The sequence below is a fragment of the Cynocephalus volans genome, chromosome 14 (genome assembly GCF_027409185.1).
Source record: "Cynocephalus volans isolate mCynVol1 chromosome 14, mCynVol1.pri, whole genome shotgun sequence".
In the NCBI taxonomy this organism is placed as follows: domain Eukaryota; kingdom Metazoa; phylum Chordata; class Mammalia; order Dermoptera; family Cynocephalidae; genus Cynocephalus; species Cynocephalus volans.
In genome coordinates, this window is record NC_084473.1 from 70,936,088 (window position 1) to 71,143,455 (window position 207,368).

General features: G+C 43.9%; 4 protein-coding genes and 2 pseudogenes across 9 annotated transcripts; 3 read left to right on the forward strand and 3 right to left on the reverse strand.

Moving 5' to 3' along the window:
- Positions 1 to 7,230: 7,230 nt before the first annotated feature.
- MOB1A (MOB kinase activator 1A) lies at positions 7,231 to 26,121 on the reverse strand. The gene is made up of 6 exons (XM_063078680.1): positions 25,932 to 26,121; positions 23,733 to 23,899; positions 18,118 to 18,211; positions 16,653 to 16,786; positions 12,731 to 12,894; positions 7,231 to 11,032 (listed from the first exon to the last, which is right to left on the reverse strand). Exons 1-6 carry the CDS (start codon positions 25,943 to 25,945, stop codon positions 10,955 to 10,957), a joined length of 651 nt encoding a protein of 216 aa, XP_062934750.1. The 5' UTR covers positions 25,946 to 26,121; the 3' UTR covers positions 7,231 to 10,954.
- A 10,295-nt stretch (positions 26,122 to 36,416) lies between these two features.
- MTHFD2 (methylenetetrahydrofolate dehydrogenase (NADP+ dependent) 2, methenyltetrahydrofolate cyclohydrolase) lies at positions 36,417 to 49,860 on the forward strand. Its single transcript, XM_063078166.1, has 8 exons — positions 36,417 to 36,529; positions 41,614 to 41,798; positions 42,941 to 43,063; positions 43,449 to 43,601; positions 44,152 to 44,259; positions 45,049 to 45,141; positions 45,548 to 45,673; positions 46,998 to 49,860. The coding sequence occupies exons 1-8, from the start codon at positions 36,429 to 36,431 to the stop codon at positions 47,159 to 47,161; spliced, it is 1,053 nt and encodes a 350-aa protein (XP_062934236.1). The 5' UTR covers positions 36,417 to 36,428; the 3' UTR covers positions 47,162 to 49,860.
- Positions 49,861 to 52,962: 3,102 nt separating this feature from the next.
- SLC4A5 (solute carrier family 4 member 5) lies at positions 52,963 to 155,667 on the reverse strand. The gene is made up of 26 exons (XM_063078607.1): positions 155,618 to 155,667; positions 137,047 to 137,127; positions 129,285 to 129,476; positions 117,220 to 117,349; positions 98,437 to 98,597; positions 97,451 to 97,606; positions 96,120 to 96,218; positions 93,503 to 93,558; positions 89,973 to 90,130; positions 89,299 to 89,386; positions 88,198 to 88,352; positions 87,702 to 87,887; positions 85,850 to 86,024; positions 81,425 to 81,558; positions 80,444 to 80,715; positions 75,958 to 76,016; positions 73,478 to 73,678; positions 69,263 to 69,376; positions 67,809 to 67,970; positions 66,868 to 67,046; positions 65,455 to 65,527; positions 61,585 to 61,653; positions 60,768 to 60,941; positions 55,884 to 56,039; positions 54,100 to 54,184; positions 52,963 to 52,997 (listed from the first exon to the last, which is right to left on the reverse strand). The coding sequence occupies exons 2-26, from the start codon at positions 137,123 to 137,125 to the stop codon at positions 52,963 to 52,965; spliced, it is 3,348 nt and encodes a 1,115-aa protein (XP_062934677.1). The 5' UTR covers positions 137,126 to 137,127; positions 155,618 to 155,667.
- Positions 155,668 to 163,362: 7,695 nt separating this feature from the next.
- LOC134363451 (adaptin ear-binding coat-associated protein 1-like) lies at positions 163,363 to 164,147 on the forward strand (annotated as a pseudogene).
- A 79-nt stretch (positions 164,148 to 164,226) lies between these two features.
- LOC134362563 (transcription initiation factor TFIID subunit 13-like) lies at positions 164,227 to 164,571 on the forward strand (annotated as a pseudogene).
- An 8,281-nt stretch (positions 164,572 to 172,852) lies between these two features.
- Positions 172,853 to 202,718, reverse strand: DCTN1 (dynactin subunit 1). 6 transcript variants are annotated; one of them, XM_063079002.1, is made up of 30 exons: positions 202,635 to 202,718; positions 189,381 to 189,626; positions 189,039 to 189,117; positions 188,804 to 188,838; positions 187,893 to 187,940; positions 184,271 to 184,291; positions 182,820 to 183,011; positions 182,280 to 182,477; positions 181,927 to 182,131; positions 181,772 to 181,850; positions 181,502 to 181,661; positions 181,314 to 181,418; positions 180,939 to 181,130; positions 180,739 to 180,855; positions 180,355 to 180,507; positions 179,587 to 179,747; positions 179,313 to 179,481; positions 178,985 to 179,053; positions 178,678 to 178,740; positions 178,417 to 178,566; positions 178,095 to 178,256; positions 177,880 to 178,011; positions 177,534 to 177,659; positions 177,158 to 177,300; positions 176,710 to 176,876; positions 175,008 to 175,141; positions 174,697 to 174,889; positions 174,356 to 174,435; positions 173,743 to 173,832; positions 172,853 to 173,332 (listed from the first exon to the last, which is right to left on the reverse strand). In XM_063079002.1, the coding sequence occupies exons 2-30, from the start codon at positions 189,606 to 189,608 to the stop codon at positions 173,195 to 173,197; spliced, it is 3,789 nt and encodes a 1,262-aa protein (XP_062935072.1). In that variant the 5' UTR covers positions 189,609 to 189,626; positions 202,635 to 202,718; the 3' UTR covers positions 172,853 to 173,194. The 6 variants fall into 6 exon arrangements, with proteins under 6 accessions (XP_062935072.1, XP_062935070.1, XP_062935069.1 ...); XM_063079000.1 differs by lacking the exons at positions 187,893 to 187,940; positions 202,635 to 202,718 and adding exons at positions 185,705 to 185,722; positions 191,382 to 191,676; XM_063078999.1 differs by lacking the exon at positions 202,635 to 202,718 and adding an exon at positions 191,382 to 191,676.
- Positions 202,719 to 207,368: the final 4,650 nt, after the last annotated feature.

Sequence of the window (207,368 nt, forward strand, 5' to 3'; positions counted from 1 at the left end):
AATCATTTTCAGTTTTGCGTTTTAGCAAGATCACTCTGGCTCCTGTGAGGAAGAGGTACTACTGTAGGGACCTGAAAACGGAGACAAGGACAGAAGTTCTGAGACTTCTGCAACGGTCCAGGTGAGAACTGAGGGGCCTGAACTAAACCGGTGGCAGGAGTGGATGGAGACACTTGGAAGGTGAATGGAATAGAGTGACTGGATATGGGGGATGAGGGTAGGGAAAGCAACTGAGATGACTCCCAAGTTTTGGGCTTGGATAATGAAATCGATGGAGGAGGTTTAGGTGGGGAATGAGGAAGGCTGACAAACTCGGTTTTGGATTTGCCTTAGTTTAAGGTGCTGCAGGACATGGCCCAGCAGAGGCATAGGTGGGAGTCACGGACCGTGGAGTCATGAGGATATAGGGGAAGCTGAGGCCATGAATGATGGGGAAGACTGTCAGCAAACCTGCCCCGCCCCTGGAGTAATTGTCCAAGTCAAGGCAGAAATTCACCCAAGCCCTTTCTTCCTCTAGCTGTATTTGTTTGCAGCATGAGGTCTTGGTGGTACACTGCAGGATTTACCAGCTTTTTGCCATTGTATTGCCTATGCCACCAATACCTTTAGCATTGCACTTGGACGGATTGGACCTACCATTGTTCTTTAAAGTGGACTAAAAATATGCTCATTCCTTTCGATATTCATTGAGTGACTCCTATGTTCTGACCTCATAATTTCTCTTTTGGATTACTGTTAATAGCCTCTCTCACATTTTCTGATTGCTTCCTTAAAAGTTATGGTTGGTGTGATTAGGGAAAATTCGTTAGTTTTTAAATTTTCTTCACTTACGTCAATGATAATTAAAACTATCAAGAACATTTTTTCCAGCAGTGTAGTCCTTTCAAAGCACATAGTTCAGATGAGGCAGACCCATCCACAGCTCTAGGAAAGGACACATGACCCAGATCTGGCAAATCAGATAGGGACTGGTTTAGGGTTTGTCACACGATCTAAGCCAGACCAATGAGTTGGTCCAGGGACTTTTCTGGAACTAAAGAAAAAAACATGATCTTTTTCAACTGTTTCTAAGCTGGTACAAAGCCTGGAGCTGCTGACAGCCATCTTTGCAACCAGGTAGGCAGAGCTACTTTGGAAATGAAGCAGACACAACAGACTAAGAGGAGACAGATGTTTGACGTTGCTTGTGCAACTGGCAACCAGCAGGGCTGGAAATGAGCTCTAAAGCCTTATTAGTTGGTTTGGTCACTTGGAACTAAGTGACCAATGTTTAGCTCATAGATTTGTATCTGCAGAATTCCTTTCTCTTTCCTTTACTGAAAATGGTACTTTTGCTTATCTGCAACCGAAAACATTTACAAGCATACCTTGTTTTATTGTGCTTTGCTTTGTTGTGCTTCACAGATATTGCACTTTTTACAGGTTGCATGTGTGTGGCAACCCTGCCTTGAGCAAGTCTATCAACACCATTTTTCCAATAGCATGTGCTCATTTCATGTCTCTGCGTCACATTTCGGTAATTCTCGTAATATTTCAAACTTTTTCATTATTATTGTATCTATTATGGTGATCTGTGACCAATGATCTCTGATGTTACTATTGTAATTGTTTTAATAAACCTACGATGGCCTCTACGTGGTCAAGTGAAAGAAGAGTTGCACTTCTCTCACTTTTATAAAAAGCTAGAAATGATTAAGCTTAGTGAGGAAGCCATGTCAAAAGCTGAGATAGGCCAAAGCTAGACCTATCCAAACTGTGCCAAACAGTTAGCCAAGTCAGGAATACCAAGGAAAAGTTACTGAAGGAAAGTAAAAGTGCTACTCCGGTGGACACACAAATGATAAGAAAGCGAATCAGCCTTCTTGTTTTTTTTTTAAAGATGACCGGTAAGGGGATCTTAACCCTTGACTTGGTGTTGTCAGCACCACGCGCAGCCAGCGAGCTAACCGGCCATCCCTATATGGGATCCGAACCCAGGGCCTTGGTGTTATCAGCACCGCACTCTCCCGAGTGAGCCACGGGCCGGCCCAGCCTTCTTGTTAATATGGAGAAAGTTTTAGTGATCAAAGTGTTAGATCATACCAGCCACAACATTCCCTTAAGCCAAAGCCTAATCTAGAACAAGGCCTTAACTCTCTTCAACTTTATGAAGGCTGAGAGAGGTGAGGAATCTGCAAAAGAAAAATTGGAAGCTAGCAGAGGCTGGTTCATGACGTTTAATGAAAGAAGCCGTCTCCATAACATAAAAGTGCAAGGTGAAGCAGCAAGTGCTCATGTAGAAGCCGCAGCAAGAGATCCAGAAGATCTAGCTAAGATCAGTGATGAAGATGGCTACACTGAATAACAGATTTTCAACATAGACAAAAGAGCCATATATTGGAAGAAGATGCCATCTAGGACTTTCATAGCTAAAGAGAAGAAGTCAATGCCTGGCTTCAAGTCTTCAAAGCTTCAAAGGACAGGCTGACTCTTGTTCGGGGCTAATGTAGCTGGGGACTTTAAATTGAAGCCAATGCTCATTTACCATTCCAAAAGCCCTACAGCCCTTAAGAATTATGCTAAATCTGCTCTGCCTGTGCTTTGTAAATGCCAGGATGACATCTCTTTACACCATGGTTTACTGAATATTTTAAGCCAGCTATTGAAACCTACTGCTCAGGAAAAAAAGATTCCTTTCAAAATATTACTGCTCATTAACAATGCACCTGGTCACCTAAAAGCTCTGGTGGAGATGTACAAGGAAATTAATGTTGTTTTCATGCCTGCTAACACAACATCTATTCTGTAGCCCATGGATCAAGGAGTAATTTTGACTTTCAAGTCTTATTACTTAAGAAATATATTTCTTAAGGTTGTAGTTGCCACCTGTATTAGTCTGTTTCTGTTGGCTTATAACAAAATACTGAAACTAGGTAATTTATAAAGAACAGAGGTTTATCTGGCTTATGATTCTGGGACAGCTGCATCTGGCGTGGGCCTCAGGCTGCGTCTACTCATGGCAGAAAATGGCAGGCCAACCCACAGGTACAAGCAGATCAAATGGCAAGCGGAAGCAAGAGAGAGAGGGGAAGAGCCAAGGTCCTTTAAACAACCAACTCTCATTAATATATAAATTCACACACACACACACACACCAAAAAAACCGGGGGGGGGGAGAAGATATAACAACCACAATTACTTGAAGTTGATACGACAAGCAAACAGAAAGGACATTGTTGGGGGGGAGGGGGGGAGGGAGGAGGGAGGGAGGTTTTGGTGATGGGGAGCAATAATCAGCCACAATGTATATCGACAAAATAAAATAAAATAAAATAAAAATAAACAACCAACTCTCTTGGAAACTAATAGCGATCTCACTCACTACCACCCCCACCCCCACTCCCCCTCCCCCCAGCGCGTTAATCTATTCATGAGGAATCTGCTACCATAACCCAAACCACTCCCAGCATTGCCAAGTTGGGGATCAGATTTTGCCATGAGCTTTGGGAACAACACATCTAAATTCTATCACCACCGATAATGATTTCTCTGAGGGATCTGAGCAAACTAAATTGCCAGAAAGAATTCACCATTCTAGATGCCATTAAGAACATTCATGATTCACGATAAGGTCAAAATATCAACATAAACAGGAGTGTGGAAAAAGTTAATTCCAACCCTCATGGATGACTTTGACGGGTTCAAGATTCCAGTGGAGAAAGTAACTGCAGATGTGGTGGAAATAGCAAGAGAACTAGAATTAGAAGTGGAGCCTGAAGATGTGACTGAATTGCTGCAATCTCATAAAAGTTTAACAAGTGAGGAATTGCTCTATATGGATAAGCAAAGAAAAGTGATTTCTTGAGATGGAATCTACTCCTGGTGAAGATGCTGTGAAGATTATTGAAATGACAACAAAGGATTTAAAATATTACATAAATGTAGTGGATTGAGAGTGGCAGGGTTTGAAAGGATTTACTCTAATTTTGAAAGAAGTTCTACTGTGGGTAAAATACTGTCAAACAGCATCGCATGCTACAGAGAAATCTTTCATGATAGGGAGTCCATTAAAGCAGCAAAGTTCATTGTTGTCCTACTTTAAGAAATTGCCACAGCCACCCCAGCCTTCAGCAACCACCACCCTGATCAGTCAGAGCCATCAACATCAAGGCAAGACCCTCCACCAGCAACAAGATCACAACTCACTGAAGGCTCAGATGATCATTAGCATTTTCCAATAATATTTTTTAAATTAAGGTATGTACGTTGGTTTTTTTTTTTTTTAGATGTAATGCTCTTGCAAACTTAATAGACTATAGTATAGTGCAAGCGTAACTTTTATATGCACTGGGAGACCAAAAAATCTATGTGACTAGCTTTACTACAATATTCACTTTATTGCAGTTGTCTGGAACAAAACCCACAATATCTCCAAGGTATGTCTGTACTAAAAATCCTTCAAACTCCCCACCATCTAGAGACAAAAACCCAAGTTCTTTCATATGGTTTAACTCCTACCTACCTGTCCAACTGAAATCTACCTTTCAGTAATAATGAACTACTTGTACCTCTCTGCACAAGCAATGCTACAAGTTTGATTATGCAATTACCCATCTTTTAATCCGGTTCAAGCTTTGTCTTCTCTGGGGAGCCACCTCTGACTACCCCACAGTAAGCCTAGGACCCCACAACATGTGCATAACTTTTATTGCACTTATGGCCCTTTCAAACAATCAATTTATTTATGTGTCTGTTCCCACTGGTTCATAAGCTCCATGAGGATAGGACCTTGCTTTAGTCATCTATGTCAACAGCTCAGCAAGGCATGGGACAAAAAAATGCATGCACTGTGATTACTGAACAGAACTGACAGAGGTTTAGCAATTGAGCTCCACAATGAACCTTTTTAGAAAAGAACTTGGGGGACAATCTCACCAATAATGGGCTTCCAAATTGGTTCCAATGTGATAGTGCAGGTATAATTTTTTTATGACAGGAGCAAATAAAAGGCAAGTTTTACTTTGTTATGATTAAAATGCAAGTGAAATGCCATTAGTCCCAGGAAAATGGGTCAATCCTTTCTGCATTTTACCTTTTTTGCTGTGAACTTCAGATTTTTCTTATCTTCACTTATATGGCCCATGTTCACACTCAACTTTCATACATTTGTTATTTACATCTGAGCTAACTGCTGAAAACTCCTTGGGTAGGATCTGTTTGGATGCATCTCTTTTTTAAAATCTCACTGGGATCTTTTTTTTTTTAAAGATGACCAGTAAGGGGATCTTAACCTTTGACTTGGTGTTGTCAGCACCATGCTTTCTCAAGTGAGCTAACTGGCCATCCCTATATAGGGATCCGAACCCATGGCCTTGGTGTTATCAGCACCACACTCTCTCCCAAGTGAGCCACGGGCCGGCCCTCTCATTGGGATTTTTAATGGCATACTTATTTTTATAGAGCCTCCTAGTACTCTTGAGCACACAGAATTTTTGCAAACGCAACTGAGAAAGAGGCCTGACTTGCCATGTACTTACTATTTGAACTCGTCTGAGTTTTTGTGACATGGTCTGAAAAACACTGAAAAATTCCTAGCGTAACTCTCAATTGCCACCACTTCCCCAGGCTGCTGTAAGGATTAAATGAGATAATCTACCAAAGGATTCCCTTAAAACAGGCAGGTTCACTTAGGGAAATAATATTCAAAGTGCTGGTTAAGCACAAGATAAGGAGCCTGGCCAGAATCAAAATCAATCTATTTCCTTCACTTAGCAAGTCTACTACAAAAAAAAAAAGTCAGCTAACAGTGCATTTTCTTACATTCTGATGAAAACTCATTATCTTTTCACAGAACAGGAATAAAAAGCTCACACAGCAGCAGCCAGTCCAAGTTTTTGGACCACCTAGCATCCTTTAAACTACTTTGATATGAGCCCCACACCTCCAAATAAAACCCAGAAACTTCTTCCCAGTCCCTCTTGCAGCTAGGACAGAGGTATATGACCTAGGATCTGCCAATAAGAGGCACCCATGTAAGTTTTTGATTAGGAAGACACACAAAAGGAAGTACTGGGTAAAAAAAAAAACAACAAAAACCTTTTGGACAGGGTAGAGGCATCTAGCTTTTGGAAGGCACCATGGTAGAGACTGACATCTAGTGGCCAGTGATAATGGTGCAGGCTGTAGCGTCCATACCTATTAGGGACATCAATGGGGTGTTTCCTTTCCAGAACGCCTAAGGCATGGTTTGGACATTGCTTTATCTGTGCAGGTTCAAAGCTTGATTCTGGCCCTCCCAAAGATTATTTGGGTTATTCTACTACTCTTTTAAAAAGTTTGAAATGGCTTTCAAAAGTTTAGCCATTGTATGCCCTTACAAACTTCTCATTTTTGCAATTGATTTTAAGCCTACTGAAACTGTCAAAAAAATCCAAAACTGACTGCTAGCTTACCCATCTTATTCAAATGAGTGTTAACCCATATTTTTTAGTCATATTCATTAAGTTTTTAATTTTAAGTCTACTCAAAAAAGGTCAAAACAATTCTAGATATTTTAAATAAACCTAAAATGTACCTGTAATTTGAAGCTCTAAAAATAACTCTGCTAATTTCTTCTGCAATAATGAAAGATAGTTGTTTGAGATGAGGGGTGTTTTAAGGATATATCCTGAGAACTCTATTTCAAGGTCAGAAAATTACAGTCCAGTCCCTCTTCCCTTTTCTCAGTCCCATAACCAGGAATGTATGAAAGAGGTCCAGAGCCTGGTTAGCATGGTAGGAAGGAAACTACTCATTTTTGTCTGAGATAGGTTTTAGCTCCTATTGTCAGAGGCACAGTTCTAGTGGGTAGGGTCCTGGTTTTACAAGATAGTTACTACACTTATGAACTTCCCTTTCTTCTTTTTTTTTTTTAAAGCCATTTAAGTGAAGCAGTGGAACTGGAGAAGGAACAAAGAAATCTGTAACTAGTTGTGATCAATTAGTTGTAAACATCACTGTACTCGGACCAACAGGAACTTCCCTTTAAGGTCTAAGAAAACATTTTTATCTACTAAATGATATGTAAAGATAACCTTACAAATTTAAGCTGTACTCAAAATCCATAAAACCTGCAAAAATCTCAAGTTTCTATATTTAAATAGAAATAAGTGTGTTGAGACACATACTTTAATCAGTCATTTCTTGCTTTCAATGTATTTTATTCTGATGAAGTTACAAAAGTAGATACAAAATACTTTTTTAAAAAGTACAGTTAACTGACTTAGAAAAATAGATAAAGCCCCATAAACGTTTAAAAATACAACATAAATTTTTATGTAGAGCATTTAAAAATATTTTAGATGGTAACCAAGACTAACTTATGCAAACTATTTTCAACATAGACCTAACAGAGAATGTCTATTCTATAAGTCTATAGCACACTGGTAATCCATTTGGATTTACAGAATACCTGTTTGGAATAGAATTTGATGAGAGAAAACCCAAGTGAATGTCAATGCAGTTACTTCACTAAATTACTACTACTACATGTAATATCATCCCCAAAAGCCTTTTATAGCCTGAAATATCAAATCAAATGCAAAAATAGGAATATCAAAGGACTACTATTTTCCCTCTTTGCCAGAATTCTACAATAGTAGAAACCAAACCACTTACTGAACTGATCTCAGGAGGAAATAATGTTCCTGTTGAAGATGCTCAGTGTTTGGTACCTACGTGGCATCTTTCAGGCCAGGCTTCCATACTGGCAGGAGACAGCCTCCTCTAACAAGGCAGGGGTGGCACCAGCACCATGACTGGGGCTGCTTTAAAACAAATTTCTAGGACTCATACTCTTTGGGCCTGATTTGTTTCAGCTAACGAGGCAATGACGTTACATTTGAGAAGCTCTCTTTCTAGTATAACTCACTGCTCAAAAAAAAAGGCCAGTGGTATAATCAGGAAACCCCAACAATGTTTGCAAAAGTTACTATCGTCTCTTACCTCTGCGCTACTAGAAAAACTTTACCTTTGTTATCAAAGTCATGGTGAATACAGATTTGCACATCTCAAGTAAGTACATGAGCTAGGACTCTACAAGTCTAAGATGAAAGGAAATACTTTGTTAGCTGGCACCCCTCTAAAATCACTTTATTCACAATCTGAAGAAGAATAAAAGATACATTTGGCTGTCAATACAAAAACTGTAGTACAAGGAAGTTTGAATATTTAAACAAAAATCTGCACATCATCCATTCTCCACGTTTTTAAAAAGGCCTGAAAATTAAAGCACCATGGGATTAACCGCATAATTTAGCAAGCACTCTCCCCCTGTGATTGTAATCATGTATGAGGAGCAGAGATCAGACACTGAGAGATGATGACTTCTGATTAGGAGGGGGAGAGGAGAGTCAATGTTGTCAACAACTGGCAGACCCTGGGCATTGGCAGAGAAATCAAAAGTGCCAGGAGTCAATGAGACTGATTTCTTCAACCTCTTATCAAAGGTTGGCCCTCCAGCCAAATCAGGAAAGCAACATGTTCTTTCCCCTCTCTCCCTTTCCTCCAATTCTCTTCTTGCCTTCGACTCTCTGGCCTTGGAAGTAAACAAATAATGTTAACACAATGTTTAGGTGCATTGTTGGTTAAGCCAGATTGCCTTGGGAACCTGGTAATGTTTTTATTTTTTTTTTAAAAAAAGGACACTGAATTTCAAATTAACAAATTTTTGATTAATGTCCCATTAATAAGCTGCCTTTACTATGTCCTAGCATGTGACCATCTTTGGCTTATTTTGGGGCTTAGTCATGAAGAAAGAGAGGATTTCTGTCACTGAGAATAAATGGAGAAAAGTGAGAATTTCGTTTGAGAATATTTGAAATATTAGAAATAATGATGAAAGTACAATCCTAATTGAGAAACAATTTCATTCCTTGCAGACTTAAAAAAAATTAAATCCAGCAGTTTAAAGTTGAGAGGCAGTAATGTTCTAGGTGACATCTAGAAACCTGCTTTCTTGTCACAAATGATCAACATAAACATACAGAATGGCTGACATCTGGACTTTTGTATAAGCTTAAAATGTGGATTGTGCTATGTTTGAAAGGGGATTTTTCTTTTTTTTTTTTCATAAGTGATTATCCCATTCTTTAATTCTTCAAACAATGATGTATGGTTTCAACTAAATTACATTAAAAGTTTTATTTCCTTTAAAATTCTGTACATATTTAAGAATTTACTTAAATTGAGTTATTAAAAATGGAGTTTCAAGCAATTACTTTATAGCCTAGTGGAATAAAAAAAAAAAAAAAAGAACTTTATCAAATCTAACCTTTTAAAAAGCCGTCAAGGAGGTTGGTGAGTACTTTGCAAAAATCACAGCTCTGAAACAGAGAGCGATGAATTTAAACCTCTGCCAGTCTGGCAAGTCTTCTAGTATACTTGTTACCTCAATACATTTTAAATACTCAACTAGCATTTACTAAATCCTAGGAACCAAATGAAAAATAAATGTTTTCTTTACTAAAGGGGAAGATTCTTTTATCCCAATAGAAATGGAAGAATTTCAAGTTTTGATACAAAAGCAATTAGAACAGGATAAAACCCCTATAGGGGCTCAATCCATCCTTTGAATATTAAAAGAATGAAGTAAGATATTTTTTACTTATTCCTCTCATTCTGTCTTCTTTAAACACACACACACACACACACTCTCACTCACTCTAAAGAATAGGTAGCACACCAAACCTTTAGCTGTGCTAAAAAATGTGTACACCTTCAAGGGTTTTTATTGTGGTTTTCCTTAAGTTTTATCCTTACTGGGATAAAGTTTGTGCATTTCTACATTACTCTTAAATCTCAAGTCACAATAGAAACCTAGAAGTTATATTTTTAAAAAAGGAAACAAAATAATAAAGTACTCTGAGTACTTTCTCCCATTCTCTTACCAAGTATTTCAAGGCCTCTGAAAAACAATGTGCATGAAAATAGTGGCTGTGAGACCTAAGTTTGTCATAATTTCTTGGAAGTTTTCTTTTTCTCAGCCAAGAGCTATATTTTAAATTAACTCGAATTATGCACTTCAAAATAAAAACCTAAAAGACCATCCTTAGAAGCTGTAAAAAAAATTCGGATACACACACAATCCTAATAATTTAGACAGATGTGAACGAAATCCCAAGTAAAAGTTTAAAAAATAAAGTAACTTTGGTTACTCCCATTCCACAGAAGCCATATGATGATTTAAACTGCAATCATGGATTTTTAAAAAATACACATATATATTCTTATCTATAAAAACACCAGCATACAATCTTTAAACTAACAGGTTATCCAAAGTGATAAAAATGTTCTAAATCTTAAAGAAACTTAAAAATACTTATTCTATTCATAAAATAAAAGCAGAATAAAACTGATATATTATTAGAAAATTTGTTCTTAGGGCTGGCCCGTGGCTCACTTGGGACAGTGTGGTGCTAACACCAAGGCCATGGGTTCAGATCCCACATAGGGATGGCCGGTTAGCTCACTTCGGAGAGTGTGGTGCTGACAACACCAAGTCAAGGGTTAAGATCCCCTTACCAGTCATCTTTTAGAAAAAAAAAAAGAAAAGAAAATTTGTTCTTGAAACTTATTGGTGGAGATTCTTAATATCCATTATGCAGTCACCTGAAACAGACTCAATTGTTTCCTTGAGTAAAAGAATAATAAGTAAACTAATAAACTACAGATTAGTTATCACATAATTACAACCAAGTATGACTTTGTGACAATAACACAGTTGGTCACACAGTACCTCAGATTAGGCTGTGCCCTTAAAGTCTCACTCTGAAGCTATTACACCAACCTACCTTTGGGACAATTTTATCAGTATATTCAGACAATGGGTATCTTTTTATCCTGCTTTCTTAAAGTTTGTATCACTAGTCTCTAAAAGATAGCAATGAGATAGCTCTAGCAGTAGATGAAGCAAAAGGGTGTGTTCTAGAAGAAACATTTATCTGTCTTTTGATCCAAGCTTCTCAATTAATTCCTGAAGAGGTGCCAGCTCACGCCTATCAATCAGATTAAACTCCTAAAAAAGAAGAAAAACAAACATATAAATGGATCAAAAATAAAACTCCCCAACCCTAGTTTTCTGAAATCCAAAAGAATGATGAAACTATCTCTGTGAACATTTAAAAATAGGATTGTTTTTACTCTTTTTTAAAAAAATAAAGGTGTGATAGTGTGAGATATATATTTGGTCCCTGTGCTCCTAAAATCCTTGGAATCTCAAGAGTGATAAAACTATCTTTTGAATGCTAATGAGATGACTGGTGGCTAGGGACCCCTAGATGTCTTCAGAATGGGGGCTGGTAAATGGAAAGACCTGTCATGATTACAAGGCTGGGACTTTCAAATCCTACTCTCCAACTCTGGGGAGTGGGGAGGGACTGAAAGTTGAGTTGATCACCAATAGCTAATGATATAATCAATCACAGCCAAGTAATGAAACCTCCATAAAAACCCAAAGGACAGGTTTGGAGAGCTTCTAGATAGCTGAACACACAGAGAGTTCCTGGAGGGTAGTGCACCTGGGGAGGGCATGGAAGCACCACGCTTCTTCCCCCATACCTCACCCTATGCACCTCTTCATCCGTATCCTTTGTAATATCCTTTATAATAAATGTATAAATGTTAAGTGTTTCCCCGAGTTCTATGAGCCACTCTAACAAATTAACAGAACCCAAGGAGGAGGTTGTGAGAACCCCAGTTTATAGCCGACTGGCCAGAAGTGAAGGTGACAACCTATTACTTTTGATTGGTGTCTAAAGTGGGGCACAGTCTTGTGGGACTGAGCTCTCAATCTGGGGGATCTGACACTACCTTCAGGTAGACAGTGTCAGAACTGAACTGAATCAGAGGACACCCAGCTGGTATCTGCTGTAGAACTGATTGCTTGCTTGGTGTGTGGGGAAGAGATCCCACACATTTGGTCACAGAGGTGCTATATGTTGTGAGAGTATAATAGGAGAAACTGAGTTTGTTTTCTCCTATATCCTTACAATAAGGGACTTATTAAATAGCAACTGTAGGTATTATAAGATTCTGACTGTGTTAAACATTAAAATCAAAATTATATATAAAGTATGTTTTAATTTACATAGAAATTACCTGAGAACTACAAACTGAAACTTTGACAGTGGCCACCTCTGGGACAGTGGACCTTTTACTTTTATACACACACACATACATGCCATACAATAACCTCAGAAGGAAAATCGGGAGGAGCATGGTACATTCTCCTTTGTGTGGTATACAGAACCATAATACACAATGTCTACTATAAAGCTATCAGGTTTTTCCACCATAAAACAATATCTAGACAGACATATTTACATTTTGCATAGAGAGTTATATATGTCTAAAGTTAGGCTAAAGGAGTCCCAATTCTGTGATATCTTTTTCAAACAATGTGAATGATTTTGATTTTAAATAGTTCCAATTCTAACTGACAGCCCATAAGTCAACAGGCCACGTCCCTGAATGGTATAACCTAACCAGAGACTTGAGGAAGCCAGAAGCCGGTGGCCCAAAATGGGGGTGATGCCTTTTTATGCTGCTGCACACATCAATGAAATGAGTAATATGGAAAAGAGAACAACACAGAAAAGAACCCTGCTTACCCTTAGCTCTACATCTATAAATAAGACACACTGCTCTTTATTAAAGTTACGAATCCAAGTAAGTCCAAATTAAAGGACAAAGAAATCAACATGGTTCAACTTACCTGAACAAAGAAAATAAAGTGCTTAAAGGAGGTGTTGAGGTGGGCCTCCTCTTGCAACTGCATCACAGAATCAAAGTGCTGGTGATAAATATGGGCATAAACCCTGAACAGACGCTTTAGAATGGTCTTTGCAACAGACATAAAGTTTTTGGGAAATGGGACACCTGTAATCAAATATACAATTAGTCTTTTATCTAATTTGAACAGCAGAAAGTTTAGACACAGCTATGAACAACTGCAACATATAAACACACACATTCACAAATACACACAGCCTATTTCTGTGTATTTTGTAAAAGACAAGGAAAAAGGGCTGGCCGGTTAGCTCAGTTGGAGTGTGGTGCTGGTAACACCAAGGTCAAGAGTTTGGATTTCTGTACTGGCTAGTTGCCAAAACGAAAGAAAAAAAAGGAAAAAACCCTCAAACCTAAGTATATCCTCACATAACACACTTTTTCTGATTGCTTTCAAACAGTAGGCATAGGCATCAAATTATATAAGATGATGCTGAATCAAAGTTCATATAAACATAATTTTATATTATAGTTTCTCCTAAGAGTAAACACAGTAAGCATTTTGATTAGAAAAGGAAAATTATTTTGTAATTTGTAACTATTCTTAAAAATTACACACACACAGCCACACACACACACTCTCAATTAGGACTGGAAACTCTCCTAAAGCAAAAGACAAAGACAGGTATACTTTGACTCATTATAATCTATCTACACACAAAAAGTATTTGATCTTCTTAATTACTCTTGAAAGCCAGAATTTTCTTTTGGAAACTAGGAGTCCCATCTTTTTATTTTTTTATAGTGCTATTTTCATATCCCTGTAGCCTAAAAAGGGAGTATACTTCCTAAAAAAGAGATGGAGGGAACCTCCCTATTTTTCAAAGAAATAAACACCTTTTTAGAAAAAAAACTGGGGGAGGGTTTGGTAACCCTCTCCAAGCAGTGGAGATGGGGATGCAACTGGTTACTCTTATGAGAATTTTGGTTGACGATATCAAAGTTGCTTAGAAAACAGACAGGAAAAGACAATACAATTGGCACTGACTACAGTAAATAAACACACAAGAAGGCATCTGCTTCCAAAATAACCTAGATTAGTTGGCCTTAAAGGTCTGTTCCACAATTACTCTTGAAACACTTTCTTTTTTCAATCTTTCAGAAAACAATGGCTTAAAACACTTTCTCCTTACATTTTTCTTTTTTTTCCCCAGCCAGTCCTTAATAGCTTGAAATTTAGTATATTTTGCTGATTTTTGTGGTTAACCACTCCCCCGACCTCTCCCGTGGCCAACTCTTGGCTAACTTGACTTTTCAAACATTATTCTGGCATTTATGGCCATGTTTTCCTAAGCAGGACCTTGTATTCATGTATTGAAAAGGTAGATTTTATTTTATTTTTTAAATTTTGTAAAGTTTATTGGGAGCCAAATGTGAGGATCGACCTGGAAACACCATATGACAGAGTCAGAGAAGTGCTCCCTGGAAAGGCAGATTTTAAAATCAAACCCCTTTTATCTCAAAACATACAAATGGACATTTTATTAATAAAAGGAATATATTAATAACTTGGATGTGTTAGTAAAAAATTAATAACAAACAGTTCTATCTAATAAAAATAAATAACTGGCAAAAGTAAGATGTAGATAATAACCTAATAAGGGGGGAAGAGGATTCCAGATCATCAGAATGAATTACTGAAGAATGGGAAGCTGTAAAAAGAGGATAAAGTCAAAAAGAATTCTTTTATCTTCTGTAAGAGAGATACTTTAATCAATAAAGAAATAAGTAATTTGTTTTAATCTAAGTATTTTCCAAACTAAATTTAACAGTTATATTCAAGCACAGTCAATGTACAATAAAGGATCCGTGAGAAAGGAAATAAAAGGTTTAAATAACAGAATAGAAAAACTAACCAACAGCAAACAGAACAAGTATTAACAACTTGATATAAAATTTTCTCCTGAAAGAACCTATAATTAGACTGCAAAAGGGAATCCAATAATATGTTGCTCATAAGATAGCCCTGAATTGAAAATAAGGACTAATCTCATCTATGAATATAGATGCCAAAATCGTAATAAAAATATTGGCAAAAAAGAAACTCTTCCAGCAGAACATTCTTAAAAAGAAATGAAAAAACCTAATGGTCATCAACAACAGATACTAGAAAAGTTATCTGAAACTACTCCTGATTTTTAAAAAAATTTTATAATAGAAGTAGATGGATATTTCATTAACATGATTTTTAAAAAATCCACACAACTCTAACTAAAAGCAGGATTCCTGCTTAATGCTGAAATACTACAAGTACTTGCATAAAAGTAGGGAAAACAAGAAAAGGATGTCTGTCATCATCACCATTACTCAGCATTGCTCTGGAAGTACTAGTCAGTACAATTAGATAAGCATAACATAAGAATACATATCAGAAAGGAAGAGACAAAATTAACATTACCTTAATATGAGACTGTATACTTAAAAACTCTAGAGAACCAACCAAAAACTAAGAGAAACAGAGTCTGATGGTTAATTACAGAAACAGAACCTGATGGTTAATTATAAAATTTACATAAAAATCAACAGCTTTCCTATATACCAAGTAATGACCAGTTAGAAACCAGATATCAATAAAAAACATAAAATGCCTAGGAATAAACTTAAGAAACTTGATGGATTAACATAAAGTAAACTATAGAATTTTCCAAGAGGAAATAAGATAATAAAGACATGAATAAATTAAGAACGATATCTTGTTCTTGGCTAGGAAGACTGAGTATTGCAGAGAGAACATGGATCCCTATATTAATCTACAAAAATTGAATGCAATCATAATTAAAATCTAAGATTGTTTTTACCTTGACAAAATGATTTTAAGTTCTTTGGAAGAACAAATATCCCAGAACAGCTATGAATATTTTGAAAAAGAACAGCAAGAAAGGGAGACTAACCCTATGAGATGTTAAAAGATACATGGCCACAGTAATTAAAACTGGAATTTCTACAGGAACAGAGCCCAAAATATATGGTAATTTGTTATGCACATAAGATAATCAGGGGAAAAAAAGACAAATGTATTCAATAAATGGTATTGAGACAAACTGATTAACATTTGTATTTGGAAAAAAATTAATGTAGTGATCAGAAAAAAAATTCCTGACAGACCAAAGATTTAAATGTAAAAACAAAACCGCAAAAGTACTAAATGAAAATATGGATAAATATTTTTATAATCTTGAAGTAGGGAAAAGCTTTCTAGTCACCATATTAAAACCAGGTCAGAAATGAAATGATTAATAAGACAAAATAAGCAAGTTATATACAAAGGTACCTCAAAAAGTTCATGGGAAGATTCATATCATCTTTTAATTCTACTTATCCATGAAATCTTTGAAGTACCCTCACAGAACAAAAATACCCCATGAACAAAATAGGGCGACCTGGGAAAAAAATAAATACAACATGCCTGACGAAGAGCTAATATCTTTTACATAGAAAGGACAAAGAAGTTAGCTCAGTTGGTTAGAGTGCAGTGTTGTAACATTAAGGTCAAGGGTTCAGATCCCCATACTGGCCAGTTGCCAAAAACAATAACAAGAAATGGACAAAGAATATAAACAGAGAACACACGATGATCAATAAACCAAAAAATGCTCAGTCTCATCAACACTTTTTAAATGTACATTAAAATAGAAATTTATTTAACCAAATTAGAAAAAAGGAGTAATAACCAGTGTTGGTGAAGAAATACAGGCAGACACAAACATGGCTGGAGGGAGTACACACTGGCACAAACTTTTTGGAGAAGAATTTGGCCGTCTCTATTAAATTTTCTTTAAAGTAATAGAGTATTAAAAAGAGCACATTTATCATTCAAAAAGAAAAATAGTTCTACAACATTAACTCACCAATCTTAGAAGGAAAGAGAGTTTCATCATCAAGCTGATCCTGAACCCAAGTCATCAAATAGTCAATGTATTTTGGTGCAGAACATTTGATTGGCTTTTTAATATTAGTACCATCTGCCCAGTGATATTCATATCTAGAGAGAAAAATGTTTTACTGATAAAAAAGTTTTCAAAAACATTAACAAATGTGCAGTTTGTGATCAAAGCAGGTTCACATTTTGTCAACAGAAGTTATATATAACTTAAATTACCTAATATTATTCTGAAGATTAATGTGAGTTTCCTATAGAATTATTCTGAAATGTGATGTCTGTAATTGGAAGACAAAAGGGAGATAATGTAGCAGATGGCAGTGCCAGCATGGATGTTTTATACCACTGCCGTGGGAAAGATAAAGGAACTGTATTCCTGTCTACAAGGCAGAGAGGTACTGAGGACTGGATGAGGAGCTCAAGGATCCACTACATTCTGAGATCCTTGGCCATCAGGTGATTATCACCTGAGGAGCCAAGATATAAAACCCTGTTTCTTGGACAGGGTGTTAGAGAAATACCACTAAGCATGTATATTTTCCCCTTCACCTTTGCTGAGCTAGAAAAGTTAACAAGATTTATGCAAAACTTCACTGTATTTTAAGCCACAGATAAGTTTAATTTTCCTAATTATTTTAATTTCTTTTAAAGTTTGAGGAATAAAACAATACAACATAAAATAAAAAAATCCCTCCTAAAATATTATAATAAAAATAGGACTACAAACTCATTGGGGATCCCTTCTCCTTTGTACCTGCAGAAAAGTTGTACAGGACAATCTTTTCCAAGAGGCAAACCTCTTGATATCATCTATCACCACATAAAATCAGCAAGTATTACAGGGAAAAAAGACTGAAAGGAAAACACACCAAAAGATTGATCCCATCACATACTGACTTAACATTATGGCTGATAAAGAGTTCCGCCTCTTTTTCAATATTTCTTGAAATTTATTACAGTCAAAATATATTAATCTAGCATTTTTAAGCCATTCAATTCTAAATTGAGCTGCTTTAGTTAACGCTAAATAAGCACAAGAAAAGAATAATCAAATATTAAAAGGCTAAAATCTCTTTCAAGAAATTCATTTAAAAACTAGAAACAGGAACCATAAATGTTAATAAAAATGAAAAGAATAGAACTTTTGCAATCCAAGATAAACATAACTCAAATGTCTATACTTTTATTCCTACAATAGAACATTCAGAATTACTATGATACAATAGGAAAATCCAAACACTGAGTACCCACATACTAAACTATTTAATAATAACCAAAAGCTTATTTATAGGTGAGTATTCTAGAACTAATAAAATTGAATTGCTTTTACACAAGCAAACAAATAATAAAAACAAAAAGTTAATATTTAATTTATACCAACTATGCTAAAGCAACAGTAATCCAAATGCCTATATGATAGGCAGAATATGTACCTTGGGCCTGCCGACATGACTGGGCAGCTTGCTTCAGTGCAGAATTCTGTAATAGTTCCATACAGCATGTTGATCTGGTTAAAGAAATCCACAGCTGCAGAGACAGAAGCAAAACTGTGTTAAAATGTCTGTGTAAATACAACAAAATGTCAGACTTCTCAGTTACAGGAAAAATGGACAATGCATTTAAATTCTTGGCTGAACTCTTGGGAGAGTCAATAACCAAACAATAACTATAAATTCTCTTAAGTTGTCACACCTAAAAAAAGTTAACTTTTTTGGAAAATGGCTGTCTTTGGGAAAAAGTCAACTTTTAATGTACTAAGCTTTTGTCGCTGGCCAGTTAGCTCACTTGGTTAGAGCATGGTGCTGATAACACTAAGGTCAAGAGTTCGGATCCCCTTACCGGCCAGCCACCAAAACAAAAAAACAACAAAATAATAATAATATACTAAGCTTTTAACCAGCATATAACAGCAGGAAAATAAATTACTAAAGATAATTCTAACTTAATGGCAACTATTATATCATTAGAATATGCAATATGATTACATCCAAGGGAATGAAAAAACCATAGCTTCTTATCAATCTGGACCAGAGAATACCATTTGTGATAGGAAAGAGAAAAAAGTGTTGTGGAATATACTGTGAGGGAGAACATGTATCAGTCGTATCAACAGGCATTTTAAAAATATGTAATTCATCACGAACATTTGAGGCCTACAGTACACTGAGAATATAAAAAAGACTTGGGATAAAGTCTCTTACCCTGGAGTCTCCAGCTAACAGAAGGGACAAAATTTAAAGACATGAATAATACAAGAAGACAGGACTGGCCGGTTAGCTCAGCTGGTTAGAACATGGTGTTATAACACCAAGGCCAAGGGTCTGGATTCCCATACCAGCCAGCTGCCAAAAAAAAAAAAAAAAAAGAAGAAGATAGGATTCAAAGGCCAACAATAAGTGCTAGAGAGTTCAGTCATGAAGAGTTGATGTAGTCAAGGAATACTTGCTAAAGGAGCTTAATTCAGCTAGATCTGGAAGAAAACGGGAGACGAAAAGGGTGAATAACAAACTTAACTGAGTGAAGTGTAATTACTTGGTGCAAAGAGAACCACATCAGCCTTGGAAAGTTTTTAAAATGTTTTAGTCCCCTGTCTAAAAGGGTACCTAAAAATCAGCTAGGGCTTTTCCAAGTTTCTTAAAAAATAAACATTTTAAAAATTCCATCTTGTCAAAAGGAAGTTTATAGAAAACTCCCTCACTTATAAACCTTACTCCTAATTAGTCATGTTTCTAAGAAAGTAATACTTAGGTACTTAACATTCACTCAAAACAAAGAATATGCCCAGATGGCAGCCGGTTTGATCTAAAATAGCTGTTCTCATATGTACTCCAGAGATCCCCTGTTTCAGGGGGAATCTGTGAAGTCAAAACTATTTTAATTGCTCTTTTCACTCTCATTCTCACAAGGGTACCGGGGAGTTTTCTGGAGGCTCCATGATGTGTGATATTACAACAGATTGAATGTAGAAGCAGATATGAGAAACCAGCTGTCTATAAAGACAGATAGAAAATAAGATTTGCAAAAATATAAAACAATGCCACACTTCTCACTAAAATTTATTTTGGAAGATAATCATTTTTTCATAAAAATATATTTATGTTAATGTGTAATGGGTTTATATTTATATTTATATTGTTATTTTTAAATGAATTTAAAAATAAGTATTTAAAATTTTCTCAGCTTTAATTCCTAACACAGTATCACTAGATATACCCTATATAATTAAAAGTTCTCTGGCATTCTTAATAAATTTTCCCCCCTATATAAAGATGACCAGTAAGGGGATCTTAACCCTTGACTTGGTGTTGTCAGCACCGCGCTCTGCCAAGTGAGCTAACCGGCCATCCCTGTATAGGGATTCGAACCTGTGGCCTGGGTGTTATCAGCACCACACTCTCCCAAATGAGCCACGGGCTGGCCCAATAATTTTTAAGAGAATAAAGGGATGCTGAGACCAAAAGGTTTAAGAACTGCTCATCTCAAAGAACAAATCTAAGGCTGAAGGCCAACAAATGCCTTCAAAATAACAGATGATAACTTGAAAAAGGTTAAAAGTTTTTTCCTGAATAAATAATACTTCACATGATTCAAATATCAAAACAATATGTATAAACATAGAATGAAAATCTAGATTCCAACTACTGTAACTCCCCCCTTTTACACACAGGTAAACAATTTTATTAATTTTTTGTCTCCTGCCCCCTACGTTTCTTTACTCTTTCTTACACAAAAGATACTACATAGTTCTGTACCTTGTTTTTATTCTCTTAGCAATATGAATATGGCTTTTTGAGTTAAGAAAAAAAAACATTTTTTTTGATAGCTGGTGGGTACGGGGATCAGAACCCGTGACCTTGGCATTATTATCATCATGCTGTAACCAAGTGATATACCTGGCCAGCAAAAAAACCAAAAATTTAAAAAATCTGGCTACCAGAAAACTTATAATTACATATGCAGCACACACTATATTTCTATTGAACAGCACCAATCAAGGCAATGATTATCAATAGCTGGTTAATACCACATAAAAACAACTAGACCCAGTCAAAATCCCAGCAAATTGTTTTGTGGTTACCAACAAACTGGTTCTAAAGTTTATATGGAGAAGCAAAAGACTCACAGTAGCCAACACAATATAGAAGGAAAAGAACAGAGTTGCAAGACTGACATTACCTGGCTTCAAGACTTACTTTGTAAAGATACAGTAATCAAGACAGAGTAGTATTGATGAAAGAATGAACAGATCAATGGAACATAAGAGATAACCCAGAAACAGACCCACATAAATACAGTCAACTGATCTTTGACAAAGGAGCAAAGGCAATACAATAGAGAAGAGACAGTCTTTTCAACAAATGGTGCTGGCACAACTGGACATCCACATATAAAAAAATGAATCTAGACAGACCTTACACACTTCACAAAAATTAACTCAGTGTGGATCACAGACTTAAATGTAAAACACAGAAGTATAAAACTCCTAGAAGACATAAGAGAAACATAGGAGAAAATGTAGATGACCCTCGGTTTAGTGATGATGTTTTAGACGTAATGCCAAAGGCACAATTCATGACAGAAATAATTGATAAGCTGACCTTCATTAAAATTAAAAATTTCTGCTCTGCAAAAGGCACTGTCAAGAGAATAAAAAGACAAGCCACATGCTGGGAGAGATTTGCAAAAGACACATCTGATAAAGGATTATTACCCTAAATACACAAAGAACTCTTAAATCTCAACAATAACAAACAACTTAACTAAAAAATGGGCCAAAGACCCTAATAGATACCTCACCAAAGATATACAGATGGCAAATAAGCATACAAAAAGATGCTCCACATCATATGCCATCAGAGAATTGCAAATTAAAACAATGAGATACGACTACGCCTATTAGAATGGACAAAATCCAGAACACTGACAACACCAAACACCGAAAAGGATATGAAGCAACAAGAACTCTTCCATTGCTGGTAGGAATGCAAAATGGTACAGCCACTTTGGAAGACAGTCTGGTGGTTTCTTACAAGACTAAACATGGACTCACCATACAATTGGCAATCATGCTCCTTGGTATTACCCAAAGGAGTTGAAAACTTATAACCACACAAAAACCTGCATGCATATGTTTATAGCGGCTTTATTGGTAATTGCCAAAACTTGGAAGCAACCAAGATGGCAGTTGGTGAGTGGGTAAATAAACCGTGATACATCCAGAAAATGGAATATTCACTATTAAAAAGAAATGAGCTATCAAGCCATGAAAAGACATGGAGGAAACTTACATACACATTACTAAGTGAAAGAAGCCAGTCTGAAAAAGCTACATACTATATGATTCCAACTGTATGTTCTGGAAAAGGCAAAACTATGGAGACAGTAAAAACGATCAGTGGTTGCCAGAGGTTAAGGGGGAGGAGAGGATGAACATGCAGAGCACAGAGGATTCTGAGGGTAGTGAAATACGCTGCATAATACTACAATGGTGGATAAATGTCATTACAAATTTGTTCCAGACACATAGAATGTACAATACCAAGAGTAAACCCTAATGTAAACTATGGTCTTCGGGTGATTAGGAAAAAAAAAAAAAAGTTGACTAGACACTGTGGAAATATATACCACCACCTATGAAACAGTCTTAAAAAAAACACAAACCAAAAAATCTAAACTTGATCAAGGCTCCAAATTTGTGCTAACATGATAGCCACTAGCCACACATGGTTATTTACATTTAAAACTTATTTAAATTAAATTAAATTTAAAATTCAGTTCCTCAATCACACTAGCCACAGTTCAAGTGCAAAATGGCCACAGTTAAGAGGCAGAAAGAACATTTCTACCTTTGCAGAAAGTTCTATTAGACAGTGCTGCTCTAGATCTATCGTTTACAAGAAATAAAAGGAGGAACAGAACATGATAATGGATACCATGGGGATATAATCAGCAAAATTCATACTATGGAAAACAAATGACCTGGTTTCTTCAACAACAAAAAAACAGAAAGGAAAAAGGACAGCAATGAGGGGAAACCTGTGGATTAAGAGATTCAAGAAACATACATATAAACTATCCTGATTTAAACCAAGCACAGATTTAAAAAAAAGATAGGAAGAAATATTTATAGGACAATCAGGGAAAATCTGAACACTGACTGGATATTTGAATGTTAAAGAATGACAATATTGTCACTATCTTTAAAAAGAGTTCTTGTCTTTTAGAGATACTTAACGAAACATTTATAAATAAAATTACATGTCTGGGATTTGCTTCAAAATAATCAAAGTGAGATACAGAATAAGCACAATTGGCCGTAAACAGATATTTGCTGTAGCTGGATAATGGATACCTCGAAATTCACTATACTAGTTTCTCTACTTTTATATGTTTGAAAATTTCCACTGAAAAGTTTTTTAAATTCCTAGAACATTTGAAATTCCTAATAGATTTAAACTTTATCACCCAGAACTGATCTCAAATCAGAAACCACTTTCACACCAAATCTCTAGCCTCGGCATATTGTTTCATGTTACGCCCTCATTCTCTTGAAGTCAAAGTGACTTTTAGCTCATTGGTCCCTCCACTTTCTCTCAATCTCTCAACTTCCTTCTGACTATTCCTAAGTCAAAACAATCAACTAACCAGATGAACTGTAATTGACTTTTCTGTACATGTAGGCTTATGAGTGTTACTCGGAATGAGGGCAAAAAACTGTGCAGATCGATTCCCTACAAAGTCATGGTCCACCACAGGTAGGATCTTTGCATTTATCAATCTTTTATTTGACTTTACTCAACTCTATATTATTCTCCTCAGAAATTATCCCAAAGCACTCACCATTTCTCCTTAGGTCTCTCTATTCAACCACACAAGCTACCATCAAGTACGCTGAAGAGAACACAATTTTGGATGTATTTGTACTTACATGTTTCTTTACAGATAATCTGTTATATTAAAAGTTATACCTGTAAAAGAAAATTCATTAACAAAAGATTTTAGCAAAATCTTTCTGTAAACCAGTAAAGTTGAGTGTTACTAAACTTACTATTAACAGCAATCCATTCATTGAGGTCCTCTCCCTCTGGCAACATAACAGCTTGCCTCAGATTCCCACTTCCTAAAGTTGCCTCTGCGTGTTTTAAGAGTTCATACTGATGAGACCCTTCAGGGATATTCTTCTTTGGTTTGAATGTTTTAGAAGAGCGGCTGCTGCTGTTAGGTTAAAAGTAAAAGCATATGAATTTTTAGGGTTGGCAGGAGAATGGCATAATTTTAGGCATATAAATCACCCTGTAAAATAAAATAAAAAATACTCCCGGAAAAATGCCAAGATGGGAGGGGGGAGGATGATTACAATAAAAGAATGTTTCATATTTTTTTCCACACACGAAAGCAGGATTAACAGCACAATTTCACAAATAAGTAAATTTTACTATGCACCACGAAGAAGCCTGCTGTAAAGGCCACTTTAACCAAAGAAATAACCTGGATTAGTCTTTGATATTTCACTAACTCTGTGACTGCCTGAGAAACCTAAGAAGCTTCTAAGATAACTAAGATGCTACCTCGATATCCACCTACAGAAAATGGTGCAAGTAGGGAGGCAGACCTAAGGTTCCCACAGCTCAAAAATCCAATTTTCTATGTCAAAATATTTGGGAAGCCAGGAGAAAGGGAAAAAAAAGGCCACCCAATTTAAAAATGGGCAAAGGATCTGAATAGACTTTCCTCCAAAGAATATACAGAAGTGGCTAATAAGTATATTTAAAGATGCTCAACATCATTAGTCATTGGGGAAATGCAAATCGAAATCAGGAGATACCACTTCACACCCACTGAGGATGGCTATAACAAAAAAAGACAGACATTTAACAAGTGCTAGTAAGGGTGTGGGGAAATTGGAATCCACATACAGTGCTGGTGGGAATGTAAAATGGTGCAGGTACTTTGAAAAAGATTGGCATTTCCTCAAAAGGTTAAACATAGAGTTACCATATAAATCAGCAATTCCACTGGTAGGTATATACCCAAGAGACACGAACACATGCATCCACAGAAAAACCTGTACACAAACGTTCATAGCAGCATTATTCCTAATAGCCAAAAAGTGTAAACAATTCAAGCGTCCATCAACGAAACAAAGTTTAAAAGAAATAAAGTCTCACATTTAGGTATACAAAGCAACTGTGCATTCACAAACCACTAACTAAACATCAACTCATAGGAAAACGACTGGGGAGGGGGTGTGTAACACTTCTAGTGACATGGAAATTTGCAATTAAATCTGAATCATACAGACTTTTTGACATGGTAATCAAATTTTGGAGGCTATACTCTCAAGAAAGTAATCCAAAGGAGGGAAAATGAGAGTTAGACAAAGATATTTTTGGTAGTGCTATTTTATAATAGCAAATACTAGAAAGAACCCAAATTTCTTACAATAAAGAAGTGGGTAAATAAACTCCGGTTATGAAACTGCGTAATTTAATAAAATTTAATAAAAATGTCAAGCGTGTGGATTAAGCCCATAACGAAAAATGGATATTTATTCAACCATATAACACATATTTACGCAATGAATAAGGTAAAAAGAGCCACCTGAGAAGTGTAAATAAGGTGCTAGAGCAACGCTTTCCAAATCCTGATGTGCGTAATAAGAATCATCAGAGAATTTACAAACTTTTCCATTTAAGCCTCATTTGGGCCCAGGAGTTAATTTACACAAAGCCACAAAACCAATAAGTGGGCAGAATCAGAACTGGACAGAAGGATCTGGCTGCAAGGCCCGCATCTTAACTTGAAGCTTCTCAACCATCGGCACCCCACATTTTCCTGGGGCGGCATTTTTCCGAGGGAATAATTTAATGCTGACAATAATAAAACTGGACATATGATGGAGTGAAAACCTAAGCCACCATGGATCGTTACTAAAGGCTCGAGACTTAAGAGAAATAGGGAAACCGCGGCAGAGCCCAGGACTCCGCCCCCAGATCGCCTCGCCGCTCCTGCGGGCGCTCGAGCGGAAAAGTTTGGAGGTGCTGCCGGCCTCGGGGCCTTTCTCCCCAGCCTTCTCGCTGCGCTTCCTTTGCCTCGGCCTTCATCGCTGTCCGCCTCTCTCCACCTCCCCCGTGAACCCGAGCAGAAGCAAAGCGACTGCCAGCCACGCCGACCACGACCCCGGGGCCCGGCCCTCGCCTCAGGCCCCCGGTGGCTCCCTCCTCGACCTCGGCCCGGCCCCACTCACAAGAGGAAGCTCATTTTCGGTCCTCAGAGGGGAGGGGAGGGGCCGCTGGCCCCCGCCCCGGTTAGGATTCGTAGCCGGCGAGAGGGAGCGGACGGTCTTCAGCTCGCGGACAGCGGAAGCCGTGCCGCTGCTGCTCCGAGCCGGGGTTCAAGCCGCTGCAAGCCGCTGCGCCCGCCTAACCCGCTTCCCCCACCTCGAGGACCCGAAATGCGGAACCAGCAAAATCTCGCGAGCGAAGGCTTCGCCCCGGCCCGCCCCGCCCCGCCGAGATCGACTTGACGCGCCCCTCTTCGCTCCGCCCTCTTCTACAGCTCAGCAAATCCGCGTTCTCCAGGCTCCGTCTTTCCTCTCCCGGAGGCGTGGTGAAGACCGCGGTTTTCCGGAAGGGAGAGTGAGTGGCCCTGCGCTTGGTCTGGCTGGGCGCTCCTGCGTTCTGTACCTGCTTCTTAGACGACGAAGGGACCTCTATAAGCTCCGTCCACCCCTGCAATTTTTAAAAATTTAATTTAATTTTTATTAAAATATATTCACCGTAAAACTCACCCTTTTGAAATGTACGCTCCAGTGGTTTTTTGGTATATTCACACAGTTGTCCAATCATCACCATTGTCTATTTCTAGAACATTTTCATCACCCCCAAAAGAAACCACATACCCATTACCAGTCACTCCCTATTCCCTATTTCCCTACCCCATCTCCCAATCCGTGGCAACCGCTGGTCTACTTTTTATGGATTTGCCTAATCTGGACGTTTCATATATATGGAATCATACAATACGTGGCCTTTTGTAACTGGCTTCTTTCATTCAACACAAAGTTTTAAGGTTCATCCAAGCTGTAGAATGTATCATTCCTTTTTATAGGTGAATAATATTCCATTGTGTGAACGTACAACATTTTCTTTATCCATTCTTCTGTTGATGGACATTTGGGTTGTTTCCACTTTTTGGCTATTACATATTAATAATGCTGCTGTGAGCATTCATATACAGGTTTCTGTGTAGACAAATGACGCATTAATGTCAAGTGACAGCCAAATGACACCATGGTGGAATGAAGAAAACAAAGAAAAGGAAAATAGTGGGAGACTTGAATCACAGCTCAGCAAACGGTGGTGCAGGCCGACCAGTGTAAAAGAGCTTACCATGTATGCATCACTATGATATTCATGTTGCTGGTGATTATATTTCATTCAAATATCACCTGTCTCATTAAGTTAATAATATTAAATTTTATTTTATTAACTTTTGTAATTTTGTTGGTGTCTAATTTATAAATATGTGTGATTTGATATACAGAAGCTATAAACATAAGGACACTTATAGATTTATACTTTTATTACAATTTATATTATTTAAATGATAAAATTATCATTAAAATATTTCCAAACAACATGAGAAGAAAGGAATTTATGAAAGTTTTCTCCTGTTTTAATGGGAGTGTTCTACAAATTGGAGCATCACTGAGGATATGAAAGCCCAGCTATATATTAGAAAAATCTTTCAGGATGGCTGGGTTTAGGGAAGGGGAGAGAAAGTCTTAGGGATTAATGAAAAATCCTAGGTCAATATTTGATTGGGATATCAATATAGTCCACTTAGGGATCAAAGATAAGATTTCACAGAGAGAGAGAGAGAGAGAAATTGCTAACAGCTAACTGCTGAAGGGCAATTTGTTCCCCGCCAGACAGGGTTTATACAAAGACTGGGGAAGTTTTATTTCCTTCTTGGTTCAGCCAGCCAGAGAGATCACTGCACACCATCTGGTCACAGCAGATACTGAAAGCAGAAGCTAAGCGGCAAATGATAAAGCCGCAAGTATTGACTCTCCTGGACCTCTCTCTCCCCACCCCCATTCATCACACACAGTTCTCCTTTCGAGCTCGGGCAGGATCTGCAACCTTGCATTTTCATTCTGACTAAGTGCCCTGTCCAGTCCCATCATTTGCAAAACTCCAATTTTACACTAACAACCTCAGGGCCTCTTTCCACTTTGGTCATAGTAAGGTCCTTACCCCTCCCAGCCAGTTGGTGCTCTTGGGGGCCCACGTTTTAGCCTATGTCACAAGTGGGTGGAAAATAGACAGTAAAGTTGCTAAGCTGTCTTATCTCAGAACTCAGGTTGCAGACTGTGAAAGCGAAATCCCAGTTTATCAGACAACAAAAACTCACTCTTCAAAGAAACGAAAAGTTTTCACTTTGAAAATGGCTTAAGTCCAAGGTTAGACTTCTGTGTCAGCTATAAACATTGGTGAATAAAATATATGGCTCCAGCCCTCCTGGAGCTCCCATTCAGTTGGAGAAGACAGATATTAATCAAATAATTACACCAATAGATGATGTATAATTACAAATTGTAATAACTGCTACAGGGAAAAGCACAGAATGCTTTAGAGCATTAAGAGTGTGACATAAGAGACTTAAGAGAGACTGCAGCATCTTAGGCATTATCATTTAAGCTGAGTCCCCAGAAGATGGGTTAGCTGAATGAAGGGAGAGAGAAAAGTTCTTCTCAGAGGCAACAGCATGTGCAAAGTCTTTGAAGCAAGTAAGAGTTTGCATTGATCAAGGAACTGGAGGAGCCAGTGTGGTGAGAATGTGACAGGCAAGGGGGAAAGTGCAAGACGAGGAAACCAACCACCAAGAATCTTGGCCTATTAGAAGCAAGGTGGCTAGCCATTGAAAGGTTTTCAGGAGAAGCATGACACCATCTTCTCTTCAAAAAGACAAAGTAGCTAAAACATTATTGTCTGGGCAGGTGGGCTAGAGGCCAGACTTTCAAGCCAGGCCCATCCTGGGGTGGAGCCTGCCTCATCTCACTGGCTGAGTGACTTTAGGCAAGTGACAAAATCTCTCTGAGTCTGTTCCTCAAATGGTGAATGTAATACCTAACTCACAGTGTCGTTGGGATTAAAGAAGATAGTGCTGACCCGAGTGTCCCGTTCAGAGTAAGTGCTCGATAAATGGTAGCTAATATTAGCATATGGGCTCTGGAGCCAGACTGTCTGCAATCCCTGACACTCCGCTTACTAACTCTGAAAGCTTGGACAAGTTCCTTAAACCTCCTGTGTCTTGTTTTCCCCACCTGTAAGACAGGAGATGATAATAGTTCTTACTTCATGGGGTTGTTGTGAGAATTAAATAGGATAGTATACATAAAGTGCTTATAATAGAAAAAAACAAACTTTTTCTCTCTCTACATACACACTCAGCACAGAACACTTCTGAGACCAGCTGCATACGGGTTTCTCCCTGCTCCAAACCATTCTCCAGTGGACACTAGTTGGGTGTACTATAATCCAACTCACATCTGATACTATCTACCCAGAGATAGCGTTGGATCAGGCTCAGTCCCACAAAACTGCTCCCTACTTCAGACACTAATTGCAAGGTTGTCACCTATACTTCTGACTGACTGGGTATAAATTGGGGCTCCTATTACCCCCTCTTTGGGTTCAATTAATTTGCTGGGATAGCTCACAGAACTCAAGGAAACACCTACTTATGTTTGTCAGTTTATTATGAAGGATACAGATGAACAGCCAGAAGAAGAGATGGATAGAGCCAGGTATGGGGCCCGGAGTGTGGAGCTTCCATGCATGCTCTCTCTGGGCACACCAACCTCCCACCACCTCCATGTGATCAGCAACCTGGAAGCTCATCAAATCTTCTTGCTCAAGAGTTTTTACAGAGCTTGATCTCCAGCACCCCCACTCTTTCCTAGAGGTTGGTGGGTGAACCTAAAAGTTCCAACCCTCTCTTCCCATAATCATTAGGTCTTTCTGGTGACTGACACCATCCTGAGGCTATCTAGGGACCCCACTCTAAGTCACTTCATTAGCCAGAACTCAAGTGTGACCTGAAAGGAGCCAAAATAACAAAACAAAAACCTCAATACCAGACACATTGTAAGTGCTCCATAAAGATAAGCTATTATTAGGGCTTCTGGTCAAGATGGCAGGATAGATGGTTGCCAGAATCACTCTCTCCCACAAATCAACCAATTTACAACTATTAATAAACAACAACAGCCAGGCTGGGGTTGCTAGAGCTCAGGGGAAGAGGGGGAGAGACCTACGGAGTACATAAAGGCAGGAGAAGCCACAATGAGAGAAAGAGAGGATTGCTCCTACCATTTTGAGCCCTGGCTCCTTCAAGGCTGGACCTGCTGAGTGCATGGATCAAGAGCTGGCAAAAGCCACAGCTGTGCTCTTTGTTTGGGGTTGCTTGGAGGTGGCAGGGGAGAAGAGGGCCTTGTTTGCCCTCAGACCACCAAGACTGCTAACAGAGTTCCCGTGGACACACATAGGAATGTAGGAGCCACAACAACTGAAAAAAAGGAGCCACTCAGAGGCCAGTGAGTCATTGCAAGGGACCTGTGCACATCCCATCCCATGGGAAGTGTTTGGAGTGCGGGCGGTGGGGGAGACGGGCACACCAGGAGAACATGGGGCACAGCAAGGACAGCTGGTTTGCCCTGTAATCAGCGTAGACCCACTCTGTGTAGACTGGTGAGGAATATCGAACTGCAGGGGGAGCAGTTTACTGAAAAGACTCAGGTCCAGAGAGAGTTTCTACACAACCCAGGTATACCAGATCTCAGGAGACCCGGAAGTACCTACGAAGTCAACCATTAGGGCTGACCCCGTGGCTCACTCGGGTGAGTGTGGCACTGGGAGCGCAGCGGCGCTCCCGCCGTGGGTTCGGATCCTATATAGGGATGGCCGGTGTGCTCACTGGCTGAGCGTGGTGCGGGCGACACCAAGCCAAGGGTTACGATCCCCTTACTGGTCACAAAAAAGAAAAAAAGAAAACAAACAAACAAACAAACAAAAAACCTGAGCTGCGTGAAAAGCCCTCCCCAGGGAATCAGCAGCAAAGCAACAGATTAGCTCAACCACAGAGCTCATGTGCTGGTCCCCACAGGAAGTTCCTCTTTTAGAAGTAAGCAAAGGACAACAAATTAGTTCTAGTGAACAGTTTAAGTGGCGGGAACAGCAAATAATCCAACACAGAACTGGAAGAAAAAACAAAATACCCACAGACCAGAGACAAAGTTTGGTATTAACTAGTAAAGGTCTTACTTCGCCAAAGAACACCTACAACACCTAGAAGGACCGGAAGCCCCCTGGGCCCCCAAGCCAGGGAAGCAGGAGGTCTGGGTGCCTCAGCCATGCCTCCTAGCACCCACAAACAGCCCAACAATGACCACCACACCACTGCAGGAAGTGTCCCAGGCTTCTGATCTGGGGCGGTGGGGGGAGGTGGCGAAGGCCTTGGCCATGTCCCCACGACACCCGCATCCGGCCTAGCAGTGGCCACCGAGCCACTGCAGGAAATATCCTGGGCTCCTGAGCCAGGGTGGTGGGGAGCCAAGGGCTTCAGCCACACCCCCCTTGATGTCTGCATTCGGCCCAGCAGTGACCAAGCCACCACTGGAAGCCCACCCCCCCGGTATTCCCTGCAGGAATGTGAGGGATGCCACAGGCCTCAACCATGCCCACCCTCCTTCCTCCTCCCACCCCATTTCCTTACCTCTTCACCTCGCCCCCTCCCACCCAACTGCTCCACAACATCTTAAAATGTCAAAACACATGAAGCCGGGGACCAACCCCTCCTCCCGCAACCAGACAAGGAGCATGCCCCAAACACCATTTCCATGTGGGTGGCCCACCCCAGCCACCACAATAGCCATGGCTGCCGCAAAAGTGGCTAGATGCCACAACCACTGTGCAGATGGCCTGCCAGCCACTGGAGTGCATTGACACAAGGAGAGTCCCCAGCAGAGACCAAAGAAAAGAAGAGGATGTCTCTCTCCACAAAGCCCATTCGAGAGTGATAGAAGAAGCATCTGCTCTACAATAATAGTGGGGACCTGAACACACCTCTCTCAGCACTGGACAGATCATCTCGGCAACAAATCAACAGAGTAACCTTTACTCTTTCAGAAGGAGAGAAGGAATCTAGGGTTATCAGAGTTGGGAGGGGGAGGGAGAGGGAGATGGGGAGAGATTGGACAAGGGGCATAAAGAAGATACGATTTGTAATAATATATATGTTAATAATATTGAATTGATCAACATACATTAATGTTGAACCCCCAAAATATGTGTAATCAACTATGATTCAATAAAAAAACCCACAGAAACCTTTTGTATATTTGAACAAAGTTACAGCCCTAAATTATCCCTCAGCTTTCTCCTTTCCAGGCTTAATGACTCCTTTAACCTTTACTTCTGAACCCCACTCTCTGTTCTTCAGCACTTTCATTTTTCTTCTCTGTAGTTACTTCAGATTTCTCTGTCATTCCCCATCTCCTTGCTTTTTTATTTTTTATTTTTATTTATTTATTTATTTATTTTTGCCCTTCCAACAAAATAGGACGGGGGAGACAAATATGAACAGGATTAATTCTCCCTTCATCCCCCTCATGTCTGCCTTAAATAAAATGATGCCATTTGGTGTTCTGGATAAGAGATATGTATGTCAATGGAATACTTCTCAGCAATAAAAAGAAATGAACTGTTGATATACCCAACAGCATGGATGAATCTCAAAACAATTTTGCTGGATGAAAAAGGCACAAAAAGAGTACCTACTCTTTGCTTCCATTTATATAAAGTTCTAGAAAATTCAAACTAATCTACAGTGACAGAAAGCAGTTTAGTGGTTGCCTGGGGCCTGGGGCATGGGGTAGAGACAGGAAGGGGTGGGAGGAAGAGATTACAAAGAGCATGAGAAAACTTCTGTGGGTGTCGGACCTGTTTATTATCTTGATTGTGGAGATGGTCTCACAGGTATGTTGAACTTATCAAATTATACTTTTCATATGTGCAGTCTATTGTGTATCAGTTATACCTTAATAAAGCTGTTTCATTAGCTATTAGAATGATTGGTCATTAATGTGCTTTGTGCTTGCATGCTGAAGAGGAATAATTCCATGAGATACGAATTGTCTTGGTTAAATAGGCCCACATACTGTTGGGGAAATAGATGCACAAATAACATGAAGATGTTCTGAGGGCCGAAATAGTATTCCCACGTGCTGTAATAGCCCAGAGGAGAGGTCAGTTCATTCTGCTTACCCAGGTTGTGTTGGAGCAAAAATGCTATTTTGCCTGCGTGTGGTCCCTATTCCTCCTATGTGTCTAGGAAACATTCAGGTCCACTTACAGTAGAGGCCTAGAGGCCAGGCTTTGAAGTCAGAGAGTCTGAAGGTATAGCCTTGAGGGATGAGCAGCAGTGGTTATGGGGAGCAGAGAGTGGTTGCAACCAAACACCACGTAGAAGAACAGATGAGCTCAGTGGAGGGCAGAGCAGATAGAGCGGAAAGACTAGTTGGGATTGGGGTTTCAAAGGGTTTTGAGCACTTTTACCATACAGAATTTGCACTAAAAGTTGGGGCATAAAATATTTTTGTTAAGCAAATTACATTTCAATATATTGCTATGGGAGCATAGAAGCAAGTCCTCTTCACAAGCATATTAAAAATGTATATAATAATGTTCACACATGGTTTCACTCTTGAGAGTTCACATTTTGGGAAAAGATTATTTCCAAAATTTTGCAGGGGGTTGAGAAGGTTAGGTTCCTTTGGAGAGCGCATGTTTCCTTTCTTTCTTTACAGTCCCTGTTGCCAGGTCCATGTACAATAACTGCAAGGCACCTCCTCACCACCACTTACTGGGGACAGGTTCTGCAAATCATCATGCCTGGTCATGCTTGGATCTATGCAAACTTTCACATCCATTGTTGGAGGGTTCTTAGCACCATATTCCTTTTTTTGTCAAGCCCTGCACCTTGGTGCTATCTGCACCTCACTCTAATCAACTGAACTAACAAGCTAGCCCTCATTCTTTTTCTTAGTCTCTTCTCTTGTTCCTTGTAAAAGGGTACTTCAAAAAGTTTGTGAAAAAATGGAATTGAAAGATAATACGAATCTTTCCATGAACCTTTTGAAGTACCCTAATATGTCTGCTTTCCCAGCTAAGAAAAGTCTTATTTTTTGGAAATAAACTCAGATATATAGAAAGTTTGCAGGAAAATTCCAAAGAATACTTGTATACTCTTCACCTGGGTTTCCCAGTTGTTGGTATTTTTTGCCATTTGTTTATTGGTTTCTCATGTATGTACATTGTGTGAACTGAATTGTGTTCCCCCGCAAATTCAGTGTCAAAGCCCTAACTTAGAATGAGACTGCATTTGGAGACAGGGCCTTTAAAATGATAATTATGTTAAAATGAGGTCATGGGCCGACCCTGTGGCTCACTCAGGAGAGGGTGGCGCTGGGAGCAGAGCGCTGAGGCTGCGGGTTCGGATCCTATATAGGGATGGCCGGTGCGCTCACTGGCTGAGCGCGGTGCAGGCGACACCACGCCAAGGGTTGCGATCCCCTTACCGGTCACAAAAAAAAAAAAAAAATGAGGTCATTAGGGTAGGCCCTAACCCAATCCAACTGATGTCCTTATAGAAAGAGGAGGTTAAGATGAACAGAGATACTAGGGATGCAGGTGCACAGAGAAAAGGCCATGACACAAAGAGCACGTAGCTATCTGCAAGCCGAGTACAGAGGCTGCAGGAAAAACCACTCCTGCCAACACCCTGATCTTGTACTTCCAGCCTGCTGAACTGTGAGGTGATAAATTTCTGTTTTTTAAGCCACCCAGTCTATGGTATTTTGTTATGGCAGACCTAGCAAATTAATACATACATATCATCATTTTTTTTCTGTACCACTCAAAAGTTGCAGGCATGATTTCCCTTTATCTCTAAAAGTACATTCTTTTACATTACCACAGTATGATTAGCTAAACCAGGAAATTAACATCGATACAATGCTATTAGCTAATTACAGACTATACTCATATTTTGCCAATTGTCTTATAATGTCATTTATAGCAAAAGAGATTTTAAAAAAAAGAAGAAGAAGAAAGAAAGAGAAGGAAGAAAAGAAAGAAAAAAAAAAACTTTTGATCCGGAATGACACATTGCATTTATTTTTATTTACTCATTTTTTCTATTTTGCAGCTGGTGCATAAGGGGATCCGAACCCTTCACCTTGGTGTTATCTGCACCATGCTCCAATCAAGTGAGCAACCCACCCGCCAGCACATTGCATTTAGTTGTCATGTCTAGACTCCTTTAATCTAGAACAATTCCTCATTCTTTGTCTTGTGGCCTTCTCATTTTCGGAGTACAAGCGACTTGTGAAATGTCTCTCAATTCGGGTTTGTCTGATATTTCCTCAGCATTAGATTAAGATCTACTAGTACATTCCAAAATTTCGGGAATATGTTGTTGTTTTTTCCTGGACAGTTTTAACATTCCAGGTCTGTGATCTGTTATGTCAATGTGAAAGTGAGAAATCTGTAGCAATTTCTGGGAGACTCATTGGTTTAGGAAAATCTCTTCGTTAATTTTTCAGACTTGTTACAGGCTATGAAGAGCTGCGTCCTCCTCATTGCATCGTATCAGGAAGCACATAATGTGTGTGTGTTTCATTACTGGGTGGTGGTAACTTTGATCACGTGGTCGAGGTGATGACTGTAAATTTACTATTTTCCTTTGTCGTTATTAACAAGTGTTTTGCGGGACAGATACTTTGAGACTTTGAGGTAGGGTTGCCAGGTAAAATACAGGAAACCCAGTTTAATTTTTTTTTTTTTTAAAGGATGACCGATAAGGGGATCTTAACCCTTGACTTGCTGTTGTCAGCACCACGCTCAGCCAGTGAGCCAACCGGCCATCCCTATGTAGGGATCCGAACCCGTGGCCTTGGTGTTATCAGCACCACACTCTCCCAAGCGAGCCACGGGCTGGCCCAAACCCAGTTTAATTTGAATTCCAGATAAACAACAAATACTTTTTTTAGTGCAAATATGACCGTCCAAAATTATTTATCTAAAATTCTAATTTAATTGGGCGTCTCGTGTTTTTATTTGCTACATCCAGCAACCCTATTTGTAGAGATGTTGTGCCTCATTCAACTCTCACTCCGATGATTTGATAGCCATTGACGATTTTGAATCAATTTTTACTATGATGCTGCCAAATGGCAGGTAATTTTCTAACTCCATCATTCCTTCTACACTTACTTGTTGATATTCCATCTGGCGCACGGTAGGCGCTCGGATATTTGCTCAGTCAATGAATGAATGAACTCCCGCTCTGCTTGGCCAGGCTTCGGTGACACCAGCGGAGCCAGGCAAGGGGCTTGCCTTCCTCAGCCAATCGCGGCATGCGCCCGAGGCTTCCGATCCTTCCAGGGCCTCGCTGCCGGCTCTACCTGCTCCAATCATAAGCGGGGCTCTACCGGCCTTCGTTCACGTTTAATGGAAACAGGCGATTGGCTCTTCCGGCCCAGCAGGTCTAACAGACAGCCGGTGCAGTGGGCAAGGACCAATGGGTGCCGGCGGGAGGCGGGGCCTGCTGCGCGGCCTCGGTATAACTGCGCAGCCCGCGCGCCGGCTCTTCTCCCGGCGCGGACACCGGCGGGGCCATGGCTGTCACTTCCCTGTTGTCCGTGTTGGCCGCCCGGCTGTCCCGGCCCACGCAGGGCTGCCGCCTCCACCATCGCCCCTTCCACCTCGCGGCAGTTCGGTAAGTGGGTTGGAGGGCTTGGTCAGCGCGGAAAATCGAGGGGAACGGAGGGCTGGGGGCGCCCGGGCCCCCGAGGGGCGCCGAGGGACGTGTTTCCTGAGCATCTCCGCCCCGGCGGTGGTGCCGCCGAGAGGGGTGTGATGGGGCGACGTGGCACCGAGCACGGCCGCAGCCCGCCACCGCTCGCCTGCTCGGCGGGGCACCACTAGCAGGATGCTCGCTCGGGGCGGGTACCGGAGCCCGTCTTTCGGAGGGAGCCGTCTCCCGCGGGCTCTTTGAGCCGCCGGGTCTCAGGCCAGCAGCGAGCGGGACGGGGCCGACGATGCGGAGCGAAGGCGCAGGCGGGCTGTGGGCGCCGCGATTTATGGGGGAGCACGTGGAGGTTACCGGCTGGAACCTGCCGGGCGCCCCTGGCTGCGAAGCCGAGGGGAGACCCTTTGGCAAGCGCCCGGAAGGGTTCAGAAAGAGCAGCCTTCAGCGAGCCGTCCCTTGCCGGGACCCTAGCGGCGGAGAGGGTTGGTGCAGTCTGATGAAATCCCCGAGCCGGTTTGCTGGCGGGGTACCGTGCGGGCCCCGCCTCCGGGAGGTGGGCGTGGCCCTCGCTGCTCTTCCAGCGGCCCCCTCCACGCCGAGGGCATGAATGTGCTGTGGTCACCAGGGCCACGGCTGCAGCCCACCCGGAGCTGGGCGGTGACTGCTGGTCAGTGGCAGGCTGAAGACAGTGAGGTGATAAATCCCAGGAGGTTGCCAGGGCCTGGGGGAAGGGGTGATTGAGGGAGTTACTGTTTCATGGGTACAGAGTTTTAGTTTTACAAGATGAAGAGTTCTGGAAAGGGATGGTGGTGATGATTGCACTGCATTATGAATGTATTTAATACGTACTGAACTTTACACTTAAAAATGGTTAAGATGGTAAATTTTATGTTATGCATGTTTTACCACAATAAAAAAATAGGAACAAAAATACCCGGGAGGAGGAAAGGGAAAGCTCTGTTTGCATTGCCTTAGGGAGGTAATTGGCTTTTCCCGATTTTTCTGGACCTCCAACTCCCATTCTTAAACCTAGGCGAAGAGTCTTGGGCGTGGGGGGAACGGGTTGTTATTTTTCTCTCCAAAACGTGCACCCTCTGTCTTGTCAATATCTAGAGCGTTTGCATTGCTAGGATCCTAGCCTTGTAACTGCAGCCCTTTTTTCCCAGCAAATGTTCACTGTGTACCAGACACAGCATTTGAGATAATAAAAACTCTTCTTTCCTTAGTGGAACTCATGTACCTGTCAAGGAGCAGAACACAGTGTGTAATTTCCACCCAGTGTAAAAATGCCGTTCGAGTCATTTCCAAGGCGCTGCTTCTTGGAGGCTTTCATTAGTCTGACCCCGAGCTGCCCTTCCAGCCCCACCTTCATTACTGTCTGTTCTCTCCTGTTTCCCCCTCCTTGGTCAGTGCGGGCCACCTGTGCCTGTGAACGGGACCTTTCACAGGCTTTCATGATTGACAAGAGATTTATAAAGATCCTCTAATTCGTTACTTGAAGAACTAGACCAGTTTGCTTACACTCTCCGAAAACAAATGCTCTCCTTCACCTGCCTTTCTGAATGTACAAGTAGGCGCCGCATCCGTGAAGGCAATCCGTATTATCTGTACTGCACATTTGGTGTTTTTGTTTGTTTGCTTTCGGTGGCTGGCTGGTACTGGGCACGTCTGATATTTACAGTGCCTTGTATTGCTTTGCATACTGGTGGCTGGGTAAATGTTAAACAACTATATCTTTTTAAAAATATAAGTCTGGGCCGGCCCGTGGCTCACTCGGGAGAGTGTGGTGCTGATAAAAATATAAGTCTGCATGTATTCCTATTTTGTTGTTGGTATGAGGGTTTTATAAATCTCCTGCTTAGAGAAATAGTTCTGTAGCCTAGGAGACAGTTGGGTATAAGGGTTAATGGCCTTTGGAGGAAAAATTTTGCTTTGAAGTCTTGTTTCTTCTATCCTCAGTCTCCTCTTCTCTATAACAGGGTTATCATAACCAAGGGCACTGTGAGTAATGTATATAAAAGTCTTAACAAAATGCCTAGCATTTAATAGATGTTAGTTCCAGTCCCTTTTGTGTCTTTCTTCACTTGTTACTGGTCCTATTAATTAGTAGGTAACAACTCTTTCCAAAATAACTTGATTGTGAACTGTAAAATGCCACTAATATTAGTTTTTCATGGAAAAGTATAGTGCTGTGTAAGCTATTGGATTAAGAGGAAAGTGAAGAAGATGCTACTGACTTGGATTTTGGTTTCGAATATTATTTGAACGGTCCTGACTTTCTAGTCTGTTGATTCATTATTTTAATGGAAATTTTTCTAAACACATTTGTGAAGGCATTTAATTCCTAAATAAATGTTAGCTATGTACTTATAGTGTTTGGATTCCCTGTGGGACTGAGCCAAGTCTCCACTTTCCTGTTTATTTTGGGGTTACTGTTACTTTATCTGCCCCTTGGCAAAAGAGATGACGAGTTAGTTAATGACTCACTCCCAAGGCTGTGTTTCACATTTTGCAGAGGGAAGCAAAGGAGGGTTAAAACGCAGTTACATTGTGAAAAATATTCATTGCATTGTGGCTTTGTTTTTGGTTCATGATACTCTGACAGTGTTTTTTTTTTTTTTTTTTTTTAAGCTAATTGGCGTAACACCCAGAACCTGCCTTTGGAAGCAAAGATTAGAACACTGGCTTCTCTCAGAACCCTGTGTCCTTAAGTTTTGTATATCATGTTTAGTCTGAATGTGCTACTACCATTTTCTCTTAAGTTTTTTGCTTTCAAAAGAAACTTTTTATGAAGTACAAGCTAAATCCTTCTCACTGAGTATTTATATATAGGAGGGGTCTTCAAAAAGTTCATGGAAAGATTCATATCATCTTTTAATTCAATTTTTCCATGAACTTTTTGAAGTACCCTCCTCTGTGTGTGTAGATACACATAAAGAGAAGAGAGTAAGAAATTAATTTTACTAAACATATATGCCTGATACTTTATGTATGTTATTTCATTCAAAATAAATGACTGTCCTATGCGCTTTTTAATAAGTCTTTCACTCTATAGTGTTCCATGGTTAGGAATGTATTTCTTTTTTAAATTTTTTTATTTATTTATTATTTTTTTTGTCATTTTTTCGTGACCGGCACTCAGCCAGTGAGTGCACCGGTCATTCCTATATAGGATCCGAACCCGCGGCGGGAGCGCGGAATGTATTTCTGGCCTGGGTTGGGTATTCTGGGTACTAATATAAATCAGGAATGTTGTCAGGGGCATTTGTATCAGCAAAGCCCTTTTAATGAAGTCCTCTTCAACTCTAGTTCTGAAATGGATTTGTAAATATTAACATGTTTTCATTTCCTTAATATTCCGTGGGTGTAAATTAAATGCTATTATATATTTTGTGCCATGCTAGTATCATTACATAAAATCTGGGTAAAAGTATTTGGTTTGCTATAAAATTATGTGATCTTAATACCTTACAAGATGCAATACACATTAGTATAAGTTTTAGATAAAATTAAGTATTGCATTATATTTAAGACATTGAGATTTGGTTTAAAGTAGCTGTTTAATTAATCATGATGCAGATAAAAACCAGGTTGAAGGCTTAAAGATTGTTAAAGGTTTAAAATTTGATTTTAACTAGCAGTGGCCTTGAGAATTAATTCTATCTGACCATATAAGATATCCAGTACCTTGATGTTATCCCTGAGAATCAAATATGCACTGTAGGGGGAAATTGATGTTTCATTGGTCTTGAGGTTGGAGCAGTCCTCATTTGACACTGAGGACAGATATCTAAAGGGAAAGACTTGTTTTCATGGCATTTTTTTAATTAAGGAAGAGATGCTTTACTTTAAAGGAATGGGTACTTTATTGTAAAGACTTGTGGAAATAAGAAAAGTAGGAATCTTCCACATCTGAGCTTCATGGAACCTAGGAAGAGCTGCATAGTGGGTTCTTGTTGGAAGGAGACAGCCTTTCAGAAACATGAACAGGTTTTGGGAACTGGAGGTTCTTCTAGATCCTGAGTTTTCTCCTTGTCCCGTGCCCAGTGGCCGTTTTCTGATCCCTTGCCTTGATTGTCTCCCACTGATAATGACTACTATTCTCTTTGACTCTGCTTTCTGTGACTTCTGCTGCTGCTTTCATCCACAGGTCCTCTGTGGTTCCCTTTGAACTCCCTCGGGGAGAAGCTCTCACTGGTCCTCTTAACTCCCACTGCTCCTGTTGGGTTAAGCTTTTGCACAACTGGACCTCTGGCCATCCTAGAAATTGTTGCCCTTGGCGTCAGATACTCATTCCCGGTCTGTCAGCTGTTGATGGGGCAGTGGGGTCCTAGGGTGGAGCAACTGCCACCTGTGAGAACGAACCCCCTTGGTCCCCTTCGCTCCCCCTATTCTTACCAGAAAAGTCTTCCCCAGAGGGAGATGTGGGGAGTTGTAGACACTTTGAGGTTTGACCTGTCCAGTATATTGTTTATTGGTTTAACTACGTCACATAATTTATATATTTAAAAGCACCATAAAAATTAAAAGCCAATTGACTGGGAAATTATTTGAAACATATAATTGGATGCTAACACCATGGGCAAAACACAAACTATATTTGGCATATAAGCACATAGCAAAAATTTTAACCTCATAGTGGTGAAGGTCGAGGAAATTCAAGTCAAAACAATTAAAACTTTTTTTTTTTTTTTTGGCCTATCAATTTAACAATGATCAGGAAGCGGGATCGTGTAGCAATTAAGAGCTCAGACTCTGATATGGGACCCAGCTTGGCCAAGTACTAGTTGTTAGTTACTTAAACTCTCTGAGCTTCAGATTAATGGTAGTAACGATTCCAGTCAAATTTATCCCCCTAAACATATAGCTGGACACAAATTTACCACTTTGAATCTGTCCTTCTGAGATCAGCTCCCCCTCAGATTAGTCACTATATATTTTAATCTAAGCTTTAACTTTTTGGTATTTAATAACAACTTTTTGTAGTCTGAGCTTTACTTTTTATAAAAATTCAAGCTATGTTGGTTTTGTGACTCTGTTGCCTTCTGCAGAAATGAAGCGGTTGTCATTTCTGGAAGGAAACTGGCCCAGCAGATCAAGCAGGAAGTGCGGCAGGAGGTGGAAGAGTGGGTGGCCTCGGGCAACAAGCAGCCACACCTGAGCGTGGTTCTGGTTGGGGAGAATCCTGCAAGTCACTCCTATGTCCTCAACAAAACCAGGGCAGCTGCAGATGTGGGTATGTGTCACTCTCAGGCCCTGACTGCTGTTAGATTGAGGTTTATTCAAGGCACACTCCATTTTGATTTGTGATTCCTTTCTCCGATTAGAAAATCCAAGCAGAGGAGGTTAATGTGGGACTCAGGCTATATCTGTTGGGGAGGCTTATAGACTAGGACAGGACATGATTGGTATTCGATGTGATTGTATTCTTAGTGTCCTCTGGACTATAAGATCAATTCTGTTCTTAGTCTTGACATTTGGCAGGTGACCTCGAACACGTTTTACGTTTGCTTCCCTTGAGCGATAATGAGAGTCTCTAACCGAGGCGTTTGGGTGTTTGCAGTTTCAAGCTGTATGGTGTTAGTGGGAAAGATTGAGCAATCAGTGATATAGCCAAAAGACCACAGTCATAGATATGAAGGAAATGACTCTGACTTCTGGGAAATAACTTTCAAATTTCTTCACCAATTGGTTTCAAAGCCAATCATTTAGTCTAAAAGCAGTTTGGGTCTGGGTGATGAAGGTTTGTGTTCTAGATCTCTCGGTACCGCAGAGTCCTGTGTGATTGTAGGCAAGAGGTGGGTGGGCCCAGGTATACCTTTACGCGCACATCTGTGGACCAGTGGTCTGAGTGCAGGAGCCCTTCCCTTCTGAAGGGCTGCGAAACCTCTGTGGTGGCTGGGCTGAGTTACTGGCCCTTGAGCCCTTGGTACACTCCAATCTGTATCACTGAGGACAGGGGCCTCCTGCCTGTTTAATTGAAAGCCTTTAGTAAAAATCTCTAGAAAATAGCAAGCCGTGACTTTTAAAGACATTGTGAGGTAGCATGGTGCAGTGCACAGAACATAAATTTTGGAACCAGAAAGACTGGCTGTGTTGCTAGCAGTCTTGGTTTCTAATCTCTGTGAGCCTCCGTGTCCTTGTCTGTCAGTGCTGATGAGGATCACAGAATAATGTGTAGGAAGTACTGAGCTAGTATTCTCTAGTGTGTATATTTGTGAAGTCACTTTTTTAGGGTCCTTGTGAGCCATTTCAGCTTTTTAGCTACCAGGGTGGATGTGACGATCAAAAACCTGTACGGTAGCAGAGCACGGCAACATAGCAGTGCTCGTTAAACGCGTCAATATTTTTTTTAACTTTGAAATTGTCTTATAATAGGAATCAACAGTGAGACAGTTGTGAAACCAGCTTCAATTTCAGAGGAAGAATTGTTGAACTTAATCAGTAAACTCAATAATGACGATAATGTAGACGGCCTCCTTGTTCAGCTGCCTCTTCCAGGTGAGTTTTGGACTCCACAGTTGAAATGACTTCTGAGGAGTGGAGAGGCTTGGTTGCTTTATGCACTGGCCCTCCATCTGGATTTGACTTAAAGGCGAGGTAGACCCAAAAGAGTGAATATTTTATTAGAAATGGGACAGACCTACCCAGAATACCTTTGGGATTGAGAACAGCGGAGGGAAGTGGATGTAAAAGAGGATGTTGGCTGTGATATTGGCATTTGGCTTTGCTTGATGTGAGTTCCTTCCATGCACATGAAGAAGTAACTGATGGAGGCAAGTTGCAGAAGGGGAATGGATTTGCATGATAAACCAGATAAGCTGGAGTCAAGCAGTGCTACCTTCACAACAGCGATTTAAGGCCACTGCTCTGATTTCTTTTTCAGAGCACATTGATGAGAGAAAGATCTGCAATGCTGTTTTTCCAGACAAGGATGTTGATGGCTTTCATGTAATTAACGTAGGGCGAATGTGTTTGGACCAGTATTCCATGTTACCAGCTACCCCATGGGGTGTGTGGGAAATAATTAAGCGAACTGGTAGGTATATCTGTGTTAGTATTATAAAAGTGGTACTTGCAAATGGTAAAAATTGCTATAGTACCATAGAGTGGAAACCCCAACTCCACATCCTCCAGTCCTACTTCCCAGAGTTTACTATGCTTGCCCATGACTGTTTTTGCTATTTATTTCTGTGGCGGCTGGCCAGTACCAGGGATCCGAACCCTTGACCTTGATGTTATATAACACAGCATTCTAACCAGCTGAGCCAAGTGGCCAGCTCTGTTTTTGCTCTCTAATACAGAAACCTCAGTGAAGGGAATTTAAGATTTCATAGCGGTGATAGTGCACATTCAAATAACATTCTGTAGCTTACAGGATGCTTTCTCCTGTCTCCTGTTTTCTTTTAGCCCTCACTGTGTGTAGCAAGTGATAGCTCTGACTGACTGATGAGGCAATAAGTTTAGTGACTTCCTTCACTATCAAAATTGGCTTCATGTCCTAGGCCTTCTGACTTGCTTCTCCTTTGGTACTCATTCTAAGACAAAATGGCAGTACTCTTAATGCAAATATATATGTTTTTTCAAAGGCATTCCAACCCTAGGGAAGAATGTAGTTGTGGCTGGAAGGTCAAAAAATGTTGGAATGCCCATTGCGATGCTACTACATACAGATGGGGCGCACGAACGTCCTGGAGGTAAGGAAATTGCTTTCAGAGCAGCATCCTGTTCTCCAGCTTTTGTTTTACTTTGTATTTGCTGTGATTTTTTTAACAGATACTCAGGAAGTAACCTTTGTAGAGAAGCTGTACTCAGTGTCACCAGAGCGTTTATTATGAAAATAGCCTCAGAAATTAAATTTTGAGTATAAGCATAGTTGTAGGCAATTAGAAAATTTCAGTTATGGCTTTGATAGTTGGAGCTAAGAGGCAGTTCTTGTTTGAAGTTAGTATCCTGTTCTGTCCCATTTGGTGGAAAAAATCTTAGACCATTGCAAAGGATTGAATTGATATGACTGTAATGTGTCATGTCAAGTTCTGTTAATTTGTCTCAGAAAACACCTCATGAATCAGTTATCATATGTGATTATTGGAATAATGACCTTACATGATTATATTAGAAATAATGGCAAAACTATAATATTTCCAGATATCTTTCAGCATATTAAAAAAAAACAATGAGTAGTTCTAGTGGTATTTTGCTTAGAAAAGATAAAATTCTTGAAAGGCTGTTAAATAGGATAGAGAATAATTTTAATTATTTATGACTCCATAGGGTAAAATTAGGGCCAATGGATAAAGGCTACAAGAAATTGGGTATTAATTTTAAAAAGTAAATGACAATTAGCTGTCCAGAAAATATGGCATAAGCATTAAGTCAGTTATTTTTCAGAGATGTTGAATTTCTGCAATGACTTGACTAGTTGAGATCTAATCCAGATCTCAGCTTTGATTGAGAAAGCGAGACGTCTATCTTTTTCTGCACAGGTGACGCCACTGTTACAATATCTCATCGGTATACACCCAGAGAGCAGTTGAAGAAACATACAATTCTTGCAGATATTGTAATATCTGCTGCAGGTAAGAAAACACGGGGAGAGGGAAGGAAGGACTACACCTCAGAAGACTGAGGCTGTACCTCTTATCTTGGAAATTGCCTGCCTAACTGCCATTACATTCATCATCGCCTAGTAATGGTACTTTGAGCTGCCTACAAAGATGAGGATAGAGCTGTGGTTGAACTGCTGGTTTCTGGCATCCCGTTACAGGCTGGATGGGTGAATGTTATTCCTAAAGCCTCAAAATATTTCTATTTACTATATGAACTTTATGTGGTTCTTTGGTTAATATTTTTAATAGTTTTCTTTTTTTTATAAAATTTGTTAATTCCTTCTTCCAAGTCTCTTGAAATTAAAATTAGACAAGAATCTGATGGGTGGAATCTCATTTTCAGTACTAAGTTGATCATTTCAATCTCCATTTCCAGGCATTCCAAATCTAATCACAGCAGATATGGTCAAGGAAGGAGCAGCAGTCATTGATGTGGGAATAAATAGAGTTCAAGATCCTGTAACTGCTAAACCCAAGTTGGTTGGAGATGTGGATTTTGAAGGTAAATGGTATAATTTTAAAAATATATAAAATCAATAAATACTATCTGTAGTGGACATTTAGGACAGGTCATTTACTTTTTATTGGCAGGGGAGCCGGCTGGTATGGGGATCCAAACCCTTGACTTTGGTGTTATAGCACTGTGCTATAACCAACTAAGCTAACCAGCCAGCCTCATTTACTTTTTACCTAATTTATAAATTATGTCACCTGTAATACTGCTTAAAATGCTTTTCACGGGCCGGCCCATGGCTCACTCGGGAGAGTGCGGTGCTGATAACACCAAGGCCCCGGGTTCGGATCCCATATACGGATGGCCGGTTCGCTCACTGGCTGAGCGTGGTGCTCACAACACCAAGTCAAGGGTTAAGATCCCCTTACCGGTCATCTTTAAAAAAAAAATAAATAAAATAAATAAATAAATAAATAAATAAAATGCTTTTCACAAAAATTAAGAGAAATCTTTTAAAGATTATAGCCATTCTAGGTTTATTTTAGGTGTTTCTGTCATAGATTATGGAGAACAGGTATAAACTTTTCAGAGACTTGTTTTTTCCCTTAGACTTATTTCATAATTCAAACAACTTCATGACTTTTAACAAGTCTGAAAATTTCATGAAGTAATTTTCCAAAACCATCAAGTCTTCTAAAAAGCATTACAAATTTCTCATTTTCACATTGAGAGGAGAGATCACAGATCTGAAATGTTAAAAAGGCCCAGGAAAAAGCCATATTCCCAAAATAATGGAATATGTTAGTAGAGTTCTCCTTTTGGTTAAGATAACATGTTTGTCTGAATTTTATGCTGATAATCCTACTTAGAGCTTTCTTTATCTAGTAGAGCAGTCAAACCCAAGCCTAGTATTTTCCCTTTAAGATTGGGTTAAAAAAATTTTTTTCTCACTTTCCAGAAAATTGCTTTGCTTGGTTCTTGGGCAAAATATATCTAAAATTAAGAAAATGTTATAGGCAGGTATTAAGGTAATGCTTATTATTATTATAGTTATAAATCCCACACAGTTAACCGGCTCAGATGTTCCTTTTTAAATTTGTTTAATACGGAGGAAAAGTAGGGCTGGTAAATTATAGGTTATTCAGATTTACGAATATGTATTGAACAACTGCTTACTATGTGCATGTTATTTCATTAGTGTTCAAAACCTTCACAACTGAGCAATTTGATGTGATTGTTAAAATGAGTTTGACGTGTATGAAGGTGCTTCTAATATATTATTTTTTCTCTGCATGCTTCTTTCATAATATGTTAAAATATATACACATCCTTTGCCATAACTGAAGCAGCCTGCCTGTCTTTTTCTATGTAGGAGTCAGGAAAAAAGCCGGTTACATCACTCCAGTTCCTGGAGGTGTTGGTCCCATGACAGTGGCGATGCTTATGAAGAATACCATTATTGCTGCAAAAAAAGTGCTGAGGCCTGAGGAGCGGGAAGTGCTGAAGTCTAAAGAGCTTGGAGTGGCCACTAATTAACTCTTGTGTCTTCTACCACGAACAGAACTCCAAGCCAATTCAAGAAGCAAAGCAGGCCAATAGAAATGCAATATTTCTAATTTATTCTACTGAAATGGTTTAAGACGATGCGTCGTGTTTATCGACATCTTACATGGGTGCGTGTTTGCACACATGGCTTTGCAGTACTTCACCAGGGAGCACACCAGTGTCATACTGGGTCATGTGATCTAGCCAGGAGCAGCCATGGACCTAGTGATTAATGTGGAAGACATTGTCACATTGAGAATGGATGCTTAACCTTGTCAAGCCACTTCACTTAAAAATTTGCCTTTTCTAGAATTGCATTTCCTAAGTGCTATTCCAATAAGAGTTGATACTCATTTTAGGTTGCAAACCTCTTGAGTTCAACTAGTCAAACCAAAGGAAAAATGTTGCTAGAGAAAATTAGGGAAAAGGTGAAAAAGAAGAAATGGTGGTAATTGAGTAGAAAAGAATTATCTTAATTTACATACATATTGATTGATAACCAGATTTATCTAAATAGAACTGAATTGGCTAGGAAGAAGAGAAACTACACGTTAATAGGCTGTCTTTTTGTGGCTTAGTCACTGGGAAAATGTTTAGGGTTGTTCCTTCTCCTGTTGGCTCTCATTTCATGTGTTACACTTCAGCAAGGTCTCCTCATTTTAGTTTTTTAGGATGGAAAGGCTAATTTTATAAAGTATTCAATATATTGTCATATTTGGCTTTTGCTATATCTTTAAACTTCATTGTTAAATTTTTGTATTGTTAGGGGGTGTCTGTATGGTCTTTTTGGTATATCTTGAAACCTATTTTTGAAAAACAAAACTTGGGCTTGATAATCATTAGGGCAGCTTGTATAAATATGCAAACAACTTTTCCACCAAAGAATTGTCAGAAGCTGCCTGCTTTTCTCTGATATACTCTGTTGGCCTTCCCAAAAGATTTATAAGAGATTGAGTAATTGAATCGATTCAGACTCTCTGATTAAAGGTTTTTTTTGTTTTTTGTTTTTGTTTTTTTGTTTTTTAATAAAATGCATCTGTCTGGTGTGAAATGAGTTTCTGAAATACCATATCTTCCTACTACTGTCTTAGTTGTGACCTAATCAAAATTAACTTATCTTATTGGATGTAATCAATGTAGATATTCCTATATTTGGTAACACTCAATCCTGTATCCTTAAACAAATTGGTTTAGAGAGCTGAGGTGAAGCCAGCCTAGTCTTTTTAGTCTTATATCCAAACAGACTGTGCCAAGCCAGGAGCTTAATCTGTGAAATTCATTCAAGTGGTTAGTCTCATTCTGAATGTTTTGTAAACCATGTGTTTAATTTACACATTGCTAGAAAGGATTTCTCCTTGATGTGCTTGCCAAGTTCTCAACATATGTATGAGAGTACTTCAAAAAGCTCAGGAAAGATTCATTTTATCTTTCAATTCTGCTTTTCCATGAACTTTTCTAAGTACCCTCATGCGTGTGTGTGTGTGTGTGTGTGTTTAAAGTATTAGTTGGATTTGACAGATTGGAAGGTGTTTGCTGTGCATATTCTAAGGTGGGAATAGGTCCTTGTATACTTTAGCTTTCACGCAGGCAGAGGTAGCTCCTGCTGCAGACAGCTGAGGCAGAAAGAGAAAGGAGAATGATTGGGGAGTTGACCTATTCCCTCCTTATTCCTCTACCAGCTGGCTTTATTCTTTTGACAGTTTTCTGGAGATGAAAGAAGATGGTAGTTTGCTGGAAATGTTTTTGTAAGTGAACTCAGGTCTATAAGCCATGCCTACTGACATACCTAAATTATTAAACATGGAGCAAGATGAGCAGATGGTATTAAGTTTTATTGAATTATAGTTACAAGTGGAAAAAATTACTGACCTACTGCATGGAGAAATAACAATATGTCAACCTGTTAAAAGCTATTGAAATTAAAATGTTCACATATATACAAAATATAAATGAAGTGTAAGGTAAAAATTACAGTGATCAATTTACAACAACAAAAAAATTAACATCATACTTTTACAGCTTGTTTGATTAATCAAGCACATTTACTCCCGAAACCTTAACATTTCTACAATTTAATTTGGACAAAGTTCTATTCCAAATCAGCTAGGCTTTAAAACTGAAATGTTAAGGGTAAATTGTTAGCTCTCCCAGGATTGGTGTAGATGAAGATAAAGAATTTACACTTAAGCTCAGGTGATGGTTCTGGATTAGTGAACAGCTAAGTGATTCTGCTGCTATCAGGAGTGGTAGAGGTTTAGAGCTTTACCCCTTGGCAGTATCCCTTAGAAGGGAGCTCAGATTAAATTTAATGAACACTTAACTGAGAGCTTTTTATGGACCAGGCATTATGCAAGGTTCTGGGGATTACAGAGACAATTACCTGTCCTGGTACTCAAGGTGTTAATGATCTAGTGTTGTTTTTTTAAAAACAAACAGAAAAAAAAAGAAAAGAAAAAGCACCTGCATTTATCATCTTGAGTAAATGTAATAGCTTTAACCAGTGATTTACTCAAGATTCAAATCTATAGTTGTTTTGGAGAAAGTAAATGTCAGAAGCATTGTGGCTATCAGGCACAGAGTAGGTGTTAAATAAACATGGTTGGTGTTTGTTCAATGCGGATTGAAAATAAAAGTACTAGTATTAAATTTCATAGGGAAGGGGTTTGCCTCATTAAAATTGGTTTTAATTTACCCACACTGCTTCCAATCATTCTTTTAAAGTTCTAATTTGGTTAATATTGCAAAGTTATAATCTTCCAAAATGTGACATTAGCTCTGCCTAACAGAATGGAAGTTTGGCTTTGGGAATCAGCCACTGAAAATTTGCAGGAAGGACTCTCCCAAATGCATAAAGAAACTTGATTCCAGGTATGAAAAACTAGTGATATTAATTTAAAGGATCATTTTGTTGGTCTTACATGTGGTTTGAGATTTTACTTTAATAAGAGCCATTTTATCTGAGAAACATTTATCCACTCAAATGTGTTGGTTCTTTCATTAACAGACTTTTGGAACTGGCTTTTCAATCTGGGAAAGGAGCAAGGCCCGTAATGCAGATGGTTCAAATTTTTCATATGACCCTTGGAAAACAATGAGATGGAGAGAGAAAATAGGGCCTTTACAAGATTTCTTAATATGCAAAATTGCAAAACAAATATCCTAACCTTGGTCTATTGATGTAAGAGTATTTTAATAGTTCTTGCAGGACCATCTAGGTTTAAATCTAACCTTTAAAATATCTTAACCCACAGTTTGAAATATAAATTGACTATTGCCCCTTTATCTTTGCTATGGTTTTGGGATGTAAGCATTTTTTTATTTCAAAAGAAATGATATAATTTTTATGCTGGACTGCATTTTAAAATAAGGTGTAACATTTAGCTTTAGGTATTATTTAATAACTGCAAAGACAAGGGGAGAGTTTTGCATCTAAGTAGCACTTTTCATAGATGGATCTCTGGTTTTCTGTCAGGCAGAAGCACTCCCTCTGGTAAATAAGGAAGCAGCACAGAGAAGTTAAGGATTTGACCCAGACTCACAATTAAGACTAAACCAAATCCTCCCTCTATGCCTGGGCTAGGAGAGGCTGTGTCGTCCTAGAGTGTGGTCTCGCCGTCAGCCTCTCTTCCGTATTTGTCCAAGTCTGTGAAGTCATAGTCTGACTCCATCTCTATCTTCACCTGTGGCACCATGAAGACTGGGCTCCGAGAGTAGTTGAAAGCAGGTGAAGTGGGACAGGAAATTTTGAAGTGCAAGGTGATGCTGAACAAGAAGTAGGAAGGAAAAATGATTTATCTAGTTTTTGGTGTTTTTAACACTATCCCCCAGAGCAGGGCTCTACTGCAGATAGTTCTGTCTTGGCTTCTTCTTACCACATCACTGGCATGGGAACTAGCAGTATCCTATCTACTTGGCCGTCAGCCATAGCCATTTAACTGGTCTCGCCTGTTTCGACCTGTTCTTCACACTGCTGCCAAAGTGAACTTTGTAAATCACAAATCTTACTGTGGTTCCACTGTCTAAATTTTTCCATGGTTTTCTGCCGTTCAAAGGACAGAATCTAGCTCCTTCGCGAAGCAAGACAGGGCCTTCTATGCTTACACTCCTGCCTGCTGGCCTAGTTTGACTGCCCTGTCCATCCCAGTATGCTTTGCTCTTTGCCCTGTGTGTTTGTGTTCTCAGGCCTGTGCCCACTGCCTGAAATGCCCTTTTCTCCTTTGCTCTATGCTGCCCCACCCTAGACATCTGGCAGATTCCTATTCATGGTCCAGATAACGGTAGTCCCTCCCTTTGACAACTGTCCTTTCTCTTCCGCGTGCTCCATTACTGTTCTGCACTTGGTGCCCATGTCTTTGTTTACATGGCTTTCCTACTCTCAGGGATTAAGGATCACACCTGGTAGATCGCTGATGCTCAATATTTGCTAAACTAGATTATGTTGCTCAGCCTTTTCCTTTCCTGAAATGGAATCCTGCTATTTAGTGGTCTTTGCTTCCATCTATTTTCATAGACTCAGTAAAACACCAGTGTAGTTGGAAAATTACCAAATTTTCTGCTTTTCTCCAGTTACCAAATTTTCTGCATTTCTGATCTTGTCTAACAGCTTCGTGTAATTTAACAGGTTTGGAAACCCCTATCCTGGTCCATATTGGGGCAATTAGAGATTTGATTTACTGTAGACTTTTCTTGAATGAAAATAAAAGGATAAACAGACTGCTTTCCTCCTAACACATGTGTCTATAAAGATCAGTGGCATTAGGGGCATAGAAGCCCTGACTGGGGAGGTGGGACGACAAAAAAGGCAGAGGGTTAATTTGGACATGTGACTCTTCTGAGGTACACTGTCCTTGGGCCTGCTGCTTAGGGAGGGTTGAACTCTGGTGATAAGTCTGTCTTCTCTTCCTGGCAGTGTGATAACAGCTTTGTCTCAATTCAGAAGAACCTGTATATGTTTCCCAAAAAACTCTTGGGTGAGTGCCATCTAAGTCTGGAGATTTATCTGCCTCTAGACTTGGGATAGCCTGTGCTGTTACTAAAGTTTGTCTAGTTCAGAGTGATTCCTGTTCATTCTGGGGCATGGGGTAGGGTGGGACTGCCCCTACCATCTTCCCTACTGAAAAGTGAGGCAAAGATGTTCTTGTCTCTGAGTTCCTCTTTTCCGTTTCTGAGCCCACTTTGTGTGTAATTATCAAGTAGTCCCACTTTTCTCATGGGGGGCTTCTTAAGAACACCGAGGATCATATTGTTGGCATGGGGGCTTCTGGCAAGTGGGCCTTGAATCCTTTCTTGACTATTCCTATCTCTGCTTAATCTTGATATTTAGTTAGCTTTCCTTGATACCCTTTCTGATCTTTGCTAATTTACTCTGCTGTTATTTTATTCCATAGAGTATTAGAGTACTTGGTATTTTGATCCTTAGCATTCATTTTTCCTGGCTTTCAATGATATATACTTAAGCCATGTCTTGTGTTCCTCTGTTGTTTTCTTTTTTTCAATATTTGCTTTAGATTTTCGTTCTAATCTCTTGCAATAATTTCCTTTCCTAAAGTTGAATACCTTTGTGTGTTATAACCACATTGTTATGTCAGTGAAAGGACACATTTGTTACTTAACGCTCAATAGTCAGGTCCCTCAGCCTTTGTCTCCCTGTGGCTTCTATTGAGACATCAGCTAGCCTGGGAAATCCTAGTCCCTTAACCTTCCCAGCCTTTGCTTGGTCTCTTATCTAATCCCCGAGGAGTCTACCTAATGGCTTTTACCTTCGATCGAGTTCTGAGTCACTGAAGGAAGAATCAGAGTGAGTAACTCCAACTGGAAGATCTTTTTCCTGGCAGGAAAATTAAAAGGTCAGATGCGGAGCAGGTTTGAGAACTCACTGGAGAACATCCTGTTTGTCCAGTGCTTCCCCACCATTTCTTTTCTATTCCCCAACCCTATGGCCAACACTACACGAGTACTGGGGCCTCACAGAGATGGGTGGCCTCTGGCTCAGTTATTCCTTTACACAGATGGCTTTTAGCTGGGTTAGGAGGGTGTGAGGCACAGGGAAGGCCAGGGAAGAGACAGAAAGAATGATGGAAGTATACAAATGGGGGTGGGGAGGAAAGTGAGGAACTCAGAAAGATCTTGAGGGACCTATGATGGAGAGTGGTGATGGGAAGCCCTTGCCCTTGAGGGTACTGGTGGGATCCCCTGGCTACCCACTCTAATCTGGGTCTTTGAGGAAAGTGGCAAGCCTGACATTAGAAGCACTAGAGTCAGAACTGAGGCTAGGATCTTACAGAAGACTCCCAGAACAGGCTGTGTTGTCTAGATGACAGGACTGTCTACCAGTAGGATGCTGAGGCTGGTAGGGGTTACAGGCAGTCACAGAATCTCCCAGGATCTTCACTGCTATGCCTCATCTCTCCCAGGCAGCCTCCCTTTCAGTGGATGGGAGGTGCTTATGATTCACATAGAATCATAGCCCAACCACTGGCACCTTCATTTCTTCCTAATTTATGATACAAATGTGATGCTACCTGTTTCTCTAATGGGGAAAGCTCAGTTCTGATTGAAACTCTCAATCATTTTGACAACAACTGGAAAACATGGGCCATTTGGACTGTTGTGGTCTGAAACAGCACAGAAGAGGGCCAGTTGGTGCCACTGGCATCTGAGGACACCAGGGGAAAGGAAGGAATGAGGGGTTTTGCTTAAACTAATGTGAAGAATGGTCACTGGAGTCTGTGGGGTTTGCTTTGGGATTTCCATTTGGTTGGAGCCTCAATCCTCATGGTCCAGTTCTCTGATCTGTGCCTAATACAGGAGCCCTCTAGCATCCAAGATGATTCGATCCCCCTGAGTTACAGATGGAAGGAAGTCCCTCAGGGGAGAGATAGGGGATTAGTAGTAAGTAGGAAGGGAGAGACACCATGTGTTTTACTTACTGGCAATGCAGTGGATACCGTTTTGGGGATCTGACTGGACACTTTCCATGGGGATCTTTATAACTGAGGGAGAAGGGAACTGGGGCTGGAGAAAAACAGTGGGAGAAGCTGATGAACACCATCAACACAACAGGTTTGGCTTTCTAGCCAAGGTGGAAAATGTACGCATCCACAGCGTGCAAACCACCCTTCTCACATCCACACTAGACAGCTGGGGGTAATGCAAACACTGTGGCCCACGGAGGGGAAATTGGCAGCTGGCCTGCTGTTGTAGACACACCACTGGACAGGATGGAACTCTTCCAGGAATGTTACTCAGAACAGTTTCATCTGTCATAGTAACCAGTCACTTGGGAAAGAACCTCACACAATAGCTATATTGCTGTAAAGACATGTGTAGAATGAATTGGTATAAACTGAATCCCGTTTTTCCATTAAATATATCATACAACCCAGAGATGCTTTTTCCCAACCCTGAGTAGTTCCTGGCATGTGGGAGCCACTCAAATATTTATTGAATGAATCAATGAAAGAATAAATATTTGACTTTGAAAAGCACTTAGACTGTTTCTTTGTTTTCAAAACTACCTTTGCAAGTCATCTACAAAAATCATGTGAATGAATTATGGGACTCTTTCCTTCCTAGAAGAGGAGAGTTATTAAGAACTAGGGGAGTTTGGGCCGATGACTACCATCCGAAAATGGTTTAATCACCACCAACCAGTCAGCAAAGATTTGCCTATGAAGAGCTTTCATTTGCATTTGCAAAAGGCAAGACCTCTAGAACAGTACAAGGTGGATACAGGGATGTAAGTTCAGGCCAAAGTGGGAGAATGGGAGCCAGGCCTGGCATTAGGAGATGGCAGTGGGCAGCTTAGTATATTGGAAATCAGCAGGGCCAAAGTCAGGAATGGTTTTCTCTTAATTCCCTATTAGACATTTAGCTATATGAAGGTACTTTAAAAAGTCCATGGAAAAATAGAATTAAAAGATAATACAAATCTTTCCATGAACTTTTCGAAGTACCCTTGTATGTCCATCTTGGGTAATTTGCTTTTCTTTGGGGGGACAGTTTCATTGTTTGTAATGAACACTTGAACTAGACTGTTCTTCTGCCTAACGTTTTGTGATTTGCTATATTTTCTGGGATGGCTCCTTTTTGTTGAGTCCCTGAATGATTTGGGGGTGGGATGGGAAGGAAGCATGGGGGAAGAGAGGGGTAGGTGGGGCAACCAGGTGATCCCAGACATCTGAGAAATGTGGTCACTCAGCGAGGACACATGACTCTTCCCCCACCCTCATCCCTAATACCCTAGGGGCAGGTCCAAGCAAATCTTGTCCCCAGCCCTTCCTGTTTGTCCAGGAGGCCAGCCTACTAGTAAGCCCCCATTAGACCCCTTCCCCAGGTCCACTCCATTTTTTGGAGGTAAGTCCTCATAACCTCCTTCCATGCTGGAGCTGTCTTCCATCTCATTCCCATGGGGACTTGTACTGCTGTTGCTAATGACCCTGAGAGCCCACAGTGAAGGAAAGACTGGGCACGGCCAATCAACTTTTCCCTGCACAGGAGGCTCATTCACTTTGGCCCACCCTGAGGATATTTACATGAACAGAGCTCTTAGCACCACAGACCAGTCAAGGCAGAAGCCCCACCTCATCCTGGACTGGGCCTAAGTGTTGCTGCAGGCCCCCTGAAAAGCTACCACCTGGCCCCTGGCCCTGGCAGAAGTGGAGGAAGGGTCTCTTGATCTCTGCCCTCTGCCCAGGCCTCACATCTTCCCTACCTCCTCATCACTGTCCTCATGGGTCCCTTTCCTTCTCTTCTTCTTCTTGTCTGTCTCCTTTTTCTCCTTCTCTGGGAGGATGTTGTCAATCCAGGCCAGATCATGCTGGGAGAAGATGAAGTCCAGAAGCCTTCGAACAATGATGAGGCCCAGGATCTGTGGTGGGAAGACACACAGAGAGGCTGAAATTTGGTGGGAGTTCAGAGGAAACCATGGGCTCAATGCCCCAACCTTGAGCATAGTTTTTTCTCTCTCAGTTGGCTGAGTTCTGGGACTTTTTGTAGTCATTGTCTTTGGAGCCATCTCAAAGCTCCCACAAACCATTATTTACCTACCTTCCACCTTGGTTCCTTTCATCTGGCCTTTACTCAGGTGAGTGACCATGCCTACCAGTGACTGAGAGGGACAGGGCCTGTGCCAGCTGAAGTGGGGAACCAGGGAGGGAGACCATGGGCTGGAGAACTATAGTTATTCTTTAAATCAGTGATTCTTAAACTTGAGATGCATTAGAGTCACTGGGAGGGCTTGTTAATATACAAATTGCTGGGCCCCAGCCCCTGAGTCTCTGATTCAGCCAGGTCTGGGGTGGGGCCTAGAAATGTGCATCTCTAACAAGTTTCTCAGGTGATGATAATGCTGCTGGTCTGGGAACCACACCTTGAGACACTCTGTCTCTCTACCCCAATTTCTGAGAGCTGCCAAACTCCCTGTTAGCGAAAGCTGGATAAAGTACAGTGAGATATCTGGAATTTTAAAAGGAAAGTTTAGAAAGTTTGGTACTGTTCAGGATGAACAAATTAAGGGGAGAAACAAGCGTTCCTTGGGGAGAATTAAAAGCTGACCTTTTAATAAGCTATACAGGCCCGGAAGGGCTAGTTATACATATTGTCTTTTTACCACCAAGAACTGGCCATTAAATGAGATCATGGAGAAAACCACTCAGCTGGATTTAACACTGGTTTCTTGGTGTCATTGCTTCTTGGGAACAAGTAGAGCTCTGGAGTTGGCCAAACCTGGGTTTTAAAAATCCTAGCTCTGAAAACATCAGTGGTTGCCAGGGGCAGGGGTGGGAAGAGGAGCTGTCTCGTGGACAGCAGAGGAAACTCTGGGGTGATGGAGCTGTTCTGTATCATGACTGTGGTGGTGGAATCACCATTTGTCAAAACTCATAGAGCCACAGAGTGCATTTTACTTATATAAGTTAAAAAAAAAAAAAAATCAGTGGTGAGGATCAGGTGTGGATCTCACGCTGCCCTGTCTTGGTTGTATGACTTGGGTCACTCACTCATGCTCTCTAAGCCTCTGTTCTCATCTGTAAAATGGGGTTATAAGTAGTACTTCAGGGGCTCGTGTGGACTAAATGGAACAGAACTCTCCACGTGCTAATTGTTACTATTATTTTCCTTTCCCTTCCTCATCTCGTCTGGCTCTTTTACCTGCCTGTAATCCTGCCGACTAGGCCAACTATAGAGCTAGGGCTGGGTATGAAGCTCACAGACCCTTCAAGCCCGTTGTCCAGACTGGGTCACAAACCCTTCAAATGCCAGGCTGGATCCCCAGACCCCTCACACGCAGGTCTATGAGCTAGTAACTGGCAAACAGGTCCTTGGAAGCCATAGGTTGGAGAGCATGGCCACGCACGCAGTGTGGACGCCCAAGGCAGTTGCCAGCCAAGGTGGCGGCGCCACCCATGCGCACCAACTCCACCCCCCAACACACAATTTGCTTACAAAGAATGCACCACACCATCCCCAACCTGACATAAGGTGAGGGGATCAGATTAAATTATTCTATTTTCTCAACAATCCACCCCTTCAGGGTCCCTCGCCATACAATCTAAGCATTCAGAATCTTCCGCGATGTTCCCTTAGTGAGGATAGATGACCCTTACATTCACATATTACACATTCCATCCCAGTCCCAAAAGTCTTTAGTTTGTTGCAGCACCAACTCAAAATTCCAAAGTCTCATCTGAGACTAAAGGCAAAACAACTTTCAGCCGTGAACCTGTAAAGAGTAAAAACAAGTTTATCTACTTCCAAGATACAGTGGGACAGACATTGGGTCCACATTCCCATTCCAGAAGGGAGGAATAGAAAGGAAAAACAGGCCTCAAACAAATCCAAAACCCAAACAGGACAAACATTAAGCACACTGGGGCACCTGGACCCCTAAAGCGTTGGGCATCCTTGCTCCTACAGCTCCACCTAGTGCAGCACATTGAGCTGCCCTGGTGACTGCAGCTTTTCCAGGCTGGTGCTGCACATTACCAGCAGCCCCACAATTCTGGGCTCCTGGTGGCAGTCCCGCCATCCTGGCTCCACTAGACATTTCCTCAGTGGGGATTCTCTGTGGGTGCTCTGACCCCACTTTTCTGCTCCACATTGCTCCAGAGATGACCTCTGTAGTGGCTCCACCCCCACAGCAGGTCTCCACCTGAGTCCCCCAGCTTTTTCATACATCTTCCGAAATTTAGGTGGAGGCTGCCATGCCTCCACTGCTCTCACATACTGCTGGCCTGCAAACTTAACACAACGTGAACGCCACCAAGGTTTTCGGCTTTTGCTCTTTGGAGGTGCTGAGGCAGGATTGCTCCAGACAGAGCGGCTGGGATGCAGGGAGCAGTTTGCCGAGGGCAGCAGTGCCCCAGGTCTGTTCTCTGGAGAAACTCAGTTCTCCTAGGCCTCTGTGATGGGAGGGGTGCTCTCTCAAACTTTTGAAATGCCCTCAGGGCCTTTTCATTGCCTTGACTATTAGCATCTAGCTGCCCCATCCCCAGCTCCTGAATTACTTGAATCAGCTTGGTTTACACCAGCTATTCACTCACAGTCTCAGGCAGTTCTGCAGTGTTCACCCACAGTTTGAACAACTGTATTTACTCAGTCATTCTTTTCTCTAGTTTAAGTGGCACCCAGCGAGCCATCTGTCTTTGGACAAATGCGACATGCGCTTACTACTTCGTCTCTAGAGCATGTTACACCATCTACCCCTACGTCCAATAGCTGCAGCAGCCAGGGACTCTCCCTGTTTCTGATGCTTTACCATCTCCCCAAGCCAACCAATTCATCCTGGGTAGACGGGACATAGGTGGTGAATTGGGTCACCTGTGGATTGCCCACTGGTTGTCCGCCTGGTCGCACAGGCTTCTCACATTTCATTTTCTGATACACAACAGGTTGTGCCTGGAGATGCACAGTCTCCCTCAACTCACCACTGGGTTGGTCGTCTTCCCTGGTGTGAGAGGCAGGAGTGGCCAGTCGCTGCATATCATCCTCCAGGATAATCATCCTTGCTTCTAACAACTCTGCTTTCTGCCACAAATCTCGATCAGTTTGCAGCATAGTGAACAGCAGCCAGGCTCCGGTCAGCAGAAAAGTGGCCACCAGAAACCACATGCTCAAGGACAGCCACATTTCCTCCTTCTCCCAAGGGGTTCTGACTCCTGTACCTTCTCAGAATCCTGCTCACAGCACCAATTGTTGAGCTCTTTTACCTGCCTGTAATCCCGCTGACTACACCAATTGTCTGGCTCTTTTGCCAGCCCACAATCCTGCCAACTGGGCCAACTGTAGAGCTAGGGCTGGGTCTGAAGCTCACAGACCCTTCAAGCCTGTTGTCCAGACTGGATCACAAACCCTTCACATGCCAGGTTGGATCCTCAAACCCCTCACACACAGGTCTATGGGCTAGGTAAACAGGTCCTTGGAAGTCATAGGTTGGAGAGCATGGCCGTGCGTGTGGCGTGGATGCCCAAGGCAGTTGCCAGCCAAGGTGGCGGTGCTGTGCATGCACACTAACTCCACCAACACACACACACACAATTTGCTTACAAAGAATGCGCTGCACCACCCCCAACATGACCTAAGGCGAGGGGATCTGATTAAATTATTCTATTTTCCCAACATCTCTGAAGCCCATGAAGGCACTGTTGGGGAGGATCCATTTCCCTTTCCTTGGAGTGGTGGTTCTCACGTGGGCTGCACATGAATGCTCACCTGTGGACTTACTAAAAATACCAAAGCCTATGTTTTCTGAAGAGATTTTGACTTCATTGATCTGGGGTGATTTTAATGAGTAGCCAGGGTCAAGAACCACTGACCTGAGCGCTCCTAGGAGCTCACATTTCAAGTTCCACCCCTGTGTCCTTACTTTGGACGCTAATCCAGCACTTGCAGGCTTTCCCTGCATTAGCTCACATGCTCCAGTCCCCCAGCATGGCCTGGGGTCACTCCCCTTGGGTGGGGTTAGCAAGGGGCCAGACACACATGTTGTTGACTTTTTTTCCTTTTGAAATAATTTCAAACTTACATAAAATTAGCAAGAACAGTTAAAGAACTCCTATATACCTTTCCCCAGCTCAAACTTTATGTTGTCATTGGGATTTGAAGTTCTCGATCTCCAACCCTTGTTCTTTTATCTCCCTCTATCTATGTTTTCAAATTCAGTTATTTTGAACGGTTTAAAGATACATATTCGGATGTTCTGAGATCGATTTAGAGTTTGGCAGCAGGGAACTCGGTCTCCTGGTTGAATATGTCCGGCTTCTCCATCCCTCCCCGGAGCTGGGAGGTTGGACGGCATTTGCGTCCTCGCTGAGCAGCTGACCTCAGCGTGCGAGCTGCCGCTGCAGGGCCTGCCCACCACGCTGACATTCTTTGCTCCGCCCTCCTCTCCATCCCTCACCCCGCCCAGCCTGGACTCAGAACTCGAGTCTTGTTCTGTGCCAGCCTCTGCGACCCGAGGCAGTCAGGCTGTCGTGAGGAGAAAGTGTGGGGGCGGATGGGAGGTGAGGTGTCCGCTGTGCGCTCGACCTCCCAGGGGACGTCAGCCCAGGCTGACCCGCCAAACAGGAAGGGGAAGGAAGCCCGCACCAACCAACCTTACCATGACCGGGAAGATGATGGCAGCCACCGTGGACTTGAGGACCCACAGCACCGCCAGACAGAGGATCTGCACCAGGGTGAAGAGGTGGATCCGGCGCAGGGGCACGTGCCGCAGGAAGGCGTGGTCCGGCTGGTGCTTGGCTGGCATCAGGAAGAGCTTGCAGCGGTCCCAAAACTGGCAAGGACAATGTGGGGCTCAGCTAGGCACCTAGGTCCTGGGGCCTGGTGGAGCCTGGGACTAAAGGAAGGGGTGCCTTGGTGGGGTCTTAGACAGGGGACCCCCTGGTCAGGCCTACGGACTCATAGGAGGGGAGCTGAAGGATATAGGCAAATATATAATGGAGTCTTAGAGAAGAGATCCTGAGCTCCAGGTCAGGGGAACAGCCCTGGAACCGGCCACAAAATGAACATTGTCTACATTCAGGGAAAATTCGACTTAATTGAAACACAAACTATCCAAGACATCCTGGGATTTCATGGTAATTATAGAACAAAACAAAAAATGTTTTCTTCTGCAGTTGCCTTAGGGAAGAGGAGGTGTAATGAAATGCTTATTGGAGTCAGCTTGATCTGGGTTTTGAATTCTGAGCCTCAATTTCACCATCTATAAAATGTGGATCAGAGGACCTATTTATATAGATTAAATTATATGACCCCTATAAAGTACCTGGTATATTTTGCCTGGCGCAGAGTAAATGGTAGTATCACTATTAGTATTATTCTCTCATCAAAGTGGGAAGGCAAGCACTTGGGGTCTTGGTGACATGGAACCAGACATGAAATGCTGACTCCATGACTTGAGGAGAGGAGAGCATTACCTGAATGCCATTCAGGGAGGCCACGCCCATATAGAGGAAGACTCCATACAGCACCGGCATGGGGATGTACTGAAATGAGAGCAGAGCTGTGAATCAGGCCTCTGTCGGAGAGGGTCCTTGGCCACCTGTTCAGGATGATAGTGTCATCCACAGAGGCAGCTGGGGAGCTGGACGTTTGGAGGAACTGAGGGTCTGAGGGCAGATCTGCAGCCAGAGTGTGGGGGGAGGTGGGAGACGAGGGAATCTGGGGCTCTACTTCTCCCTTCTTGGCTGGCATAGCTAGCCCAGCACTCAGCTGCTCTCTTGGTCCAACCCCTCTTCAGGTCTTGCAGACGCCATGTGGTCTGGCTGAAGACACTCCTGGAAAGTGGGAAAGCTCCACAGATGGCACTCTGCTCATTCCTGCCAGCCTCTTTCCATCTCCAACCTCAGCTGCTCAGTTCACAGGGGGGTGGGGACCTTTAGTGAGCTGATTTACATCAGCAGGGAGTACCAAGGACATTAACAAAAGTCATGCATAATACACAATCAGGTAAAAAAGAAGCAAAACAGAAGTATATAAACTAACCACTGATAGTATGGTATGTACATTCCTTCCGAGCATGCATACAGGTAGTTTCTTTGGTTTTTCTAAAATGGGATCATATAATTACACTGTTCTACAATCATAATCCAAATCCTTAAAAGCCTTTGGAGGCATTTTCTCCACTGTTTATCTAAGTTGTGTTTCTGCTCCTTTCATCTGCTTTGTCTGCACCTGTGGCCCGCCGCTATGCACAAAGGCTTCTCTACCTAGCTCTCAGGGTGGCTGTGTTGGAACACTTTGGAGAGCACAAAATACAATGCCAACACAGGCTGCCCAACTTGTAGACAACATTTCAGGATGTCAATAAATCCAATCAAATAAATGACCTCCCTTTTACAATGAGTTAAGCTGTATTCATTTTTCAACACAAAACACGATTTAGGCCTATATGCTATAAACTTCAATCCAAGACATTTGAACTAAAAGTAAAAAAAAAAAAGAGGAAATATAGGGCCATTACATCATTCCATTAGTACATGGCTTACGAGAATTTTGCCTAATTATGAAACAAGGTAAAAATTTCAATGAACAACACTGTCCTACCACCCTCAAAGTGGGGGAGTAATTGGTGATGGAAGGATTGAAGATTATCACTTTCTCTAACAATAAACATTACTGTGTCTAAAATCAATACAACCATTCATTGACACTTGAGAGAGAGAGAGAGAGGGATTTATTTCCTTGCTACTCAAAGTATGGTCCTTGGAGAGAGAAAGGATTTAGTTTCTTGCTACTCAAAGTATGGTCCTTGGACCAGCATCACTGGCATCATGTGTGAGCTTGTTAAAAATGCAGAGTTATGGGCCCCATTCAGACCTACTGAATTTGTATCTGCATTTAACAGGATCCCCAGTTGGTTTTTATACACATTAAAATTTGAGACACACTGGAACAGCATTCTATTGGAGAGAATTGGTACAAAAACAGATGTAGTTAATAACTGATATAGAAACATTAATAAAAATAGAAACACTCAAAAATAGGATCCAATTTACACTCCCTAATATTTGTAGCTTCGGAGGACCTCTCCCCTGTTGGCTACATAAACAAGAATTAAAGATTTCAACTAAAAAGTATGGTCTTGGGTAGAAAATTCTCCAGTGTAAGTTCTCTATGGGTCTAATATTAGGCTATGCCTAATCTGATAGACATTGACAAACCTATAGTTGCAAAAAGTTAAACTTTATGGAATAATTCTCTTGATTGGAAGTGAATGATGAGATTAAGTCTAGGACTGCAGATCTTGATCATATCCAGAAAAGTTATACTTTTCTTGAGCTGGCTACACCAAATATCTTTTCTTTAATACAAGATCAATACAGTATTTAGTGCTGGTGTCAGCTAGTGATAATGTTTAATCATTTTAACAATTTTGAAAGCCTATCTTTTTTAAAAGGTATATACATGATATGATCAAATCAGAAATCCTAAATCTTAAGATTAATAAAAATCTCAATAGGTCTGCCCTGCTACAAAATGTATCAAATACAATAATGGTTGGTTAAATAAAATGTTTTCTTTTTGTAAAAGAACATGGGTGGGCATACTTTTCTATTCTCTTTGTGACCTCATGCAAAGACAGTATCAGAGCATTTGGAGGGAGCTATGTGGACTCTTTCATGATGGCCAGATCAATAATTAACATTTCTCCATATCTGGCATTTTACCCTATTTACAGAGCCCACTTATCTTTATAAGATGTGTAAATTAATACTGGAATATAGTTCAAAGCTTGGAAGAGTTACAACATTTGAGCCAAGAACTGCAGCAGAAGGGAGTTTCCATTATTGCTAAAAATGTACAACTATGACATATCACCCAAGAATGAGTGATGTGACTATATACATCACTACCAAAGGCTTTGGCAATGTCAAATCTTATGCACAGAATTATTTTCATTTAAATTATTTAAATTATACTACAGTGAGCATGTCACATATTAAGAATATAGATAATATTAGTGCAAAAACAAAAATTTACTAAAATCAGATGTCAAAAATATGAGTGCAAAATATATATGCATAACATAATAAATGTGTTCATAAAATAACTGATCACATTGTAAATGGAACAAAAGGAGGGAAGCCGTAGTGGAATTTTCTAGCTGCTTTGTGTTCTATTCAAATGTAACTGAGAGCGGCTGTGACATGACTGAATCACTGAGCACGCTCAGCAGCTGGGACAGTAAGCCTGGAACAGCCGGGGCTTGCTTCTCTATCACAGGGACATGGACGCTGCTATCTGCAAGTGTTTATAGGAATTTGGGGCCCCTAAAGAATGCTTAGATTCAAGCTTTTTTGTGCAAATACTTGTCTGTTTAACAGTTATCAGGATTGACACAATGGTTCTTTGGAACCCTCTTCACAAAAGTAAATATTCCTGGTCATTTACACTTTTAAAATAAACAAAATGCCTGCCTACTGTGTGTACTGATTCTCAAGCTAGAGATATTTTCCATTGTAAAGAAACCAATTAGCATCACAGTTCTTAATCTTTGTTTTTTATAAGGTCACCCCTGAATAAGCTGTTTTGAGATATACAAAGGGGGAATATATCTGCAAAAGCTTAGGACAATTGCAGGTGAGCTTAGTTCAAGAAAGGAGAATCTTCCATGGGTGTTGATCAAGGGAAAGGGTGATTGATAGGTGACCGGCTGGAGTGGACAGCAGTGGGAACACACCATTCCTTACCAGAAAGTGACTATTGTGGGGGACACCTGCCTCAAATGTACCCCTATTTGATTTAGTCTCTTCCAGCTCGTCTGGTGGGACATGAGCAAGAGAATCTTCAAACTGTGTAGGAAAAAGTCACTTACATGCTGAGAGGTGCCAGACAGAGGAGCACAGAAAAGGCATGGAGGATGGCTCCAGAAGCCTCACCCTGACACTCTGCAAGTTTTAAACTTTGGAAAATGGGCAAGGAGGCCTTGAGGGAGATCCAAACCACAGCAGCATGGACACACTCAGCTCAGAAAGTTCCTGATCTGAGCAGGGATAGAACTGGGCAGAACTTTCTGAGCGAAGAGTGTCCTCCAGAGAGGTGAAAGTGGAACCTGGCAGGGGTCGGGGAGAGCAGGGAGTTTTGGTGATGATAAGAGATGACTCAATATTACAGAAAGCAATGATGACATCTTTGAAACATCACTTTGGCCTAATAAGATCCTGCCTTTTAGGTCCTAGAGGCCAGTGATCCCTGGGCATGTGGGGACCCCTCCCCCCTCTGAAGCATCAGCTCTCTGCCTTCTCAGGTGACAGGGCCCTGTGTGTGAGGGTGCAGAGGCTCACCTTCAGGATGGGAGCCAGGAAGACAGAGATTCCGGTCAGGATGAAGACAATGATGCCAGTTACTCTCTGTTCCCTGACAGAGAAGAGCATATGGTCAGAGGTGTACCGGAGACGCTTGGTGATCATTCCCAGCCCTACTTCGGGCACCTGAAGCTTGTGCCCAAGGCCATGGCCTCAAAGGGCTTTTGCACTGGGCTCTGCCTTGTTGCCTGAGGCCCAGCTGACCTGCGCAAGGGGAGACACAGAGCCCCTGACCCTGGTGAGGGCATTCTATAGGGGCATTGGGAGGTTGTTTGGTGTAGTGGCTAATAGCTGGGGTGCTTGAGCCAGACGGACTTGGGTTGGATCCTGGCTCTGTCACTTACTAGTTGTGTGGCATCCAGGCAAGGCCCTAAGTGTCTTGAACCTCAGTAGAACAGAGATAATAATGGCACCTACCTCGGGAAGTTATATGAGGATGAAATGTGATCTAAAGTGCTTGTTACCCTGCCCTGTGATGATGAGCTCTCACTTCTGTGGGGCATGACTAATGAGAATCTTGGGTAAGGGGCCCTGGCTGCTGGCAGAGCAGCTGTCAGGGGCTGAAGGCCAGGTTGGTTTTTCTGAGTGCTCAGGCCCAGTCACAACCCAGGTTGGAGGCCCAGGCTCTGGGGCATGTTGCTCAGGCCCAGCCATTGGGGCTCAGAGGCCAAGGAGGGGACATTGTTCTGACCAGTCCTGAGCCCTGCAGTTGGGCAGAGCAGCCTCATATGGAGCAGGCTGGACAGCCCAGGTATCCCAAGGCAGTGGGGAGAAACTCTTAGGGACAGCCCCTTGGGAGAATGCCAGGGCCAGGTACGGACTCCCTGGAGGCCCTAGTGGTGGAAGATGTGCTTCTCTGCCTGAAACAGCTTGGGGACCTGACATGGGGCTGAGAGGAGGGGCAAGTGGAGGAACAGAAGTGACAGGCCAGGGCCACAGTCCAGGGAGTAAGGGTGGTTCTGGGAAGGCTTTCTGAGGAATGGAGATTGGGCAGGACCTGAACCCACAGGAGGGCCTTGATACAGCTGCGGCAGGAGCTAGGGGGGGCCTTGAGGAAGAGACAAAGGGCAGGATAGAGAAAGGCCCTGTGGGGCCTGGAGTGGCCTTTATAGATGAGACTCTCTGGTGCTCATGTATGCATGTGTGTGAGTGTGAGTGTGTGCATGTGTGTGTGTGTGTACTACTTGGTAGTCTACTGAGAAAACAGTACCACTTAGAACTGCATTTCCCTCTCTCTGCTTCCCTCCCTTCAGGAATATCACTCCTATCCCTGTGGTTCCTGGCTGTCACAGCAGGGGCCCTTTTTGAACAAACTCCCTGATGGTAAGCAGAGCCCTCCCACATGCTGGCCACTCCTCCTCAGGTGAGCCCCAGGCCCTAGCCCCCTCCTACCTGACCCCCAGGAACTGGGGCTGCTCCCCAGGGGCGCTGGTCTCCGTCTCCATCTTGAGGCTGTCGATGTGAGCGATGGAGATGACCGTGGCGGCCACATACCAGGGCAGCCCCGTAAAGGAGCACAGGGCCATGAGGATGCCCACCCAGAACAGGTCCAGATGGTAGCCAGCAGACTTCTGCAGGGGGCAGTGGGAGGGGAGAAGCTTCTGGGGAGGCTGTTCCTCCCCTAAGCAGCCTTTTTGTGGAACCTGGTTCCAGGGCTCCCCTTGCCTTCCAGAGAGTACTCTGAGGGGGACTGCCACCCTGAGATCTTCCCTATGAGGACGTCAGAGGTGTGTGGACCTTGCTACCCCCAGAGGTGGTTTCAATTGCCACCTTGTCTGAAAGGGTTAGCCAGGTAGGGGACACAGGTAATGGAGGAGAAGGATGTTCAGACTTAGAGGGGCCCAGGGCTTGAGTCCCTGGGAAGAAGGACTCCCACCCAGTGGCCACAGTAGCTCTGCAGGGCCCCAGTTGGGGCACACTTAGGCCAAGCCGAGAGTGATCCAGACCCAGAGGCAGGGAGGGGAGCTGCAGGGACCAGGAAAGCTAAGTAAGTTCCTCTGCCTTACAGTTCCAGGTCAGAATCTGCTCAGACCCCCAAGTTCCCTGTCAAGAGGTACAGAGCTGAAAGGTCACTTGGGGAGCAGCAAGAGGGCTGTGCCCAGTGGCCCAGCCTAGGCTCGATCCTGGTCCTCAGATCAAGTCACCCTGACCCTGTTGGCCTTCTCTGCATTTGGAGATCACCCCCACCCCTGACACACCACATGGGAACTCCAGTCTTCTGCTCTCATATTTTGCTGACCCAAAGTATTAAAAGCGGCATCATCTCCTTCCTTCGTGCCTCTGACTCTGTGGGAGGTAAGAGGCTGTGCCTCTGCTCCTAGCACCAGCCTCACCCTCAGCTTGTTCTCCTTCCGGTTGACGATGACGGCTGTGATCTGCTGGTCCATGAAGATCAGGATGGTCACCAGCAGGGCAGGCAGGATGCTTGCTGGGTACACCCACCATGGGTTCTTCCCAAAGGGGGCCACGAACCAGCCTCGGTCAGGCCTTGTGGGCTGAGCAGGAGCAAACAGAGAGGCCCTTTCTTCTCTCCCTTGTCCCAGGCACTTGCCTGCCCTGGCCCTGCTCTTCCACCTAATCACCTTTCCCCAATTGGGGTTATTTTCAAGCATGATTTTTTCCCTTAACGACATTAGACACCTGCAACTTTAAAGAGACCGTGGAGGCAGACAGACATGGGAAAGAGCATGAACATGGACGGTGTCTGCAGAACTAAGGAGATAATTTGCTGCAACCGCCCTGGGATTGGTTAGGAGACAGGAAGGTGCAGATCAGAGGGCAGGCAGCCAGGAGAGAGTATTCTATTCAGTCACTAACTGCAAAATAACAAAAAGTGGAAATAAACCCAACAGTCAAGAATAAAGAATAAGATGGGCCCAGGGCCTGACGCTTCTGCCTCTCCTGTGTCACCTGCTGGGGGGCATTGTACAATTGACTGTAAAACACTGGACATCAATTCAGACCTGCATGTTGAGAATAAGGGATTACTTGTGCAGAAGCTGTGCTGAAGTTTTATCTTTTGTTTTATTTAAGAGAAAGAAGTGCTTTAATTTCAAGGCCAACACGAGTTGTATGAGATGTGTTTAAGGTACTTAAGAGAACCTTGAAATAATATCTGGAAGGTCAAGATCTCAAAGGCAGGAAGGGTAAGTTCCGGAACCTGGACTCCTTGCCCTGATTAGATGGTTGGTGCTCTTGTGAGGGAGGAGGCTACAAGCAAGTGGCACCAACTCGGGACTAATGGGCAATTTCTCAACCAGTGGTTCTCAATCTAGAGCATGCACCAGAATCACCAGGAGGGAATGTTAAAATGCAGGTTGCTGGGCTCCACACCCAGCATTTCTGATTCCATAGGTTGGAGGTGGGGCTGAGAATCTGCATTTCTAACAAATTCCCAGATGATGATATGACACTGATCTAGGGACAACACTTTGAGAATCACTGTTCTAAGGGATCATTTTCAGCATACCCCTGTTGGCCCAGCTTGTGGACTACCGTAGGTCAGGGAATTGGCGGCCCTCAAATGGAAAGCAAGGGGCTTCCACAGGGCTGCAGAGTGGATTCCAGCACCTCCCCATTCTATGGCTACACAGCAGGATTTCATTGTGAATATGTCCACACCCACCATCTCAAAGGACCAGCCATGCACAGGAAGGGGTGGGGCACACAGAGACCCAACAAGGTCTCTTGGCTAAGAGGAGAAGAAAGTTTGATCAGCATAGAGGGGAAGGGAATTGCAGCTGGTGGGCAGGCAGAGCAAGTGCCCAGAGCAGGGCAAGAGGCAAACCTTGATGACACTGGGCACGTGCAGCTTGGGGGTTTCCAGGCCGAAACAGGCATCAATTCCACAGAACAGCAGGATGGAGAAAACAATGGAAAAGTCAGCCACCAGTGCCCGCACCTGCAGAAACGAGATGAGCAAGTGAGCGGAGCACCCGCCCAGCTCCAGGCAGACCCAGTCCTCAGGGACTGAGGAGGAGAATGGTTAGGAGTATGGGCTCTGAAGTCAGCAGACCCTGGCTCAAATCCTGGCTCTGACCCTTGCTGGCTGTGTGACCTCGGGGAGGCATGTCACCTCTCCTAGCCTCAGTCTCCTCCTCTGTAAGATAGAGATGATGAAAGCACCTACCCCAGAGGCGTAAGAGGGCTTCGCATATGGCAGTCAAAGTGGGAGTAGCTACGATCCCTATGGCCATGGTAGCATTGCTGAAGACAAGTTCTGGTGGGACAGACTGCACCAGGTCACCTAGCAGGTATGCTGAGAACAAGGGTTGTACTCAGAAGGAAACTCTAGCTCCTAAGAATGTGTGACCGACTGTTACACCCCCACCCAGGCTGAGGGAGGCCTCCCAATTCCACTGGGAACCTCTGTCTACTCTCAGATTTTCTGTCCACCAAGAGTACTAGCCTCGCACTCTTCTGTTTTCAGGAGGCTTTTCCTAGGCCAGGTTCTGGACCTGACCTCCCCGCCCTTTCTGAATCAGTGCCCTCTGAACACCCCACCGCAACTCAATCTCCACAAGTCTCAGGGCAGAGGGTCCCCTGATGTCTACCCAGTCACCTTCTTTATCTTTTCGGAGAAAGCAATTTGAAGGACAGGGGCAGGTGACAGCATATTGGATTCATTCCCTGCACCCCCTACACCCATTTAAGGTTATTATTAAAATAAAATATGCAATTGATTAAAAACTGACATAGCATAAAAAGACTTACAGTGAACAGCAAAGCCCCCCACCTCAACTTTCCTTACTCCAGTCCCACTTCCTGATATACCAATTTATGTCTGCTTGATTTTATCTGTTCTGGAGGTTTTCTCCTCATACGCTTATATTTTTATATTTTGATTTACTAATTAAAGGCATTATGTAATGATAAGGATTTAGATTTACTCCCAGTATTCCTCCTGCCCTTTCCTCGTTCCAAATCTTTGATACTTATTTTTAAGCTCTTTCTGAGAGTTTCCTTTGTACTTTCGAGTCATCTAATTAAACCTCTCTTTCCGTTCACTTTTGCCAATCTCTCTCATTCTCCTGTGTGCCGGGTGAGCATCACTGCCCCTCTCCTTCTACCACTTCTCTCCTCCTCCTTCCATCTTGTGACACCTCCACTTTGATTGTTAAGTTGTCAAAGAGAACACTCAAACCCTGTTCCATAAACACGTCTCGTGTGTTTTATCTACAAGTTGATTCTAGCTGAAAACCAATAATAGCTTTACATGGAGATGATCATATAAACTTTGGTAACAGCAGAATCAGGTAGTGAGCTAGGTTTAAACTTCCTTTTCTACAATATTCCTAGCATCCAGATCAAGAAGTTATTAACTTAAATCATATGAATTTTCCTTTTTTTGTAGGTCAAAACAAATATATGCAGTTCCATGTGGGTCAACCTAATATAAAGATGGGTGTAATAAATGGCTGTGAATTCTTTCCCACATTAAGAAATAAAAGTGTAACTATTCAATTGATGCCTCTTCTGTCACCCAGGGGCATCCCTGTCCCTACTCTCTACAGAGAACCATTGAAATCTTTATACTTTTACTAAATATATATCCCTCAACAGAATATGGCATTGCTTTTCCTGTTTTTAAATTTACATACATGGTAGCATATTATTTGTAATCTTCTGCAACTTGCTTTACTTGTTCAACATTATATTTGTGATATTTTTTGTTGTGGATAGATGTAGCTAGAGTCTGTGTATATTCATTGGTGCTTAATATTTGCACGATTATTTTCCATTTGTTTCTTCATTCTCCTGTTAATAGATACACTTAGATTATTTTCATGTTCTTCCTCTCGGAATTAATGTTTTGGTGGTCATTCTTGTAAGCGTATGAGACTTTCTCCAGGATGTATACAGGGGAATGGAAGTGCTGATATGAAATCACGTCCATCTTCCGCTTTATCAGAGTGCCAACTGCTCTCTAAATTGGATATACCTGTTGACACTCCCACACGTCACTTTTCACCTCCAACACCTGGTGTTACACGGCCTTTCTGTGATTATCAGTCTGATGGATGTACAACAGTGTGGCCTCATTCTTCTCTGCAACACTAAATTCCAGGATGCAACAGATCAATTTTTAAATTGAGGGGGAAAAAGTTGGTGGCACAAGAATTTCATACCACATGAATCATTTTTCATCCTGCAGACAATGGATAGACATTCTCAGATGAAGTCACTGCTCTAGAATTTGTATATAAGAGGAGACAGGGAGATGATCTGGTTGGAAGTGGAGAGGAAACTTGTCTTGAGGGTGCATTTGTGTTGTAGGCACACTGTTTTTTACTCAGTTTATATTTTGCAAAGCTTCCCTAAGAGCCTTTTATTTAGTCTTTACAAAATATTGGGAAAAATTCTAACTATTCATATCAAAGATTTTATCATTATTATTAGTAGTAGTAGTAGTGGTAGTAGTAATACTTAAGATGGCTTTAGGAGAGTGCTCATAAGGTTTATGGCAGGACAGAATTGCTAAAATTCTTCCAGGCACCCCTTCCCATTGCATAGCCATTACTCACATATGAAAGTACTCTTTTAATTAATAAATATTTTAGGGCTTTCCAGTTAGCTCAGTTGGTTAGAGCACAGTGTTATAACACCAAGATCAAGGGTTCAGATCCCCATAATGGCCAGCCGCACACACACAAAAAAATCGTTCCAGTCACAATTAGAAAATGGATTTAAAATAGCAGTTAGTATTTACAATAGCATAAAAACCTCAAAATACCTAGGAATAAATGTAACAAAAAATGTACATGACCTCAATACCAAAATCTATAAGACATTATGGAGAGGAAGAAGACCAAAATAAATCAAGTATACCATATTCATGAATTCAAAGACACAAAATTTGAAAGGTGTCAGTTTTCACCAAATTGACATATAGAGTCAATATAATCCTATCAAAATTCCAACACGTTTTTATTTTGGTCAAAATAAAAATAAAATAAAAATAAAAATCTTAATTCATGATCTTAATTGATTCTAAAATTCATGTGGAAATGCAAAGCAAAAAGATATTATTGAAAAAGAAGGACAAAGAGGCTTGGTCTATAAGATATAAAGATATAAACTCATTATAAGCTATAGAAGCAAAGACGGGGATACTGGTATACAAATAAACCAGAGAAACAGAATGAAGAAACCAGAAACAGATCCTGTCATACAGGAATATTTAATATGTGACAAAAGAAGCAATGCAGAATAGTGGAGGAAGAATGGTCTTTTTAAAAAGTACTGGAACAATTGTCTATTTATATAAAAAAAACAAACACTATCTCACGTTACACATCAAAATCAGTTCTGATGGACTGTAGGATTAACATGAAAGGAGAAACAATAAAGCTTTTAGAAGATAACAGGAAAATATCTTCTGTCCAATATTTTTCTTGAGGAAAATTCTGATATATTAGTTTATAGTAAAACTAAGAATTTTTATTAATCAAAAGATAGCATTAAGAAAGTAAAGAGTTCTTATAGACAATATATCATAAGAAAAAAAAAAGTAAGGAGGCCACTCATAGAGTGGGAGAAGATATTTGGAACACATATAATCACAAAAGGGTTTCTATCTAGAATATATAAAGAATCCCTGCAAATCAGAAAGAAAAAGATAGAAAACCCAATAGAAAATGTGCAAGAGGTTTACACAGACACTTCAAAGAAGAAAGACAAATGGCCACATACTGATAAACACAAGATAAGGTTTTCAACTTCATTAGTCAACATGGAAATGAAAAAGTTTTAAAACACAACGAGTCACTAGTACACAGAAAGGCTAAAGACAAAAGTCTGACAGTATCAAGTGTTGTCAAGGGGACTTGGCCACAGTTCTGACTCCAAAGTCTGCGCTCTTAACTTGAAAAGCCCCAGTAGGCCAGTGCTCACGTGGTGTCCATCCTGTAAGTGGGTCAGAACCCTTTGGGAATACTCAGTAGGGGCATTCCTTAACAACAGTCTGACTGCAGGTCCCTTCCTAACTGTAAGGTGAGCTTACCTTGGTAGGGAAATAGCGGCTGGATTTGAACTTCTTCAGGGTCAGGGTCATGGAGTATGTCCCAAAGAAAAGGATGAAGGACATGAGTGCCAGGTCGGGAACAAACTGGCAGGAATTCCCATGCAGGCGCCCACCATAGCTCAGACACTCCTTCTTGCTCAGCAGGGACCAGTCCAGTGCTGTGAGGTTAAGGGGATTGTACTTGGAGACCAAGCACAGGAGAGAAAGGGTCAGGGATTTCCTGATGGGTCAGCTGTGTCCTTCCCCCTGCAGCCCCCAGGCAGCCCACAAACCCTCCCACCCTCAGAGGGGCTCCGGCCCTCCTGTCCATGATTGTGCCCTCAGCAACAGTTATGTTCCTGGGGACAGACTGGTTCGAGGAATGTCAAGCAATCTTCCTGGGAAGATTAGGAGCTGACACATGTTTCTTCATCGTGTTCAAGTATGCACTGCTTTGCTAGCAATGAGGGAAAGTACAGAGTAGGGGATGCCCTGTCCCTCAGCAGGACTGGCTCCTTTCCCAGTCAACCAACCACAGATCCTGTCGGTGTCTCCCTCCTGGAGTGCCTCACATTTATTCTCTCTCCTCCTTCCCCTTGCAACTAGCTATAAGGAGTGTATGGATTAAGAGGAGTGTGGTAGTTTGTTATAATAATGGTCCCTAGTGAATCATGCCTCCCTGTGTCCACACTCCTCTACAATATGACACTGACCAGCCTCCCATCAAAGGTAAAGTCTATTTTCCCACTCTTTTGAATCTGGGCTGGCCCGTGACTTGAGGAGGCCAAGAGAGTGGGGAGGAAGTAACTTTGCGCAGGTTACGGAGCAAGCCTCAAGAGGCCTTGCTGCATCTGCTCTCATCCCCTTGGAAGCCTGAGACCACTGCTCTGTGAAAAAGCTCAGGATGGAAAAAACCATGTGAAGAGACAGACCCAGCCATCTCAGCTCTTCCATCTGAGCCCAGCCCACAGCAGACCTGCCAGCTAAATACAGCTACATGGCTGAGTCCAGGTTTGACGAGCAGAGCAGCCAGCCAGCCTTCAGAATCATGAGAATTAGACTGTTGCTGCGTTAATCCAGTAAGTTTGATGGTTTGTCATGCAGCAATAGGTAACTGATATAAAGGTAAGAAGGTAAGAAACCATTCTTTGTGGTGTGCAAGTGTCCCAAACAGGACTGTCCTACATTCTGGGCCCTATTTACTGAATGCCAGCTGCACCCCTCAGTCACCAAAGTAATTTAAAATGCCCCCTGCAGGGTAGCATTCCTCTATTGCCCCTGGTCTGGTCCTGTGCCTCTTTCCCAGCTTGTCTCTTATGATTTCCCTGTTCAATCCCTCACCCTCACCTTGTCTTAGCTGGTTTAGTACACCGTCTCTGCATAGGTTTTGTGCTTTTCCTCTTTTGCCCTTCTGTCTATGCTGTTCCCTCAGCCTGGAATGTGCTTCTCTCTACAGAACCAACTTTTCCCCAACCTTGAAGACCAGATCGCATTCTACTTTCTCTATGAAGTTTTCCCTGGCCTCCCCAGCTTGCCTCCTTGCCAGCCTCCAAGGTTGGAAGAACACATTTGGCCTATATTAATGCATGGCATGCTGTGCTTGTGCCACTCCACAACGTTTCAGGTTCAGCTCCACAAGCATTTTAACAAGTTTGAGGATGGGGCCACATCGGTTTCTTAGATGTGTTTTTAGCCCTCAGTGCATACAGCACCTTGCACATAAAAGGTATTCAGAAATAGGCACTGACTGATTCTGTTCTTCCTCCCTAAAAATCTAATATTTGAGAAATCTTAGGTTAAATTACCAACTGGGACGTGTGTAGGCAGAATAGTCAACAGACTGTGCAGGGGTAACTTAAGAAGCAGCCTCAGGGACGCCAAAAGCCCACAAATCTCCCCCCAGGCCTACCAGGTGCGACCCTTCACCTGGATTTGAACTTCCCACTGTTGGAACACCTTAGGCTGGGACGCCGGCTCCTGAAGCCACTGTTCATCATAACTGGGAAGGGCAGACCAGACCTGGGTGCCCTGGGGACTAAGGAGTGCAAAGGACAGATCAGGTTCACTGAGCCGGGGGAGAGCACTAACAAACTTTCTGGGGCTGGGGAGTGGTGTTGTTGGGTGGGAATGGGGGGGTCCTAGGTAGAAAGTAAAGGAAGAAAGTAGAAATACAGATGGGGAACCTTGTTTACAGCTTTATTTGTGCAGCCCTATTGACCACTCGTCACCTCTAACTCCCCGTCATTTGTGTGTGCGTGTGTGTGTGTCCTACTCATGCACAGGCATTTAACAGGATGAGGCATGTCTTAAAATGAGATGTATATGCCTTTACAAAGCTCCGCAGGTGGCTCTGACATGAGACTGGGGTTGACCTCAATGAGTCTGGATGGCCATAAGTTGGTCTCAGTTTCCCAACTCTTTTCTCACTTCCCTCACAAACAAAAACACTTGAATGTCTGGCATAAGAGGGAAGGACTTACCAGTGAGGCGTTGGTGTTTGGTGCCAGTGGGACTGAAGCATTGATCACAGTCGTATTCACTGTGGATGAGCACAGGACATGGGGAAGGGTCAGCAGCTGCTAGGGTGGGAGCTGGCAACCCCCACCCTGCTGGGCCCCCACCCATTGCCTATCTCCCTCCAGTGCCTTAGAGCCAAGGATTGGCTTCGTTGTGAGGTCAGCTCATCGCTCCTGGCCCCTCTTCACCTTCCGCACTTTGCCCCAGTGAGGGAAGGGTTTGTGGGAAGGAGTCCAGGCCACAGTTTTGACAGACCAGCTGGGCCAGGCTAGACTAGCTCCTGCCTGATGATGAACAGCTGGTTTTAAAAACTGAAATATGGAATCTGGTGCTAAGACAAAGTGCTAAGACAAGTTGGGGAATAGTGTGCCTCGTGAATCCCTACTGACCCATTACTGTGCTGTTGAACTTAAACAACATTTTCAAGGAACTTATGCTATGCCATACACTATGCCAAACCCTTCCACATTTTCATTTGTTCAGTTCCCAAATCTCCATGAAGTATCTCCATTTCACAGATGAGGTAACTGAGGCCCAGGGAGGTTAAGTAACTTGCCCGTTGCCCAAGGTCACACAGCTCACACTTGGAGCCATGATCCCATCCCAGGCAGGCTGGCTCAGAGGCTATGAACCTCCCAGCTCTACACAGCATGCTTCTCCACCTCGTTCCCCTCCACAGACACTTCCCTTCTCCCCTGCCCCTCTCCATTTGTGCTTTTAGTAAGCAGCTAGGCCTGTAAGAACTTGTTGGCTTTGATATTATCTTCTCTAATCTGCCCCTTGAATGCAAGCTGAGGAAAATTAAATCCAGGTCCAGGATCTGAAGGAGAATCAGGAACCCAAAGGTGCTGCTCTCAGCTGTTCACCCTGCACTCCCCTTCCCTGGCCTCAGTGTCCCTAACTTAAGTGGAGCATATGAGGGTCGCTGCAGGGGCCACAAGGAAAGGTGAGAAGAACCGTAATCCCCCTTTTTCATTTCCATGTGGACACTTTCACTCCCCTCTTCTCCTCTCTGTCTTGCCTCCTTTTCTCCTCCTGGTGCGGAGAGCTCATCATTCCCAGGGCTGGGCTCCCCAGGGAAGCGACCACTCATTATGAGGGCAGGCACTGGAGGACTGCTGTTGCCACCTCTCTCCCACCTGAACTGCATGGGTGGAGGTGAGGGCCAAGTGCTCTTCACCTTCCTCCTCCAAGTGAAGCAGACTAAGTAGTTCCTCTGTAGCAGGCTTGGGGAGAGAAGAAAGAGGCCCAGCAGCCAGTTTGCAGGCAGTAAGTCTGAAATGCACTGTAAGCCCTGTTTGGCTCCTGCTGGCTGTCCACGGTTGGTTAGAAACCAGAGAGAAGAAGAGGTTCATTTTGATGCTTCCCCCCAACCTCCAACAAGCTGTCCACAGGGCTGGATGTGATCACAGGGCCCCTCTACGTTGCTCGCATCTGGGGCAACTGGGGCTGGTGGCTAAGGAATTCAATTTTGACCCGGGGTGGAATATTCTTAGAAGCTCTACAAACTCACAGGTTTGTTAGGAATGTTCTGAAGAAAGCGTCACTTATTAGAAATCAGGAACATCTGCTGCCTTTCCTCACATCACTGACCAAGAGAACATGATACACAATTAACGACGGAGACAGAGAAGCTGGGCAAGGAGGCTGACTCAGGGCTGCCCCCTCAAAGGCTAGAGAACTCCTGGCTAATGCTCAAGCGTGGGGATCAAGACGTTTCTCCATTACCCAATGTTTCCAGACCACACATTCCTCTGATGTCTTCTGCATAGGCTTATCAATGCTTTTGTATCGAGAACCTTGTAGGGTTACCTGAAAACCACTTGGGAGGAAGATGGAAGAAATATAACATGGAAAATTCCAGAAAGGGTCCAAGTATCAACTATTTTAAGATTCTAGTGTTTACAAAGTGGTACTCACTTGGGATTGAAAGCAGCCAAATCAGGGCGTGCAGCATCCATAAATAGAATACAAATCAGTTACAATGAAAATAAAATTAAATATAAAAAGAGAGTGCCCCAAACAAGCTTTTATGAGGAAGAGTGACAGAGTGATAGCATGCCATGGTCAGACTGGGTTTTGCAGTAAAACTACGAATGTGGAACAATTAGTAAGCAGGTGGCCCATGGACTGGGAAAGAAAACCTCCACAGTATGTTCTCCTCCCACCATCCACTCCCGCCAGTTTCCTAACTGTCTAGAACTTTCCTTTCCATATTCACAACTAACTTGTCCTGGTTCCAGTTCCTTTACTCTCTGTGAAGAAACTGAAAATCTAATCTTGATGGGGTTAGTGGCTAATAATGGCGCAGGATTACTAATTAATAGTTCAATAGAGCAGTGGTTCTCAAACTTGAGAGTGCAATCAGAATCACCTGGAAAGATTGCTAATATATACAGTTTCTGATCCAGCAGGTCCAGGGTGGGGTCCAAGAATTTGCATTTCTAACAAGTTCCCAGGTGGTGCTGATGCTGCTGGTCTGGGGATCACACTTTGAGAACCATGACAATAGCATGACCCAAAAGAATGAGGTGACACCTGGCACCTGGACAAGGCCAGAGGGGAAGCTATTGGAGACAGGTGGTTTCATTACATCCCTCAAATCCTACCTTATATGTTCCTACAGGCCCTGTTCCTAGGGCACCCCTAGGTTTGTCTTCCGCTATGGATAGATGATTCTCAGAATAGCCAAAGCTCCTTGTATGACCTCCAAATTTGGACTGTTTCTAAAAGAGATGAAGGACATATGCTTCCAAAACCCACAATTGTGGGAAATTTGTGTTTAATGCAAAGAATCCAGACTCTGGAAGGCACAAACAACAAACATGAGTGCCCTGGTGGGGCTTGGCCCACAGAGGTGGGATTTGCTCTACGGCAGAATGCAAAGGGCTTGCAGGTAGGATCTCCTCATACTCCGGGTAAGCAATGTGCCCTGGCTCAGGTCAAAGGGTAGCTGCACCTATCACTGGATTTTAATGGAGTAACTCAAAATTAATGATGGGAAGAAACTAAAGAAAAAAATTAAGTCTAGACTTCTTTACAAAATCAGTGAGTGACAGAGGGAGAGGGGGTATAATCAAAACTATACTCCTTGAAGGCAAGACATATTTATCTTCCACAGAGCCTTGTCTAAAGTAGGGCACACAATATATGTACTGCAAATATTTTTGATTGACTTATGATCAATTTTTTATCCACAGTAATGTATTAAGGGGTAGAACAACCCAATATCTACTTATTTACTCTACTTCAGTCTGTGAATAGATTTGAAAACCTCCAAGAATCCCATGAGACTGCCAGGGCCAGCTTTGATATCCTTCTCTTACAGCTAGGGAAACTGAGGTTCGGCGTGACTTGGAGTGGTCTCTGGACCTCAGTTTGCTCTCTGTGAGTCCAGCCTGGTGGTGCTTGGAGATGTGGAGATAGATCTCCTGCTCCTGCTCCATAGCATTCTGGCTAGTCCAGGCACATCTCACAAAGGCTTTTAGGGGCATGATTACAACTGTGAAGGAGGCCAGGAATTCAGACTCCGTGGGAAGCCCTAGCTATACAGATGATGGTTTTTTGGCCAGAAAATAACTCCACAGTAATGGCACTGAGTATTATCAAGCTGACCGGTTGACTGAGCCTCTCACCCAGTGCAGGGTCCTTTTTATAACACCCATGGCAGATGGACATCTACAGAGTGTCCAAGGAGCCTGCTCTCAACCAAGGGGGTTGATACTTCCTGTGGTGGTGACTCCCCCTATGGCAAGTTCTTCCCTGAATTCAGCCAGCATCTGGCTCCCTGGGGCTTCTGATCCTCATTCCTCATTCTGTTCTCCTGTAATTACAGAGGGTGAATGTGGCCCCTCTGTGACATGACAGTCCTTCTCTCATACTTCTCATATCCCTAAGAGGCTGAATAACCCAAGTTCTCCAACTGTTCTTCAAATGGCATGGTTGGCAGGCCCTCCACCCTGGGTGTGTTCCCATTGGTAGGGGTGTTCAACCCTCTGGCGTGGTCTCTCCTCACTAGGTATGGGACCAAACTGGCAGCAGTGTGTTGGGAAGAGCTCATCATGTCATATGCTGGAGCTAGGAGAGACTTACAGCACCATCAGGTCTACCTCTGGCCTAGAGCAGGAACCCCTGGGCAGCATTCCTGACATCACATCACCCCACACTGAGGCAAAGCATGCCTTATTCCTCCCTGGGGTATCCCAGCACCCTCTTGATTGTAACTCTCAGCAGTGGTATTGTGACTTTTATTAGAACTACTGTCCCCTTGATTTCCTTCCAAAAACTGGGTTCAAGACCCAGCATTTGCTTCCTTGGAATAAAAAACCCTTAGCTGAACGGCCGCTCCTAAGCAGGCTCACTCTCCTGCATTTGAGTAGAGAGCTGTGGTGGTTGGGGAGAGTGGGTCGGTGGGTGGGGGCCCAAAGCACATATGGGGTTACCAGTTACCTGTATCAGGGGCGACACACTCGCATTTGTAGGTGGTGATGGAGTTGGGCTTGAAGTCCATGTTGATGGGGTAGTACTTGAAGGCACCGATCATCTTCTTGATGGCATCATAGATAAATATGAAGCTGATGAGGGTGGAAAAGCCCTCCTCGGTAAAGCGGGTGATATACTTGATGATGAAGCTGGCATCTGTTGCCACCAGGATAAGGCACTGGACAGCTGAGTGGAGGCCAATCCAGAGGCGGAACTCCATGTAGTCCAGGCCATTACCTCTGGAAGGCAGAGGAAAGGCAAGGGGCCTCCAGCAGAGGGCTCCTGGATGGGCTCAGCTCCCCAGACCCATCCTGAGTGACCCATCTGCCCCTCCTGTGGCACAGATGCCCTCCTGGGGACTGTAAGAGGACTGGGGACAGGGAGAATTCCTGAGTGGGATTGTCTGCTCTTTGAGAATTATGGGAAAGGGCCTTAAGGGGGTGATAGGAAGGTGTTGAGACATCTCGGTGCTCACACAATTGGTAACAGACACCCACAGTGAATGAAAAACAGTGAATTTCAGAATAACAGGGCTGGAACAGGCCTTACAAATGGTCTAGTCCAAACTCTCATGTTGTAAATGGGGCAACTGAGCCTGGGGTGGTGACGGGAGCTGCCCAGGCCTGGTGCAGCCATCTGACCTCCAGCTCAAAACTTTTTATACACTACACTGACTTTCAAGTCATAACTGCTCCTGAGTAGAATAGTGTGAATTTTGTCTTATCTTGCCTGGATTTCTCCCTATGCTGTGCCAATATGCAAGAAGACGGCTTAAAGGCAGGCAGCTGGTGGGAGTCAGGAGGGACCACTTGGCAGCCCGCCCCTTAGCTAAAGGCGGCTTTGGCACCTCCCTGTCCCTGCCTCCCCGTGGGCCTGTCCCCCTGCCCTGGCCTCGGCACACCTCCCCAAGTGTGAAAGCAGGTACTGAGGGCCACCAGGGGCACCTACTTGCTGAAGTCAAAGAGGAGCTTTTCGAAGATGAGGATGGGCCCCGTGCTGCTGAGGATGATGAGAGGCTGTCCCGAGAAGAGGCAGAATAAGGAGCCAGCCATGGCAGTGCCCAGGAAGCTCTCCATCACTCCCTGGGGGCACAAGGAGTGTCAGGATCAGTAGAGGCAGGAGGAGGGGCCTATCCACACAGCTGTAACCCAGCTGTCCCTCCAAGGGCCCAGGCCAGTGTTCATCCTTTGTTCTGGGCCTTGTCCTCCCCAAATTCTGCTCCCCATTTTCTACCCAACAACTTGCCACTGTCCTGTCCCTAATTCCATTTGTATAAAGGTCCCCCATGACTTCCTTTAGGCACCCTAGGGCTTAGAAAACAGTAGATGTGCTTGTGCCTGTGTTCATTCTATTCCCAGGGAACAGCCCATTCATCCAATTATTCATTCATTCAAAGATCTACTTAGTACTTTTAGAGGTCAGATCATTCACTCATTCAAAGCCCATTAAGTGCCTGTTATTACCAGGCACTGTACCAGGCATTGGGGACCTATCGATGAACAAGATAACACATCCTCAACCTAGTGGAAGACACAGAGAAGTAACCAGGCAATTTCCATACAGCAGAGTTTCTCATCCTTGGCACTACTGACATTTTGGGCTAGGTAATTCTTTGTGGTGGGGGGTCTGTCCTGTGTATTGTAGGATGTTTAGTAGCATCCCTGGCCTCTACCCGCTAGATGCCCATAGCAACTCCTCTTCCAGTTATAGCAAGCAAAACTGTCTCTGGATATTTCCAAATGTATTCTGGAGTCAAAATTGTCCCTGGTTGACTGCCACTGTCAAGGAGTGTGCTAAACTGGGATAGGTTCAGGGTGCCACAGGAACACACAATAGGAGTGGAGAGGTGGTCAGGAAGGCTTTCCTAGAAGCAGACATGTGAAAGCCGAGACCCAAAAATGAGCAGAGAATTGGCCAAGAGAATAGAGTTAAGTAGAATGACAAGAAAGAGTGCCTCAGGAAGAGGGAACAGTGTATACAAAGGCCACAGTTGAAAGGGAGCACTTTGAAGAACTGAAAGATGATCAGGCTTGATGGAAAACGTAATGTAGAATGGGTGGGTAGGGCAGGAATGCTGAAAAAGGGAATGCTGGGAGATGTGTCTTAAGAGGTATTATGGATTGATTGAATTGTGTCCCCCAAAGCCCATATATTAGAAGATTAATTCCCACTGTAACTGTTGAGTGTGGGAAATCCTATTACGGTAATTGAAAGATGAAGCCTTGAAGAGGTGATTAGATTGTAGGACCACGCCATGGTGAATGGATTAGTAATGGTGGTCAGGGGTGTGGTTCTGAGGGCTTTAAAAAGAGAGCACCTGAGAGTCTGTGTCTTCCTGCTCCATGCTCTCTCTTCTGCCATGTGAGACCCCTGAGTCACTCTCACCACTATCAAGGCATTCACCAACTGTGTTCCCTGGACTTCGGACTTCCCAGCCTCTGAAACTGTAAGCAGTAAGTTTTGTTTTCTTACAAATTACCTAGTTCTGTGTATTAAGGAATAGAAATGGACTAATAGAGAAAACTGGTACCAGGGAAGTGGGGTGTTGCTTATAACAAATAGTTGAACATGTGGAAATGGCTTTGGAATTCAGTGTTGAAGAGAGGCTGGAGGAGTTTGAAGGAATAGAAAAAGGAGGAGGCTAGAAAAAGCCTTGGGTGAAAATTTGGAAGACAAGAAAACCAGGGAAAGTTTGGAATGTTTTAGAGACTGGTTAAGTGGTGGCAACCAGAATGCTGACAGAAACATGGACTGTAAAGACCACTCTAAGGAGGTCTCAGATGTAAATGAGAAAGGACTTATTGGAAACTGGAGCAAAGATCACCCTTATATGAAAAGGCAAGGAATTTGGCTGCTTTCTGTCATGCCCAAAAGTATTATGAAATGTGGAACTTAAAGGTGCTAACCGGGGAATTCAGTGTAAGAAACTGCAAAGCAGCAAAACACTCAAGAAGCTGCATGGCTACTTGCAACAGCCTACACTGAATTATGGCAGAATAGGCATGACATAAAGCCAGAATGTGTAATTAAAAGGGAAGCAGAGCATAAAGATTTGGAAAACTTGCAGCCGGGCCATGTGGTAGAGAAGCAGGGAGCATTTTCAGGAGAAAAATGCAATGGTGCTAAGAAAATTAGTACAAAAGAAAGGGATTATCAAGAGAAGGAGAAAAAGGTACTGAAGGCATTGTGGAAGCCTTTGGGGTCAACCCTTCCATTTCAGGACCAGAGGCCTAGGGAGATAGAATGGTCTTGGGGAACAGGCCTGGGGCACCTTCCACAGGCTCATTGCCCAGGGACACCACAGGAAGCTAATCCAGCACCAGCACCTCCGCTGCTTTGACTGCTCCAGCTGTGGCTAAACTGGCCCCAGGTGTGGCTGGACCCACAGCTTTGGAAAATACAAGCCAGAATCCTTGGCAGCATCCACGTGGTGTTAGGTCTGCAGGCTTGTAGAATGCCAGAGCTGTGGAGGCTAGGGAGCCTCCACCCTGATTTCAAAGGATGTATGAAAAGCCAGAGGGCCCAGGAAGAGATCTGTTACAGGGGTGGAGTCACTGCAAACAGCCTTTGCTAGAGCAATGCCAAGCGGAACCATGGATTCAGAGTTGCAGCAGAAAAACCCCATCAGCACCTTACCTAGTGGAGCTATGAGAGTGGGACTGCCATGGAGACCTCAGACCTGTAGAGCTACCAGTGTGCAACACCAGCCTGGGAGGGTTAAAGCATGGCGGGAAACCAGGAAAGCCATAGAAGCAGGGCTGCCCAAGGACTTGAGCTATCAACCCCCGCACAAGCATGCAGAGGGCATTGAAAATGGAGTCAAGGTACAAGATTCTTCAGCTTTAAGATCTGATGCCTGCTGTGCTGGATTTTGGACTTGTTTGGAGCCTGTTTCTCCTTGCTTCTGGCCTTTCCTTTTCAAACTGGAATATGTAGCTTTGCTTGTCCCACCATTGTATCTTGGCAGTAGATAACTTGTTTTGATTTCACAGATGGGACTTCGAACCTTGGACTTTTGAGTTGAAATAAGTTAAGACTTTGGGATGGAATGAATGTATTTACCTATGAGAAGGACATGAACTTTGGGGGCCAGGGGCAGATTGCTGTGGATTGATTGAATTGTGTCCCCCAAAGTTCATATATTAGAAGCTTAATTCCCACTGTAACTGTTGAGTGTGGGAAATCCTATTATGGTAATTGAAAGATGGGGCCTTGAAAAGGTGATTAGATTGTAGGACAATGCCATAGTGAATGGATTAGTAATGGTGGTCAGGGGTGTGGTTCTGAGGGCTTTAAAAGGAGAGTATGTGAGAGTCTCTCTCTGCTCTGCCATCTGCCATGTGAGACACCTAGGTCACTGTCGCCACGGCCAAGGCCTTCACCAGCAGTGTTCCCTGGACTTTGGACTTCCCAGCGTCTGAAACTGTAAGCAGTAAATTTTGTTTCCTTACAAATTACCCAGTTCTATGTATTTTGTTATAAGCAATAGAAACAGACTAATACAAGAGGCAAGTAGGGACATGTAATGAGGGCCACATGGAGAAACTGGAATCTATGAGTCAAGGATTATGTCTACTTTCTGGTGTGGACAACTGGAAGAATCATAGCATCACTGGTTTTGTTGAGGAAGGCCTGGGAGCAGCAGGTCAGGAGGGACGATAATGGATGCAAAGTCAGCTGTGTGAGTCGGGGGAATTCCAAGGAGCAGCCATGTAGGCATGTCCGGGAGGCAGCTGGACATTGAACCTGAAGCTCAGGAGAGAGGTGTGGGCTGGCAATAGGTATTTATCTCAATTTATCTGTGAAAATGGGTCTTCACCTTGGTTCTCTAAGCTTTCCAATGGTTCTATCCTGAAGGCCCTCATTGGAGAAGACCCTTGCCTAGGAGACAGGCTGGGGTTTCTACTGAGCTGATATTTTCCCAGGGAGGCCTGTGTTGTTGTTACGGTAACAGCTTACCATCCTTCTAAAAATGTCTTAACTCCAAGCTAAGAATTCAAGGTTGGTTAAAAAAAAAAAAAAAAAGTATGGGGAGAAGGCCACAGTTAGCAACTCAATTAATTTTGGTGATTAAATTCATTTAAATATCAGTGGGAAAAGTACCAAATAACAAAGTACATGATTCCCCATAAAAGTTTGATCTATTTACATCTTTGAGTCTTTAGTAATGCTGTTTAGCTTTAGGTCTTTTAATACTGTCGGATTATTACTTTTTTTTTTTTTTTAAGGGTAAAGGATTACAAAAAGTGATGGATTGAACCTGGATGGTAAATAAAACCGTGGCATTGGGATTACAGGATGAAGCTCTTGATAACCACCCGGTGGCAGCAGAGCTTACTGAAGTTTGCACTCACATCCCCAGTTCACACACACCTGATAATTGTCGGTGGCATCTCCCAGAAGCCCACCAAAGGTGATTGCATTGGTGATACAGCCGAGGTAGATGAAAAGGATGGCAGAAATGGACTGAATGTGGAAGCCATCAAAGAAGTCACTCGGGAACCAGGGCAGCTTCCTCTTGACATCCAGTCGCAATCCACCGAAGAACCTGCTCGGGACAGACCCAGGGTCTGCTTTCACACCATAAACATGAGTCTGGGATGAGGAAGGGAATTTGACTAGGGGTGGGTGGGGACAAGAATCTCTCCACCAGAATGGTTAGGACCAGGGATAAATTCTTGCAATACTGAAATTTTGTGGTCAGCACCATCCCTGCTGGGAAGGGTGGACATACACAGCCTGTCTGGGAGAAGAAAAGTCGGATGGGAATATGTCCTGGGGTAGCCCTAACATGCCACGTGGAATGGAAGTCCTGGGGTCCGCAAATGGTGGTCCTCCTTATGTCCCTGATCATCTGCAGGGCTCCTGTGCTCGATAAACACAGGTGCGTCCAACTTAGGAGATAGTGACATCCCAAATTACAACACAGATTAAGGACAGATTCTAAACCTTATAAGTGATGTCTTCACTCTCTGGAACAACTAAGTGGGGAATTTTAGGTTTAGGGACAGTGTTTATTGGGGATGCTATTGCCCGTAGCTCTTATGCAGTCCTTAGCATGAAGCAGGGTTTCTCAACCTCGCTACTATGAATATTTCAGACTAGATAATCCTTTGTTGTGAGGTGGCTGTCCTGTGCAGGATGGCTGTCCTTGTAGGATGTTTAGCAGCATCCCTCTCCTCTACCCACTAGATTCCAATAGCATCTCCCCTCCAATTCTGACAAACAAAAATGTCTCTGGATATTGCAAAATCCTCTGGGCAGAGGGGGTAGGGGGTAGGGGGCCAGCGGAAGAGGGGAGGGTTGCTTCCACTTGAGAACCACTGTTATAGAGTCAAGGACATATAAACATGACTCCATTTTCAAAGCCATGATTTACACAACTTTGCAGGGCCATGTCCTTTTGTAAATCTATATCAACCCAAATTACTCCAAGAGCTGGCAAATTCTCCAGGCCAGAAGAATTTTCTCTTGTTTTCTTAAAAAAAAAAAGAAAGAAAGAAAGAAAGTTTTTAAATAGGTAAGTTTTCAAGCTAAAAAAAAAAAAGTACTCTTATGAGTTGAATTGTGTTCCCCCAAAATACATACTAAAATCCTAAACCCTAGTACTTGTGAATGTGGACTTATTTGGAAATAGGGTCTTTGCAGATGTAGTCATGTTAAGATGAAGCCACTAGGGTGGGCCCTAATTCAATAGGACTGATGTCCTTATAAGAAGAGGAAAATGCCATGTAAAGGCAGAGACACACACAGGTGATGACAGAGGGAGACACTGGAGTGATGCAAGCCGGGGGACATCAAGGATGTGGGCCACCACCAGAAGCCAGGAGGAGGCAAGGGCGGATTCCACCCAGAGTCTCAGAGTGAGCATGGCCCTTCGGGACGCCTTAAACTCCTGGCCTCCAGAACCCTGCGAGAAAGACTTTCTGTTGTTTTAAGCTTAGTCTGTAGTACTGTGTTATGGCAGCCCTAGGAAAAGAATACAAGTACCAAAGGGACTCTGGAGAAAAGTTTGGGGTCTTCCACTCCTGTGTCGGCTCTAGGCAACCCTTTTTGGGGATCCAGGAAGGGTTTCGAGGGCACAGAAGGGAAAGAGGGCAATGGTCAGACCCCAAGGTCCAGGAGTGGACGCTACAGGAGGCAGTGGGGAAGGTCCCAGAAGGGTGGGTGAGAAGGAGAGAAGTCTAAAGGACAGCAGAGTCACTGTCAGGTCCGGGGCGGGCACCTTCCTGTCCAGATGAGTTCCTCCCCGATTTCGTGCACCGCCGGCATCTCTCCGTCGTCACCACTGCTGGCTCCGCTGGCCCCGCCGCCACCCGCCCCACCTCCTCCGCCGCCTCCAGCAGCTCCGCCGCCTCCTCCCACAGAGCCGTTCATCTGGCCTAGCTCGGCCAGGGAGAACACGGATTTCCTGGAAGGAAAGAGAAGGGAGACCGGGGAGAGTGGAGCCCCCCATCCTGGGAAGGGCCCAGCCCCTCCAGGTCAGTCCCCAGAGTTCCTCTCACCTCCCCAACAAAAAGGATAGAGCATCTTAAAAGACAGAAAACATGCAGAAACTGATCTAACAACGCCCACAAGCAGGTTACTCAGATTTTACAAACGTTCACATTTAGTCATACTTGCTCCCAATTTTTTAAAAAGAGAAAGAAAATGATGCCAACAGAGTTGAAGCCCCCCTTGTCCCCCAGGCGCCCTCTCCACCCCTCTGCTCACATACACACCTCTTGTCAGCAGAGGGCACTTTCTTGGGGGGCTCAATTCGGATATTTGGGTCCCACTCTCCAGGAGGAAGGACAATGACCTCATCCAGAAACTCATCAATTCCTGCAATCAGATCTTCCCGACTGCGGGCTTTATAGGCAACATCACTGAAGAGCTGGCAGAAAAGAGGAAGGAGAAGAGAAAGATCAGCTCTCTTTCTGACGTACCCTTTTTTATCCACCTCCCAGGAGCACATCACATCTAGTTTCAGAGAAATAACTTAGAACCACTGCTCCCATTGCCAACTTGCTTCTCAGGTTTTAGAATGAAAACGTAACACAGCAGGAAACAGCAGGTGCTGAGGGAAGGCAGCTACTTGGGATCTGAAGGCCAGGTCTCCGATTCTGCTGTAGGACTTTGACTGAATTACTTAACCTGTCTGGTGTCAGTTGTCCACAGAGTAAACACATAGAAAAACTTTGCAGAGCCCAGTCTGAGAAGCTCAGATATTTTAAGTACATTTATGATTTCCTAGCCTTTCACTTGTGGCAGGTCAGGCTGGATCATTCATCCTGTCTCCAGAGCATGCTTTCTGACTTACAGATCTGACGGGGATATGCCCGTGTTTAAAGTCCTCTAGGTTCCCCACCACTGTGGGGACAAAGTGTGAACTCTCAGCTCTGCTTACAGGCTCTGTGTAGTCTCTGGCTCACCTCACTAGTGTCACCTCTTACCCTTGAAGCTCTTACACCGAGCCTACATCAAACCACTTCTCCAAGTCTTGATCCTTGTTCCCTTTGTCTGGAATGCCTGCCTTCGAGGTTCATGCTGGGTTTATATTCCTTACAATCATCCTTAGCTTTAAAGCTCTCTCGTCTGTGAAGCCCTCCTTGACTCCCTGAGCAGCTAGTGCATGGTTAATTTTATAATTACAGACTTGTCCTTCCCACTTGATAGGTGTTCCTAAGGAACAGTGACTATTCCCTGATTCTTATAATCTTAGGGCCTGGCACACAGTAGGTGCTCAAATGTGCCTGTTGGATAACTGAAAGAATGAAGGTGCAGGGCTTGAGGCAGGAGCCATAGACATGCAGCAGTACATGCTTCTTGTTTCCACTTACATCATCTACCATCAGGGTTGCAATGGCACGACCAATTTCATTGTAGGATTTTGCTCTCCCAGGAGGTCCCAGCAGAATGAACAGAAATCTGCAAAGAAGATGAAGGAGGAGGAGGAGGAAAATGAGAAGGAAAAATAGAAGCAAGTGAAGAGAAGAATTCTTTGGCCCTACACAGTATCCACTCTTAACTTTTTACCCTCCCTTCTTTGAATCCTGTATTTGCTTTAGAGCAACATTTCCTCTTCCTCTCCCGCTAAGCTCCCTTTAAGCTTCTGCACCTTTGTCTTGCTGACCAAACCCACCCAACAGCTTCTCTCCCGGCTGTTGGTTCCTTCTCTTTTATTATTATTATTATTATTATTATTTTTTTTTTTTTTTTTTTGTCTTATTCGTGACCGGCACTCAGCCAGGGAGTGCACTGGTCATTCCTATATAGGATCCGAACCCGCGGCGGGAGCGTCGCCGCGCTCTCAGCGCAGCACCCTACCGAGTGCGCCACGGGCTCGGCCCACTCTTTTATTATTTTTAATAAACTCTCTAAACTCTTCCCTAGTTAGATTCCCCTCTCCAGCAAATCTCTGCATGTAGGGGTGTCTCTAACAGCACTGCTTGCCAACTGCATGAACAGACAGCTCCCTGAAGGTGGCATGGTGGCAGGTTTCAATGGCTCTCACCTGGTGGGGACAGGCACCTCGGTCACTCCTCCCAGCATGGCAGACTGGATGAGACGTACGAAGGCGATGAATGGCTGGTCCAGGAAGTCCACTTCGCCCACGAGTACATTGGAGGCTTCCGAGTCCTTGGGGATCTTCTTCATGAATTTGTTTTTCCGCTGGTCAGGGAGTGGGAAACGAGATACCCATGGATACTGCCGCACGCTCTCACTCCCTCACCTGCTTCAGACTGCTTTGGAGGCCTAACTTTGAAAAATTTTCCCCACATTTCTCAAGAGACTCAAAGAAATAACCACACACTCTCCCCAGTTCTGCAGATGAGGAGACTCAACCTTAGTTAACCTCACGGACCAATTAAGCATTTGCAGATGAGAAGGAACCAGCATTGACTTGAACCCTAAGACATTCCTTGATGGGTGGAAACTGCTCAACTGAAGTGTGGACTGAGGGGTCGGAGAAGAGCCCCAGGAGCTTGCTGGAGGTCAGGCCTCACCTGCAGCCTCTTTCGGGCTGATCAGATGGAGTCTAAGCGCTTATATTCTGGCTGCCCAGACTTCCCTCTCTGCCTTGACCTTTGCTGGCTGTGGGAAGCAGGAGGCCTGTTCTGATGGTCAAGGTGGGTGGGCTTTGTTTTCTCTTTGCCACCAGCTTCCTGGATTCCAGGAACCCCTGGACCAGTCTCCAAGTCTGTGGGAGACTTCCGTGCCCCCAAGGCTCCCTTAGGAAACCTCCCAGGAAACTTGCAACTTCTGAGATTTTCCAGCTGACACTGTCAAGGTGGTCCCCCTCCAGTCTCTCTGACTAGAGTCTGCTCAGGGCAGGAAGGTCAAACAGGCAGAGTGAGTAGGGTCTGATATGAGAGGTATTGGAGACAAGCCCTGTGCCCAAACTTGTTCTCACTGTCTGCGTTTATGACTTCTTTCCTCCTGAGTCCTCTTTCATGATGAAAATTCCCCAGGGATGGTCACTTATAAGCTCTTCTTAGTCCTTAACATCTTAGAATGAATTAGAATTTTTCAGTGTGCTTTCCCTCTGGGCAGTAAGAGGATGAACAAGAGACAGAGACAATTTCATAGGTGGAAGGAGATGGGGTGTTTGGGAAGGGCAGGGCTGGCTACAGTCCACAGTGGCTGACCCAGGGGGAAAGGGCCTTGAAGGCAGAGGCCAGTTCTGAAGAGAGCTCCTCAGGGCATCACAATTTTCCTACCAAATCCCCTTTGGCCAGAGTTTCTCCTGCGGGCACAGAAATGTTTGTTTCTTGTAGGCTCAGTAAAGATGTAGGTTCTTTGTGTCACTTCCTGTCCCTGTGGAGGGGTCAGTTGTAGGCATGGGCATGGCCAATAAGTCCTGCCCCTTTGTGTCCACAGCTGTTTTCCTATTTGCCTCCTGGGGAGCATGATACACACTGAGCTGGGTGGTCTACCAGTGCAAGGAGAGGCACATGAGTGAGAGTTGCACCCTGATAATCTTTTAAATCCGGCTGGGAAAAAAACACCTCTCCATAACCATCCAGCAACCAGCAACAGCCCAGGGATCCTAATATAGTGAGAATGAGCAGGAAGGAGTAGAAGGGAAGGCCAGAGTCCCCGAGACTCAAAAAGTCCCTTTGTCCCAGGCACAGTCAGCTGATTAATAAGCAGCGTTCTTCAGTGTGGAGGGCTGGGTGTGCCAGCACAGCCACTGTTCTCATGCCAGCTCTGTGTCCCCAAGCATCAGGTGGGGAGCGGGTCCAGGGGAGAGGAAGAGAGGTGGTGTAGGCAGGAGCACCCTGGAGAATGAGGCTTTGAAAGCAACAACACTTTGGGGTGGCCCAACCAACCCACTTGTAATCCAGGAGAGGACAGGAATTGAAACAGGGCCTTGGTCCTCCCTTGCATGTTGTGACATGTTTGGTCAGGAGGCCGGGTTGGTAGTATTTCAGATATGGGGGCATGCTGGTCTTCTGGGCACCCTGGCTTGGCAACAGTGTGGACATGGGCTTGTACAACCAGAGCCCTGCTGACCCCACTTCCTGAACCCATGGAGACCCTAGTCTAGTCTGCACTGCAGAGTCCCTGTAGTGTGATGATGTCTGAATACAGTCTGTTCACTGGGAACCCACCAGCTGAGGGTGGGCATGCAGTGTAGCTTTGTGCAAACCAATGACGAAGAAAGTCTGCAGAGCAAACGCCTCTGGGTTTGTACCTAAAAAGTGCCCACAGCATACAAACCATTGATGCTGCAAATACTGAGAAGCAGCAGTGGGTATTGGTCAGTAGAGCTAGATGCTGACACTGGGTGCTGGGTTCCAATCCCTAAACCAAGGAAGCACTGCGGGTGCAGTGACAGCTAGTGTTATTATTACACACTTACACACTTATGAAAATAGGTATGAAAGACTTTTACCAGACAATGCTTTCTTATCATGGCTCCACTGTCTGTGTGCAAAACTATAATAAAGTGGGGTGCCTCTCCAAATAATATTCCAGAACACTTACTGGTTCCTAAATGACTCCCAAATTAAGGGCTCTAGAGTCAGACTGCCTGGGTCAAACCACAGTTCTGCCACCTTTCAGCATACGGCCTTCAGCATGTTACTTAACTGCCTTTAGCCTCAGTATTCTCTCTCAGTAAAATGGGGATGAAACACAGAAAATGCTTGGGGTGGTGTTGCACATGCAGTGTGTGGACCTTAAATGTTGACTGATGTTGTTATTTTATTATTTTGGCCACAGAGGGCCCTCAGAATACTGACATGAGGGTCTGCTTTTGTTTTGCCTTCTACCAAACCTGGGGGTCCTTGAAAGCCTGGAGGTAATCCAAACTCTTGAGGACTCCACGAAGTTTCAGGTTCCCTTTGTCACCTTTCTCCCTACTTTTGGGGGCAGAGGCAAGGGGACCATGGAAGCTCCTGCCCTTGAGGTGTGCGGGGGTTGGAATTGAGGGGGCCTCCTCTGGGCTTCTCCAGGGGGTGGAGTCACAGTGTTCCTGGGCTGTGGGCCTTAAAACTTGGACTCAACCTGTTTGTAGGATTCTGAGCTCATCAAGGTGTTTCAGCCAAGCTGGTGGGAGACGACAGATGACGTTCTCCTGCCTTAGCTAAGAAAGAAGACACACTATTGGGCAGTCCAATTAATTAACTATCACAGTTTTCCCCATAAGGAGGCCCCACCTCCTTCTCTCTGCCAGCCCCAATCCCTATTCCATCTTTAAAGGTGTTTGTGGGTCACAGGGGAGGTAAAGCTACATGTGCTAGTCTTCTCTCTCTAGCAAATCCCAGGCTCAGGGACAGCTGGCACCTCATGTGATTCTGTTCTCTGTCCCCCACTCCCTAAAGGGCCTGTCACAGAGTCAGGACGTGGGGCTCAGTCAGTACCTGACTGATGGACTGGGCAGGGTCACTAAGACAGCCCAGAGCCCCGCTGTGGTCCTTGCTGGGTGAAGACTCTTGCTTCTCTATGGAAGTGGAGTTCTGCCTGTAGAGACCCCTAAGACCAAATCTTCCTCCTGCCCTAGCCCTTCACTGCAGCCAAGTGCAGTGGCTTTTCTACCTGGTCTGTGTTTGGGGTGTGAGAAATGTCATTCATGCTTCTGCTCTGGGCGTGACCTAGGAGAGAAGGAAAAGAAGGTCCGTCAGGGGAAGCCAGGCTCTTGTAGGTCCTTTTTCCTCGGCCCCTACTCATGCCTCTCCCATGTTCACAACCAAAGAAAGACCCCCTCCCCTTAATTCTGTAACCCCCTTAAGCTAGCATCCGCTCGTTTTCCTTCCCTTCAATGACAGCTTTCTTGAAAGTTTCTAGGCTTCAGGTTCCACTTCTCCCTTCTCACTTCTCAATCTACTACACTCTGATCTGTACCCCTTGGCCCCACACCTTTGATGTCACCAAGACGTCTACTTCAATGCTGGCTCTGTGCCAGACCCATGGGAGGAGGGACAGAGATGCATTATCAGAGGAGGTGCCAGGTGTCACTAAGCCTGGCGTTTGTTGGAGAGAGAGACCAGCTTTTCCTCGGTCCTCCCTGACCCAGGAGACTCTTTAAAGATGGGCTGGAGGCTTAGGCTGGCAGAGGTAAGGGAAGTGGGCTCCCCATGGGGAGAACAGTGATGGTGAACTATTTGAACCACCACAGGGTTCTTCCTCTGTTCAGGCAGGAGAGAGTCAGCTCGCATTCCACACTAGCAGCCCAATCCAGTGGACACTCAGACCTGTAATTTCTCGGCTTTTGGCCCACACCTGCTCCTTGCTTCCAGAACACCACTCTATTCTTGTTTCCCTCCCAGGATCCTCTCCTCTGTGGCTCACCTCAGGGCCTTGTCTTTGCCCTCGTCCCCTCCAGATGCCTCACCCTCTCCCTCCTTGGTCAATCATGTCCACTCCTGTAGCCTACACTACACATTTGGCTGAGGGCACCCAGGATGGATCTCCAGTCCGATCTCCTTCCTGAGCTCCAGATGCCTTGGAGCAGCCCCATCTGGCACATCAAACTCAACTCGTTATCTTCCATCAAATCCTTCCCTCCACATACTCTATTGCACTCAGCACCCTCCCTCCCATCCCCGGCCATTCAGAGAGAATCTGGGAGCCAGGCCTGGCTGCTCCCTCTCCCTCACCTCCTACCTCCCACCACTCATTAAATCTCACTTCCGTCCTTTCCCCTCTGTTCCAAATGCAAGCCCTGTCTCCTGCTTCCAATCTTGCCCCCTTCTGGTTTATTCTATCCCAGATAAAAATCTGATCATGGCTTACTCCTGCTTCAAGCTTCTCAGGGGTCTCCATTATCTTTAGAATAAAGTCTGGCTGCTTCTGTTGGCCTGCAAGGCCCTCTCGGATTTGACTCTCTCTTCCCCTTAACCCCTACACTCCTGGTGAACTGAACCACTGTTCTTTCCCTTGGCAGCTCCTTTCCTTTACCTGCTGATTGTCTCCTTTGTTTAGCACACCCTCTTCCTCCCCCATGCTTCTGGAAAACTCCTATTTATTCTCCAAGACTCAGTCCTGTGTCTCCTACTCTCTGAGCCTTCCTAGCACAGTGTTCTGTGCCCTGAGCCACCTTGGATGGGGCACACACCTCGACTATGACCAGGTTCACACAAATTTAATCACTTATTCATGCCTCTTGTCTGGGTTTCCACCACCGAGTGGTGTTGGTTGTGGAGGCAACCTCATGCTCATGATAACTGAGGAGAAGGTCTTCCCAAAGCCACTTTCTGCCTACTGACCACGGCCGCCTGGCTTCTCTATGTGGAATAACAAGGCCAGGGGAGGCTGAGCAGACCCAGGGTCATTGGGATAGAGAGAAAGACTGGAGCAAACGCCTGCTGTGGGCAGGGGCCATGCTGCCCCAAGTCACTCCTCAAGCCTGCTCAGGAGCACAGCCCTGGGCTGCGCTTGTTCATATCTTGGCATTTTAGTAAAAGTACTTAAAGGAAAACAATCCTTCACCCTGCTTTTTATTTTTCTCTTCACTTTCCTAGTGCTCTCTTTTCTTTTCTCACAGCTCACCTTTCTGTTCACCTCTGATGAGCTGCCTGGAAAAGGCTGTGTGTGACCTTTTACTTCCCAAGTCCTCCCCATCCATTCCCACAAACAGGGGGTTATGACTCTGCATTTCTTCTTTGTGGTGTCACGAGACTGTCACCCAGGAATGGGGACGCTAACTGTTCTGGGAGGAAAGAACGTAACCTGTTTTTAATTCTGTTTCTAGGAAAGCTTTTCACTAAAAATAGGGCTATTGATCAGTTCAGGTTGGTTTTATTTTTTCTTTTGGTGGCTGGCCAGTATGGGGATCTGAACCTGTGACCTTAGTGTTGTAAGACTACACTCTAACCAACTGAGCTAACCTGCCAGACCTATTGGTTAGTTTGTGAAAACAAACATATAGACATTAATAAAAAACAGATTAAGATAAAAATGCCTAGAACATAAGATTGGGTATTGCTTATGCCAGGACTTGATTTCTCAGAGGAATTATTTGGAATACTATGTTAGTAAATTAGGCCCTGACAGCAGCCTGGGCTTAGGGTGAAGGGTAGATTTCTCCTGATGCATGTCCTGAGAATTCTAGACAGATCCTGGGCATTATCTTCTCCACTTATGGAAATATGGACATTCCACAGCTGCCACTGTCTGAACAGAGCTGTCACTGAGTGACAGTGAACACACTCACACAGACGTCCATAATTTGCACTTTGCCGCATCCTCAGGTCCTCAGTGGAGCGGTGTAGACTTGGAGCCCTCGCAGCAGGGCTCCGGGCAGGGCTGCGATCTGGAAGGAGGAACAGAAGGGACTTGGCTTTGGCAGCCTTGCTGGTGTTGCTCCGCCTCTTGTGTGTAGTCACTTCAACTAAAGCTGGGCTGCAATAGATGTCTCTTCCCCTCCCAGGAAGAATTCTTTTTCTGAAGCAAGTTAATAGTCTGAACAAGATTACAGAGAACATATTTGCACAGTTGAAAGTGAGATACATACGCAATTGATTAAATAGGCACCAAGTGTAGTAGACTGCCTGGGTTCATCCGTGATTCCAACAGTTACTGGCTGTGTGACCTTAGGCAAATTACTTAACCTCTCTGTGCCTCAGATGCCTCACCTGTAAAATGGGGATGATGAGAACAGCACCTACACTGCAGGGTTGTTGTGAGGATGAAGTGAGTTAACACAGGAAGAGCACTCAGAACGGTGACCGGAACATAGTAAGCGCTGAGTATGTATCTGCCATTATTATGATATGCTAAACACCTCCCATTCTTAAACAATTCATTTAAAGAGCTTCCTCAAGTTTCTTTATTTAGCAGATCGCTAGAACCCCAGAACTTTATCAACTTTGCTCTGGTTGCTGCATTTACCTGACAGGTTCAGCTGGGTTAGTGTCTCTGGGTATCTCGACAGATTCTGAGAGTGAAGGGTTGGAGGTTGAGATGTGAGTGTGGAACAATCCACTCTCCCTTAATGGTCCAGGCTCTGCTAACCAGAATGACACCAGCTGCCAGGTATACAAGCCCTGGCACCCTTGAGAGGAACCCAGCCCCTTCTACCTCCTCAATGTGACTCATCCTGGGGGTTTAAAGGGAAGCTTTCAGGCCTTTCCATAAACAAGCCATCTCTACTGGCATTTCCTGATGTTGTATGCACACGAAAATCTCCTGGGGAGCTTTCTAACCTCCCTCTCTGTTCCAGGCCACATCCTAGACCTGCTATTTCCAACTTTTTGGGGTGGGACCCAGGTATTAGGGTAAATTTCAAGCCCCCAGGTGATCATGATATGCAGCCCAGGCTAACCAACTCTCTCCCTAGAAGTTGTTTTGCTCTGGTGGTGGGGACAACACCAGGGTGTAGCTGTAGCCTGCCAGAGAAGGAGGCTGAGGGATCCTCAGAACCTCAGTATTTCTCCAGGATCATGAAGTCCAGACACTCCTGGCCACCAAGATGGGCTCACCTGGGAATGGGGCCTGACACTGACCCTACATGCCCACAGCCCACCAGCATGCAGCCCAACTCACTCGTGGTGGAGGAGACCGACTTTCCAATGTCGACTAGGGAGCGGTGGATGGGCTTCTTGGTTTGGTGACGGTGCTTCCTTAGTAGGACATAGCTGACCCTCTCCCGGAGCTCTGGCCGCAGGAGTCCATCCTCAATCTGCTTCTCAATGACATCATCTGAATGGGAAACAAACATGCCTTGTCCACGTGGGATGGAACGAACTCAGGGTGTGGGGGTCTCCAGTTTCACCTATTAGTAGTGGGATTAAACATGTCAGCTAAAGGTGGCAGGGGATGTGGAAATAGTCTTGGCTTTGATGCTAACTGTAGGCACATCATGAACCCATGGTCTCTTCATGTACAGGGGCATGTGCATATCTCTCTATATGCATGTGGTTGCATGTGTGTGTGTAGAATTCTCTGCTGTTCCTATGTCTTAATATTATTATGAAAAGTAAATAAAATAGTACATATGAAAGTGCCCCAGGAAGCAGAAAAGTACTGTGTTAAACAGTTTTAACTCTAAAATAAATTCTTTTTAGAAAAGCATTTTGGGCAAAATACATCTGGCAAAATCAAATATGCTAGAATAAAACTCACAAAAATTTTTAGGGATGATAAGACAAGCCACCCCCTTCCTCCACCACTCCACTGAGAGTTAATTTCCTCAAAATGAATGATGATCCATTTTACCCTGAAAAGAAACAGATTGCCATAGCAACAGGTGTCTCTGACCATGCTAACAGGCCCCTCTCCTTTTCAGCTCATTGCTGGACAGCATTTCAGAGGATGGTCTTTTCCTCTCTGTGAGAGCTCTACACGGAACTGAAACTTGGAGCAGCTGGGACGCTGCCTGGGGAGAGACAGAGCCAAAGCTGGTCTCTCAGAATCAGGCAGGCATCAGAGATGGGCCAGTCACTCAGACTCTTGGGTGGGCACGAGGCAAGGGGGCCTGCCCTGGTTTGTAGGACCCACAGGAGAAGTGCCCATGGTGGCCTCTGTCTCACCTATGATCTGTGGTAAGGAGACACTGTCCAAATCCAACAGCACTGTCCCCGTCTGCAGGCAGGTACGGAGCTCAAAGAGGCTGTGTAGGGACAGCGTGGACACGTGGGGCTTGCTCCAGCGTTCGCCTCCTTCTTCTACCTTTTCTTCAAACTTTATCCACCTGGAAGGGGTAAGGATGGGGCTCAGCATGGCCAGCGCCCTCCGGAGGAGGCCCTACCTGTGTCTCCGCAGAAGAAGGGCGTGGGTCTATGAAGTCAAGCTGTGTATGTTGTTGGGGCACTGGTCCTAGACTCATGAGCACAGGATCTCCTGGGGACCCTCTCACTCTGTCCCATACTTCTCCTGATGCTGTCATGCTAAGGACAAAGTGGCATCCAAACAATGACTATAGGTGGGCATGACGGATCTTTTTGGAGTGACAGAAATGTTCTAAAATTGGATTATGGTGACAGTTGCACAACTCTGTACATTTACTAAAAATTATTTAAATGTATACTTAAAAATGAAAGAATTTTAGGTTATTCTATAACAATAAGGCTGCTTTTTAAAAAGTCTCGACTGAAACCTGGTTACCCCAGGTTGATCACTGTGTGTTCAGTGTTCAGTGTGGTTTACTGGGAGCAGGGAAAACGTTCCCTGACAAAAAGTATTTCCCACCAAGTTCTGCTGCAGGGTCTGAAGTTTCCATGCTTCTCATTCTGGATTTTTGGCTCTGAAAGTTCAAGTTAAAATCCAAATGTCAGGGCTGGCCCATGGCTCACTTGGGAGAGTGTGGTGCTGATAGCACCAAGGCCATGGGTTTGGATCCCTGTATAGGGATGGCCGGTTAGATCACTTGGGAGAGCGTGGTGCTGACAACACCAAGTCAAGGGTTAGGATCCCCTTACCCGTCATCTTTAAAAAAAAAAAAATCCAAATGTCATCTGGGGAAAGAAATTAAACCAAGGATGTGTAGGAATTTGTCCTTCCTGGAAGCCTTGGAATCATAGACTGGGGTGGAGTTGGTCAAGTAGGAAGGCCTTGGACAGGTGGGCAGAGGCAGCACCTGGCCTGTCCCTCCCCCTCAGCAGGTAGCACAGGACAGCCTGAAGCACCATCAGAGGAGGAGGTGTCCTGGCTGGAGCCCCTAGCTCACCTTTGTAAGATGTCAACCTCAAATTAGTGGGTAGCTTCTATCTATTCTTTTTTTTTCAAAGATGACTGGTAAGGGGATCTTAACCCTTGGCTTGGTGTTGTCAGCACCATGCTCTCCCTAGCGAGCAAACTGGCCATCCCTATATAGGGATCCGAACCCTTGGCCTTGATGTTATAAGCACCGCACTCTCCCAAGTGATCCACGGCCGGCCCCTGCTTCTATCTATTCTAATCAAAATCCTGGGCCGGCCCCGGGGGTGCACTCAGGAGAGTGCGGCGAGCACCGCAGTAGGTCCGGATCCCATGTAGGGATGGCCAGTGCGCTCACTGGCTGAGCACGGTGCGCGTGACACCAAGCCAAGGGTTGCGATCCCCTTACCGGTCACAAAAACCAAGCCAAGGGTTGCGATCCCCTTACCGGTCACAAAAAGACCAAAAAAAAAAAGAAAAAAGAAAAAATCCCAAGGGAGTATTTTTGGCCCATGACCAATTCTAAAGTTCCTCCAAAAAAGTAAATGTCTGGAAATGGTTAGGGAAAGTTTAATAAAGAAGAATGGGGATGGGACACGCCTTAGCAGATATAAAAAGTTGCTGAAAAACTCGCATAATTAAAACAGTGTGATTCCAGCCCAGACATAGACAAAGGAATCAATGGGACTACAATCCAGTAACAGACCTGGCACATGGGAATTCGGGATTTGACAGAGTTATTTAAAAGATGACCAATTTAAAAATAAAAAAGGTAAGTCCCTACATTTTGCCAAACACAATACTAAATTCTTCATGAATTAAAGTCTAAACATAAATCTATAAACAAAAATATAAATGTATTAGAAGAGAATGTAGGAGAGTATTCTGATATTCTTGGAGAATATTGTGGAGAAAGACTTCCTAAACAAGATGTAAAACCATAAAGGTGTGGGACTGCAAAATGATGCAGCCTTTATGGAAAATGGTTTGGAGGTTCCTCAAACAATTACAGATAGATCTACCATATGATCCAGCTACTCCACTGCTGGGAATGTACCCAGAGGAATGGAAATCATCATGTCGAAGGGATATCTGTTCTCCAGTGTTATATTGCAGCACTATTTACAATAGCCAAGAGTTGGAATCAGCCCAAATGTCCATCATCAGATGAGTGGATATGGAAAATGTGGTACATCTACACAATGGAATACTACTCTATAAAAAAGAATGAAATACTACCATTCACAGCAACATGGATGGACTTAGAAAAAATTATATTAAGTGAAATAAGTCAGGCACAGAAAGAGAAATACCACGTTCTCACTTATTTGTGTGAGCTAAAAATAAATAAACAAATACACAAACATACGAGGGTGGATGGGAAAGAAGACACAACAATCACAATTCCTTGAACTTGTTAAGACAAGCGAACAGATATGATGTTGATGGGTGGGAGAAGGGAGACGGAGGGGGGAGAGAGGATTCGGTAAAGGGACACAAAAATCAACTACATTGTATATTGATAAAAGAAAAGAAAAGAAAAAGAAAAAAGAAAAACAAACAAAACAAACAAACAAAACAAAAAATTACCAAGATGTGATTATGCAAAAATAAAATAAATTAAAATTCTGTGTAATAAAATAAGACACAACCAAGTTCAAAGAAAAATAATGTACTGGGGAAAGTATCTGCAAAACAACGCATTAAAGACCAATATTTATAATATAAAAAATCTCCTTTGAATTAATAAGAGAAATTCAAATTACCCAATAGAAAGTGAATAATTCTGAGAAGAAATGAAGATGGCCAATAAACATGAAAAGATGCTCAACTTTACTGGTAATCAAGGACTTTTAAGTTACTACAAATGAAGTAATGTTCTTCATTTCTCATATTGGCAAACATTAAAAAGATTGACAACTTCCTGTGTGGATGAAAACCTGGAGAGAGGGCACTCCTGCACTGCAGGTGCAGCAGCACAGCCTTCCTGATGTGGACAGCCCCTTTCAGCATTCACCGTGCGTGCCTTCTCACCCAGCGGTTCCGTTTCTAGGAAATTATCATGGGAATTACACATCTGCACCCAATAATATGTATACAAGGATGCTCACTGCAGCTTTGTCTGTTAGGGTGAAGAACCGGGAACTACCAGTTTTTCAGTAGAAGTGTGGTGGTTATGTCAATTTCATATACCCATGCTGTAGAAAACCCCCCAGATGTAAATAAAAAGTATGAGGGTGAACTATATATACTGACAGGAGGGACACTACCATCCCATTTTATAAACAAGAAACACACACACGTGTGTGTACACATGCACAGGTGTCTGAAAATGCCTAGCAAAAGTTTTGGAAGGATCCTTGTCAAATGGTTAACAATGGTTACTTCTGAGCAGAGGAATGAGATTGTTGTGTGGGCAGGATTTAAGAGAATTTCACTGTATTGGAGCTTGGAGCTAATTAGTGTAGTAAGAGCACAGTCTGTGGAGCAACACTACCAGGTTTTTAATCCCAGCTCCGTCCTTTACTAGCTGTGGGCCTTGAGTAAGTTACTTAATCTCTCACCACCTTTGTTTTCTTCAGGAACACTAATAGCATATAGCAATTAGAGTAATGCCTAGAATATAAGATATACTCTGATAGTACTAGTTATTAAATTCAAAATGAGAAATATGACTTTAGTAACTTTAAAAACAATTTTTAAAAAAGAAAGTAAATTATTCAAAGCTCTCCCAACCAGAGACATCATCATTGATATACTGATGACTACCATTCTAGATCTCAGTGTGCATGTATGTACATGTGCATGTGCCTGCACTTTACATCAATGGTACCACCAAGGCTTTAAATGCATAAACCTAATGGACATCCCTTCAAGGCTATAAGTAGTTGTATCATTTTAAAGTCTTTTTAGTATTCCATTGCATGAATGTACTGTAATTGATAAAAATAGTCCTTAATTGGTGGACATTTAGATTATTTCTAATTATTCTTTATTATAAACAAGGCTGGTTTGAACATCTTTGGCCCCTGCCCCATAATCTCTTTAGGATAAACTCTCGGAACTGCAACAGCTGTGTCTGCACATTTTTACATTTATGACGTACATTGCCAAACTGTTCTCCAGAAAGCTTGTGTCAGCGTACACACCCACCAATGTGCACAAGACCTCACATTTCCCTAAAGTCTCTCAAATTCTAGTATTTCATCCTTTTTTTACCTTTGTTTATTTGGTGATTGAAAAATTATATCACATTTGTATTCTTTTGATTACTAGTGAGGTTGAACATCTCCTTTGTCAGATTTCCTCCTCATGTAATTGTGTGAGTACTTTGAATTATCAATGTTTAATGTTTTGATTCAATACATTTATATGAGACAAGTTAACCCAGCATCTGGCGGGGCATTTGGGGATTAGATGGACACAGGATATAGGGATATTTGATTAGAGGAGTCCTGGGAGGTGGAAACCTAAAATATGGAGGCTGGAGCCAGAGACCAGATGGACGCTTGCTGTGGAGACTTACCAAGTTATAGCTGACTTTTTTCGTAGGAAAAACTGTTTTGGGGAACATCATTTTAATTATGGTATATCCAAGTCTGTATGATACCAAGAGTAAGGTTTTTCTAAATGTTGCATTAACATAAGCGTTTACAAGGAAGAGATCAAAGGACAAGTCCAAATGTTTTGGGTGAGAGGATGTTCAACTTTTCTCCCTGAAGGTCTTTTGTCCTGTTCAGATTTCCTCTTTTCCTTTTTGCTCAAAAACACACAAGATAAGTTATACTATTCCCTTGCTACTGAAGACCCTTGTGCTACTTCATGGCCTTACCCTATCCCCTAAAGGTGTGATGTGGCCCAGTGCATGGGGCCACTTAGGCTGGTTGCTCTCTTCACTGTCTTACAAACATCCTGGGCCAGACATTCTCAGGCAACTCTCTCCCCTGACATCCCAATATTCAGCTTCCAGCCTATACAAATGCAGCTGCCCCTGGAAGAAGTGGACGAGAGTATGCCTCCTCTTTGAAACATCTTCTGTTGACTCCAGATAGCAAAAACAAGCAGTCCTCTCTGCCTCCTGCTTATTTGTGCCATGATATGCACACACCAAACATTAGTTCCATACACACACAGACAAGGGTACCAAGCCACCTGAGCACAGTCTGAAGGAAAGCAACGTTACCTGTCTCCAGTATGAAAGCAATGCCAGAACTAGACCTTACTACCAGAATCCTGAAAACTTGATTTAAAAAAATCCAGGATACTAGACAATTTCACTAGGGATACCTCTCTAGTCCCCTTTGCAACTGTTTAATGAATCTAGATGTTGAGCCATTAAGACTGTGACCTGGAACTTAATTTTGTGTTTTTAATGGCTATAGCTAGAAATTGAGTTCACTTTCACCTTGGGTGGAACAAGGAAACATGAAGAACCAAAGATCAAGAGCAGCAGTTTTCAACCTTAGCTGTCCATTAGAACAACCTGGAGAGATTTTTCAAAAATACTTATGCCTGGATGGTTACCTCACTATGAGGATGGTCTGGCCACGAAAGCTCTCGGGTTATTTGGCTGTGCCCTGAGGGCTGAGGATCCCCTGCTCTGTAGTTACATAGAATTGTGTGATGCAGGGAAGTTCAACTAGTCTGGGGTCCCAATGCAGTCAAACATAGCCTTGTACAGATGGGTCCCATTCTCCTTATACAAGAGGGGACATGGACTCTTTTCCTTAGAAAGGCTCTGAGAAAACCAGCTGAAAAGGTAAAGTGGGACCTCTGGAGCCTCCTTTCTAGTATTTCTATGCTTTAGTTTCTCTGATTTTATAACTTGAGTCTATTTACAGTACATACTCTACACTAGTGCATCACAAACTTTAGTGTGCATGGGGATCTTGTCAAAAAGCAGATTCTAATTCAGCAGGTCTGGGATGGGGTCCAAGAGTCTACATTTCTAATAAGCTCCCCGGGGTGCCGCTGCTGGTGGTGCAGATCACCTCTGAGTTTTGTGTAGAAAGTCCTCTTTTCTCTGCCCAGCGATAGTGCCACTTTCTCCACAAAGCCTCTCCCAGTTATCCTGTTTATTTCTCCTATAACAAACACCCCAGGACAGTGGTTCTCAAACTGGAGCACACCTGGAATCACCTGGAAGGCTTGTGAAAATACAGATGGCTAGGCTCCAGGCCTCAGGTTTCTGATTCAGTAGTTCCGTGGGTGGAGGGGAGGGTTGTTAAGAATTTGAACATTTCTGAGGAGTTCCTGCTGATGCTGCTCATCAAGGGACCACACTTTGAGAGCCACTGCCCTAGGACGATGATTCTTAAACTTGGTTGCACATAAGAATACTCTAGATGCTTTTAAAATCTTGATATCTAGGTCATATCCTAGACCAATTTACATCAGAATATCTGGGGCTGACTCAGGCAACTCTGTAAAGTTCCTGGCTTCTCAGGCTCAGAGCCTAAAATAACAACTAATCATAGTTAATCCTGCTTTCCGATTGTCTTGATATATTACAAATACCATACAGACATCAAGCTTCCTGAGGATAGGGACTATTGTTTCCTCTCTGGGGTCACCTCCTGGTCCCCTGCACAGATCATCCCTTATTAAATGCTAGCTCCCTCCTGCTTGAAGGTAGCAAAACCTCGCTGATCACTTTCGGTGAAGTCTGGCTAAGAGGAAATGACTGGGGAAAAAGGGCTTGAAACCCATTTGGTTTAAGTATACCTCAAAACCTCAGAATGTCTAAGCAATGATCCTCACAGTCCAGCTGAGCAGGAGCTGCCTCCCCATGGAAATGCACAGTAATACACTTGTAGAGTCTTGCAAAACGTCAGACAGGACTCAGATAAGCCTGGACCCAACTCTCAAATTATGGAAAATTCAGGGGATAGAGGAATGTGAAAAACACCACCACAGAGATGCAATGAGCAAAATCCAGAATGTGCAAAACTGTGCAGGACAAAGGATGCAGCTTCTTCAATAATAACTGCAAGGGAAAAATAAAGGAGGGGGAGCCTGTGGATTGAAAATGATTTCAAAGAAATCATTTCATTTTAATAAAATCATTAAAAATGATTTCTCAAATGCCCTGGGTGGACCAATTGTATTTTTAAAAACATATGAGGTTTCATGAAAAATACGGTCATTGTCTGGATAATTTGATAAAATTAGGAATTCCTGTTATTTTTTTTCAGATGTGACAGTGGTATTGTGGTTATGTTAAAATGAGAGAGGCCTTACCTTTTAGAGACACATGGTGAAGTATTCACAGATGAAATGAGACGGTGTCCGGGATGTGCATCAACATGATGTACTATGGGTGTATGGAGAAGTGGGTGGGGACAGAGCAGCAGGACTGGCCATGAATCTGGCAACTGTTGAAGCTAGGTGATAGGCATGTGGGAGTTCATTCTACTACATACTATTTTCTTATAAATTTATATTTTCCATAATAAAATTCTTAAGCATTTTCTAGAATGAGTAAAGGAAAAAGCTCTTTAAAAACCCTCTGGCCAAAGCCAGGCTTAAAAACACGTGGAAGCCTGATAAAATGGTTAATGTGTAATCCCAAGCAACTCATTGCAAAGTGACCTTTATACCATGGTTGGCTTCAAAAAGTGGGGAATTAGAGTTGGAGAAGAAGGTCAAGTGGAAAGAAAATCTCCAGGCTGGAAAAGGACTTTCAGGGATGTCTCCCAGGCCTAGGTGGTGGTGTAGTCTCCCACGTCTGTTTGTGCCAGCAGTGGGTGCCAGGTGCCCCTCCTCAGGCTGGGATGGAGCTGAAGTCACGTGTCACAGAAAGCAGCTCTCTGTCACGCAGAGGGAGGTCCAGAACTGAGGGCTGTTCTGTGCCTAGTAACTCGGTCACAGATATGATTAGAGCACGTTGCTGTTCAATTAATACCAAGAGCAGGAGAGAGCTCATGGGACTAGCCACCAGGTACAGCCAAGGCTTCCAGTGCTCAAACCTCAGGATGTGAGAAGAGGAGATTCTCCTTCAAGGAGGATCTGGAAGGGCTAAAACCAAGATTCCTGAATTCTAGTTCCTTCCTCAGATGGAGACTTAAATGATAACCCCCAATGATCCCACCCTGGCTAGAATATGTGTGAGCAGCTCTCAACCTTGGCTGCATTAGGGTCATCTAGGAGCTTCTGACAAATTTCTAAATACTGGCGGAAGCTCTCAGACTAATTACATCAGAATCTCAGGGGATGGAGAATCAGACATCAGTGTTTTTTAAGAGGAAGACACAGATCTGTGAGAAGACAAAACAAAGAGCTGGCCATTATGTGATTAATAAGAGTAAAATCTGGAGAATATATACAAACATTGTGATCTGAGGAAAGGTCCTTTCTTTCTATACTTATTTTGCATATCATTATCATTAAACTGCATCCTGGTTAGTTTGTTTGCAAAAGGAAATTCCCATCAGGGCATCCTAACGTAAAAAAAAAATTTAAATGTAATCTCCTATGTAATCGCCTATGGAATGTAACGCTTAATTTTGAAGCTATGTTGCCTCTAAACATTTAAGAATTATATTTCTGTAAATTTGTTTCTTACATGAAGTTAAGTTTACTTACCTAGAATTTATAAAGTATGTACCCCCACTATGGTCACTCTATCTATGTGGCCTCACTGACTTTATTCTGTAACTTCCCCACCCCATTCCATCACTCATTATCCAAAAAACTTGATTTCTATGTATTAGTTTCAAAGCATCAAGATGTATTGTTTTTGCTTTTTGCCTAAGGACTGCTTGTATTAATTTCTGCAATTCTAACAGATTTGTTTCTTAAAAGTAATCTGAATAGGAGTTTTTCTTCATTATCCAGAAAAGCTATTTAACTTTACATACAAGTCATATCGCGACCCTGAACTTCCCAGCAGAAACTGAAGACCAGTGTTAATTCACTTATAAACCAATTAAGAAGTTTTCTAGAGATTTCTGAGGAATCACCAGATATTCCTGGGTTCTGTCTTTGACAAAGTTACCGAGAAATGATCCATGGGAGGAAAGTCCTTCTAAAGGAGAACACCTAAGTGAATCCTGGCCCATTCTTACAATTTATTTGGCAAATTCGTATTACATAAAAGCACATAAATAAAAATAAGTATGTGAAATAGTGTAACAAGTTGTTTCTACAACAGATTAAAACTACACATACGGTGTGTATGTTCACAAACCAAAGTTGGCAGTGAATTTGAAAGATTATAAAGTATAAAAGACTGAGTGGGCAGGCATGGCTCAAGGGTGGACACACATACAGAGAAGTTTAGAAGGTACCAGGAGGGGCTGATGAGCACCTGAAAGGCCTCACAGGCCTCTTGGGGTACCCACCCCAATCCAGACTCAGAAATTTGTCTCTTTAGTGTCCCAGAGATGATTAAGGTCCAGGGATGTTGATTAATGCTAACCAAGTTTACGAGGGCTGATGTATAAACCCCAAAGTCAATTTATTTAATTTACAGTGAGGTTTACGACATGAGAGGGGTTAATTCCTCTCCTCCTCCAGTGTTTGCATTCTTTCCTTATAGGCAGATGTACAGGGCAAACCAAATTATCATCAGAGAGCTGCTGAATACAGAATCAGAATGAGGCACATTAGCTAAGTGATTCAAAGTTAAATAGACTCAGGATAAGATGTCTGGGAACCTCCATATCTGCAGGTGAGATATGCCTGGTATTATGACCGGGCAGGTGGGGTCCTCTGTCTTAGACTGCTCTGGAATGAACTCCACACTCTTCCATGGCTGAAAGTCTCTCCTTTTGCTGGCCTAGGAGCCTCAGCTAAGGGCCTTAGGTGATGCAGTGCAGTTTGGGTATTACTAGAGAACCACTTCTTCCCAGAAAGTGATAACTGCAGTGGTGCTGCTGGTGGGGATGGGGCAGAAGCATGGCATTCCAGGCAGTTGTGGAATGCCACGGGGCAGGTTCTGCTCCCAAGCTCATACATTCGGTGAAGGTCCATCCTGCTGCACATCACATCTTCATTAAGGGATGAGGGGGATCCACAGCCAGGTCAATGCAGCCAGACAAAGCTACCGGTCAATTTGGAACTGGCTCCTTCAGGAAAGGCTTCTGGAGCCAAAGCTCTCTGAGGGCCACTTGCTTGTGTGTCCAGGAGGTATTTGTAATTACCTCATGGGACTGTCATTTACAGACTTGTCTCCCTCAGAGCCTGCTGGCACCTTCTCCTCACTGCTTGTCAGGAGAGGCTCTCCCCTCACCGAGGTGTGCCCACCTCCACTATTCAAGGCCGAGTTCAAAGGCCACCTCCTCCCTGACGAAGCCTCCCCAGGGGCCCAGGCTGGGAGTATTCCTTCATCTGATTCCCATTGCACTTGGCGTCATTTCTCACATGCCACTTAATGGCAATGGCTAAAGCTTGCTGAGTACTTCCTGTGTGCCAGGCACTATGCTAAGCACTTTACATGTATTATCTCATTTAATCCTCAACTCTGTCCCACAAGGTGGGTCTGTTACTATTCTCATTGTTCAGGTGAGGAGACTGAGACCCTTAGAGGAGAGGAACCTGCCCAAGGTCATGTAGCTTAGAATGAGACAGGGTTTGAGGGCAAGTCTTTGGACTCCAGAGCCTATGTTTTCACCACTTCGAGCCCTGGGTTTTAGTTAGCTGCGTATATGCGCACACACCTGCCTTTTACGCTAGATCACGGGTCGCAAAACCATGGGCTGCAAGCCCCCACAGCCTGTTTTCATACGGCCAGCTAGCTAAGAATGGTTTTTACATTTTTAAAGAGTTGTAAAAAAGAAGAAAGGGGTAGGGGGCAGGATCATTTGTGAGCAAAAAGCTTAAAATATTTTCTATCTGGCCCTAACAGAAGAAGTTCACAGACACCTGTTCTAGATCATAAGCACTGTGAGAACAGATCCACACCTTACTCATTTTAATTCTCCCACAGGACCTAACACAATATTCCCTCAGCTGTTTTTAGGATAAAATAAGAAAGGGTAGAAAAGACAACCTTTCCAAAGCTCTCCTAGATCCACAGATTAGAGCTTTCACCTTTCTGTTGCCCTGGAAATTGATGTCATGCTGCAGTGACATCAGTAGATCTCCATGTACAAAACAGGGTGTGGTCTCCTTCAAGGGGAGGGTGAGTTTACAAAACGCCACCACCAATACTCTCATGGGCAACTTGAAGAATTCTGAAAGTTCTGGTTGGCATTAGAGGCACAACTGTGGCCAAAGGATTGATTACATTAAGTACATACCTTCACTACTACAGATGTGTGAAAGACATTTCGGGTGTCCACTTTGCCTGTCATCCATGGGGATGTGTTCCCCAGGATGTGACCAGCCCTCCCATACCTGCTCATAACTCTGATCTGAGTCACAGTGACAGGGTAATCAAAGTTGCACAGATCAGATTCTCTCTAATTCCAATAATTTGGAATTGGAATTGAGGAAGAGTCACACACTGTGGGGTGGTCCCTTGAGTAGAGTAGGTAAACATGGAAGCTGAGGATTGGCCAGGGACAGTGAGAAGCAGAGGAATCCAGCTGTGAAGAGTAAAAAAGATGCCCCAAGAGAGGCAGACACCAGAAGCAAATAAAGAGGACAGGCTGGCTTCCCAATCCAGCCCTTAAGAGATCTGACTGCTCCTGGGTACCATGAGGCCACCTCAGAATTCTACTGATGTCCCCACCTTTTGTATAAGTTAGCTTGAGCGGGCTTCTGTTACTTGCAGCCTAAGATGTCCTGACAATGACAGTAGCATTTCTCTCCCCCTTGGGCACCATACACAGTCCCTGACAGCTCACTTGAGATTAGGCTGTAGGAGCTGGAGCTGGACATACCACATGGGGGCGCTGAACCTTAGCAAAAGAGTGCTGTTGTCAAAGGATTTTCAGGGGGACTATTCCTTTGGCATCTCTAGAGTTTGCTGGCTCTGAACCTAAAAAGATGAGAGAAATAACCACCAAAATCAATGTGTAGACCTTGTTTGAATTCTAAGTTGTACAAACCAACAGCAAAAAAAAAAAAAAAAAAGTTTTTGAGATAGTAAGAGAAATTTGAATCTAGACTGGATATCTAATCATATTAAGGAATTATTCTAGATTTTGTTAGGAGACATAAGGGCATTGTGGTTGTGTTTTCAAAAGAAGTCTAATTTCATAGGGATTTGTACTAAAATTTTACATCATCTGGGATTGTCTTTAAAACACTCCAGCAAAAGCAAACAACAAAATAAAATCCCTAAAGGCAAACACAGAGAGTGGTGGAATTACGCACTGATGAAGCTGGGTGATGGGTACATGAGGGTTCATTACACTATTCTCTCTACTTTTTGTATTTGAAATTTTTCATAATAAAAAGTTAAAATATATACATATATATTTATATATATAAAAAATTCATATGGATAGAGTGGGGGTCCTGGCATGGAGGTGTTCTGAGGGAGGGGTTACTCCCCTCCTGATGACTGAGGAAGCTTTCTAATCTAAGGATGTCTTGGCTAGGAGGAGGTGGTCCCTGCTACTGACCACCCTCCAGGGGTTCTAAGGAGATGCCAGCAGTGATGCCCCATCTGGGAAGGGCTCCCTGAGTACTCTAGTCCCTGCCATCTCTCCTCAGCTACCTAGCCTTCCTGTCACACTCACTGCCAGCTGATCTGATCTTACCATGGCCTTGCATCAATGCCGGGCTGTTCCCATACATGTGACCTGTGAAGGTCTCTCAGGCAGCCCCACCCTGGGCTGTGTTAACTGTTAAGTGATCACTAAGTCCCTGGGGACCAAAAGTACTTAGCATAGCCCCCATTCTGTGTTCACACAGCTAGCAGGTGAGAGTGTTGGCTAGAACCCAGGGCCTCTAAGCCTAGGGGAATCTTGCCCTCTTTTACCTGGGACTTGACCCAGGTTCTGATTCATATAAAAATTCCTTTTTCTTGCCTGAGCAGTATAAGCCTTGGGTATCAGTATTTTACTAGTGGAGAGAGAGGGAAGGACCAAGTTAGATAGTGGATGTAAAAGCAGCTTGAAAATAAAAAGTTGTATAATTGTTCAACCTTATTTTAAGGTTGACTTCCCCACCCGACCACAAATTTCCATGCATAACTCCACCATAATAAAACAACATCCATGGCCCCGGAGCTTGGAACTGCTCACCTGGCTCTGGTATACCAGCAATCCGCAGCTCCTATAGTCAGCTTTTCCACCACACTTTGCTCTTCAAACCACAGAATAGCCCAGACCTCGCTCAGCTCCTTGCTAGGAGCCCGTCCACCTGTGCCCAGGGCCCTGCTCCATCCAGCAGCCCCCTCAGCTTCATGCCCCTTTAAACCCCGTCTTTCGTTTGGCCCCTTCTCAGCACTCAGTATGCTCAGGTCTCTCTCACCCTCAAAAACAAAAACCAAAGATCTCCCTTGACCCCATGTCCCCCTCGAAAGACTTCTTTAACTTTGCAGACAAGTGTCTTGGAAGAGCTGTCCAACTGGACCCCCTCCTTCCTTTTGACTTTCTTCTCAACCCACTGCCACCTGGCATCTGCCCCACTGTTCCCCGAGACTGCTCCAGTTGCTCCATCCTGTGGAAACCCTTCGTTCTCCCCCCACTTGTTGGCCGCTCCTCTGTCTTGAATGTCTCTGCCCTGGTTTCCAGGATGAAGCCATCCCTTCATTCATTCCCCTCCTAGCACTCCCACTGCTCCTTCTCTGTCTCCACTGTAGGTTCTTCTTTCTTTGCCCACCCCTTACATGTTGGAGTTCCTTACTCTGTCCTGGGCTCTCCATTCACTTCACAGGCCTTGGGGACAGTCTTACCCTCTTCTGTGAGCTTAATTCCCATCTAGATGCTGATGCCTCACAAATCTACGCTCTCTGCTGAGCTCCAGACCTCTCTGTCCACATGACGACCTGCTGGACATCTTTAGGTGAAGTCATGGAACTCATCATCAACCACCCCCAAAACAAAACAAAAAATACCCAGCACAACAAAACCTTTCTACTCTTTCTGTGTTTCCTAAACTGCTACCACAAGGCACATGGGCATCAGCCCTTCTCCCTTACATGCCATCTGTCATCAAGTCCTGTCCATTCTCCCTTTTAAATTATGTCTTAAATCCACCCCTTCTCTTTAGCCCCACTGCCAGCATCTTGGTCCCAGGTCTCATCATCTCTCCCCTAGATCAGCCTCCTAACTGGTCAAGTCTTGCCCTTTTTATCCATTCTCCACACTAAAGCCAGATGATCTCTCTCAAACACAAACACGATTCTGCCCCTTTCCCACCTAAAACTCTTCAGTCATCTTCCAAGGCTCTCAGCATCAAGTTCAAACACAACATGGCCTGCATAGGACCTGTGTGATCAGGCCCTGCCACTCTCCGCCGCTTGCTCTACAGTCCAGCCACAGCGAACTTCTGCCCGTTCCTCAATGTTTGCCCTGTTCTGGGACCCTCTTCCTCCTTCCCTATCCTCTCCTAACTCTGACTCATCCTTCAGGTCTCATGTGAACCCCTCTTCCTCCTGGAAGCCTTCCTTGACCTCTCCTGTCTGGGTTAGATGCCCTCATGATGTGCTTCACAGCACCCCCATTACCACATGCCTACTTATTTGCCTTTGTGCCCCATTAGACTGAGAACCCAACTAAGCAGGGACAGCATCTGCCATGTTCCATTTTCGTATCTCTAGCACTTGGCTCAGGGCTTGCAGGCAGCAAGCACTTAGTAAATATTAGTTGAATTCATGAATGAAGTTTGCTGACTTCTGCAGTGGGAGCTCTCAGATTCCTACTCTGCTTTACACATTGTGTGGGCAGCTCTGGCCCCAGAAGGTTGACTCCAGATGGGTGGTGAGACCAGAGGGCTGGAATGCATTCTGCCCCACACTAAGAAGGGAAAGGATGCTAGGAGGGCATGATATGAGATCTTCCACAGGAGCAGTTTCAGGGCTGAGACAGAAAGTCCAGGCTTTCTCCTCCGTCCCATATGGAGTGAGAAAGCGTCCCTGTCTGCGTGTGGAGAACCATTCAGGGCTTCTGGAAATGTACTGATGTGGTGTGACCCAATAAGCTGACCCACTCCTCCTGCCCCTCTTCCTGCCCTCCCCTGGTCACCACAGGAATGTTCTCAGAGCATATGTGTCTCCTAAGAACCTTCTGAAAAGCTCATGTTTTTCGTCTGCTCTGAGTTGAGATCAGAGGCAGCTTGGATCTGGAATTTGCTTTCAGAGCTCTTGGAAGGAGCTAAGCTCTGGTTATTTCTGAGTAACCCCAAAGGGCCCTCCACACTTGGGACGGTTCCAGTGTGTATCGTTCTCATTCCCGCCCCGGCCCTTGCAGTCAGATAGAGGTGAGCATGAGAGAGGATGGAATTCTGGGTAAATTGTTTGTTCACAGCAAGGCGGTTGCTCCCACCCCACCTGATCCAACCCTGCCTTCAGGCAAGGTCATTATCAGCAAACAGCAGCTGAATTTCCCTCATGGGAATGCTAAAGAGACAGAATTAATAAAAATCTATCTTATTAGCAGCCTGACCTACCAGCATTGATCACATTAGAAATGACGCTGCACACACAGTCCCCATTATGTGCACGGGGCAAGGCTCTGCAGAGCTCAAAAAGCCATTTAAATCCGTCTAGGAGTGACTCCTCCGAGGGCCTGAAACATCCCCCAAACTAATAACCCCTGTCAAAGCACTGCCGGGGAAAATTCCTTGCGGATTTGAGATTTTTACTCTGTTAATCTCCTAACTCAATAAAGCAAACACTCCCTGCAGCAAATTAAATACTTTTATTAAAGGGTCCCCTCCTCCATTCTCTTTGATGTGGGTATCGTTGGGCCTGTAACCCTCCTGGGTCCTAAGTTGTCCCCCACTCCCCATCTTTTTCTCCTGTTATTCCTAGGAGGCCCAGAACCCACTAGGATTTGCTAGTGATTTGCTAGGATTCTTAGACTCTGGAAACTTCTGAGACCTCTGGCTTCCCTGAGTGGATCCCATAGCCTGTCAGCTGAAGAAAATGCTTCCCATTCTCTTGTGGAGGTGACAGGCCCCAAACAGGTGTCACTCAAGCACCTCTGGTCTTGCAGTTTCCCTGGAGGAGGACCCAGAAAAACTGTTCAAGCCATGGTGACTTTTTGGCCAAACCCTTCTTCTGACTTCACTAGGGCTTGCTGGTTATACTTTGAACAGTTAGCTGAAACCAGATGGGGTCAGCCAGAGAGATTAAAGGAGGGTGAGGCAGAAGTAGAGAAAGGGGACTCGAGGTGGCGAGGCCCTCAGCTCCTCTCCCACTGCTCTCTGCCCCCAAGTTGGCCCTCATGCTGCTCCTCTCTGGGATCTGCCTAGAACTGGGCTCAGCCGTTTTAACTTGTAGTCACCACTCTCCTTTTACTGTTGTTTTGAGCCAGGTTATCCTGAGGCCCTTCTGGGTCTCCTCAGATGCTGTCCTCAAAAAGCCTGCCATGCAGGGAAACCGACCACTTTGCAAATGGGGACTGCCAGGCTCCTTTATATTTTAGGAGGGGCCTCCTTCTAGAAACATCTTCATCTATAGCTGATCAGTTTCATCACTGGGTCTGTGGTGTGGAAAGCTCAATAGACCCATACTCAGAGAGAACAGAAATAGTGTATGTTTTGTCTGTGGTGACAGTCAGGTGTCTGAGGGCCCTGAGGTCTTCTCAGCAGGGGCTCCATGGGTGCGTGTAATGGGCCCTCATGGTGGGTCTGGTTCTGGCAAGTATTACCAGGGGTTCTGGGTGCAGACCCTGTCTTGGGTGGGGAGAAGGCATCCTCTCCTTCCTGGGCCTATGAGAAGCTGGGGTTTCCCAGCTTTCTTCTCTATTTGCCCAGGACAGGCAGTGAGTGGCTTCAGGCCCCAGCCCCTTAGAGGCATTAAGCCACAATAGCTCAGGTCATTTGAAATGTCCTCCCCGCTTTTGTCAGCTTGGATAGCTGTCTGGGGCTATGCAGCTGTCTGCATTTATCTCCCACCCCAACAGAATCACCTCCAGACCTATGTTCTCCCCTGGAAATCAAAACAGAGTCCCCAGAAGTTGGAGAGGGGATGAGAGGTGGCTAAGAAAATGAGCAGAGCGTGAGAAAGTACATAAGCCCTCACGCTGGGGAGTCAGACAGGCCTGGGCTGGAGCCCAGACTCAGCTACCTGCATGCTCTGACACTTGGCATGCTATTTGCCCCTCTGAGCCTCAGTTTCCTATCTATGAACCGGGGATAATAATAGTTCCTGTCCCCTCAGGGTCACTGTGCTGCTTGAATGAGATGAGCCTGCAAATCGTTCAACACAGTGAGTGTTCCATGAATGGGCTGATGGGAAAAGACTCAGCGGCTTCCACACGGGGCCTGGGCCCAGCCACATGGCTGGGGATTCATTGCTCTCTGAGGCCTGGGGAATTTGTTAGTCAGTGGCCTTTCCTCCAGATACTCCTGTGGGAGAGATGGAGGGGAACCTGGGCATGTGAAACCTGCTCTTCTCGCTCTGTGCAGCAACTGCCAAGGCGAGCGAGGGAGGTGGGTGAGGGAAGAGCCCAGGCCAAGGCCGGGGAAGCTGTCAGGTTCTAGGTGTCACAGTGGCCCCATGCAGAACCAGTCCTGGGCACAGCTGGGAGTCAGTCTGTGTATTCTCAGCTGGGGTGCTATTGCCCCCAAGCAGGTGAAATTTGCTCTCAGGGGAATAAAAAAATTTAGATATTGCAGTGATTTGGGGTACTCCAAAGCTCAACCCTACATGACAAATCTTATTCCTTACTATTTAATTTCTCTCATTAGAAAGAAGTTAAATTAAAATTTAATTTAATAAAGTTAATTTAAATCAAATTCAATTTTTTTCTTCTGGGGGTGGGGGCCTAAGGCCAAAAGGTTGAGAAACATCCATCAGTATGGTCTGTGTTCCAGACTCTCTCGACGTCCTTCCCTGGGTCCCTCCTGCTGCTTCTTACCAAATCCTTCCTTCTCCTTGGGCTCTGAGGCACCTGGCACTGCTGACCAGACCAGTTCAGTTCAGGGTTCACGCTGTCCCAAGCACGAGGGATGTGGGCAGCACCAACCACTCCTTACCTTGACCCTCCCTTGGCTCCTGTGGCGTCAGCATGTGGTTCCCCTCCAGCCTTCTGGCTCTCCTATTCCTTCTACTATCCCTTCATATGGGACTCTCTCTGCTCCCCACACCTTCCTCCATGACTCCAACTCTGCAGCTCCGTTCTGCTTTTCCAGTCCCAAATTCTGCCCAGTCCCTTTTCTTCAGCAGCCCATTAGACCTCTTCATCTGGATTTTTCCTGCCACTGAGACCCAGTGTGCCCAAAACACATTCTCCTTCCTCCAGGAAGCCCTCCCTGTCTCTCTCGCCCACTTGGTACTTTCCCTTCTACAGCATTAGTTGGAATCATTTGACGTTATAGAATATGTGCCCTTATTTTCTTCTCTCAGGGTCTAATGTGTGAACATTCTATCTTTCCACTTGGATTTTAATTTTGCAATGTTGAAGACACAGCCATCATTTTTTGTTTGCTCCTTAGGGTCCAACACAGTTCTGGACACCAAGGAGGGCAGGGAGGTCGTCTTTGTGGACCAGGAAGCTCCCTGGCAGAACTCAGGTTGGGAGGTGCCACTTCCCACCAGGAGGGTCATCTCAGCCTGGGCCTGGGAAAGCTGCTGTGGGAGATTCCGCTGGCTCCCTCCTGGGGCCCCAGCTCACCTGGCCGACTCCTTCCACTCCATCTGGTCTCCGTCATGCTGGAGAGTGTCCATCTCTGTGAAGAGGGTGGGGTTGGGAGCCTCATCTTCCTCCCCCAGGATGTCCTGGAGCTGCTCAGCAGCTGGAGACCCTGCAAAAGGGAGGGTGGGAGGTTCTGCTGAGTTCCCCATGGACAGCAGAAGGGTCACAAAGCCAACACAAATGGAGCAGGAGCCAAGTGCAAAGGAAAAGTACTTCCTTAGTATTAGTAACATGAAGACCAGTGCCTGGGCAAAGCTGGACTCACATCACTGTGAGGTGGACATGGGCAAGGCATTCTTTGAGATAAAAGAGATAAAAGGATTTAGTCTGCATTCAGACTCCAGGGTCTTGCAGATGACAGTGAAGAAGAATGAAAAAAGCCTGGGCAGCAGCAAGAACAGGAACAGAATAGAAAAGAGAAATGAGAAGCATCTGACCTAACTCCAGCATAACAAACACAGAGGGATCCCTTTTCCTGCTAGGTCCAAACCAGTCAACTCACAGCACTGGTGTTGAAGAGGCTGTCAGCCACATGAAAGGGTGTGCTTGCACTAGTGGGCCACATGGGCCACCTTTCCTGAGCTGACAGCCTGTTTCCTGAGCTCGCAGCCTGCTTTCCAACTACCCACTGGAAGTCACCTCCTGGATGGCGCTCAGGCACCTCAAAACTCCACATTCCAACACTGAACATGTACCCTTCTCTAAACACGATTCTCCTGTGTTCATTCATTCATTCATTCTTACTTTCTTTCACTCAATATTTAATGAAGGCCTCCTATGTACCAGGCATTGTTCTAGGTATTAGAAAATAAAGGTAAGGAGAAGACCCATGTGTCCTGCTCTCTTGAGTGTCTGTTCTAGTCACAGAGGAATGACAATAAGCAAGTAAACAAATACATAAATGACCATTTCAGGTAATGATAAGTGCTCTGAAAAAAACCCAAAATGCCCAGGGGAGCTACTGCAGACAGCATGGTCATGAAAGGCCTCCTGAGGAGGAGGCATTTGAATTGTGACTTGGAAGATGACAGTGAGCCCCCTCTGCACATCTGGAAGAAGAGTGTGAGTGTTCCAGACACCCTGAGGTGGGAATGTGCTGGTCTTTGTGGCTGGAGCACGGTGAGCAAGAGTGAGAGGAATGATATGACATTGAAGAGGTGACCAACGCATTGGCCAAAGGTATCTATCCACTGCACAGTTCAGACACCCTGGGGTCATCCTTCCCTCGCCTCTCTTTCCCTCACCTCTACCCCCATATTGAAAGTTTTCAAGAATACGTTCCCTCCTCACCTACCCTGTTGCCCTGCCCTGGTTCAGTCTCTCATCAGCTGTCTCCTGGGCCTCGTCAAATCTTCTCCTTCCTCCCGCCTCTCTATTTCCTCAATTTATTATTCCTTTCTGTTCTCATTGATTTCTGCATGGACCCCAAATGCTCAATCATTTCAACTACTTTTTCAGCACACTCTCCACCCTCTTGCTATTTGACTTCCCAATAAATCCCGCCAGTCAATGTCCAAACAGGAATTCACTGGCCCAGTCCTCATCGCTGAAGGTGTGTCTGAGGGTTCCAGGTGGAGGCACTGTGATGTGGTGGGATGATGGAGGTGGGGTGCACAGTGTACTTCCAATCCAGCTAGACACAGGTGGGAATCTCAGAGTTTCCATTGTTCATGAAGGAGCTCAGTCTGAACGGACAGGGTTGTTGGCAGGACTAAGTCAGGTAATGAGAATAAAACACTTGACACAAGGCTTGGAATGTAACAGGTGCTTAACTCCCATCACCACCACCCCAGCACCGAGGCCCATGAGCCCCACTGTAGAAAACCACCCAACTGTGCAAGTGGAGGGTTTCTACCTTCAGCAGTTCTCAAGTGCAGAAACCGTCCACTCATCCTTGTCAGCGCCCTTCCCCATGTCCCTTGATGCCATTCCTAACCTTCACTCCTCTCTTCAGGCTTCTTGATCCATCTCCTACCCCACTTCACCAAGAAAATAAAGGCCTCCAGGCATGAAATCCATCAACTTCTTCTCTTCTACTCCTTCTATGTCCTTACCCCTGCTGAACAAAAGTTCTTCCTCCAGCCTAATCCCTAGTCCCACCCATCCCTCTCTGCCTCTTTCAGATCCTTATTTCACCAGCTAGCCTCTCCTTACCTGGATCTTCAGCTTCTCTCTCTCTCTACCCTTTTTCTCTTAGGCTATGAATAGTTCTTCCTATCCCAAACACCCTGCCCTAACCCTGCCAGCCTCCCAAGCTGTCTTGCTCTCCTTCTCTCTTCCTTTACCCCCAACTTCCTAAAGAGTGGTCTACACTCCACTTTCTTCTCGCCCGATTACTTCCCAACCTGCTGCAACTGGTTCATTCCCCACCACACTAGGACATTAACTAAGGCAGAGATTTCAAACCGGCAGCTGAAAGACGTGTTTAATTCAGCTCTTACAGAGCATAAAGTTTTTGAAATTATTGCTAAGATAAAGTACCATAAGTTTTCACATAAAAATCTAGATCTCTGACTCCTTGAAAATTCAGATGCTCTTTCACTGTGCCCACATTTCTGTTTGGCAACAACCAACATGAGCTGAATGATGGGTGCCTTCTTAGGTGGGCATATGCTTTTCAGTTTGCCACACTCCTCACCACTCCCTCCTGCTACCCTACTAAATTTCATTTATGCTACGCACCCTAGTTTACGATGCTCTCGTTATTTTATTGTTAAACCAATAAGTTAATAAAATCAATCAAACCAACAGCACGGTGAAGCTATGGTCTGGTTTATTTTTCTGGGACATCAATGGAGCTGCCTGCTCCCTCTGAACTGAAATGTTATTCTGGGTCTCACAACATGGTACTTTCTTGGTAATTTTCCTATCTCTTTGAAGATTCCTTTTCAATATCCTTCTCTAGCTTTTCCTGCCTGGCTAATACTTAGATCTTGGTGTTCCCCAGGATTTCTCCTTGGTCCACTTCTCTCCTCTCTTTCGACATTCTTCCTGGGCTAGCTCATGTTCTTTATGGTGTCACTCTATAAACGAGGTCACGCATGTCTCCAGGCCCTGCCTATATTGAGCATTCCAACTACCAACTGGACTACTTCATCTGGGAGTTCTGCAGCCTTGTCACATCAACCTCAACATATGCACAACAGCTCTATATCCCTTCTTTCAACATCCCAACTCTGCTCTCTTCTGTTCTGATTAATAGCACCCCTAGCTTCCCAGCCATCCAGATGAGAAATGTTGGACTCACTCCTGAAGTCTCCTTCTCTCTCACCATCCATGTCCAACTGGACATTAACTTATTTAATTTGCTCCCTGGACATATTTTGGCTGTCTCTCTTTCCCCCCACCCATTGCAACCATCTTGGTGCAGGCTCTCGATCTCCTGCTCCTGTCACTGTGGTAGCCACCCACTGCCCCCACTGCCTCTGGTTGCCCCATCCATTCCCATTTCCTACAGAGCAGCAGAGTCTGATTTTAAGACACTTCAAACATGTTCATGTGGTGGACTCCTGGGAGTCATGGTGCTCTTTGGGCAGCACCATAAAATATTTTGCACATGAGTTAGAGATGCTTTTACTAGCATTTACTAACATACTAGAAAATATTATCAATTTATCTGTATGTAGCTCAATGGACTTTCTTTATTTAAATGGGTTTTATTTCTGAATTTTTCTATTACTTTCAACTTATGTTCTTTTATTAGGTTATTGACAGCTGATACTTGCTAGCAGACACTGAAGGTTTAAGGAAATTTATAGAAAAAAACCCCAACAATTGAGAAAATAACCTTATTTTTTCTTCAAGTTGGGAGAAGACTATGACTGCTTGATTCTGAGGGGCCATACCAATTCTCCATGACATCAGAGATCAGTGACAACTTTTTTAAAATGTAGGTTTGATCATGTCACTCTCCAGGTGAAAAACCTTTAATGGTTCTCTATTGCCTAAACCTAGGGTTGGTGACAGGGCTCAAAACAGCCCTTGTGATCTGGCCCCAACCTGTCTTTCTAGGTTCCAGTGTGACCCACACCCAGCCTCTGTGGACTGCAGCTACCCTGGACCCCAGCCACATGAGACCACAAACACCGTTCTCTAAAGAGGAGGGCTTACCACACCTTGGGTGTCTGTACGCATCCCCTGAGTCTGGGATCCCCTTCCCCCTTTAAGACCAGATAAGAAGGCAAATAAACGGAAGGATCATGGAGAGATGAGACAGGGAAGAGGGCAGGAAGCCTGAACTAGCCCTGTCTGGGCATTACCTGCTCCCTGGAATAGCTGAGCCCTGGGGTCTCTGGCTGTCGGTGCTGCTTCTGGCCCCAGCCTGTTTCTGCTGTTGCCACCCTGGCCGCTGCCTCCACAGTCCTCTTCCACACACAACAAACTCACTTTTGTTTCCAGTTAAGCACCGGGGGAAGCATGAGGGGGGTGGGGGGGGAGCGGAGGAGGAATGTCTGAAAGCCTGGGGAGGTGGAGAGAGAGGGCTATATGTAGAGAATAGAGATATGGTAAGTGTGAGAGAGATTATGCAAAATCGTGTGTGTGAGAGAGAAAAACTATATGGAGAGTGAATTAAAGATACTGTGACTGTTAGAGAGATTGTGTGTGTGTGTGTGTGAGAAAGAGAAAGAGAGACAGAGACAGAGACAGTGGAGAGAGATCTCTGGTGCACTAGAGAGAGAAGGTCTCAGTGGCTGCATTGGAACCTCAAACAGGAAGCTGGGTCTCCACAGCATCAAGGGCACTGGCAGCAGATTACCTGTGAGGGGACTGGCAAAGCTGTCCCTTTACCTCCTCCCCCATGAGCCTTTCCTGCTGTGTCTCGGGGGTTGGGGAGAGCCCAGTACCTCTCCTCAGGCCCCTTTATAAAGGCAGCGATGGGATTTGCCTTGAGACTCCCCAGGGCCTCCTTAAGAGCCTTGGCCACAGGTGAGTTGGCTGGGCAGGGCCCCTGGGGGTGGAGGTGGGGTTGTTGGAGATAGGGGGTATTTGCTATGTGGTCTCACATTTCACAGCAAGCACTGCTTGGTCAGGAATGTTCCATGTAGCTGGTTTCTCTTCTTCTCCAACTTTAAACCCAAACTCCTGATCTGCTTCCTGTCCATCTACTGCTAAGACAAAGTGCCAAATGTCATCATTCAGTGGGTGTTGTCTGAGCATCCACGGACAGTAGGAATTGGTCACTTCAGAGTATGTGGTGAATGCCTAGTGGGAATTATTTTTCTCTTCTGAGAAACTTCTAATCTCCTGGGTTTGCTTCAACAAGTGCTTAGTGAGTACTTAGAATGTGCCAAGGTTGATTAAAGGTCACTGAGTGAGTGGTGGCTGCTCCAAGGAGCTACAGATTCTGAATTCACTAAGTCTTAGAGCTTGGAGGCAGCTTAGTGATGGTCGAATCCTAACCCCTCATTTCACAGATAAGAAAACTGAGACCCAGTTTACACCATAGAGGGCTCCCAGCTGCTGCCACCCCCAGGCCTCAGCATAGGTGAGCAGAGCCTGGGGGAGAGACGACATCTCCCAACATCCTCCACACCACACTGCCCTAGTGGCTGGCTCCACTGACCACATTTTCATACCCAAGTCTCAAAGATCAAGTATGCCTTTTTTAAAGCTGAGAAAACAGAAGCAGAGGGTCAGGGTCATGTGTTTAAGCCTGGGCCCCAAGCAAATGCTACCATGACATAGAGCCTAGGAGTTCCTGCCACAGTGAGCTCCTCAGCAGGGAATGGCAGTGAGGGTCTGGGCCCCGCCTGAGGGTCCCCAGCTCAACAGCTTGTGCTGCACTGTCACTGAGCAGCCACTGCAGACCACACCAAGTCATGTCCTATGGGTAGCTTCAATACCCAAAGAAAGAGTGCCAAGGATGCCAGAAGGATTCTCTCTATTAAAGTGGTGCTTTAAAAGCCCAGACCTGGTTTGAACTCCTGACTCTGCTAATTACTAGCAGTAGGTTCTTGGCAAGCCATTAAGCTCCCTGAGCCTCAGTCTCCTCATCTATAAAGTGGAAATTATCACACCTACCTCACTGGATTATGGTGGGGATTAAATGAGATAATATATATAACACGGTTGGCATAGTCCTTCTCATACACCAATCACTCAGTTAATGATGCTGCTATTATTGTCATCACTAGCAGGTGTGACACTTCTTCCCTTACTACCAGTCACCAGTCTGTCCCCTCTAAACATTCCAAGGGCTCAATGTTTTTCAGCTTCTAAACTCCCATCTACTCCCATGCTAGCCTCTACTCCACCCTCAGGCCCCTTCCCTCCTGCCCTCCTGGTGATTTAGCTTGCACATGCTGGGCTGCTGGATCAGGGCTTCTCTAACGCACTGTGGGTCCCACAGACATGCAGCACATCATAAATTAATCTACATAATGAGAAATGCTACAGGCAAGAGCCCCTGTCTTCCATAGCTAACAGTGAGAGTCCTGTACCCGACCCAGCTGTGGGAATGGATTCAATCAGCAGTTGCTGGGGGAAACATAACTCGGCAGGGACAAGCTTCAGGAAGCACACAGAATCTGTGCTTTCACCAGGTGGGAACTGACTAGTCATAGACACAAAATTACCTAGTGGAGTGCAAACTTGCAAGCATGTAGACTTCAACTCCCAGAAAAGACCCGGGAGGCATTTATGTCCAGCAGGAAGCCAGCATCAGGACATGGTTCTGTGGTCCTCAGCTCTGGGGAAGCCCTTTCAGAGATTCCTTCCCTCTTAGGCCCCACAACAAATTGCAGCACGGTCAGCTTTTCAGGGTCAGGGTCTGTCTTGTTCACATCGTGCTGCTGGCCCCTGACCCGGGGTTCACTCAGCATGGGCACTCAATAAATATTTGCCGGGTGAATGAATTTGGCTGATTAACACTCAGGAGCACATCAGCTGGGATTAGCCTCAGCAAGAACGGAGCCAAGAACAAGGAAATGGAGCTGGGGGTGGAGTGGCACAGGGAGGGCTTCTGTAGCTCAAGGCTACTGAGTGTTGGGGAACAGGAGACAGAACGTGAGGGTGCCAAAGTCATTCTTGCCAATTGTGTGAAGCGGGTCTTTGAGAGGGGACTTGGAGGCCCCAAGTCCTAGTTTTGTGAGCACTAAAGTTCTTTTTCCAGAAAGCAGTACATAAACTCCAAATGTGTTCTCTTAAGAGAGGAAGAAGAGAGAATCTTCCCATTTGTTGTGTTTATGGGACTCTCTCTTGTGAAAGGGAGCTTTGGGGATGTCTGCTCAGCCCCTCTCCCCCTCCCCAAGGATGACCCCCTAGCAGCCGTGTTTGTGTAACATATGACCTGTGCCCCAGGCTACAGTTAATTGGACCAGGAACAGGTCACTGGACACCTGACCGAAGCCTGGAAATTTTGAATTGGGTCTCTAAGTAAAACTTTCCTGACGATTTCTGGGAGACAGAGCATGTAAACTGGAAGCCGAGGGCACAGAGAGGCAGAAAAAGCTGGGCTGCAGAGAGAGAGAGAGAGAGAGAAGAATGAAGTGGACCCAGAGGAGAAGCAGTAGGAAAAGGCCATGCAGTCCCAGACAGGGACTGTGTCCACCCACTTGAGCCTGGCTGTTCTTTCTGCTTTGGGGCTGTGAGAAACTCCTTTGCTCCTATAATATGAACAATCTCTCTGTCCCTTCTCTCTCTCTCTCTTCCTTGCCCCAGCCAGCTCAAGAAGGTTTCTAGTCCTGTGATAAAATTACCTTCTTAATCTTGAGTCCCCCTCACTTGAAATTCTAGGGTATGAAGATTTTCTTCTGCATATCTTCTTGAAAACTGTGAGTATAAGAGTTATAAAAGAATGTTGAGTCACTGTAATAAGGAGAGTTAGAATCAATAAAAGAAAATGGAGTGAAGCAAAGGCAGAGCAGGCCTAAAGAGAGAAAGGAAGGTCAAGGAAATGAACCCTGGCTCTGGCCTGGATAAGAGAAGAAGCTCAGTGGGGTTGGAGGGGCTGGCAGAGACCGGCAGGTGCATGGCTAGCTCCCCAAAAGTGCTCATGGGTGGAAGGTCTTGGTGTGTTGGGAATTGGGGGACGTTTCGGTCAAAGCTAGTTGAGAAATTCTGACAGGAAATCCCTCAGCCTTTCTCCTCTGTGTCCCGCACACCACTCTGCTCCTCTGGACCTGGGAAGGGCAATGACCTCAGCATGAAATCAAGAAGGCCCTGAGCATTTGTAGACCTCTCAGAGAAGAGAGGACGAGGACACGCATCTCACTGGAGCTCCAGGGGAGGAGAATCCAACATTTCTGGAGGGCCAAAATGGTAAGAGAACTTAATTGTACTGCATCCATTATTCGTGATTTAATATGTATACAGTGTCATCACAGTCTTCAATTGGCATGTTGCCCTTGTTTTGTTTTAGTGAATACAAAGGCAGTAAAGTGAAGAAATTGCCATTTAAAACCAAAACAGACAGTTGCTGCTCCTCCCCTGTAAGCCAAGAGAGGCATCAGGAGCCTGATTCTTATCAGTGGGAAGTGGAATCTTGATCCAGCTTCCTTCCTCTTGCAGAGGCTGGTGGGGAGGGAGAAGAGAGGGAAGGAAATTTCAAAGCCTCTTTCAGTTCTTCTATGCTGCTAAATGGCTAGACTTAGAGATGGTCTTTGTGTTTAATTTAACACTTTGTGCAAAAATGGACAGGGTAGAGGACAATAAATGTGACAGATAAAGTGAGGGGAGTGAATGTTTGTGTGCTGGGGAGGGGGCAGCTGAGTAGGGGGGGCTCAAAAACTGAGAAGCAAGTGAGCAACTGAGGAGGGCAGTGAGGGTGGGGTGGGAGTTGCCAAAAATACAGAGGCCAAAACTGCAGAGAAAGGTGACCAAGGGGAAATTTCCAGCAGCCATAGGATTTTTAAGAACAGGGATATCTAATACCTTGTTTTAAAAATTGTGTATCCTTGCAACATGAAAAGCCCTCCATGGTTTCAAACCTTCCACAAAGCCTGCTGCTCACATATATGCCTTAAATGACCAATTCTGGGGACACCAAAGAAGACAGAACTCCACGCCTGAGCTGGCCTGGGGGTGAAAACAGAGAACAGATACAGAAGGTAAAACATAGCAGACCGAGAGCCCACCAGGCAGGAGCTTAGAGACAGAGTGACACTGAGACTAGAAGTTCCTAGAAATTCACATACATTTAAGGCAAAGGTATGGACCTCTTCCAGAAAATGGGCATGGAGGCTGGAGTGCACTTCAGCAAACTATCAAGAAATAAAGTTATAAAAACTTTATATTTATTACAACTTTCATTGGTTCACTTGCAAACTCAGGTTTTCAACCTGAGTTTCCCCTTAAGGTCTCAAGGTCACTAATTCAGGATTCTCTTCTAATAGGGTTTTTTGTTTGTGTTTTGTTTTTGTTTTTAGAAGAATAGCCGCTTGTGGCTGGGGAGGGAATGTTGTGTATGTTGATAATTCCAGGAGATCCAGGTTTTAAGTCATCATGCAGTCTTCCTTGGGGAATTTTAAAATTTGCCTTTCACTCCACAGATGAGAAGACTGAGATTCTAAGGTCTACACACCCAGGATGGTCTTGGCCGATCTTGTTTCTCTTGTATCTTAGCTCCAGTTCTAATTTGTTGTCTAGAAAAGCGGAAGTGCAACCATATTTCTAAAGCTGCTTCTAATCCTCTCGCTCCTAAGGGCCTCTCAAGAGGTTCTCAGAGCCAGAAAATGCATTTTTTTCCCAGGGTAGAAAGCATGGTTTTTACGGATTCTCACCACAGATTCATTATTCTATTCACCATATGTGTTCTGCTTGTGTCAAAATTGATTGGCTGCTAAGTATTGACTTCCTAAATTATACTCATATGGCAGGAAGGGGTGGTGAGGATAGAGAGAATAAACAAAACAACTGGTATGACATATTGTTCCCTATCTACTTAACCCTTTCACCATAAGGCAATTTGGCTACTTGGAAGGACTCTCAACCTGTGTCCAATCTGAAGACTTACCAATGATGTCTTAACAAAGGAAAGCAGCATGGTAAAAGGGCATGCATAGACTTTGGAGTCAACAGATCTGTTTTCATTTCCCAGCTTTACTGATTACCAGCTGCATCATGTTATATCTCTTTGAGCCTTAGTTTCCCAACCTGAAGATGGGGGTAATAATATCTCCCTTTTAGTGTTGGTTGGAGATTAATTGAGAAGATGTATACTTCCTGATTTCAAACTATATTACAAAGCTATAGTAGTCAAAACAGTATAGTACAGACACCTAGACCAAAGGAGCAGAATAGAAAGCTCAGAAATAAATGCACATGTACATTGTCAACTAATATTTGATAAGGGTGGCAAGAACACAAAATGGGGAAAGGTTAGTCTCTTCAATAAACAGAGTTGGGAAAACTGGATTACACATGAAAAAGAATAAACTTGGACCCCTATCTTACACCACTCACAAAAACTAACTCAAAATGGATTAAAGACTTAAATGCAAGACCTGAAACCATAAAACTTCTAAAAGCAAACAGAGAAAAATCTCCTTGATATTGGTCTTGGCAATGATTTTTTGGATATGACACCAAAAGCACAGGCAACAAAAGGAAAAATAAACTAGTGAGACAACGTGAAACTAAAATGCTTCTGCATGCGTAAGGAAACAATCAACAAAGTGAAAAGGCAACCTGCAGTATGGGAGAAAATATCTGCAAACCATATATCTGATTAGGGGTTAATATCCCCAGGTGCGAGAAGTTTTCTCTAAGGGGCTCTGAGACGATCCAGAGAACAACTCTGATGCAAGGGGCTGATCTCCATGCACAGGGCATGGAGCCAGCATGAGAACTGGGGGCCTAGGCTGTATCTTTCCTGCCCCTGACGTGCTGGGGGATTGAGGACCAGCAGTTGCCTGGGCCTCAACTGGAATGAGAGCAGAGATGTCACAGGGTTCTCTAGGTTCAAGGAAGCATCACATTTCTTTAGGACAGTGGATCTTTACCCAGGTACACTGTGGAACCTAAAAGAAAAGTACAGATGCCCAAGCCCCATTTTATACCTGTGCCAGGCAGCTGTCCTTTGTATTTCAAAACTATCATGATGGCTAGGAGCCCTAGAGTGCTTATTAAAGCCACCCTCATGGGTTGCTCTGAAAGGAATCAAAGTGAGTTACTTGGCATTTGCTTCAACTTTATAATTATGATGGTTAATACTATACATTTAGTTAAAATTATAATGAACTATCATTCATAGAGTACTTTACAGGTACAAAGCCCCTTCACATACATTGTTTTGTTGGATTCTTGCCTTTATTCTGTGAGGCAGGAACTGAGGGGGTCTCCTCTCAATCCGTCATCTACACACCTACCACATCTAGCCACCCACCCAGCTCAGGCCCCCAACATTCTGCAGTATCCTCTTCTCTTCCAAAGCGAAGGTTCCCACTTGGGCTATCTGGCCAGGCCAACTGATCCCCTTGCCTAGGCTCACTGGATGGGTTTACAGAATAGACAGGACACTCAGAAAGTAAAAACACACATGGTTAGTGCCCTACAGCAAAGAAAAATGGGTGAATCAGGCAATTATCCTGATGATGCTGGTTAAATGATTCTTGCATTTTTATTTTCTCTTGTGCAGGGCATTGGCACTGACTGTATGTTGTAGCAGAAGCAGGGTTTATATTTGCATCCCAGTGGCCTTCAAGCTATGATGCAGGGTGACTAGACAATTCTGTGCCATTCCTTTAAGCTCAAGCAAGGAGCGAAGGTGGAGGTAATGTGAAAAGGAATTCAGTTTATAGTCCTGTTATTGGTTCTTAGGGCAACGGCCATGTGGCCCCTAGGAATTTGAAAATGAGAGAAATAATTCTGAGAATTAAACCATGAAATCAACACAGAATGGATCAGAGTGGAGGTCCCAAAGTTGCCAGAGAGAGGCAGAGAGCTTCAGCCTGTCGGAAACTGTCCATGAGCAAGGAGCTGCTTGACGATGGAAACATAGAGCCTGCATGGCCCACATTCTCCAGAGAATCCCCCCTGCCCTGCTGTGCCCCATCTGGACCCACCAGCAGGATGGCTCCCCAGAATGTGCCCCTCAAGGAACTCACGAGTCCTGCTGATAAGACCCACGCTGCTATCCTGGCTGAGTGCCCTGTTCCCTGGTCCAGTCAATTCCTGCTGTGGCTTTTCTGGCCGCAGGCCCCAGTGGACTTTTTGCAGGCCTGAAAGATGTCCTTTCTGGTCACCTTTTCTTTGAAGGTAACTGGGGACTGGAAGCCCGATGTGGATGGAAGGGCAGTCTGTGGGCACAGCACAAAAGAGCGGGGAGGCAGAGTTACTGAAAATTGTCATTTCTCTGTAATATCGACCAGTTAAAAAGAGATTGGCACACGGAAGCAAAATGGAAGACATGGGGTGCCTGGTTAGGGCCACTGCCCCGAGGCTTGGGTTTGACAGAATTCCATTTAATTCCATTCAATTCCATTGAACCAACTCAATGGTTGCTGGAAGGGATACTCTCGGTGCTATAATTAGAATTCTATTAGAATGAGCAGAACTCCAATCTCCCCACTCTAGCTTGTCCAGAAAAGTGATTACCAGATGTAGTTTACAACACACGGTTCAGCAAAGAGTCCCTCAGTGGGTCACAGCTGCCTTAAGTTGGTCAACAATTTTTAAATTAATAGTTTTTTTTAGCACAATTTTAGATTTACAGAATAATTAAGCAGACAGTACATAGAGTTCCATGTACCTACCCGCTTCCTACCCCCACCACCACCCCCAAGTTTCCCCTATTATTAACATCTTGCATTAGTGTGGTACATTTATTACAATTAATGAACCAATACTGATACATTATTATTAACTATAGTCTATAGTTTACATTAAGGTTTTTTTTTTTTTTTTTTTTTTGTCGTTTTTTCGTGACCGGCACTCAGCCAGTGAGTGCACTGGTCAGTCCTATATAGGATCCGAACCCGCGGCGGGAGCGTCGCCGCGCTGCCAGCGCAGCACTCTACCAAGTGCGCCACGGGCTCGGCCCTACATTAAGGTTCACTCTTCCTGTTGTATAGATACTTCTATGGGTTTTGGCAAATACATAATGATATGTATCTACTATTATACTATTACCTACTGTATCATATAGAATATTTCACTACCCTAAAAATCTTCCGTTTTACCCATTCATCCCTCTCCTCCCTCCGCACAACCCCTTTTTTATTATCTCTATAATTTTGCCTTTTTCAGAATGTCATGTAGTTGGAATCATACAGTATGCAGCCTTTTCACACTGGCTCCTTCAGTTAGCAATATGCACTTAAGTTTCCTCTGTATGTTTTCTTGGTTTGATGGCTCATTTCTTTCTATCTCTGAATAATATTCCATTGTACGAATGTATCATAGTTTGCTTATCCACTCACTTATTGAAGGACATCTTGGTGGCTTCCAGTGTTTGGTGATTACGAATAAAGCAGGTACGAACATTCATCTACAGGCTTCTATGTGGACATAATTTTCAACTCAATTGGGTGAATATCTAGAAGCATGATTGCTGATTTGCATGGTAAGAATTGTCTTCCAAACTGTCTTCACGTGGGTGTACCATTTGCATTCCCACCAGCAATGGAAGAACATTCCCGTTGCTCTGTATGCTCACCAGCATTTCGTATTGTCAGTTTTCTGGGTTTTAGCCATTCTAATAGGTTTAATCTTGTTGTTGGTTTAATTTGCAATTCCCTAATAACATATGACATTGAACATCTTTTCATATGCTTATTTGCCGTCTGCACTTCTTCTTCAGTAAGGTGTGTGTTCAGATCTTTTTCCAATTTTTAATTTGGTCATTTCCTTATTGTTGAATTTTAAGATTTCTTTGTATATTTTTAGATGCATGTCATCTATCAAGTATATCTTTTGCAAATATCTTCTCCTACTCTGTGGCTTTTCTTTTCATTCTTTTAACAGTGTCTTGCACAGAACAATTTTTAATCTTAATAGAGTCCAACTTATCCATTTTACCCTTTCGTGGATTATGCTTTTGTTTTTGTATCTAAAAACTCATTGCCAAACCTAAGGCCACCTAGATTTTCTCCTATGTTATCTTCTAGAAGTTTTATAGTTTTGTATTTTATATTGAGGTTTAAAATCCACCTTGCATTTTTTTTTTTTTTTTTAAGATGACCAGTAAGGGGATCTTAACCCTTGGCTTGGGGTTGTCAGCACCACGCTCAGCCAGTGAGTGAACCGGCCATCCCTAATTAGGATCTGAACCCACGGCCTTGGTGTTATCAGCACACTCTCTCCCGAGTGAGCCACAGGCTGGCCCCCACCTTGCATTCTTTGTTTGTTTGTTTGTTTTTGTTTTTCATACCCTGGGACTCAACCTCAGCTGCTTGGGATTATTTTCTGACTCTATTTCTTTTTCTTTCTTTTTTTTTTTTAATGTTTAAAAAAATTTTTTTTACTCTATTTCTTAAAATCAACACTTTGACAAGTAAAGCGGGTTGGAGGATAGGAGCAGGACTCCATCACCACATTCTTTCCCCTCTCAGAATCTTCACATTGCTGTTCCCTTGGCTGTGAACATGTTTCCCACAACTGACTTTGTCCTTCATGTCTCAGTTTACATTTCTATCCCTCCCCTTCATTTTCTCTCAGCCCTGTCAAAGGACAAAATTACAACAAATTTAGTTAAAGATCTCAATTGGCTTTATTGTGATTCTTGAGTTGGGCAACAATCATTCCATAAAATAAAATGTGTTCCCTTAAGATCCACTTTCAGTTAATTTTTGTGAAAGGTGTTAAGGACTATGTCTAGATTCCTGTTTTTACATATGGATGTCCAGTCATTGCAGCACTATTTGCTAACACTATCCTTCCTCCATTAAGTTGCCTTTTCTTCTTTGTCAGAGATTAGTTGATTACATTTGTGTGGTCCATTTCTGGGCTCTCTTTTCTGTTCCATTGAACAATTTGTCTAGTCTTCTGTCAACACCATGCTGTCTTTACTGTAGCTTTTATAGTAAGTCTTGAAGTTGGATAGTGTCAGTTCTCTAACTTTGTTCTTCTTCAGTATTGTGTTGGCTATTCTGGATCTTTTGCCTTTCCCTATAAACTTTGGAATCAATTTGTCAGCATACAAAAAATGACTTGCTGAGATTTTGATTGGGATTGTATTGAATTTATAGATCAAGTTGGGGAGAACTGACACCTTAACAATGTAGAATATTCCTATTCATAAACATGGAGTATCTCTTCATTTACTTAGATCTTTGATTTCTTTCATGAATTTTATAGTTTTCCTCATATATATCCTGTATATATTTTGTTAGATTTATGTCTAAGCTTGTTTTTTGTTGTTGTTGTTGGGTTTTTTTCTTCTTCTTCTTTTTTTTTTTTTTTTTTTTGTGCTAATGCAAATGGTATTGTGTTTTCAGTTTCAATTTCCAATTGCTGGTATATAGGAAAGCAATTGACTTTTGTATATTAACCTTATATCCTGCAACCTTGTTATGATCACTTATTAGTTTTAGGAGTTTTTTCATAAATTCTTTGGGATTTTTTATATAGACATTCATATCATCTGTGAACAAAGACAGTTTTATTTCCTCCTTCCCAATCTGAATACATTTTATTTCATTTTCTTATCTGATTGCATTAGCTAGAATTTCCAGTATGATATTGAAAAAGGGTGGTGAAAGAGGATATCCTCACCTTGTTCCTCATCTTAGTGGGAAAGATTCAAGTTTCTCACCATGGAGTATGGTGTTAGCTATAGGGTTTTTGTAGATTTTTTTTTATCAGGTTGGGGAAGTTCCCCTCTATTCCTAGGTTACTGAGAGTTTTTATTATGAATAGGTGTTGGATTTTGTCAAATGCTTTGTCTGCATCTATTGAAATTATCATGTGATTTTTCATCTCTAGCCTGTCTATGTGATGGATTACATTAATTGAGTTTTGAATACTGAACCCGTCTTGCATACCTGGGATAAATCTCACTGGGTCATGGTGTATAATTCTTTTTACACATTATTGGATTTGATTTGCTAATATTTTGTTGAGAATTTTTGCATCTATGTTCATGAGAGATATTGATCTGTAGTTTTCTTTTCTTGTAATGTCTTTATCTGGTTTTGGTATTGGGTTAATGCTGCCCTCACAGAATGAGTTAGGAAGTATTCCCTCTGCTTTTATTTTCTGAAAGAGATTGTGCAGAATTGGTAAAATTTCTTCCTTAAATGTTTGGTAGAATTCACTAGCGTAAACCATCAAGGCCTGGTGCTTTCTTTGTAGGAAAGGTGTTAATTATTACTATTATCTATTATTTACTAGTAAGAATATGCCTGTTCAGATTATCCATTTCACCTGTGTGAATTTTGGTAGTCTGTGTCTTTTAAAAATTAGTCCATTTCATCTAAGGTATAAAATTGACGTACACAGAGTGTGTTCATAATATTCCTTTATTATCTTTTAATGTCCATGGGATCAATAGCGATGATTCCTCTTTCATTTCTGATGTTAGTAATGTATGTCTTTTCTTTCTTTTTACTTGGTTAGCCTGGCTAGAGGTTCACCCATTTTACTAATCTTTTCAAAGAACTAGCTTCAGTTTCATTTATTTTCTCTATTGTTTTCTGTTTCCAATTTCACTGATTTCTAATTTTCTGCTCTAATTTTTATTTCTTTTTTCTTTCTTGCTTTAGAATTATTTTGCAATTCTTTCTCTTGTTTCCTAAGATGGAAGCTTAGATTGTTGATTTTGGATTTTATTTTCTGATATGTGCATTCAATGTTACAAATTTCCCTCTACGTATTGCTTTTGCTACATCCCACAAATTTTGATAAGCTGAATTTTCATTATCATTTAGTCCAAGATATTTTAAAATTTCTCTTAAAACTTCTTCCTGAATTCATGTGTTATTTAGAAGTGTATTGTTTAATCTCCAAATAATTTGGAATTTTCCAGCTATCTTTCTATTATTGATTTCTAGTTTAATTCCAATGTGGTGTGAGAGCATACTTTATATGACCTCTATTCTTTTAAACTTTTTCTATTCTTTTAAATGTTCAGATGTGCCCAGAATATGGTCTATCTTGGCGAACATTCCATATGAGCTTGAGAAAGATGTGCATTCTACTGTTGTTGGATAAATTATTCTATAAATATCATCTAAATCCAGTTGATCAATGATGCTGCATAGTTCGACTATATTTTTACTTTTTTTTTTCCTGCCTGCTGGCCCTGTTGATTTCTGATAGAGGGGTGTTAAAGTTTACAACTCCAATAGTTGATTTGCCTATTTTTCTTGCAGTTCTATCAGTTTTTGCCTCGTGTATTTTGATGCTCTGCTGTTTGGTGCATACATGCTAAAAATTGTTTTCCTGGAGAGTTGACTCCTTTACTATTATGTAATGCTCTTCTTTACCCCTGTTAAAAAGATTTTCTTTGCTCTGAAGTCTGCTTTGTCTGAAATTAAGGTAGCTATTCCTGCTGTCTTTTGATTAGTGTTAGCACAGTATATCTTTCTCCATCCTTTTACCTTTAATCTATCTGTGTCTTTACATTTAATGTGAGTTGCTTGTCATACAGTTGGGTCTTGTTTTTTGATCCATTCTGACACCTCTTTGAATTGATAATGTTTACACCATTCATATTTAAGGTGAACACTGATATAGTTGGATTAATATCTACTATAAATTGCAACTGTTTTATGTTCATTGCACTTGTTCTTTGTTGTTGTTTTTTTTTAATCCTTCCCCTTTTTTTAATGCCTCCTCTGGTTTTAACTGAGCATCTTATATGATACTTACATGATTTCTCTCCTCTCTCAGCATGTCAATTATACCTCTTAAAAAAATTCTAGTGGTTGCCCTAGAGTTTGCAATATACATTTGCAATTAACCTAAGTTCATTTTCAAATAACACTATATTGTTTCTTGGGTAGTGCAGGTATCTTATAACAGAGTATCCCCAACTTCTCCCTTCCACCCCTTATAACATTGCTTCCATTTATCTCATTTGTCCACATGCTATAATTACTCAATACATTTTTGCTGTTACTTTGCATGAACAGTTATCTACTAAATTAGATAGGAATAAGAAGAATAAAGATTTTACTTCACCTTTATTTATTCCTTCTCTTATGCTCTTCTTTTCTTTATGTACATCTGACTTTCTGACCTATATCATTTTCCTTCTCTCTAAGGAACTTCTTTTAACATTTCTTGTAAGGCAGGTCTACTGGCAACAAATTCCCTCAGTTCTCATTTGTTAGAGAAATTCTTTATTTCTCCTTCGCTTTTGAAAGATAATTTTACTGGATACAAAATTCTAGGTTGGTGGCTTTTTTCTTTCAGTCCTTTAAATATTTCACTCCGCTATCTTCTTGCTTGCTTCTTACTCAGGCTGGTGCATTTCGAGGCACTGGGGAGTCAGTGTCCAAATCTCAGAGCCCCAGCTCACCTCACCTCATCCCACTGCATGCTCTTCTGGATCCTGAGTCTTTCTTGGGTGTAGTGAGGATTAAGAATGTGAAGTAGAGTGTTTATGAAGTGCAGCCTTGCTTCCTAGGGGACTACATCACAATGACTGGTGCTCCTCCTTCCTCCTCTCCCCTCCCACAAGCATGGTGGGACTTTGCTGCCCTACACTCCACCCCTTGAGCAAGCTGTAATACAAGGTAATCCATGAACATCGCATTTAAAGGTGAGTAGTTCTACTCTAAGGGCTTAGCATACTTGGGTCTTCCAATGATGAGTTTCTATTCTTCACCCTTGAGGCCAGAAACAGAAATGAGAAGCAGCAGGTATATCAGAAAGGACCCTACCCAAGGAACAACTGTCTTGGGTACTCCCTGGCTTGTCCTTTACTTACTCTGTGGCCATCCTGCCTCTCTAGCACTCAGTGTCCTCATCTTTAATATGGAGACGATAGTACTTTCTCTACTTGCTAGGCAAGGCTTTTGAGAAGATAGAATGGGATCATGTATGGAAACATGATTATGGAAATTGTAAGGCCATGCACACAGAGTATCCTTATTGCAGAACTCAGAGAGATGGCTGTCAGGGAAATACTTCACCTTCTGCCCTGGGTCTAAACTGTCCCATTGTTTCCTGGCTTCTATCATAATCATCACAGTGTGGCTATTTAGCTGATGAACTGGGGGTAAGTGGTTTGCCTTCCCGTAAGCCCAAATCCTCCTTCCTGGCTCTGCAGGGCCCCTCCTCTCACTGTGAGCATCTCACAGAGTTTGGCTCAGTACACATGCCAAGCTCTCCCAGGAACTGCTCGCTGCATTCCTCCTGATCTATTGACAGCTGAAGAGTGGCTCTACACATTCCACAGCTCAGCGAGTGTCTAGCTGGATAGAGAGGTTAGTGTGTCCCTCCAAGTGAAGTGGGGTAATGGTGGGGGCAGCAGCCAGTCTGCCTCTTCATAAGTTCTGTGGCTTCTCTGTAGAGTATAGGAGACTTAGGGCCACTGAGTCAGCAATTCTGGAGCAACAGAAATAACCCCCTCAACACCCTCTTACACTGATTTTAACTGAGCTGTCATTTTCAGAATCTATAAAAGGTTGATATTTGGCATTTATTATGTAGATCTTGTAAATTAGATGTGTTTAATTTTGTGCCAGAGAAGCTATGCTCTAATCCACACAGGCAAGGTCGCCGTTTCCGGTCTCCAGCCTGGCCACGTGGTTGCTTTAGGATATGGTGAAGGCTGGTCCCACCAGCATCGAGGAGGTACAGGGTGAGTCAGGGAAAGGGACCAACTATCCAGATTCTCCAGCTGGAAGGGCTATTATATGGACACCCAAGGAATTCTCAGTCCCTCCTGGGATTTGCATCAAGTTCTCAAAATGACCTTACCTTTCTGATCTGGACATCTCCTCCCGTAGTTAGTGGGGTCCAGCTTTCCTACTCCAGCCTTCTCCTCCTCCCCCTTCATGACTATAAAGTAAAAGATGAACACAGCCTCAAAATGTATATGTTTAAAAGGGCAGAATTTCAAGGAGAAATGGTCAAATTCACAATCATAGCAGGAGACGTTAATACAGATGAAAAAAATTACGACAAAAGAACATATAAACAAATTGGAGAAATACACACACATATAATACACACAACAAATAGAGAGCACTCCTTTATAAAAAATTACAAATGGAACACTTACAAAGAGAGCACAAATGCTATGTCACAGAAAAACTTCCAAAAATTTATCATACATCTATAATTTGTATATTTAAACCAAATTTCCATTGTGGTTTTCCTATTAAACCCATCATTAGAAACATATATATATATATATATATATATATATATTTACTTACTTATTTATTTATTTATTTATATGTACTATAAATATATATAATAATTTCTAATGATGGGTTTAATAGGAAAACCACAATGGAAACTATTAAATATTTAGAATTCGACATTTACAACTACTACATATTGAAACTTGTGGGATACAGCATACTTAGGGGGAACAAGAAAGGAAGGAAGGAAAAAAAGAAGGAAAGAAGGAAGGAAGGAAGGAAGAAAATAAACATAAGTATTCGAATAAAAAAGCTAGAAAAAGAATAAGAGAGAAAACCCAAAGAAAGTAGAATGTTTATAAAGGATAAAAGCAGAAAATAATGAAATTGAAAACCATCAAGCATAAAAATAATTAATAAATCCAGAAGGCAATTATTTGAAAAAATTACTAAAATAGGCAAGACTAATCAAGAAGAGAATATTCACAACAATGTTAGGAATGAAAATGGTACCTAACTACAAATATAGTAGAGAATTTAATAATCATAAGAGAATGCCATGAAAAAACTCTGCCAATAAAATTTTAAAACTTAGACAAAAATAGTAAATTTACTATGTGCCAGTTACTATTTTAAATGCTCTGCGCATATGACTTGATTGAATCTCTCAATAACCCTATGAGAGAAGTAACATTATTATTCCCATTATATAGATGAGAAATCTGAGCCACAGAGAACTTAAATGACCACCCAAAGAGAGGAACAGAGATTCAAACCCAAACAGTCTGTTTCTGGAACTATAGCTCTTAACTAATAAATGAATACTAGAAAAATAATGGAAATATCAAAATTGACTTAAAAAGAATTAGAAAACCTGAATTCACCAATAACCATTAATTGAAATGGTTGAGGGAAAGGCAGCACAATCAGCCACATATTGATAATTATTGAAGCTGTTTTATAGGTACAGTTATCATTATTTTTTCTACTTTTTTTATCTTTGAAAGTTTTTCTACAATGAAAATTAAAATAAACACCAGGAGGAGATAGTTTTTTAAAAAGTTTTATCTTAACCTTTGAAGATAAAATAACTTATGCAAAGTGATTCTCAAAAATAGAAAAAGAGGAAATCGAAGGCAGTGAGTATATCTGTAGACCAGGATTTAGGGTGGGGCTGAAAACAGGAGAATTTTAAGGAGTCTCTTAAGCCCTCAGACCTCTCTCGTAGACTCCAGTCTCTTAGAATGCCCTCCTACCCCACAAGATGGAGGGGTTAAATCAGAAGGCCCCTGAACAGCTCGGGGGGGGGGGGAGTAATTTTACAGGGTAAAAAAAAGGATTTAAGTAAAGACAGTTACCCCCCTGCTTAGCTCCTAGAAAAGAATAAAGCTTAGAGCCTCTAGACAGGAGACTGACATTCTGGGGACCTCTAATAAAATGGCAAGGGCTTCATACAATTGCCCAATGTAAGTCTATCACTCAACAAGTCCAGCCCGTCCACATGGACAAATCTAGCAGCTCCACTCCATGTGAATGGCCAGCCAAGAATCACCAGAATGAAAGAGATCAAAACAAACAGGAAAAGATGAAGTCCAAGGAAGCAGAAGCAGTGTAGGCAGCCAAAGAAACCATTAAACAACTATATAATTAATATCTTCAAGGAGGCTGTCATAAATTTGTTTAATGTAGTTGCTGCCTCCACATCCATTTTCAGGCCTGACATAAGTTGTTTGAAACCCAGTCATACCCCATCACCTTTGGCCTAATTAAAACTTCCCCTCCCCAAGTTGTAGCTCACTCAAAACCCAACACATCGCACAGCTGCTGACCATGATAAAACCTAATGGTCAACACCAGAGTCATATAAATAAGTTTCCCCTTCCCACCTGTTTTCTTCAAACTAGCCAATCCACAACCTCTGCAGAAAGCCTGAGGGATAATGCCCACGGACCTTAATAAAGACATAGTCCCACAGGTCCTCTCTCTCCCTCTGCCTGCTCCTCCCATGCACTGGTTGAGCTCAATGCCTGAACTTCCAGTTGGCTCCCCTTAGCAGCACCAGCCTCTCTGGGATCTGTGAATAACACACTTCTTGTTTCATGCATTTTGGCTTTACCTCTTCCTTGTGTCTCATCTGACGAACACACCTGAACCGAACTCTCTTCAGGGTCAGGGCTATCCTAGAAAGTGGCTATCCTGTCTTACGGTCCCTCCCCAGAGAGAGATCTCAAGACCAAATTAGAGGAGACAGAGACAAGAACAACAGAGACAAAAAAGACATCGTATCCATGACAAAAAGAAAAGCAGAATAAACCTGCAAAGAAGCCTTTCAAAGAATAAAAAGAACTTTCAAAGAATAAAAAACTTTCAAAGAATAAAAAGAACTCTTGGAAATTAAAAATATGTCAGAAGAAAAATTTCAATGCAAGAGTTGGAACATAAAGTTTAAGGAATATGTCAGATAACAAACACAAATACAAAGAGATTAAAAAAAAATAGAACAAAACAACAAGATCAGAGGATCAATCCAGGAGGCCTAAACATCAAAGTTAATAGGAGTTCCTGAAAGAGAGATCAGAAAAAATAGAGAGAAAATTATTTAAAAAATGACATTAGAAATAATTAAAGGAATAATTAAATAACATGAGAATAATTATTAGTTATAATAAAAGAATAAAATAATGAAATAATAATAAATTATTTAATAATTATAATTTAAATTAAATTTAATAATAATAAATATAAACTTATAAGGAATTTATTTTTAAAATAATAAATATAAAAATAAAATTTAAATAAATAAATTTAAATTTTATTTTAAAGCTGTAATTATAAAATAATAAATAATAAAAATCATTAAAAACTAAAAAGGAAGAATTAAAGGAATTATTAAATAACATGAGAAATAATTAAAGGAAATAACATGAAAACATTTCCCAGAACTAAAGGATTTGAATTTCCTGATTGAAAGCACTCGCTAAGGGTGCTGGCTGGTTAGCTCACATGGTTAGAGCACGGTGCTGATAACATCAAAGTCAGGTGTTTGGATCCCCTCACCCTAGCCACCAAAGAAAGAAAGAAAGGGCCTGCTGAGAGCCCAGAAAAATAAATTCTTAAAAAATCCCCTCCAAGTCACATCATCATGAGGTGTTAGAACATCATGGATAAAGAAATTTTAAAAGCCTCTGGAAGAAGAAAATAAGTCACTTATGAGAAATCAGACATAAGAATTGGAATCAGATTTCTCAATAGCTACAGTGTCTACAAGACAATGGAGTCATGCCTCCAGAGGTGAGAAAAATTATTTACGATCTAGAATTCCAGCCCCAACTAAGCTATCAATCAAATGTGAGGGTAGAATAAAGGCATTTTCAGACATAAAATGTCTCAAAAAATTGACCTCCAATGCACCTTTCCTTGGGAAGTGATTGAAGGAGGAGCTCCAGCAGGATGAAAGAGTGCTAAGAAAGGAGTATGACTCTGGGAAATAAGATTCACCACAAAGATTGGCCAAGGGAATCCTAGGAGGAGAGCTACACAGCAGCCCAGAGAGCACCAAATGCATTTGAGAGCAGGCTCTGGACAGATGTCTTCAAGAAAAACCCTGGATCTGAAAAATTATCTTGATGTATTTGACTATTTTGAGAGGATATCAAAAAGCTATCATAGAAAGGAAAAGTAATCATAGTACACTGTACTCAACTGTGAGCAATATTTATATTGTCATTATAAATATAAATGAATGTTAATTTTACCAAAAATTGTGATAGAAGCAGGGTTGGTATTCCACCAATACAAACTGATATGGCTGCTGTTTATGGCTGGTGCCCATTCTCAGTGGTCATGTATCCACTCTGGCTGTTCAGCATCAATGCCACACTGGTTGTTAAATATTTTTAATATCACTGCTGGATGTAACTTTTTGAGAGTATGGGGAGTGGAAGGGGTCTAAGACCCCTGTGGAGGATGCTGCTAGCTACCTGCCTGATGTCTATCCCCCTTTCTGTTCTGGTTTTGTTCAGGGCAGCACTGTGGCCACCTAAAAATAATCACTTCCCCAGATGCCCTTAAGCTCTCTCTGGCTAAAGAGATATAGGAGAAAGAACCTGGGAGGAAGTTCCTTCCTGGATAAAGTCTCCGCAGAAGAAAGCCCCTTCATTTTTCTTTCTTCTTCCTTCCTGGATAGAGCTGTCAGCTTTAGCAAACAAAATTACAGTTTGCCTAGTCAAATTTAAATTTCAGATAAACAACAAATAATTTTCAGTATAAGTATGTCCTGTGCAATATTCAGGACATACTTATACTTAAAAGTTATTTGTTAATATCTGAACCTTGAATTTAACTGGGCTGGTGCTAATAACACCAAGGTCCAGGGTTTGATCCCTATACCAGCCAGCACCAAAAAAAAAAAAAAATGTTAACTGAGCAAACTATATTTTATCTGGTAACCCCATCCCCGGAGAATAGACCTGATGTCTGGAAGTGCAGCATCCATCTTGTCATCGTGAGTTTAAAGGCCACATGGATATAGGAAGGATCCTAGATCCTTAATGCCTTCTTGCTGGATGTTATAGTGAACAGTGATACCACTTACTTGTTTAAACTACTACAGTTATCTTTTCTGTTACTCAAATCCATGACTGGGGCATGTGACAAAGGACTCTGGGAAAGCAAGTTTTAACTGGGCAAATAAGATTGAGTTCTGTTAGTAAGGAAAAAAGGGAGAATGATCATCTAACAGTGTCTCCTACACTGTTCAATATCCATTCCCTCCTCTTCTTGCCTGTTTATAGAACCTCACTTTGTTTGACAGAAACAATAGTCCCCTTACCCAGGTCCAGGCATGAGTTGTGATCTGTATGAACAATTCTGGTTACCCTTGGCCAGTCACTGATTTTAGGAATAGTCATGTGACCCCATTCCAGCCAATGAGACTTAAGTGAAAGTCCACTGGGTACAGCTTTCAGGGAGCCTTTAATTTTCCTGATAAAAAGTGACCAACACAGCTGGAATGCACAATTTGTCCTTTACCCTCCCCTCTTTCCTGCACAGACCTTGGACTTGAGACTTTGAGATGAAGCAACCATCTTGCAACAATGATGTAACAGGTACAAAGCCCAAAGGCACAGGCTAAAGACAAAGCAGGATAGAGTAAACCTGGGTTTCTTGATAATATCATTGAGTTCTGGATGCTCATCTCTGGACTTCTTGTTATCAGAAAAAAAATCTACTCTCTCTATTTAAACTGTTAGCCAAGCTTTACGTTATTTCTGTAGGAGGTTTTCCTAACTCTTATATAATGGAATACTTCCAACAGTTCAAGTGAATGAGCTAGATTTTTATGTATCAACGTGCATAAATCTCAGAAACATAATGAGTAAAAAAGCAAGTTGTAAAAATATACAAACAATTATTTACATAAAGCTTTAAAACACACAAGACACCACCAATATTGTTTATAGCTACATTTATAAGTAATAAAAGTATAAAATCATGCAAAAAATGATATATGTTAACTACAGTTTACCTCTGGGGAGAGATTAGGTTTAGTAATGATGTTTTACCAATGTCTTTGATAATTTTGAAAGATACCTATAGATATGAAATGTGTATGATAAAATGTTAACATCTGTTAATTCTGGACAGTGATATATGAGTATCTGCCACATTTTACAAGTTTGAAGTATTTCAGTATTAAAAATATTTTAAATCTTTTTAGAAAGAAATAAAAAAAATTCTCCAACACTGCGAGATAATAGTCTCAGATGAAATGGGCCAACCGAGTACTCTACACAAAAAATGACTGGAAAAATCCTCTCTTTGATATATCATTTTGAAATTTTAGAATAGTAACTATGAAGAAATGAAAGATCCTAAAAACTTTTAGACTTACAGAAACAGAAACAGGTCACTTGCCAATGAATAAAAATCATAATAGCAGAAGACTTCTCATCAGCAAGTCGGATAACAAAAAGATAATGCAGCAATCATGCCAAAATTCTGAGAGAGAATTATTTCCAACCTGGCATTCTCCGCCCAGCCAAACTACCAGTCAAGAGTAAGGGTAGAAGACATCTTCAGACATTCAAGAAATCATTTTACTTCTCTCTCATGACTTCCTAGGAAGTTACTTAAGGATGTGACACCCCCCTCCCCCTACCGCCCCCCCTCCATGAACCAAGAAAGGGGAAAACAATGGGACGCAGGACAAAGTAGAGCCAACCACGAGAATAATGAAGGGCAGCCCCCAAATGACAGCTGGGCTATAGCCCTCAAAAGAGCAACCAGTTCTCAAAAGAGCTAGAAAATGAGGCTTCAGAAGGAGGCACCCAAGGAAAAGATGAAATGCAAAGGATCTGATATACTCCTTGAAAATTTGGAAAAATTCAAGAAAGTAACAGGGATAGAAAATGCAAAGAAAAAGAAGGACAATTAGAAACACCAGAGAAAAATTAAAATTCTGCAAGAAATCAAATGTGATTATAGTACATAAATCATGTACTATACTGAGTACAAACACCGATTACTGAATTAACCAAAAACAGTGAGAATGTGTATGTCTATATTGGAAGGATGAACAAGAGATGAGTGTGGTATAAGACAGGTAAATATTCACCTGTAGGTGGCTAATATCTAACTCTGATAAGTAGCAGGATATATATAATAATTGTTACTATTATTATTGTTATTAGAGAGGTGTAGGTAACCAACTGAAAAGGCTATAAGAGCTCCTAGTTACTGTTTTTGGGAAGTGAAACTTGGAGTATGGGGGAAGCTGGAATGGAGTTATTCTTTTTATCATAAACTCTTACATGTGTTAATTGATTTTGAATTATGGTTATATATTATTATTATTTTTATTTTTAACATTTTAAGGCAAGTAATTTAATGTGACACATGTGTCCCCACTTTATGTGATCATTGTATCCCTGAAAAATTCATCATTAAATCTATTTGTTCTGAGTGAATCATGTTTAAAATACTTAGCAGAACTACAAAACAAAGAACGCTTTAAGGCAGCGGTTCTCAAACCTGAGTGTGTATCAGAGCCACGTGTGGAGGGCTTGCTAAAACACAGATTACTGGGTTCCACCCCCAGAGTTCCAAATTCAGTAGATTTGCGATGGGGCCTGGAAATTGGCATTTCCAGCAAGTTCACAGTTGATGCTGATGCTGATGCTGATGCTGATGATCCAGGGACCACACATTAAAAACTGCTGCTTTAAGGAAATAACTCACAATTTATATTTTCTATTAAGTTGGGTCAGTTGGTGATTTTTTGAGTTATCTTCTTCCTCCAGCATGGTGTGAAGAATACAGAGAAGCTGAGTAACAGATCCTCTTTCTTATAGAGAACCACCTCCAAACGGCTTAGGGGAGGGGGCTGACTTCACCTCTCTCCAGCCGCAGGCAGGAAAGGCCACGTGACCCAGGCTGGCCAATCAAACACTCCCATTCCCAGCCACAGAGATTGGTTCGGGGATGTTCCGAAGCTGGGCCAGGACATTTCTGCTTGATCCATCCCAAAACACTGCTCACTCTGCCACTGCTAAACTGATAAGCTTGGGAGCTACTATTTTGCCTGTCACATGAGGGAAGCATTCAAGAAACGTAGAGAAACAGTGCTGATAACACCGTGACTCCCTGAGTAAGTTAATTTTGAACTGGCCGTCTCAGTTGTGTTGAGCTGATAAATGCATTTTACTTTTCTCACATTTGACTTGGGTTGCTGATGTTCACAATCAAGAGTTCCTGATTAATACAAATGAAATAGAGTTTTCCAGCATGTTTCAAAAAATGTGTTCTTTCATATCTGAAGTACTATGGATTCTCAGATTAGAAAACAAACAAAATTGTGTATCAAATGACAATACAGATGCAAATGGAGGTGAGAACTCTACAAAACGTGGATATATGGAGATAAAACATAGCTAATATTCATGTAACTGCATACCTCCAAGTTCTGGACTAATTGAGACCATTCCCCCCTTACCTCCTCTGTGCTGGGTCCCACTTTCTCACAACTTGAGAGGAGCTCCCTTCCAGGAGTATGCAAAAGTAGGAGAAGAACCCCAGCTACCCCAGATGATCTTCAAAGGAAGCCCTTCATCTAAAACTGAGTGTTGGCCATAGGGCAAGTGTTTGGATTAGCTACTGCTGTGATCGGCAACCGCACTGCCCACCATAAAAATCCCTGACCTAATCCATGAAACAGATTTTCCATCCCAGAGTTTCATATAATGTATATGAATTAAATGTTGAGCCTTTGCTTTCATAATCTCATTTAACTCTCACTATGATTAAGTGAAGTACATAATTTTCAGTCCTATTTTACAGATAAGGAAATGGAGACTAAGAGAATTAAGTAATTTGTCCTGGATCACAGAGCCAGCCACAGTGGAGCCAGGATTCAAATTGGATTCTTTCTGATTCCCATAGGGAGGGAGGGAGAGAGGGAGGGAGGGAGGGAGGGAGGGAAGGGAGGGAGGGAGGGAGGAAGGAAGGAAGGAAGGAAGGAAGGAAGGAAGGAAGGAAGGAAGGAAGGAAGGAGTAGGACAGGAGAAAGAGAAATGAAGATGTGAGGACAGAAGGGGTCTGGAGTAGATTTCTGGCAGCTGTCCACTTCTGCGTTCCAGGCCCTTCCTGATGACTGGCTGAATTCCTGTCCACAGGACCCCTTAGTGGCCTTATACTATGTCCCTCTCTTCTCTTCAGCTAGCTTCAGTTGCTTTGAGAATACTAACCAGTACAACCATCCATCAAAATATGTTGTCAAAGAAATTGTACTAGCAACATGCCAGCCCCTGGCATGCACAAGTGAAAGGACTCGTAACAGCACCCCCAGTCCCTCCACTGCCCAACTTCCTCATCACTGTTCTCCCAGCCATCTTTAGAGCATAGATTGCCTTGGTGTTGAGCACAGCTTTATGGTGAGGGGTCAGACCAAATCTCTGCTGTCCCAAGTCACTCAAACGCCCCTTTCCATTTCACTGCCCCTACCACCAGCCTGGAATCACATCTGGGATCCCCAAGAGTCCAAAACCCCACTGATAAAATCAGCACCCTAAGCAGGTAAGGATAATAACCAGAGTGCCACCAGAGCTAGCAGACTCTCCAGGCGCCCTACCCAAGCAGCCTTCATGTACATCACAGCAAGGAGATAGTGCTACAGCCAGCCTTAAAGATGCACAGCATGTTTTAGCCATCGAAACCCTAGTTATGAAATCATCTGCCATTTAAGCACCCTCCCCTTCTCTATCCACAAGGCACATCAATTCAATCCAACAAATCCTCCTTGAGTATCCTCTTGTTCCAGATATTTGTACTAACTGGAAACAAATAGAACAAAACAGTTTAATTATTAGTGAAGAAGGACAAAGTATTGTAATAAGTGTTCAGATTAGACATCCATCTCTCTGGAGGAAAACTAACTAGAAAAAAGGTTATGCCACACACAGTCATCAATCAGCCTGGTGGGAGCTTTTGCTTCCACCTGTCTTTTAAGCCATTTGACCTTTATATCTGAGAACTCTAGACCAGCCAACATGGTTTCTGGTGAGCTCCTCTGATGGCCCAAAGTATTTCAGAAAAGGACATCCCAAGGGCTTATCTGGGATCATTTTGTGAACCATTTGACAAGAATGACACAGGGTCAGGCTGGGCTTTAGAAAGCTAAGCTAGAGGCCAGGCAAAGGCTATCCTCCCAACTGGTGGCTTGTCCATTGCCTCGTGCCCCTGAAGACCAAAATACCCATGAATGCTCCAGGAGAGAAAGGACAAAATAAGCAAACTAAATATCGCGAAACGAACTAGCAGTAACAAAATCAGGTACCATATCCCAAGCCTGAAACTCATCAGGTACCAGTACGCACCAGGTACTATATCCCAAACCTAAAAACAAAACTGTGCAATGGAGGATAGCCATTGTTCTGCTTCTATCCCGAGATGCTGCATTAATAGATGTGATGCATTTTCCTATAGTTTTCTGGGTAAGAGGCAAGCCTTGGGGTTTTTGCTTACTTCATAAATATTTCAGCCAGTCTCAGAAATTTGACAAAGGCAACAAAAATGTACACACCTAGAAGAGAAAGATTCTTAGTTCCATCCGATGAGAACAAGAGAGAACTAACTCACTAAGGTGTCAGAGAGATCAAGTCTCCTGTCATTTCTGTTGATTTGGAGTGAGGTTTTGCGCCCAAAACCAGTGAACACAAAGCACCAGGGTGATGAATACAATATAATTTTTAAAGAAAAAGCAAATATCCAATGCTCATTTGGATGATTTATCCAACTTTCCTGGTATTCTCCTTCTCAGTGTGTGTGAAGCTTAATCTTAAATACTCTGTGCTCATACTATGAAGCACATTTTCCCTTATCTGCATAGCTTTATCTGCTTTCTCTGAAGCTTCAAGCTGTAAACTTACCTTTGTGTTCTTAGCGCTGGAAGCCAGAATCCAAATCCTGAGAAGGCCAAAGCCACTTCCTCTGTTCCTGTTGGGTGGCAAGACGGGCTGTCTGTGGTTTCAAGGCTGAACAGTATTTGGGGCATTGGAGATTGACTTCTGGGGCTCAGTGGCGGCCAGCCATGTGACCAGAGTGGGGGAAGGGACACTCCTACAGGGTCAGGGACCAATGCCTGGTTGGCTGACAGACCAGAGTAGAGCAGGGTCTGAAAAGAGCTGGCCATGATTATAGGCAGATGTCTTTGCTCTAAATATCTTCTTGGATTTTAACTTGGTGATCTTTTCATTGCAGTGGTGTGTTCGAGCCTTGATCCTGAAATGCTGGTTTATTTCTCTGGACGTTTTTTTTTTTTTTTAAATCCCAGATCCTTTTTGGATTCTGTCTTAGAGAGGTTAGTACTTGAAGAGAATTTGGAGATGATTCAGCCCTACTTGAAGGTTGCCCATTTTATACAGTGGAAAACTGAGTTCCAGAGAAGGGAGGCAGCATTTTCAGAAACCTACACAAGCCTGGTCCTGTTGTTACATACCAGGGTGACCCTTGTTGGCTCAAAATTACAGCTCACTTGGACGTCTTCAACTTCTAGGCTGTTAGAGTTATGAGGACTGCTGAAATGCCTGTAATGGACCTTAACATGTTGCAGGTACCTAAATGTGCCACGGTTGGATTGGGGCATGGCTTAGAAATTGTGACAGTCTGTACTTATGGACAATGAGTTTGTATAAACTTGTGTACTCATGTTTAGGTATCTCTTTCAATCTTCAAAAAATGCTCTAAGATGGTTTTTTGTAGGGATCAAGTGACACCAAAAGCTGGAGATACCTTTGATCTCAAAGACCTTGGAGACCTTTCTAGACTAGAGCCATGTGAGTAGCCTTCCAGTCCACACCTGCCTCTCTACCCAAAGAGGGTGGCTGCTTTTTGCTTGCTGACAAAAGGACAGGTGGTAGTATTGATGGGGAAATGATAGAGGTGGGGCTGTTTGTTGTAGAAGTAGCAGTGTGATAGTGGAGGTGTACATGAAAGTGATGAGGTGTGGATGGAGGAAGTAGGACAGTGGTGCTGATGAAGGAGGGAGTTAGAAGTCTCCAGAATGGTGGAGTAGGAGATTCTTGTTACTACTATTCTGAAAACTCTGGATGAACTTGACCTGCTGTGATTACACTTGTGAAATGGTAAAACCTCAACATTAGGAGTCTGGAGAATCTTATTCTGTTTCCAGAGCTGTGTGACCTTTGAGAAATCACCTCACCTTTCTGGGCCTCAGTGTTCTTGGAGCAGAGTTTGCACTTATTAAATAGTGGTTGGTAGGCGAAAACCTATCTCTGTCCCTCCAAGCACTTTTTGCCTTTCCCTATGAAGTAGGAGCTTCTATGCTTTCTGAAATCTTGAGAAAAGTACTCTCCTTTTACTTCTCTAACTCTGCACACATCCTACCTAGCAGAGGATGAGTGGCTTATGTGCCTGGAGAATTTGAGAGAATAAAATGGGCATGTTTTATGACTCAGATTCTTCTGAGTTTCCTCCTTCTGGGAACTGCCTGCCTCAGAGAAATTTGTGCTTCCCTCCTTTCCTCTTGTTTTTGTGGTAAACATTCCAGGGCAGGTTCTTGCCCTGTGGGATAGGGGAGTCTTCCAGTTCTGGAGATTAAGTGTGATTCTGGGGAAAGAATCAGGAAGCCTGATTGTACGTTCTAAACAACATTCTCCAATCAGTTTTACCTGTTATAAATTTAAGTTATAGCTTCTCGACTCCTGTATCTTGTTCTTCATTTGATTCCAAATGAGCACAGGCGAAACTTGACGATCATGAACAAGTATATGGTCTTTAAAGTCCAGTAGTGATGAATTAATGAAAGAGCCCACATGGAGTGGATTTTACTCATGATCTCTACGTTTCCTCCAAACTGTAATATCTTGTGATTCTAAGTGGACTTGTCTCTGGAGAAGAGCAAACATATATGGATGGAGCTGGGTCAGATGTTGAGATATTTAGTGGACAACTTCCTAAGCTCTGACTACCTTCTTTCAGGCTTTTCAACTCAATGAAGACCTCTAATCTTCAGATATCTCTCTCTTCTGCCCACTCACCAGCTCCTCATGGCTTCATTTACTTCCCCTTCTGGTCTGGACCTCATGATGAATCCTTGCTCTCTTCCCTCTTATTGATACCTATAACCTCTTATTCCTGCCCTGCCAGTCTCTTAGTTGAAATCAGCCCAACCATTAACCTTCTCCTCCTGCTCTAAGCTCTCATTCATCTCTGGAGAAAGCCTGTCTTCAGTGGAAGAAAGCAAAGCCAATACACAGAGTAGCAGAGGGGTGTGTGTGTGTTTGAGAGAGAGAGTGCAGTAGGGAGGGAGAGAGAGACCTAGTCCCATGATGGCTATGGCCAACTCCATCCCTGCTCTTCCCCATGGTTTAGTTGTGTGCCAAAAGATGCTGAGAGAAGATCTGGACACCCCTTTTCTCTCCTCTCCCTGCCCTCTGGGCTCCTTCCATGTTACTGCTAATGAGGCTTGCTCACCCAGCTGGCTTTGGCAGTGGAGTAAATGCTTAAGGATGCTCTCAATCCTTCCTCACCACCAGAGTGATAATAGCTGAGACTCATGTATTGACTTTGGGGAAAAAGAAAGGATTGGCCCCAGTGGTCCTCAGCCAGAGGTGTTTCCTCCCCGGGGACATTTGGCAATGTCTAGAGACATTTTTGGTTACACTGGAGAGAGGGTCACTATTGGAGGGAGGGTATTACTGGCCTCTAATGGGTTGTCTGGCCCATGAGGTTGGCCAGTTAACTCAGTTAGTTAGACCCCAGCCCTATAAATGCAAAGTCATGGATTCAGATCCCCTTACTGACCACCAGTCCACCAAAAAAAAAAAAAAAAAAGAATTATCTGGCCACAACTGTCAATAGTGCCATGGTCAAGAAATCCTAGATTAGACCATTTAGGCTCCTCTGGTTCTAGCTCTAACCCAGGCAAAAGGAACACTCAACATGAGCCCACCTCACTTGCCAAGGCTCTACTAGGAGGGGAATCCAAAGATTCTTAGTAATTTCCAACATTTGACCTCTGTGCCTCCATTTCCTTTGGATACCTGGTAGACAGGGGTGGCTGCTTACAGGGACAGATTCCCTTCCATCTCCTGGTTAAATGCCATCTGAACCCCACCTGGGTTTAACATCTAGCAGAGTTTAGGCAGATTTGACATAGAACCACTAATATAGAGGCAAAGTTCCACGAAAAGAGAAGTTTCCTACCCTGGAGAGGCCTGCAAGGCTTAGGCCCTTCCTAGTGGGACTAAGGATTCACTTAGAGGCTGTGGCAGGCTTATCCAGAACCTTTACAAGAAGTTCCTCATGAGCTGAACAAGACTCTCTCCAGTATGTGCAATTTTTGGCTTCCAGATTGTTTGTGCCATGCTTTGGCAGGTGGTACAATGCTGGCTGCCCCAGATTCTTGTCCCTTTTAGCTGCTTTTGAACCGTATCCAGAGTTGAGAAGAGAACATACTGTGATGGTGTCAAAACTCTATGGGAAGGTGAAAAAAAGATGAGGGATATCTTAAAGAGAAGCTGAGAAACCGTAAGAGGCCAAGCCCAGGTTATGCTGTGGATGTGTCCACCCCTTCCCTATCTCTATCTGTTCCCTAATTGCTGCCATGGCCTGTGGCCTCAGCTCATTCTATGCCAGCCACAATGCATGTGTTGCTGTTCCTTTAACACCCCAAGCTCATTCCCACCTCAGGACCCCATCTGATCTGTTTCCCCAGTCTTCAGCATGACTTGCTCCCTAAGGCGTTCAACTCTGGTCAAATGCCATCTACCCAAGAACACCTTTCCTGACCAGTCCATCTAAAAAGCCCCTCTCTAGTCTTTAACTCTACATTTATTTGTTCATTCGTTTATTGTCTGGTCCTCTAATATGGCAGAGACATTGTCTTGTTTACTGACGTATCTTTGATACCTAGAATAGAGCCTGGCTTATAAATGGTTGGGTTCAAATCCTGGCTCCAGTATCTGTGGGATCTTGGGCAATTTACTTTTTTTATTTTTTTGCTTTAATTTCCTCAACTGAAAAAAGTGGGAATAATAATCACATCTACCTCAAGGATTGTTACCTGATTGAATCAATGTATGTGAAATCTTAGGTCAACGTCTGGCCCACAGGGAATAGTTAGTATTCACTAGTAAAATTATAATTATTACATTCCCAGGAAGCTCAAAACATGTTTATTCTGAGGAGGTGGGGAGGAGGCTGAGTGGTATTCCTAGCAGCCTGCAGGAGTGGTGCAGTCTTTGTTGCTCCTCCAGGAACCAATATCCCCTGCAGGCCCTGGCCCAGGTTCCTGTTCCCTTCGCTCACCTGCTCTCTGCTGCCCTCTGGAGGTCTGCAGTGGGGCAAACAGAGAACCAGCTGCGTTAGGGTTCCCACAGATTAGGTATTTCCTGCAGAGAAGAATGAGGCTTTGCTGTATCCGTCGCTCCACTTAAGTGAGCCAGAACCCCAAGGTGGCAATCTTGGTCCTTGGCAAAGCTGCCACTGTAACCATCGTTTGGCAAATGTGATCGGGAATCTTTGAAGCCACAGAGGAACTGCGGGTACTTGGGAAGGCATCCCTTAGATGGGCCCCAAAATGGACCCAGAGCAGGCAGGCAGCCAGGGCTGGTCCCTGCACTCCCCATCCCCAGGCTGTACTTCCTGAACCAGGAGACAGTGTTCTGGTCATCTTGGCCAACCTGAGCCACCCTGGAAACCCACTCCTCACCCTGACTCACTTCCTGTCATAGCGTATGTTGGCATGTGAGCCAAATGATCTTCATATTTTCAGCCTAAAATGAGAGGCTATGGAAAGATACTCTCTAGAGGTGCCTGGGGGAGAGGGGTGTGATTCATTAACAAGGACCTGGGCACACCTACACCATCTGATTAAAAGATATAATGAGGGGAATATTTCGGTTTCAATAGTGATGAAAACCTTAAAACATCTAGAAATAAACTTGCTTAGAAATGCATGTATTATATGAAGATATATGATAAAATTTTGTTAAGAAACATATAATAGGGTACCATATTCCTGGATGGGAAAACTGAATAGGGCAAATATGTTAAATATTCAGAAATTTATATACATTTTAAATACAATTTCAATGGCTTTTTGGATGAAAATGACCAAAAAATCATGGCTAAAGTATTAGCTTAGAATTTATTGAGATTTTACTATGTGCCAGACTCTGGCCTGAGAGCTTTACATACTTTACCTCAGCCCTCAGAGCACCCCTATGAGGTCAGTAGTAATATTTATGAAGGACGGGCTTGGGCTGTGGTTAAGAGCAGGAGATCACAAGACTGAGCAAGTTACTTACAACTGTGAGACACGGTTTCCTTGTCTGTAGATGGGAATAATAGTAGCTATCTCATAGGAATGCTCAGGATCAGATGAACTAATATACATAAAACATTTAGAACAGTGCAAGTGTAAGTGTTTAATTATTATGAACTATTATTATCCTCATTCACAGATGAGGAAGCTAAAGCTCAGAGAGGATTAAGTAACTTGCCCAAGTTCACACAGCTGGCAAATGGCTGAACTGGCCTGGGGGGTGTGGGTAGAGAGGCTTGCCTACAAGATCTAAGAAATCTTTAGTTCAAAGAGGAAGCACATCTTATATAAGACGTTTGATATGCCTTGCAAACTAGTGTTATGAAATATTAGCCAGTGCCTCCCCCAGCATGTTTCCTTTATCTCCTCTCCTTTTCACCAAATAGCCAGGCCATTTCACGCTCACTGCCTCAGGAAGGGTGTATAAAAACAGAAAGAAGAGGTAAAAGAGCCTCTTCCCTTAGGGGAGTAGAAAAGACTTCCGGCCTAGACCTAGACTAACCTAGGGAGAAAATGGCCATGAGAAAGGTAAAGGCTATCCCCTATCTCTCGTCCAAGAAGGAATCCCCAGGGCAAGGGCAACAGTTGGGCAGAAGTTGAAACACATCAATGCTGGTGGGTCCTGGAGACCAAGGTTTGGTCCCTGCTGCCTGGGCTGAGCCTCAGAGAGAAGGCAGCATCCCTCACGGGTCTGTGGATCTGAGAGCAGAGAGGACCTGTGTCTTGCTTCCCAGGGAGAAAGAGAATGGCTGCTGCATGTAATTGGGCCAAGAGGGCCCTAAACAAGCTTGCTGAGGCAGCATTAAGAGACAGAGAGGCTTTGGTCTCCATGTGACCTGCAGGCACTGACAACCAAGGACCAGATGGGACAAAGACAGATGACATCAAGCCTAGGGGCCTTTGTAGATCCTTAAGAGTCTAGAATCCTTCACTCCACCCCACCGTGACCCCAAAATGGAAACTGTGAAGGAAACTCAGAACCAACTGGGATTAAGTGTCTGCGCCTTTTTAAAAATGGGGCTCAAAATATAGATGAAGAGTTTTAGAAATAAACTGATGTTTCTTATACCCTTGAGTTTAGGGGCTGACACTGGTATTCTTGAGGATAGATTTTTAAGAAAACAGTGTTGGGGAAATGCACTATTTAAAACATCAGTTTTAGAAGAGAAGCCTGGGCAGCTAAGGCAGCACCTTCATCCTTCCTTGGGCTTAGCGCATGTTATAGATCCCTGCCCTGAAATTAAATGTGATTGTTCCTTAAGGCTGGGGTTGAACTTGCATCCCAGTTTTCCTTGCATAGTCACCATCTGCCCCTGTTGTCTTGGCTTCATTGTTAGTTGTGCCCCCTTTCATTCTCAAAAGGGTTCCATTTGGGGCAATAAATTAGGCGGCTATTCTGCTTAAGATTTGAAAAAGGAGAGTAATCCCATGGGTGGGCTGACTCTGAGCTGGGTTCTGTGAAACAGAAAGTAAGGCTTTCCAGGCAGGTATGGCTGGAGGCCAGCAGGGCCATGGAGTGGAGTCTCCAGAGGGCAGAGAACCTCAGATGGACGGAAACAGGTCAGGTCAGGGGCAGATGGTGCATTGTGAGAGATGTCACAGTGAGGTTGAACGTCAGGTGCTGGGTAGAGTTAAGAGGACAGTGGTTGGGTCACAGTGGATGTTTGAATTTAATATTCCAGAGATGGAGCAGCACAGTGTAACTAACAGTGAGGCCCAGGTTATGACCATGGGTGCAGGAGGGAGAAACAGAGGCCTGATTGTGTTTGGGGAGGAGGATTGGGCAGTTGGGGAGAAACACGGCAGGGGGCTTGTCTCCACTCTTTTACTTCATTTGAATTTTGAATGTTGTGACTGTATTATCTCTTTTTTAAAAAATCTATAAATAAAATTAAAATTTAAAGGAATCCAGGCTACTTTGTCTATGGATTCTTCCAGATCAATTGTGGAATTGTTTTATCAAGTTTTTAAAACCCCATGGTAAGACAAATGGCTTTTAAACATTTGAAAAGATGCTCTTCAACCTCACTCATTTAAACAAAAAGAAAGCAAATTAGCGTCACAATGAAATACTGCTGCTCACTTTTTCGATAGGCGAATATCAAGAAGCTTCACAACAGAGAGAGTAGAGGGCAGTGGGCCTCACATGCATGCTTTCTCACCAGACCACAGAGGGGCACAGCCTCAGTTAGACCACTTTGGCAATATTTATACAACCTTATTTATTTATTTATTTATGTATTTTGCGTGACTGGCCAGTATGGAGATCGAAACACTTGACCTTGTTGTAACACCACACTCTAACCAAATTATTTATACAACTTTAAAATGCACAAACCTTTTAGTAGCAGCAATTCTTTGTCTAGAAAGTTGTCTTACAGATACACTCCCACCTGTGGACAAAGACAGATATGTGTTTTGGGGCAGTTACTCACCTTCTGTACTTGGATCAATGGGTTATGGTGGGAAATAAATAACATAATATGTGAAAAGGATTTTAACAAGATCCTGGCACATAGTAGGTGTTCAGTAAATGCCAGCTGTTATTATTACAGCATTGTTCGTGGCAGCCAAACACTGATTTTTTTTTTTTTTTTTTTTTTTTTGTCGTTTTTTCGTGACCAGCACTCAGCCAGTGAGTGCACCGGTCAGTCCTATATAGGATCCGAACCCGCGGCGGGAGCGTCGCCGCGCTCCCAGCGCAGCACTCTACCAAGTGCGCCACGGGCTCGGCCCCAAACACTGATTTTAAAAAAACAAGTTTTGTCTGTACCTTGGAAAACCATCAAGCTTTTAAATAGAATGACAATACTCTTTAATCAGTGCTATAGAATGAGTTTTTAGAAATATTAAGTGGAATAAAAGCAAAGTATAGAAGAGTGCTTACGTTTGCCCTCATTCATGTGTAGGGTGTGCTTTTGGGTACATTGTCTCTCCAGGGAAGAAGTCACAGAAACTGGTTTAGTGGTGCTTCCTGGGAGGGGAAGAAGGAGGCAGGGGCTCAGGGACCACCATATGACCTCTTGTACCTTTTCTATTGTCCACCATAGAGATGTATGCCATATCCAAAAACAATTAAATAAATTCTACTTCTAGGTGCGTACACAAAAGAATTAAAAGTCAGGACTCAAACTACTTACAAGCCAATTTGCATAGCAGCATTCTTCACAATAGCTAAAAGTGGAAACAACTCAAATGTCCATGAACACATGAATGGATAAACAAAATGTAGTATATATGTACAGTGGAATATTATTTAGCCTTAAAAAAGAGTGAAATTCTGACACATGCTACAACATGAATGAACTTTGAGAACATTATGCTCAGTGAAATAAGCCAGACATAAAAGGACAAATACTGTATGACTCCATTTATATGAGGCACGTAGAATAGTCAGATTCATAGAGATAGAAAGTAGATCAATGGTTACCAGGAGCTGGGGGAGGGGAAAATGGAGAGTTATTGTTTAATGGGTAAAGAGTTTCAGTTGAGGATGATGAAATAGTTCTGGAGGTGATGGTCGTTCAACAATGGGACTGTCCTTAATGCCACTGAACTGTATATTCAAAAATGGTTAAAATGATAAATTTTATGTTGTGTTTATTTTACTACAAAAAAAAATCTAATAATAAAATTATCTCTTTATTACTTTGATTGGAGTTATGTTAAATGTAACTATATTGAATGAGTCACAGCAGAGAACAGTCCTATCCAAAACAGTACTCTTGGTCTCCAAATCCTGACATTTTCTATGCTGGGTGGACTTGCTCTGATCTGCTGGCTGGCTTTTGGGGGATTTGGAATACAGAGCAAGGGTAAAGGGCTGAACCAGGACTAGGGAAGGAGAACAGCTTCATCAAAGACAAGGGAGAAAAAGGAAGGGAGAGATGACAGGTGGGGACTGAAGCACAGAAATTACCACCTGGCCATGTGGACTTTCTCCATGAGGAAAGGGGGTAAGTGAGGTAGGAGTGGGGAAGGGTTTTGATAGGGGTGGAAAAGGTTGGCCTTTGAGGGGAATCACTGAGGGTCAGACCAGGGGCCTATAAAAGAATCACCACATTCCACCAAGGACCCTGGTGAGGCTGGAGATCACAAATGTGTAGAGCGAATTTTCCTACTCCTCTCACCCCTTCTGCCTCCCAAGCGACAACCCTGAAGGGTTGGAGGCCCCTGTTAGCTAAATAAGTGAGGAATAGTAGAAACCAGGGACGTCCCATCCAGACCACCATCCATCATAAGCTTCCCTTCTTCAGGCATACCGAACAGGGGATAGGAAGGGGCCTGAACTTTAAATCAGGATTGAAGTCTGGACTATTACATGGGACCGGACATCATAATTATTGAAATGACTAGCCCCACCCACGCCGCCACTGCCCATCCAGACCAGTGACGGAAGCCAGCCTGAAGCCCAGGATCCTGAGGGATGGAGTCCAGGACAGCCCCGCCCCCACCTGCAGCTAGATCCTAGAAGATATTTATTAACCACGTTTATTTCTTTGTGTGTGACTTATCTGCTCATGTCCTTCACCAAATTTCAGCTTAGTTTTTTTTATTCATTTTTAAGAGTTCTTTTTGCAATAAGGATTTTAATCTTTGTGTGTTTTTTTTTAAAAAAGTAGTAAAAAAATGTTATTGAAATGAGACTGAGACCAAGGGTGACCAGAACAATCATGTGACTTGCCTAAATTTCATTCAGAAGCAGAATAAGATCTAGCCCCACCTAATAAATTTTAAAAAGCAGCAGCAAGAGGCAAAAAATAAAGTTGCTTTCTGATTTTGCCCTATAAATCATGCTTCCTCTGTAGAACAGTTGCACAGTATTTTATCTTCAATTGTTAAAGAACATGCATATGTCTTGCATCTCCCACTAATTGTAAGCTCTCTGAGGGCAGGGCCCATGTGCTATTAATCCTCATATTGCTCCCAAAGCCTAGCAAAGTGCCTTCCATGTACACAGTAGACACTGAAATGGCTGCTGACTGAATTGCAGACGAAGAGGGATTACCCCACATGAGGCAGCACCATGCCATTACTATTATTACACCATGCCTGGCACAGAGCAGGTGAGTAATAAGTCCTGGTTGAGTTGAACTGACTCTTCCTAAAGAGAGAGTCTGTGTTCTAGGAAGTCTGATATAAAATAAGGTTGAAGATTTCCCAGACTTAGGGTAAGAGGGGCATAAATGCAGTAGGTGTGGATGGTCATTTTCTGTTTCTCTGTTAGGGCTACTCTGTTCTGGAGTAAGGAGAGGAAGGCTAATATACAAGGGGAGAGCTCAGCCCAACCCAGCTCAAACCAAAATTAGAGGTCTGAACCCATTTTTGAGTAAGAGAATCTTAAAGGTTTCCTGTCTTCAAAATTATATAAAATCATCCAAATTGTGTACTTCGGAGATAACAATTAGCAGAAGAAACACGCAGCCCAACTTTTAAGATAAGGAAGTAGATCCCAAGCAGCTCAAGAAACAAACTTTTCTACAGATGAAGGCTGAGAAAAGGAAACCCAAGACCAGTTGATTCTGGTTTGGGGAATGGTAACATTGGAGAACACACTCTACAGTACAATTCTTTTGACAACATCATTTTGTGCTAAAGTATCTCCTTTGTTGACATGGCCACCTTCCCTGTGCATAGTGCTGTGGAGGTTTAAAAAAAAAAGATGTTTGAGGGTCTTTATTACTAAGTGTTTAGTAACTGCCTCTCTGGGAAGATAAACTTGACTGGAGGGAGGTGGGCAGGCATTTCAGTCAAGCAGCAAGCTGCTTACCAAGCACCTTTGATGGATGGGGAAAGATGACTCTCCTGATTCACCTCAAATAAGTGGGGGATTGGGGGGAGGAGCATAGCTGGTGGTCTTCAGGGTACTCGTGGGAACATCCGTCAGCTCATGAGCTCACAGCTGAATTCCAAATCCCAAATGCCTGCTTGGAGGGAAGATAAAACACCCTTTCTCAAGGACAGAAGCCCCACAAGCTAAGAGCACTGGGTTTCTGAGAATTTCATCCAGGGCTGGGCGACCCTTTCTTTGAAAAGCCAACTGATCTCCAGGAATCCTGGTACATAAGAACTACACAGCCTGTTACTCCAAGGGAGGGACATATGGTCTAGCTCCCTGGCTTCTCACGCATTCCCTCCCGTTCATTCCTTGCAGACCCCAAAAAGCAGATTCTTGGTAAAAAGGATGTTTTCGTTGGGCCAGCAAGTTTAGTTAAAGTGGGGAGTTTTACACAAGCCCCATGTTGTCTGGACTCCTAGGAGATTCAGGGAAGATGCTATAAATAAATTGAATTGGAAGAAGTGTGAAGTAGGCACAAGACCAACCACTGTGACTTCCATGGCTCAGGAGCACGGGATTTAAGGGGGTAGTAAGAACTCTGTACAGAGAATATAATTAGATATAGATCTCAGTCTCTCACTGTAGAAGTCTAACACTGCATAGGTGTGCACGCACATTCATGCTCCCCTCTCTAAAGGAGAGGAGACTGGAGGGTGCGGGACAGGGGAGCGCAAAGTAGCAACACTACTACAGGACATCCTCATCATTCTGTTATTTATCCTCTACTAGGGTGGAATAGGTATAGACTAATTTAAATAATCAGGTTGCCCCTTATCTTTGCTCTATAAGTCTTTTGCAAGTCGTTAGCAAAAAGCAATACAATTCTCACCTAACCCTAGATATGCTGGGGATTCCTGCCTATATGACTCAGCTTGTTCATTCACCTCCCCAAACCATAACTTACAACCAAGCTTTAACTCCGTGTATTTAAAATCCACTCTACTCACCCCGAGTTCAGTGGCCCGTGGCTCCTGGGATCTTCAATCTAGTATTTTTAGGGTGGGCCTTGAAGTTGGAACCCACCCACCTCTCCTTTTTCCTACCTCTGCTATTAACATAGCCCCTCCCCATTGCCTCACCAACCATTTTGGAACTGAAAAGTCTTTGTCTATTCATAGAAAGTGCAAGAGTAACATTCGTTTTATGTTTTTTAATCTAATGTCTGCGTCTTCACTGGTTTTCATTGGCTTATCTAATCAGCGCATCCTAGGGAGGTTTATTACTTGCCTGTTTAGCTTGTCCAAGCACAACAGAGCCAAGGCATTTACCCAGGGAGGGGATGGGGGGGGCACAGTGCGTGGGGGGGGGCACAGTGCGTGCGTGCGTGCGTGCATGCGTGTGTGTGTGTGTGTGTGTGTGTGTGTGTGTGTGTGTGTGTGCGCATTTTAATGAAGTCAAATTTATCCATATTTTCCTTTAAGGTTTCTAGTTTTGTTGCCATCTTAGAAAAGCTTTAGTCATCCCCAAGTTTATATAGTTCTTTTCTGGTTTTGTTTTTTATATTTAAATATTCAATCTGTCTGGACTTTTAATTTGCTGTATGGCATAAGAAAACAATTAAACTTTATTGTTTTTCACAAGTGTTCCATCACCATTTGTCAAATTATGTATCCTGTACCCACTGGTTTGAAATGCTACCTTGATCACACACTAAATGTTTCTGGTGCTTGAGTCTGTTTTCAGCCAACTGTCCTGACATTAGGTCCTGTACTCAGTTTCCCTTTCCTACCATCCACTCACCCTTCAAACTGCCATGTTCTGATTTCTGACCCCTACCAGGCCACAAACATTTCTGTGCAAAGCTCATTAGCAAACTCCTAAAAGAGTCCAAAGTTACTGGACTCTTTTCAGGTCTTTTCTTGATAAACATCTCCTTTATGTCTGACATTATTGACGATCTGTTACTTCTTTTGTTTGGGGTCGTTTTGTCTATTTGTTTTGCTGTGGTATATTTTGGGACTTCTGGGCCATTGGGTATGTGCCTCTTCATCTTTGCTAAATAACGCCACATCTTCCCAGAGTGGTTATAGCAGTTTACACCCTCACCAGCAGTTGTGAGCCTAAGTGGATTATTTAAGGACAAGATCTGGGATGCTCTGGTTTTCTGCTCCCAGGCATTTGCTCAGTGTCCCCTTCATGCATTCTCCCCACAAATCTCCTCTTCTCTCCTGTGAGCAAGAGTTTTACTGCTGGCTTAAGCCAACCCTACCACCATCACCACACTCCCCCCAATACAAACCAATAGAGAGCTTTAAAGACTCACCATCCTACTACATCATTTTTGCATTTTTGATTTTGTTCCAAAATCACCAGTTGCTTCCAAGTGCAGTCAAATAAAGTCTGAATTCCTCGGATTAAAACAGAAGGCCTTTCCTGCCTGACTTCCTTATTCCTTCCCAGCCTTTTCTTCCCACCCTCCCTCCCCAAAGGAGCAGACTTGAATCCAGCCAAGGGGACCCGTCCTGCTAGTGGGGGTGTAAACCAGTACAGACATTCTGTGAAAACAATGTGGCAATATTTACTAAAGATGAAAATACATATACCAAATGGCCAAAAAATTTCACTCCTTAGAGAATCTTTTGTGCATGTGTACCAGGGCACATGAACAGGGAAGAATGTTTTTATAGCATAGTTTGCAGGCACTCATACTTGGAAGCAACCCGAATGTCCATCAAGAGTAGAATGAATAAGAAGTTCCAGTCTCTACCATTCCTCACTCTGCTCCCACTCCCCTGAACTTACAGGAGCATGTCACTTTTCCAGATAACTTATCTTCATTTAAAACAGGAGCCCAACTACTTACTATCCAAAATATGACAGTATTTCAAAAAGTTCATGAAAAGATTTATATTGTCTTTTAATTCTATTTTTCCATGAACTTTTTGAAGTAACCTCATAGAAAGTCAGGATTTTTTTTTCCACCAAAAAATGTATTTCCAATATCACTGTGTTAATATGTATGAAAACTCTAACAAGGTGTAGTCATGTTTTGTCATTTGTTAATCTAAGAGCTCCTTTTTGTTTTTTGCTTTTTAATTCATTTCTTAAAATTTATATATGGTAAAATCCTTTTTCTTTCTTTTTTTTTTTTGTGGTTTTCAGTTCTGCATGTATTAACAAATTCATATAGCCTATCCTTTACTTTTTTATTTTTTACAAAAGGAGTATCAAGACGGGTTAAAGGCAATTGATTTATCTTAGATTTTGTTCACTGGGGCTTTGTAAAACAAAGTTTGATTTCACAACTTGGTAGGCAAGTTGTGTTTACCCCATGAATTCATGAAAGCTCAGTTCCACCTATTGGTGCCTGCTCAGTTGCTTGAGTAGGCCCTGATTACCTGCCAGGATGACCAGTCCTGGGGTTACCCTTTCTACCAAAATCAGAAGGGTCTCTTCTGGCAAAGCAAGCTGGGCTTCTACTCTCTACAGAAACTTGACAAGCCATTACTGCAGCTAAAAGGCCCAGCCAAGACTATTTTTAAACATGGTGCCTTTGGCTGTCAAGTATGTGGCGACCTAAAATTCTACTCTCTGAGACAGGAGAGTCAGCCATATCCGAGCTACCTTGTCTCCTAGAAAGTGTCAGGATTTGGTGGCCTAAGCACTGGGAGAGAGTGAACACTTATTTCCTCACTTCTCTGTGAAGGGCAGGGAACACTGGCCGATTAGTAATAATATAGTTTTCAAAGTACATTAAATCAGCTAAGTTAGCTGTTTAACCATAAATTTAGCATTCCATTTATTCTGACATTATGCAAAAAAAAAAAAAAATCCAAATTTTCATTGATAGGAAATAAAAACTTAGAAATAACAAACATGCCATCTTAACAAGACCAACCACTATCACACTCAATATTTCCCCCCTCCCCACCCCAATTGTTTCAATCTTTCTACTTCAGTGAGCAACTTCACAGAACTGAGATGCTTGGCCTCACCAAGATAGGGAGATTTATGGCCCGCCTCTCTGGGGTGGGTAGAAATCAACATTTCCTACAACTCCCAGGTGATGCTGATGCTGTTGGTCAGGGAACCACACTTTGTGAATCACTGATCTAAATCCAATTAACAATTTATAGGGAATTCAGAGGACAGAAGAACCTGTTAACAGCACGAGGATGCAATTTTTTAAAAAATTCCAGACTTTGAGAAATAGTTTCTGCACCAAGTAAATTGTAAGGAAAAATCAAGCAAGCAAGAAAGAAGCTAGAGACAAAAGGAGACTTAGGCATGGAGACAAAGCCAAGATGGCGGCCCAGTCAGACTACAAGCCTCTCCTGTGCACAAGCTAGATGTCAACATCTACCAGATTCTGCCCCAGGCCTCCAACAGTGGCTACTTGCTGGAATTGGGGCCAGTCTGTTTAGACTGGTCACTTCAAAGGGGAAGCTTGCCTATATCAACTTGAGTGTAAAATATCCGGAGAGCTCTTTGCTCAAGCACCAGTAGAATAATATCCTGGCATTACCAAGGAAACAGTGACAGTTTCCAGCTTCTACTTTGTAAGGTAGTTCCAACTGGGCAGGCATATTGCTTTTATTGGGATTGGATTCATAGATCAAGGTGATACCTTCGTAGTATCTCCTTGCAAAATCACCTCAAGTGGGTAAAGCAGGTATCTGAGATATACAAAGAATCTCTGACAATGGACACTCATCCCAAGTTGGATCTTGGCATCAAGGAAGAACAGACCATCAAGTTGAGTAATGGAAACATTACAGCCAAGAGATGATGTGTTTCTAAGCCCAGAAATGCAAAGAACTGGAGGCCTAAGTTTACTCCCAACCCTACCTGGAGGCAAGTCACTCTTCCCTCTCCAGCATCTGAGGTTGCTATCAGCAATCCTGTCACCTCCCCAGCTGTTCCAACTCTAATTATGGAGGTAGAGATGTGGATATGCTTTCAAGCTGGGACTCTCCTGCTCCCATCATGACACCAGCACCAGCTCCAGTCTCTGTGAACAATGACTTGGAGAGACTTTAGCACTGTATCCAACTCTGTTCCAATCCTGGCACCATAGCCATCCAATTGAGTCTAGATCTGAATAGCACTGGCAGGACATTCAGGACAGACTTGAAGAATAAAAATGATTTTGAGAAGACAGAGAAGAAAACCTCACCTTTGAGGAAGAAAATGAAGGAGATGCAGAAGGTGGATCTGGTAAAAGAAAGAGACTTTTTTTCCTAAAGAATTATGATGTATGACGTACAGTTTGGGGGATGATGAGAATCCTTACACTGAGCCAGTGAATATTCTTGAAGACCTTGTCATAGACTTCATCAATGAAATTATGAACTTCCAATGCCAATTGGAAGACAAGGTCAAGTACAAGTTGAAGATACTGTCTTTTTGATTTGAAAGGAGCCAAAGAAGTTTGCCAGTGTTAAAGACTTGTTTACTATAAAGAACTGAAATAAGCTAGAGAAGCATTTGATGAAGCCAACTATGGATTTTGACACTTTTTGTACTTTCTGAAGCTTCATTATCTTCTGGAGCAACCAAATATATTAGCTGAATATTTTCTACAGCAAGGCCCTGATATCTAACCATGTAAATGAAAGACAGAGAAACACAAAGTTTTCATATCTTCAATTTTAGAGTGTTATTTGAGACTTTAATTGCCCGCCTTTATATTACCATACTTGAATTTCTTATTTGGTTTTAATGTCCACACATAAAGTACCTTGCAAACCATGTGGTTACTTTTGACTTTTGACTATCTAAATGATAAAGAAGTATTTCTATTAGGTGTCTTTGTGCCATTATAAACTATATTACAGCTGTAATATGTAAAATCCAGATGGTACCTTTGACCTATCATAGCAGAGTCATAGCTGTTTCATGTATTTTCTAGTTTTTAGACAACACTAATCTGACAGATTATTAAAGATAGTGAGCTGGTCGGTGTTTCTTTTAAGTAGATATTAAGAAATTAGTCTTTTGTAAGAATGATTGTATTTTTTAAAAGATAAAAGATAATTTCTTTTAATATTCTTTTCTTCATCTAGCGTTTTTGGTTTGTTTGTTTTTTTCCTTTTTGGTGGCTGGCTGGTATTGGGATCCAAACCCTTGACCTTGGTGTTATCAGCACCACGTTCTCCCAAGTTAGCTAACCATCTAACCCAGGAAGTGAGTTTTTGGAGAAACTAAGTTCTATGTAAATGCTTCAGTGTTGGACAGCTTTTTTTTTTTTTTAAGCTTTGGGGTTTACCTATACTATTTGTCAAGTTTTATGCGAATTTATTTTCCCAGATCAAAGTTTCTAAAAACAAATGCTTTTAGTAGTAGCTGGAATGGGATTGCTTAAAAAGTTGATGGAAGAATAAGCATTTGGGGTATTGTTTTATTAATGTATTTGTTAATACTGTTCATTAAGGAAATGCATATTTGACTAAAAGCCTATGTGACTACGGAAACCACTTTTGTAGTTCAGAATATACAGGTTTTGTATGTAGCAATATTGTATTAAATTATTACTGCATGTAGCTTATATTAAGGATTGAAATCGCATTTAAAGGGATCAATGAATGTTACTCTTTGTGAAACTAAACGTATTGTGTGCCACTTATAAACATTATCTATAAATCAGTACTTGGAAAAGTTCTACTTTCTTCACCTATTGATGCCAGAAATAAAGTACAAAAAATTAAACAAAAAAAGAAAAATGAACTCGAGAGCACAAATCTTTGAGACAGCTTGGAAACCCCTTCCCTTCCCAGAACTTAAATTACGGACAACCTTTTTCTTAGCCCCCATTACATTCAAGCTGATTTGTATCATTCTCCTTTGTTGTTACTTGCTGTGAAGCCAAGAGAGTATCTGCCATCTCCTGCTCATTAACAAGATGGGAAATGGTGGATCTTATCATACTGGTGGCCAACAATGAAGGGCTCAGAAAGCCAGGGGCAAATGACCTCTAATGTCTGTAAAATTCTTCTCCACCACTGAAATTCCTCAGTAGAGCTGGACAGTTAGCTCAGCTGGTTAGAGCACAGCCTTGTAACACCAAGGTCAAGGGTTCGGTTCTCTGTACTGATCAGCCACCAAAAAAAAAAAAATTGATTAAGCTCCTCAAACTTATTTCAGAGTTATCTCATGGCCCTTGTGTGACCTTTATGAAGTACTATTTAGCAATTTCAAAGGACAAAAAAAAAACCTTGCTACTTCCTAAGCCAATTCTCTGAAAATGGATAGACTGACCTCAGTGTTCATATATCCAGAACTTAAACAGGGATGGGCATGGAGAGACCCTTTCCTGGTCCTTGTTACATGCCCTCCTTCACCACATCCAGTGCTGGTGCAGCTCCATCTCCTTCTTGAGTGTTTACAAATCTCTTCCTATGATGAGGGGGTCATGTTGGTGGCATCTCCACTATTCTTGTCTGTTTGTTGAAAAGTGCAACATCTTCGGCCAGTGGGTGTGGCTTGGATGAAGGAAATTTGAGAGGCTGTTCTAAGTTATATTCTAGAAAAGTCTTTATTTTCTTGTAGCTCCAAGCAAGGCTTTACTTTGCATTTGTCCCCATTATTTGATTTAAAATCAAATGGTTTAGTTCTTAACCTCACCTGTGGAACAGAGCAGTTGAAAGCACTTAACTCTTGTTCAGTACCCATGTTGCCTTGCTGCCTGGTATCTGTCTGGCCCTTTTCCATAAACATTTTTTTCCCTATTCCTTTAGCACCTCAGTAGAAATCCGTTACATCTCTCATCATTTGTAGAGTTGGAGTCACAGCTTCAGCTACTTGACAGGTTTCCCAAAGTGAAGGCTTTGACACCCACCTCCTAGAGTGCCTCAAAAGCAAGTTACTCTGTCACCACCTTCCTTTCCCTCTTTCCTACCTTTCCTGTGCAGTGCTTCCAAGAGAGCTCCCTTCCTCAGGTCAGTGGGTGCTATTTGGTTTGTTAATGGACAATTTGAGGAAGAAATAAGAAGATACAATTTCTTTCCTTAGCACCTACTTGGATGCTTACACTCTGAATGAAGAAAATTCTTGTATTTAGTTTCAAAATATATTCTCTCTCCTTGACTTGCATCTTTTTATCTCTTCCTAACTTTGAGTCCATTTGTTTTTCATTGCACTCCCCTTCTAGGCAGCTCTATTCTCACAGAACAATGGCAGGGCATCTTTAAATTCCAACAGAAAACACTAAAAGGAAAATCTCTACTATCACTAGTGACTAAGTACTGGGAACCTATGTTCACAATCTTCCTCCATGTTGTGTTCATTGTATTCTCAAGATAACATATTATGTACTTGAATTGCCGACATAATGAAAAGAAGTTTAAGAAGAATGCATATAAAGCATATATTGTTTTGGTGCAATAATGGTAACAGAATATGCGGGGAAAGGGACTCAAAAGACATAACTATTTTAGTATACAGTCTTTGTCTTGAACTTTACCCAAATACACATACTGTAAAACAAAACAAAACGTTTATAAGACAATCAGAGAAATTAAACAATGGATATTTGATGAATTTTTTTAGGTGTGATAATGATATTGTAGTTTTCTTTTTTTAAGAGCGCTATCTTTTAGGAATACTAAAATACTTTGGGATGAAATGTCTGGAATTTGCTTCAAAATAATCTTGGGGGAGAGGGGAGTGAAGAGGAGATATAAATGACATAAGATCAGCTGTGAAACAAAAATATGGCACATGGAGTTTCATTACACTCTACTCTCCACATTTGTAAGTTAAAAATTTCCATAATAAAAAGTAATAAACACAGGGCGAGAGACATATATTTACTCTGGCACTGGTCATTTGAGAAAGGAGAGTCCAATTCCCACACCCAAACACCACAGCCTTCTGGAGAGGAACAGACGCCAAACATCCCAAGCTCTCCCTCTGAGGGCCTTAGCAGAAGAGGCTGTCTGTCCTTGGGAGCAGTGGTACTTGTTTTGACCAGCACACGTGATAGAGATGGAGGAGGCTGGGTGAATGGACATGCTTCTGCATATACATAGAGGAGGAGCTGACTACATGTGGTGTTATGTTACACCCACAGAGAAGCAGGAGGGGCCACTCACCTTTAGACCCTGAGTTCTCTAGGTACCCTGGGCCTACTTAACAGGTACCAAGATTATCAGTGCTACAAAGCTTCCCCAACTTGACACCTGGGCTGTGAAGCATACCTGCTGTTTATTCCCATTCAGCCCCAAGGCTGAGCAGGGCAGAACCTTAGCTCTGGGAACTTGCACATTCCCTAGGATTAGCCAGCAGCAGATTCGGGTCTTTGTGTTGCCCCCACCCCTGGTCCCCACTGTGGGGCAGCACAGAAAACATGAATCAAGAGTTGAACTCAAATTGAGGGGGAGAGTAAGGGGGATGCCACCAGGTTTAAACTGTCCCTCAGTCTTGACCTGCTAAGAGTAGGAGGAAACAGTGCCTGGATGGTAGAAAATAAGATAGTAACGACCCATAGAAACAAGCTGAAAGCTGGGGCACCAAGGATTACTTATCCTTTGGGGCTCAAAATACGATTATTTCTGTCACTAGTGTACATGTTGGGAATATGGATACTTGTACTTCATTTCCTTTTCATTTGTTAATATAAGCCTCTCATAGGTATCCTTTTTTATTGAGCGCCTGTGTCAAGCATGCTATCTCATTTATTTTTTCCTATGATTACCTGAGGAATACTACCCGCAGACGGTGCTACTGTCCTCATATTACAGATAGAGAAATTGAAGCTGAGAGGTTAAACAACTTCACCATGTTCACACAGCTCATTAATGGAAGAGTTGCGATATGAACCCTATTCTTACTTCACAAAGCTACCTCCATGATGGGGAAGCTGATGTTGGTCCTGGGAATCTGCCCAACAACCCCCAAAAAGAGAGGGGCTTCTAGGGGACAGAGTTGAGAATGTTCATACCCTGCCCCTGCCAACAGCCGGCTAGTCTGTTTGGTTCTATCGCACTGGCAGTTCCGGGTTTGAATGGATCAAAGGTGACTGTTACCACACTATGTACCACCCCTGGTACACAGAGTGCCTTACCAGGCCTCTCCTCCACCATCACATCCCAGTTTCCAGAAATCACTCCCATTGTCATCTGCCTGGTCATCCCCTGGCCATCCACCTCCACAATTCCGCAAGAACTGATGCCACCTGGGACACAGTAGTGCATGTCAGCTTCTCTCTCCCCTTCTTGCCACCACATCCCAGTTTCTGCCCCCTCTATCCCATGGAGACCACTCTAGCTAGCTCACCAGGTATCTGCGAATCACAATGACTACTATCCAGAACTCACTTGCCCTCTGAGCTCCTCAGTCTCTCCTCTCCTCCCTTGGCTCTGTGACAACACTTTTTCTGGGGGGTCCTTTGCTTGCAGTGGAACCTCCTTCAGCCTCTGCTGTGGGCTCTTTAACTCTCAGAGCTGCTCAAGACTCTGCCTTCTCCCTCCCTCTATACACTCACCTCAGATGACTTGCTGCTTCAGATTCTCTCAGCCTTACCCAACTCCAAGGCCTCCAACTGCCTGCTCTGCCATGATCAACTCCCAAAGGCCAGTGCCCACATCCTGTTCCCCTTGCCACTTCAGGACTTGGATGAAATGCCATGCTTCAGGGCATGGAATCTGGCTTTGACCAAGTAACATAATCTCAGAAAGTGAGGGGGAGCTAATACCTCCCAGGGCAAACTTTGAGCAGTAGAGGATGGGCAGGAGGGAGAGCAGGTGAATTTCCTCTCCATTTCTCCATCAACCCCAATGTGATGTTCTAGCCAGGAACAGTGTTTCTGCGCAGTCCATTCATGTGGACTACATGTGGGCAAGTGACCAGCTGTCTTTGTGAAGAGTGACCAATCCATGTGGGCAAGTGACCAGCTGCCTTTGTGAAGCATTGGAAAACGCACTATAACCAACCTTTCGTCTTCTTTCCCTCACTCTCACTGCTCTGGGATTGCACCTTCCAATAAAGCAATAGCACTGAAGCTTTGCCTCAGGTTTGGTTTTTTAAGTAACCTGAATTAAGACAGTGACCTCATCCAAATCGTGCCTTCAATCACCACTAACACACTCCCAACTCATTGGTCCAACTTTATCTCCAACCCAGACTTCTCTGCTGAGCTCCCGATCCAACTGGAGCTCCAGATCCAATTGGATCCAACTGCCAACTGGATATCACTTGGACATTCTCACAGGCACCACAAACTCAAACAGGCACCTCAAAAACAGGCACTCAAAATGAAACTCATCATTTTCCTCCTCAAACATGTGCCCTTCCCCTGTGTTTAGGGGCATGCAGACATGGAAGACAACCTAAAGCAAATTTCAATGTATCTAAAGTGGGAGATAGAGGAGTTAATTTACAGTTACAATGGGAGCAGATCCTTCTGGTATAAAGTAGTATCACAGGAGCACATATTGAAGAAAAGAAGCAAGCCAGGCACAGTGCCTGATGCTTGCATGCTTTATCTCATCTAGCTTTCTCAACAACCCTGTAAGGTATCATTATTCCCATTCTGCAGGTAAGAAAACAGACCAAAAATTAGAAACCTTGCCAAGGTTACAAAGCAACTGAATCCAAGCATACTTGGAAAAAAAAGTCTATATTCTTTGCTGCTTCCAGAAGAGAAGCACCTAACAGGCCACAGTGATTGGAAATTTCCTGAAGTAGAAATGCCAGAGCTACCTCCATATATGAACAGGATGTCAGTTGAAGAATGGGCTGGGGTGGGGGTAGGGAGATGGAGTAGAGGGAAGGAAGTAGATGGCATTCTAGGTGGTGGGAAGAGGGCTGAGAGTGCACAGGATGGCAAGGAAGGAATTCGCTGAAGGTGCACCACCAGGTACATGTGGAGAAGTAGCCCCATGAGAGGCTGGAGAGCTGGGCCAAACCATGGATGGCCTCATGTGCCATTCTAGTGAATTTAAATTTTAAATTCTAGACACTTGGAGGAACCATTTCAGGATTTTACTTAAATTTTTAAAAATCTAGTTCGAGGAACCATTTCAGGATTTAAGGCAGGGAGTGACATGGCCCAGTTTGCATTTTGTAAAAGTCCCTCTGGCATCAATGTGGAGAACTGGATGACGCGAGGCAATGGAGACAGGGTGACCAGTTTAAACACTGCTGAAGTACCCAGAGCAAGAAATTATACTCAAAGTTAGCTGTAGGAGGAAAAAAGCAAACAGATTTGAGAGACAGTAATGAAAGAAGAACTGAACAGGGCTGGGTAACTAAATTAGCTAAGGAGAGTAATTTAGCTAAGGAGAGTGAGGAAGGAGTCAAAGATATCCAGGCTTATGGCTCATCGCATCCAGGATACAGAAGAGAGAATTTTGGTTTGGACATGCTGACTTTGAGATAGACGCCTGTGGGGCATTCATGGGGAGGTAGCCAACAAGTAATTGGATTAATGGGTCTGGCATTCAGGAGAGCAGTAGTTCAAGTGATGAGAGACTACCACCAAGGGAAAAGGATGAAACAAAAAGCCCTGTTCTCTTCTCAAAGTGCTACCAGGAGTTGCCCAGTCTTCGCCCTCAGTGTCCTAACCACGAATCAGAAGGCTGGTCAGCAGCCTGGGTAGAAAGGACATGAACACAATCCAATCCCAGGGAAAAGGCAGCATCATCTATGATTTCCTTAGCAGTAGAGGAGCCCAATTTGGACAGGTGAGATGAAGACTGGCATCAAGACACACCAGTTCTGTGAGAATTAGCCCTAACACCCTAAGACATCCCTTATACGCAACACATTATATCTTATGCATCTAGAATGGTATTAACCATGTACTGTCCTTGAGAGTACTGAGGCCAGTCACTCAAACCATTTTCTCTTGGAACCCCAGTTGACAAAGACTAAGGTACAGAGCAGGTATTCAAATGTCACAACCTACTGACCTTTCTGGAGGTTGCTCTAATTGAGAATGTCCCCTGGACTCCCACCCTAGTACTCCCTTTCTCCTGTCTGCCTCTTCCCCTCAAGAGAGGAAGGACATGCGCAGAGGGCCTGGCCTACCTGGACTGCTGCAAAGTGCCAAGGGCCTCTTTCTCCATCTGGAGCAGAGCCCTTTGGGAGTTTGGGCTGGATTTCTTTCTCCAGAGTATCAAGGAGCCAGACAACTAAACTAAACTAAATTGAGGCTGAGCTCTAAAATGCTAGGGCGCTGCTCACCAGCCTAATGGGTCCCAACCCTTGAGGTATTTTCAGTAGGTCTGGGTTAATACTTGGAAATAGTAAATTTTTTTTTCTTTTTAAAAATTATATCTTTATTAAATAGAGAGTGCAACCTTTGTTAAAAAGCTCCCCAGGCAATATTAATTTCTAGTGGAGTTTTGAAGTAGCTTTTGTAACTTCTATCCTTCCTTACTAGTACACTGCTTTGGTTTTCCCTCGTTTAGTAATATCTCTCTCTGAGAGGACCCAGGTCTCATGGGGAAACTCTGGCCCCTACACCAAAAAGTTGGCTGGGGTGGTGATCACATCATTATTCCAGCTCCAAAATCTGCACTGAAGAGCAGAGGAAGCCCAAGGGAGCAGAGGCAACACACTCCTGGCCCTCCTAACTCTGTAAATGAACTTAGGTGCCTAGCCCTAAGTCTGGCCCTTTTCCCTTTAATTAACTTATTGCAATGAATTTGAGGGACCCAGCATTCTACTGGTCACTATAGAGAGGAGCCCTCAAATTTGACACAGCCAAAGTTTCCTCAGCATCTCTTCTCCTCCACTCCTGCTCTGAGCCAAATAGCCCAAGTCCCACTCTCAACACCACACAGAAAGCACTGAAGCAGAAGTTGCTTTAATCAAGGGGTGAAGTCCTCAATCAGGGGAACCTCACTCAACCTTTGGTGGTGGGGTCTCAGCCTACCCCCCACATGCCCTGAGGCCCCCCAGGAAGGAGGGAGCAGCTGAACAGCAAATTATGGCAGAGGCCAGGGAATGGGAATGGGGGAACCAGGTCAAGGGACAGGGGCAGAGCACTAACAGAATGGGAATGAAGCTGAATGGGGCTGGAATAGCTTAACCCACATGGTTCTACCTAGGGGCTGGTTGAGGTGGCTGTGCATTGAACAGAGCAGCACAAGAAAGGCTGAGGGCCAGAGGGGGCAGTGAGGGAAGGAGTGCTTAGGAGATGAGGCGACTGTGAAGCTGGTGCAGCTGCTCCTGGGTCAGCACCAGCCGGTGTCGCTGTCCAAGGCCAGCTGCACATGAGAAGGTCACTTTGCCCATGTAGACCGTGTCGTCCTGCTGCTCTTCCTTGGCCTGGGGGTTGGCAAGGGGAACAGGACCCCAGGTCAGGGGCTCACGTGAGCTGTGGGCCACTGAAAGGGTCCCTAAGCACTGAGAGCAAGGTGGCCCCTGGGAGACTGAGGTTTTTGAGTCCCTAGGCCATGGTGATCACATTTTTCAAATTAGAATGGGGTACACAGCCTGGCAAGTTTTGAGTCCCTTTTGGTGTCAAAAGTCATGAAGATATTGTTCACTTGCTAAAATATTGCAATTTCTGGAAGCACTGCAAGCACTTTTGAGGTTTTTACAAGTAAGACTTGGCCAGATAACCCAGGGTGTGCAGTTGTTGGACCTAAGACTCCAGAGGCCTCTTCAAATTCTGGGGGCCCTCCCTCCAGGAGCCCTCCACACTGTCCCATATTCTGCCCCATGCTCACCCTTACCCTGAGGAAGGCTGATGAAGGGAAAGTGGCAAAGTCAGTGCAGACTGTGGCTCCAGAGCGCTGAGATACTGTCTCCTTGAGGACTTCATCCTGGGGAGGGGAAGACAGGATGGGTTCATTTAGGGGACCCCACCCCCACCCCCACAGGCTAACATAAAACCTCCCTGGTTTCACAGAGACACTAATATGGGGGTGGGGGGGGCAGAAATTCAGTCCCATCTCTCACCATACTTTTGCTCTCACTTCCAATCCCATCCTCATTCCAACTCTCTCCTTACTTTACAGAACTTTATCCTTTAATCAGTTTCTACCACCTCTGGAAAGCCATGCCCAACCATTCCAGCCCCATGGTGATCTCAGCTCTGACAGAGGCTGCAGCATGAACCACTCACTCTAAAGATGATTCTAGCTCATCCATTTTGTTGATGAGAATCTGTCTTCTGCTTGCATCAAGACAGTGAGCTCCCAAGGCAAAAACTCTGCCTTCCCTTGTACCCCCTCCTCCCCAATGTGCTATCTAGCACAGGGCTGGGCCCAGAGGAACTCTGGAAGTGCCTGGCTCCACCAGTGAATGCTCTGAGGTAGGGAGGGGAAGGGCAGGGTCTGAGCTGACCTTGAGCTTCTCAATGGTGTCACTCAGGGACTTGAGCTGAGCCACTTGCTCCATAAGCTGGGCCGATGGACTCTTGGCAGCTGTAGGGAAGGAAAGCTGGTGAGGCCCACTGAGGCCCAGGCAGGCAGCTATATTGGAAAGGATCAGGAGTGCAGGTACTTGATCCTCTCGTGGAGCAGGCACTTAAGAGAAAGTGAGTGAATCAAGCAAACTGAATACTGAAGCCAAAGAACACTGCTGCAAAGAGCCTCTACAGGGTGGGGACTGACTGGGCAAGGGCTAAGTCCATAGGGCAAGGGAAGGGGTTGTATTATTTGTCTGAGGGGTTGGTGGGTACATACCAGGACTGGTGCGAGTGATGTCTACTATGTGGGTATGTGTGCTCAGCCGATTTAATGTCTCTAGCAGCTGGCTGGTCTTACGATATAGTGCTCCAGCTGCTAGCTCACCACCAGGGCCCTCAGGGGGTGAGAGGGATAGCTTTGCAACATGCAAAGGGGGCAGGGCTGCCAAGGCTGCCTTCATCTGGGCTCCCTGTGGGGAAAAAGAGAGTAACAGTAAGAGGTGCTAGATGGGCCCTGCTGTCTATCACCCATGAGACAGGTAGACTTCACCCCATTCCCTGCCCCAGTCCTCCCTGTGGCCCCTTCACCTTGAGAATGCTGTTCTCATGCTGGAGCTGGGAGATGTGCAGTCTCATGGCAGAGATCTGCTGAAGCAGCAGTGGTGAGTCCTTCACCAGCCCCAGGCCTGGCATGGATCCTGGAGCCTGCCCAGGGGTGCCCCCTGTGGATACCATAACAAATGTCATCAACTCCAGGAGGGGTGAATAATGGACTCCATCCCTGCTCTTCCCCTTTCCTCATTCCCTCCCACCTCCAGTCTTGGCTGCTCTAAAGGGGGATGCTTCACCCTGCTCCCCCAGTACCAATAACCCCCAGAGCGATGGGTCTCTACCTCGCTGCTGTTCTTCTGTGTGCGGTATAGCCCATAGGGGAGGAAGAGGAGAGAGGAATTAGATGATTTAGGCGATAAGGAGACACACTAGAGTAATCCTGGACATGATCTGCAGGAAAACCCTTTTCCTGATCATCATATTTTCTCTAATAAGACCTTGCTTCTGCCCCCATCTTTAGGGGAAGAGCAGGTACATGTGAAAGACAGCAAAGGGGAGTGAGGACACAAACCAGCGTGCAATGTGTGAGAAAGAATGGCAACGTGAGCATACGCTGGAGGAAGCACTTGGGGCCTGAGGCTGCTCCTGCCTCATACTCCATCTCCAATAAGGGCATGGGGAATGCTGCAGACACCCCAGTATGTCTGCAGTCTCAGTGCTCACCAGCAGCAAAGCTTAAGTTGAGGATGAAAATGCACCCCCTTGCTCCTCAGGTTTCCACATTGCTCTGAGGCAAAAGATCCCTTTTTTGTGTGGCAAGTATCATAAATTCAGAACCAGTATTTGTTTAAAGAGCCTTTGGTAATTCTGGAGACTCCCTCCAAAGAACACGGAGATGTTTGTATTGTGGAAGTCTAAAGTCAAGAGAGCACTTGGTCACCTCCCAAGATCAAGGGGCACCAGTAATGGGGACTTTGATGAGAATAAAGCCCTATGTAAGGTCAGCTGACAAGACACAGGTCCTGAGTATTTAATTCCAAGGCAAGGAGTTTGTTTTCTGGGGGTGAGAAGGGTAAGTAACTGAAGAGAGAAAAAAACAAACAAACTATAGAGCAGATAAGAACCAGGATTGGCAGCAGCCACCTCCTTAGTCAAGAAACTGGGAGAGTGGGCCTGGGAGCCAGAAAAATTCATGGTAAGTAGCCCTGCCCATACTGAGTGACTAAACAAGGGTCAGAACACAAGCCCCAAGTAAAACTGGAAGAATTCAGCAATAGAAGAGACAACTACACCACAGAATGAAGCCACATGAACTCAGTAGGGCAATGCAGCGCCCAAGAAGAGGAACAATCAAGAGCAGGCATCATTAGACAGGGCTGGATGCCCCAGGAGAGTTAGCCCAGCCTGCTGCAGGCTAATGACCCTCTGGTATATAGGGCTGGAACAGCAGGCCAGACTGCAGACCCAGAAGGGACATCTACTAGAGGCCAACTGTCGTCGTTATCCTGAGCTTCACTGACAATTTGGTAATGCCTTACTTTGGTCAGAAGAACTGTGCACATATCTTCAGGGGAAGTGAAAACTTGGTGAAAGCTGGCACAGAGTCAAACTGGGCAAGCATGTTCCTGGCTGAACATCCAGGGGATCGGCGGGGGGTGGGGGCAGAAGTCAAACTGAGGCCAAGGACAGAAGAGGACAATCTCGTCTGGGCTCACACTGCCTATCCCACTATACTTACCACCAGCAATGCCAGAGACCAGGGTAGCAATGCCTGAGGGAGGTGGCCCCCTGAGCCCCTCAATCGTGCGCTTGGTCTGGCTGTTCAGCCGCTGCTTTAGCTCTACCTTCTCTGCCTCCAGCTGGTCAATGTCAGCCTGGAGTGCATCCATCGTTTCCTCAAAATCTCTGTGAAAGAGAATCTGGACTTGGACAATGTCTCCTCCTCATGGCCCCACCCTAATTATTCAGTCCTGAGAGGTACCTAGAGGAGTCCCTGCTAGTGAGGAGCTGGGGGCAGAGCAGCATAGGCTTAGGTTGGGATGACACAACAGGGTTGGCAGTGGGAAAGGAAAATGGGGAGAGTCGCACTATAAAAGGGCCTGGGTAAGAGGATGGGACAGGAGGCAGAGAGCCTCCGGTAGGAGGGAAGAGTTGAAGGAAGCAAGGATGCAGGGAAGGTGCCTGACTTCTCTTTCTTCCGCAACAGCGTCTGGGTCTCCTCCAGCCGAGTCTGGACTTTCTCAATGCGTTCATCCGCATCCTTGGCAGCACTGTCCAGCTTCTTCTCCAGGAGGCTCAGCCGCACATTGGCCTCACTCAGCTCCTCCCCCTGGACAAAGACAGAGAGCTTCACGTTCCCTTACATCCTCCCAGGTCCCCAGAACCTCGGCTAGACCATGAGACAGAAAGCTCCCTGAGGGTTCACTAAAGCTCCGACTGATTGCAGTCCCCACTTCTCCCCTCAACCTGAAGCCATCTCAGTCCCAATCCCCAACACTCCTTGCTGTCCTGGGTCCCACCATACTCCCTGGCTCCCAGATCCTGAGCCTACCCTACCCTCACCTTAATCTTGAGTGACTTCTTCAACTCCTTGATGACTGTCTCTCGATCTTCAAGCTTCAAACCCAGGCCTTCAGCATCTGTGATCTCTGCACGAAGGGCTGCAGCCCGCAGCTCAACTGGGGGAGGCTAAGGGATGAGTGGGTCAGAGGGTGGGGGTGGAGAAAGGAGATCACTAATGGGCTCCTTTCAGAGAGATCCAGTCCCAGGGAAAACCTTCTCGCCTTTTAGGCAGGATGGTGTTCTCCAGATGCCTTCCTCCTATCTCTCCGCTCTCCCACAACTAGCAGTAACTCTGCAAGTCTTGTTCCTCCACGCCCCTGGCCCCTTCAAGGAAATCTTCACCCACCTTGCTGGGGGGCCGTTCTGCATCATACTCCCCCTCCTGCATGGCTGTGGCCAGCTTGTTCATGGTGCTGATGAGGATGTTGCACGACTGGCGCAGACACTCATAGGGGCTACTGGAGGGGGTCCCATAGATCTGCAGGAGCCATGGACAGGAGTGAAAGCCCCACACTGGACACTGACTCCCCCACCACCTTCTGACCAGCCATCTAGGCCTACCTGCTCACTTGCTTTGAAAGCCAGCTCCTCCAGGGCAGCCACAGGGAGCCCTTCATTCTCTGCCAGTGGGGCAATGAGCTGGGCAGCAGCTGCTGCTACCTCCTGCAGCACAGCCACCACCCACGTTAAGTGTTTCCTACAGTCTAAGAGTGTGTCGGATACCTGTATGACAAGGCAGAGTCAGAAGCCTATCCAGGGTCTAGCAAAACAGTTCCCAGCTACCCTAAAACCATTTTTGTCCCCCATCAGTTCCAGATCTTAACATTCTAGGCCCTCCTGGTTCTACTCAGCTTCCTTCCCTTCCCCACTGGCAGCGCTAAACCTGTAGTCCAAAGGCCAGTGCAGCTGGGATCCCAGGAGCATCTGTTCCTGGCATTCGCCTTCGGATCTTCTTGCAGAATTGGTGGATGTCACTGCATGACGTTTCCAGGTCTCGGAGCAGGAGGGCAATATCTGAAGCCTCCTGCCCGCCCTACTCAGGAAATAGGAAATGAATGGAAAACCAAGTAGCATTACAGCTGGGAGTGAGGAGGAAGGGACTCACAAAGAAGAGGGGCTCACACAGATTTAGATGTGCTCTCACCTGCAAGAAGGCACGCAGCCGTGCCACCTCCACACTCATGCAGTCCAGGGCACTCTGGGTGAACTATGAGGACAGAAGCATATCGTCATTAGCCTTCAACAGAAGCCCTTCTGCCCCATCATCATCTTTAAGATGTCCCCACTCTCTGCTGACCCCCATACATAAGTGGGTCCTCTGGCTTCCTTGATCTGGTTTTGGTGACTCTGTCCCAGTCTTATTTGATACCCCACGGGGCTTGATATCTTAATCTCATGTCCACCACTTCTGATCTCTATAGGGGGTTCAACCACTGGTCCATACACTTCACCTTAATGTGGTCAGCCAGCTGCATGGTACAGTCCTCAGGCTGATCAGCAAGGTGGATGCTGTACAGATGCTGAGGAGGGATGACAAAGAAAACAGATAGCCTTAACACCCTGGAAGGGGGGTGAATTCTTCCCAAACCATAGTCTGAGCCCTGATCATCCTGGGTCTCCAGAGGTACAATAGAATCTAAAACCCTCAAGGAGCTGATCATCAATTGAGTTCATCTGAGAGCAAACCAGGCCTCAAGCAGTCAGCCTGGGATACACAACCTTGAATACACTGGCAATAGCCGTCATCGGATCAAAGCTTCCCTCCCTCTTGCCCCAGACCTGGTAGTACTTGATGGCCTTGGTGAGAGGCTCCACATTGACAGTCTCATCTAGCTGATCCTTGTGCAGCAGCTCGATGAGGAAATCCAAGGAGCGCTCATGGGCACTCATCTCAGGATAGAGGCTGCCCACCTTCTTATACACATCCACATTGCACTGAGAGAGGGCACTAGAGACGAGAGAAGGGCTCTGTGAAGCCAGCATCTGCCAGGCAATCTCAGTTCCAGCCAATCCTGGACTCATGGCCCTAGAGTGGAGGTCAGGAGTCACTTACTGCTCATAGCGGTGTAGTGTAGCCTGCAGCAGACTCAGCGAGTACACCAGCCCAGCAGCAAAGCTGAGCTGCTCCCCTGCAGCTCCTCGCAGCCCAGGCCGCTCTGAGCAGTTCTCGCTTAGTTCAAACTTCTCCTGGGCCTGCTTCCTGATGAGCTCTGCCTGTGGGAAGAAACACCAGGGACCAGGGACTCAGAGCAGAGGATGGAGAACACAGACTCAGGAATATAGGACATAGAACTTAACAACTATATGGGGAGAATGGACACACATGGGAGAGAAAGCAAAAATAGCTTTTAGATGGATGGGGAGTCTTGCATGGGGAAAGGGTAATGATGTGATTATTGGAGGTTGTGAGGATTTAGGTGGTGAGAATGAATGGGCAGTGAGACCAGTGGGAAGAAGCTCTTTCCTGACTTCAAAATTGCTGCTCCTGCTCTCTCTCCACCGAGAATGCTATCCTGCCAATCATGCTCCCACTAATTCCTAGTCACCTTCTGGCTCTCTGCTGGAATGCTTATTCCTTCAATCACATCCTGCCCCCATCTAAATCAGATTTCCAAATTGTGCTCTCTCAAAGAACCTACCTCTCCTTCCTAACACACAATTTGTAATCTACATTCATTTGTGACTTTGCTGACTGTGTGCTTCTCCACCACATCATAAACTTTCTGTGTACAGAGACGTTGATTGCTGTCTTCACTGGGCATCCTCAATGCCTGGTTCACAGCAAGCTCAACAGACTGCTGTCGTGATTGACTGTCCGTACCTTGCAAATGAGACGAGGCATGAGCAGCAGCACCAGGACACAGTCATGGTCCCCACCTGGCCGAAGGAAGCTGTCAGGCATGAAGGCTGTCAGCAGTGACATGTGTCGGTTGGCCTGGGCCACCTCCATCTGCCTCAATTCCATCTCAATTGCCTGTGAGGTAGACAGGGAGGAGGGCTCTCAGCCAGGGTGGAGACAGTCCCAGAGCTACCATACCTTCCTCCACCAGGTCTCTTGCCAGGCCAGGAGTCTTCCAAACCACCACACAAAGCACCCTCTCCCCCAGGAATCTGAAGCCTAGAATCCCATACCAGGTCAGCCCACAGCCATACCCAAGCCAGGCTCCCTAACACCCTCCTCCTCAGGCCCACCCACTTTCCTGACCTTGGCATGGGCCTTAGTCTCAGCAAACTTGATTTTGAAGTCAAAAGTCTCTGGAGGCGGCTGTTGCTGCCTCTCCACAGATGCTTCCTGCTGGTTTGTCAGTTCACGATTCACATCCTGGGAGTACAGACAATGAGGCACAGCTGGGCATGAAGGAGCCCAGGGTGATTGTGGGGGGGCAGCAGGGGGTCAGCAGGTACCTGTAGATGGGCAGTCAACTGGCGGTACTTCTTGATGGTTTGCTGGTAGTCTGCAACTGTCTCCTGTGCTGCCTCCACACGCTTCTGGGCTTCACGCACCCGGGCACCCGCCATGTCCAGCTGCTCCCGCAGCTCCAGTTCTGTCTCACGTGCATTCTCCTGAAGCTCATCGTTCATCTCATTCATTGCTTCCTGGGACACCACAAGGTAGATGGGGTAAAGGAAAGGCAGTGTCAGGGTAGCAAGACTAGGATGGGTCCCTTCACCACACATCCTGCTCAAGGGTCAGGGGTCATGTGTTAATCCTTCTGTCAGCAAAGCCCTTCAAGATACCCTCTGTCAGGGTCAGGAGTCAGGGGTCTGCTCTTCTCTTACCAAATCCCCAACAGTCTCCCTCAACTCCCGCACTTTCTCTTCCAGATTCAGATTCCGGTCTGTCAGCATCTCCACCATCTCCTCGGCACCCAGAGCAGCATCCACCTATGTTACAGGGAGAAAACAGAGATAAGAGCTGCTGGAAGGTGCCTTAGGAGAGGCAGGTAGGGGGATTCTGGGCAAGGGACCTGCTCCTTGAGCTCATCAATGGTGCCCTCTGCCTGGGTCAGCTCCTCCTGCAGACGCTCCCGTTGTTGCCTCACGACTTCCAGCTCTTGGTTCTTCTTTTCCATGAGCTTCTGGAGCTTCACATGCTCCTGCTTCTCCGAAGAAGAAAGATCCCGCATCCTGTGGGAAAGAGAGAAGGAGGACAGTGTGAGTCACTGGGCAATGAGTGCTTTAACACATCTGGAGACAGGACAGTGAGCATCACAGCCCAGCAGTGAGGAGGACCCTACCTCACCAGGGCATCCTTTAGGCGGGCATTCTGCTCCTCAAGCTGCTTGAGCTGATAACTGGACGCAGCCCCATCTGAGCCTGGGGAAGACCATTAACACTTTTACACATAGTTCTCACCCCCACATTTGGTCCTCAGTAGCTCCTGGCCCCTTACCCTTCTCTTCAATCTCAGCCTTGAGGATCTCTAAGTCAGTGGTGAGCTCATCCACACGCTCCTTCAATGCCTCCACCTCCTGCTGCAGAGACTCAGCCCGCTCTTCAGCCATCTCCTTGTCAAGAGTGGCCATCTCAATGGCATCAGCAGTGTCCGCCATCTCCTCCATGTAGCGTTCCTTTGCCTCCAGTGCCTCTTTGGCTTCCTTTGGAGGTGGGTGGGGGTATGAGCACAGAGATGCCCATGACGCCCTTTCTCTCAGGGTGTTTCAGGGTCCAGATCCAGTCTAGTTTCCATTATACTTCCTTGGGTCCCTCAGCCTCCCTAGCTACCCCCTTCATCCCAAGTCCCACCTTCCGTGCTTCTTTGAGGCGCCGCTGTAGATCTGCCTGCTGCTCCTGCATTTTGCTCTTCCATTCCTGCACTTGTTCCAGCTGGATCTTGTGTTTCTCCAGTTCTTTTAGCTTTGCCTTGTCTTCTGCCCGTTTCAGCCGCAGGGTCTCCAGTTTCTCCTCCAGGTCCCGCACCTGGGCCCTCAGTCCCTCCTCTTCCTGTGAAGGAATGGCCCTACAGTCTGAGCGCAGCCTACACCTCCTCCCCACCAAGACTGAGCCGGAGCAGAGAAGGCAAGAATGTGTGCAAATATCACCCCAGCCCCAGGGTCAAAAACAAGTGGCATAGAAACACCTGCGAGGAAAACACAGCACATAGTGTATGGGAAAAGTGTGGAAGAAGGGTAGCTCAGTCTGTACAAGATATCTATACACTACGTCTCCACCCTTTCTGATTCAAGTTCTGGGTCTTTCCCAACATCTAGAAATTTCCAAGACCAAGCCAGGGGTCACAGACCCCTTGGTATCTTGATTCCCCTTCACCCCAACACCAGTCCTTACCTTGGAGGGGGAAGGAAGTGGGGGGGCTGCTCCAGGAGAGGTGAGGGCCGGTGTGGGGATGATGGGTGCTGCCAGTGGAGTCTGAGCCGGGGTGCTGGGCTCACTGCTGCTCAGCTCACCTGCTGATGCTGAGCCGGAGGGGCCCAGGGAACTACTGGCCCCAGAGACCCCGGTACTGGCTGGGCGGGTGGGCTATTCAGAGAGGGTAGGGCAGACCAGAGAGAAGATGGGGCAGTGAAAGGGAAAAAGACAGAGTTTGAGAATATGTTAAGGGAAGGAGAAAGAAAAGGGAAAAAGCAGAAAGAGAATATCAAAGCACAATGAGAACAGAGAAACAGTGAAGGGAAGAAGGAAAATGATAGAGTCAGAGAGAGATAGTGACAAAGGACAGAGGGAGGAGGGAAGAACACAAAGATAGGGAAAGACATAAGATTATAAGGCTCCTCCCTTGGCACTGACCCCACATTCCTCCCAGCTCTGGCACTACGCTTTAGCGCAGAATCCTTTACTGCCCAAAACTCCCCTCTGTGATCTACTTGTACTCATTCTAGCAATTTAATACTCCCAGTCCCGTCCTTGCTCTGGGTATGTACCCTCCTCCCCTGGGAGGAAAATAGCCTCAGTGTCATTCCCAGAGAGAAAGAACAGATTAGAGTTTGTTTTCTGACTCTCATGTTCCCAGGGAAGGCTGGGCTAAAAGTCGGGGTGCCAGGCTCTCTACCCCTGCTAGGCCCTTTCTGTTCTTTGGGAGTTAAGCTGAAGCTTCCTTTCTTAGTTTATTTTAGGGGATCCTGCAGATAAAAGGGCCAAGGCGAAAGGTGTACCCCTAGCCTCCCCCTTGAAACAAGGTAAGTACAAGCCAACCCTGTGTCATCTCCCTCCCCCAAGACAAAAGGGCTCTAATCAGGTAACACCACCCAAGCCCCTGTGAGACTGAGGGGGAGAGAGTGGAGGTGCTGAGAAGATGCCCTGAAGTCCCAAGCTCTGGAGCAGACAGGCCTTTCCAGTGTTCTCCCTCCCAGTGGGCTGACACCCCGGGATAGACCATGTGCTATCCACACCCTCACCTGAAGCCATTCACAGAACATTCACCTTTTTATCCCCTGCAATTTTACACTGCCAAGTTCTTTACCTCGCTTCTAATCCCATCCCTCCCCTCAAAACTTGTCAAAGCCCCCTTGTTCAAGAAAGCCTGCTTTGATTTAACCACAACCCCTCTTATTTCTCTTTTGCATTCAAGCTATTGGCTCAGACAATCTCCTAAGAGCTGGAAGTCATTTTTCAAGGAGTCGCCCATCACCACCCCCAGCTCCTTCTTCTCCCTCAAAGAGAACTCAGGATGCACAGTGACCGACTTTTACTTGCTCATACACATGCCTACATACATGCACATGCCTGAAATGTGTGCATACACTCAGCAGTGGCTTGCATAGAGGCCTGTGTTTTCTCACCTTGGGCCGCCGAGTTGTGGTCTGGACAGGCACAGGAGCCAGAGGAGAAGCAGTCAGGAAAGAAAGGATAATGACAGAAAGATAGACAGCAAAAGGGACAGCAGTGAGAGCAAAAGAAGTAATAACAGGAATGGGGCTACAGTGAGCCCCCCCACCCCCAACCATTCCATTCCTTATTCCCTCCCGTGAATCACCATGTTCCTACTCCAGGAACCCAGAACTCCTGTTCCCCTTGGTTCCTGCTCCAACTTTTGCTCAACCTTTGCAGGCCTCACCCCTTCAGATACCCTGGAGATCCCAGAAGTCCCTGTCTCCTAGGCTGAGCCACAAAAGACCAAAGGCAGCAGCTGGTGAGGTCTCCAGAGACCACTCCTCCTGTGAACAACCTCTTCCCCTCCAGCCTAGAGCCAGAGGCCCTGCCCAGCCACCACTCCCAAGGACTTTCCCAGGTCAGCCTCTTCCTTCAAGTGCTAGATTCCACAGAGGACTCCCTAGAAACCCAATGTTACAAGAGCGATTTGAGCCCAGAAGTAGAAGATCAGATCCCTAAGGCAGAACAGTGCTGCTTCCCTCCCTACCCCCATCCCCCTTCCCTAGGACCAGATCCTGCAGCAGTCCCCATCCCTAGGGCAGAGGGCTCAGGTGTCAGGACCATGAATATTGCATTAGCAGAAGCCCAGAGCTCAGCAAAGTAACCCCACCCAGCTGTAGGAAAGAAGGTGGGGGTGGGCAGCAGCACTGAGAAACTACTGCCCACCCTAAACCAAATCCAGAAACCTTTCAGATTACTGCAAAGTGGTAAATGGGTGATTAACTGCAACTCCCAAATAGTATTCTTGCTACCCAGTGTCTCATTGCTCTGGCAAAGACAAGATTTGGCTTAGGCCCAGTTTCCAGGAGACACAGAGTCCTAGGAGACCAATCCCCGCCCCTGCTACCCTGGGCTAAACTTCCATAGCTGCGGGTCAAGAACTATTCTAGGGGCCCCATCCCACCCTGGTAAATCCCCTTGATACAAACCCTGGGAGATGGGGGATGCTGAGAGAACTATCAAAAGTCATTCTAGCAAAGGCTGGGTGAGGTAAGTAGTCCTGCTAGAGGTACCGAGACGTGGGCCTGCTTCCCCAGCTTCTACCACAGGAAACTCTCCCAGAGCCAGTTTGCAGCAAAGGCTGACTGAAGCCCAGGCCTTGGGTACAAGGTCTGGAACACAGACTCAGTCAGAGCCAAAAGCAGGCAGGGCAGGGAGCAAATGCCCAGGGCCATGGCTCAGGGTGGTGACACATACCTCCCCTTGCCTCCCACCTTCATCCTCTCCCTCCTCCCCAAACCAGGTAGACAGATGAAGTCAATCAGCCCCCACCCCCACCCCAGCAGTCTACTGCCACCATCACCCTGGCAACCCGGCAGCAGGACCAGAGCAAGCAAGAGTACCTTTCGGGCTGTCGGTGCCTGTCTCATCATTGCAGAAAACCAAAGAAAGCAAGGAGAGGAAAGAGAAGGAGGGACAGAGGAGGATAGACAAACACACAGAGGAAGGACAGAAGAAGGGAGGGAGGGAAAGAGACCGAAAAGAGGGAAAGGCGGCGGAGACAGAAGATTAGTGCAGCAAATCCCAACAATGCAGCCTCAGCTTCCAAGCCAGCAGCAGCCTCCCGGCCTGCAAACTGGTTACTGCTCCGACAGAGGCCCCGCAGGTGCACAGTGGGACAGCCAGGCTCCAGCAGGCACCGGAGCGACACCCGGCCCAGTTTGCCAGCTTAGGCTGATGGCAGCCTCGGTGGCCGCAGCACCAGCTCTACCTGACGTCATGCACCCATCCTCCTCTGTTCGGTGGGGGTGGAGCCACTGCTCCTCAGTCACCTAGCAACCACCCAGGGCTCTGCTGGCTCCTCCTCCTCTTCATGACTGGACAAAGCCCTGCGCAGAGCCCGCCCTGCTTCTTCCTCCAAAGAACAGGTTCTGGCTCCTCCCCAGGAGCTTGCTCTAAGAAACTGGACCAGGAGCCATCCCAGAAATGGCACCCTATGGGGACAGGGCATCACTGGGCAGGAACACGGAGCCTCCCTGCTCCATTGGTCTCTCTCATATTTGCCCTCTGCTCCCTCTCCCACAACTCCATCAACTCCACTTCTGTCTCTTGGCAGAACCTTGGCAACATCCTTATGCCTCCCATCAGGCACACACCCAGAGCGTCTCTCCAGCAATGGGCTTCAGCTCTGAGGAGCATACAGAGTGATTAAGAAACCCTAAGGAACATTCCATCTGGGCAGGAACAGCTCTAAGGACAGTGTTGGACTCCTCTCCCAACTGTCCTCTGGTTGTAGACAGGTTAAAGCCTGTTTCTAAAGAGCTTCCAGAAAGGACTCTTTGAGACACCTGGATTCTCTTGTCATCCCTGACAAAGCACACTCTTTTGCTCAGGAGCCAGCTCCCTGTTCCACACAGAGTGAGAGCAGGAGCCCTGAGCTAAGTGATCTGCTTTGAGATAACCACTGGAGAGAAAGACTGGGGGGCAGGGATGGAGTGGGAGGTTGGGGTGAAGGGTGGAGTTGACTACTTGACTGACATTTTCCACCACAAGCAAAGAAGGTGCTGTAGCCCAGCATGGGCAGCATATGCTAGGCTTGGACACACTTCCCCAGGCAGTTGCCAAGGCCCCAGGATTTGGACATTGCTCAGGCCCCAGCCCAGGTTGCAGCCAGAACTCCTCCATAGATATCAGACTGCAGTTTCATGCTCTTCTTGATTCAGGGGCCTGAGGTGAGATGGCAGCCCCAAACAGGAAACAATAATCAAGGCACGAAGCCAAGTCTCTATGACCCTGGAATGGGCCCAGCATCCTTTACAGCATTATTTTCCTTACATCCCCATTCCTACCCACAGTCAGGATCCAAAGCAAGTATCAGCATGTGGTCTGAGAGCCCATCACCAACCAGGAGTCAGAAAGGAGATGTTTTCCTGTCCCATCCCACTGCCCCAATCTAGCAGTTCTCCATGCAATGTAAGAAAGGCTTGAGACAGACTGGCAACAAGGAAATCACAGTATGGTACATACAGGTCAGACAGGCACATGCAAGTCAGAGACAGCTTGGGCAGAGGCCCATGGCAGGGGCTGGTGTGAGGAAGTGGTCATGGCAGTGATTTAAGAGTTTAAAGGAGTCTGTGGCAGGGAGGGTAGGTGGCACAGTTGAGCCCCACTCCGATGACAGTTGATAGAAGGCTACAGGAGGTAGAAGTGGGTCTCAGGCACACCACCAGAGAAAAGAGGAGGCAGGGAAAGACTAATGGGGCAGAGTAGGGGAAAGGGGTATTCATGGCAGAGCCCATCCAGATGCAGCTACACAAAGACTCTCAGGCTTTCCAACTTGGGATTGTTGTTTCTGTGCTCTGCTCCCTGACTTCCTGTCTCCTGCCACAACCACCTCACTTAATACTTTCCCCAGTCCAATTTTCCCACTCTATCCTCCCATGGACCCCCAAGCTCGAGCTAAGTGAGAACCCACTGCAACCCAGTAAGTGCTCTATTTCATGTTGCTGCTATTTACAGTCAAATGCTTGGAGTCTCTGACTAGGAGTCCTGGGGTGGGGCAGGGGGAAAATTGTCCCTAATCAGTGCTACCTGGGTCTGGACACTGAGCCTGATGTCCTTGCATCCATCAAAGGAACTCTGAAAGGCAAGGCCACCATTTCCTCTGGCCATCCCAGCCCCAAGGTCACACACATATGCATGCAGCAGCCCAAAGACATGCAGAACAGCTGGGGATGGGGCTCAAGGCCCCCACCCACCCAGGCACAAATAGTAAACACACCACCTTCTTAGGTTTCAGTCCCCGCTGCATGAGGAGTAGGAAAGGGCAGAGTTAGAGAACAGACGTCACATTGTACTAGCTGGCCAGACATCCTAGGCATAGATGTTAAGACCAACTCAGGCATACACAGGTAAGGGGGGGGAATCAGGTCACTGTCAGGCCCTCAGTAAGTGAGGTAAGGGGTCTCTAAACGATCAGCTTCCAGGATGTCCACCCCCTGGCCCAGAGAAACTGCAGAATCTGGAGCCCCACCTTGCATACCCTGCATGGAATGGCAGAGGGGAGCTAGGCAGGGCCCTCTGCATACAAACTAAAACAGGTGGCAGAAGGCCCAACTTCCTTCTTCCTCTATCTTCTACCTTCCCCCTACCCTCAGACCTTTTAGATCTTAGCATCTTTGGGTACCAAAAGGTAGAAAATTGGCTACAGTACTGGGATCAGATCTGTCCTTTTTATAACCCCCAGCTCAATCCCATTTGACTCTGAACTTCTGGAGCCTAACAGTTTTTCCCTGCTACCACCTTTACTCCAATCCTAATGCAGTAACTCATACCCAGAAAGCTTCCTTCTCAGGGAGGTTGGAGAGACTAGAAGCTTAACTCAGTTCAGACTCACCTACTGCTTCTACCTGCCTAGCACTGTGTATCCCTCCTCTCTTTCTCCTTCCCCTCCTTCTCTCTCTATATAACTTCCCACTCCACCCCCAAACCACTCCACTCACCAGTTTGCTAGTCTTTGCAGCTGAATCAGTTCCCTCTGTAGAAAGAAAACAGAAATAAAGTGTGTGTTTGTATAGAGGGTAGGGGCAGAAAACATCACGGTGAAGAAGGAAGAGACATAACAAGGGAATACAGTGGTGATAGGCAAATCTCAGGATCCATTGTGGCCCCATGTTAGGGAGAAAAGTCCTAGGGACTCCTGGATGTAAGCAGGCAACTTAAGTGGGTGGTTGTTACCTCGTTTGAGGACCTTTGACACAGAAGAATCAGGTGTCTCTGGAGAAGTAGTATCTGCACCATCTTCAAATACCTGGATCTGAGGCCACAGAATAGACTCAATATAGCCAGATCAAGGATGGCTATAATTTAGCCCCCACCCGAGCCCCCAAGCAATCAGGGAGTACAGGGCAGCTTCCCTAAAAATGGATCTCAAATCTCTCCCCTGCTACCTCCCACACTTTCAACCAGAGGCTTATGCCCATGCCTAGGAAAAGGAAGTATCAACACAGCAGCTATACATGCAACAGACGTTGCACACCCATGCACGCACACAAATACAAACGAGCAGGGTGTGAGTACCTGGGATTGGCGCACAAAGATGCCATGCCCTTCATCACAAGTGAAGTACTTCCTGCCTTGGACAGTTCCATCATTCTTGCCCTTTGCTTCATCCAGGATCACACCTACCCATTTGCCAGTGGCAAAGAGAGTGGCTCCAACATAGGCCACAGTGCCTCGGTGGCCTTTTCCAATCACCTCCACACGGGAGCCCACTCGCAGAGGCCGGGCACTTGCCTCTGCACTCATCCTGCTCCCACTGGGTGTCTGAAAGAAAGACAAATGCCTTTAGAGTTAGAGGCCCTAGGTCAAGGGTGCCATCCTAATGCATAAGAAATGCTCCAGCCAGGACCTGGACTGAAAAGGACCAGAAGTCATTTCTCTGAACCCCATTCTCAGGGTGAGGTGGGCCTCCAAGTTCCTCTTTAAAATATATCAGTGATGTGTTCTTCTAAGATTTCTCCAATTTCCTCTGGCATCTGCTAGAATTTTTAAGAGTTTATATTTAAATTTTATAACAAATCAGAATTCATTGATAGATCTGTGAATGTCACCACATGGCTGCTTTCTCAGGAGCACAGCACCAAAGGAGGGGAATTAAGCTCAAGCAAATAATACAGTTTAGACCAAGCTCCCCACAACGCAATGACCTGACTTGGGAGCCTCAGCTGGGAAGACAGGTGATTGTGCAGGGTGACATTACAGAATCTTGTTTCCCTTTCTACTGTCACCTGTCTTCCCTGTGGTTCAAATGGCTCTCTTAGGCCTCTCCCTTTCAAAGATACACAATTACACCTCCTTCCAGGCCCTCAAGTCACCACCACTCCTTCCTGACCTGATTGCTTCTACCCCCATCCACATACCCACCTTGACACTCCTGGATGCCTCACTGCAGCCCATTCAACCCCCTTCTCCTGTCCTGAGTCCTATTCTGTCCGCTCTCTACCCCCAAACTCTGGAGATCCTTCCCCCATGCTATGTTGCTATAAAAAGAAAAACATAGGCCAAGTAAATTGGGTACCATAGATCTGCCCCTCATTTTGTCCCCCAGACTCTGCCCAGTGGTTCAAGTGGCTGGCTTATCACGCCAAGGATGGGCAAAGCAAAGGAATGGACTAAGACACTGTCCTTTGGAAGCTCTCAGCTTCTGACACACCCGTGATGACAGGACACAACACGAAATTAGGTCCCAAATAGGCCCATTGTTTAGAAGAAAATCACACCTAAGCCATTTTTAGCAATAGCAGCTCCATGAACCAGGGGCCTTGCAGTAAACAGATGAATGAGGCACAAAGAAATGACACCATGGTCCTAAAGACTCCATGGGGCTCTCTTCTGATACCCACACACTTGGCTTTAGAAGGGAGCCCCGCCAGAGCCAGGGAAGAGCCAGGATACCTACTCAGCTGTCATCCCCTAACTCCCTTCCCCAAAGAGCTCAACAAGAAAGATGAGGATACAGCTCTCAGGGGCTCCAGGATTCCAAGTCACACCTGGGACAGCAGGGTGGCTCTCATGGACCTGACAATAAAAGGAATTGCCAGTGACATCAAGGTTAGACCCAAACTCAGAGACTCCCTCCCACCTTCCAATCCCAATAAGCATCTCAGAGCCAGAAGGAACACAACAGTGGGTACAGATTCAATCTCAGACAGGAGAGAAAGAAGGCAAGTGACAACAAAGCAGCTCTAAAGAAACGCTTCACTGTAAGGCCTTTCTGACCCATCGACCCCACTCTGAGTCCCCAAGATAGTCTGGCCCCCCTCAGACCCCCTGGCCTAAGGGCTACTTAAAGTGAGAGGTCAGGCCTTGCCAGTCCTCATTTGGGGCCCAACTGTGGGAAGGGAAGCCTGTCCAGCCTAACATCATCAGGGCTTTGAGGGTCCCTTAGAAGCACAGTCTGAGAATGTCCCTAGCTGAGTTCCAGCCTATCTCCCCAGCCCCCATAGCAATGATGTCCACAGCCATCCCAGGCCTTCTTCAGCAGTCCTCCCAGGGCCATCCCAGATTAGGGCCACTTACCCGGCTGTACACGTGCCTCTTGCTCTGGGCCATGTTGCTCACCCGGCCTCTACCCCCTCCCCCAGCTGGCCAAAGACCGAGAGAAAAGGCAGAAACCTAGGCAAGGGGGGTCAGGGCGCTGGGCCCTCATGGACAGACACAGGAGCCGTCAGGCACGGCCTTTCCCAGTCCATGGGCCTCAGTCAATAGCCTTTCAGGGTAGGGGTGGGGGCAGTGATGGGGGCTGAAGAGAAAGTCCGCTCTGCTGCCTGAGGATTCCTGAACCCAGAGACACCAAATCCTGCTTGCCAGCTGATGAGTCTCACTCTGCGCTAGTGCTGCTCTAGACTTGTCAGGAACCGTGCTAGCCTCTGGGTCCTAGTGCCCCCCTGCTTCACCTGGGCCAGACAAGAGGGGTAGGGACTAAGGGTTGAGCCCATGCCACAGACCCTCAGCACTTATCTCTAGAGTACACTGACCTAGGGCTGGGAGTACAATCCTGACAGCTCCTCCTGGTCTGTACCCCCTCACTGTCATTGTCCCCCCTATCCCCAGGATATGAGGCCTGAGCAGGCCCACAAGCACCAAGTGACATTTCAAAATCATCAGCTGCCTAGGGTCTCTACACAGCCGATAGAAGGGTCTTTCATCCCCCTTTCTGGTACTCTTCTCTCTCTCTCCCCTCTCTAAACTCTGACTCAGAGTCCAAATCCATGTGATTAGGGTTGGATTTCAATCTCACACTAGGCCAGAGGAGCCAGGCCCTGCCCAATAAACAGCAATGGAAGGGCAGTGATGGAGGCAACCTCATACACACAGAAAAGCAAGTACCCCGGCCCCCTCATGCTGGCAAAGGTGGCCACAGCCACTCTTGCTCCCTTCTGGTTATAAAGGGGCTAGGCTCTGAATCCCAAGAGTAGCAGACTCAACTGGATTACTAAGGGCAGTGGTCAAAAGCAGAGTCCCACTTTCCCTTGCAGCACAAGGCCCAGTCCATCTCAGACACCTGCCCCTCGTACTCTTGGTTTTGCCCTCTAGCACCTTAGACCTAATGAGATTGTTTATTTCCTATATTTCTGTATTTCACAAGAATCCTTTAATAACCATGTATTGCTTTTATAATTAAACTTTTAAAATTTAATAAGAGATTATGCATTCCAGTGAGAGGTCTCCAAAGGCTATATAATCATACACATTCATTTACCTATCTATCATGGGCTAGGAACCAACAGACCAGGGTCCTTGCCCTTTATGTAACCAGTAAGGTTGGCCTGGGGTTGACCTATGGCTCCATTGGATGCAGTGTGGATCTAGATGCCCTGGGCCTAGGGATATCTGACTTTTCTGAACTGGCAGATGTTACTGGCAAAACAGTGACATCCCTAACTCCACCCTCTTTCTAAGGCAGGTCAGATAGCCCAACAGTAGAATGACAGTTGACAGTCAGAAATATGACCGCAAAACACCTCTCCATATCTTCATCCTGGCCAGACCCCCTAGGAAACCATCTCTCTCCTTCCCTGCAAGTCTCCATGTTGTCCCCTTCCCTCCCTATTACACAGGTGGGCAGGGCCATGCAGGTCCCTACAGCCTGGACTTCACATGTTCAGAGCACTTTACAGGCTACAGAGCACTTTAAAACATATTTTAAACTACCATGGTTAAGGGTACTAGTTCTAAACTCTGGCTGCTTTTATGGATTTACCATGTAGTAGCTACATAAACTTGGTCTAGTTACTTAACATCTCTGTGCCTCAACTTCCTCATCTGTCAATTGGGAATAATAAAAGAACCTATCTCAAAGAGTTGTTGTGAGGATTAGCTGAGACAATCAATGTGAAACATTTAAGATAGTGCCTGGTATTTGGTGCTCAATAAAAGTTAGCTAAGAACAATGTCATCATCATCGTCATTTTAGACATTACAATAACCCCATGGAGAGGTAGGTAAGGGATGATGCTGACAAGAAAACTGAAGCTTGGAGAGGACTGAGAAACTATGCTGAAGTTACACAGAAAGTAAGAAGTGGAGCCAAAACTAGAACCAAAACCTGGCCCAGAGCCCTCCAAGCTTCTTACCACCCCTCACTGTTACCACATACATCTTAGGCTTCCAAGGCCATGCTCATCCTCTAGACCACATTGCCTTCAAAAATTCAAAAGAGCTCAGATCCAAGAATAGCCTCACAGCTCACTAGGCACATAGGTACAAAGTCACCTAACTTTATACCTTTGTTGCTCATTTTCCTATAAAATGGGAATAATATCTGCCATATCTATATTAGTGTTATGAGGCTCAAATAAGATAAAACACATAAAAGTACTCTGTAAAAAGTACAAAAGCTGCAGACGTGCAAAGAATTATTACCTTACATGATGCTAGATTGTATATAAATCTTAAAACAAAATGTCTAGATAATAGGTGAACTAGAAAGAAAAGGGGAACCTGTCTATGCCTTGAATTATGGGGATTATTTTTCGTATGTGGAGAGGAAAGATCTACAAAGTACTGTAAGCTGTGAACACAGTATGAGTAGAGACAGAAATAATTTTGCTTGACTAGAGAATATTAAAGACTAGCTTTGCTGAAGTGAAGAATTCCAGATAAGTTCTATCAAACTATAAGCCTTTTGAAGCAGAGCCCACAACTTTTCCTCTTTATGATCCAATCACCTTAGCCCATGGAGTCAAATATTTATTGAATGTATAAACACAGTAAAATTGAGATGTTCTAGGAGGTAAGAATGGATAGGCAGTGAGCCTAACATCAGGCAGAGACAGATGGACTTGATCCAGTAACAACAGGAAGCCCGTCTTGTTCCTGAGCAGAAGACTGGCATAGTGAAAACTATTTTAGGAAGATCAAACTGGTCGCACGTGCAGGATAGAGTGGAGGCAGGAGCAACTTGGCAAAGACAGAGATAACAGCAAGGAGCCTGCTGCAACAATGAACATGAGGTAAGGAGGATCTGAATCAGGGTCATGAGAGAGAGAAAAAAAGAAAGAGGCCAATTCAGAGATAGTACCAAAAAAGCCCCGAGAAGGCCCTGTGATGGATCAGACACACTCTTTCGAGGCAGCAGACTGGCATGGGCTCTGGCGACAGACCTGGATACAGCTTTGGTTATCCTATTTCCTCACCTGTATGACTCTGGGCAAGATATTTAACTTTCCGAGTGCCAGTCACCTCATCTGAAAAAAAGGAGGAAATAAGGCTTCCTCACAGGGATGCTTTGAGAATTAAATAAGATTTAAGTGAAGCATTTAGCATAAAGCTGGTGGGCACTGAGCATTTGAACAACTGAGCACAGAATATGTGCTCAACAAATCATAGATATCATCTTCATCATTATTGCAAGTATACATCAATGATGACTTACATACAGTAGGACCTCAAATGTTGCAAGGACAAATGGATGGATAAATTAATGAATGAAAAAGTAAATGAATAAATAAATTCAGGAGTTTTCAAGCATGAGTAAAATAAGAATGATGCTAGAAAACATTAACAGAATTGGGGAAAGGGAAAGTGAACTAGTTAGGAGAGAAAATAAATCCTGTTATTAGGGCCTTTTCTGGGGCAAATTTAATTGTATACACTAACACATGTACTTCACTACCTCCTTAAAAAATTAAGCTGTGGGCTGGCCAGTTAGCTCAGTTGGTTAGAGCATGGTGCTGATAACACCAAAGTCCAGGGTTTCATTCCTGTACCACCAGCTGCCAAAACGAACAAACAAATAAACAATGAACCTATGATGCAGCCAAAACAGATTCCATTATCTCCATTCTACAGGTGATATTATTGAGTCTCAGAAGTCAAATGACTTGCCCACGTCTCATGGCTACAAAACTGGCAAGGGGAATATATCTGACTAGGGGTACAGGTAGGTGCTCCTTCCACAGCATTACTGGGCCCCAGCTCATATCCCTTAGGACAAACCTGAGTTACATGTTCCCTCAGCCAGGGAGGAGAATCATACTCCCTGGATTTTTAATCCATTTTCCTCCCCAGTGATATTAAATACTGTTAAAATATCTAGGAAAATGGGAAGAGAGGAGGAGAAAATCTCTGTGTCTGGCAAATAGGTTATTACCAATAGTCTTGGAGAAATTTTCAGAAATGACAGAAAAATAAGTAGGTTTTTGGGAATTAAGGAAGAGGAAAAAGTTAGGAGGAAGATCCTGTTTTCCATTTTTACCATTTCTACCTGACCTGAACCATTTCTACCTTGCTTTTACTGGAACCCCAGCATCCTTGATGCCTTGATCTCCGCTTGTCTCGCCGCACCAAACCTTGATCCCAACTGTCTGCTTTCCCTCATCCCATTCCTAGAGAAGCTGGTTTGAAATCCAGGCAGTACGAGAGCAGGGCAAACTTACACATCTCTGAAAACACAAGTAAGGTAAATGTGGGTGTAAGTTCTTCAGGAGTCAGGAAAGGAAAGGGTTTGCATACTGAGTGGGGAATGGAGGCTGAGAGACAGGAAGCTTGGAAAGCTGGATTCAAAGTAGGAACCCAGGAAGACAACATGCACAAAGCCTTTTGTTCCTAGGTCCTACTCCTATATCTGCCTTACAGATCTCATACAGATAGGGCCTAGACTCTAAAGGGATTTCCTTCATGTCTCCAGCTCCTCATTATCCCCAGAAATGTCTGCAGCCCACTCCCAAACTGAATGCAGCTCTACCCACTTCCAAAGAAATACCCAGTGACTTCCAGGCCCATGTCCAAGGAACCAGACCTCCAAGAGTCAGGAAGGAAAGCTACACAATACGCCTCATTTATCTTCAATAAATGAACTTCTGTAGGAAGGCCAGAGGCACTCAGCCCCCTACACAAGAACTGCAACACTCCCAGGGGTAGCAGGAAGCCCACTTAGCCTCTTTGAAGTTCCTGCTGGTTCCTCCCTCTGAATTAACCAGCAAGTTCCCGGCACTAGGACCCGGCAGGCAGGGAACCCTGAGTCTGCGCTCTAAAGAGAGAGATGCACCATTTCACAACTTCAGCAAAAGCCAAAGCAGCCAACAAAGCCACAGCCACCTCTGCTGTGCTGGATTCTGCCTTTTGGGCAGCTCACCGGCCACTCCTCATAAGCACAGCATTCTATCCTTTCTCTTTTTAAGCCCACGTCATCATCTGATCATAATGAAAATAAATCTCCTCAAGCTACCATGCAAAGGCGTATCCATGGCAACCTCAAGAGGAAGGACACAGAGATGATGCTCCAGTGGCTGCAGCAGGAAAAGGTAAGCCCATTTCTCTTCCATCCATGCCATACCACCGTTCCCCCCTTTCACGCAAGTCAGGTGTGCACTTTATGTGCAAATTATATCACACCAAATGGGAAAACACAAAAGGTGAGTTAACCATTGTGCTATTACATAAGGTAACAGGTCTGCCAGTCTCATAACTGAGCAGTAGAAATCTTTTTCTGGGTGATGGGAATGGGGACATGGTCTCTCTTTTTATTTACCATCTCAGGTGACACAACCTCAGACTTCAATACCTGACAAATCAATACCAGTCGCTTGTTTTTCTAGTCAGTATGCTGGGAAATTACTCAAAGATTTCAGTTGCCCTATGTAGTTGCAAAAAGCTGGCAGCAACACTGACCCCACTGCCCTGCCCCCCCATGCCACAGACTGGCATGGTAAGACTCCTTCCAAAGCAGCCCCAGATTCTAGCCCCTCAAGGTCCACAAATTGGGAGTTGGAATTAAATTTTTGCCTTTTCTAATATCTCAGGAGAAGGAATCCCATTTCTGCAGAGGTAAGAGATTCATCAAACACAAATTCTACTAAGCCTAAGTAATCCTCCCTGCCTCAATTTCCTCTTCTGTAAAATAGAAAAAATAATAAAACATTTCTAATAGGATTGTTGTAAAAATCACATAAGAATGCCAGAAAAGCACTTAGAAGAGTGGCTGGTATGAAGCACTCAATAAATGTCAGCCATTATTATTATGAGGAAGATGAAGGAGAAGCCTATAGTGTAGAATTTCAGTTCAGAGGGTAGTCAACACTCTTGGAGCTTATCTCAATTCTGCTCTCCTTCTCTTTCCTCTGGATAATTGTTCCAAGCTTCCTTTACCACTTTCAAGTCCCTACTCCCTTCTGACCCCACACCAATGCCCCCACCCTTCAGCAGATAACCTTGCTAAGAAAGAAAATTGAGCCTATGAGATAAGAATTCCTTTGCAAATTAAGATATGTCTGCATCCCTCATTACCTCTTTCTTCCTAAATTCCTTCCTTCTTCCATCATTTCTCTTCAAAGCAATTGGTGTTCTGTTCTTTATAGGCAAAAACCTCCACCCTCCTCTGAGGATCTACTTTAGCAATCATCTTTGCTCTTGTGCCTTCAATTGCACCCTCTCTACTGGATCTTACACATCATCATAAAACCCATGCTCGGGACTTTTCTATTCTAGGAAAAACTGTCTCTAGTCTCTGCTACCTCCCCCGCAAGCTGCCACCACCTCTATTCTTCCATTCCCTGCCAAACTCCTCAAAGTGAGTACACCCTCCCTGTCCTCACTTGCCATCTACTTCTCAATCCATTGCAATCTGGTTCTGTCCCTACCACTCCACTGAAGTTGCTCACGCTTAAAAAGTAAAAGAGCCCTGGGGCTGGCTGGTTTGCTCAGCTGGTTAGAGCATGGTGTTATAACACCAAGGTCAAGGGTTCAGATCCCTGTACCAGCCAGCCACAAAAAACAAAACAAAAAAAGTAAAATAGCCCTGGTGACCACAATCTCCAACCTTAAGGTACATTTTCTAAGCTCATCCTACCTGACATCACTATAGCAACTGAGACTGCTGATCTCCTCTATAATCATTGGCCTTCTATAAGCATGGCTGGGAGAGCTCATCCATTCCCACAACCTCAACTACGACCTACGCCTACCGCCCCTAGGCAGACTCTCTTCTGAACCTCAGACCCACATCTCCACCTGTCTGCTAAGTGCCACAGACCCCTCAAGTTCAATATGACCCAACACATACTCAGTATCTCCCCCATCCTCCCCCCAAAGCTCCTCCTTACATTCCTTGTTTGCTACTGGCACCACCATCCACCCAAAATAGAAAACTGAGTCATCCTCAACAACTCCTTCTCTCCTGTTCTCAAGAACCAATCAGTATTACGTCAGGTGAATTCTGTCTCTACAGTCTCTCTCAGATTCATCCCCTCCTCTTCATCCCCACTGACTTAATCCTTAGTTAGCCCTAAACCATGCCTGTTATTACAAGAATCTCCTGATGTCCTGATCCAGGTTCTCCACCTTCAGTCTATTTCCACAGTTAACTTCCCAAAACACAATCATGTCACCTCCCTGCCTAAAAACCTCTAGGGCTTCCCTGCCCACAAAATTGAATCTTCTTACCACAGCATTATAGACCGCTAAAAACCTGGCTTCATTATGAATCCAGTCTCATAAATCATCTCGCCTTTGACCCCAAAGTTCTCTTATATCCCAGTCATTTGGATCTATTTACCTTTCCCCTTGAGCCCCTCCAAATGTCACAGATGTCACCAGGACTATTTTCCCTCGTCATCCTTCAAAGCCCCGCTCAATTATCACCTTTCTCTGAAGAATCTCCTGACTTCTCCATGTACAGCCATTCCCTCTCTGCCCTCACACAGCACTTTGGACAGCACTTTCTCCATTACAATATCACATTTTATTTTAAATACTGTCTCCCTTATTCTATCATGAATTCCTCCAGGACGAAGAATTTTATTCATCTCAGTATCTAAGCACTAAACACTGTGCTTTGCACAGAGAAGGCACTCAATGTTGAATAGACACCTGTACCAACACCAGGCTCTCAGGATATAAATTGGCTTTAATGGTTTTCCCGAGAGTAGCTCCATCCTTAAAGAACAACACCATGGGGGAAATTCACACACACACACACACACACACACACACACACACACACACACACACACACACACACACACACCTAGTAGATGTGGCACGCACGCACACACACACACACACACACCCTAGTAGATGTGGCTCTTTCCTCTCCAGATAGGAGAAACTAAAAGTCCAGAGATAGTCCCAGTTCCTATGGAATTTGACAGTGACACTAAATCTCAATCTCCTATTCTTTCAGGGTAAAAGAACCACAGTGAGGGCTCTACGTTTAGTGCGGATCTGGGAAACAGCATTAGTGAGGCGCTGGGGGCAGCAAGGGGCCATGCTTTGCTGCACTGAAGCCCTTAGGAGATATAAAGGAGCTTAGGGAGGTCAGAATGGATACCTAATCTGTCCTTCAACCAAATTCAACTGGTATCAGCCTGAACTTCAAAAGAAAAATGATATAATGCCAAAGTCAGACTCTCCAGGATGGCAAGGACCCTAACACAGGTTTGAGTCAGGCAATCTCTCAGCTCTTACTTCTTCAGGGAACACTGAGGACCCAGTTTCTATTTCCCTTGGTATGGGACAGATAGCCCAAGTGCCCCAGCACCACCTAGTAGCTGTGGACAGGCCAAGCAACATGGGAATCATCTACCATAATCCTTCCCAACCTGTAACTCCAGGCAGCCGTTAGCAACGACGGAGCTGGTAGAGCAAAACCTAGAGTGGCAGTTGTCAATAGTATTATGATTCTCCCAACTACAGTCATCCCTCAGTATCTCTGGGGAACTGGTTCCAGGACCTCCCACAGAAGCCAAAATTTGCAGATGCTCAAGTCCCTGATATAAAATAGCACAGCGTTTACATATAACCTATGCACATCCTCCCATATACTTTAAATCATCTCTAGATTACTTATAATACCTAACACAATGTAAATTCTATGTACAAACAGTTGCTATACTATATTGTTTAGGAAGTAATGACAAGAAAAAAAAGTCTATACATGTTCAGTACAGATGCAATTTTTCCCCCTCTAATATTTTCAAGCCACAGTTGGCTGAATCCACGGGAGCAGCACTGACAGATATGAAGGACTGATTGTATTTTGACTCCTTCCTAAGAACTTCTTCTCCTTTGTATTCTCACATTCAGTCAGGCTCATCTTATCAATTCTTCCAAAGTACTGCCATCTGCATCCTTCCTTTCTCCTCCATTATCACTGTCATCACTTTGGTCTGCCATTATAATAGCTTTGAAAATTAAGGCAAATCATTTACCCTCTTTGGTGCCTCATCTATAAAACAGGGTAACGGCTGCTCTGCCTATCTCATAAGATTATTAAGTCAAATGAGATCATGCCTATGAAAAGTTCTGTAATCTGTAAAGTGTTCTACATAAACATAAGGCATTATTGATATTATCAACCTAAGTCTTCTATTCCTCATGTGTGAAGCCTATCTGGCTGCCTGCCTTTCTCTTTCCCTACTTTCAGCCACCTTATACATCACAGTAGGACAAACACATCCTCTAAAATACTGCTTTGTCTGTACACTCATCTGCCCAGCATCTTTCACTGACATCTCATTTCTTACTTTAACGAAACAATCCTGGATTTGACATAAGCAGTCTCATCTCTACACCACTGTCAGCTACTTAGGATGCTTTCCATAGTCTTTTGAGCCACACCCATCCTTCAAAGTCCTGCTAAAGCCCACTACACTCCATGCAGTACAAAGACAAATTTAAGAAAGGTATTTCTCAAATATGATGGAAGAATTAAGAACAATTCAGTTTGGAGAAAACGTGGCAGGAACAGCTGTCATCTAATGTTTTCAGAGTCAACTTTTTAAAAGGAAGGATTACACATTTTTTTGTTTGACTCAGACATAACCTAAGACCAACAGGATGGAAATTGCAGAGATGTATTTTAGCAACATGAAAAGCTTCCTTATTGAGCTACCTAAAAATAAAATGTGATGTCTTATAAGTAGTTAATTTCCCATTATTAGAAATGTTCAAACCAAATTGCAAAATTTGCCAAACTGGCAAGAATATTTTAGATAGAATTCAACTATCAAAGGGTAACGACTAGAATCACAGCATTTTAGATCTGAAAGGAACCTTAGAGATCTTCTAGTCTAGACTCCTATTTTATAGGCCTGGACACATGAACTGACTCACCCAAGTCAGTACAGTTTGTTCTGGAAAGCAGAGAGCAGAACATGGTGTCTAACTTTCAGTCCACTGATCTACACACTTGTTACTCCACGGACCAGCAGCATTAGCATCACATGGGAACTTGTTAGAAATGCAGAACCAATCAGAACCTGTATTTTAATAAGATCTTATTAAACGTATGCACCATTAAAGTTTGAAAAGCACTAACCTACACTGCCCCTTCCAAACCTTGAGTTTCTAATTCTGGAACTGCATTTCCCAAACTGTTCTGAATGTAAAACAGAGGCACCACTCACCCCCCCCCCCCCAAAAAAAAGTATTTCGAAGTAAAATTTGGGGAACAATCCCCAATTGGAGATTCATGGTAAATATCAGCATACTGAAGGCTCTGTAATACTCAGCGGTAGAGAAAACTTTTACCATGAAACTTCCAAACACATTTCAGCACAAAATGCCTTTTTAAAATAAAGTTATCACCATCTCTCTTAACATCCCGTAGCTCATGTCTTAGTAGTACATCAGGTAAAGATCTTTGCCTCTTAGCTTTTCAACTCTCAGTACCTCAAGTATACCAGAGTAGCAAGTGGTCAGTATGGGCTTGCTGCTCTCCTCACTGCAAAAATGACGGCAAGTTTCTAAATCGATGCCACTTTGAAAACAGCAAGGTTCCTCATCTGTGCGATTTAGCTGTGGTTCTGTCCAAAGGCAAGAGGGATGCGCAAGGTGACTTCTCAACGGTCATCTTGCCAGCTAAGGCGGACCCCACGAGCGGGAACACGCACACCAAACCCATATCCAGACCCGCATGAGTCCGCTATGATTTTTTTTCGTTGGACGCAAATTTCTTAACCATGTGCCCATAGGAAACCTGTGGCTCGGTATGGATTCAGGGGTGCCTCGGAAGCTCCCAGGAAAGGTGGGAGACCTTTGCAGTTCGGGAGGAACTCTGAGCCGCAGTCACTCTGACCCTGGGAGAACATTGCCAGGCTGAAGAGCTCAGGTGGGTCGGAAGGCCCTGGGGTCAAACACTCAGGAGGAGCCCCCAGACCTGGGTGGGCGCCCGCCCCTGCCGTGGCCCACTCGTGCCAGTTCCCGCCCCGCACACCGGGCTCTGTGCCGCGCCCTGGGCCGGCGCCGAACCCCCAGGCCACCGCCGGCAAACCTCACGAACACGTGGAGGGGGAGCGGAACGGACGGTTGGCAGGGTCACCGCCTCCGTACCTGTCCTGTCAGGGGCTCCGCGCCCGGCTCCAGCCCCACAGGCGACCGACGCCCAAGACTCTGAGGGTCCCGCCCCGCGCGTCCCGCCCTCATGGGCTGCCCAACGCGCCGCCCGACTCCTCAAGTCACGTCCCAGAACCCCTCGCTCCTTAGGCCCAGGGGCGCTCTGGGTCTGTGTAACATGCTACTCTTTCCCACCGTTCCGCCTGCGCTAAGAACTGCTCGCCGAGCACCGCCAAGAAGACATGGGTCAGGCACAATGCTGGACACCTGGGGCAGGATATGCGCACGCGCACTGTGCCTGGGAAGCCCATTAGGACCATAGAGAGGTGCGTCGTGGCGAGCGCCCTCTGCCGGCGTTGGGGAGACAGAGCCGAGGGTCTGGAGGACTCATTCGCAAGATCGAGTTAGTTAAACTGATGAAAACAATAACGATAAACTATATCTCGTCGGTTAGCTTTGCGAAAAAATTAAATTTTGCTGCTACTTAGTGTTATCCCCTATTGGGGGATACAGGCATTCTCATGCCCTTTTGATGAGAATGTAAAATAAAAGAAACATGATAGCATTTTGGCACTTTCATATTAAAAAAAAAAAAAAAAAAACCAAAAAACCTGTTAACCCAACTGCAAACGTCTTGACCCAATGAACCCACTTCTAGTAATGTAGCCTAAAGAAATAGTCGAATGTGTGCAGAGATATTTGTACAAGGATATTGGGAGGGGCAGGATTTGACAGAGATATGGGTTCTGATTCTAACTGCAGTTTACTAGCTGTATGAGACGGGTTGGTTCCTTAACCTCCCCCGTACGTCAGTGTCCACATTTGTAAAATGAGAACGTGCATGATAGTGTCTATCTCATTAGGTTGTTAGGAGGATTAAGTGAATCCATGGAAAGAGCCTGAAGTATAACTATTATAATGTATGTCTCAGTTAATCTCAGACAGAAAACCTGAAAAATCCATAAAGTTGATGGTGGGGTGGGGGTGGGGGGTAAACGAAGGGATGAATTGAGCAACCTCTCCACTCCTCCCCCCCCCCTTTTTTCCCATTTCACTTTCTAAATATTTCTAATTGTTATTCTGAATCAATAATACATGGCTTAAAAATCAAAACAATATTTAAAAAGCATGCACTGAGAAACCTCCTTTCGACCCTTGTTCCCATCCACTCCATCCCCCTTGTCTGCGACTGGCAACCATTATTATTAGTTTCTGGCTTCTCTTTTCAGTGTTTCATGTGAATACAAGAAAATATGAATACATAGTCTTATTCCTCCCATTTCTTATGCAAAAGGTAGCACACTATATACACTTTCACCTTCTTTTCTTAACAATATATTCTGGAGGTCTATTAAATCAATAAATTAGAGATCTTCCTCATCCGTTTTTTCAGCTGCATAGTACTCTATTGCATGGATACACATGATTTATTAACCAGCTTCTAGTTGCATACTTTGTTTCCAGTCTTTTAGTATTACAAACAATGTTGCAATGAATCTCGTTGTACACAAGACATTCTATATGTAAGCAGATATATCTGTAGGATACATTTGGGTCAAATAATATATGCATCTATAATTTTAGTAGAAATGACCTCCATCCTCTTCAATTAGAGAGAAATGGTGTAAAAAATACATTTAAAGGCTTTAAAGGGCACTGCATACACATAGTTTTTATTGTGGTAAAACAGATAACATAAAATTTACCATTTTTAAATGTACAGTTCCGTGGCATTAAGTACGTTCACATTTCTGTGCAACCATCATCACTATTCACCTTCAAAACCTTTTCATCTTTTCATACTAAAACTGTATCCATTAAACACTAACTCCCCATCCGCCCCTCACCATAGCCCCTGGTAATCATTATTCTTCTTTCTGTCTCCATGAATTTTACTACTCTAAGTACCTCATCTAAGTAGGAGCATATAATATGTGTTCTTATTTCACTCCACATAATGTCTTCCTGGTTCACCCATGTTGCAGCATGTGTCAGAATTTCATTCCTTTTTAAGGCTGAATAATATTCCATTGTATAGATATACTACATTTTCTTTATCCATTCTTCCATCAATGGACATTTGGGTTGTTTCCACCTGTCAAAAGACAAAATTTAACATATTGGGTTTAAAGATCTAATTGGCTTTTATTAGCGCTTCGTGAATCAGGCAGCATCTCAACTAAATTTTTTTTTTTTTTAAAGATGACCGGTAAGGGGATCTTAATTTAACCCTTGACTTGGTGTTGTCAGCACCACACTCTCCCAAGCGAGCTAACCAGCCATCCCTATATAGGGATCCGAACCTGTGGCCTTGGTGTTAACAGCACCACACTCTCCCAAGTGAGCCATGGGCTGGCCCTCATGTCCCCAACTTTTAAGTGGACATGGCACCATTCCTCTCCCAGAGAAAACACTGTAAAACACCAACAGCACCTCATGTCCCACCTTCCCAGGTAGCCACGGGCTGGCCCTCAACTAAAGATTTTTTAATTTAATTTTATTATTATTATTTTAAAATTAAAAGTAAATCAATAAAGAACAAATTTAACACACAAAGATTAACAACCTTAATGCAAAAAGATCTCTTAACAATGAATTAGAAAAATTTAAGGAGGAATTTGGTGAAGGACATGAGCAGATTAAGCCACACAACCCAAAGAAACACAGGTGGCTAATAAGTACACGTTAATAAGTAACATCTAAGATGTTGTCGGGAGGCAGGGGGCAGGGCCTTTGGTCGCTCATCTAAAGATTTAAACAAGCACACTGTTGGGCATGGCAGAACAGTCGGTTTTTATAAGGCAGGTTGAGCAGAAGGAAACAGCCTCATACACAAAAGTGGATTGTTTAACAATAGCTTACTTCAGGTTATTTTCCTTGTTAAGTGTTAAAGCAGAGGGAAATTCCTCATCATGCTGGCTAAAACTGGCCTGATTGGGGATTTGGCTATCATCTCTCTCCTGATTTCTCAGATGGTCAGCTTAGTTTTGAATTGACATGGAATTTTAGCATGTGAATGGCTCCATCTGGTTTGGTCTGTTGGGATCTAGTGCAGGAGTTCAGTTTAATCAATGGACTCACATAACTTTTATTTAACACACATTTTGGCCATTGTGAATATGCACAAATTTTTTTTAAACACAAGTATGTGAGTCTCAGTCACTCCATCCCTAAGATTTCTACACGAAGCAACTCTTAATACCAGTTTTTTGTGTGCTATCTCAGAGACAGGCTCTGAAAACTTGAGTACTTTAAATGCAAACAGCAGTTTCCTATACACATTGTTCTGAAACTTGCTTTTATCCCCACTGGGCAATATATTTTGGAGGTTGTCCAGATTGGTACATATTGATCTGCTTGAAATAAAATATCTCTCTTCTGGGTGAGTTTAATGACCTTTAACAGATATGCTGAGTTTTTAATGTGAAGCTACCAGGCCTCAGGTAGAATTTCTCAGCACCATGAAAGGGGGTCCTACAGAATTTAAAGGACAGGATGTGCTAATAGGAGAAATATTGTTTCTTTTACATTGGATTAGGCTGAGTGATCTTTAAGGAAAATTAATATTGTCTTTGTCCTGTGTGTTTCTTCATAGGTGCTATTGTAAGAGACCCAGCCAGCCTTTGGCTCCCTCTGATGGGGAATTTGAACAATACACCAAGGACCCCAAAACTCCTATTTGCATGACTAGAACCCACCACACCAACCTGTGATGTTGAACAGAAAAGAACATCTCTGCTCATCTGGGTGGAATGCTAGACATCATAGTACATGGGAAGGACTCAAGGAGGGAAAAACCTCCCCCTGAGGAAAGGAATGCTGTTTTCTAGGACAAGGTGGGTTTTCAGACTGAAAGATGTGGAGAGAAGATTAGATAAAGGCAGAGAGCAAATCAAAGATGGCAAAGCCAGATACAGGGGTGGATAAATGTCGGGGAGAAAAACCTCTGGATTAGCTATACCAGCGTTGTCCAATAGACATAAAATGTAAATTTGGAAATTGTCTTCAATTGGGAAATAGATAATAAATTTTAAAGAAAATTTTTGGAGAAAATTATTAAAATTAACTTTCACATAAGCCAGCCACACTGATAATTTTAAATTTTCTGGTAGCCACAATTTTAGCTCTTTGTTTTTATTTTTGTTTTTGGTTTTTTTTGCAGCTGGCCTGACATGGGGATCTGAACCCTTGACTTTGGTGTTATCAGAACTATGCTCTAATCAGGTGTACTAACTGGCCAGCCTGGTAGCCACAACTTTAAAAAATAAAAAGAAAAAAGTGAAATTAATTTTAACAACATATTTTATTTTACCCAGTATATCCAAAATATCATCATTTCAGCATGTAATAATGTAAAAATATTAATGAGGTATTTTACATTTTTTTGTACTAAGTCTTTGAAATCCAATTTGTATTTTACACTTACAGTACATCTCTATTCAGATGCCAAATTTTTATTGGAAACACTTGATCTGGTTCAGACTTCATAAAATTTACAATTGGAAAAGTAGACTCATGTATGCAACTCATTTCAAACATCTTAATAAGTTTTCCAATAACTGAATTGAATATCCATTTTTAAACTTAAATTTAACTTAATTAAATAGAATTTAAAATTCAGTTCCTTAGTCACATTAGTTAAATTTTAAGTGCTCAGTAGCCATATGTGGCCAGTGGCTACCATATTGGACAGTAGAGAGAGAGCTTTGACCCCTCTCCCTGCTTTGTTAT

Excerpts from the sequence above, each read along its gene's own strand:
- SLC4A5 (XM_063078607.1), bottom strand. The coding sequence starts at position 137,125 with ATGAAGGGGGAGGAGGAGAAGGCTGGAGTAGGAAAGCTGGACCCCACT. Across the intron at positions 93,559-96,119 it reads TGCAAATTATGGACGTCTGT|GTCACGCCCAGAGCAGAAGC; the intron begins GTGAGTGTGTTC and ends CTTCTCTCCTAG. Across the intron at positions 56,040-60,767 it reads CCATCATCTTCCCGGTCATG|ATCCTGGGCCTCATCATTGT; the intron begins GTAAGGTTGGTT and ends TTCCCACCACAG.
- MOB1A (XM_063078680.1), bottom strand. Across the intron at positions 18,212-23,732 it reads TGAATGGATTGCTGTTAATA|CTGTGGATTTCTTTAACCAG; the intron begins GTAAGTTTAGTA and ends CTGTCTCTGCAG. Across the intron at positions 12,895-16,652 it reads TCTCTTTCCTTCTAAGATTG|GTGTCCCATTTCCCAAAAAC; the intron begins GTGAGTTAATGT and ends ATTTGATTACAG.
- DCTN1 (XM_063078999.1), bottom strand. The coding sequence starts at position 191,414 with ATGGCCCAGAGCAAGAGGCACGTGTACAGCCGG. Across the intron at positions 184,292-187,892 it reads GGCTCAGTGTCCAGACCCAG|ACCACAACTCGGCGGCCCAA; the intron begins GTAGCACTGATT and ends GTGCCTGTCCAG. Across the intron at positions 178,741-178,984 it reads AGCTGGCTGACCACATTAAG|TTCACCCAGAGTGCCCTGGA; the intron begins GTGAAGTGTATG and ends CTGTCCTCATAG.
- MTHFD2 (XM_063078166.1), top strand. The coding sequence starts at position 36,429 with ATGGCTGTCACTTCCCTGTTGTCCGTGTTGGCCGCCCGGCTGTCCCGG. Across the intron at positions 44,260-45,048 it reads GGCGCACGAACGTCCTGGAG|GTGACGCCACTGTTACAATA; the intron begins GTAAGGAAATTG and ends TTTTCTGCACAG. Across the intron at positions 45,674-46,997 it reads TGGAGATGTGGATTTTGAAG|GAGTCAGGAAAAAAGCCGGT; the intron begins GTAAATGGTATA and ends TTTTCTATGTAG.